This window comes from Lampetra planeri, chromosome 49 (assembly GCF_965212315.1).
Source record: "Lampetra planeri chromosome 49, kcLamPlan1.2.h2, whole genome shotgun sequence".
NCBI lineage: Eukaryota > Metazoa > Chordata > Hyperoartia > Petromyzontiformes > Petromyzontidae > Lampetra > Lampetra planeri.
The window spans coordinates 1539171-1827528 of NC_136155.1; the positions used below are offsets into that span (position 1 = coordinate 1539171).

General features: G+C 49.6%; 9 protein-coding genes across 20 annotated transcripts; 5 read left to right on the plus strand and 4 right to left on the minus strand.

Annotated features, from left to right (window-relative positions):
* Window positions 1–2702: 2702 nt before the first annotated feature.
* LOC144733979 (dual specificity tyrosine-phosphorylation-regulated kinase 4-like) lies at window positions 2703–13917 on the minus strand. Its single transcript, XM_078616007.1, has 10 exons — window positions 13912–13917; window positions 11277–11413; window positions 9717–9860; window positions 8485–8623; window positions 7835–7916; window positions 7116–7288; window positions 6329–6389; window positions 4882–4999; window positions 4238–4441; window positions 2703–3278 (listed from the first exon to the last, which is right to left on the minus strand). Exons 1-10 carry the CDS (start codon window positions 13915–13917, stop codon window positions 2753–2755), a joined length of 1590 nt encoding a protein of 529 aa, XP_078472133.1. The 3' UTR covers window positions 2703–2752.
* Window positions 13918–18211: 4294 nt separating this feature from the next.
* LOC144733965 (beta-1,3-galactosyltransferase 4-like) lies at window positions 18212–32789 on the minus strand. The gene is made up of 5 exons (XM_078615994.1): window positions 32364–32789; window positions 29722–30265; window positions 28611–28800; window positions 27374–27582; window positions 18212–26370 (listed from the first exon to the last, which is right to left on the minus strand). Exons 1-5 carry the CDS (start codon window positions 32399–32401, stop codon window positions 26020–26022), a joined length of 1332 nt encoding a protein of 443 aa, XP_078472120.1. The 5' UTR covers window positions 32402–32789; the 3' UTR covers window positions 18212–26019.
* A 1977-nt stretch (window positions 32790–34766) lies between these two features.
* On the minus strand, window positions 34767–96141 carry LOC144734072 (choline transporter-like protein 4). Of its 6 annotated transcripts, XM_078616124.1 has the most exons (24): window positions 77108–77214; window positions 72255–72303; window positions 65073–65146; window positions 64522–64600; window positions 63212–63296; window positions 61874–61990; window positions 60864–60924; window positions 58262–58388; window positions 56788–56871; window positions 54822–54934; window positions 54218–54349; window positions 53047–53146; window positions 52117–52209; window positions 50689–50791; window positions 48805–48897; window positions 48180–48337; window positions 47489–47583; window positions 45129–45232; window positions 43946–44019; window positions 43419–43489; window positions 42030–42115; window positions 39620–39704; window positions 37617–37728; window positions 34767–36967 (listed from the first exon to the last, which is right to left on the minus strand). In XM_078616124.1, the coding sequence occupies exons 1-23, from the start codon at window positions 77142–77144 to the stop codon at window positions 37619–37621; spliced, it is 2130 nt and encodes a 709-aa protein (XP_078472250.1). In that variant the 5' UTR covers window positions 77145–77214; the 3' UTR covers window positions 34767–36967; window positions 37617–37618. The 6 variants fall into 6 exon arrangements, with proteins under 6 accessions (XP_078472250.1, XP_078472251.1, XP_078472249.1 ...); XM_078616125.1 differs by lacking the exons at window positions 39620–39704; window positions 77108–77214 and adding an exon at window positions 95964–96141; XM_078616123.1 differs by lacking the exon at window positions 39620–39704 and having other exon boundaries at window positions 77108–77216.
* An 8519-nt stretch (window positions 96142–104660) lies between these two features.
* On the plus strand, window positions 104661–120094 carry LOC144734025 (uncharacterized). Its single transcript, XM_078616061.1, has 12 exons — window positions 104661–104792; window positions 106162–106260; window positions 106761–106865; window positions 108206–108242; window positions 111040–111781; window positions 112799–112934; window positions 113852–113882; window positions 114893–115040; window positions 115707–115800; window positions 116187–116320; window positions 117021–117116; window positions 117538–120094. The coding sequence occupies exons 1-12, from the start codon at window positions 104774–104776 to the stop codon at window positions 119101–119103; spliced, it is 3207 nt and encodes a 1068-aa protein (XP_078472187.1). The 5' UTR covers window positions 104661–104773; the 3' UTR covers window positions 119104–120094.
* An 8147-nt stretch (window positions 120095–128241) lies between these two features.
* LOC144734027 (uncharacterized) lies at window positions 128242–132135 on the minus strand. Its single transcript, XM_078616064.1, has 2 exons — window positions 131668–132135; window positions 128242–128575 (listed from the first exon to the last, which is right to left on the minus strand). The coding sequence occupies exons 1-2, from the start codon at window positions 132088–132090 to the stop codon at window positions 128369–128371; spliced, it is 630 nt and encodes a 209-aa protein (XP_078472190.1). The 5' UTR covers window positions 132091–132135; the 3' UTR covers window positions 128242–128368.
* A 2122-nt stretch (window positions 132136–134257) lies between these two features.
* LOC144734026 (uncharacterized) lies at window positions 134258–147275 on the plus strand. 2 transcript variants are annotated; one of them, XM_078616062.1, is made up of 11 exons: window positions 134258–134341; window positions 134762–134863; window positions 136644–136680; window positions 137341–137791; window positions 138048–138144; window positions 139423–139450; window positions 140282–140426; window positions 141791–141893; window positions 143032–143174; window positions 144070–144165; window positions 145712–147275. In XM_078616062.1, exons 1-11 carry the CDS (start codon window positions 134326–134328, stop codon window positions 146219–146221), a joined length of 1728 nt encoding a protein of 575 aa, XP_078472188.1. In that variant the 5' UTR covers window positions 134258–134325; the 3' UTR covers window positions 146222–147275. The 2 variants fall into 2 exon arrangements, with proteins under 2 accessions (XP_078472188.1, XP_078472189.1); XM_078616063.1 differs by lacking the exon at window positions 134762–134863 and having other exon boundaries at window positions 134260–134341.
* Window positions 147276–148861: 1586 nt separating this feature from the next.
* On the plus strand, window positions 148862–167278 carry LOC144734075 (uncharacterized). 6 transcript variants are annotated; one of them, XM_078616132.1, is made up of 12 exons: window positions 148868–148971; window positions 149696–149773; window positions 150258–150362; window positions 151984–152017; window positions 155104–157852; window positions 159837–159921; window positions 160724–160757; window positions 161299–161446; window positions 161944–162046; window positions 162695–162831; window positions 163460–163555; window positions 164186–167278. In XM_078616132.1, the coding sequence occupies exons 1-12, from the start codon at window positions 148953–148955 to the stop codon at window positions 164963–164965; spliced, it is 4368 nt and encodes a 1455-aa protein (XP_078472258.1). In that variant the 5' UTR covers window positions 148868–148952; the 3' UTR covers window positions 164966–167278. The 6 variants fall into 6 exon arrangements, with proteins under 6 accessions (XP_078472263.1, XP_078472258.1, XP_078472259.1 ...); XM_078616133.1 differs by having other exon boundaries at window positions 162698–162831; XM_078616134.1 differs by having other exon boundaries at window positions 162701–162831.
* Window positions 167279–168402: 1124 nt separating this feature from the next.
* On the plus strand, window positions 168403–202277 carry LOC144733980 (uncharacterized). The gene is made up of 18 exons (XM_078616008.1): window positions 168403–169410; window positions 180105–180324; window positions 181033–181264; window positions 183171–183265; window positions 183837–184033; window positions 185128–185206; window positions 185921–186102; window positions 186565–187272; window positions 187879–188118; window positions 188941–189010; window positions 190955–191167; window positions 193555–193649; window positions 193965–194105; window positions 195237–195377; window positions 196463–196590; window positions 197348–197411; window positions 198787–198836; window positions 200158–202277. The coding sequence occupies exons 1-18, from the start codon at window positions 169166–169168 to the stop codon at window positions 200346–200348; spliced, it is 3291 nt and encodes a 1096-aa protein (XP_078472134.1). The 5' UTR covers window positions 168403–169165; the 3' UTR covers window positions 200349–202277.
* A 12864-nt stretch (window positions 202278–215141) lies between these two features.
* LOC144733941 (olfactomedin-like protein 2A) lies at window positions 215142–244881 on the plus strand. Its single transcript, XM_078615967.1, is given in 11 exon segments — window positions 215142–216219; window positions 216222–216302; window positions 216304–216495; window positions 226893–227177; window positions 228297–228404; window positions 232629–232814; window positions 233649–233937; window positions 238625–238852; window positions 239982–240167; window positions 240888–241162; window positions 241819–244881. Coding segments are annotated over 11 exon segments (2223 nt in total). The 5' UTR covers window positions 215142–216153; the 3' UTR covers window positions 242146–244881.
* Window positions 244882–288358: the final 43477 nt, after the last annotated feature.

Consider the following 288358-nt stretch of genomic DNA (forward strand, 5'->3'; position numbering starts at 1 on the left):
CCCTTTATAACATCATGCTACAGGTCCCGCACTAGCTTAATCCGGCACTGCTGTTAAGGCGAGCCAGGGTGGGGGTCTTTGGTGGTGGTGGTGGTCCTGGTGATGGCTGTGGTGGTGCTGGTGATGGCTTCAACAAGTGGTTGGTTTTGGTTGTGGTGGTAGTGGCGGTGGCGGTGCTGGCAGTGGTGCTTGACAGCTGTGGTGGTTGTCGCTAATCTGAGAGGCTGCAGCAGGGAATAGACTTGGCGCGAGCGCCACCCAGCGAGCGTGGTCAGAACACCGAGATCCCGACTCAAAGACCGGCTCGATGCCTCCCACACCACGACCGTCTCACCCACCAACTCTAGCACCCCTACCAACTCCACTACCCCACCAACTCACCCACCAACTCCACAACCCCTACCACCCCCACCACCCCTACCAACTCACCCATCAACTCCACCACCCCGACCAACTCACCCACCAACTCCACCACCCCTGCCACCTCCACCCCTACCAACTCCACCCCTACCAACTCCACCACCCCTACCAACTCTATCAGCCCTGCCACTTCCACCCCTACAAACTCACCCTCCAACTTAACCACCCCTACCACCCCCACCCCTGCCAACTCCACCACCCCGACCAAACACAGCACCCCACAGGTGAACGCACAGGTTAACACACCCAGGGTTTAACACTCCCGCAGGTGAACCTACACGAAGGTGAATAGACGTACAGGTGACGACACAGCAAAGATCCCCCGTGTAGCCTTCACAGACTGCTAGGAGCAGGGCTATTAGCAAGCACCTATGAAGGCCGCAATGACACGCGAGGGGGTGGGTGGCTAGCACCACGCCCGGCCGTCTTTGTCTCCCCAGTGGCGATGTTTACACACCGCACCAGGTACTCATTTGAGGCTGAGTCGATCTGGGGGAGGCTCATGACCGGTTAAAATATTCGCCAAAGTTATTGATCGTGTGCAGGAATCGAACCTGGCCGGCTGGGTTCATATCGCAGTGCACTAATCACTACACTACAACTCTCCAGGAGAACACACGAATGCACACATACAAACACACAGATGAACAAACACACACGGGCGACCACAGGTGAAAAAATGCTCAGGCGAACACACGCGAACACACATACAGGTGTACACACACGTGAACACATAGTTAAACATATGCAACAGTTAACAGACACACACGTGAATACACATACCACAGGTAAATACACACACAAGGACGTCCAGGTGAATATATACACAGGTGAACATCGAGGTAGATCACGGGACTGACCCATGTGCCATAGGTGACTGGCAGATGCACCACCTGTGCCACCTACTGTGCCAACTTGATGTGTTTTAGCCGCTCGGCACTCCACTTGTTGCGAGCATTGATCTTGACACCGCTGGTACTGGTGATCGACAAGTCGGAGTGGAAGATAGTAGCAGCCTTCACACGGCCCACTCTTCTTCTTGGTTCTTTCGGTAAAGTCACGTAGAAGGGAACTAATAAAAGAATAAAAATAAAACATAATAAAATACAAATCTCACGACGTTTCCTTTGTCAAGGCGTCCTTCCTCCTCTAACCCAGCTTAAATATACGCTGCCAAGCTTGGTGGTGTTCATTCAGACGCTGTCTTTCCGACAGACCTGTTCTTCACCTGAGGACGGCTGCTTGCGTTGTGGCCGAAACGTCGTAAGAATTGTATTTTTATTATGTTCTATTTTTATTATTTTATTATTTCCCTTCTACGTGACTTTACCGAAAGAACCAAGAAGATGAATTCCTGCAGTCATTGCAGCTTCATCCTCATGCATGATATAATCTGCATGTTGTTACTTGTGTTTAGGTTATTTAACAATAAGTATTGTTTATGATGTGAACACTTTAAGTGATAATTGTGTGCTACCCACTACGAATGCAGTTTGTTAAAAAATAAATGAAATTCAGTCTTATTGTTGTGCCTTGTTTAAATAACGTGTCGAGTGGCCGGTGACTCAGGCTGTGTCAAAGCACTGAGCTGGCAGTGTTGAGATTCTAGGTTTGAGAATTCAGCACCAAAAATTAGTGTGAGCTTACCTCACACTAATTTTCACATCAGTGGAAGGATGCAGATGTTGCGCCATAAACACATTCCTGCGGAGGGAGCTGGTAGGAACGTCGGGTTGCTCGGTCAATGGCCAGGGTCAACGGCGGCGTGGTGTATTCCGCAAATATGCCCGACTGTGAGGGCGGGCACAATTCGGCACCACGGGGTGACCAGCCCCTCCCCACCCTCCCCACCCAGCCCCTCCCCACCGCACCCAGCCCCACCCTCCCCACCCAGCACCTCCCCACCCCACCCAGCCCCACCCTCCCCATCCAGCCCCTCCCCACCGCACCCAGCCCCACCCTCCCCTCCCCACGCAGCCCCTCCCTCCCCACCCAGCCCCTCCCTGCACGACGGACGGACGGACACAATAATCCCCTGTGGGCTGGTGTAACCAGGAGGTTCCAACCAGTATAAGGCGCTGTCGGCAGCTGACCTGCCGCCACGCTCACGGGCCGACAGGGGGCAGCCGAGAGAGAGCGAGGTTGGTAGGGGTTGACCGAAGATCAAACCCCCGCCCCTCCGTGACCGGAGGTTGACACCCCGGACGTAACTGTAACATAAGTTGAATTAAAGACGGATTCCAGAAGTCGTCTCAACGAGCTTTATTACATATGTGATAGTGGTTTTGTTGAAACGAATAAACTAGGACCATCACCACCTCGACTGCCTTTGCTACCCATGGCTACTCTGTAGTCGCCCTGCCTCTGCAGAGCAGCAGAATGAGCGGATCGCTCTTCCCGCGCGAGCCATTCGAGACCGCCTCTTCTTCTTGTTTTCTCCCTCCGCGATCACCACCATCTCCTCCATCTCCTCCTTGTCCTTCTCCAACACGACGTCCTCTTCCTCCTCTTCCTCCACCATCTCCTCTTTAATCTTCTCATTCTCCACCATCGTCTTCTCATTCTTTGCCATCAAGGTCTCCTCCTCCCCCAGAACTAATGTGTTCTCGTCCTCATCATCTTCCTCCGGAACAAGTGTCTTATCGTTTTCATCATCCTCCTCCTCCTTCGTCTTCACGTCGTACTCCACCATCTCCACATTCTCCTCCCCGATCTTCTGCTCCACCTCCAACCTCTCCTTGTCCAACACCTCCAACTCCATCTCCTCGTCCTTCAACTCCTTCACCACGTCCTTCTCCACAACCTCTGTCTTCTCTACAGAGGCCTGGGTGCGCGAGGAGGCCTGCACCGGGTCTGGTCTGCGAAGAGACGCGCACGAGACCGTTCTATTCTCCCGCTACGACAGAGATTGCAGTCAGCTACCGATCATCCAAAGGTTGGTTTAAACTTGTGTCAGATTAACCGGGCTTAATAATATTAGAATAATAATTATAATACGCCAGCAGCAATAACTAAGGCAGGAGGACAGTTTTAAACCACGACCAACAAGGGACAACGAGCGCTACCGCTGGGCCATGTGACCTCCACAATTGTGGAAGATTTCCACGATGGTGATTTGTGTTTGGAAGAGCCACACTCCTTCGCGCCGGGGCATCTCAGAACATGTCGCACGTGAGAAGCGACATGCATCGCATTCTCACCTCAACACATTTTGAAAGGGGCCAACCCCCGGTGGTAGCCTTCACGCACGGTATAAAGTGACTTAGTACCTGGGCTGAAAGCGGGCGTTGGTCCACCAATGTTGTGATGGAGGGTTTCCATGGGCAAAATAATATGTGGCTTGATCATTACGTGGCCTCACCCAAAACATCAATCGTGGAAAATAAATCTGTTTGTAGCCTAATCTACGTGTGGGTTTTGCATTGTCCGCGTGGTTGTGATGGTGGTAGGCTCGCAGTGCAGTGTGAACGCTTGAGCCTCACAGCAATAATGTCATGGGTTACATTCCCAACTTGGGCCACTTTCTCTGTTTGATCGAAATGTTCTCCCCCTGGACTGCGTGGTTTTCCTTCGGGTTCTGCAGCTTTCTTCCAAAGCTGAATCCACGACAGCCATGCAAGTGGTGTTGGATAAACATCCCAATGTAAAAAAAATATTGTAGTCAATTCGGATATGCACAACAAAACCGTGTTCCCTACTGCGAACAGAACGTAGCAGTTTCCTCCTGAAAAGTCTTTAAACTCCTGGGTCAACACGTGTCAAAACAACAGTAATAATAACACACACAAAGGACACACGCACATTCAGAGTGGCTTACCGTCGTTCGGTGGCTACAGAGTTTGCGTCATCTTTTCTCGAGCCCAGAGCGATTGAGCCCTGGAGACTGCCGGGAGTGGTGATGGTGGTGGTGGCTGTTTTTGTTGTTGCTGCCCCTTGTTGACTGGGCTCACGTGTCCCCGTACTCTGGAGCCAGCTATGAAGCAACGCCTTTACAGATGTCATTCGCTGATTCGGGTCCCATCTGTTGGAACACAAGGACACACACGTGGTGAACATGGTGAGAGCGATGACATGAGAGTTGATGCCTTTGTGTGTCGCCATAATGGTCCAACTTTGCCAAAAACATCGAAGATTACACTGCAAATTGCTCATTTAAAATAGTCAATTTCTCTTTTTTTAACCAGGTAAAACGCACTACTGAGTGTAGGCGACCTGTCCACACATGATGACAGCTCGCCAAAGTGGCCCATCAAATGCTTCTAGTAACCAAAAAATCTCACCGCATGTTTCGGAATGTATACGGAAAAAGTGCAAAAATAAAAAATCCGTGCGACCACCACCGGGAGAGATGAACTCTAAATGTGCAGGCGTCAGGGCCGGGAACGAACGAGCGATTGACAATCACTTGGGGGAGAATGACTAATGCGGGAATCCTTGATGGGAGGGAGAGGCGTTTCTTACCGGAGGCAGCAGCTGACAAAGTTCAACAATCTTGGGTCTTGGTCCTTGAGCAACAAGTGAAGCGGAGAACTCGTCGTCACCTCTCCCTTGTTGGGGTTCAGTGGCTTCCCCAGAGGATCTGCGGGAGCCGTGCACGGCGGGAGAAACGCGGTCTCACGACACGGCATCGCGCCCCCTCGCTTACAACACACCGAGCAGCAGCGCAGAGGCACAACGCCGCGGCACAACGACGGCACGGCCCGATGGGAGCGCATTGCGCTGATCGTCGCAGAAGTGCGCCTCTCAAATCTGACAGGGCCAGCCTGATCATTACCGCGGTGTATTGACCGCGCTAATATTTCGCGCCCTCTGCCTTCAAGTGGACGTTAAAGATCCTGTGATGGCACTGGAAAAGAATTGGTTCGTTGTATTGGCGCATCAGAGCCCAAATTTTGCCCAAATAAAAAAAATGACGTTATAAATCAGCCTGTTAGATTTACAAATCAGTAACGGTCACCCACAGACTACTGCAGGCTGTAGAAAACAGTGGCCCCTTCCTCAGCGATGAAAGCCTCGCACGAGAATAACGACAGAGCAAATACGATATTTACGAAAACATTAATTTTGATAATAACGCTATCAGGGAAACAAAAAAGTTGCCTGGACTCTGATCTAACTTTCATGATGCGTGCGTCGCATTTAAAAAAATGAGAACTTAAGCAGCTGAAACAGCAAAGGTGAATCACTATGGAGTGTTTGGCATCATCAGGCATGAGTGGAAGAAAGGGGACACTTAGATCCGCAGTTGATTGTCGGGTTTGGCCACGAGATGATCTGACCAAGTGTTTGCCATGAAGACCATCGACATTGTCACGTGGTGTACAGGCATTCGACGCCAACTTTTCTGGATTGTATTCTGACTTCCTGGGCCTTGTCCTGAGGATGCTTGACACAGTTTCAAGTGGGAAGTTTTCCTCATCTAATTGCTGCCAGATTTGCCTATTTACGAGAAATTATATTAAACTCCCCCCCACCCCACGCACGGCCGTTTGAGCTGAAATAATCGGCATGTCGCGAATTGCTCACACGCCGCACGTCGGGTGATGGAGGGTTTTATCAGAGACACAAACATTTGGCCAGATCACGACAGAGTTGCCTTACCTGAAATCAATGAGGAATCAAGATGCGGAAGAAGAATTCATTGAATGTACCAAGAGGGCTCCCCCCAAAACTACAACAGCCTTGGGCCCCTATCGAACTTTCTACTTTCTTTATAGATTTACTAGATACAGCAATCGTGCTGTGACGGTTCCACCTAAAGACGGAAGCTTGTGTTGCCTCCGAAACGTCGTGATTTTTTATTTAACTTTTATTAATTTTAATTAATTTTTATATTTTTTACCTACGTGACTTTACTGAAACAACCTAAGAGTATTTCTACTTTCTATCGCTCGTCCCTCCCACTCACCAAAGTACTTTTGTCTGCGGGGAGCATTGTCCACGACGTTTTCTGGAGGCATTCCCAGGACCTGCACACCGTTCGCACAAAGACAAGGGGTCACCCAGATAACCTCAACGGCCTGTCGTGGCAAATGCTGTTCGTGAGTGGCACCAGATAAGGGCGGCACGACACGCAAGGGTCACGTGACACCAGGCACTTGACACGCGGCGCCAACTACTCATTTAAGGCCGAGTCGACCTCGTGGCGGCCTAGGATGGTTAATACTTTCACGATAATATCTCGCACACTTTCTACACACAAAGCAAAACACCGGCCATTCGGGAGATCATATTCTTGGTTTTTTTCGGTAAAGTCACGTAGGTAAAAAATTAAAATTAATAGAAGTAAAATAAAATAAAAATCACGACGTTTCGGAGGCAACACAAGCTTCCGTCTTCAGGTGAAACCGTCACAGCACGATTGCTGTATCAACTTGATCAACTTGATACAGCTATCGTGCTGTGACGGTTACACCTGATCAATTTGATCAACTTGATACAGCTATCATGCTGTGACGGTTCCACCTGAAGACGGAAGCTTGTGTTGCCTCCGAAACATCGTGATTTTTATTTTATTTTTATTTTATTTTACTTTTATTAATTTTAATTTTTTACCTACGTGACTTTACCTAAAAAACCCAAGAATATGAATCCTTGCAGTCACGAAAGCTTCAAATCTAGAATTCGGGAGATCATCACGTGGCATAAACCCGCAAACCAACGGGGAATCGCAGCAAACGCCGTGTGGACGATACCTCTATGCAGGACTGGAGGTATTCCGTGACGTTCTTGGCCTTGAATAACGCCCTTCCAGTCGCCATTTCCACCACCATGCAACCGAGTGCCCACATGTCGACTGTGCACCTCAACTGGTAGCCCAGAAACACCTCCGGAGCCGTGATGTTCAGGGTGCTGCAAATATCTTGGGCTGCATGTCGCAAAGACAAATAACAAAAAAAATCCTCGTTTAACCTTTAAGAGCATCATCGCACAGTGTCATCACACCGCAATGTCGTCACACACACGTGTACACACATCAACACACTAGTACACACATCCCCCGTGTAGCCTTTAACAGACTGTTGTGGCAATTGCTGTGAGCGAGTAGCAGCTATGAAAGGTGACATGGCACACGAGGGGGTGGTGTGGCCGGCTCCCAGGCCCCGGCTGCCTTTGCTTCCATCAGTGCTGATGTTTACACAACGCACCAGGTACTCGATTAAGTCTGAGTCGATATAGGGGAGGCCCCTAGGATCGGTTCAAATATTCACCACGGTTTTTAGTCGTAAGTGGGACTAGAACGTGGGTTCCTGGGTTTACAGCGTAGTGTGTCAAGCACTGCGTCAAACGCTCGCCGCACTCGCACAGACCAAGCTGAGCGCTCAATGTGAGAAGCCTCAGAGATGCTGCGATCGCTCGCGGTTTCATACACACACTCCTTTGCTCACAGACGCACGCAGTTAAGGTCACTCACGTTGGTGTCCCACAAAAAAGCTGGACTCAAAGTCGATGAGCCTCACGGTGCCTGTCACGGTGTCCTTGAGCAATACGTTGGCCTAAACGAAGAGAGGCAAACAGGGATTCACATTCAGAGGTTATGCTCAGAGCATTCAGCAACCAGCAGTGGACTGTTCTTGTGCTGCCAAAATACAAATTAAACAGATGGGGTCACACGGTGTCGCCCAGGTAAGTCGTAGCGAAATTAGATGTTTCCTGAAAGCTGTGTTGAGATAAGATGTCAATTGCTAATCGCTTGTAAAGCACTCTGAGATGCGCCAATGTAGAGAGTGGCTCCATCAAAAATAAATTATGATAATCATGACTACTGCTACTCCTACTACAGAAGAGCCTCACGAAGGTTAGAGCCACCAGCAGAAGTGAGTGTCAACGAGTTGAGAAAGAAATACACACACTTGCACGGATCCAGTTAATGCTTTCTACCACGTGCCAAAACGCGTTTTACATTTTTGCAAGTCATTCCTTTCATTCACGTTTCATTGTCTCCCAAGATTCGGGTGACACTTTGAGCAACGTGCCCGGTTTTTTCCCTGGAGCGAGGTCCCTAAACAGCCTAACCCGACGCGACTTCGAACCGAAGTTGCGCTGAGCGCCGTGTCCACTCACCAGCTTGAGGTCCGCGTGGACGATGTTCTTGGAGCGGAGATGGCGCAGGGACTTGAGGATTTCCTTGGTGTATGTTTTCACCATCTCCATCTCCAAACCCTGGAGTCTCGCTGCCTTTGTGATTTTCTTGAGGCTATCGCTGTGAACGAGGCAAACAAACGATTGCATTTGTCAGGGCTAGGGTCAAGCGATGATTCTAATCATTTTGATTATAATAATTTAAATTTTTACAAGGCACAGCAGACCCAACAATGTGCTTCAGAGCGCCATACAGTAAAACGTGTACATATAGTTTTTATCTCTAATTTATCTAAATATCACAGGAGATGTCCGATTTTAGATTCTTTATAAATGGAAGATTCGCTGAGGTCAGGCGCAGTTCTTCATGCAGAGAGCATTTCAAATCTCAGGAGCCTAGGAGCGAAATGTCCCGGGCTCCGAAACGTTTTTTTTACAAAAGCGCAGCTGACAGATCGGCATGGTCACGGTGTGTGAGGACCTCGACACTTCTAGAAGGTAACCAGAACGAGGGAGAGAACATACCGACTTGACACGTGCTCACACTCAAACCCTCACTCAAAAAAGGGAAAAGACAAAGATCCCCCGTATAGCCTGAACACAATGTTGAGGCAAGTGCTGTTGAGCGAGCACCTATTAAGGCGGCACGGCGCATGAGCGGGCGGTTCGCCAACACCACGTCCGACCGCCTTTGTCTCCCCAGTGGTGATGATTTTACACGCCGCACCAGGCACTCATTTGAGGCTGAGTCGACCTAGGGGAGGAGGCCCAGGACAAGTTCAGATAATCATCACTAGTGTTGGCCGTGAGTGGGAATCGAACTCGGGATTCCAGGTTCGTAACACAGCGCTCTACAGCCTCCCATACGCCCTTCACTGACACACCCACACACGCACTCACAGACTTACACTCCACAGAACTGAGTGACGATATATAAAACCCACACAGAGAGGTGCCCGCGTCAGGACTCACACCTAGGCCCTTCTTGCTGTGAGCCACGAGGGTGACCAATGCGCTGCCGCCACGCAGCTGATCGAGTGGGCAAGGCGACGTAAAAAGTTGTCAGGGCTGACAGAGAAGAGAGAAGCTTGCAGCCCAACGTGTGACATGTAGATATGTGCATCCCCAGACAAATGTTGGCTTCGCAATATCACAACGTACGCGGTAGCGTGGGCACTGCAAAACAACGACGCTGACCGATGCGCGCCCCCTACCCCAGCAGCTCCATGACGATGCAGAAGTGTCTCCTGAACCAGAAATGATCCAGGACATTGATCGTGTTTGAGTCTTCATTGTCTTGCTCTTGAAGTGCTGATGCAATCCGGCTCCCCATCCCCTCGGAATTTTTGTACCTGGCACTGAAAAAAGGAAGTCCACAATTTCGATTGAATAATAATGACGACAATAACGTCTTAGACTTGCAACGTGCTGCAGTCGTCACACGCTCTCGACGCGAGAGAGAAAGATGGTGACACAGGCGCGAGATGATTGACAGACAAGCGAGGAGGCAGCAACGAGGCGGTGAGCCGCTGCCAACAATAGCCCAAGCTATGAGGTGCTTTACATATTAATCCTTTCCCGTTCCGATGACGTACGTGTACGTCATCAAAACGCAATAGGAATAAAAACTAACATAAAATAACTTTATCGGTAGAGAGGCTCCCAGAAGGCTATGCCGAAGGGCCGTGCAGCATAGCCTGGCACCAGCAATCATAAAGTGCGGTTATGTCGCAGGGTGAGTACAATGTTCTTAAAAAACAATGGCGCTATGCCTCTCTGAATAAAATTGTCGAGATGCAGCGGTGAATGAGACAACTTTCAGACGTTGTCCCGCCGTGCAACTTGCAAACATCTCAGAACGCCAAAGGGTTAAGATGTTTTCGGTCAATGGGAGGAAACGGGAGTGCCATTGTAAAACCCTCGAGTGTGAGGAGGGGCAATGCTTTATCCCCACAGAGACTGTACCACGTGGGGATGATTCCACTCCCTGCGTGGCCATCGCCTGGCAAGCCAGGGTTATAGCACCTCGACACACAACGGGAAGGGAGTTTCTCCGATCTTTGTGTGATCCACCAACCCTGGCTGCCTCCACACTGCTGGGTTACAGGCCACGTGCGTAGAGTCATCACCTGGTGCAGGAAGTCTCAACGTTCTCTCTCCTTTCACCAATTCTGAATTCTTTTGGTTTTCGCGCAATTGGTGTTTGCGATATGGGTTTGTGGCTCTGGCTCAGGATGAGGCAGTTCAAAGCCGTAAATAACTTGAGCCAGCTCTGAGCACATGCGTTTCTGAGTCACTCGTGCGTCTTCAATAGCAACTCAGCAGCTCAGACCTGAGATGAGCCCGAGTGTTCGAGGCCAAGGCAGAGGCCGTGACGACGAACACGGCTCCCATAGCGCAACACGAGCACGAAGGAAGGCGATGGTGGTTAACAGACAGTCTGCAGTAGCTTCAGAGTAGGGGCCAATGATATATTTAATCCCAAATTTACTCATTTGAAGGTGATATTTGTAGTATTTGGACGTTTTGCCAATTATCAGTTGCGTTGTTTTTTTTATACACTTGGGAGGAAACCAGGGAACGCAGAGGAGACTGATGCAGACCAGGGGGACAAATTACCAACTCGATTTAAGAAGGTGCCTGAGTCAGGAATCGAACCCAGGTCCCTTGTCGCTGTAAGGCACAAATATCCACTTAAAACCACACGGCTGCCCACGATGAATAAAATTAACAATGTCAGCCTCAATAGGTTCCATGCTGCTGTGAAACCTTACCTCGACGGGATGTTGAGCATCTTCACGGCTACTATGGTGTTGGTCTTGTGGTCGAGGCACTTTATCGCCTGGCCCTGACCCCCAAACCCAATCGTCTCCAGCACCTCGTAGCGGTAGTTGAGGTGTTCGTTCTTGAACTGCACAACAATCGCGCGGCGGTTAAGTCACTGATTTCAATTGACGCTCATTTAATGTGTGCCAATTCCGCACTCTTTGAAGACGAATAAAACAGTTGTCATTTGGGTGGTGGCGTGGCAACACGGTGTTACCACTGTGAGCTTATAATCACCAACACACTGTTGCAGCATAAGATCATTGCAGTCACACGTCCAAACAAGAACCTCTGTTGGACGATATAGTGACGGAACAGTGAATGCGGGCCAAAGTCCTTGACACCAGAACCTACCGTGGAGCTGATCTGTCCACTGACCATTGGCTTGTCATCTCTACAATGCACATGCCATTTTTCCACTGTGATAGTGGGTGTCCACTGATGACATCATTCAAACCGACATCAGTTCGGTCTCAGCTAGGGTCTGTCCTGTGACCTGAAAGCATTTTTCAGCATTGGGATGCTTAGCCAACTTCAATTACATTGTGTATGTTTATCAATATGAGGGCATCCACAGTTGCAGATGTCCCTGCAGAGCAGATAGTTACTCAGCATCTGGCCTGCAGGTGGGTATTGGTCTGCCAATTGTGAGCCATGATTGCTGCTATATGTGTATTCCCAATTTGGTAGTTTGCAGGTGCGTTTCCAAATTAGTCCAATATGGGCCGCGAAGCTGGTACAAAATGGCCTCCAAGATTTTTATGAAGTCACGTCATCTTTAATGTCCACTGTGAAGCAGACAGCGCATATAATTTAATGGTTTAAACACATTGCAGTATGAACCAGGGTGTCCGCCGGGATTTTTATGATACTGTGTGATAACGCAGTGTGTGAAAATGCTGACTGGAAGGATGCTTATGGCTGATGATGGTGTGCATGGTGATGTTGTGTGTCCTGATACTGCATGTGAGGAAACTGTGCACGATGGCACTGTATGTGTGTGTGTGATGATTTTGATGACACCAGAAGAAATAAGCAGGGCGGCATGTCGCAATTGAACACGCCACGAACGCACGACTGCTGGGCCAGGTGATCACCGTCCCCAAGGCCAGTGTTTTGTGGGGAGTCTTACCGTGATGTAATCATGGTTTTCGTCATCATAGCCACCATTGTTTGTACCCAAGGCGACGTTGTGCAGCCCAAAGTACCATATTTTACTTATGGCAGCGAGTTCCTTCTGCTGGTCATTAGTTAGGAAATTAGTGCCAAAAATCTTCCGGATTTCTGCAGACATAAAAAGAACAGCAATTATTTTGGTAAAATTATTACCATTGTTTACCCAACAAAGCATCACTTAGTCTCAAGACTCCTTCTCGGGAGGTTCCTGGCAAGATTTTGGAGTAGGGGGCAATGTAACATGGAATCTCAATTGAGTCATTTGCAGTGTAACTTTTCAGCATTTGGGATGTTTGGCCGATGTATATATGTAACATTGTGTAGGTTTTTTTTCTAGCTTTGGGATAAAGCTGGAAAACGCAGAGGAAACCCATGCACAACAGGAGAACGTATATATTCGAGACAGGGAAGGCACCAGAGTCGGAAATCAAACTCAGGTCCTCTACATCTTGTTCAGAGACATACGAAGTGTTATACCCACTGCGCTGCCACCCTACTGTCCAAAGTTTAGATCCCATAGAAATTCATATTGCAGTTGATGTTGTTACAGTACTGATTCTCTAGGACAGAACGTCACCTTTGCAAAGTAAGTTTAGCAGACTACGATCGAATAATGATTGTAACCATCTTAAGAGAAAATATCAAAATAAATATGGTCGTCATGGTTAAATCATAACTCTTGCTTTCGTAAGAGCTGCATTACATTATCTGTCCCACTGCACCAGCCAATCAGCTGCTAATCACCTGAAAACATGAACATGCCTCCATGCAACGACTACTTTGATTTTTCCCACACAACATGGCTGATCTGACATCAGCCCTTGAAACATCGCCATCATGACGTCCCCCATGCAACATGGCTGTCACGTCCCCCATTCAACAGTCACCGTGAAATCCCCTGTGCAAGCCCTATGCAACATGGCTGACACGATATCCCCTATGTAATATGGCCGACGCAAGTGACCCCCCCCCCCCACCGCTCAACTATGAAAAATGGCCGACGTAACATCCACTATGTGACATGGCCGACATAACGTCACTCCGCCCCAAGCAACATGACCAGAGTGACGTGCTCCACGCACGATGACCACAGTGATGTTCTCATTTCTGTTATTACCTTTGGGAGATTTGCTCCGGATCCTTTTCTTCGAGAGCAGTGCACTCCACGTCCTGCAGCATGCACACGCATTTTCAGAATGGCTTGTCTATACACACACAAAGAAAAAGGCAAAGCGAACGGTCCACCATACAAGCTTCAACAAAATGTTGGGGCATTCTGATAAACACACAGAGAGACACGCACACAAGTAAACAGGGTGCCAGGTAGGCACAGGGATAGAGAATGAAAATATTGGCGTGAATCACATTACCACCTCTACTTTACCACACGAATCGAGGAAACCGTACCTCCATGTCGGTGACTTGCGGAGCAGGATCCGCAGAGGTGATATTGTTTTTCTCAGGTTCTGGGTCTCTATGGATAGCAGATGAACATAATGGTCAGACAGAGTCTAGGCTGCACAATGGCATCATTTCTTATGACTCTATACGAGTCACGGGGGAAGTGGGGGGTGATGGGTGCTGCATTGGTTCAAAAGCCATTGTTGTACTGCACTTCTGTGCTCCTATGTTTTTGTGCCCGCGACTTAGGGGCCATCCATAAATGACATCACGCGATTTTGGACGATTTTTGACCCCCCCCCCTCGCCACACGGCGTCGCAAAAAGTCAGACCCCCCTCAACTATGACGTCACAAAGCTCTGCCCCCCCCCCCCCCAAATAACACATGCTTCAAATCGCTTTAAACTATTGTCATTGTGATGCGTATTTAATGTGACGCTGCACACTGATGTTGTAGGAGAAAACATTATTAAAACGTCTATTTAATTAAGTAGAAGGTGTTGTCTATATTTAAAGTTGCGCATTTTGATTCGACGTCACATTTCTCACCCCCCCCCCCTCGTTACACATCGTCACAAATGTCTGACCACCCCCCCCCCCCCTAGGTGCGTGACGTCATTTATAGACGCCCCCATAAGCATGGCCTCAACAAGCACCCATATGTTCACCAAGATCTCACATCAACACGGATCCACATTATTAATACAGACTCAAATAATCAACACGGACCCACATCAACAAAGACCCATTTCATCAACATGGACCCACGTTATTAACACGGACCCACATGATAAACACAGAACAACATCAACACAAACCCACATCAAGTGTTCGCTCGGGATGGCTTCAGCTGCTGCTGCTTAGTGCGGCCGTCTTCTCCGTGAAAATCTCGTCAATGAGGTAACGACGCACGTGAAGCGATGACGTAGGGAACACGTCATTAGTGATGTCACAGTCCCGCGGTAGTGCCACGTGACCACCTGGCATCCCCCCGCCCCGCAATAACCGCCCTTCGCCACTTGGTGGCAGTGACGTAACAGTGGCGTGCCCTGTGACGTCATCCGGCCCCATCGGGGAGGGGGCAGCGGGGGAGGGGCCAGCGGGGGGTATTGGGGTGAGAGGGGCGGGGCTACGGCCCCCGTGGGTCTCTCCCGGCTTCGATGGCCGCTCACAGCCAACACCGCGGGGCCTCCCTCTAGGTGGACTCGGCCTCAACACGAGGCAACTGGCGCTATAGAAACATCGTCCAAGGCCTCGCCACGGTATCGTGGAGTGCGCCTGTTTGTTACACACTTTCATTGCACTTGCCGTGTTGTCTGTTTATCGTCCTTCAAGTCTTTGACGCTTAATATCCTGCGATCTACGAAGGCGACGGAGCCGCAATCTTCTACAATTAAGACGCCTCGCGCCACAAATCGAGATTTAATTAAACAGTTCCCGCACATCCTGGGACTGGTCGTGTTTTTTTACTTAATTTTTATCATTTATAGTCCTACATTTTCCGTGGTGAAAAGAATGTTCTGTTTTAGAGTGCAAAGGAAAGTGTATGCATTAAAAAACTTGTTTTATACCTTTAAAAAATATAAACTTGCACAAGTAAAGAATGTTAAAGTCGTGTTTTCAATGCCTATACTTTGTATAACTGAAATGTGTGTGTCGGTGTATGTTAAGCCACAGCATGACAGAGTGGTTAAGATTCCACGTGAACGTTAGTATGAACACAGCATTACACACGCTACCGATAAATAACTTGATACCTCAGTCGACTTTACCTGTTAACATAAACATACTTGTTTTATCTATCTCTTTTTAAGTTAACTTGTTTATCTTTCCTACACTTTGCACTCCCATCGTGTTTTTGTGTTGTTGTTGCTGACAAAGTTCTTACCCGCCCTTACTGGACATCTGTGATGAAGAGCTTGATGGGAGTCCTGCAATAAAAAATAAACATTCTTCTTCTTGGTTCTTTCGGTAAAGTCACGTAGAAGGGAAATAATAAAATAATAAAATAAAACATTATAAAATAAAGAGATATTTATTTTATTATATTAGTTTATTATATTATTTTATTATATTATTATGTTTTAATTATTTTATTATTTCCCTTCTACGTGACTTTACCGAAAGAACCAAGAAGATGAATCCCTGCAGTCACGAAAGCTTTAAATCGAAAAATAAACATTCTGTTACCCCACAAGTCCTCAGCACCTAGGAGCTCCGACACTGTGTTTGTGCAGGAGGAGGCAATGGTGTTGTTACTGCTGCTACGTGTCTCATCACTATTGAGACATTTGCAGATTATATATTGCTACGGGAGTAAGCACACACACACGGGGAGAACACACAACACTCCACATTGAAGGGCCCCGAGTTGTGGGTGTGTTTGGCCGAACAAGTCCTGCACAAGGTGGCATTAGTCACACCTTGCCCCACCACACGAAGAGGTTTTTGTGAACTAACTGGACTTGTGATGCCGAGGTCGCCGGTTTAAGTCCATCTCCCACCCAGTCACACAGCCACTCACCCAGCCACTCACCCCACTTAGTCACTCAAGATCCGCAGCTCTCAAACTCACTCTCTCTCACACACTCACTCTCACACTCACTATCACACTCACTCTCTCACACATTCACTATCACACTCTCTCTCGCTCACACACTCACTATCACACTCTCAAACTCACACACTCACTCTCAAACTCACTCTCTCACACACTCACTCTCACACTCTTAATCTCACTCTCACACACACTATCACACTAACTCTCTCACACACTCACTCTCAAACTCCCTCTCTCACACTCACTATCACACTCTCACACACTCACTCTCACACTCTCTCACACACTCACTCTCAGACTCACTATCACACTCTCACACTACTGTCTCATTATCACACTCACTGAGTCTCCCTTTCACACTCACTCTCACACTGTCTCAATCTCTCAAACTCACTCTCAGACTCACGATCACACTCTCAAACTCTCACACTGTCTCATACTCACTGCTGTCTCACACGATGGGGTGGGTGGCCAGCACCATGGCGATGTTTACATACCGCATCAGGTACCAATTTGAGGTTAAGTCGACCTAGGGGAGAGCCAGCACGGCTTCAGACTATCGTCACTGGTGTTAGTGGCCGTGAGTGGGAATCGAACATGGGTCGACTGGTTCGTCATGCAGTGCGCTGACCACTACACTAACACTTCCCACCCACACATGTAAACACATACAGGTATACATTTAGATGAACGCACAGGTTAACACAACAATCGCGATTCGCCACTAAGTGGCGGTGACGTCAACACGGTGCTTGTGCCAGGCTATGTGCACGCCAAGGCCACGTGAAGTGTCGAACGGTCGCTGGCCATGGGTCGACTGAGATGACTGGCTGATGCACCACCTGTACCCCCTACTGTGTCAACTTGCTGTGCTTTAGCCACCCGGCGTTCCGCTCGTTGTTGTGAGCGTCGCGCCTCCGCCCTCCGTTGTTGTTGGAGGGCGACTGCCTCCAACTCGCCCAGTAGCATCCTTCACGAGTCTCCTCCACAGAGGCCGATCTTGACACCGCTGGTACCAGTCATCGGCAAGTCCACTCAGCTCCACATCCTCCTGTACCACATCACTCCATATCTTCTCTAGCCCGTGCCGCGCCCGTTTAGCCCCCTCGATCCGGCCAAACAAAAGCTGTTTAGGCATGCGGTGGCTGGGCATGCGGGCTACATGACCCAGCCAACGCAGCCTTGCCTGCCGGAGGAGCTCACCGATGGGACTTTATCCCGATTTTTCAAGGATTTGTGTGCCTCTCACACAATCCAGCCAGGTTAAACCCAGGAAAGATCGTAGGCAGGCCAGCCTAAATGTTTCTCACCGGCAAAGATGCCCCATCATGGGGTCCACGTTTCACAAGCATAACACACCCACAGGTGAACAAACATATACAAGGAAAAACAGATGAATATATATCCAGAGGTGACCACACACAAAACACGCATACAAGTGAACACACAAGCAGGTGGACACACAAAGTTACCCAACAGGATGACTTCAGCCAGCATCTGGGACAGGTCATAGAAGGAAATGGACTCCTCAGCCTTGCCTGCATCCTTCCACTGATGTTCATCTTTGGTGGGGACATGAGCCACCATCATCACCATTCCTCACCTCCCGGTGATGGGGAGGCGAGCTTACACTAATCTTTGGTGCTGAATTCTCAAACCTAGAATCTCAACGCTGCCAGCTCAGTGCTTTGACACAGCCTGAGTCACCGGCCACTCGACACATTACTTAAACACAAGGCACAACAATAAGACTGAATTGCATTTATTTTTAACTGCATTCGTAGTGGGTAGCACAACATTATCACTTTAAGTGTTCACATAATAAACAATACTTATTGTTAAATAACCTAAATACAAGTAAAAACATGCAGATTATATCATGCATGAGGATGAGGCTGCAATGAGTCTGACTTCAGAAAGTTATCACGGAATAAATGTCCACACAAAAAATACTAAATTTCCTGGTATCGTGACGTTATCATTCATCAGGCATTTGAGTGGAACCCAAAAGTCAGTGACATCTCAGCTGTTGGTGATGAGATTTAAAGGTCCCGTAAGGACACCTGTTGCGCAAAACAAACCAGGCCAAGTGGCTCTGCGGTTGAGCAAGTGGCTTGCAATCACAAGGTTGCGAGTTCACATCTTGTTTGGGGGTGGGGGGGTTCACTCAGCCCATCATCCTTCCGGGGGCGATACAATAAAACACTACTTTGCGTGGTCAACAGTGGGTATCCTATGAATAGACCCCCCCCCCTGCCATGTGAAATTTTCACTGCTGGCTCCGGGTTCTCAGCAGGAGATGAGCACTGGCTCAAGGCTCATTTTAGCAGAACATCACTTTCACTTTTTATTTTACAAAGACCTAAAAGTGGACACTACATTTCAGGCGTTGACTAAAGCGGCATTAGAGATGGAAGAGATGGAAGTGATGGAAATGGTAGTGGGTTTAACTGCACTGGCTGACATGATTATGGATAAGGGTGAGATTATGGCTTTTGCCGTAATCCTTGTGACGCAGTTAACACATCCTTCAAGGTTTGTTCTTTGAGACCTCATCATCACCATGTGGCTTTAGGTCTTCCTCTTGGATGCCACTCTGATGTGTCTCGGTAACTTACCCTCCTCCATCCTACACACGTGCCCCACCAATTACAACTCCTCTCTTCCTGCTGATGTCTACAAAGTACTCCAGTCACATTCTTTTTGAATCTTCAAGTGCCACGAAATGCATACGTCATCTGCTTTCATCTGCATTCACATACCAGGAACGTAATTTCTTGTTTCAGACGAGATACTGTTTCAATCCTGCCACAAGCTTAAACAGATTAACTATATCCAACTCTAATACTCGCCCTGCCCAAGCGTTTTTCCATCACTACAATCCTGGGCAGAGGTCTAACAATCACGATGAGTGGTTAACCCCAACTGTAACCACGACTAGCCATTTCCTAGCCTATACACAACAATAGCCACAACACCAGAAACATCACAATACCAGCATTAGGTTGAGCTCCCATCGCTCCAACAAACTCGATTGACGTGGACACATCCACAGCGAGTTTAAAGAAAATGGCTCAGACAATGGCTCTCCTGTGTCAAGTCCAAACACGCGGCTTGAACATGAAACTCCAAAGACCGCTGGCTCCGTTGTAGCCGACATGGGAATCGTATCCTTGGGACCCCCAGATAACGGATCTCAAATCGCACAAAGGGTGCAGATTCGGTGCGATTATAAGTTGAGTATTTGTTCACCGAGAGAGGCCAACATCGGTGGTTTGATAACCCAATGTCCTGGCTTCTTGCACGTAACAATATCAATGTTCAGGAGCTGAGCGCCAACGTCAAGATCCGCTAGCCCACAAGAAGGCTTCAGGGGTGAATGTAGTTTTGCTGTTCCTTCAATGATGGAATGCAGACTACAGTAGTTTGGGTCGCATGGCCACAATCAAACTGTCGCTCATAATGTATTTAATTTCACATCTATGTTGATTATTTGATGTGGTTGGCGGTTACACCAGTGTCTTCAAGGAATGTCAAAGCCAGGAGGTTTGAGTCTCAAGCGAGGTGTTTATTTTGGATGTTCGCATTAGTCCACCGTCAACATTCTTCCAGATCTGGGTGAGATTCGAGGATGGTGACGGAGCGATCCCAGGATGAGGATCGAGACTTGGATCCGGTGGCAATGATCATTGCCGAGCTCTTAGCTGATGGGTAGGTTGTCATTGGCAATAACATCTCTGCAGAATGTTCACTAGAACATGGAGCCAGGAATTTGCCGTCACTTTGAGTTTTCCAGTTAATTGTCCATTCAGCAGTCTGTGTACGAGATTCTGGCTCAGATCGCAGGGCAGTGACTCTGCCAATAAAAGAGCGGCAGCTCGCAGCACATCAGCCGAGATGACCCGGGTCGTTCCAAGTTTCTGTTGTGGGACGATTCTTGATTTGGTCTTTTCACAGATCTGTTTCATGTGGGACATGAAGGCCAGGCTGAAATCTATAACACCTAGATATCTTGGAGTGGGATCATAGCGCACTGAGCCACCGCAGAAGGACACTTGTAGGGTGGCAGCAGGTGAAAAGCGCATCCGGTGGTTTTGAAGGGATTTTGTCAGAAACTTCAGCTACGGAAATATGCATCTAATAACGGTAGATCAGCTGTTCAGAGTATTGGCAATGTTCTCGAGGTTTGTGCCCTGGACAGGCAAGGGCTATGGCTTCTGCATCTATGGCAGGTCACTTATATTTGTTAAACACTCGTACCGAGACCTTGAGGGACGCCTTTGATCACGATTCTCTTGCAACGGCTGTGTTCACCAATGAGGTGCACATCCTAAGTGTACGGTTGCTGTACAGTAGAGTGGCATACGATGATCTTGACCAACTCAGCAGCAAGCCGTGACGCCAAACAGCGTCACAGGCAGCAGAGAGGCCAATCATTGCCTCGCCGGTTTTCAATGAGGGTGAAGGTTGCGATTTGTTCATAGCAGCCGCTACAGCCAGTTCGAAAATCCGGCTTCATCTAGAGGAAAGTTGTCAGTCGATATTGGGGCAAAGTCTGGCAAGCGTGGCTCGTTCCTTCAGCTTGTAGGTGGAGGAATGAGGGATTTGTTGAGTCTGTAGCTGGAGGGTGAGTCTTGCGGCTTTCTGGGTTTCAGGATGGCGATGACTTTGGCTTGCTTCGTTGCAATGGGACAGCAGATGCACAGTTCAAATCACGACTTAAAAGGTACCACCCCAGGGTCTCTCACTCGAGTAGTTGTTCAATGAGAGACATCAAAACCCAGGGTTTTAATCAAGTACCTTAGCATTGATTATTTAAAAATACATTACCTTTGTGTTTTTATAAAGAGAATGATTTCATATTTCACCCATGCGAATTACTGAACTTTTCAAAACAAAATCAACTGCATGTACGAGAATCGAAATCGAGGGCAATAGTGAAGACAAAAATGACGAGGATAAATCCAAGGTACATCAGACACAGTCATGAAACAATCCTCCCCATTGTTCTAATATAAAAATGTTAAACTACGCATTTGGACAAATTATAATACCATGGCACAATTCTGTGCAAATTCACGGAGGCAAAAAACCTCACAAATCTTCTGCTTGTAAGCTCACAACTGTGTAGATGTATGGCACCAGTCTCGCTCACTAACCCCAGCAACATGTATAGTGCATTGTAAACATGGATATACGCAGATGAATAAAATCCCTTCACTAAAAGTTAACATTTAAAATAAATGTCGTCGTCTTCTTACACACGTTATTTTCTGCTGGAGTTCAAATCCCTACCAGGAGCCGACTCGCATCATCATCATCATTCCTCCGGGATCCGTGTGATAAAGAACACCTCTGAGGGAATTTGACAGAGGTGCTGTTTCTCCTTCCATGGAAACAGTGGAATTTCCACTAATTAGGCCATCGTAAGCTAAAAGCATCGCCTGCCTAATGCTCGTGAAAGCACTGTGGACTTTTTAAATTGACTACCAATCAACCCATATGACTGACACGGTGTGGGGAGGCCTTTATTCAGGAGTGGATTCACAAATCTGAATACATCAGCTCACGCCCGCTGTAAATTACGTGATTTGTGTGTGACCACCCCCACTCTGAATCCCACCCCCACCACCCTGTTAAAACAAATGCTGCTACGTGCAGCTCACTTATGCTTCCTCCATCCTCATCTCTCCCTCCTTTCCCTGCCCTCTCATCATCCTCTCATCCCAGATATCCTGACCAGGTCATTCCTTCTCTCCCCTCCACGCCTTCCTGATTGGCGCTCCTTATTTCTTCCAACTGCTCATCTTGAGCAGTGCCCTCTTCAACTCTCTTCCCTTTCAGGTTCTCTTTCTGCAATATTTTGCTGTCTTTTCTTGGATTTTCTGTTTGCACATAGTCACTTTAAGATGTTTTCTTGTTCATGTTTTTTTGTTTGTTGCGGTTGCACCCGATTCAAGAGCCGAATGGCTCACAGGGCTATACCTAATAAATGAACTTTTGAACTTTCTTTCACTCGAGATGATGTCCTCGACTCTAGCAACCTTCTATGGTGTGCCACGGTTACACGGTTTTATATGTTGACATTATGACGTCATGTCCTTTCACACTCTCACTACAATAATGATCCAGTGCTGTCTTCATCTGCGCACGAGTGGTTCACACGGTGTCTTAATGACAGGAAAATGCTCACAACTGAAGTAAGTAAAACTATATATATAATGGCATGTGATGGATTTTTTTTGTGCAGTCACTGGGGACCGGGTTGAGACCATCATCAACTCGCCACACTTGAGAACGTGGTTGAAACACGGGCGGCTGAAACCCAGAATGAGTAAACGTGATCGCGTTCACCCCGGATCAGTGTAATAGACACAGCCATTACGAGCCCAGAGACGCCCATTCTAACTGCATTCATTCATTTGATACATAGATTGCACGTGGAAGTAGCAACGCTAACATTTGAGTAAAATGGAAAATGTCAAAAACATATTTTTGGCACCTTCAATTTCTTTTTTATAAAACACCCCCATTGTTAAATATCGTTATTGTTCTATAAACTCACCATTTAAAATGTTCGTATTACTTAAAAAAATATATAGACGTAATCTGTTGATGGTATGCCAGGGTACGAGACTCAAATCATAAAGTTATGAGTTCAAATCCCCATTGAAAGCCAACTCTCTCCATCATCATCATCATATACTCCAGGTTCAATAAAATGAGTACCGCTTTGTGGTAAGTCACCAGTAGTTATGATCCTCATTATCGGAATGTGGTATTTTAACTCTTGATTTGGGGCGCCCAACAGAAATGAGCATTACTATTCCACTGCTGATTTTGATACCGTTGACTTCTCACGCAAAACTTTAAAATATCGCAAACACACGCAGACACACGACAATTTGTAAAACAATTAAAACGTAGAAAAACTATTGAACAATAATACGCGGAAACAAAAAATATGGCTTCTATTCTACTCAAGCAAAGACATACAGTGATGTGCCGAACATGAGTCCAATGCATTTTCAGTTGCACTTTTGTTTCTGAAACTGCTATATTCATAGATTTCAGTATCGCAACTGAAAACGAGTATATTCAAGACACCTTAAAGGTGTCGGACATCATTAATGCAATACTCATTCAGTGGCTTTTCACTTGGGCATATTATGTCAAACAATTAGGACTGTATTCTAGATTTTAAGTTTTCGTGACTGCAAGGATCCATACTCTTTGTTTTTTTCGGTAAAGTCACGTAGGTGAAATTTTTTTTTAAATAAATACTTAATTTTGTTGTTTTATTTTTATTTTATTTTGTTTTTGCCTACATGACTTTACCGAAAAAACCAAGGAGTAAGTAGGACTGTAATTTATGTTTAAAAAAAACATGTGCACCTCTCTTGACAAGGGAGAATTGCTCATCCAACAGCAAGGGCTGTCCGATGAACTCTGAACCGAATATTCCCATCAATGCTCGGATGTTGACGGTGCATTCCATGTACGTAGCTTACTTCACAAGCCGCGTCTTCTGCATTATCATTCCCATCAATGCTCGGATGGTGACAGTGCATTCCATGTACGTAGCTTACTTCACAAGCCGCGTCTTCTGCATTATCATCGTCTTTAAAATGACGCCCCAATAAGCACGAATCGGTAGTGTCAAACCCACCACCACTTTAAAGAGACGGGTAGTAATAAAATAACAAAACAAAAAAATAATAAAATATTTTATTATATATTTTTATTATTATTTTATTACTTCCCTTCTACGTGACTTTACCGAAAGAACCAAGAAGATGAATCCCTGCAGTTACGAAAGCTTTAAATCGAGACGGGTGACTGTTCCGTTGGGCGTAGGGGGAGCCCAGAGCCTCGCCGTGTGCCACCTGTGCCACGAATGGAATTTATTTCGCGATTTCATGAAAATGTGCGCATAATAAAAGTAGATTTTTATTATCACTATTATGATGAAAGTTTAAATATCAATGTGCCTAGTTTGTGGAACTACCCAGTGAGAGCCTAAACTTATTAGGTATTTTTATTATAGTGCAATGCTACTGCTATTGTTAATCCGGCTGTTACGGATTGACTTATGCAGCTAGTGAAGGATGCTAGGTTTAGTGAATTGTGTTGTGTGTGTCGCTATTGTAAACTTTTAATCACATTTGTTGGGAAAACTGTTACGTTGTTTATATAGCATTGTTTTAGTAAGTTTTAGAGGGGCTTGGTTTGGCCCGATTTTTTTATTTAGTATAGATTATTACTTAATTTTTTTATCTGTATTGTATTATGATTGTTATTGGAATCAAACATAGAAATGGATTTTTTTGCACTTTCTGTACGCAGCCTGGATGGGTTGTGCTTTTTCTGTAGGATTCTATTGTTTACGTATGTGATGTTTAGATTTGTGTACGATGAATTTTAGGTGTATCTTGTAATTTTATTGTTTGTTGCGGTTGAACCCAAATCAAGAGCCGAATGGCTCACAGGGTAAATCCTAATAAATTAAACTAAAACTGTTTTGTTAAGAGTCCCACAATGAGGGTTTGACCAATTCCTGGGCAAGGAAGCCTTGGTGGTACCTCTATCACAAGGCTTTGTTCAACACAGGCGCCATGTGCTTTTCAAGCTCGATGAGATCAATTCCAATCGTTTAACAACAAATATTTCCGCGGGTAAATATTTGAAAATAGAATACCCAATGAAATAAATGATTCGTGGTACCCGATGCATAATCCAGCCAGAAAGTTGATGATGACCGTGCATTGTCTCCAACATGGCCATTATGAGTCCTCAAGGCAACCCGGCAGCCTATTTGTGGACTGTAGTTTTAAGTGTACAGCGAATTAAAAGACTCAACACCAACCACAGAAAACGCTTACGTTGTATATACACCTCAGTAGTGTCCTAAGCTGTCTGGCATCAGTGTGAAACTGCGGCTTGTGCAACTACTGGTACTTGAAGGGAGCTCGATTGAGCCCTTCTAAAACAGTATATCTAGATGGTACTTGGCCTATGCTTCCTCACTGGTCAGACATCTTGGAAGAGGTGGGAAAACCCACACTTTACCCCGCCACACGCAAACTGAAGATCAACCGCGGTGATGCCCATTTAAACTGCTGGATGGACAGAGGCAGTGGGGTTGGATTTCAGAAACTTTGTTGTTACAACTGCCGTGCCAGGAGATCGGATGAAATTGAACCGGCAAACTCTGGATCGCAAGTCCCAGTTTGCTAATCATTACACCACAGCGGCACCATTAACAAGTAAACAACACTTTAAAATCACAGGTTTACAGCTGTTGACATATATAAAAAATATATTTGATTGACACCCCCCGGTGAAGTCACTGGCTCAGTCCTGCGGGTTTTAATTTCGTCAGTAAAGTTTCACACTTGTGTCAGACTGCCTGCGCAGTGTCACCGACACAGCCATTCTGCACCCATCTAAGCCACCCTTGTCACCGACACGGCCGTGATGAACCCCTCCGAACCGCACGCCCGTCCACCTCCACACAAATCGTCAGCCCAGAAGGGGGTCGGGACGGATGGCAGTCAGGCGAATCCGCTCGCCGACGCGGTGATGTTCGACTGCCGCCCCACGAGCGAGGCCCAGGCGCCGGCGATCATCCCGAGGGCGCGGCACACGGCGAAGCCGGCGAGTCGCTCGACGTGCGAGCAGGGCGGGCCCCGCAGCACGCTCCACGCTCGCCGCTGGTCGGCAGGCTCCATGCGGTGCGACGAGAAGATGCGGCCGTAGCAACAGCGGTTGAAGGGCAGGCGCAGTGAGCCCGAGAAGAGCGCCGTGTGCGATGGCCGCAGGCCGGCGCGCCGGGCGCACTCGCCCACGAACACGTCCTCCAGCGGCAGCAGCGGCGCCGGCAGCAGCAGAGCAGTGGATAGAACCTTGCGGGAGGAGGGAGCGCGCAGGAGCGGATGGACGGGCAGAGAGAGAGAGAACGGTTAACAAGCACAGGCAAACACGGAGATTGAGCCGTACTGTGGCAGAGAGTAAACATAAAAGCGGGCGTTCGCGTACGGCACTATTGGCGCTGACACCGGAGTTCGATTCCCAGCCACAAATAACAGCGGTGGTAAGCGATCTTTGAACTTGTTTTGAGCCTCCTCTGGGTAGACTCAGACTTAAATGAGTTCCTGGTGTGGTACGTGAATATCAGCGCCTGGGAGGTGGCCAGGCATGGTGCTGGCAACACCGACCCGCTGGTGTTCCATGTTGGCCTTAATAGGCACTCGCAACCTGGTCGTCTCGGGGGAACGTATAACTGCAAGAGCGGTTAATAGGAGGTGTATATATAGACGTGTTTATCGATAACAATAAAACACAATAATAAACTGAACTTAATAATGATCAGCAACATACCAAAGTGATAAAAAAGTATGTATTTAATGAGTGTATGTTACCTGCCATGGCATATTGATTGGAAATATGCAATGGACACTGATAATTTAAGCTGAAAATTGCGCAAAAAGACCAGAGGTAGAGGTACACTGGTAACAACCCTTGGAGCCAGTAAAATTAATTCATGGAGACATCGTAGTGAAAAGTAAGTGGGATTGGGCCATGAAATCAATGGTGAGATGGAAAGTGGACCACATTGATCAGAGAACAACATCTGTCCTTTACAATGCTAAGTGACTGGGCTTGGGCAGGCCACGTTGCTCGCAGGGATGATGGCTTGTGGTGAAAACTCACGACAGAGCGGCAGTCAAAGGAGGAAACATTCCCGAACATACGCCCACTACAGAGACGGATTGATGAGATCGGCTTGTGTGCAGATGGATTGTGGCACTGCACAACCACGAGGAATGGCACCATCAGTAGATAGGTCACGGCTGATGATGATGACGTTGATGATGACGACGATGCCGCATGTTAGGGTTTGCGCACCTTGCGCGCCGCGCTGCCGGAGAGGACGTAGGCGGTGCCGCTGCAGTAGGGGGCGTAGTGGTCGCCCGGAAAGCGCTCGTCGCTCACAAACGCCTTGCTCGCCGGGTCCCGGTTCGGCCTCACCCGCGAGTGCACGCGGCCCAGGTAGAGGTCATGACCTCCTTCGCCGCCGCCGCCGCCGCCAACACCGCCGCCTTTGCCTCCGCCACCTGGCGTTCCAACAGTGACCATCCAACACAAGCGTGTGTACACAAACACTCGGCGTGGTGGCATGGCCCAGTGAATGCACCAAGATCCACGGGTGGGAGGGCGACAGGCGACAGGCTAGGAAGAGGGTGGAAATTGAACAAGGGCCCCCCCCCCGCCCAATTCATTCTTTGCACCGGGACCAATGCCAACCAAGCTACACCACTGATCATAATTTTACGGCAGCCAATGCTGCTGCTGTTCCAGCTGCCGCTAATGATGTACTCCCTAAAAATAATTTTACCAGATAAGGCCCACTGAGCGATATACAGTGAGGGAAAAAAGTATTTGATCCCCTGCTGATTTTGTACGTTTGCCCACTGACAAAGAAATGATAAGTCTATAATTTTAATGGTAGGTTTATTTGAACAGTGAGAGACAGAATAACAACAACAAAATCCAGAAAAACGCATGTCAAAAATGTTATAAATTGATTTGCATTTTAATGAGGGAAATAAGTATTTGACCCCTTCTCAATCAAAAAGATTTCTGGCTCCCAGGTGTCTTTTATACAGGTAACGAGCTGAGATTAGGAGCACACTCTTAAAGGGAAAATCAGCAGAGGATCAAATACTTTTTTCCCTCACTGTACATACATTGGTGACCAAGCTAAGATCATCAACTTACTACACTTCAGAACCCGGTTCAATCATGTGTGCCTACCTGTATTCGAACCCAGCATCTCTGCGGTGCCAGCTCATCGCTTGCTCTGACCCCCTGAGTTACCCCTGCAAAGCTCAACTCTACAAAGTTGAATTTCGATTTAAAGCTTTCGTGACTGCAGGGATTCATCTTCTTGGTTCTTTCGGTAAAGTCACGTAGAATGGAAATAATAAAATAATAAAAAATAAAACATTATTAAATAATTCCCACGACGTTTCGGCCACAACGCAAGCAGGCTGCTTGCGTTGTGGCTGAAACGTCGTGGGAATTACTTTATTATGTTTTATTTTTTATTACTTTATTATTTCCATTCTGCAAAGTTGCTTACCGTAGTCCTCGTCAGCTGGAGACGCCGGTCCGTGAGCGCCGTGCAGGTGTTCCACCAGGGAATGCGGATTCACAAAGACGTCGTCGTCCGCTTTGAGGAGGAAGCGCACCCCGGGGCAGCGCGACACGAACCACTGCAGCGTCGCCATCGTCTTCAGCGTCAGGTTGCGGTACGTGTCGAGGAATTCCACCTGCGCAGGGGGCGACGTTCTGCGTCAGCGGACGCGTGACGAATGAACACCGCTCACCGCCGTGCCACTGGGTAAAGTGTTCGCGGTTGCGCTGTGCAGCTCTCACATGCGTCAGGCAAGAGCTGAGGTTTGTTAAGGCCCGATGATGCCGTTTGTCATCCCCATCGACTCGTCGTATAAATATTATCAAAATGTAGCTTGCTTTTCTAAATGTCTCCGGATTGCTAGAAAACCAAATTATTTGGGATATTTGCGAACTTGACAACTTGATTTGATTGGCTCTGTCCAGTGGTGGAGGGATATAGAAACTAATAATAATAATGACCATGAAAGCCTGCATATAAAATTAGGGTAAGGCATGAGCATGTTTCTAAATACGGAGGGAAAAACCAGGCAATACGGAGTGAAAAACCAGGCAACACGGAGAAAAATCCACGTGACCTCAGGGAGAATATGCAAACTCCAAATATACAGGCGTCAGGGTTGGGATCGAACCCACAACCTCCTCTTTAGCAGGCGAGTCAATTAACATCTCGCCACCGCGGCACCCCAATTTAAGAAGCAATTTTCGAAATTTTGCGGCAAAGAAGTAGAAATGAACCGTCGACCACCGGATTGCAAGTCCAGTGTGCGAACCATTATACGTCAGCATCCCTCAATCGTACAACACCACTTTAAAGTCAAAGTTGTGCACTATTGACATAAATGCATTGATGACTATGAAAAAAATATGGTTACTGAAGCAGTTCTGTGGTGACATTTCAGTAAAAAAGTTTTGAACTTGTGCCAGACAACCACGGAAAATATCCAAACAGAACTGGTGACTTCTGGATTTCAAGTCCAGTCTGCTAACCAAAACCTTCACCGGAATCACGGAAGAGAGAGAGAGAGGTTAGAGGTGTGGGTGGGGGGGGAACGTGCCTGCACGATGTCGCGCCGTTCCACCGACTCGTTCTGCACGCTGGCCCTCGTCCGATCGCTGCGCGTCACTCCCAGCACAAACACCACGCGCACGTCCAGCGCCCGGCCACCGCCACCCGAGGCCACCGCCACCTTGCGCACGCCGCCCCACGTCTCCCTGATGGCCTCGCGCCGCGACCGGTGTTCCGGTGCGCTCGCCACGCAGATCAGGAGGAAGGGCTCCGCCCCGGGGCGGCACAACTCGCCGGGGGAGCTGAGGAACCGCGCTCGCGCCTGCGGGGAAACGCCGCCGGTCGAGCGGTCCGGGCGGCAGCCGGGCGCCTGCCACGGCAGCTGCATGAGCAGCAGGCGCTCCTCCACGCGGTCGCCGTACGACAGCAGCAGCACCAGTGCCACAGAGACGGCGGAGAGCGCCGCCAGCGACCAGAAGCACAGGCGCGCCAGGAAGGCGCGGGACAGCGCGCGGCATGGAGTGGCTGGCCACATGCTGCTGCTGCTGCTCTTGTTACACACGTTTGTGCTGGCATGGGCTCCAGTCTCTTCTCTGTGAAGGGAGATTAGCACAACAACAACAACAACAATCGTCATTTGCCACTAAGTGGCGGTGACGTCATCGCGGCGCTTGTGCCAGGCTATGTACACTTTAAGGCCACGTGAAGTGTCGTATGATCGCTGGCAGGAGGTCACGGGACAGACCCAGGTGCCGTGGATTGACTCATGCACCATCTGTGTCCCCTACCGATAAGCACACAAAGACAAAAGATCCCCCGATGGTGGAAGTGCTGTTCGCGAGCACCTATTAAAGCTGGCATGGCACACGAGGGGGTCGTGGGTAGAGCCAGATTGACGGGCCCCCGTGCATGGGCAGGTTGACTGTGCTATGATGACGGGACGCTGTGGCAGAATCCACGTGCTCCAATCCCTGTCGTTGTATTGGCTGCCAAAAAACTGGGGACAAATTAAAGCACGCAAATTATAATGCAAAGCTTTCAATCGAGAGCCTGGGTTGGCAATACTCTGAGAGCCATGATCTACACATAAATAATCAATGGGAGGGATGTATTCAGAACAGACATATACCAGAGAAATATGGATTTCAATGCAATCCAATCTTTATTTCACCAAGAAATGGAAACCCATTCAGACCAAGAAGTGAACAAGGCCTTGTTTACAAGGGTGACCTGGATTATATCAGAGATCAAAGCTCACGGCATCAATGGCGTTCAACTAAACTTGTAGCAAATACAATGATAACAGAAAACGGTTCACAGCGACAATATCATAACGACATAAAAAAATGCCACGTTATATGAATCGACATAATTAGATCAGAACCATATATTAAAGAACATAAAAAAAGTAAAAATAAACAGCAATTGCATCTGTGTTCCATGAATGAGTCAGAATCAGAGACATTCCAAACGCCAATGAGAATGCAATATTTAGGAGATTTTGATTTGAAGCTTTCGTGACTGCCGGGATTCATATTCTTGGTTCTTTCGGTAAAGTCACGTAGAAGGGGAATAATAAAATATAAAAAACATAAAAAAGTATTATTATTTTATTATTTCCCTTCTACGTGACTTTACCGAAAGAACCAATAATATTTAGATGTTTCGGCTGTAAATGTCCTGAATGCTGGGCCACTTTGCTGAGCTATTAATTGTGGTAGTCAGGGCGCCTTTGAAAAATAAGCTAATAGCTCAGTGAGCTTTGTCTGGCAGGATGTGGGTGGTTTAGTGTTGTCTTTGTGTGCGTTTGAGTGATTTGTTTACCTTTCTTATACTTCGAACTCATTTCGTGTCTTTGTATTGTTTGTTGTTGTAACGTTCTTAACCCGGGCCCCAATAGGTTATCTGTTTTTAAATAAAAAAAAAAGCTGTATAGCTCATCGGATTCCTCCAGCAGTCTAAATAAATATTCTGATTCTGATGAGACCGAACATCGCTCTCGAGCTCCCTCTAGCGGTGGCCCCTTTCCGCCAGCAGTGGAGGAAGCAAGCACTTGCAGGGCTGCGCCTGCATACAGGCAATGTGCACACGCCGACATTGTACACACACACACGTGAATGTACAGTACGTACAGTGCATTGTTGGACTGTACTTAATGTTATACGTACTGTATATGCATGTGTCGCAATAAGAAATGGTTAACTGCTTAATAAATGTATGTAGTGGATACTACATTCGAATACATTAGGCGTTCATGCGGCTGTGGATTGACCCTTGATGATGATGATTAACGTTCAGTATGCAGTTGCTGTGCATATACTGAGTAGATTGTGGTTTATTACTCGATAATTGTTTAGATCTATTCCGCTAAACGTCAGTGGCGATTATCTGAACCGGTCCTGAGCCTCTCGTTCGGCTCGGCCTTAGAGCAAGTGTCGTAGTGTCTGTATAGAGAAGCAGCAGCAGCAGCACTGGGGAGACAAAGGCGGCCGGGCATCGCAACCAGCCTGTCCAAGACGGTACGGTGGGAGCTTTGTTCTACACCCATACAGCGCAATGTATGTCACACTCGCGTGTGTACGCAGTGCGTCGTCTTCACACGGTGCAGTTTAACGCGTGACCACAGTCAATGGGGTTTATAAAAAAAAAATCATCATTTTTTACGAATTGTCAACAGCGCCCGTGGCTCACCCGGATCTTGTTGTTGTGTCGTCTTCACGGTTAAACATCAAAGAGGGGTGGGTGGTGGTGGTGGTCCCGTTATGTCGCCGCGGCCGAGGCAGGAGAGGCTCCCCCGGGTTTCTCGCTTCTCGTTGTTGATCCGCGACAAGAAATAAAATAAATCTTCACAATCCACAGCGGCTTGGCGGGGAGTGGTAGTGGTGGTGGTGCCGTAATGACTCGAGGAGACGAGCAGCGATTTACCGTCGCGCTTCGATCAAACGCGCATCTCAAAAATCTGACAATCCCGAGTGCTTGTGATGATGGCTTTGTTCAGGGTGGTGGTGGTGCAGTAAATACTGGAAATGACGAGCAGCGCGTTACCGTCGCGCTCCGATCAAACGCGCACTTAAAACAATCCTCACAATCCCAAGTGGTTGTCACGGCTTTGTTAAGGGTGGTGGTGGTGGTTCCGTAATGACTCGAGGTGACGAGCAGCGCGTTACCGTCGTGCTCCTACCAAACGCGCACTACAAAAAATCTTCACAGTCCACAGTGGCTTGGCAGGGAGTGGTGGTGGTGGTGGTGCCGTAATGACTCGAGGTGACAATCAGCGGGTTACCGTCGCGCTCCGATCAAACGCGCACTAAACCCCCCCCCCCCTGTCCAGAGGGGTGATGTGGATGGCGATGCAATTGCACCGCCACTTAACGTGGCCACTGCTGAATGTGGTGGGATTGAAGCTAGAGGAGCAGACCGATGGTGATTGCTGAGCTCGGGAGGTCGTCGATTCGGTTCCAAGCCGCTCGCCACAAACCGGCGGGACGGTCGTATCCTGAACACTGCGGCTTCAACATCGCTCAGTCAGCCTGGGGGTCGATTGTTGGGCGATCACTTCACGGCGTGCCGAGGATTGCCTCGTGGCGTCTCATCCACACGGTTGGTGTGTTCGACTCTCCAACACTGCAGGTCACAACGACTCACCCACTCACCACACTGCAGGTCACAACGACTCACCCACTCACCACACTGCAGGTCACAACATTAGACTCACCCACCCACTCACCACACTGCAGGTCACAACATTAGACTCACCCACCCACTCACAACACTGCAGGTCACAACATTAGACTCACCCATCCACTCACCACACTGCAGGTCACAACATTACACTCACCCACCCACTCACCACACTGCAGGTCACAACATTAGACTCACCCACCCACTCACCACACTGCAGGTCACAACATTAGACTCACCCATCCACTCACCACACTGCAGGTCACAACATTACACTCACCCACCCACTCACCACACTGCAGGTCACAACATTAGACTCACCCACCCACTCACCACACTGCAGGTCACAACATTAGACTCACCCACCCACTCACCACACTGCAGGTCACAACATTACACTCACCCACCCACTCACCACACTGCAGGTCACAACGTTGGACTCACCCACCCACTCACCGCACTGCAGGTCACAACGTTGGACTCACCCACCCACTCACCACACTGCAAGTCACAACATTAGACTCACCCACCCACTCACCACACCGCAGGTCACAATAGACTCACCCACCCACTCACCACACTGCAGGTCACAACATTACACTCACCCACCCACTCACCACACCGCAGGTCACAATAGACTCACCCACCCACTCACAACACTGCAGGTCACAACATTAGACTCACCCACCCACTCACCACACTGCAGGTCACAACATTACACTCACCCACCCACTCACCACACTGCAGGTCACAACGTTGGACTCACCCACCCACTCACCACACTGCAGGTCACAACGTTACACTCACCCACTCACTCACCACACTGCAGGTCACAACGTTGGACTCACCCACCCACTCACCACACTGCAGGTCACAACATTAGACTCACCCACCCACTCACCACACTGCAGGTCACAACATTACACTCACCCACCCACTCACCACACTGCAGGTCACAACATTACACTCACCCACCCACTCACCACACTGCAGGTCACAACATTACACTCACCCACCCACTCACCAGACTGCAGGTCACAACATTACACTCACCCACCCACTCACCACACTGCAGGTCACATTACACTCACCCACCCACTCACCACACTGCAGGTCACAACAACTCACCCACTCACACACTTACTGACTTGACCACTCACTCTCCCACTAATCACCCACCCACCTACAAACTCACGTGCCCATCACTCACCCACTCACTCATTACTCACCCGCACTCACTCGCCCATTCACCACACTGCAAATCACAACAACTCAACCACTCACTCACTCTCCCACTCACCTACAAACTCACGTATCCACTCACCCACTCACTCATCACTCACCCGCACACTCATTCACTCACTCACCACACTGCAGGTCACAACAACAAACTTCACGCAAGCAGCCATCAAGCAATGTGACAGTGGATTGGTTTATTCATTCATATATTGCATCTTAGAAAAAGAAATCGTCTCAAGACAGATAAATAAATAAAACACAAGGTTTAGTTTTTTTTATAAACTAGTTATTTTGTTAAATTACAGCGGCATCCTTTATTAAACACGGCGATAAAGTCTGGGGTTTCAAAAGAGAGATGCGGGAATATGAAATGATAGAGGCAGCTGACGTTCACAACGTAAAACTTGGGACGAATTATTTGGTTCATGCAGCTGCTGCGTCGTTTGCGGCGCGCAAGGCACAGTGAAGAACAACAACAACAACACAAACTCGCCTCCTTCCTCGACAACACTGTGGCCTTAAAAGGAAAATATACGCGGTAATCGGCGACGTTTCTGGACAAGGCCCTTGTGCACAGCGCGTAAGGGAGTTTTGGCCAATTGTTCTTTGCATAGGGCAGGGGTCCGGCAAATCAAAACAAGAAGAGACATTTTAGTTCGCATTCGGTAAAAAAACCATTTCAAGTGGTGAACACGAGACGATGGTCCTCACGCCTCAATAAATAAATGTCACTCAGCAGTCCTTCAGGAGCCGCATGCGGCTCTGGAGCCGCAGGCTGACGGCCCCTGCCCGTGGTGAACTCAACTCCCATGGTAAACTGGACTTCCATGGTGAATTGGACTCGCATGGTGAACTGGACTCCCATGGTGAACTAGACTCCCACAGTGAACTGGACTCCCACGGTGAACTGGACTCCCATGGTGAACAGGACTCGCATGGTGAACTCAACTCCCATGGTAAACTGGACTTCCATGGTGAACTGGACTCTCACAGTGAACTGGACTCCCACAGTTAACTGGACTTTACATGGTCAGGGGTTCGGCAACCGAAATAACAAGAAGAGCCATTTATTTTGTTTCGAATTTCAGGATCCGCGCTGCAGTCCTTAAAAGAGCCCTGGCATCAAACTATCAAAATAAAATGTCCTAAAAAGAAGAGCAATTCCCCAAAACGTCACCACCTATTACATAATTTTTCTCTGTAGGCCACACACTGTTATTGACGAACGTGTTGATGTTTCTGTTGTTATTTTATTCATAACTATGGTTGCATCTCAGCCCAGATCTCACGCTTGCAAAACATGTGCCACTGTAAGGGATCGAGAACGTTCGAGATGAACGTCTGATGGCGAGGCTCCTTGTTCAGGTGTGAGACTGCCAGGCATTGCCTGGCCCCTGTTCTCAATGCCCCGTAAATGTATTTGACATCCTGTAAACGTTATTCTGTATAAGCTATAGAATGTCAAACAAGTTTGGATATACCGTGAAGTATGTCATCATATTGCTTTACTTCGTGTGCCGATACTATAGACATCATCGGACACCCCTGCAAACGAGACGTCCGTCCATCTGAAGGAACTTTCCAGATGATGTATTGTAATAAAATACAAAAATACATTCAGAATCTGCGCTGGGACTGGCTTTATATGGGCTGCTCTTATAAATGAATTAAATGATCGATACATTATCATGCTTTGAAAATGTTGAAAAAAAAATGCTCAACAAAATACCACAAAGCAATATTTGTAATGACCGCAATATAATAACATCATATATACTGTGTGGATAGTATATATATAAACACAGGTAATTTTCACTGTCCATTCATAGATGCTCAACATCTACACGCGGCATTAATTACAAACAAGAAATATAACCTTATTCAATGGCATCCATACATTGACTTGCATAATGAACAATACTGTCTACATATATTGTCCACTGATGTATAAAGTGTAAGGACCAGGGATTTGTGATTAACCGGATTAAGGCATACGGTGCGACAGGTTATTCGTACAACGCGATGCGCCTGAATCAATTAAGTGCGCAAAGAAGCATTAAGACGCACGTTTGGATGTATCGATGTAAAAAGAGAGAGAGAGAAGAGGGAGCATATCGATCATGGAACACGTGCGGTCATATTGTCGTTTCAGGAATTCGGGGCGCAGACGGCACACAGATTGCCAGCTGGTGATGATAGCCGATGGGCAACGGCTTCGTGTGCCAAATTGGCGGCCAAAGGAGACGACGACCACTGCAGAGACGGAGCGATGGAAGATCAGTTCACGTGATGCAGGATGTGGCATCGCAGGACCGTGGGGCATAGCACTGGCATGGGGAGGCCTTCTTCTTCACCCAGCAGTGGATAGGCAGCGTCTGTTGATGATTGTTATTTGTTATGCACATGTATTGGGTAAAAAAAAACATCCCCTTTTAGAATAGGCAGCCGTAGAACGGGCCAGGCACACGACGTTTCCCCACCAATTTCATCACGTGGGGCGTGCAGCAGTGAAGTAGTGGATAGAGCAGTGCGCTATGAACACAACAAACTGAGTCCTGCTACCCCCCAACCTTCCCCAACCCACACTTGTAAAGAGTACGGAATGCGGAGGCCTTCATCCAGCAGTGGATTGACAAAGGGCTGTACAACAACAACAACAGCAGCAATGGTTCCTGAACGTTTTTGAAAATACCTGTTTCTGGGAATGTGATTCCTTACGCGGTTTTAACTGTCAAGCTCTGAGCATGTGCCCATCACGCTGCGGTAGGGTAACATCAGTGACAAATATCTGAACCGGTCCTGAGCCTCCCCTAGGTCGATTCAGCCTCAAATGAATACCCGGTGCGGTGTGTAAACATCGCCACTAGGGAGACAAAGGCGGCCGGGCGTGGTGTTGGCCTTCGTAATTGCTCAGCGAACGGCACTTGCCCTAACAGTCTGTGAAGTGGATATTGGGGTCATCGTTGTCTTTCAGTGCTCGGGTGTGAGAATGGTGGCGCTGTGTGTGCGCGCAAGGCTCGGCACCTTCACTCCGCTCCCTTCGGCGCCTTGTTTTTCTTGTTGAGAATCTTGAGCAGGGACTTGGGCATGAAGTACGGCTTTTCCTCCGAGCCGTCATTTCTTTCCAGGTCTTCCACTGCCGGGCGAGGGTGGGACGCGTCATTCTGAACGCCACCGTCAGGCCCACGCAACCAGGGCATCGACGCAACCGCAGACCGCATCTCCAGGCCCCGTGCAAAATAGCAGGACGTGCCGATTCACTCCCGTGCCTTCCTCACCGGCGGTCTGCGGCCTCCATGTCACTCTTTTATCGCTACCTACCACGGTGGTTACTGTCCCCATGAACATTACTCATCGATTCCTCCGCCCACGTTGAGGACTCGGTCTACCGGGGTGACTTCGCCTCAGCCATAGTGGCTTAAAATGCCGCGTGGGAGGTCACGACCACGCTAACCGAATCACGCACTCGACTGCTCACCCACCCACCACCGCCACCACACTGCAGGTCACAACGCTTCTCTGGCTGCGTCTTCCCTCGCACTGCTCCACTTTGGAATTCCCTTCCATCATCGTCGTCGCTTTTCCCCAAGATCTCGTAATAACCTTGCTCAATTCAAGAAATGGGTTCACTCCTATCTATTGCAAGTTTAGTAGTGCTGCTTAATTGCTGACTTCCGGACATTTTGAGCATTTGTGCCTTTTCAAACAAATCGCCCGTGTGAAAGGGAGGTGTTGATATTTTTAAAGGCGCACTTTACAGATGGGGGGGGAGGGGGGCAAATCACTGGCCGAGGTCAGGGAGGAAGCCCTTGAGCCTGGACATCAACAAGGGCAGGGATGCGGCGGCGACGGAGAAGGAGCGACCTCCCCACCGAGCCGAGGTTGGTTGCGAGTTTTGCCAGGAGGCCTCGGTCGCTGGAGCGGCGAGCACGTGAAGGGGAGCAGGGCGGGATGGGTAAGGCAGGTTGTGCAGCGTGGTGGGGAGGTTGCCCTGAGCGGGGCAGGTTGTGCAGCGGGGGGGGGGGAGGTTGCGCTGAGCGGGGCAGGTTGTGCAGCGGGGTGAGGGGGGGAGGTTGCGCTGAGCGGGGCAGGTTGTGCAGCGGGGGGGGGAGGTTGCGCTGAGTGGGGCAGGTTGTGCAGCGGGGGGGGGGGGGAGGTTGCGCTGAGCGGGGCAGGTTGTGCAGCGGGGGGGGGGGGAGGTTGCGCTGAGCGGGGCAGGTTGTGCAGCGGGGGTGGGGGGAGGTTGCGCTGAGCGGGGCAGGTTGTGCAGCGGGGGGGGGGGGGTTGCACTGAGTGAGGCAGGTTGTGCAGCGGGGGGGGGGGGGAGGTTGCGCTGAGCGGGGCAGGTTGTGCAGCGGGGGGTGGAGGTTGCGCTGAGCGGGGCAGGTTTTGCAGCGGGGGGGGGGGGAGGTTGCGCTGAGCGGGGCAGGTTGTGCAGTGGGGTGAAGGGGGGAACATTATTGAGACGGGCATTGGAGTTGCACCCAGAGGTTTGTGGCCAGTCGGAAGACCTAAAGCCAGACGGTGGGATAGCATAAGGGCAGGGCTTGGAGGTCGGGTGTTGAATTTGCAACGACTGTGGGATCTCGCAGAAGGAAGAAAGCGATGGAGATAATAAAAAATAATCTATTGTCCGTGACAATTCTCATAGCCTAAGTGCGCTGTGTTTCACAGGCTACAGTCTGCAGTAGTTTCACAGCCGGGGCCAATGCGGCGATGTAAATTTGCAGGCAATTTTTTTTTATATTTGACAAATTTAGACCACGACGCCGGCACACAATGTCCTACTCACTTTATAATGGCGTCACGGGACCTATAACGTCCACTGTGAAGCAGGCGTCACAAGTATTTTGCGGTCAATAGAGCCAAAGTATTAACCAGGTGCAGCCTGAACGGGTTCGAAACCGTGAACCTCCGCAAAAAATAAAAGCGTGCAAATGCACTTCCACGAGGGCCACGTCGACGGCAAGGAGCGGTGGCATCGACGAACGTGACGACCTCTCGACCTTGCGTTGGGCGACACTTACGGAAGCAGAGAAACAGCGTGTCGACGCACATGCCGTAGACGCTGAAGAATCCGTGCGCGATCATGTAGGAGCCCACGACCACCGTCTGTTTGAACCGCAGCAAACGTCAGGGTCACGACCAGCCAAGTGTCGACTTTAGTTTGAGTTCTCAACCAGGTGCGAGCACCCAAGAGACTAGAGGTTAGAAGTCTCATTCTCAAGAGGGACCTGCGTCTTTATCGAAATGACAAAAGGAAAAGAAAGGAATGAAAAGTACAGCAACGAAGCAAATAGAAATCAGGGCAAAAAACAACGGTCACATGACAGATCAACGTACATTTGTCTTCATATTATAAAATGTTGCTGGCACATTGCATTGTGGGAAGATTTCTTTATCTAAACATCCTGTCGCTTCCGATGGTCAGTCTGGTTTCCAATTAGACCAGCTTTGTCAACATTCGTTTTTGGGCTGTGTTTATACTGGTAGGAACCTCCTGGTTACACCAGCTCACAGGGGATTATTGTGTCCGTCGTGCAGGGAAGGGCTGGGTGGGGAGGGTGGGGAGGGGAGGGTGGGGCTGGGTGGGGAGGGGAGGGTGGGGAGGGGCTGGGTGTGGAGGGGCTGGGTGGGGAGGGTGGGGGGGGGGACTGGTCACCCCGTGGTGCCCTTATAAAACTCAACGTTTAACCTACTCACGCCGGCTTGTGCCCGCCCTCACAGTCGGGCATATTTGCGGAATACACCACGTCGCCGTTGACCCTGGCCATTGACCGAGCAACCCAACGTTCCTACCAGCTCCTTCCGCAGGACAATGTGTTTGGTTGTCCAAGTCAACTACTAGAATAACTATACTCTTTGGTTCTTTATAATAACATGTTTAACCGCCTACTTCTTTGTGGTTGATTCGTCATCACCAATCACATCCCATCCAGCGGCACACGTGGGCCACACGGAGGTCAGACTTCTTGTTTTTTCTCCACAAATTATTGAACAAGCACCGACATGTTTAACGCATAAATAGAGATTTACTTATCTCGGTATTTTCATTCCCATGGATTTTTTTGTATCAACGTTGAATAAAGGCGTTATATAAATCTACGTAATATAAGATTTGGCTCTTTTGGGTTCCCACCCCCCCAGACATAGATACAGTAAAACCTCGTTCTTTCGGTATTTGATCATCCGTAATTGGGGGTGATTCGGCACGGCTGCGCTTTGGGCACACACAAGGAGTCCTAGTAATTTGCCATGAGCCAAATGGCCTCGCGCCACGACCAAAACAACGACTCAGTCTGGTGGCGGCGTGCGTGGTGAGTGTGGATCATGGTGAGTGTGGTGAGGGTGGCGAGGGTGGTGAGCATGGTGAGCGTGTAGCATGGTGAGTGTGGTGCGTGTGGAGCATGTGGTGAGTGTGGTGCGTGGTGAGCGTGGTGAGCATTGGTGCAGAGCCGTCGCTTTGGACTTGACCTTGTTTGTGCACTCTGAGCAAGCCAACTCTCTCAGACAAGTCGTCTACACCTACAGAAGGAATATCAAGGGACTTGAGTATACATTCCTGTTTTTTTTTAGTTGGGGCAGGAGACACTGGGGAGTAACCATTGTAAACAATTCGGAATATTGGATAATTCGGCAAAGACAGGGCCCCGTTACGTGACAAGATTTTACTGCACGAGATCTGGTCAAGGATCTTCTGCAGTACATCTACATCTTTGTATCCCGACCTCCTGCGTCAACATACCACCATCCACACATGTAAGGTTGGCAATTAAAGGGACGCTACTGACCTCTAGCTGCGACACGCAGAAATTAAATTCGCTGGCACGTTTGGTAGATTTTTCATCACGTGACACAAAAATCAATTCCCATTTTACGGCACAGCAACAGCGAGGAGATGGGGGCGGTGCTCATCTCCTGTCCACGGCCCTCAGCCAGCTGTGGAAATTCCACATTCCTTTGACGAGCAGCGAGTCCTTATATCGGTCAACCTCTGTTGAATTTTGGGGCCGTCCATAAATGACGTCACGCGATTTTGGACGATTTTTGACCCCCCCCCCCCCTTTGTCACACGGCGTTACAAAAAGTCAGACCCCCCCCCTCAAATATGACGTCACAAAGCTGCCCCCCCCCAAAAAAAAAACATGCTTCAAATTACTTTAAACTACTGTATTGTCATTTTAGTGCGTATTTAGTGTGGCGCTGCACTCTGATGTTGTAGGAAAAAAGTCTATTTAATTAAGTAGAACACAAAAAGCGCTTTTAAAGAAGTGAGTTTTCAATCTAGATTTAAAAGTGCACAGGCCCCAGCGGCTTCCTGGCTGGTTTCAATCTCTGCATCTGCCTGCGAAGTCACGAAAAAATCGAATCTCTGCGTGTTTGGGTCCAGGTGTATAACGTCACCCCGACCTCTCATCAGCACGTCGGCTCGCTCACCACTATCGGAACCCAGTAGTAGTTGAGGACGAGGGGCGTGTCAGGAATCATGATCCTGTTGCTGAAGAAAAAGAATGCGAACACTCCTGGGAGGGAGGGAGGGAGGCAGGGAGGGTGGGAGGGTGGGAGGGAGGGAGGCGGGAAATGACAAAAGGCAAAAAAAAAACTCAGATCGGCAAAGAAGCAAAGATAGAAATGGGCGTAAAAAACCAAACTGAGTCACGTGTTCAGGTTATTTGTGATTATGTGGCCGCTATAAATGTCCACGTGACGAGCCACTTCCTTGAGCTGTCATTTGTGGCCAGGTCGCTTCTGAAAGAGAAGCTATAATCGCTCAGTGGGCCTCACCTGGTCAAATAAACGTAGATATATATTTTAGTGATGTGCTAACCTTTCCTAAACTTTGCACTCCTATCGTGTTTTCATATTGTTTGTCGTTGTAACATTCTGACCCCGTGCCCCTACTGGAAATCTGTAGAAAAAGAGCATTATAGCTCATCGGATTCCTCCTCAAAGTCCAAATAAAGATTCTGATTCTGTTTCAGAGTCATAACTTTGGAGCGGATTCCAGCCTCCGTGGCCACCACCACCCTGCTGTCCACATCGGCCAACAGCTCTCTGGGCTCCTATCAATAATAATGTAAACGTATAAAGGGCCCCCTTCCACTCCCACGTGTGGGGCTGCCACGATTCCCACTGGAGACCAAACCTGAGCGTGTTTTCTCAGCCAGCACTTAGGCCTGTCAAAAAAACTGTGCAGTTTTACTGCAGTGGAGTTCAACACGATAGCGAGCTTCCTTGAAGGGACAACACAAACAAGGGGACCGCAGAGCCGTCCACGGCAATACGAGGAGGAGGTGAGGGTGGAAACGCTGTTTGCAGGTTCGATTTCTCGCAAAAATCCAGATGAATGCAGAAAACAGGAACGATCCGTAGTTACTTCCGGGTGACCTTCCCGCGCACCTCCGATTATCACGGTTGGCTACGTACGGTGCGAAAGAAGTTCAACATACATACAAAGAAGTCCAACATACATACATGGTTGTCTGCAGAATGACCGCAGATAACTAGAATATCGACTGTGTAGCTAGGGGAAGCTACCGGTGACGATGAGACTGTAAGAGAGGATGTGTCACCTGTGCAAGAAAATGAAGACGTACTGCAAGACGGTGGCGATGATAATACTGATAAGACGGGGCAGTGCAGGCAAATCTGACACTCAATGACGTGTGCAACAATAAGGGTTCATGGCAGATTTTGGGGAGGGCAGGGGGAATGAGACTGCATCAGTGATCCTCAAAGGTCAGGTGTTGACTGTGAAAGCCGTGGGATGGGTTGCTGCTTCTTGGTTGTTGTTCGGGTTGTGTGTTGTGTTCAGGAGTTGCTTACCCACTCCGCCCACCACCACCAGCTTTCCCAGCAGCAGCAGGAAATCCGTGACTTTGTCCAACACCACGACCCTGGCACAAAGCATCGTTGCCATGGTTAGGGTCGCGACCTTTTCTGCCATAGACCAAACCGTACGCACAGGCAGCAAAGGTCTTCCGTCGGAACTGTGCAGTTTACCGTCATGAAGTTGAGCGCAATACCGGTACCAGATCTCGGTACAAAATAATTTCCTGCCACCTGAATAAAATGTCAATTCCCGGATAGGTGGCAACCCTAGTGGGTGGGTGCGTTGAGTGGGTGAGTTACTGAGTGGCTCGGCTTATGAGTGGGTGAGTGATTTGGCAAACTCAGACACATCTCTCAGTCATCCGTGGTCTATCACAACTGTGCGGTCTGCTGTAATAAGGCAAAGTTCAACACGATACTGGATACCAGATCTCGGTACAAATCAATTCCCGCACCACGCCATCACCGCCAACGCCGCATCGTGGTGGCCGCGCAGGTTCGGAGCCTCGGCCTCTACTCACCGCACGATGTTCCTCATGAGCAGCGAGAGCGCGTTCTTCGCCGACACGCAGAAGTTCTTTCCGTAAATCGCGATCTGCGCGAAGGGGACACGCGTGAAGTCAGCGCGGCGCCACGAGCGGTCACAGAGAGCCCCACGGGAAAATTGCGCCGGTGAAATACGTCCATTTTTATTGTTGCTGTTGTTGCTGCTGCTGTTGGACGGTCGCCACGGAGAGACGCCTCTCGGCACCCAACGCGAGCGCTCGAACGCAGTCGAGATGCTTCGTGTTTTGCATCCGTTGCTAACGCCACCGCCGCCGCCGGCAGGACGGCTTCCGTTCGGTGACGCTCGAGAGGCTATATTCGGTCTGACTCTTCCGCGCCGACTGGACCTCTCGGAGGATTTAGGTGTACTCACACTTTACCCCAGCGCGCGTGACCTGCCGATCGACTTGAGCTGCGCCAGAGGTCGCAAACGGGTTTTGATTCCTTACCCGTACCCGGCCGCACCAGGGTCGCAAATGGGTACCCGTACCCGTACCCGGCACCCGTTCCCTATCCGTACCCGTACTCTACCCGAAATTAGTGACAAACGGTTACTCACCAGTGACTCACGGCCTACCCGTACCCATACCCGGCCACACCAGGGTTGCAAACCCAATACCCGGCTACCCGTACCTGGCCGGGTACGGGTAGCCGGGTATTGGGTAGGGTACGGGTATCGGGTACCCGGTTGCGACCTCTGCGCTGCACTCGTTTATACTGCTGGGTGGACGGAGGCGGTGGGGCGGGGGCGGGAGATTTAAGAACTCGCACCGTTGTTCCGGCAGCCGTGCCATGAGGTGGAGGAGAACCGGTGGTGTACCGGTTGTTGATAACCGGTACAGCACCGCAGCTCGCCCAAGTCGGGTGATGAAGGTGGGAAAGAGACTCTGACTTCCTGGATCGCTACGTCAGGTGGTGGAGGGGTTTTTTGCAACCCATATTTGACCATTGTGGCCTAACCCAAAAATCTATTACGAATTACGTACCAAGCGTGCACTAATGCCATGCCAATGTTGTGTTAATTGACGTATGGACACGGCACAAGACAGATGGGCAATGTGATGGGAGACGGAGCGAGATTGACAACGATCGAGCCTTCCAGTGCACGATGCCAACGCGGGCGGAAAGTGAGTAGCTGCTGCTTTGCGGCTGCGTCACCATGATGTAGGCGTTCCTGTTGATGAACTTCATGAACTTCTCCAGGCACCAGAAGCAGCACTTGAGGCAGCAGAGCAGGAATTTCAAAACCCGGTTCTCTGCCCCTGTGAGGCAGAAACGGGAGGCACGCACACACATCACGTCCGTGTGTCTGTGCAGTGGGGTTCTTATGTATGTGTGTCTCGCTAACAGCACTTGCCGCAAAAGTCCGTTACAGGCTATATGGGGGATCTGTGTCTTTGTCTTTTTTGTCTGTCTCAATAGGTGCTTGCTAACAGCACTTGCCTCAACAATCTTTAACAGGCTATATGGAGGATCTTTAGCTTTGATGTTTACGAGTGTGACTCCTTGTAAAAAAGGTGTCAGTTTTGTTGCCAGATAAAAGGGTAAAAAAAAATTATCATATTTTTTACTGGCAAATGAGGTTCCAATGGTGAGTGTGCACAAGTTGGAGCGGTCGTGTAGCAGTACACGCGCTGTGCTATGAACCCGGTAACCCGAGTTGGATTCCCACTCAAAGTCCACACCAGTCACGTCTATCTGAACCGTTGCTGGGCCTCCCCTATGACGACTCAAGCCTTGAGTACCTGGTACGGTGCGTAGACATCAACATTTTCAGAGAAAAAAGGTGGCCAGCCTTAATAGGCGGCATATTTATTTTTGTGCGAGCACAAACTTTTTTCTGTATTCCTGTATTAATACTCATCAGTAAATTGGACCTCACTTTAAAAAAATATATAAACACCTCCCCTTTCACACGGGGGTTATTTCTTTTTGTAACACGTTTGTTGAACGCAGGGCCCAAAGGCCCAAAACACCATCAAACGGCCAGCAACAAACAGCACCGCGGCAGCTGTAAGCGGTGAGAGCGGAACGCGTTTCTTGGATCTTATGAGAGCGTGGCACGAGCGAGAGTCGATGGGAGGGGATTTCTGGAGTGGAGCGGCGCGCCGGAAGAAGCAGGAGGAGAGAAGCGTAGTGTGAGCTGCGGCGTGGAGGATAAATGATGTTGGAGGCTGGATACAGCACGACCATTGTGATCGAGGCCAGCTGTGCTCATATCCGAAGCAGCGTGCTAGTATCAGCAGCAGAAGGGAAAGAAAAGAGGAATGTGTAAAAGCGTATTCATTTATTACTTATTTTATTCCCTACTTAGTTTCATCATGCTATTCATTGTGTACGGGTTGCAATTTATTTTGCCCAGCCGGTGTTAGCCGCCGAGGTCGTGACGGGTCTATCATTTCGTTCCCCTTGCTCTGCGCCCCCTGTATCGTCAACAGTCTGCTCAATCATTCGTTCCCGCTCTGCTGTCGTGTGCACCGGTGGCGACATCGGCACGTGAAGTGAAGACCGATTGATTGAGCGCGCTGTTGACGATACCAGAACTGTTCTCATCGTAGGCGCGCTTAAGTCCAGCTGCACGACGGAGAGCGCACTGCGCTACGAAGCCAGCCGCCCGAGTTCAATCCCGCGTCACGGAGTCGGCGTGGGAGCGAGATGCACGGATCGCGACGCCGCTCGCTTGGGCTCGACTTCCCGTGTGTGTTCGCAAAGGTGGAAAATAAAATGAAATTTTTGACTGTAATTTAAAATATTCACCATCTAACCCATACCCGCGGTCGCGGACGGGAGGGGGGGGGGGGTAGCGGGTGGAGGGGATTGAGTGGGGGAGGCCGAAGCACTGTGCCGGGTCGCATACAACCGCGGTTTTTTTTTCCGATGAAAAGTCATCACCCATGGCTGAAACACGGGAAGGATGTAACACATGTGGAGATAGAAAGGACCGGGAAGGGGAGGAGAAGGGATGACCAGGCCAACATGTCGGGGATGATGAGAGGGCGATGATGGTGATAGTGGTGATGATGATGATGACAATGATGAGAGGGAAGGGAAGGGAGCGGGAAAGAAGGACGGAGTGAACAGAAGTGAGCTGCACGGAGCGGTGTCTGTTTTCACAGTGGGCGGCGGGGAGAGGGATCTATGGTGTAGGTGGCCACACATAAGTCACGTGATTTATGGGAGCCTTGAACCAGAGGTCGCAAAGGGGTTTTGATTCCTTACCCGTACCCGTACCCGGCCGCACCAGGGTCGCAAACGGGTACCCGTACCCGTACCCGGCCGGGTACGGGTAACCGGATATCGGGTACCCGATTGCGACCTCTGCCTTGAGCTGATTTTGACATGCAAAGATATTAATTAATAAATTATTCGCTAAACTTGTTTTATGGAATCAGGCCCTGGTGCAAAACGAGGATCCCAGCGGGGACGTTGCTGGGCTGGCAGAATCCGGTGGGTTCGCGGTGGCTGTGACTCCGAAAGGAGAATCTGTTGCCGACTCTGCTGTAGTTTCAGCGCCGCACCTCTGAGCTTGTGATCCATGTATTCCAGGATGATCCGGATCAGCTGGATGATGGCGATGATGAGTGCCCCGAAGGCCAGGGAACCGGTGTGATACCTGTCCGTGACACAAACAACACTCATTCGTATATTCGCAGACTCAACTCTAAGGGCCTCCTTGCTAACCTGAGCAATAGGGCAGTGCTCGTCTCCTCGAAAGAATTCTAGATTTGAAGCTTTCGTGACTGCAAGGATTCATACTCTTAGGTTTTTTTCGGTAAAGTCACGTAGGTAAAAATAAGTAATAAAAATAATAAATAATATAAATAATAATAGAAATAAAATTATAAATCACGACGTTTCGGAGGCAACACAAGTCTCCGTCATCAGATGGTACCGTGACAGCTAGATTTACTGTATCAAGTGAAGCCAAATTCCAAGAGACAAGCTCTTAAAAAATTGTTATCCAGTCAGATATTTCCTTTACATCGTTGGTGAAGAGGTGGAGCAAGGTTTGTTAAGGCTATAGTGGTGGATCTTTGTGAGGGGATGCTCATTGATAACCAAACAGAAATAATCCCAGAAAAGCCACACAAAGTCCGAAAATGCCCTTTTTCTCAGGTTTGAGGTGTGGTCTGTCCAACGCACTTCAAACCCAGTGAGACCTGAGCCACGATTTCTGACCGCGGCTGACACCCGAGAGGTCCCACACACCTGAGCGCTCTCATGAAGCTCGCCGCCACGGGGAGGGCCGGCAGGTCCCGTGGCTTGTGGAAGGCCCAGTAGTAGGAGGCGAAGGCCCCGGCCAGAGTGCACTGACCCATCGCGATGACGAAGTTCATGAGCCACAGGAAGGCGAACACGTTGAAGACCTGCGCCGTGAAAACGCGAGGCGGTGGCCCGTCAGTGCGTCGATGTTGCTCTGCAATTTTGCGGTGAGTTTTATTTTTTATTTACAGATCTCCGCTGGGGTCAGAATACTCAACTCACAATCGGGAGGCCAATTGCCAGTTGGGTTTTACGGTTCAGCCTTCCATCATCATCATCATCATCAATGGTCATCATGATAATCATCACCATAACACAGCAACCGTGACAATAATCCAGCCATAGAAACTTGCGCAGACCTTAACGCTCACCCGAAACTATCCTTAACCCCAAACACTGACCTCAACCAGAACTGCGGCCCGGGGAAGCAAACGCGACCCTAACTTAGAACCCCAACGCAACTCCAAACCCGACGGCCGTATTTTATCGACCGAGGCAAAAACGTTGAGAGTGCGTGGCCGGATGCTGGGAGTGAGCGGCCCGCTCGTGCGGCAACGAGGCGACATCGCACCTGCAGCCAGGGCAAGTTCTTCTCGTAAATGCTGTCCCCGCCGTAGTGCAGGAACGAGCAGCGCGCCTGCGGGCAGCTCGCCGAGCTGAAATTCTGGCGAAGAGAGAAACAGAGGGGTGGCGTTTTTGTCGGGGCAAAAACCGCGTCGCTCGCGACGAAGCGGGGGACGCGGTTGCCCATCGTCCGGTCCGCGGTTCAGGCGGACGCTCGCGATCGGAAGGCCGCGAGTTCGCGTCCTGCTTGGGTGGGTTGACTCAGCCCATCATCATAAAGTGAGTAACATTTTGTGGCAAAGTCAACAGCGGATGTCACGTGGAGTTTCCGCGCCTGCCATGGGAACGTGGAATCTCCTCCGCTGGCTCAGAACTATGAACGGGAGGCAGGAAGTCACTTTGACTTCGAGTAATCTGGTAACATAGTAATGTGTAATCCCAGTATATATTGATGCTTTACTCCTCAATAACTTCTTCTTGGTTCTTTCGGTAAAGTCACGTAGAACGTGACTTTACCGAAAGAACCAAGAAGATGAATCCCTGCAGTCACGACAGCTTTAAATCCTGTCGAGTGTGTGTGAGAATTGGGGGCAACGACACACAAGGCTCTTGACCTGACTCCCATACAAAGCCATGGCCAACACCAAGGAATATCTCACGTGGTGCGTGAACCTCAGAACTGGGGAGACAAAGGAGGCCGGGTGTTGTGCTGTCCACGTAAGCTCGTGCATCGCGCTGGCCTTGACAGACATTCGCTAACAGCAATTTCCTCGACGTTCTATGTTATGTGTCTCTCTGTGTGTGTGTCTCTGTGTTTTCTCTCTCTGCTTGTGTGTCTGTCTGTGTGTCTCCGTGTCTGTGTTTTGTCTCTCTCTCAAATTTAGAAGATCACGAGGTTTGTTTTCTACCTGATGACGATTGCTTGTGTTGCAATCGAAACGCCGTATTCTATTATTTAATTTATTTTCTTTCTACGTGACTTTACGAAAGAACTAAATAGGTCTATAAGACTTGGCAGGGATCCATGTGTCTGTGTGTGAATGTGTGTTGTTCTTAATATTCGTGTATGTTTGTGGGGAGCGATAACGCACTGGTTATCAAACTTCGCAATGAACTTGGCCGTTCGAGTCCCGTTCAAGACCAATAAGTGGCGAATGTCTGGACCGGTCCTGGGCCTCCCCTAGCTCGACTCAGCCTCAAATGAGTACCTGGTGTGGTGTGTAACATTAGCATTGGAGAAATAAAGGCGGCTGGGCGTGCTTCTGGCCACACCACCCCATCGTGTGCCGTGCCGGCCTTAGTCGGTGCTCGCTAACACCACTTGCCTCAACAGAGTGTTGAGGCTACAACGGAGGATCTTTGTCTTTGTGCCTGGAAAAATAACCCCCAGCAGACGGTAACATCTAGAAAGCACACCGGGTGACCGTTAATTTTATTATTTTGTTCTAAATATTTTTACTAAAGTTCTAGATGTGAAGTTTTCGTGACTGCAAGGATTCATGCGAAACGTCGTGATTTAATTTATTTTTTACCTACGTGACTTTACCGAAAAAAACAAAGAGTATTTTTACTAACACTTATTAACCCACAAAGACCCGAGTCTCAAGACCATTTGTCAGGAGGTTTCTTGCGAAATTTGTGTTTCCAGTAAAGGGGGGTGGAGGGGGCAACCACTGCTATGCGTGTTTTCCCACTACAGTCCTTAACGGTGTTATTTTATTTGTTAAATTTAGATGTGTTGTTGTTGTTGTTTACCACGACGCCTCTACTCGAGGGCCGCCTCCCCTTCAAACAAACGACGTCGCGCGGATCCTTGACGAAGCGACGCGGGCAGCCGGATTCGACATGGAAGTGTGCGGTGGGGTGGTGGTGTGGGTGGTGGTGGTCTCACGCTCGGGTGGCAGTCTGCGTTGCTGATGTTCCTGCACTCGGCGGAGGCTCCAGCCTGGTCAACGAACACCTTGTGGATGGGTCTCCCGGACGTGCTCAGATACCTGTGCGTTCCATTAAGGCTCGAATAATAATAATAATGATGATGATGATAACAATTAGAGTGACAACGACGATGATGATTTGTTTTTGATAGAGCCGCTCTCCTTTACGCTGGAGCGTCTCAAGAGAGCTTTACACGCAATAAGTTGCTGACATCACCACACGTGTCACCCCCTGATCAGTGCCCTACCTTATTACAGACCAATTCAGACCTTATTGGTCACCCCATGCCCCCTGAAAAATCTCAACGTTCATTCTAAATAGTCCCATCACGAGGCAGAAACACAAACAAATAAACAACATTTTTCCCCCCGTATTAAAACGTCTGTTACTCCGTATTGACCATAAAACTCAATATCCCCGTACAAGAATACGAATAAACCGTATGGGTTCACAGCTATGCATCACGGGATACAGTACTGAACTTCGTTCGCACCGTATGTAGCCAACCGTGCTAATCGGAGGTGCGGGGGAAGGAAAAAAAACACTTGAAAGTGCACCCCCGGTGGCAGCTGTCTCTGTGTGGCACGAGGCGACTCGCACCTGGCGTGCACGCGGGCCCCGGTCTGCCAGTAGGGAAGATCGACAGCTGTCTGTGTGTCATCCTATTTGAGTAAACTGCGGTGTGATTTGTTTGTATCTGACGCGTTTGGACCACGACCCTAACAAACGACGTCACACGGGATCTCTAACGTCCACTGTGAAGCGGACGAGCGCGAATTTCGTCGTGGTTAATAGCCCCGAAGTAATAACCAGGGCGGCCACTGGCTTGAACCGCGAACTTCTGCAAGAATTGGCGAACACACGCGCACGCGCTCCACCGACCTTGTCCACCATGACTCAAGCGATGCACGCAGAGCTCTTATCTCATTCCGATGGCACGGTTTGGCTCGACGAGTTTTTTGTTTTATTATTACACGCTTTTATTTAACTCACTCTGTTGTTGTTGTTGTCGTTGTTGTATCCTAAAATCTTGCAACTCAATTTTAACCTACTTCCCAATGTGGTATCGACTGCAAACTTGGTATACTTATGTCATACTGATGACAATACTATATTCTATCATGAAAAATACAAAATATATATTTTTAAACGTAATTTTTTATATGTTATGTTTCGGCTTGGCTCTAATTGTCCACGGTAAACTGACGTTGGCTGTAAATGGCCACGGTCCCTTACGTTATGGCAAGCTTCGGGGACACTTCCTGGAGTCGTGGAGTTCTGCCATCACTAGTACATTTCATGAAAGCGTGTTTTTTTTTTAAATATTACTTATTTTTCAAACGAAGAAGGCCACCGCCGTGGTCCGCGCTGCTGGCGAGGATACAGCGCGGTGATGCCCCAGTAGGCGACACACACGAAGAGCAGCACGAAGGTGACGAGCGGGTAGAAGAGCGACGACATCATGTAGCTGATGGCTCTGGCGAGGTGGGAAGACAACGCAGAGGAGGGTGAGATGTTAACTACCTCGCCTGGTGTGCAGGAGGTCGTGGGTTCGATCCCGACCCTGACGCCTGCTGCTGTATATTTGGAGTTAGCGTGTCTCTCTCATCATCATCACAGTGGCTAGGAGATGTTAACGACCTCGCCTGGTCTACAGGAGGTCGTGGGTTCAATCCCGACCTTGACGCCTGCTGCTGTATATTTGGAGTTAGCGTGTCGCTCTCTCTCTCCCCGTGGTCTCGTGGTTTTTTTCTCCGGGTCCTCCGGTTTTTTCCTCCGCATTTCGAGTCAACATCACACGTACCTGGTGTGGTGTGTAAACTTCGCCACTGGGGAGACAAAGGCGGTCGGACGTGGTGTTGGCCACCCACCGCCTCGCGTGCTGTGCCGGCCTTCGTAGGTGCTCACTAACAGCACTTGCTCCAACAGTCCGTTCAGGCTATACTGGGGATCTTTGTCTTTGTACACGCACGTGCGTGTGTGTGGGGAGTGGTAGTGTTAGCAGCCGGTGCTCTTTTACTACAAACCCGTCTACCCGAGTTAAATTCCTGCTCACAGCCAACATCAGTGACGAATAGCTGAACCATTCCTGGGGCTTCCCCTAGGTTAACTCAACCTTAAATGAGTACCTGGCACGGTATGCAAAAAACATCAGCATTGGGGAGACAAAGGGGCCCGGACGTGGTGCTGCCCACCCACCGCCACGTGTGCCCGTGCCGGCCTTCAATAGGCGCTCGCTAACAGCTAACAGCACTTGCCCCAACAGTCTGCGGAGGCTGTATGGGTCTCCTGTGTTTGTGCAGGGAGAGCTCACCTGCTCGCCTCGCGGACCAGCGCGATGGCGACGAGCAGTCGCTTGCGCAAGAAAATCAGGATGAGCAGGATGAGCGCTTCCACCGCGGCGAGGACGATCACTGCGCTCAGCAGCAGCAGCAGCAGCACACGGAGTCAACGTGCGTGTCACAGAGTCAAGGTCACAATCACATAGCGAGGGCACATTGTCTTCTTGGTTCTTTCGGTAAAGTCACAGACAGACCTGCACTCCACCTGAGGACGGCTGCTTGCGTTGTGGCCGAAACGTCGTGAGAATTATTTTATTATGTTTATTTATATTTATTTTTATTATTTCCCTTCTACGTGACTTTACCGAAAGAACCAAGAAGATGAATCCCTGCAGTCACGAAAGCTTTAAATCGAAGGACACACTGGTCAACAAAAAAAAAACATTGTTTTCTGGCCTGGACTTTTGCAGCTGCTGATTCCAAATCTGATCTCAGATTTGCTCTATCACATCTCATTTTTATGCTATCGGCATACCCCATTTTCATTGATTTTACCCGAAATTAAATCTGTCACTTATGATTGCAAGTTGTTGCGAGTCAGTGACTGCTTTAGTGTTAAAATATGGTGCTGTATTTTTAGGATAGTGTGTTTATAATATCATTTTATGTAGATATCCACATTTATTTCATATTTTTCTTCTGCAGTTTTTATTTAAAATGCAATATTTGATATCTCAAAAACCTGATGTGATAGACAAAAACTGATGCCAGATTTGGAATCAGCACCCCAAAATTACATTAAAACCGTTGGAATTCCTTATGCCAGAAAAAGTGTGTTGACCAGTGTATAATCAACGCCAGTTCCAGAGAGTCAATGTGTCAGCATCACAGTGACGCAGTCAACGTTGTCGCCCTTCCCCCACACCTCCAATTGGCTGCGTACGGTGCTAAAGAAGTTCAAAATACGTACAAACACTCCTACGTCACGGAGCAATAGTCACACACAGAGTCAGTGGCACAGTCAGTGACACGGTGTCACACACGCTGTGAGAATGTGTGTGTGCTGTGATTGTGTGACGTGTGTCACAAGCACGCAAGCCACACGGTGTGTCACAGTCACATTGACCGTGACTCGGCAGCACGTGACCCGCGTCGGGATCTGCGTCCTGAGCGCGTGACGGAATCGGTGCGCTGAACCCTTACTGAACGCTAGCCACGTGTCCCTGTACTGCAGGTACACGGACAGGTCTGTCTGCAGCCCGACGTCTGTGATCTTGAGATCCGCTCCGGGCTTTCCTTTCAGGTTGTCGTACTCCCGGTAGCAGTGGTAGATCCCTGTGTGGGAGGGGCGGAGGGGGGAGGGGGGGAGGGGGAGGGAGCCGTCAGTGCACTGGGGATCGAAGCGAGGGGCTCGGAGGTGCTGCGCTCATCCACACGCGGATCTAGAAACTTGGCAAGGGAGAGGGTGGTGGTTGAGGGGGTGAGGGCTGTCCTCAAGTTCCACATCGAAGGCCCCACATAAATAATAACAACATTGGTCTGGTACAGTTCTGAGTGGTTGTCCAACCGAGGTCATCTGTGTGCTCAACTCGGGCATTATGAATCTCCCAAAGCGGGTTCAGGGCTTGAGGTTGGGGTAGATTTCTCCGGGAATCAACGCCTGTGCGTTGGGTGGCAGGAATCGAACTTGTACCGAGACGTTGCACCGCTGTTGCTGTGTGGAACTTCATCGCAGTCAGTAGACGGCTGCGCGGCGCTGTACCGATAGACCCGGTGCTGACGGAGAATTCCCGTCCGTGTTTTGTACCGTATCCGACGACTCCCACGAGCCCGATGATGATGGCCCAGATGAGGAATCCGGCGGTGAAGCGGAGCAGCAGGAGGAAGAGAAGGCTCACCACCATAGCGATGACCAGGCATCTACAGAGGAATATTAATCATCGCCATCATCAGCAGCAGCAGCAGGATCAGCAGTAAATATCGTCGTCGTTAGCAGAAGAGTTCAAGCTTCACTGGTTCGAAGGTTACTCAATTTAGCCCGAGACCAAAATGAGTCTCGTTTGCGTGAATGACCTGGGGCCAGAAGGGGGAGCGATGTCCCAGTGGGGTCATTTTGCGGGTCAGTTGTAGAACTTGGACCGTCACGTGACGCTGGATCACGGTGGCCTCCTCTTTACGAATGGCGTCAATGGATCTCTCGCGCCCGCTGCTCTGCAGAGGATGGTGCGCGGTTTTGTGGTTCACGACAGCCGCAGTGGGAGATGACCCTGGGCCGGCCCAGCTGCTGCTGCTAGCGGGGGGACGTCGCTCGGCTGGCCTGGGAACGCCTGGGAATGCCCCCAGGAAGAGCTGGAGTCTGTGTATAGTGTTGTATAGTGTAGTGTATAGTAGTGTAGTGTATTGTGTCGTGTATAGTGTCGTGTATAGTAGTGTATAGTGTAGTGTATAGTGTAGTAGTGTATTGTGTAGTAGTGTATAGTGTAGTATTGCTGGAGTCCGTCGGCAGTGAAAGGGAGGTGTAGACCGCTCGACTCAACACGCTGCCGCCGCGACCCACATCAGGACAAGCGGGTTGAGAAGCGAACGAAACGAAGGAACGAACACCTGCAGTGTGAACCAGAACACAAATGTCTTTGTGTGCTATGAAGAAGAGCCGCTGCCTAAAGCATCGCCAATTACTTATGTTTTTACGTGTTGAGTTTGCGTTGTTGTTATTGTTGTTAATTGTGCTTGTGCACCAATGCCAAATTGTTTGCATGGCAGACCTATGAGTTGAATCTCTTCATATCCATGGGTTTGCTGCAAAATTGCAGTTTTCCTCCAACATAGGAATCAGTCAAACGTCACAAAGCAAGACTCTCCTGCAAAATTAATCTCATGACTCGGCGAAGCTTTTCTGGTTAATCCGATTACTTCTATTGCTGTTGACGACAAACATAATTTCGACTTAGAACGCGCGCAGTGTTTGATCGCTGTCGAAGAGAGAAAACGACTCAAGAAGCACGAGGAGGATCCACGGACGAGCGGGCACCAGAAATTGCCTAAGCTCTGCGATCCTTTATATTAAGGCGTTACCTGCCAATTAAAAAACACTACTACTTTTATTTTACCAGCTAAATCCCACTGAGCTCTTTAGTTCTTTATCCAGAAGCGGCCTGGCGACAAATGATGGCTCAACGAAGTGGCGTTCATCACGTGGAAATTTATTGCAGCCAAATTACTCTAAGCGCACGTTGATTCTGAATGTGGAGGGAAAAAACTGGAGGACCCGGAGAAAACTCCACGCGACCACGGGGAGAACATGCAAACTCCAAATATACATGTGTCAGGGTCGGTATCGAACCCTGTATAACAGGCGAGGTAGTTAACATCTTACCACCGCGGCTACCATTAATGAATGTGGGAGGAAACCTGAGCATTCGGAGAAAACTAAATCGTGCAAGGGGGAAACACTCTATCCCAGAGAGGCAGAACAGCACCTCCGATTAGCGCAGTTGGCTACATACGGTGCGAAAGAAGTTAAAAATGCGTACATACACCAGGTTCAGTTCACATGTTGTGCTGTACCGCCGTCTCCTGGCAAGCCGGGGTATAGCACCTCAACGCCCACGGGAAGGGAGTTTCACAACATCCGTGAAGTGATTCACCAACCCACGATGTCTCCACGGTGCCGGATTACAGGCCACGTGCGTTAGCCACCACCGTGCCATGATTGTTGTAATACGTAAACACGACATTTATCTGCAGGGGATCAAGCAATGAAGTGGACTCACATGATGATCCAGTACCAGGACTTGGTGAAATCAGAAAAGATTTTCATTCCCAGGTCACGAGCATTCAACACACCGGCCAAGTAACTGGAACAAAAATAAAAACAATATTATTATTATTATTATGACAAAATTCAAAAATAATTTATAATCCACAATTTCTCCACGTATAAAATACCATTGTATTACTTAGTCCATCCTTTTTTTGGATTTGCAGACGAATAGTATCCAGCTGCATTTGTGCAAGCAAGGAATCTCCGGACCAATTTCGACCGTCTGGGACTTGTCAACAAACTTTTGCGACAGGCAGAGGCCGATCCGGTTGACGTGGGACACACGGCTGTGGCATGGATACAGTGCAGGATAAATATTGTGGTGACAAAACACACGGAAACACAGCATTGAACCAAAACCATAATGGGACTTTGAAACCCCTCCGCCCACCTCCTACGCATTGCCCATTGGTATGCTAAATTCTTCTTCATATGCACAAACACACTGTCACACGACATGAAACCAATGCCTTGCTCACACCGTGTTGCATAGAGGTGTGGACATGTGACCTCTGTGCAAGGTGACATTTGAATTATTCACGTATTTATTATGTATCTGACTGGGTGCGATGCTCGTCGAATCAATGCGTACGGTCTACGTGAGTTGTCGGTGCCATTGCTACGTAGCGTGTTTCAATCGTCACCCTGGACACCCTTCCAAACGAGAGGTTCCACTTGGAGCGATTGTCCACGTGAAGTGAAACATTCCAACAGAATAAAAGACTCAAATAGATGGGCCACCTTAGGGGCCGTCCATAAATGACGTCACGCGATTTTGGACTATTTTTGGCCCTCCCCCCCTTCGTCACACGGCGTCACAAAAAGTCAGACCCCCCTCAAATATGACATCACAAAGCTCTGTCCCCCCCCCCCCCAAAAAAAAAAACATGCTTCAAATCGCTTGAAACTCTTGTCGTTGTAGTGCGTATTTATTGTGGCGCTGCAATATGATGTTGTAGGAGAAAACATTTATTAAATAGTCTATTTAATTAAGTAGAACGTGTTGTCTATATTTATTTAAAGTTGAGCATTCTGACGTCACATTTCTCAAACCCCCCCCCCCCCCATCGTCACAAATGTCTGACCACCCCCCCCCCCCAATAGGTGCGTGACGTCACTTATGGACGGCCCCTTAGTCGGGTATGTCTGGGGTAAGAGTGGTCGTGGAGAGGAGGGGTCGGAGGGAGGAGTGGTGGGGGGAGGTGCACGGTCTTGAACATTTTTTTTTGGGGGGCCATCTTACTAACAACGGCGAGAACCCGTGAAAAAAACGAAACGAAACACGCGTACGGATTCACCCGGCGGCGAACGCAGCACCGAGGCAATGGCCAAAGCGGCTCGCTCCGACCGCGTCCGTGACGGACCTCGGCTCGTGCCTCCGCCCCCTGCCGCGGTTCACGCGGCTGCCCGGCCCGCCAGCTTACTTGCTGGCCTCCTGCACCGCCTGTGCCGACACCGTGCCGGAGGGCGTCTGCACGCTGCTGCTGCCGTTCACCGTCACGTTGCCGCCCGACGCGTCGCTCAGCAGCACGGGGACGCAGCGGTTCACGACTTGCGGGCGGGAGACACGCGGAGGGGGATTAAGCGAATGCGGGGCCTGTTGGCATATGCTATAAAGGGGCACTAACATTTTTAAAACGCACGGAAATAATAAAACACGAATTTTTTTACTTGCATAGTGAAGATATTGTATTTTTTCAATTGCTATACAGCCAGATAATACGACAAATTGCTAACCTTAAACACCCAGTCATCCGTAAAAGTTGAAGGCGGTATCGTACTATAGTAATAGAGCAAGTGCGGCATCACTGAATCGGAATTGATAGCTTGAAAGCATTTAGCGCGGGCCCTTAAAAGTGCTGGGCCCGTAGCATTATGCAGCTTCTTGTACTACTAGGATAATCCGGCACTGGGTTTATCGTTATTCCCGCTGTGTTTTTCTCTCTCTGTCTCTCTCATATCATCCCTCTCACTCTCACCAGCACACTCGGAACGATTCTGCCGCGATACCTCGAGTAGCTCGCGAAATCGCGCGGCGTTCGCAATTCCGGCCGTGATGTTGTCGCTATTTGCTCATTTGCACGGTCAGGGCTCTCGTCTCTGGTCGCCGAGATGACCAAGTAGGAGCGACTCAATTGAACACGTAGTAAGGCCTTCGCGAATCAACATTATTCGTTATGAAAGTTAATTTGTGTTAGATCGCGTAAATGCAAATGTTTCGATTTAAAGCTTTCGGTAAAGTCACGGAGAAGGGAAATAATAAAATAATAAAAATAAAACATTATAAAATACAATTCTCACGACGTTCGGCCACAACGCAAGCAGCCATCCTCGGGTGAAGAACAGGGCTGTCGGAAAGACAGTCTGGGTCAAATCAAGTCAGACGCTGTCTTTCCGACAGACCTGTTCTTCACCTGAAGACGGCTGCTTGCGTTGTGGCCGAAACGTCGTGAGAATTGTATCTTATTATGTTTTATTTTTATTATTTTATTATTTCCCTTCTACGTGACTTTACCGAAATAACCCACGAAGATGCAAACGTGTCGTCAACCCACCACCGCCCGTCCACAGCCAATTAGTGAGGTTTGTCACGTAAACAGCACGTGCCAGCAAGTTACTAATTCAGCACACCGCTTGTGTGTTGGGAGAGTAAACCCCACAACATTTACAACCTGAGCACGACGTTTGGCCGGCGATCACAACCAGCTTCATCGGGCGACTCGATCGCGCGCGACGTCGCGCATCCGACCGCCATCCGTCCCCCCCGGACCACTTAACCGCCCACACGAGAAACGCGTGGCAACGGGACATCCGCAACGCCTGCCGCGTCCGCCGCGGCTACGCAGAGAAAGCGATCAGACACTGAGGGTTCATTCTCAAGGCTGGAATAGTGCAAACCATGGCGGCGTAAGCAAACGCAGTGATGGGGCTGGAGGGGAGGGGGCGAGAGGGTTGAGGCTATTAACTCTCTAGGCTTGCGAACCTGGTATTCATAACGGGTGGCTGTCAGCGGCACCTGGATTAAATTGTGAGACTCAGGATTGAAAGCAGGTGGTGGCTCTGTCACTGAGCCAGGACTCGTTGATGATGGTGGGTTATGTTGATACAGTAAATCTGGCTGTGACGGTCCCACCTGATGACGGAGACTTGTGTTGCCTCCGAAACGTCGTGATTTATTATTTTAGTTCTATTATTATTTCTATTATTTTTTTTATTTTTTTTATTTTTTACCTACGTGACTTGACCGGAAAAACCTAAGAGTAGGTGGGTTATATCCCCAATGAGTGAAGTGGTTTCACATTTTTGAGCACAGTTTCTGAGCAGGGCTCATAGGCTGCTCACTTTAGGAGAAGTAAGCAGACCAAAGCACACGAGCGGGGCTCTGCGATTGTCTAAGCAATCGATCACTCTGCCGATTATCTGTTCGATTACCGACCAGCCGGACAACATTTAAATGGTTGGAACGAAGTTTCTTCTCCGTTCCCGCGTGTGCCTCTGGACGGGAGGTTATAGTTGGGGGTCTTGGTGACATCATCGATATCATCAGCTGTGTTATCACACTGGGCATGACATGTAGGGGTTTCCTGGCTTCAGGAGGCAGGATTTTGTTTAAAATGACCGTTATTATTATTACGAGTGAGATTAACATTACGTGTACTCTCTGTCTATAATTTTTCTGCCAATGAATCCGAACGATCGTGACACGAAGGTGAATGCGAACGGGACGAAGCGCTCTCACCGATCTGATATACAAAATTATTTTTAAAAAGCAGAATTCCGTCGTGCCCAGAGAAGAGCATCAGAGAAAAGCATCTCTTCAACCAGTGCACGTCGCCAGCTACGACGATGTGCGGATCGTAAAAAAAAGGCAGGCCGGATTTCACACGAGGGAGCGTAACGGTTATCGTAGCGTCACGGGAACGCGACGGATGGCGTAAAAATGAGGGGGGGGGGGGGGGGCCTTTATCCGGCAATGGACAAATGACGGGGCCACGGCGATGATGGGGTGATCCACGTGATACTCACGATCCTTGCTGGGCACGGTAAACCCGGCACAGTCTTCCGCTTGCAGGATCTGCTGCACCGTCTGGAATAGGGGCGCGAATCTTTTGTCAAGTCGGTGAATCGTTGAGAAAACCGTGATGCCGCACACTGAACGCACGTGGCGCTCGCTCATGCCCCACACAAAGCCCCCTCGTCAGGGCGCCCGCATGGCACATCGCGGGGGTGGGTGACCACTGCGCCACAGCTCCCCACTGCTGCTTCACGCACATGCACACACAAAGGACAAGGACCCCCCCGTATAGCCTTGAGGGCAAGTGCTGTTCACAAGCACCTATGGAGGGCGGCACGGCACACGAGAGGTTGGGTGGCCAGCACCTTGCCCGGCCGCCTTTGTCTCCCCAGTGCTGATGTTTACACATTGCACCAGGTACTCATTTTAGGCTGAGTGAAACTAGGAGAGGCCCAGGACCGGTTCAGATATTCGTCACTGATGTTGGTCGTGAGCGGGAATCCAACTTGGGTCGACGGGTTCGTAGCGCAGCACGCGAACAGCTACATCACCGATCCCCACACACAACACCTGCGATTAGCACAGTTGGCGACGTACGGTGCAAAAGAAGTTCAGCATACATACAAAGACAAAGATCCCCCGTATAGCCTTAACAGACTGTAGGGGCAAGTGCTGTTAGCGAACACCTATGAAGGCCGGAACGGTACACGAGGGGGTGGGTGGCCAGCACCACGCCCGACCGCCTTTGTCTCCCTAGTGGCAATGTTTACACACCGCACCAGGTACTCATTCGAGGCTGAGTCGACCTAGGCGAGGCCCGGGACCGGTTTAGATAATCGTCACTGGTGTTGGCCGTGAGCGGGAATCGAACCCGTGTCGCACACGTGCACACGTGCACACACACACACGATTGCATTTCCAGTCCCAGCACTCAAACCCACCGGCTCAGAGACGCCTGAGAGAGGTAGCCAGCCACTGCAGTCACACGGAGCATTGCTCGTACCGTGAGCGAGACACTGACCTTACTGGTGGTGGCCAGGTTGAACCCCGGGCGGCAGTACTCAGCGTTGAAAGCTTGGGATGGAGGCTGAATCATGTTGACCACCCAGAAATCCCTTGGGCACTGCTGGACACATATCTGCATCGATCGGGTAGCAGGACAAGTTTCAAGTTGATTTTTGTTTCACCAGGTGAGTCCCATTTGCAAGAGTGACCTGGATCACTAAACATGGCAAAAGTAATAACGCAGAAATAAAGTAAAGGGGTGAAGAAAACAGAAATCAGAGCAGCAACAACAACCGCACTACGAAAAAAATGATAAACAGTGTGGAAACAAAATCTATTTACTGTGGACGATTTACTTTTGAAACGAGTCACGGCAAAATTGACTCAGATAAAATGTCAAATTATACGAATGGTGACGATTCGCAGGGGAAGGACACCTTAGCATCAACGTGGGATTTAGATCCAATTTGTACGATTCCATAAGATGGCCATCACATGTATTTGTGACTCGTCCGTGATACGAATGTGTGGGCCAAACAACGGCCAATTAATTTTTCGCAAAATAGTACAAAGGCTTTGTGTCCTCGACTGTCCGAAATGAACTTGAAACTTCAGATAAGAGGGCGGGGGTGGAGGAAACACATTTAGAGTTATGGTCAGAGGTGTCCTGGTGATGCCACTGCAGGAGGATTGCCGCTTATTCCACAACCAAACTTTAAACCCGCCCAGGTCTCTCATCAAAACTGTTCAGTCGTCGACTATAATGAAGTTAAACACTCTACCGGTACCAGATCTCGGTACAAGTCAACCGTTGCCACCCGAACACAGACGCAAAATGAACCTTGTGGCGTTACCCCGGGGTTCCATAGCACCCTGGATCTCGCATAATATCCGTGATGCAGTCACCTCGACGAGCTGTACACGATGCACTATTCAACGTTTAATTTTTCGATAACGGATTTTTTTATGCCAATGTTTGGCGTTTCGACATCGCGGAGTGTGGCACTGATTTCGGATCGATTGGTATCCCAGTCGCAGAGTTAAATACACCCCTGGAAAAAATAGTGTCCCAGAAATAAAATATTTCATTGCCTCGGCCCAATTTGTATTATTTGGTATCCCGCGGTATAAGGATCTAACAACAGGATCGTCCGGGTCAAAATCCGGTGGCAACCCGACATCGCAGTGACGCGCTGGGCCACGGCACGAGCAGCGGAACGTGAACATTATTATCGAACGAGCAGCTACCCCCTTCCGGAGTCGCCGAATTTTTTTTCCAAATCGCCCATCGCACCCAGAAAGTTGTGAACCACCCACCCCGAGCTGCCACCGGCACGCAAGGGAAGCCACTCGCCTGCGTGGTCGGGCAGTTGAAGTTGAGCAGCGCAGCGCTGCCCGCACACTTGAAGATGTCAAAGTAGAGCAGAAAGGGCTTGTCGCTGAAAAGAAAACGCACAAAGGGACAACAACAGCACTGTGATACACCACAGTGGTGTCACGGTCGGCAATTTACCAGCGTCAAGCCGCTTTGTGCGCGTTCATATCGCACAACGGACGAGAGCAAATGGACGTTTGTGCACAAGTTGTAATTTTGATCGTATATATTATATCAGGGACGCTGCCATGGGTGTAACTGTCCGCACACTGGACTTGCATTTCAGGAGGTCGCTGGTTCAATTCGATCTCCTGGCAGTTGACAAATTGAGGAATATCTGAAATACGCACGAATCTTTGCTCACCCAGGAGCTTAAATGGGTTCGGCTGCATCAGCAGGTCGCGTGTGGTGGTGGTGGAGACGCGGTGGTGTAGCGATTAGCACACTGTGCTACAAACCCGGCGACCCGGGTTCGATTCCCGCTCACGGTCGACACCAGTGACGATTATCTGAACCGGTCCTGGGCCTCCCATAGGTCTACTCGGCCTCAGATGAGTACTTGGTGCGGTGTGTAAACATCACCACTGGGGAGACAAAGGCGGACGGGCGTAATGTTGTTGGCCACCCACCCCCTCGTGTGTCATTGCCGGCCTTCATAGGTGCTCGCGAACAGCTCTTGCCCCAACAGTCTGTTGAGGCTATACGGGGGATATTTGTCTTTGGTGTTGTAAAGTGTGGGTACTATTCCAATCCCGTTTGGCCAGCGTGTCACACGGCATTGCAAAATGACCCTGTAAAATGAATTCCTGCAGTCACGAAAGCTATAAGTCAAGATGTGACCCTGTGAGGTCTGGGGCCCTCTAGAGCTCCCTCTAGTGGGGACCCCCCCCACCAGCGAGCGACCGCTACAGATCACCGCGGAATTCTCGCGACCTCGTCAGATCTCAGAGGCTAAGCAGCCTCGAGCTGGGGCAGTGCCCGGCATTGGGTTACCCGCCGTAGATGACCCAACGTGAAAGTGGTGTTGCTATTGGGGACTCTCACTCATTGGTCAAAACGTTGCCAGAAAATTTGGAGGCAATAACTAGAGCAAAAAAGGAATACTGTCCAGTGATTGCAAATATGCGAACACATTTTGCCCAGACTCCTGCTTCCAATTAAATACTTCCACAAAACAAACGGGCCTTTGGAAAGCGTCACGGAATCCATGCGGAGCCGCGTGGCTTTTCCGCACTTGGTCATGGAGCTTTGTGTGGATTGACGGTGACATGCCGTCGCATCGTCCAAACCTGTAGTTTCCCCGGCCACAGTAGTTCCCTTGGCTGTCCGTCGGGTAGATGACCTTGCGAGGATCTCCATTCAACCAGGCTGAGAGGACAAGTGGGGGACGACGAATCAATGATTGTGCCATAATTAAATAACAATTTCAGAACGTTTTACAGGCGCAGCTTCCATTCACTCTTGTGATTTAGTCAATTAACTATTTTTTAAATCTGTACAGTACTTTAAATGGCATCCTTTGCACGAAATATCGCTACAGAAATAAAGACTTGATTTATTGAGAGAGAGGGAGAGAATGATTGACGAGCAGCAGGAAAAGGAGGAGCGGGGAGAGCAGCCAGAGCCAGCGTCGACAATTTCCCAAGCTCTGTGGTCCTACAATGGGTGGGATGTTCGACAAAATTCCATTAGCAAGTGTTCATACGTGTGGCAGGAAACCACCTGGCTGGGCTTAACCCTGGCAGATGGAGAAGCGGCCTCTGTGTGTGCATGTAGAACCGCCAACACGAATGAATAAAGTGAATGAATTCCAATTTGATTCCGCGCGTGCGAGCGTCACCGAGAAGACCCAAGACGATGTAGGCGGCGATCACCACCATGAAGAGCACGCAGCATATGATGTCCGTGCAGCTCCTGCGAAGATAGGGCGACAGGTCAGTGCCCGCCACCACCCCATCACCACCCATTGAGCGCGAATTCTCGGAAATGCAGACCCCATTCTTACACCCACACGCATGCGGTAAATATATGTGTATCAGAATGTTTTGATTTCAAGCTTTCGTGACTGCAGGGATTCATATTCTTGGTTCTTTCGGTAAAGTCACGTATAAGGGAAATAATAAAATAATATAAAACAATACAAATTCTCACGACGTTTCGACTGAAACACAAGCAATAATCATCAGGTGTGAAATCCCCAGCAAGAAATTTTGAAAAAAGTGGATTTCACGCCTGATGATGATTGCTTGTGTTGCAATCGATTGTTTCATATTTCTATTTTATTATTTCCCTTCTACGTGACTTTACCGAAAGAACCAAGAATATCAGAATGTTGTTGGTTTTTTCAGAATATTTATACTGGAGGAATCCGATGAGCCATCAAGTTTTTTTGCACAGATGTCCAGTAGCGGCACGGGGTCAGAACGCTACAAAAACAAACAATACAGAACTCGACAGTAGTGCAAGGTGCAATGAAGGTAAACAAATCACCCAGACACACACAAATACAACGCTGAGCCATCCCCGTCCTACCAGACAAAGCCCACTGAGCTATTAACTTATTTTTCAGAAGCGATCTGATTACCACAATTGATAGCACAACAAAGTGGCACCCTCATTCGGGACATTCATAGCGGGATAATCGTCTAAATAATATCGACGCATGTTTCTAAATATACAGTGAGGGAAAAAAGTATTTGATCCCCTGCTGATTTTGTACGTTTGCCCACTGACATAGAAATGATAAGTCTATAATTTTAATGGTAGGTTTATTTGAACAGTGAGAGACAGAATAACAACAACAAAATCCAGAAAATCGCATGTCAAAAATGTTATAAATTGATTTGCATTTTAATGAGGGAAATAAGTATTTGACCCCTCTGCAAAACATGACTTAGTACTTGGTGGCAAACCCCTTGTTGGCAATCACAGAGGTCAGACGTTTCTTGTAGTTGGCCACCAGCTTTGCACACATCTCAGGAGGGATTTTGTCCCACTCCTCTTTGCAGATCTTCTCCAAGTCATTTTTTGTTTTTTTCAGGAGAATCCTGCCAACTTTTAAATATTGCTATGTGTAACCCTAATTGAGTAATTTGCAGGGAATGATTCTGGATTGGGATGTTTGGCCAATACTGTGTACAGTGTATGTGAAGTGTTAGCTGTGGGAGGGTGGGGATCTGATAATCCCGAGGAAACCCATGCAAACCATGGGTAGAGCACCCAGACTCCACACACACACTCACCCACTCACTCACACTGTGCAGAACAGGGGGAGAACACACAGACACCACACACACACTCACCCACTCACTCACACTGTGCAGAACAGGGGGAGAACACACAAACTCCACACACGCACTCACCCACTCACTCACTCACACTGTGCAGAACAGGCGGAGAGCATACAAACTCCACACACACACTCACCCACTCACTTACACTGTGCAGAACAGGGGGAGAACTTCCAGACTCCACACAGAAATGCACCCAAGTGGGGAATCGAACTCAGGCTCTTCTCTCTGTGAGGCACGAGTGTCATCACAGAGCCACCCTGCCCACCCTACAATGGATATTCACCCGTCTATATCGACTACTTTTCTATTCCTTGCAAAACACTCATCTCTGCAGTGCTGCTATCCCATTTGCGACCCTAAGCGGAAACGATTGTGTCCTCCTCTTGTCAATTTATAAACTCCAAGTGAGATGAAAGAAAGTGTTGAGAGAATCGGGATGTAATGATACGACGGGCGAGATAGAGACAGCAGATGCCATATAGTGGCATGCGTAGAAGATGTGTAGACGAAGAGATAGAGATGGCGTGGCTGAGAGAAGAGTGATTCAGGCAACAGAGATGTCGTGAGATGAGAGATGTGTCAGCCAACGATGTGTACCTGTCGTGATAGAAGACACGAGATAGCATGAACACAGATGTTTGCTGAACACCAACATTTTTTCCTAAATCCTAGGCTCTTGAGCCACTTGGGGCCTTGAGCTTTTGCTTCTATAGCACTGCCACTGAGCCGGGAGTGGAAATGTCACAGCGGCTACGGCTGGCCCCACTCTTTCCGTACGATCGCTATTTGGCTTATCACAAGGTGGGAATCTGACCTCATGCGGATGATGCTGATGATGATGGTCTGAGTTGAAACCGGGCCAGGATATGAACTCACGGACCTTATGAATACGACTCAAGACTGATTTCCGCTGGCTTCGCGTGGATCAATGAAAGGGCAGTTGTTTGGAGCACCAGTCGCGTGTTTCCACTGCTTTGAGAAGCGAGTCTCGAGTGGGCGTGGGTTGCGTGCTGTGGGCACGCCTTGTGTGTGTTCGCGTGCACGAGACACAGGCCACTTTGTGGGTCCAGAGCCCATTGGGACTACACATAGCGATCGTCACCCCCTCCTAGCAGATTCATGCCCCCAGGTCACTCTTGAAAATGAGACCCATCCTGGCTTTTTGAGTTTCCCACCTGTTTAAACAAAATCAACTTGAAGCTTGGGTCTGTGTTTGTACTTGTACACGCGCAGATGTGATGTGTGTGTGTGTCTGTTTGTGAAGGACGCTCCAGGGCAGTTGGAGGCAGTCGCCCTCCAACAAAAGCGGACGGCAGGAAAGCGACGCTCACAACAACGAGCGGGGCACCGGGCGGATAAAATGCAGCAAGTTGACGCAGCAGGGATCACAGGTGGTGCATCTGCCAACTATCTAAGACAGAATCAGAATGTTTGTTTATCCTGGTGAAATCAGAGAAATCAGTCAGTCAACCCATGACACCTGGGTCTGTCCCGTGACCTCTTGCCAGCGAGCCTTCGACACTTCATGCGGACTCAAAGTGCACCTAGCTTGGCACAAGCGTCGTGGAGACGTCACTGCAACTTAGTGGTGAATAGCAGCTGTTGATGGTGGTGATGATATGGAGTTGATAATGAGGATGATGGTGATCGTGTGATTATAATCTAGAGTGCTACTGCAGTTGGGCATGGTGATGTTGTTTGTGATGGTGATGATGACGTCGTTTGTGATGATGAGGATGGAGTGGAGGTGGGGCTGGCGATGATGGTGGTGGTGATAATGATGATGATGATTTCCCAATCATCTTTGGAGTTCGAACTTAAATCATAAGTGATGGGGTCTTCTTATCCAGACGATGTCTGGCCTCTGTTTATGTGTTATATTAAGACAGCGTTGTTTACTTAGGTGTTGAGTGTTTGCGATGCGCTTGTGTAACGCTGCCAACTGAGTAGCATCACCAAATATTGTTTAATTCTATATAAATAGAACAAATATAAAGATACCCCGTATAGCCGTGAACACACTTTCCCGGGCCAAGTGCAGTTAGCGAGTCGATTTGAATGCTGGCACGCGACTAATAACCAAACTAAAATATGTTTTTATTTCACCAGTTAAGGCGCTTTGAGCTATATAGCTATTTTTCAGAAGCGACCTGGCCACAAATGATAGCCCAACGAAGTGGCTCTTACCACGTGGTGATGTATCGTAGACAAATACCCGAAACGCGCGACGTTGATTCTAAATGGAGAGGGAAAAAGCCAGAGGACCCGGAGAAAAATCCACGCAACAACGAGGAGAGAGACACCGCAAACTCCAACTATACAGCAGCAGGCGTCAGGTCGGGATCGAACCCACGACCTCCTGTAGGCCAGGCGAGGGAGTTAACATCTCGTCACCACGCCGGTCGTCTACGACACCACAGCCAAATGCGTGGCTTGCATCATCCTGTCAGATGTTTCTCTTGCATATTTGGTGGAAGAGGTGAAGCAGTGTTCATATTCTTTGGGTCTTTCGGTAAAGTCACGTAGATAGGTTCAAAGTAAATAACAAAAAGATAAGGCTGAGCGGTGGTCTGTTAGGGCTATAATGTTGGTTCTTTGCCTCTGTGGGAGGGGGCGCTCATTGATAACAAAACAGCAATAATCCCAGGAACACAGGGTCTGAAGACTTTTCGATTTAAAGCTTTCGTGACTGCAGGGTTCATCTTCTTGGTTCTTTCGGTAAAGTCACGTAGAAGGGAAATAATAAAATAATAAAACATAATACAATTCTCACGACCTTCCGGCCACAACGCAAGCAGCCGTCCTCAGGTGAAGAACAGGTCTGTCGGAAAGACAGCGTCTGAATGAACACCACCAAGCTTGAACCAAGAAGATGAGTCCGAAGACTTTTTTGGCCATGTTTGAGGAGTGGTCTCTGCAATGCACTTCAAGCCCAGTGGCTTGAATACAATTTATAGCCACGGCTCACATGAGTGACGAGTGATATCCAAACTGGTACTGGCCCAACATCCTTCCCTCATCCCTGACCCCCCCTCCCCCATCCCAGGAATGCAATTCATCGACCCACACTGACCAGAATGGTGAAGTATGGTCAAACAACCCCCGCCACCCATACAGCGTGGGGAGGCCTTCATCCAGCAGTGGATTTACAAAAGGTCTGGATATTTTTATTATTGTAATCCACAACCCCGTATACACCACATGTTTACACAACTCTCGAATTGTGCCAACACATTGAATATTTATGGTTTCTTCAATTGGCTATGCCTGTTTATTGTGTTTACATGCGCGGCATTGTGTGGCGTTTTGTTTCTTGTGCATGCGCCCTTTACTGTATTTATTTTCGGCTGGTTTAGAATTTTCTCCTCGGAGGCTTCATGAATACTCGTGACATGCCCAGAGGCAGCAGCCAACTCATTGTGTGTGTCCGTGGGCGTATGCCAAATAGGTACCGGCTAACAGCACTTGCCCCAACCATCTATTAAAAGGCTACATGGGGGGTGGGGGCCTTTGTATATGTGTGGGGAGCGGCGGTGCAGTGGTTAGCGTATGATCCTGGCCAAACCGAGTTCCATTCTCGCTCACGGCCAACATCGGTGATGGCTATCACTTTCGATTTCCGGATCAATCCGAAATTAATTGAAACAAATCAGACTCATCGCACATTTTCCATCTGGGCCCCCGATTTTTGGGGATTGTTTGCAAGTTGTTAAAATTGAGAGCGAATCCCGCGTGTGATTGTGGATGGGGGAGCGCTCGCGTCATGAATGAAGCCACCTTAACCATGACCTAAGGAGCTCCTCTTCTTGGTTATTTCGGTAAAGTCACGTTGTGGCCGAAACGTCGTGAGAATGATTTTACTCCGTCAACCGATAACACCTCGGTCTCCTGTCCTGTGAGCTAACAGGGAGCCGTCACCCCTTCACGCAGACTAAAGTGTACCTAGTCTGGCACAAGCATTACGGCTGTTGTCATTGCCACGCTGTGTCGAACGCCAACTGTTGTTGCACGTGCGTGTGTGTGAGTGATACTAGCCGCATCGACCGCTCGTTTGTTGTGCCGGCCTTAATAGGTGCTCGCTAACAGCATTTGTCAAAAACCTTTATTCAATATTTGTCTTTGTTGTTGTTGTTGTTTACTCTGTGTGCGCTTGCTGTGTACACCCCTCGACGAGTGGTAGCTCTTCGCCCGGGTCATTGCTAACAGAGTTTATAAATACGGGGCAAAGAGAAAGCTATTTCCAAACCCACCCTGAACATTTCAGGAATTTTGTCTGCCAGGCCCACATAGGGAGCTATTCTATCCCTTTTCAGCAGCATTGATAGAGGTCGATTTCGATTTAAAGCTTTCGTGATTGCAGGAATTCATCTTCTTGGTTCTTTCGGTAAAGTCACGTAGAAGGGAAGTAATAAAATAATAAAAATAAAACATAATAAAATAATTCTCACGACGTTTCGGCCACAACGCAAGCAGCCGTCCTCAGGTGAAGACCAGGGCTGTCGACGGCTGCTTGCGTTGTGGCCGAAACGTCGTGAGAATTATTTTATTATGTTTTATTTTATTATTTTATTACTTCCCTTCTACGTGACTTCACCGAAAGAACCAAGAAGAAGAGGTTGATTTGTCAATCGGGTTTTATGCACGTACAGTAAATATATTTGGTTACAATGGTCCTTTCCACTACCACCACCATCGACCATTTTCTATCCACTGCTAGATGAAGACCTCCCCACGCTGTCACCGTCCCTCGCGCTCCAGCGTTGCTGTCATCCGGCTCGGTCCTGCGCATGGACTCCTCTCATCGCTCCATCTCCGCAGCGATGGTCCCTGCCATGAGGGATTAGGAATGTCTACCTACTGGCTCAGAGCCATCAACTGACTTGAGTGGCTGGGCTTGTGGTAGAAATTCCACATTGGTATGACTGGGACGAGTCCACTCACAAGGCAACTGAGTGCTTATTTTATCCACCCTTGAGAGGTGATTAAAAGAGGCTGAGTTGAGCCACGAGCAGGATTTGAACTCAGGGGTGTGAGACAAGGGCTCAGAGACACTTTGTCTGACCTCTAATCCTCATTCCAAACCAAACCCTTACACTTAACCCCTCAAACCCAACCCTTAAACCTAACACCTAAAACTTAACCCTTAAACATAACTCTCAAACCTAACCCTTAAACCCCAACCCTCAAACCTAACCCTTAAACCTAACCCTCAAACCTAACACCTAAAACATAACCCCTAAACAACACCATATCTGCAACTAACCACAGCAATAAACATAATCCTGACACAAAAACCCTATCGCCCTGACCCTAGCTTAACCCTAACCATAACCCAACCCTGAACCCTCACCTTAACCATGACCATAACAACCCTTATGTTAATCCTAACTTTGACCCTAACTTAACTCTAATCATATGACCATAACTTTAACGGTAACTCTAAATCTTATTTTTGCCCTGACCCTAACCCAGACAAAGTCCCTAACCCCGGACTCACAAGCAGAAAGGTGGGGAAGTAAACAGTGATTGTCCTCTGAGTAGACTCGGCCACGTCATAGGAACGTGGAATGTCCACCACTGTGACTCAGGACAGTAATAGCGAGATGAGCATCACCTCAATGCTCAGCTGAGCAGGAAATGACTTCGACTTTCTGTCGGGCGAACCAAACCCGAGCCTCGACCTTTAACCCTAGCCCTGGCCCAGTGTCTACGCCAAGTTCAGCTCGTACCTGTTGGCGATGGGTCCACGGAACGTTGCGTCATACTTGACCGGTACCCCTGCGGAGACAGCACACAGAGCACAACGAGATTACCTCGTGCGGAGCCTCAACCGAGAAAAGGGCAGTAGGCCTGTCACACTTGCGCCTTGTAGGGAGAAGAACCTGGGTTCGATCGCTGACCCGGTCAACGTCTATGTGGGATCCGTGCGTTCTCGCCCTGCTCTGCGTGGGGTTTCTCGGTGCTTCTCCAGGGTTTTTTTTATATTAACCCACAGCTAAACTCCACATATAGAGTGTCATTTTGTGTCTGCCAGCCATCCCAATGTAGCAGGACCCTCCTGAAAAATAATCTTTGGACTCAGTGTGGCTTTCCTGGGATTATTGCTGTATTATTATCAATAAGCACCCCGCCCCCCCCACACTACAAAGACAAACATCCCCCATATAGCCTCAACAGACTGTTGGGGCAAGTTCAGTTAACGAGTAGAACCCATGATGGCCCGCACCACGCATGGCGGCTTTTGTCTCCCCAGCGCTGATGCTTACACAAACGGGACCAGTACTCATTTGAGGCTGAGTCAACCTAGGACAGGTCCAGGTCCGGTTCAGATAATCGTCACTGCATGGGGAGCGGTAGTGTAGCAGTTAGCGCGCTTGCACTACGAACCCGGCTACCCGAGTTCGATTCTCGCTCACGGCCAACACCGGTGACGATTATCTGAACCGGTCCTGGGCCTCCCCTAGGTCTACTCAGCCTCAAATGAGTACCTGGTGTGGTGTGTATACATCGCCACTGGGGAGGCAAAGGCGGCCAGGCGTGGAGCTGGCCACCCAACCCCTTGTGTACCGTGCTAACAGCACATGCTCGAATAGTCTGTGGTTAATGCAGACATGATTCCTTGTAAAAGGTTTCAGTTTTAGTGTTTTAACATCTTAACACCTGTTTTGTTACCAAAAAAAGTGGAAAACCTGTTCTCATAGTCTGTTAAGGCTACACGGGGGGGGACCTTTGTCTTTTACCTCTTATCCAGGCAGCCACCCTGCCCTGTGGATTAGATCCACAGCATCTGTACGCGTGTTTATGCGCGTGCGTATGTACACCCCTTGTGTACCGTGTGCGCTGCGGCACAAGTGGCACTCGGTGTGCCACTCGGAGGCGGCTTCAAGACCCTTGGGGCTCCTCGAGCGCTCCGTGAGCCAGCGCTGCACCCCCCCCCCCCTGCTGCCCCCCTCTCGGGCGTTCACACCCCCGGTCAGCCAGCCAGCCGCGTTGGGAAACGCTTGCGTAACAGGACTCTTATTCCAGGTCATCTTCATCTTCGCTGGGGTGGCCGGTGAAGCCTTGCACAGCCACTGCCGACTTCCACAAAGCGGTAGGTATTTTATGGGCCTCATTGGGATGATGTCGATGATGATAAACACCGAGGGAGATACTCTTAGGTTTTTTTCGGTAAAGTCACGTAGGTGAAAAATAAATAATAAATAATACAAATAATAGAAAAAATACAATTGTACTGTGACGGTTCCACATGAAGACGGAAGCTTGTGTTGCCTCCGAAACGTCGTGATTTATTATTTCTATTATTTTTATTCTTTATTTTATTTATTTTTATTTTTACCTACGTGACTTTACCGAAAAAACCTAAGAGTATGAATCCTTGCAGTCACGAAAGCTTCAAACCGAGGGAGATCTGCACTGTCACGTGAACCCACTTGGAACAGCACTCAACTCACAATGGAACGGTTAGATTCTGGCCAGGGCATAACTTAGCCCATCATTTCTCCAGAGGTCAATAAAATTAGTATCACCTTGTGGATAAGTAAGCAGTGTTTCCTCTGGATAGGCTCGCTCCTACCATAAAAATGTGGAAATTCCACAACTGGCTCAGGGCTGTAAATGGAAGATGAGCAACAATGTCTTATTTTGAGCAGGAAATCACTTTGAGCTACTGAAAACTGGCTTTTTTATGGAAAGGTTAGTGGCCTGACTTATGGTTCAGGTATTTTAGTCGTCCTAAGGGCCAGGACCAAAGCTCAAGGAGAAGACGACGGCCTTCAGTGTGCGTGGGCCTCGTCTGTTTAGCAGCCTGCCAGGGGATCTCAAGGCTTTGCAATCATGAAGCAATTTTAAGTTAAATCGAAAAACTTACTTTTTATTTTAAAATTATTTTATAGTGCTATTTTTTTTGTATATGCCTTCGCTAGCAATTTATTATAATGCAATTTTGTTTTGTATGGAAATAGCTTGTATTGTTCTTGCGATTTAGTCTTTTAACAATGTTTTATTTTAACTGTACAACAATTTGAATTGCATCTTTTGCACGAAATAGTGCTATAGAAAATAAAAACTTGATTGATTGACTGACACTATATCTACGAAACAGCACCATCGTCCTAGCGTGGATGGAAATGTGAGTTTGAGTACATCCAACACCGCCGTGGCATTGGATGAGCATTGTCTCCCTTCGTGATGAACGGTTTTTTGGGCTAGATCGCGTAAATATATAAACGTGTCGTTAACTCGCCACCACTCGACACAGCCAATTAGTAATGTTTGTCACGTGAACAAAACGTGAAATGAGTGGACTATTTCAGCCCACCCAGTGTGTTGGAGAGTAAATCCATAACATTTTACAATTTGAGTATTGCGACATTTCGCTGGTAATTACATCCACAATTCAACTCTAGCTGACCCACGTCGCTGAAATGTGCGCTTGAAATTGTGGAACTGTTCGCAAATATCTGCAGGCATTTGCGAGCGCAGGGCAGAGGCAATTTATTGCAAATAGACCCACCGTGTTTGTGCTTGGCAAGGCTCTTAAGGAGATTAAAACCTACAATCCAAGTAGTCGAGAGCACTGTTTTTAAACGGCGTTTTTTTAAAATAAAATTTTGTTCTCAGCCCATCTGCATTTGAATTTGTGCTGTTGCCAATTTGTCACGGGATGAAGACATCTCTAATCAGAGCTCCCCGCACTGAGCTGTTTGACGTCGGCATCGTGTCAAAGCCCTCAGAAGTTGATACCAAAGAACTACTCCTGAGGCTCCAATAATAATTGTTTATTAACCAAGGTAAGCCACACTGAGTCTCAAGACTATTTTTCAGGAGAATCCTGCTCCAGTGGGATGTTTGGCCAACGCCAATGGCATTGCATTGTTTTGATTATTGGAGAAAATTGGAGAACCTGAAGAAAACCCATGCAGAGCCAAGGGAAAACATACAAACTCCATATGTAAAGGTACCCAAGTCAGAAATCGAACCTAGGTCCCTTTTTCTTGAGCTAAGGCTCCACGCGGCTCTGAGTTCTTGATCGAATGTTGCGTCCGATTAAAGAAATATGTGATCGTTACCAATCGTGTTTCTATTACGAGTGTTGTACCACTGCGCCACCCTGCCACACTACTTCACTGACCCCTCATCGACATTAAACACTTTTATCAACATCTTATCAACATTGAGTGGCATGATCTTGCATTACTTCCTCTTCAGAAAGTTCATCACGTTGCAATCAGTGAATCGGAAAAAAATTAACGGTTGCTTGAGCTGAACTATTTTCGAACTGTCGTGAAAGCCCAATATCAATTGTTGTTGCGTGCAGGCCTTTAATTTCAAACAAGACGCAAAAATGCGTAAAAAAGCACATGGTGATTGGTGTGAATGCAAAATACCATCGGAATTCTCTTGTCCACACGCGTTCAGACATGAGTTGGGACAGGAAATGCTTCCTGATAGAGTGCGGTCAAGAAATGCCGATGGGTTTTTTCTTCCCACAATGACAATGGTTGCGTGCTTTTTAAATTTGTGTGTCTTGTTTGAAACTTGTTGTTTCCAAACGCAGGTCAAAACGTTACTATTTTACCAGGTAAGTCTCATGATAGCTCAACGAAGTGGCTTATAATCTGGTAATTTATAGCAGCCAAATAATCTCAACGCACATTGATTCTAAATGTGGAGGTGAAAAACCAAAGGACCCGGAGAAAAATCCACGTGACCCCTGGGAGACCATGCAAACTCTAAATATACAAGAGTCAGGGTCAGGATCAAACCCACGACCTCCTGCATATCGTGCGAGGTAGTTAACATCTCGCCACCGTGGCGCACTCGGAGTGTCTCGGTGTCTCTGAATCAGCTTCTGTGAGCAGCCACTCGGCCGAGAGGCTCTAACAAAGCGATCCTACATTAAACGGCACTTTCAGTGACTCACTCAGCAGTGTGTTTTTTTATTCCACGAAATGGCGTCGTAACGAGGCAAATGTGGGCGGACAACGCGGAGTCGTAGATTCTCAGCGGCACAAAGCGTTCTTTCACGGGTAAAAATCATCGGCTTGGGGACTGTGGAATAAGCGGGTGTTTTGTTGGCTGTATTTCACTAATCAGTCCTCAAGCATTAACAAGTCTCCCAAGAGGAGCAGCCAGACGCAGCAAAGTTAACAATTAGAACGCAATCATTACCCTCTTGCGTCCACGAGCAAGAGCTTGGTAATTATTGTTGTTATTTTTGTAGGGACGGCGGACGTGTACACGGCCGCCGTCCCTACAAAAATAACGATCGTCATCGCTTGTGTTGTGATCGAAACGTCTGTAGTTTTTTCTTCATGTTATTTTCATTCATTTGTACCTACCTACGCGACTTTACCGAAAGACCCAACGAATAAGGAGTTAACCGGCTTGATGACCCCATCCAGGCAGGGAGAGCACACAAACAACATGCACAACAGAAGGGTGCCCGAGTCAGGCGTCGAACACAGGCCCTCGTTTGTGTGAGACACATCACCACTGCTCCACCCTGCCACCAAGTCCAGCCACACGCGCCGCGTGCCTGTGTGCGAACATGGAAACGCGGTGCGGTGTTTCCACTGACATTCAAGTCGCTGCTCTGGGCGCGCGGCGAGTGCCATATTCCCCACACGACACGTGAACACGCAGGCACACCGCGCAACGCACACACGCGGCCACTGTAAGGGGGCACAGGGGTTGCGCAACAGGCGGGGAGAAGAGCGCATTGCTTCATTCGCCGACTGCTGCCCAGTAGTCGTGAGCACAGTGGGGGTGACACGCTTTATCTGAAATAGCTCGGGCACGCGCGCCTTCACGACGGACAGGCCCAGCGACCCTCTGTCCCGCCTCTTCGGAGCCGTTCGGCTCCGTCGACCGACGGAGATCGTCGCGACCGCGGTGATTGAGCTGGTGGTCGAGCGAGCGGACATAAAAAAAAAAGGATACGAAGGAGTGGGAAAGGCGCAGGTGGGGCGAGTGGGCCCCTCTGGCCACCGCCACACCAAAGCAGCAGAAATAAAAAAAACAATCAACAAAATTAAAGGTGTAAAATGCCAGTCACAACCATAACCATAGCCAGATATTCTAGGGTTTTTTGGGTAAAGTCACGTGACTTTGCCGAAAAAACCCCAGAATATGAATCATTGCAGTCACGAAAGCTTCAAATCTAGAATCATAGCCAGATAACTAACCAATTGCCAGCACAGTCATCCCACTGACACTACCACTAATCAACTGGCTCAGCAGCCACGAGCGTTACCACTAACCCACCAGCTTACCAGCGACTAGCACAGCTATCCCACTGACACTACCACTAACCAACCGGCTAATCCGACTCGCAAACCCACCTCAGTCACTTTGCCAATATTCACGCTCGCTCATTTTCAGATGCCGGTGTTTTGGTTGGTGCCGTACCGCCCGGCTGCATTAAATGATGTAACATTTTTTTTTACAAAGTACACAAGCACAAGTCCGATCCGCTGATGGACGAAAGTCTCTCTCCACGCCGTGTCAGTTCTGATGGCTTGTTTGACCATACTTCACCACGCTGGCCGATGCGGTGCGGTGAAAGAGGGATCGCCCAAGGATCGGTTCAGAGATCACTCGCCACTGATGTGAGCCGTGGCTGGGAGTGCAAGTCGGCGTATTACGCTGTCGCTGCAATTCCCCCGCTGAGTGTGCATGCGGGATACAATACAGTACCGTATATATATAGTCAAAGCTAAAGTGAGAGCCTGCTCCAGTGAGCATTGAGACAGCGCTTATCGGTTTACAGCCCTGAGCCAGTGATGGGAATTCCACATTCATATGGTGGAGGCGAGCCTATGTATAGGACACACCCTGTTTAATTCCTAAGAAATTTGGTTCTTATTTTATCGACCCCGGAGAGATGATGGGCCGAGGCAAGCCCTAATTAGGATTTCGCTCGTCCACCGTTCCACCTCTGTCAAGAGCTCGGTCTGGGGTTCTGGTTGTGTCCGAGTGAGCTTGACTGTCACGGTTAAGTTCGGGTCAAACGTCAGGGTTCAGGGGTTAGGGTCATGGTTAAGGTTACAGTCAGAGTTAGAGCCATTGTGAAATTATCCTCAGATGGTCAAGGTTAAATTAGGATCAAGGTGGGGGTTGGGGTTAGGATCAAGGTGGGGTTATAGTTTTGGTGACAGTATGTAACCTATTATTGGTTCTTTCGGTAAAGGCACGTAGAAGGGAAATAATGAAATAAAATAAATATAAAACAATAAAAATTTTAAATAATAAAAATATAAAACAATAACAAATGTTTATCGTTTTATATTTTTATTTTCCTTCTACGTGACTTTACCGAAAGAACCAAGAATATGAATCCCTGCAGTCACGAAAGCTTGAAATCAGTATGTAACCTGTTAACAGGAAAAATGAATAGAAAGCCAAACTAGTCATTATCTGCCAATGTGTCCCGTCCACCCGTGCCCTGTGCCCCCCAGAATGCAGCCTGAGTGGACGACCCCGTGAGGACATTGCCACGGCAGAAGAGCCTCTCGGCCGACGGGGCCCAGGGCTCTGTCGCGAGCCCTGGAGAGCCGCGCACGAGCCCTCGTAAGCCCCCCGAGGGCTCTGCCAACAGGATGCGCGTTTAATGAAGAGCCAGTGTAGTGGTGGTGGTGGGGAGTGGACGATGATGGGGGGCGATTCCACCTCCCACGAGACCCTAAAAAATTGGTACGTTTTTTTAATATTCACTTGAAGAATTTATTTATTTCGTTATTATTATTTTATATATGTAGAGGCCCTCTCCACCCGCTTCGGGACGTTTCTCGATCTGCCGCTGAGCCGTCGCTTCTCGAGTGGCTCCTCTCCAACCCGCTGAACTCCGCGCGGCCTTTGAGCTGCGGCTCAAACAGACGGGTGCCCGTGCAGTCACCGCTGCGTGTTCAAGGGCGCGGTGAAGACGCTGATGAAAGCCAGCGCAAGCCGACGCCAGCCACCCCTCGTCAGAGGATCGCCTCGTCGTCACCATCATCATCATCATCATCGCCGACATCGTCTGTACCTTTCCGTCAGCTCACGAGCGAGCGAATTTCCACAATGGTTCTCTTTATTTGGCTGCCATTAACTCCTTCATTCAGTGTCAGTAGCTCACTTTTTGGGGTTCTTTAACCAGTGCAATTGTGAGGGGGGGGGGGGGGCCCGGGGTTGGATTTTTTTCTATGTTGGATTTCAGATTTTTTTTTAACCGTCTCCGTTACCCCTCCTCTCTCATCTCACGTTGCTCTCTGGCACGTTATCTCTGCTCCGGCAACAAAAGGCCTCCTCCTTCTTACAAAGCCACGCACAGTCGTCAACCGTCGTTCCGTGGTGGGAAGCCGCTTCTTCTCGGCCTCTGCTCCCGCCGTTTGGATGGAATTCTCTTCCTCTTGAACTTCGTGCAGCGGAGACTCTGCTGCTGCTGCTTCTGCCGCTACCCTTGTTCAAGTCGAGACTTTGGACCCCCATTTATTTTCATTTGTTATCGATCTTATGACTGTATGTTGTATTGTGTTGTCACTTGGGTGACGCAGGTCACTCGAGAAGATGAGACTCATCTTGTCTCTTGAGTTCTCGCCTGGTTGAACAAAACCAACTTGAAACCTGAGACGCGTCGTCGTGCCCAACAACAGGGACGTCACCCGATGATACCACGTGACACCCCCCCCCCACACACACATTTGTGGCACGAAGAGCACGAAAGCGTCGTCACGTGTGACTCCTTTCCTGTGGCGTCACCCTTTCGTATCAATGCGAAGGGAAATAATAAAATACAAATATAAAACAATAAAAATATTTTAGTTTTGTTTTATATTTGTATTTTATTAAGAATATTAATCCCTGCAGTCACGAAAGCTTTAAATCAAAACAAAAGACTCGTTTTCGTGGCTTCCAACATATGTTGTGTCCACTCCACATTTTTTTATGAGATATTCTTCAGATGAATCGTGACCCAACAACAAATGCATCACTCCCATCTTGGCTTGCTCGTGTTTTCGTCCACGTTCGTGTCACGTGGCCAAAGCCGTGGGATGTTGTCCGGGCTCATTCTCCACTGCAGCCTTTACACCATTGGAACCTCATTTGCCAGTAGCAAAATATGATAGTTGTGTTTTTACCCTTTTATCTGGCAACAAAACTGACACCTTTTTTACAAGGAGTCATGTTTGCATTGACCACAATACCTGCAGTCAGAATGCTACTGGCAAATGAGGTTCCAATGGTGTAAATGCTTACCCAGAGCTATCATGCTCTGATGTGCATTGTCTTTGAGTTGTGTGCCTTTTGGCGTCATCTGGTCCAACACCATGTGAGACGAGGCTCTAAGGAAAGCTGTCACGAGTGTGGACCAATCAATTTCAAGGACAGTGCATACATTATCAGAGCTACGTTTTTTGTTTGCATTCTGACCGCAGGTATTGTGGTCAATGCAAACATTACTCCTTGTAAAAAAGGTGTCAGTATTGTTGCCAGATAAAAGGGTAAAAACCCAATTATCACTGCAGCCTTCTTCATGAAACCACTGCGGACCGATGTCCCCGAAGCACAGCGCCTTCCCTCGCGACAGCCTCACGCTATGAGACCGCCGCGGACACCAATTGTACTAAACCGCTACTGTTACTTTCCTTGGCTTCGTCGAAGAAGATCGTTTTCATTCCTGACCGTTTGCTAAAAACAGGCGCATCGCCTTGAGCAACATTCTGGCTGGTACCCTGAGTGCCACCCCAGCGCACCAGTACTCATTTCAAGAGGTCATCGTGGCCAAAGCCATTAATGCCACTGCACCTCCTTGTTTCCAACGCTCCCTATCCCTCCGCCGGATCCCACAACGGTAGAGATGCAGCGACCCCGCCACCCCCCCCCCCCCGAGATCTGAGCTGACAGTCTCCCACCGTCTGCTCTGAGGTCTTCCTCCGTGGTCGAAGCACGCGTGGGGTGCACGCCAAGGCCCGTCTTGTTTACGTGCTGCCCTCCTCTATCCTGCACACATTGTCACACTCACCATAATCCTCCTCCTCCCCTTCATTGCATCCACGAAGCTTTAGCTGCCAAGTTACACGGCCAAACTTCGCTGTGGTCTCACATCACATATTCAAAACATTTAACTGATCCCAGTTGAATTCGTTGTCAAGGCACTGCGAGTAGAGCTGGTGGCACGGTGGTTAGCACGCTCAGCTAAAAGCCCGACGACCCGAGTTTAATTCCCTAACATCAGGTGCAAGAGTGGCATCTTTACCAACCTGCATTGCTCATTGCGGTGAAGTATGGCGAAAATGAAATCCCTTTACCAACACGGCATGGGGAGGCCTTCACAAAGCAGTGGATTGACAGAGGGCTGTTCGTGATTTCTTATGACTACGCCTACGGTGCTGTATTATCTGAAGTTAGTAGCTCGTGGTGCTCATGTCAAGATTGGTGACGCTGCTGCATTGGCAGTGGTGCACAATTAACATCAACAACAACAAACTCAAGACGGTCGACAACAACAAGAACAACACTGTGTGGCCATAAAATAACAAGAAATATAATTGGCGACGTTTCGGGCAATGGTCCTTCGCACATGAAGTGGGTCCATTTCCCGAAACGTCGCCAATTGTTTAATTTTTCTCATATAATGTAAGGCAGTGTCGTTGACCGCTCTCAAGGCGACAATGAATACAGAAACATGTGTACATATATATAATTCCGCTGCATTGATCAAGGAGGTTTTTGCAAGCAGCAGTGCACCTTGCAGGCCGAGCGGTCGATAAATCCGGTCTCTACGCTTGCACGCGAACGATACGGAGCAAGTCCATTCACAAAGCGTCCGCGGTTTGAGGGCTCATGGCGGTCGTGGGCATCGCGGTAAATGTGCATTTTAATTACGTTTGGTGTCGGGTGGGGAAGGGGGAAAGGGGGGATGCTTCCATCCAGCGGTGGATAGAGCACGGCTCATGATGGTGATAGTAATTATGATGTCGTGGTTTGTTTTCTTATTCAAAGCGTCGCCCTGCTCAACAACGCGTTTGGCTCGTCTCTGTTGAAGGTACAGAGAGACGGTGGGTGGAAATTCCACATCTCTATGGCGGGGACGAGGTTTGTCCTCGGTACAAACGATGACCACAGCCAGTGCTTGATGTGCAGCTTCACTGGGCAGTACTCAATTTGCCGACCTCAGAGAGATGATGGTGATAATGATGGTGATATTCATAATGTTGCTGCTGATGATGATGACACTCATGATATTGATGATGCTGCCACTGCCCATGGTCATGGTGATAATTCAAAGCAGAAACTGCTGGCGTGATAATTCCCCCATTGTAAATTGGTTTCGCAATCGTTTCAAATCTTTCGCAAAAAATGAAACACACTCTGTAAAAAAACTAAACTAGTGTAAGGGCGTGCGCTCAGCGAACGGTCAGCTACTTATGCCATGCAAACAGGACGCGCACGAGATCTGCCCGTCGTCTGGTGGTGATCTGATACCGACCACTGGACGGTCGTAAATGAATGCATCACTCGCCCCAAACACCGAGATTCGTGAGCGAAGTCAAGTGCTGTCATTACTGGGGGGGGGCGGCACAGCTTGTTCAAGGACTCGCGCGCTGACGCAAGCGGCTTCATGGTCGAGCACCCGCGCGCGTGGCACGTTCGACGCGGTCGTAAATCCGCAGAAGAAGAAGACGCGCCCGGTCGAAACAACATCCGTGACTTCTCTTTCCGCACCCGGCGCGCGCTATCGACGCGGGGCACATTTCTAGCTCACAGCGCGAGCATGCCGTGCGGACGGCATGGAGGATGCAGGGTGGGAAAGCCGATTGGGGTTTGGTGGGAGTTGGCAACAATTTTAATAACGACGCGGTGGTTGAACGCGTGGTAGGCTGTCGCGAACAATATTATCCACATAATCAACGTTTTTGGGTTTAGATCGCGTTATTTATAAATGTGTCGTAACCCTCCACCACCCGACACGGCCAATCAGTAAAAAAGTGTCACGTTGACAAAAGACAAATTAGTTCACTGCTTTAGCCCACCGGTGTGTTGAAGCGTGAAACCACAACATTTACAATTTGAGTACGACGTTTCGCTGGTAATTGCATCCAGCATCATCGGGCAGTGAACTATTTGTCTTTTGTCAACGTGACACTTTTTTACTGATTGGCCGTGTCGGGTGGTGGAGGGTTACGACACATTTATAAATAACGCGATCTAAACCCAAAAACGTTGATTATGAATAATATTGGTCGCGAAAGCCTACGTGTTAAATATTATCCACAATAGAGGTGTTTGGGTTAGGTCGCGTAAATATGAATGTGCCGTTAAAACATCGTCATTGTTTTGGGAACGTTTTGTTGGCGTGACAAACCTCACCAATTGGCTGTGTCGCGTGGTGGCGGGTTTTACGACACATTCATATTTACGCGATCTAACCCAAGTTCGTACGTTCGGTATTAGCAAGGCGATCATCACGAGTGCGCCTCGTTTTGCGAGACGCAGGGATGTCGCCAAGTGTCATCCCAATTTGAGTTTAATTTGCGGGGTAATTTTTTAATGTTGGCAAACAATGTCGATCACTGTGATGTGTGGGTTTTACCCCGGACACAAAGCCGCCGTGCGTTTAGATGTCAAGTTTGATAGACGACCGCGCAATTTTAGACAAAACTCCGTGGTATTGTGCGGTCGGTTTTTGTTTCCTTGGACAGGGTGGAGAAAGAAATGTCGATTGCGCCGATAATGTAATCTTTACATACACAGGCTGCTCACGAACTGCAACAGTCACTCGCCAGTAATTGTGTAAGATGTCAAACAATTACAATTCGGAACAACAATTGTTTTTTTCTCTTCCCGTGACGAAGTGCGGTGAGGCGAACTTCACGGATTCTGCCTTGCAACGTTATAAGGGATAACCACCGAGAACCAGCCACTCTGGGGACACGCCCAGCTTCCACAGTTGCAGCCGCTTTCCCCTGGTTCGCACGCCGTTAAAAATGAAAACGCATTCATACGGTGTGTTTACGCAACCACATTTACCGGGTGACTCCCCGTTTTTTTTCTTCTTCTTCAATAAGTTGAGTCAAATACTGTATCCGTACGGGAGTGTCCAGCCTCCCCCTCTTTTGCAATTTGACCACAAAACCCAGGACTGTCTTGGCTGAGCGGCGCTCCTCCTAGTTGCACCGGCAGCCGTCTGGAACTCGCTCTGCCACTGCACATTCTAAGCAGCAGCATCCAAGCACCATCATCCACCTTCAAGCAGTAGCTCAAGGCTCAGCTGCCCAAGCTTTCAACTGATGAGGCTCTCACTCGTTCAAGATTTGACCCGTCCAGCCCCGCACCCGTCCAAGTTGGAGTACCAGGGACTTTGAGCTCTGCCTCTGCGCGTCCGAGTTCTCGGTCGAACACTGCGTCCGATTCGAGAAAACGCGTGCTTTCAATAAATCGTGTTTATTTTTAAACTGGTCTGTTGTGCCCCATATTGTTGGCGTTACCTTTCGTATTTTTGGACCGCCGTGATCCAAATCCGCGCTGAACTCAGTGTGAATGTGCGTGCGCATTCAACTGAGAACCCTACAGTGGCGTTGCTGTTTACGGCTGAAAGCACGGTCTCTCCAGAAGTAAATTCCGAATAAATTGAGAGATCACCCCACTCGTACGACTCGAAGTTAGTAAATTTTAATAACAATGCGAATATTCCTTCTGATTTCCAGCGAGACAGTTTTTGTTTCCGATGAGATATGAATTTGTACCTGTCCAATCGATCGTTGTTAATTTGCTTAAATACATGGCACTTATTTATTCAAGCGAAAGCCACTTTTGAGACCTCTACGAGTGAATGTCAACATTCTTGTCCGATAAGCCACACGGCAGGGCGGTGTTACATTTCACAAGCCCCCCCCCTGCCCCACCCTCCTGCCCCCTCCCTCCCCTCCCGTGCTGTTTGGAGTTCTGTGGAGATGGCCGAGAATCGGGGGAGTTGGCAGGAAAATGTAAAATGTGACATCTGCACTTCAAAAGTGGAGTCTTGTTCAAAGATGAACACGGGATTCGAAGCAGTCTGCCTTTGTCCGACGGCTTTCAGCGGTCACACGGTGTTTCTCTTGTGTGTGACTGCACATTGTGTGTCTGTGTCTATGCGGGGAGCGATTGGTGTGTCGTGTGGTTAGCGCGCTGTGCCACAAACCCGGTGACCCGCTCGCAGCCAACATCGTTGACAAACATCTGAACCAGGTCCTGGGCCTCCCCTAGGTCAACTCAGCCTTCAATGAGTACCTGGTGCAGTGTGTAAACATCAGCACTGGGTAGACAAATGCGACCCGGGCGTGGCGATTACCACGCAACCGCCTTGGATGCCGTGCCGGTCTCGTATTCGCTAACAGCACTTAGCCCAAACGGTCCGTGCAGCTGTGTTGGTGGGATCTTTGTGGTCTTGTGGTGGGAGCAGTGGCACAGCAGTTCGTGCACTGCGCTATGAACCCTGCCACCTAAGTTTGATTCTCGGCCACGGCTTACGTCGGCAGCGAGTGACATCCAAACTGTTCCTGGATCGCTCCCCTTCACCAACCCGCACTGACCGGCGTGGTGAAGTATGGTCAGATATCCACTGACCCGGGACGATATACCCTTACCCCCCCCTCCCCCGGGTTGATTGTCTTCCCCTCAAATTGATCGTGTCGGGTTCGTCCGCCTCGCTGATGTCTTTGCCCGGTTGTTGTGGTTGTTGTTGTTGTTGTTTTTGTTACCTAGCGCACTGTTGCGGGCTTGCGTTCCTCTTACAATTAAAAAAAAAACCTCATGAACACATTTTCTTTCCCCACAGACTCGGGAGACCCTGAAATCTCGTGGGGGAGAGAGCCCCAGAGTCTGGGGGCCACACGGGGGGACAGCTTCAGTGGCCCCATCGACCGGAGTCTCGGCCTGGGCACACAGAGAAGACCTGCACCCCCAGATCTTAAGAGACCCTTTGGGTGGGCGGCAGTAGCATGTCTCGGATGTACACCGGGGCATGGTATCCACGCGATAATTTTTTTTCCTTCCCAGTATCATAATGATGAAAAATGTAAGAATATATCTTCTTGGTTCTTTCGGTAAAGTCACGTAGAAGGGAAATAATGAAATAATAAAAATAAAACATTACAAAATACAATTCTCACGACGTTTCGGCCACAACACAAACAGCCGTCCTCAGGTGAAGAACAGGTCTGTCGGAAAGACAGGGTCTGAAAGCTTTAAATATAAATGTAAGAATAGACTTTACCGTTTCTGGCAATGAAACACAATTATTAAAATGTTCAAATACCAAGCGGAGAACAGCTGCTTGCGAGGCGTTTAGTCTGCATTTACCGCACACACTTGTGGCACGGTATCTCTCTCCCACTTCAGCAAAACAAATCTTGCTGTGGTTTTCCCACCTGACGATGATTGCTTGTGTTTCGTTCGAAACGTCGTGATTTAATTTATTTTATTTTATACCTACGTGACTTTACCCAAAGAACCAAAGAGTATGGATCCCTGCAGTCACGAAAACTTCAAATCAAGATCAAAACATGGAAACAAACACGTCTGTGATGTACACTGGAGCATGGCAGTTGATTATAATCTGGATCGATCCCTGACCAGGAACTGAACACTTAACCGTTCTCGGAGCTCTTGCTCGTTGTTAGGAGCACTAACAAATGTGCCACCTGGCCAGGACAAAAATATCGATAATGCTTTACTTTAACCATTGCAGCCCTTTTATCGGTCCACTGCTGGATGAAGGCTTTCCCGCACTCGTGTTTGGTTGCTGTGTGTGGAATGACCGTACGTCACCACGCTGGGTGAGTGCAGGTTGGTGAAGGGGGCACCCACAAAGATCGGTGCGGATATTGCCCACCACCGATACGTTTGCCGTGGCCTGGTATCAAACTCAGCTTACCCAGGTTCAGAGCGTGTGAACCATTCCGCCTCCGCTCTCATGCACCCCTCCCTCCCCTCCCACCAATAATCAACTTCATAACAGTAATAGTCATCAGAGTTCACATTCAGGTGTTGTATTTCCCGTTGGATCGTGCGAAGTGGCTCTCCCAGGGTTAAATGGCACACATTGCAATCGGATATATTTCACCGACGCAGTCACCACAAGGGTGGCATTGTGAGCGCACACTGAACATTTCTCCTAGACACGACTCCTCTTCAGCATTTTCACCGTCACGTGCCATCCCCCGGTATGGATAGCATCTATGGGACATGTTTGCCAGTGTCAATATTATAAAAAAAAATAAGAAGAGACTTTATCCTCCCTGGCAATAAAACCGGTGATGTTAAGTTGGTCAAACACCAAATAGATACATATTAAAAGGCATCAAGTCTGCCTTAACCACGCAAAATTGTAGCAAAACATGCAAACAAACATGCTCTGATCATATACGCAGCATTGTCTTGGAAATGCATTGGCCTACACCAGATACAGCCTTTCTATGGCCTTGCCGCACCGGTGTCAGACCGGAGAACGCCAAGAGACGAACAGTGCGAAGGCAACGTCAGTATAAAGCATTAATAGCTCGGGGTTGAGCAATTATATCTATGGAATGGATAGCATTAACAAAAAAAACCCCTAAAAGAGATATTGGTCCGGCCACAGGAATGTGGAATTTCCACCTCCGACCCAATGGCGTTCACGCGACCCGTTTGCTCGGTTGAGCACAGAGCCGATGCTCTCCCAGTGGTTCAATGGTCAGCGACACACCCAACTTTCAAGCAATCCAGAGGTGGCCGGTTCGATTCCATCTCCCGGGGCGGGAGTTTGGAACAGCGGTGCGAGCTTATTAAATCCCCCCCTCCCCTCCCTCCCACTGCCTCAGTCCACCCAGCAGCATAGATGGGTAGAGGAGCGCGGTTAGTCGATCGGCAAGAGGCGTTTGGTGGGGGTAAAGTGTGGCTACTCCCGCCGCTTCCAAAGACGCTCGAGCCTGCGTGGAAAAGTAGGCCAAATACCCTCCACAGCGATTGTCCATAGCTCCGTCTAGCGGGGGCCCTTCCGTCAGCAGCGGGTGTGAGCGCGGTAGTAGCAGGGGCTGCACCCCACCGACCTGGAAATCTGCGTCCGTCTCATTTCAGTTGTTTTATTTGCTTGCTATTAAAATTCGCAACTTCGAAACATATTTCGAACGCTGGCTCATGCGCTCGGCGCTGGTGAATTAAGCGGCGAAGAATGCGAGGCACGTGGCGCTCGCGGCGGCGGCTGACGGGCGGCGATGGCAAAGTTGTTGCTGGTTTCAATTTCAAAAGCAAAAACATCGCAAAGTTACACACATGTGGTCAGCAGCGGCTCTTCAAAGTCACTTCGGAGCACGGCTCACGATAACGTGACCGTCTACGCAGGCTCACAGCGTGTCGATGTGATCGAAGATAAAGACGAAATATGCCCCCCTCCACCCCGTGTGGCATTAACAGGCTGTTGGGGCGAGTGCTGTTAGGGAGCACCTATGAACAGTGGGTAAGTTACACTAAGCAGGCTGGGTGGCCATGGGCCACGCCCGGACGTCTTTGTTTCCCCAATGCTGATTTTTTTTAAACCGCACCAGGGGCTCATTTAAGGCCGAGTATACCTAGGGGAGGCCCAAGAACGGTTCAGATATTCGTCACCGATGTTGACCGTGAGTGGCAATCGAACTCGGGTGGCCGTGTTTGTAGTGCAGCGTGCTAGTCACTGAGCTAGCGCTCCCCACTATGTGATAATAAACTAAATACTCCAAAAGACAAAACCAGCATTGAGCCATTGCTTTACATCTCCTGCTTACGGCCCTGCAAAGCCATCCGTGGAAATGCATAGTTCCTATGACGGGGGCGATGACCACCACTGCTAATTTTCCCACGAAGCGCTACTTATTTTATCGACCGCGGAGAGATGACGGGACGAGTCAACTCCCCACCCAGGATTTGAACTCGCAACCGCTGAGCCACCGTTCATCCGAACGCAACAACAACGAATGTGCGCAGTGATTCAACAAGTCCCGAGTGTCTTCCCCTTCTACGCCAACGAGAATCTCCCGGCCATAGCCGCGATCTCAGCACTCGGCCAGCTCCACGGGATGGTCACCCATCCACGAACGAAGCGGGGGTCAACGGCTCGCTGACCTTCCGAGAATCCGATGGCGACGTGGGCACGTCTCTCTCCCCGGCGACTCGCCCGTGCGTGCGTGCGCATGACGAGTGGGACGCCTGTGACACCAGAAAAAAGACGAAAAACTTCGAAGCTCATCGGATTCCTCCGGTGTAGATACATCTTCGGATTTTTGAATCCCGAGTTGAATTTGTGGACGCGGATAACACGGGTTGAAAGCGTTACGTGAACTCCCCCAGGGGACTGCTCCACCTTCAATGAGCTTGCGGAGTGTGTGAAGTTCTCGCACACAATGCTGGCACGGGGTGTTAGACGACGCGGCGCCGCTTGATGTGTAACGTCTCACGCGACCGCCAACCCAAAGGCGTTCGCTGTACGCTACCGATTACATCGAGGCAGTCGGCACTGAAACGCAATTCTCCGACTGAATTGCGACATCAAAATGTGTAAAAAGGGATATTATTAGGTAGGAGAGTTCGTGGAGGGGAGTAGAGTGAGATGACAGGGGAGAGGTAGGAGAGTGCGTGGAGGGGAGTGGAGTGAGATGAGAGGGGGCAGGTAGGAGAGTTTGTGGAGGGGAGTAGAGTGAGATGAGAGGGGAGAGGTAGGAGAGTTTGTGGAGGGGAGTGAAGTGAGATGATAGGGGAGAGGTAGGAGAGTTTGTGGAGGGGAGTGGAGTGAGATGATAGGGGAGAGGTAGGAGAGTGCGTGGAGGGGAGTGGAGTGAGATGAGAGGGGGCAGGTAGGAGAGTTTGTGGAGGGGAGTAGAGTGAGATGAGAGGGGGCAGGTAGGAGAGTTTGTGGAGGGGAGTGAAGTGAGATGATAGGGGAGAGGTAGGAGAGTGCGTGGAGGGGAGTGAGATGAGAGGGGAAAGGTAGGAGAGTGTGTGGAGGGGAGTGGAGTGAGACGAGCAGGACGAGGCAGGCGGGGAGGGGGGTGCCGAGTCCGCGGAGGACACGGGAAGTCGGTGCGTAGCACGACATCGATCACGAATGAGATTTGGATGTGGAGCCGACGGAGCGATGCGAGGCGCGCGCCCGGTCCCGCGGCACCACGTGCTCTCTGCCAGGGGCCGCCGTTCGCGACGCCGCGTCCGGTCTCGGTCGCGTTCACTCGGGGCCACGGCTGGGCCGGGCGCTGTCGACCATTTACACACCGCGGCGCGCGCGTGGCCCCACACGCGGCTTCGCTTCTCACGTTGCCAGCCCACGGGCAGGCAAAGCTGCGGCGAAATTCGCTTGCGAGGATTTTCTAAGGCAACAGAGCGGCGATCAGGGTCGTCACTGCGCCTCCGTGTGCTGTGCCCATTGGTAACCCGTGGTGGAGCGAGCGTGCGTGCGTGTGGTGGGGTTAGTGCGTGCGTGTGGTGGGGTTAGTGTGAGTGTGTGTTGGGTTCAGTGTGTGTGTGTGTTGGGGTCAGTGTGTGTGTGTGTCTTGGGTTCAGTGTATGTGTGTGTGTTGGGTTCAGTGTGTGTGTGTGTTGGGTTCAGTGTATGTGTGTGTGTTGGGTTCAGTGTGTGTGTGTGTTGGGGTCAGTGTGTGTGTTGGGTTCAGTGTGTGTGTGTTGGGGTCAGTGTGTGTGTGTTGGGGTCAGTGTGTGTGTGTTGGGTTCAGTGTGTGTGTGTTGGGGTCAGTGTGTGTGTGTGTGTTGGGTTCAGTGTGTGTGTGGTGGGGTTAGTGTGTGTGTTGGGGTCAGTGTGCGTGTGTGTGTTGGGTTCAGTGTGTGTGTGGTGGGGTTAGTGTGTGTGGTGGGGTCAGTGTGTGTGTGGTGGGGTTAGTGTGTGTGTTGGGGTCAGTGTGTGTGTGTTGGGGTCAGTGTGTGTGTTGGGGTCAGTGTGTGTGTGTTTGTTCAATTACCGTGTACGTTGTGTACACGGTACTGAATGGGGAGCGGAGGTGTAGCGAACCCGGCGGCCCGAGTTCAATTCCCGCTCACGGCCAACACCGGTTACCAGTGCTGGGCCTCCCCCCTAGGTCGACTCAGACTCAAATGAGTATCTGGGGCGGTATGTAAACATCGCCACTGGGGAGACAAAGGCGGCCCGGCGTGGTAATGGCCACCCACCCCCTCGTGTGTGCTACTCGCTCGCAGCACTTGCCCCAGCCGTCTGTTAAGGGTCTTTTTATTTGTTTCTATACTACATCAAGTACATTACATGCGAACAAAGAAATACTGTGTATGGATCTTGACACGTAGTTTTTTCGCAGCTGTTATCATGATTCATGGCTGGGTTTAGGCCACGCGATGATCTGACCGCATTTGTGTCGTGAAGACCCTCCACCACACAGACGGCGCTTATCTATGGTTAATACAACCGCAGTATTAACCAGGGCGACCTGCCTGTATCGAACCGCAAAAACGTTACCGTGTGACCGCGGCAATTACCGTGGTGTAAATGTGCGTATGCTATGGCACAACAACTAACTTTCATATGCAAGTATGGACATATGAATGTATTAATGCTCATCCTCTACAAAAAAATAGCTGCTATGCAGCACATAACCCGACATGAACACACGCACTGCCCGCGTGTTGTATCCGTGAAAGGTTGCCATTTAAATTCGTATCAAGGCGCGCGCGTTAGTGTTCATTGTGGGGAGCGGTTCATGTCGCCTGGCCAACACCATTGACGATTATCTGAACCGGTTTTGGGCCTCCCCTAGGTCGACTCAGCCACAAATGATGCTCTGAAGGACTATTTCCCGAAACGTCACCGATTATATACTGTTATTATTTTCAGGCCGCGGTGGAGTTTAAAAAATATATAGTTTTAAGATATAACCTTACCGTTAAACTCACTGTGTTGTGTGTGTCTGTACTGTAACGTTGTAACCGATATAGCACACGGACTCAGGGTTATGAGCGTTTGCACACCCGTCTCTCTCTCTCTCGTTTCACAACGCATGGATTTATAGCGTGTATTAGTTTGTTTGCTGGTGACTGTGTATTTCATATCGGAATCGCCTCCAGTGCTGTTGCTGCTGGCCGCAATAAAAGTTATTTAAAAGTCAAGTCTCTCTCGTCTCGATTTCTCTTTAGCACCGAGGAGGGCCGAGCAAATGCTCAGAGAGAGACAATCTCGCTCTCATCCGTCCAGCTGCTCGCCCAGAAACAGGAGCTCGCAAACACCACGCGCAACAGCTGATCAGCGCAACAGCTGATCATCCGCCCTCCCTCCTCATCCTCCTGTTGTTGTTGTTGTTGTTGTCGTACGACTAGCCTGATGTCGACGCCAGAGTAACAACTCCAATTTCACATTCAGGTGCGTCGAAGCCCAGAGACACCGCGTTGGTGAGTAGCGAGCGGAGTGAAGTGTTTCAGTTCAGTTTCATTTATTTGGTATAGCCCTGTGAGCCATTCGGCTCTTGAATCGGGTGTCAACGGCAACAAACAGGAGACAAAAACGTAAACAAGAAAACATCTTGAAGTGACTATGTGACTAAGTGCAAACAGAAAATCCAGGAAAAAACAGCAAAAATATTCCACAAAAAGCACCGTACACCAACGCTGTGCAAAAATCCCAGTGGGATGCAAGTCAAACAACAACAACCACAAGACAACTTAGATTAAGGCCATCATTCTAATTCTAGATTTGAAGCTTTCGTGACAGCAAGGATTCATACTATTAGGATTTTTTGGTAAAGTCACGTAAAAAAAATTCATAGAAGTGATAATAGAAATAAAATAATAAATCTGTGATTTATTATAAATCTGTGATTTATTATTTTATTTCTATTATTACTTCTCTTAATATTTTTTTTACCTACGTGATTTTACCAAAAAAGCCTAAGAGTATGCCATCATTCTAACTCCGTACTACAACAAACAAACATGACTAAACCAAAAGTGTATCATCAGCGACGTGATGTCTCCTGCTTCGTATTTGTAGATCGGCAATTGCGCCGTGAGACGTTTCACGGGTCTGTTCGGGATGGCCGCAGTCAGCAGTTTGTTTTTAAATTCCCATCGACGCGAACCAATACTCAACTTTCTCACACACACACAACAAAGACAAAAATCCCCCGTATAGCCTTAACAAACTGTAGGGGCAAGTGCTGTTAGCGAGCACCTATGAAGGCCGGAACGGTACACGAACGAGGGGGTGGGTGGCCAGCACCACGCCCGACCGCCTTTGTCTCCCCAGTGGCGATGTTTACACACCGCACCGGGTACTCATTTAAGGCTGAGTCGACCTAGGGGAGGCCCAGAACCGGTTCAGATAATCGTCACTGGTGTTAGCCGTGAGCGGGAATCAAACCCGGGTAGCCAGGTTCGTAGCGCAGCGCGCTAACCGCTACACTACCGCTCCCCATTCTCACACACACACACAGTCGTACACACACACACAGTCGTACACACACACAAAGACAGACTCACTCATACACTTCAACCCACATACTCACGACGTTCATACACTAACTCACAGTTATGTGCACTCATATGCAGTACAGATTTCATTCCAACATGAACTCCTAACACACGCGTTCACTCTAATCACAAAGATCCCCTGTATAGCCTCAACAAAGTGCTGTTAGCGAGTGGCACCTATGAAGGCCGGCACGGCACTCGAGGGGGTGGGTGGTCAGCACCACGCCCCGGCCGTCTTTGTCTCCCTCACAGCGATATTTACACACACCGACATGTACTCATTTAAGGCTGAGTCGACCCAGCGGAGGCCCAGGAGTCGGTTCAGATATTCGTCACTGGTATTGGCCGTGAGCGGGAATCAAACTTTTCCGCTCACCCTCACACATCCACTCACATCCACCACTCACCCTCACACATCCACTCACATCCACCACTCACCCTCACACATCCACCACTCACCCTCACACATCCACTCACATCCACCACTTACCCTCACACATCCACTCACATCCACCACTCACCCTCACACATCCACTCACATCCACCACTCACCCTCACACATCCACTCACATCCACCACTCACCCTCACACATCCACTCACATCCACCACTCACCCTCACACATCCACTCACATCCACCACTTACCCTCACACATCCACTCACATCCACCACTCACCCTCACACATTCACTCACATCCACCACTCACCCTCACACATCCACCACTCACCCTCACACATCCACTCACATCCACCACTCACCCTCACACATCCACTCACATCCACCACTCACCCTCACACATCCACTCACATCCACCACTCACCCTCACACATTCACTCGCATTCACCACTCACCCTCACACATCCACTCACATCCACCACTCACCCTCACACATCCACCACTCACCCTCACACATCCACTCACATCCACCACTCACCCTCACACATCCACTCACATCCACCACTCACCCTCACACATCCACTCACATCCACCACTCACCCTCACACATTCACTCACATCCACCACTCACCCTCACACATCCACTCACATCCACCACTCATCCTCACACATTCACTCACATCCACCACTCACCCTCACACATTCACTCACATCCACCACTCACCCTTACACATTCACTCACATCACCACTCACCCTCACACATTCACTCACATCCACCACTCACCCTCACACATTCACTCACATCCACCACTCACCCTCACACATCCACTCACATCCACCACTCACCCTTACACATTCACTCACATCCCCACTCACCCTCACACATTCACTCACATCCACCACTCACCCTCACACATTCACTCACATCCCCACTCACCCTCACACATCCACCACTCACCCTCACACATCCACTCACATCCACCACTCACCCTCACACATCCACTCACATCCACCACTCACCCTCACACATCCATCACTCACCCTCACACATCCACCACTCACTCTCACACATCCACCACTCACACATTCCCCACTCACCCTCACACATCCACCACTCACCCTCACACATTCACTCACATCCACCACTCACCCTCACACATCCACTCACATCCACCACTCACCCTCACATTCACTCACATTCACCACTCATCCCTCACACATCCACTCACATCCACCACTCACCCTCACACATCCACCACTCACCCTCACACATCCACTCACATCCACCACTCACCCTCACACATCCACTCACATCCACCACTCACCCTCACATTCACTCACATTCACCACTCATCCCTCACACATCCACTCACATCCACCACTCACCCTCACACATTAACTCACATCCACCACTCACCCTCACACATCCACCACTCACCACTCACACATTCACTCACACCCACCACTCACCCTCACACATTCCCACTCACACATTCCCCACTCACCCTCACACAGCTGACATTGGCACACACGGCTCATTTGCATGTTAAAGGGACAGATCAAGTCAAGTCGCACAAAGCGCGTTACCGTGCTGAGGCGGAGGGCTGTCCTCTGCCGCCGTCTTGTTTCTCTTCACCATCTTCTCGCCGACGATTCCTAACTTTTATTCACCGTTAGCGATCTCGCGAAGACATTGAGAGCGTGGAACTCCACACACACGCAACTTCGCTTTCCCTCTCGGTTGCCTCCTATCGCTACTCCCCCCCTCTCTCTCTCTCGCTCTCTCTCCTTCTCTCTCCGCCCCCCCCCCACCACCCTCCCTCTCTCTCACACCGCCAACGTGAGCGTGACGATGCCAGACGCGTGCGTGCGGACGAACACAAAGCAACTCTGCTCCCCTCCATCTACCCCCCCCCCCAAGTCCATTCGCGCATCCATCGCCTCGTGTGTGGCTGGGTAACGGGCAAGTGATGGGCGCTGCTGGTGGCAAGATGTTAACTCCCTCGCCTTGTGTACAAGTGTTCGTGGGTTCGATCGCGACCCTGATACGCCTGTTGTGTTTTTGGAGTTCGTGTGTTCTCTCTCGCCCCGTGGACCTTCGGGTTGTTTTGCTCCACATTCTGAAACGCGCGTTTCGAGTAATTTGGCTGATATTTATTTGCACGCGATAAGCCACTTTGTTGAGCTATAATTTGTCGCCAGGCCGCTTCTGAATAAGAGCTATGTAGCTCAGTGCGCCTTACCTGGTTTAAACATAAATGGTTTCATTTGTAGAATGGTACATAATAAGACAATAGTGTATATTTAATGTATCGATTCGCTGCTTTTTTGAATACTTTTCAGTTTGATTATTTTTTTGTCATTTGTGTTTTTGTTTAGTCCGGACCTATATCCGCTCCCCCCATTCATATCCTTTGCATAATGAAGCATTGCGTGGAGGTCCTATGCAAGGCATTGAACCCTCATTACATGACAATGACATCGGTTTGCCACCTTTCCCACTAACGTCCAAACTCGGACACATCGCTCAAGTTAACTCGAGGTCGATCATATAAAAAAACGGTGCAATATGCTCTAATAAAGTTCAACAGCACCGACACCTCACCAGTTCTCGGTACAAATCAGATCTCGCGTTGGCCGTCCCCTGCACTGGCTTCCAGTTTCACGTAGAATACCATTACACATCCTCTTGTTAACTTAACAAAGCAGTGAACCATCTTGCCCAGCCTACATCATTGACATCCTGCACCCATACGGCCCCTCAAGGTGTCTAAGATCTTGGGGATTCACATCTTCTCTGCATTCCCAGGGCGAGGTTTTGCTCTATCGGTGACCGAGACATTTTCCCCGTGTCGACTCCAGGCTAAGGAACGCTCTTCCACGAGGTATCAGAGGGATCTCTCTGAGTTTGTGGACATTTTAAATATGTGTCTTACAAACCTGGTTATACACTTCTGCTTGTTAAACATTTAGTTAATTTAGTAAATGGATTCTTAAAATTGATTTATTATAGACTGCCGCTGTTGTGTCCTGTACAGCGCTTTGAGATGATTGATGAAAAGCCGCTGTATAAATTGAATTATTCTAATATTATCATTAATTTCTGCCACCCAAACTTACAGACTCCTGCCCAGGGTAAACGCTGATAAGGTGATCCACCCTGCACTGATAGCAGCACAGTGTAAACAACATTGAGATCATTTTCTACGTAGGCTTCCACGACAAATATCGTGATTCATAACCGCTTTCTTTTGGGTTAGGTCGTGTACAAATATGCGTCGTGAGCCCTCCGTCACCTGACACAGCGAATTAAAGTGTCACGTCAAATCAAACTTGGCCAATTTTTGTTGCAGCTTCGGCAGCACCAGCCGTGGTGTTGTCGGTGTCGAAGGGAAATCTCACAACGACGTTCCTCCGATGATCACATCTCGCATCATCAGGTTGTTAACATGATCCTCTGATCTCGAGTGGTGGTGTTGATGCCGAAGCAGTGACAGATTTGACACGCGTTCAGCGACGTGATAACTATATTCTTAGGTTTTTTCGGTAAAGTCACGTAGGTAAAAATTAAAATTAATAAAAGCAAAATAAAAAATAAAATAAAAATCACGACGTTTCCTTAATTTCGATCGGATCATTAGGGTTTATTAGTAATAAATCGGCATTTTGCGACCCCCACTGCCACTATGTAGCATATTATTGCGTGCCAGGAACTCTATGAGATGATAGGACAATTGTCTGAGTCCATAATTGGCAATAAATAACGGCAAAGCAGTTATGAGTGACTCACTGAATTGTGCGCAGTTGCGTATACAGGACACGACTTCCCTTAAGGCAAACACCTTCAGCGAGCGCGATGCCGATCACACACAGTTCGAATCCGACCCTCGATCGATGGCTGTGCCATCGCCGCACACGCGTCGAATACAAAGCAAGGGTCAAGTCCTTACTCACTAACAACTCCTATCATTTTTCATTGCTGGAGGGTTTGCCCCCCCTATCTAAAAATCCTGGCTCCCCCATTGGTTATACGTGTGCAGTCATTGGTGAACCGGGTCCGAGACCATCACTATAAAACCCAGCGTATTCCTGAGTGGCTGAACCCAGATTCTATCCCAGGATCTCCGTGGTGCTGGCGAAGCGCCCTAACCTCGAAAGTAACAGGTGCTGTCATTTTCCTCTGAGGTGGAACTGAGTTCAGAGCACTTGGCTTACGACCAGAAAGTTGCGAGTTCAAACACCACTTGCGGGCCGACTCACCACATTGTCATTATCATCAGCGGACGCGCGTTTGCAGCTTGTTGTGTATGTGTATGTAGGCATGTGGTTTGCCAACCGCAGCAAGTGCACAGTTGACGTGTCTCTAATGCGGTGTATTTTTAGCCGTTCTCCGAGACTAGCTCTCGGATTTCGGTCCCTAACTCGCCCCACCGCAGCTGTGGCAGTGTGTCTGTTCACAGCGGCCGCTGAACTCCGTCGCCTCCGCCGTGAATGTAGCGCCGCAAACGCGAGCTTTGTTTTAGGATGTTGAATTATTGAGGTCGCCGCGTGGTACGTGGGGGACTCATAATGGTTTATGTCGAGGACACTGCGGCTGCCACGTTGCGTCTGTCTTGCTCCCCGAAACCCGAACTGATCTAATCGATATCCACGATGGTCATCCTCTCAGATGTTATTCCCTATTTTGGCCGCAGCTTCGAGTTGGCACGGTTCAGTGTGACGGACACTGCGTTTGAATCTGGGTTTGAGCACTAAACCCATCACTTATTTTGATAAATTTAAACTCTGAGAAATTAAATGTTTCTATTGGCTTGAATGTCGCACGTCAACCAATCTCATAGCGGAGTGTGTGGGAAAGTGATTAATCTCTTCCGTGTCTCTTCTCACCAATACTCACCTAGACCACGTGAAGCACGGTTTTATTTTAAACACATACCATTGGCCATGCGGAAAGACAAACATTGGAATGAGGTGTATTGCCTATTCATTTACTCTGACGCTAATTATTATTTTGTTTTTTTGTATTTTATAGTTTAGCGTCGAACTGGGACAAATATCTAATGGAGATGGTCCTTGCCGAAAAACATCTGGCAGTGTGCCAGCATTGGTTGAAGCAAGACTGACTCTGCTGACGAGACACTGTTTTGTCTAATCTAGTTCAAAGTTTACTTGTATCGAACCAATGCTGCAGAAAGATGCACTCCCAGAAGGCTGTGCGGCTGAAGAGATGTGTTAAAAGTATGGCCAAAGGAAACGCATATCACAGAGTGACCTGTGAGAGCCCTTCAAATTACCTCCACTCCGCACATTACGAAGCAGCATATTCCCAATCAGTCTGCCACTGAGAGTAATGTTCTTTGAATAACAAACATTTTTTGTTTCTCATTCACAATAAGTATAGAACTAAATTCACTAACGTGACGCCTTTGTTGTGGATGTCGTCCATTGGTGACTGAGCTGACACCATCAACTCGCGACACTTGCGAATCCAATTTTAATCACAGATGGGTGGAGTTTGCGTGTCTCTCTCTCTCTCGCCGTGGGCACGTGTATTTTTCTCCGGGTCTTCCATTTTTTCCCCTCCACACTTAGAATCAGCATGCGTTTAAGAGTATTTGGCTGTTATACATTTTCACGTGATAAGCCACTTCGTTGAGTTATCATTTGTAGCCAAGTCGCTTCTAAAAAAAGAGCGAAATAGCTCAGTGGGTCTTACCTGGTAAAATGAAAATAGGTTTTTTTTAAACCATCAACTCATTGGTTCCAGCTCAGCCAACTTACTGTACCTTTGAACCACTCCGGCGACATCACAAGCAGACGCTCTTTCAATGGACCGGCTTGCCAGCTTGTTCATTTTACATCTCATCCCCTATTAAGCCCATACTGTGTTCGTGGTGTTGGCGTTTGATATTTCGGGCAGAGGGGGTCCCTTAAGGGTTAGTCCCACAGAGGCTTGAGCTTGAATCTTCCCCCATGGAGATGTTGGCAGAGCAACGGCAGATCACGCTGCAACCTGACCCCGGATAATGACACGCAGAGGCACACCTACTCACACAGGTGAGTGTGTACAGGTTTCTCGGGGCTTGTGGAAATTCGCGGAAGCCGTCGAGCGACACGATCGTGCACACAACGGGAGGCACCGCTCGTCTCAAATCGAGGCCATGAGCCAGTGGTGGATATTCCACATTCGTATGGCAGGAGCCATCCTCTCTCTCTCTCTTCTTGATAAATACGTAAATTTCCAAACATGTTCCAATGTTTTTTTAATTGTTAAGTTCACACTAATTGGTTTAATGTGATCCACCAAAAAGACCAGGTGGCTCAGCGGTAGATTATTAGAGAGGTTGGAAGTTAGAATGCTGATTGTGATTTGACTCAGCCCATCATCCCTTCAGGGTTGTTAAATGAGCACCACTTTGTGGGTAAGTCAAGAGTGGTTGTGCTATGGATACACTCGCCTTTGCCACAGACATGTGGATATTCCACCACTGGTTCAGGGCCGTAGACAAGAAGTGATCATCAATACCTCCATGCTCATTTGAGCAGAAAGTCACTTAGACTTTTTCTTTTACCCAAGAGGGATGGTATGGAAGGGTTCGGTCGACTCCTGACTTATGAACGATACTCCATTGTGAGACTTCTAGTCCAATTTGTTGAGACGTGGCAGAAAGATATAAGTACAGCAGGTGGGTTCGTAAAACAGCACGTGTGGAACTTTGAGTGCTATCCACTTGGATGTGTGGGTTTTCTCCAGGTTCTACAATTTTTCCTTCCCACAGGCAAAACTTTCCTTAAAATGTAATTGCCTAAACATCTCAACTATTAAACGAACCAGTTTTTATTTTATTTTACCAGGTAAGGCTGACTGAGCTACGTAGCTCTTTTTCAGAAGCGACCTGGCCACAATTGATAGCTCAACGAAGTGGCTTATTGCGTGGACATTTCTAGCAGCCGAATACTCTAAATGCATGTTTCCAAATGTGGAGAGAAAAACCGAACCCAGAGAAAAATCCACGTGACCACGCGGAGACCATGCAAACTTCAAATATACAAATCCCATTTCTAGATTCAAAGTTTTCGTCACAGCTAAATTTAGCTGTGACGGTCCCACCTGATGACGGAGACTTGTGTTGCCTCCGGAACGTCGTGATTGATAATTTTATTTCTATTATTATTTCTATTATTTTATTATTTACTTATTTTTACCTACGTGACTTTACCGAAAAAACCTAAGAGTACAAATCCCACGATCGTCTGTATACCAGGCGAGGTAGTTAACATCTCGCTACCGTGGCGCCCCACGGTTGAACCACGGGACTGTCCAGGAAGAGTCTTGAGACTCGGCGAGGCTTTCCTCGGTAAATAATCCGGGTGGTGGCTGCACATGGTTGTAATTCAGGGCTGTGGAGGCGACGAATGGTGGCTCACACAAATGTTGCCAGGAAAAGGCGGTACAGCAAAAAATGTGGACTCCAACGACTGTTTCCACCTTTTACGCACGCATTTTATCCGGGTGCTCCAGTTTCCTGCCACGTGAAAACACTCGTCGATTAGCTGATGACACCTTCATATAGAGAGGGCCAGGGAAGTCGCACAATCGTTGGTGCCCGCTCATCGCCTGGCTTGCCTTCCAGCTTTGTCTGTGGTTGCCCATCGTCGTGAGATTCAATTTGCATGGACGACGCTGTAAAAAACGAATCTAAACATTAACCGGGTGAGGTCACATTGAGGTTAATGTTTGTGCAATGGACCTGAATAGTTATCGAGCCGTTTTAACCAGTTTAGTTTGGACTTCTTATTTTATTTTTTAAGCTTAGAATTGGGCTCACATCTTTGTCAGTGTATTCCAAACTCGGACATTTTTCTCAGTCGGCCTAGGTCTATCAAAACTGTGCAGTATAGTAATAGGGTTTTACCCTTTCAACTGGTACAAAAACTGACACCTTTATACAAGGCAGTATACTGAAATAAAGTTCAACAATACCACCAGATATCGGTACGAATCAACTCATGCCGCCCGATACACAGGCAGACAACCACCGTTGACTTACCCGCAAAGTGGTGATCACTTTATCGACCCCGGGGGAATGATGGGTTGTAGCAACCCACCCAACCGCGATATGAACTCGCAACCTTCCTATCGCTGAGCCACTTGGCCCCGGAGTGTCATCTCACGAGGAGAAACGCGTGAATGGGGCCCATCAATTACAATCAAGTAGTGAGGAAGGGATTAGAACGGTGTCCTTGTGACGTCAGACACGTGGTCACGACTGCAGTTGCCGCGCTCCGCCACATGGCGGCAGCACGTGGTCGATGAACTCTTTCAGATTCGGCTCCTGGTTTGTTTAAGGGGCCGTCCATAAATGACGTCACGCGATTTTGGACGATTTTTGACCCCCCCCCCCCCTAGTCACACGGCGTCACAAAAAGTCAGACCCCCCCCCTCAAATATGACGTCACAAAGCTCTGCCCCTTCCCCCCAAAAAATATTAAACATGCTTCAAATCGTTTTAAACTATTGTCATAAACTATTGTCATTGTTGTGCGTATTTAACGTGGCGCTGTACCCTGATGTTGGTGAAATGTTTATTAAAAAGTCTATTTAATTAAGTAGAACGTGTTGTCTATATTTATTTAAAGTTGCGCATTCTGATGTGACGTCACATTTCTCAAACCCCCCCCCCCCCGTCGTCACACATCGTCATAAATGTCTGACCCCCCCCTAGATACGTGACGTCATTTATGGACGGCCCCTAACATATCTGTCCGAGTGATTCTCAAACCGGTTAACATAGAGAGTCTACGGGGCGATGTTAAGAGATAGGGAACCGGTTCCCAAAAAAAGTCTATGGACCCATGTTAAAGATAGGGAACCGGTTCCCATAGAAAGTCTATGGACCCATGTAAAGAGATAGGTAACCGGTTCCCATAGAAAGTCTACGGGCCCATGTTAAGAGATAGAGATCCGGTTCCAATAGAAAGTCTATAGGGCCATGTTAAAAAATAGGGAACCGGTTCCCATAGAAAGTCTATGGACCCATGTAAAGAGATAGGGAACCGATTCCCATAGCAAGTCTATGGGCCCATGTTAAGATATAGGGAAACCGGTTCCCATAGCAAGTCTATGGACCCATGTTAAGAGATAGAGAACCGGTTCCAATAGAAAGTCTATGGGGCCATGTTAAGAGATAGGGAACCGGTTCCCATAAAAGGTCTATAGGCCCATGTTAAGAGATAGGGAACCGGTTCCCATAGAAAGTCTATGGGCCCAAAGCATTCCAGAATTACAGATTCTAAAGTGGAGAAATCCGAAGAGATGTGAAGCGTTGTCTTTGTGCTGGTCGCCTTTTGGCGTCCTCTGGTCTAACACCGTTTGAGACGAGGCTCAGAGGCTCAAAAGTAAGCTGTCTCTGGTGTGAACCAATCAGTTTCAAGGACAATGCAGATATTATCAGTTTGTTTTTGGTTTGCATTCTGACCACAAGCATTGTGGTTAATGGCAGAGGTGGGACAAAGTCATTGTTATGCAAGTCCAAGTCGAGTCGCAAGTCATCAAATTCATGACTCGAGTCTGACTCGAGTCCAAGTCACATGACTCGAGTCCACATCTCATAGGTGGGACAAAGTCATTGTTATGCAAGTCCAAGTCGAGTCGCAAGTCATCAAATTCATGACTCGAGTCTGACTCGAGTCCAAGTCACATGACTCGAGTCCACACCTCTGGTTAATGCAGACGTGATTCCTTGTAAAAGGTTTCAGTTTGGTGTTTTAACATATTAACACAGCTGTTTTGTTGCCAGAAAAAAAGTGAAAAACCTCTCATCGAGCTGTTAAGCTATTTTTTTACAATGTCCAGTCGGGGCTGGATAGAACGCTACAACAGCAAACAATGCAACAACACGATTAGAGTGCAAAGTGTAGCAAAGGTAAGCAAATCACACCAAAAAAAGAAACAAATAAAACTAAAACACTAACTTTTATCAGGTAAGGCCCAGTGAGCTAGAAGCTTCTTTTCAGCTAAATAATGTAAACAAACATCAAGAAGCGTAGGCGAGGAGTTGTCATCCAGCAGTGGAATTGACATTTTGACACTTAGTTTGGCCCGGCGCATCAGATTCACGGTAATCGGGGTCACAAATTGCTTTGCTCTCAAATTTTCCCGCGCTTTTCGCGGACGCGTGACGTCACCAGCACTGTTTGCGTGACGTCACCAGCAGCGTTTGCGCGACGAACGCGCGTGAAGGGGGGGCGGGACGCGCGACGTCATCGCGCACACCGCATACTTCTGACGCGAAAACGTCATCGCGCGCTCCGCATACTCTTACGCGATGACGTCATCGCGCCATCGACGGCGGTGACGTCATCGAGCCGGTTCACCACCACAGGACCCGTTGATCATGGATCACTCTTTCGCAGGTAAAAAAAAATTACAACAAAGCTCCTTAAGCGCGTATGGGATTGCCGTCGTTTTTGGTTTTAATTACAGACCCGTCTAAAAACGTTCGATCTAAGCGTCGTAGCGAGGGGTACTTTAAAGACAATTATTCGTATCTGCGTGTCGCTTCCTCGTCGGCCTGCACGCTCAAAATGGCCTTCGCATGGGATGGAGAAGGCCGCATCCACAGCCGTGGTCAATCCACTGCTGGATGAAGCCCTAACACCCCCCCCCTCTCCCCAACACATTCACATAGATGTCAACCCGTAAGGTTTAGTCGTGCGCTTGTACAGGGAAATAGAGTTTTCAGGTCCATACGACGCACAGCCGTTTCAATACGGGCAAACCAAAATGTGTTTGTTTGCGTTTCTCCCTTGTGGTGGGGCTTTGTAGGGTGAACGTTGAGATGTATAAAGGGCACGGGGTGACCAAATTAGATCTGAATTGGTCTGTAATAAGGGCGGCACTGATAAGGGGTTGACAGGTATGCGATCCACTGCTGGATGAAGGCTTAAACCTCCCTCAGCCGGCCACCTCAACCCATGAATTGCCATGTGCGTGTGGTCGGTCGGCTTGTTGATTTTCGGATGCAGTCGATGGTTCGGCCACCAGCGTCTTCGTAGAGGATGAATGTCCGAGGCGCGTGTGTGGTGTGCGCTGTGCTGGTGGGTGTCTCTCTGAGTGAGGTCTATATATATAAAATATATTTTGTTCTGACTGGAATTCACAGTCTATTCAATCGGACAGTTCGAACTTGGCATGACAATGTAGATAAACTTGTCTTCGCTTAACATGGCGGAACAATAGTCCCAAGATAACATAAATATGGTGAACCAACAGAATGGAATGTTGACACTGAAACATTGAGCAGATTAAACTGCTGACCAGCAGGTTATTCCATCAACTGCGGGCTTTGTAAAAGTTTGGTTTTAAAATGTATTTCTACGCGAACATTTTTTGCAAATGTTTCCTTTGGTATTCTTTTGTCAAAGTCTATGATTTTAGAACAAGTTTGATTTTTTTATTCTCACCCAGACCTTGAAATAGGAACATTCTATTTGAAAATAATCAAATTACTGGATGTAATCACTGGAAGTGATGAGACTAAATGTCTTTGTGCATTCGCTCATTAAATGTTTGCATTTCATACCTTGTATTTTATATAACTATCCCTGCTTGTAACATCCTCATGTTCCATAATGTCACATAGGTCCTTTGTGAATGTCGATTAAAAATCACAATCCAATAAGTTTTTAATTCAGTTAATAATGTAACTCGGTTTTTACACCTTTGCATTTTCATGCAGGAATTGTTCTCTATCTTCCTTATAATCTTTTCAACTCTTCTCAGGCTCAGGCAGGTCAGGTCGCGAGTTCTACCATTCGGGCCGTGATGATTACGACAAGCACGGCCAAGGAAGCTCGGGGTCCGGACACCGATCATCCCAAGGTATGGATGTGTTTGTTCGGCTGTCGTCAGGTGGCCTTATTGTAAAGAGTAACAGGTAAATCTGCAACCCCGCAATTGATTTCTCATACAACTACTGGTGGAAGGACCTCCACGGGAGGGATCTCTAGAGGGGATATTTACCAACCCTTCCATGCTGGCCAAACATCCTGAGGGCTGGGATTACCCCCTGCTTTAATCCACTACGTTTGACCTGCCAATCTAAAAACTGCGGTGGTCCCATTTACACTGCTGGGGAGACAGATTAATAAACCTTCCCATTGTTTCAAATGCCATGCCGGGAGATCGAATTTAACTGTGACCTGGATTGAAAGTCCAGCGTGCTCACCATTACACCATGGCAGCGTCTCACAGTAAAGAATACTCGGTACAAAAATATAAAAAAACTCTTCAAGGCCAATTATTGCCCTGCTAGTTTAGTTCATATTTCTCTCTGTCTGCTTATTGATGCTAATGATTTCACTTTCTGATTCCCTGTTCAGGCGACATGCGACCCGTTGAAGGGGAAAGAGAGACGTACAAAACAGCTGCCAATCTTCTGGCCACAATAATGACGATGATAAAGGACGATCCAGTTACTGATGAAGGTGCGATGATGCATTTATGTTTGTGATTACGTGTGTGAAAGAGGTGGCCAAGCAGCTCGGGGGTCAGAGCGTTGAGCTGGCACTGCTGACAGGCTGGGTTCAAATCCAGGCAGCTGTCTGTGATGAAACCGGCTCCTCAAGTGTGCCGACTGGATGGTCTCAGCCCAGTTGTCAGTGACTGCACAAAAAACCCATCAGACTCAATTTGGTTCTGCACTTAATTTCCAGAAATTCCAGCTCTGAGGATAAAAAATAACGGTTTGATTGTGACAAAGTTCGCTCTCATTCAGAGCGAGTGGGCACACATTACCCTGTCCTCTGTGTGTGGACCAGGGATCACGCAGGTATCTCTGTGAAATCTGCTTCTGTGGACCATTGTCCAGTATTAAGGGTTGCTCTGTTGTGACAGAGATCCGAAAATATACTTTATCTAATGGATTTAACACCGAGAGCACAATTGGGATAAAATTGGGGATTTTTTTTATTGTGTGTATGAGCATCTGCATACAGGTGCGGTGTACAGCCCAAGTGTCCTGTCGTGTTTATGTGATGGGTTTGTTTTCTGTCCAGAGCTGCTGGATAATGCTGTGATGTTGGTAATTATTTCTAGGGGTGGAAGGAATCAAGTCATTTTGGTTTTCTGTATTCTGATTTCAGTAAATGGCGCATGGTACCTGGTGAGGATAACCATGTCATGTGAAATTGTTGTATATACAACCTTGAAATTATGATCTCGATGATGCTTATGCAGTAATGTTTAAGTAACACCTTTGATATGAAAATATATTTTGCTGTGGCACGTGACATTATTATAGTTGTACCATGTGAGTACATTTGTACCTCATTACTCTTATTTTTAGATTGTTTGACCACAAAATTGCTAACGTAAAACATGTAATAGAATCAAATTTGGTCATAATTCCCAGTTGCTGTATCTTGGTTCAAGACCTCAATTTCCATTGAACTCTACTGAGTTTTAGTCAGTGATATTCTGCATGTTAACTTCATGAAGACAATTGATAGTTTTCTGATGTCTGTATATGTATATTTGCATGTCAAGTAGTGGGTAGCGTCAGGTCTGAACGTATTGGGAATAATGTGTGCAACATATTTGTTTGAGACTCACCTGCTTTTTTTACATTTACAATGTTTTACGTTGATGAGTGGCATAACAAAACTCTTGACGATGCATGTTGAAACATGGTTCCAAGTAAGCACATTTGTGTGCTCGTCCCTAGAACCATTTGCACCATGTGTTGTTAGGGTTCCAAGATTTATGTTGGTTGATTGTTACATTGCATTAAAGTAGTTGACGTGTTTTCCTTCCACATCCCATTTAGGTCAAGGGTATGCTCATGAGCGATCCGCCAAAAGTGGGTAAGTCCTTGACCATCCCTATGACCGGAAGCTTTATACTAACATGACATTTTATTAAAATTTCGCCAGAATGCTCCTTCAGGAAAATACTGCAGACCATAGCTGTCCTATTTTATCGTTGCCATCCCTTTCTACGGTAGATTGTTTTCTTTTCCATTATTACATTATTAACAAATGCATTTAAATGGTCAAATTGCACTACAGACCATATCTAACACATGGTACTCAAACATTGCTCACTTCTTAAGTCTAGCTTGTACTTCTATACTGAAATGTTAATCGGTGGAGTACATTTATTTATCAGTAGGGGTGGCTCACAAAACAATTACACCCACGAGTATCATTGTTGAGTTTCGACCTCACTCCTGCTTAGATTTCCAGACTACAGTGGCTCATAATGCTCACAATGAGAACGTTATTTAAAAACACCTTCGATTTTTTTCATCAAACCATAAAGTTTCAGTGAAAGCGGCACATCTAGATACGTCCCGTGTTTGGGGTGTCACGGGTCACTACATTTTATTCTGTGCATGTCTTAAAGAAACACGATCAAAAGTTGAAGGGCTTTACTTCTCGAATGAGCATTGACGTGGTGCTCATCACCTGTTAGCAGGCCTGAGCCGGTGGTGACAATTCCGCGTTCCTGTGGTGGGGGCAAGTATAACTCGAGGACAGCCACAATCGACTTTCTCACAAAGTGGCACCAACTTTATATATATTGGAGGGATGATGGGCTTAGTCAATCCCCAATCAGGAATTGAACTCGCAAACCTCTGATTGTGAGCCACTCACTCTACTACTGCGCTACACTTAATCTCACAGTAAATAACACAACATTTATGTTGCTTTGTGAGTAAACTAGATATTGTTAAATATTCCATATTAAGTGTGATTTACAAATCTCCCTTCGCCCTACACTCAGTGTCAGTTTGTAGGTAAAAGTTCACGGTTTTGTGAAGATAATACCACCTTGAGTTTCACACAAGACAGCAGCGGGATATCACAGACAATGTTAGACCTCTTGAAGAAGACGTGCCATGGTAGCCTGCAGTGCAACATTTGTCATCAGCACTCTGGCAAAGTTTGTATACAAGTCTATACCAGCAATAGAACCTACTGATGTCGGTTATCAAGTCCCAGCATTAAATGGGAAATTGACCCTTATGAGGAAGGCGCTATGTACAGGTACAGCCACTTTTAAATCCGCTGTTGGACGAAGGCCTTCCCGCACCGTGCGTATTGTGGAGATATTTTTACATACATTACCATGCTAGTCAGTGTGAATTGGTGGAGGCTCAAGTACAAAACCACTTAAGATTTTCTCTTTCTCTCTGCTGTCTATCACATAGCCTGTTGTGTATGGAGGTCACTCATCCAAGCAATGTCCAGGCTCAAGCCTGCTTCTGAGACATCGTTGGGTCTGGTACATTCTGAGTGATTTGGCCTTTCGGCTCCGCTAGGAATCAATCTGTTGCTCATGTGCGGCCCTGTGCAGGGCTGTACTGAATGGACCTGGCATCTGTTGCCTGCAGCTGTGTGTGTGTGCACGTTCGTCAATGCGTGCGGCAGACAGAACACGTGATAGTGGCCTCTTTCCCTGCTGGCAAGCGTACAGCTTGACAACTTTTAGCCACAGCTGCAGGTAATCACAGACAGTGATGTCCCCACTTCACTCGAAGCGTTCCGCAAAAATGGAACTGCAGAGTGCCCCATTACGAATGCGTAAAAACTGGTTCCGCATACGGCTCGCTTGAAGCGGCCGATAGCAAGACATTTACATGCTCCCTGTTGCAGGCCACGTTAGCGGATGTGACATCACGGTGGCCTGTTCACGGTGGACAGACCATCGAGTTGCCCACCGAGTGTCCTCGCACCCCTGGTGCTCAGGGGCCAGTCAAACCCACGCCGTGGGCCCCGTTGTGGCCCGTGGGCTGTAGGTTGCACCCCCCCCCCTCCCATGTTTCACTCCCATGTGGTGACGGTTCCCCTGTTGGGCCGTCTTGCCGCAATTCTCCCGTGAAGATTCAATACATTTGCAATGCAAACATTACTTCAAGGAGATCACCTTGATGTGAACTGGCAGTTGACTAAGCCAGTGATGAGCGCCAAACCCAGAGTCAGTTTGCATGGAGTTAGGTGGATTGATTCCTGCAGCTGTCTGGTTATTTTGGCGTCTATTTACCAAAGCCCATCATCTACGATGAAGTAGATGTTAAAGATCCTTAAGCTTGACTCCTTTACAAGAGTTGTTTACTGGGTTTCCGCATACCCCTGGGCCAGTCCATGTATGCTGGTGTCATATCCCAAGTCTGAAAATTGGAAGCTACTTTTCATTAAGCAGCCGTCCAAGCTCGTACAAAACACACTTTTCCCACTAATTGACTATTTCTTCATAGTGTTGGCTTATTTAGGGTTCCTTTAGAACATATAAATTACACACTTTTTAGTTTGACTTGAATTGTAGAAGGTTACATTTTGAGTGATAGCTATGTACTGATGAGTCATTCTTGAGCTTATTGAGTTTGTTAGGGCTCCCAGGATATTGCAGTTCCTGTGACATGAAATCGTGAAATTAAGGATTTTTTTTTATAAGTGTGAAAGTTGTTGAGCCAAATGCAAGCACCGCTCCATTGCACTCTGAATGGGTGTGTGCAGCACTCGCAGGCTCCATGAGGTTTGAGCAGCCCGCAGAGAGGTGCAGGACACGGAGCATAGATCATCACACTGCTCCGGTCTCCATCCACCCGCCCCTCTTCATTCGTACATGTTTCTGTGTGACACGACTTGTGATTTCCAGGTACAACTATCGCGAGTCGTATAACTCCGCACCACCCACGGGCTCCAAACAGAGCTTAGGCTACAACGAGCCCTTCAGTCGTCCGGGTGGATTGGCAGGAGGCCCTGATCGCTATGACTACAATGAGCCCCCCAGGGGCCAACAACACGGCCCCCAGGGCTATGGAGGTGGCTATGGAGGTGGCTATGATGATCGCTGGGGCAGCGGGAAGGAGTTTTCCGAGCCTGGCATCATGTCCAATAAGCACGGCTACAGAGGTCACGCAGAGCAGGCTGCATTCAAGGCACCTGCAGATATGCGAGGCTTTTATGGCCGTGGCCGCACCTCCCGTAACTTTCGCGGGCAGGTTGGCAGGCCAGGCTTCAACAACCGTGAGGGCCGCCAGCCGACAGACCACGGGGGAGCACCCTACGGGTCGGGCTTCCGTGGCTACGGTACCAAACCAGGCCAGAGGGGCGGCAGGCCCTTTGATAGGGCTGGCAGAGACTCCACGGATCGCAGGGACCGTGGGCGCGGGGGCACTCCGTCCTGGAGGGGCGCTGCGGCCGCGGATTTCAGGGAGAAGAAGGTGGTGCCCTTGTTGGGGCTGACCGCTTCACGGAAGAAGAAGGCTGGCGGCCGAGACGAAAGCGGCGGTGGCGGCAGCGGTGGCAGCGGCGGTGGCGCCGGTGCCGGTGGCGCGCCCAGCACAAGTCAGAAGCCTCAAAAGCCGACAGGCTCAGCAGGAGCTGGCACGGGCTCTGTAAGTAGAAGCCCCCCAACTCCTTAACCCTGTCGTCGAGCTCCTTTGAATGGTCACTCACATCCCCTAATTGGGGAGGACGTCATACCGTTTCTTCAGTGAGGTCAATTAACCGTTTCCCTCCCACAAAGATAGCCGTGGCTAGATAGGCCTGTTTTAATTTCACAAGGATTATTAGGTTCCACTAGGCAATACTGCACATAATAGTTTTCTCATATCAGTAATTGCCATTTTTTTCATGTATGAACCTATTTCATTGTCGGCCGTTCAAGTTGATTGGGAGAAATATGGAAAATGTGAGAAGGTCATGTAATGTCGTTTGCAGATCGTCTGCACAATGTTGGATTTAAACGTCACGGCTATTACGCTTGTCAGAATCCGAATCTTTATTAAGACTGGAGGAATCCGACGAGCTATGAAGCTCTTTTTGACACATGTCCAGTAGGATTGCTTGTTAACCCAGGAAAGCCTCACTCAAGAGTACTTTTCAGGAGGGTCCTGGTAAGTTTTCGCAGTAGTAGGGGGCAATGTAGCTGTGTAATCGCAATTGAGTAATTTGCAGGTACTTTTTCAGCATTGGAATGTGTTGGCAAATACCAGTTAAATTGCATGTGTGTTTTTTATCTATGGGAGGAAACCAGAGAATGTAGCGGAAACCCACGCAGAACAGGGGTATAATGTTCGTAGACATGTTTGAACTTTTCACACAGTACATAGCCAACCGAAACTCTGTGTAGAATGGTACCCGAGTCAGAAATTAAATCCATGCCCTTCTTGCTGCCGCCAGCAATTGCTCGTTACTTCTGACCACATGCGGTCTCCCATGCCCACCTGATTTAACATTCTGGCCAGATAATGTCACTCTGCGAATTGTAACGAATTGCACAGTTCAGCAAGAGTTGTGAAGATACATGGATGAGAGATGCCGGGAGGGGGGGGGGCGGGGGTGGTGGTGTCCTTGAATGCGCACGCGCGCTCGTGTGGATGGCTGATGGTTACGTTTATGCACGGGCGTAGGAGAAGCCGAGGGTGACGGACAAGTCGGCGGCCACCAGTGAAGAGACGGGCACAATTAAGAGGAAGTTGTCACCTTCTCTGGGACCATCTGGCAAGAAAGCCAGCAATGAGGAGTCGGGCAGTATCGGCGAGCCCGGTAAGAGTTTGGATGGAGCGAGCCCATGGAGGTTCGTGAAGATGTTATGTGCAATCTTGAAATTGATTTGTGATTGGATTGATGTTAGACCAGAGGACGCCTTTTGGCGTTGGAGACTGCTCCAAAGAAAGCTGTCTCTGGTGTGGACCAATCAGTTTCAAAGACAATGCATATTTTATCAGAATGTGCGTTTTGTTTGCATTCTGACCATACGCATTGTGGTTAATGCAGACATAATTCCTTGTAAAAGGTTTCAGTTTGGTGTTTTAACATCTTAACACCTGTTTTGTTGCCAGAAAAAAGGGGAAAACGTATTCTCATATTTTGGTACTGGCGAAGGAGGTCCCATGAAGTATCCAGCCAATTTCTTTGTTGGTGTTGTTGCGCCTCCAAGTGATTAGGAATAGCAGCTAAATTGGCATTTATATAGTGTTTAAATGCCTCAGCAATTCAAAGTGCTTTGCATCTGATCTCAAGCAATGGAAGGGTACCCCCAGTGGCAGCTGTCCCTATGAGCCGCAAAGTGTAAAGCGGGCATTAGTCTGCCAGTAGGGGGCCATGCTCGCTGTGTGTGTAGTTCTCTATTGATTAATTTGTGGGTAATTTTTCCAATTTGGACCATGATGCCATTTTGAATGATGGCCACTGTAAAGTAGATGGTGCACATTTCTGGTGAATACATCTGCAGTATTAACCCGATTCTGACCACGAACCTCTGCCGCAGCACAACTTTAAACCCCACAATAGTAGCAGCATGTCAGATATCTTTGCTTTATAGGATCCGTCTCCTAAGTAATCCACCAAGTTTCTGGGTGAGATATGCTGTGTGCACAACCACAACTGTTTGGGTGTTAGCTTTTTCCCTAGCCTTGAATATCATACCTACAACTAACAAATGTGTACATCTTGCTTTGCAGAAACCAAAATGGTCAGACTATCTACACATGGGTGAGTGTATTTTAAATCTGCTTCAGGTGTTCGTCTTTTATACAGGGTGACTCTACAGAGCCACGGATGATCCCGTTTAGCCAATTGCCCGGCTATTTTACAAGAGAGATCTATGTTGCCAAGCACGGCAGCAACAAAACAAAGGCAAACATCATTATTGCAGAGAACAAATACATAATCATTCAGGATTATTGCTTAACTAACAAACGAGGTATTTAACGGTCATAAATGAAATGCCGCAAATATAATATTACCAGCAGGAACCCGCGTAACTTTCACCGTAAAAGGATGGCGAATATGTACGTTTTATCATTTTGTATTTACGTTTAAGAAATTTGAATATTTTAGTATGTTAGGTCAAAGTTTTCAGTCATTTAGTTTAATATTGAATGTCATTGAATGTTATGCGTCTCGTGACGTCATAACCCCCCCCCCCTTCTCACAACCTACACCCCAAACTGGCGTCATGTCCGTACTCCTCTCCCCTACAGCCCAGTGTCTCTGAGGTCAGCCCCCACCACTCCACCTCAGCCCAATCAACCCCTCCACCTCACATCACCCCCACCTCCTCAGCTAGCCAAACTTCTTTTTCTTGTTTTCCTTTGTGTACTCGTGTGTTACAGACAAACAAACCTATTGTTATCGAGATTGTGTGGACATTTTGCATTGCGCTTTTTTTTTCTCAACAACATCCTCTGTAAAACGTACTATGGTACCATTCTTGAAAATTTCTCATAAAGAGCCACCACAATGATGTTGAGATAAAATGCTTAAAGAATATTTTAATTATCTGTCACCCCAGGTGTTATCAATAATACTTTTGTGGATCAAAAGCTTTTATTGAAGAAATAAAGGCCTGACTGGAGAAATAAAGATACCATTATATTAAATAATAAATAGGTGCCTTAAAATGACAGTCATGCCATGTATGGTGTCATTGGCTTAACTGTTGTCATGTGTGTCTGTGTCTTCCCTGCTGCGATTCCTCGCAATGGTGCACCTTCTGGCAGTACTGTGTTCTCGTGCCCACTGTGCCGCTTCCGCACAAAATACGAGAGCGAGATGGAGCAGCACATGCAGAGCAAGTTTCACATGGAGTCTCTGAGGCACCTTCAGGAGGGTTACGTGGATGACCCCCACATCTCCAAGACCATTAATGTGAGGCACAGAGCTCCCTCCGGGTGCACGTCCACTGCCCCTCTCCCCCACGCCACCCCGTCCCTCTCCCCCACGCCACTCCGCCCTTCTCCCCCACGTCCCCTGCCCCTCTCCCCCACGCCACACCGCCCCTCTCGCTTTGTTGCAGTCGTGAATGGGGTATACGCGGGTACTGTATGCGGTGACTCATCCCGACCCATACAAGTTCTAGTAAGCGCGTCGTATCCCAAGCAAGACGTCGTATCCCAAGACATTTTTTTCTCGAAAAAACACGACGTATACCAAATTCGACGTGTTCCAAAGCAGTCGTATCCCGAGGTTCCACTGTATAGCCACTTCCCATTTTTAGTCTTCTTCGGCACACTGCCGTCGCTAATAACGTTACTAAAATATCTTCGTCTGCATCTTCATTCTGACCCGTTAATTTCGTTGAGTCGTTATGTAGTCAGTAATACCTCTGTACGAAATATATAAGTTCCTGGAGCTTATGAGTGAATTGCAGTTGGATAACTTAAAATCAATCTTTAATCGTGCATCAAAGCACAAAACAAGACAATAAAAATGTTAAATACAATTACAAAGTTGTGGGAAACTGATAATGCGATAGTCGTTGCATCGTATTGTATCATAACGCAGCAACCGTCATTTCCACCACTGTCTTCTCAGGAGTTCATCGAGCTGCGATACCAGAAACGTAAGGCTTCAAATCAGATGTTAGGTGACCACTCGGACCAAGTCATGCCCAGCAATGCCAACAGAGGTTCGTAGTCGGTGTAATGTTGGTGTGTCCTTAATTACACGAGTGGATTTACTGTACCTTGCTTATAATTTGGGTTGTTTTTGAATGACCTCTGAAATGTAAGATATTGATTTGTATAAACACACGATAAAATGAATAAATGATCACTGATTGATTGAAAACATCGTAAGATGTAGAGGACTGCAAATTCGGACGCTGTCTTTCCGACAGACCTGTTCTTAACCTGAGCGACGGCTGCTTGCGTTGTGGCTGAAACGTCGTGAGAATCAGCTATTGTGGTATACAATTTGCACGGATAAAGCGTCAAATAGGTGATGCCGATGAGCTATTTTTGTGCCAATGTCTCAAGGACCAAGTTGGGACTGCTTGCTTGCGTGTGTCCACAGACAATGTGATATTGGACGACAGCATGGAATCGATGGAGGTTGTTCGCTGCTACGCCTGTAATGCCAATATATTTAACATTACATGGGTAATTAAAAAACACATGGATTCTGAAGAACATAAATTTAATAAAAAGGTACGGTCATTCCCTTTGTTGAATTTCTTTCATAACGTACGTAGCGAACCGTGCTGTCCATTTTTCTGCAGATGCAAACGTTCTTGTTTTGCTCTCCCTTAAGAGTCTGTGAATGGATTGTTTTGTTCGGCAGTCTTTTTAGAATTGATTCTTCATCGCAAAAGTCATAGAACCTAGAATCGAATTCAGTCCCATTTTACTGACTTTTGCACTGATTGGCACGCGCGAATGTTGAAGCGGCACCGCTGTGCTCGTCTTGATTGATCAAGAACCAGCCAATGTTAGGCACCAGCGATAGGCCTCATCAGTCACTGCATGGTCCAACGGATACAAAAATGTACACACACAGGGCTGGACTTTTATTATTGTTAAACATTTTTACGTGTGCTGCAAACATTTTTTTTCATATTGTACTTTTTTTTTACATTCTAGTATCGATAACACTAAAAAATTAATTTGAAAACCCTGGTCTCGAACACGTATATTTCTAGTCAAAATGGAAAAAAAAGAGACAACTCTGACAATGTATGCACTGTCCTTGAAATGGATTGGTCCACACCCGAGACAGCTTTTCTTAGAGCCTAGTCTCACATGGTGTTGGACCAGATGACGCTAAAAGACGCACGAAAAAAAACCTATTACTATATCTTGCTGCTGGCAAAGGAGGTCTCATAACGTATATTTCTGTTTGTTTTTCTAGAACTTCAATAATGAGCGGAAGCACAGTGTGCTCATAATTTGCAAGAGTATCCTGCACAACCAATGCAACTTCAAAACACTCAAAACCTTGAATGAGGTAGGTATCTATTTGTGTTGAGCATACCCATTGGATAAATGCTATTTTGTGTTATTCGCATGAAAGGGTCATTGCTTGTAATTGGTATGCTAGCAATGTTTGTTTTTTATTGTCATTAACATTGTTGCTGCTATGATCTTTATGACCCCTGGGGACCATTTGTCAACCCGAAGCAAAATTAATGGACCACTATGCAGTAAAACATCTGCTGTTTTGTGAATACAATTTCAATTGTGCCGTTGACATCATATCATGAGAAGATGATATTTTCAATTGGAACTAACATCTCAGACCTCATTCTCAGGTCCTTTTAATGCCACAAGGCACAACATTCTGGAGAACTGAGCATTCCAAATTGTAATTGCGTTTTAGATTTGTTTTCCTCTTGTGTTTCTGGTTGTATTCTGTCTCTGTGCAAAAGAAATACCAAAAAGAGGAGACTTCAGCAGTGGAGAGCTCCTCTTCAACACCTGAAGAGAAAGTAAAAAAGATTACGACTGCAGATGACAAGAGCAAGGATGACAAGACCACTGTTGGCAAGACCACCGTGGAGAAAAACGCCACCTTGAAGAAGACCGTCTTAAAAACGAGCGGCACGGAAACCAGCGCTACGAAGGGTCAAATCTCCAAGGGGACATCAAAACCCAGAGCCAAGGTTGTACAGACTGGGAAGGTAGCGGCGAAGAAGGCAAATGTTTTGGCCACAGAAAAAGCAAAAGAAAAGTTCCCGGCTAAAGACATCGATGTCAAGACCAGCAATACGAAGCAGAGTTCAGGATCAAAGACGACAACCCTTCAAGTCGAGAGGGAAGAGAACATCAATAAAGCATTCGGAGAGGATCTGAGCAAACAGGAAGAAGAAGAAGAAAGGAATAATGCAGAGCTTGAGCTGGAAAAGGCAGAGGAGGAGCAATATGAGGTTGTTGAGCCAGATGAGGCAGAGAATGAAGAGGCTTTGAAGAATGAATGCTTTGTGGTAGAGGAGGGGCTTCTGAAGGCCAAGGAGAGTGATGTTCTGCTCCAAGATGAAGAGCAACTTCTTGAGATGTGCGAGGAAGATGAGTCTCTTGAGATGTGCGAGGAAGATGAGCCTCTTGAGGTAGATGAGGCTCCAGAAGAAGGTGACCCCGATAGCCTGGACGATGACACTTACTTGGAAGTTGACGCGTTGGCTGACGATCACGATGCATCATTCGGCAACAAGCAGAGCGTGGGCGATAATGGGGAGGAAGAGTCGAAGAACGAAGCCGACGATGATATCATAATCGAATTTGATGGAGACGCTGCCCTGCCAGCGAGCGTGGTCCCCACCGATATGAGCGATAATGGAAGTGAAAAGCCATTAAAATGCCCCCCTGTAGCAGAGGATGCTACCACAACCACTGCACCTGCTCCGTGCACTCCGATGCCAAGGGATGCACTGCCACCACCTACTATCAAAGCAGCAGCCAGAAAACCGATTAAAGGAGTCACCAGGGTGGCTGGAGGAGCCAGAAAAGCAGGAGCAGCTACAAAAACAAAGGCCAAACGGCCTGCAGGCAATGCAGTAAAAGGTGGTAGGGTTAAGGCGATTAAATGGGCAGTGGAGGCAGTTAGAGTAAGCAAGGTGGTGAAGAAGCCAGTGGTTAAGGCAATCGGGGTGTTTGAGGAAACCGTTCTGCCATCTGAAGAGGCTGCTGGAGAAATGGCTGAAGCCGGCAAGATGTTGAATAAAGCGATCCAGGAGGTGGTCCAGGAACATGCAAGCAAGCCGGCTGTGGAAGCCATGGCTTGTGAGGAGGCCAATGAAGTTGTGGGCTCGGAAATGCCGCTCGGAGCAGAGGAGTCGAAGCAGGACGAGAGGAGCACTGCAGTGGCGCTGCCTGAGGTTGTGGTGATGGAGGACGTTCTTCACCCGGCAAGAAGGGAAGGGCAAGCATTGGCCGCATCAGTCAGGGGCCGCGGGGCACGGGGTCGATGCAAGCGAGGCAAGCGGAAGGCTGTGTAGAATCGGAGGCCACAGTGACGTGCGGTGTGCCCCTTTGTGTAAGCGCTAAGAGTTAAACCAGTGTCAATTTATATTAGCAAGTAGGTATTATTTGTATTGCTTTTATTTTTAGCGATATTTCTTGACATTCTAATTCAGGACTGTTCTCAAGTAAAAGCCAATTCTTGTCATACTAGCCTTTTGCCCGTCCAAGGACGGGTGTATTGCAGTAAATCTCAAACTTGCAAGCGAAAAGCAGACCGCGATGTGATATTCATTGCATCCATTCGTGTGCAATTTGTAAGGGCGCGGTGACAGAGCTATTTCCTTTTAAGGTTATATTCCCAAATTCATCATGACATCCTTTTTACTTCTATGTCTCAATAGCGTTACGGAGATTGCGTGACGTGAGGGTTCTGCCTTTGTAGTGAGGGTTATAAGTTGACGCTGAGCAGGGGGGAGGAGGCACCTCGCCCCCCCCCGTGTAGATTGACGTCAGCCGCTAATTATTATGAATGGAGGGGGGGGGGGGTGTCCATTTGGAGGACGTCACCTTATGATTATTAATGAGGGGGGCTGTTGGATGTGGAGTTGCGTCACCTGCTCATGATTATTAATGAGAGGGGCTGGTGGGTGTGGAGTGACGTCACAAGCGTTAAGGACATTCCTGGGTGATTATAGTAGATATATGATAAGCCCCACCACTTAATAAAATCTTGGATGCATTATTTGTAGTGTTGCATTTTATACTTATTTGTGGGATATAAAGCAAGTTAACTTGCCAAACAGTAGTTAGTGGGTGCCGAAACTGCATTCACGTTTCTTATGTGTTCCAATTGCCTCTCCTGATTTTAGTTGTTTATGGTTTAAAATAACTTTCATTACTTTGAGACTTCTATATTTATGTATATATTTGGTGGGGATAAACCTCAAGAATTTATGTCAGTTTATATTTGCAGTACATTGTAATTCACAGGCAATTGATTAATCGATTAAAATGTTTAATTGTCTACTTTTTTGGTCATTTGAAAAGTTACCCTTATATCCTGTCTTCTAAAGGTAGGAAACCCCCTGCAAGCCACGCCCAGCGTGATGTAGCTGATAATGTAGAAATAATCTAGCCACACCCATAACGTCCCATCCAACAACATGGGTGGGAACAGAAGTGAGATTTCCCCTCCAACTATTTACGCTGTTGTCTGATTAGTCAATCGAACTGATAACTGGTTGAGTAACAGAATAATTGGAAAAAGCAGCTCTTTTTTACAAAATGCAAAAATCTGTGCATGTGATCCTGGCTTGACCAGGGCAAGCCAGGATCACATGCAAGTACGGTATTGAAAGTTGCATAGAATTAAAGTTATGTTCTTTAGCAATTGAACCACAGATGATACATTTTCCATTGTACTTATGTAGTGTCAACGATTCAGAGACCGTTTCTCGGAGGCACCTTTATTAACAGGTCTCGTCCACACACTCTCCACAGTTACTTCGCCGAGCCTGTACACAACCCTAACCGTCAAACACTGATGGCGCTGACTGAGATAGCCAACAACTTCCAGCCACCCAATATCTAGTGAAGACGGCAGTGACAAAGGCGGCGAGACGACTGCTAGGACGAGACGAGTCCACTCCCAGAACCGGCAGTCCTGAGCTCCCGTTCTCAGCTCCTTTTATACTACCAGCACGGCCTGGCTCCGCCCTGACCGTGCCTTCCTTCTCAAACCCGCTAGCAGGTTCCAGGAGCCTCCAGATGGAGTCCTCCATGACCCTTACCCCAGTTCCTCTCCTCTGCACACACACCGTGCACGCCCTCACCAACGTGTGTACTCTCCGTCCACCAGTTGCCGCTGCTGTCCACCAGCCGGCGCTATGACACTACACTTACAAGGTACCTCATTCCACTGCTGGCAGAGGGACCTACACTTGAGTAAATTCTGGAGGGCCTCTTAAAAGTTATTTGGCCATTTCATCCTCTGGCCAGACGAATTTCAAGAGGTGCAAGTACTAACACTTTTCTCTGCCACACGCAAGCTGCCGATCGACTGCTGTACCCATGTTTACTGCTGGCTTGACAGAGGTGGTGGAGGGGATTTCAGAAACTCGCACATTCGTTTCAACGGGTGCACTGGAAGATCAAACCATTAACACCTAGGTTACAAGTCAAGAGTATTGACCATTGTGCCATGGCATCATCCCCGTTTCTATTATTGCCAAGTGAATACAACCATTTAGGTATAAAATTATAAAACAGCTTATTTTAATCGGTACACTCCCATCAGATATCCAAATCAATCCTCTTGGTTATTGATGGTTGGAATGTCTATCAAACACATGAGGTCAACAATGTTGGTGTCCGACCAAACTTTATCCTTTCAGTCCCATGTCAACAACCGTGAGAACCTCTTTTTTCACGGAATAAATATATCCCGACTCCATCACATCCTGAACATTGCAGACACTGAAAGTCTAATCCACGAATTTGTTTTTCCTGGCTTTACTTAAATGCCCTGCTTTTTGGAACCCCGAGCAAGTTCCTAAACAGGCTGCAGTATATAAAAAATGTGGCTGCCAAGTTGAGAACTGGTACAACACCCTTTATCACATCATACCTGTGCTCCTGTCCCATCACTGGCCCCCTTGTCTGTCCCCGTATTGAGGTTCTCTCGCTGGTATTCAAGGCCTTGAATGGAATTGCTCCTCCCTATTCATGACCTACAGCCACGAATATTCCATAAAGATCATTCCGGTCCTCAGATTGTGCATTGCTCACTGCCCCACGGTCTCGGCTTCACACATGGGGGTGAAGGCGCCTTTGCAATTGTGGCACCTCAACTCTAACTCGTTGCCCTTTGAGGTCAGGACTTCCAAGACACCTCAAATGTTAAAATCTCGACTTAAAATACATCCGTTTCAAATGTTTCTCACTTTCCTTGGTTGTTAAACTACTGTAATGGGTTCCGGAGACACTTGTAGAGGGCACGTCTTTATTTCCACACCACGTACTTATACACTTTACTCCCAGCCTATTCACATAGGTCTTCTACACAGACGACCTACATAGTGTGCCTAGCCTCGTCTACGTTCCCAGGTCCTCCGGCTATGATTGCCTGAGGGGAGGCTACCTAACCCGACCCAGCCAAGGTGCGGGTCTAGACCACTGGCTTTCTCGGACCTCGCCATTACAAGGGCGTCGGGCCGGGAGTCCCAGAGTCTCACCACTGGCCCGCACAGCGTCCCGGCCCTTACAAGGACAGTGGGGCGAGGGGATCCAGGGTCCTAAGCTGGCTGGTCTTCTTGCTTCGGTATGCGACTGGTCCCGAGCTACTGGGGAGGGTTCCCCCTTTATGCACCTTGCCATCGAGGGGCGGGGCTGCGTGGGATCCTGAAACCCCCGCAGCCCCTCCCGCTTTGGGCTGGGCAATGCAGACCCTCCCCTGGCGGTATGAGGTACCGCCCTTGGGCCCTGTCCACCATTGCAGGTAAGTGCGGCCCATCTACGGTGCTACACTACTTCCACTTTTCCGTGCATAGCCCCCTGAGAACGGTTAAGGGGCGCTTTATGAATTTTAATAAAAAAAAGTGCCGTGCCAATGTTGGTGAAACGCTGCCATGCAAAAGCTTTTGTAACGCTCCCAAGGCACGTCGGTAATGCACAAAGTGTCAATCCTTCCACAAAACACTCAATTGCCAGAAGTGCAAACTCTCCTGGGCACTGTTCAACAGTGGACCACGCTTCTCAAAGTATGCTTGTCCTCAAAATGTTGTTGATGTTTAGTATTACTACTACACGTGTTTACCCAGGAAAGCCCCACTGAGTTCACTTTTTCAGGAGGGTCGTGCTAAGTCTGTGCAGTCGGGGAGTAATGGTTGCTTTGGAGATTCCAATTGCATTATTTACGTGAAATTTTTCACATTTGCCAAGTTTGTGGACTATGACACCGGGTCAATAAAATGAGTACCACTGTGGGGAAGTGGACAATTTAGTTGTCCAATGGATCGATTCGCCCCCACCCAGAGGAATTGGGAATTTCCATCACGGACTAAAGAGCTGTTCACAGGATATGAGCACTGCCTCAATGCCCAATTTAAGCAAAAAAATCACCGACGTTCGCGATGGCCACTAATCGAACTTGAATTGCCAATTTCACGGTACAATGCACTGAGCCACTGCGTGACTGCTCCACTTCAACGTTTGAGAGTTACATTCGGCAAAAGCTCCTGCCATCAACTCCGGACAGTTACCCGCAGCCCTGTGCCACGTTCCAGTAATTAAAACATTTAACCCTCAACTACCAAACAATGCAGTGACAAACTGTGTGTTGCACATGGAATGTTAAAAAGAGATGAAAACAGCATTTTGAATATTCGTAGTTTATTTAACTTTAAAAATAAAATTTCGTACCATGACCGTTGTGGAATGATCACCTTAAAAACACACGTGTGGACAAAACTCATCGCGCGCCGAGTTTCGCCACGCACCGGCCACATCAGCCACAACACTGCAAGGGCAGCATGACTGCTGCCGCGAATACCGATGGATTCAAACACTTAGAATCAATGGCGGAGCCAGGATTTTCAGGTGGGGGGGGGGTAACCCCTCCAGCAATTAAAAATTATAGTTGTAAGGACTTGTCCCTTACTTTTTATTCAACGCGTGTACGGCGATGGCGCAGCCATCGATCGAGGGTCGAATTCGAACCGCGTTGTGATCGGCATCGCGCTCGCTGAAGGTGAATGCCTTCGGGAAGTACTGTGTACGCAACTGCGCACAATTATGCGAGTCACTTAACTGTTTTTCCGTTACTTATTGCCAATTATGGACTCAGACTATTGTCCTATCATATCAGAGTCCCTGGCACATATGCTACACTGGCAGTGGGGGTCGCAAAATGCCGATGTATTACTAAAACGTGCCCCCCCCCCCCCCACTGGCTCCGCCAGTGCTTTGAATCGGAGAATTAGCACCTATTATCACTGTCTTACCAATTGAACACACCACACGTACGTTACGGCAAAGAACAGTTTAAAAATGCTTAAGAGCAGGGGTTTGATTAAAAAAAAAACCACTCAATTATAAAAGTCGTGAAATGGAGCAAGTTCTCTTATTGTTCATATCAAATCCAATAATTCCATCCGCGTCACTCCACGAGATGAGCGAATTTCCATTCGCAGAATGCAGTGCACCACCTTGTGGACGAGTGGCCACGGAAGATGTTAGATCTGCTTTGGAAGGCCATTGAACACTTGTTTTCAAACTGACAAGGGTCCACCTTTAATATTCCCTGCAAAGCGTTTTCATCGTATGGCAGTAAAACAAACCCGATTTTGTTTCTCAGGGCTGGAATATGCGTCGCTACAAAGTCAAATCGTGTATTTTTTTTATGCCCAGCTTTTGTGCGACGAGACTGAAAACATCCAACGCACTATACTTGTGAATCCAATTTAAAAATGAACAGCTAAACCCCAGATTGGGATCCTGGGTCACAGCAGAGCCAGCTCAATGCTCTGAAGTGGTATTCGTGTCTCGAGTCACCCGATTTCTGCAAGTTTTGTGAGTGAATTGTAGTCGTGTTCTGGCTCATTCTGCACAAATTCCACACATTAACATAAGGCTCATAAAACCTCTCTTCACTCCATCAAAAACACATCAAACAGAAGTTACTTAAACTTAGTGCATTTAAAAAATGTAATACAAATTATAATCTCACAAGTGCCTGGTTGTAATAATGGATCAGCTGTATGATTGGCAATATGCTGCAATTTATTAAATTTCCTCTTGTGTGCAGCATTCAGGTGATAAATTACACTACTTAAAACATCTTGTTACAATCATTCAAATATTGGCACCGAACAACCTGCACACGAGGACATGCAGTGATTTTACCTATTCTTTGGGTCTTTCGGTAAAGTCACGTAGATAGGTTCAAAGAAAAACACATTCCTGCGAGGGAGCTGGTAGGAACGTTGGGTTGCTCGGTCAATGGCCAGGGTCAACGGCGGCGTGGTGTATTCCGCAAATATGGCCGACTGAGGGCGGGCACAAGCTGGCGTGAGTAGGTTAAACGTTGAGTTTTATAAGGGCACCCAGCCCCTCCCATTTTTGGATGCACGACGGACGGACACAATAATCCCCTGTGGGCTGGTGGAACCAGGTGGTTCCTACCAGTATAACAAAAAACTACCTATTGACGTGACTTTACCGAAAGACCAAAAGAATATGAATTCCTGCAGTCACGAAAGCTTCAAGTTATGATTTACCTCGTTTCTACATGAGCCATGTTCTTGAACAGCATCATTTCAGCTCGCTGCAGAAGGGTATGGGAACGTGTACGCTTGGAATAACAATGCCTGAACCCACCGCCATATCACCATCCTTCAGATGTAATTTAACATCCTGAAATGTATTTATAACTTACGTAAATCTTAATAATCGGTTCAGTGCGTCCATACGAAAGGTAATTTTAATCGATTAGTATGGACGAAACACCATAGTCAAAGTAAATGAGATTAAGTGTTCTACAATGCACAACACGGCAGCAGCAATGAAAATGCACTTAATCCATTACAACTATCGAGAACGCCTGTTGTGAACAGAAAATTGCATCGGACAATGCGTCATTAAATGCTGCCGAGTACAAACGCAACAGGACAAAGTACTTTTATAGAAATGTAAAACCATAAAAAATGACAATTGGTTTTAGTCCAGCAGCCTATTGGCTTTCTCAACAAATATCCAGCGGTATTTGTTCAAGCAAACCAACTGGACCAGTTTCGACAAACTATTTTATTTAAATAAAGAGGCAACAAATGCAGTTCTGCTTATATATGCTTTATACCAATAATTCTCCACAACGTGTAATGAGTTTGCAGAAAAGTGCAAACATTGTGTAGGCTCAGGCTGTCCAATTCGGGTTTCAAGCATAATCGGGATATCCTATTAATGTTGTAGTTACATTGCACAATTACCGCACCGCCTTGCTGTCACCGCTGTATTGTTTTGGTGCCAGTGCAGTCTCTGGGGCACTTTGGTAAGGGGAGTGCGCTGTCGTTTTAAATCCTTTAAGCAATGAAGCCTCAATCTCATGTCGGCCAGCCGAGGAAGGTAGTCAAGGTGCGTAGCTATGAGAGCCGCTCATTTTATGAACTGGATCTTTAAAGAAACATTTTTATATTCCTTCGGGATGCCGGTCAAGGTCATTACACATCTGAGTGACATTTACTTGCGACGGAACTAAACGTGGTAATCTTCGCCTGCATCGTGGAGTCGCCAGTGACACGACGCTTACAATTTAGTGCGCAATCGGCACGTTAACAGAGCGACACTACTGCTCAAGTGCTCAACAACAGATCCAGCGATCTTCGAACTGCTGTCTTTATTTTGTCCTTCCGCCGCACCTCCGATCAGCGCAATTGGCCACGTACGGTGTGAACGCAGTTCAACATATATACAGAGCGTTTTACATACGCCAAGTGACTTGCATCTCGATCTCAACACGTTTAAAAGGGCACCCCCCCCTCCGCCCCAGTGGCCAGTCCCTTTGTAGCACAAGGTGACTCGGCACCTGGTCTGCAAGCGGGCAGTAGTCTACCGGTCAGGGGCAACGATTGCTGCTGTGCATAACCCCAATTTGGGTAACGTGGCGTGAGTTTTCTTTTAGTAGTATTATCAACGATTTACAGGTCAACGAGGTTACTGATCACTCGAGTTAATGTACAGCCCCGTTTTGTCAATCTGCTGCTCTATGATTGCCTCCCCCACAACTCGTCGATTGTGAAGGATGTTTGACCGTACTTCACCACACTTGTCAGTGCGGGTTGGCAAACGTTGGAGTTGGTGCAGAACAATGGATATTTCTACAATGCCCTCCACTACCCACAATGCCTCCTCCCTGAAGTCTTTTGCACATGGCGGGTCGCCCATCCGAGCGCTATCCAGGCTCAAATCCTGCTTTAGCTTCTGGGATCTTAGGGAAACGGATGCACTCATTTACGTGTTAATGCTGTTGTGCCAACTAAGAGTGTAGATTGCCTCGCAAGTTCACACAAGAAAAGGCCATGGCACAAACCCAAGCCTTAAGCCAGCAGTCTCCTCTTCAAAGATGTTACATTTTTCTCTGCACACCTTCCATCTGGAACAAACGTCATCAACGGGCAGGCAGTCTTACAAGTGTCGTTCTCCAACTCAAATTTAAATGACTGTTGCCAGTCGACTTTGCAAAGCACCGTGTAATTATGTGTGTAATGATGTGTGGAGGTTCGTAAATTCCGCTGCTTGGGAGTTGGAAGCAGTCACCCTCCAGCAACAAAGGAGGCTAGAGAAACGACGCTCGCAACAACAAGCGGAGCTCAGGGCGTCTAAAATGCAGAGTTGGCACAGCGGGGAGCACAGTTGGTGGATCTGCCAGCCATTTTAGTCAACCCACGGTACCTGGGTCTGTTCCGTGACCTCCTGCCTACCGGCTTTAGATACTTCACGTGGCTTCAAAGTGCACCTAGCATAGCACAAGCGCCGTGGTGACGTCACCGCCACTTAGTGGTGAACAGAGATTGTTGTCGCAAAGTTTAAGAGTTAGCAAGTGCCCTCTGCAATGGCACCATAACATCTACGAGGTTTCATGGCTGTAGTGCGAAGCTGATCAAGGCGAACATACAAACATTTCGCCCGCCCCGTCAAATTTATCCGTGTGAACGGCGTGCAGAGAATACTGCAGTCCCTGGAAATGAAGGATTTGTTTGCACCACAGTGCATCATGTAGACACTGAAAAAGGATGCAGCAACCAATCAATAGCCCTAATAATTCCATCCCCGACCCTGTCACCCACGATCATCCTTCTGCTGCAATACTGAATCCACAGGTGACCGGTTCGATCTCCTGGCGTGGCAGTTGAAGGAATCGCCACATTTCTTAAATCCCCTCCGCCTCCTATCAACCCAGAAGTATAATATGGATACACCAGTTAGTCGATCGGCAGGTCACATGTGGTGGGTTAAAGTGTGCGTACTCCCACCTCTCCTCCAAGACGTCCGGATGGCGTGATAGAGGAGGCCAAAAATACTCTCTCAAAGAACTCTCTGGAGCTCCCTCTAGTGGCGGCCTTTTGGGCAGCAGTGACACGAGCAAACATTTGCAGTGCTGCACCCCAACCAAGTCCCGTCAACCCTGAAGCCAATATCGTTGAACGGCAGCGGCTGTATATAGCAGAGCAGCAGCAGCCCCGCTCCCACTGCCGCAGTTGCCGCCGCCGCCGCAGTCTCCGACGTCCGCGCGGTCGGACACGTGGACTAACTGCCGTCGTGGCGTGGGGGTTGCGCGGCGGCGGCGCCGGTTGCGCTCCTCCGCCGCAGCTGCTGAATGTGGGGCCCCACGCGCAGCTCCATGCGGTGGCGCTCGCCGGGGCCTGCGCGGCGCAGCGCGGCGTGGAACCTCCCGCTCACGTCGTCGGCGCGGGCCCAGGCGGCGCGCGCTGCCGCCGCGCTCCCGCACAGCTCCTGGCGCAGCCGGAGAGACGCGAGCACGCCACCTTTGTTAGTCAGCGCACCACTACTCAATACCAGGCACGTGTCATGTAATTATAATAGTTATGATTTATTTGATAGACCCGTCCTGCTTTGTGCTGGGAACATCTCATTTCTTTAGAACTGCTTTTTGTCTTTAGTTTGTTGTCCTTCCGCCGCATCTCCGATTCGCGTGGTTCGCCACGTACGGTGCGAAAGAAGTTCGACATGGAGCGCTTTACATACGCTAAGTGACTTGCATGTCTATCTCAACAAGTTTGAAAGGGCATCCCCCTCCCTTTTCCCCAGTGGCCGCTGTCCCTTTGTGGCACAAGGTGACTCGGCACCTGGTCTGCAAGCGCTACTGCCCGCTCAGGGGCAATGATTGCTGCTGTGCGTAATCCCAATTTGGGTAACGTGAAGTGAGTTTCTTTTTTTTATCACAATTGCAAAGGCCCACAATGACAACCGGCGAGCAACAAACAGCACTGTCAAAGTGGTCATCTATCCAGTTGCGGTAGTGTCTGGTCACTCATGTTAAAAGCTTCCACCTTGGATGCAGTTACTACCGAGACTATATCTGGAAACAAAGGAACGTTAGCGCATTCAACCTGTCGAGTGATGGGAATGAGTGCCAACCGGTTCACAGTTTTGCTGGCTAAACAAATTGTTTCAAACATCCACTATGGCGGTGTGGATTTAGATTGACTATCTAAACATTTACCCGAGTTGGCTGCCTCTCGGTAAAATATGTGAAAGGCCCAAAAGAGAAGCACATGATCGTATTCTCGTGAAACATTGCACATGCCAGCTATGTTGGATCAGTGACCACCAATTAGAATAGTTTAGAACAATTTATTTAGAATTTTTTACTTTATTTTTTGTTTAATTTTTCTACCTATGTGACTTTACCGAAAGAACCAAAGAGTATGGATTCCTGCAGTCACTAAAGCTTTAAATATAAAATTAAAACTTAATCTTGACCGACGACCCTCATCATCTAGCGACATCCTGTTTGTGATCAAACTCCCATTTTTTAAAATCAGAAAATACACGACACACGTAGCATTTTCACACTTCGTTAACCTAAACGTCTGGAATAAGCAGCTTTAAAAGCAGGTGCGTACACGGGGAAGGGTGGAGGGTTTGAGATTTTGTGACAATGGATATTTTGGCAGTAAATGACGGCTATGGAGATATATTTAAGCAGCAAGCCGAGGTACGTTTTGCCAAACACGTGTGTGTCCAGTTTCACTCCCCCCTAGATTTACGCCTGATGCAAGAACTGGAAATGCAGCCGTGACACCATCAGCGCCATGAAAGCAACGTGTGCATCCTGCCAAAAAAAACTGACTGACCAACTGCTTGTGAACACGTATGGGAGTGCCCGGTATACAGCACATCGTGGGTTCGATTCCGATCCCAACTCCTGTATATATGTGGAGTTTGCGTGTTTTCTTTCTCGATGTGGTCACGTGGATTTGTTTCTCCGGGTCCTTCACTTTATTCCCTCCACATTTAGCGCTAAAACATTTCCACTTGATTAGCCACTTCGTTGGGCTATCATTTGTGGCCAGGTCGCTTCTGAATAAATTAGCTACATAGCTCAGTGGGCATTACCTGGTAAGATAAAACGTTTTTAAATAGCTTATAGTATCGCCCTTTCGTCAATACACTGCTAAATGAGGGCCTCCCTAAGTCACGTCTGTGGAGGTAATGAGGGTTACTTGAAGGTGGGGGTTGTTGCTGTGCTGCCCACATCACCCTATAACACCACGTTGAGTAGTACATGATGGGGTCGCACATTCAAGCATTTATCCAGGCTCAACTGCTGCTTAGCTTCCGAAATCTGACGGTCAGATTTGTCGCCTGATGATCTCGTAATCACGGTACTCTAATTGTAAATGCGTTTTTTGTGGGTTTACTCTCCCACGCACAACCGGTGTTCTGAACTAGTAACGAATTGCCACTTTTTGTTTGCGTGACAAACCTTACTAAATGGCTGTGTCGGGTTTAACGACATTCGTATTTACGCGATCTAACCCCAAAAACACCTCTATTATGGATATTGGTCGCAAAAGTCTTATTAAACGAAGTAAAATAAACTCCTTAAAAAAATGTATACTTTTTTTTAACAACTTCGTTAAACTCACGGTCGAGAAGTATGTCAATGATGCGAAGCCTGCTCCCACATCAACTCTTACTTGAATTCATTGTGATTTGAAGCTTTAGTGCTTTTTCTGGAAGACTTTGCAGTTTTTTCCTGGATTTTTCTGTTTGCGCATAATCACTTTAAGATGTTTTCTTGTTCATGTTTTTTTTTGTTGCGGTTGCACCCGATTCAAGAGCCGAATGGCTCACGGGGCTATACCTAATAAATGAAATGAACTGAAATATGTGTAACTATAAACGGCTGTGACTCGCTAATCACGATCCGCTTGCAAGGGTCAAGCGTGCCCGAGAGTGGGAACGTACATCGAGGAGATGGGGAGCGGTGGATGAGTTCAGCTCGCGTGCAAGGAGCCGGTGGGTTGATAACCATCGCAAGAAGGAAGGCCTTCATCCAGCAGTGGAGTGACCTTGACGATAAAGCGTTACGATCTACTATTCGTGACTATTTTTTTTTGATCAGGTAAGTACCACTGAACTATGTAGCTCTCTTTCAGAAGCGACCTGTCCGCAAATGATAGCTTTGTATCATCATGTGGACATTTATATCAGCCAAACACTCTTAAATAAACGCACGTTTCTGAATGTGGAGAGAGAACCCGGAGATAAATCCACGCGAGCACGGGGGGAGAGAAAAGAATGCGCACACTATGAACACAGCAGACGCCAAGGATCTGCATGAACCCAAGACGTCCTTACTCTTTGGTTCTTTCGGTAAAGTCACGTAGGTATAGAATAGAATAAAATAAATCACGACGTTTCGGGCGCAACACAAGCGTCCGTGATCAGGTGAGAAAGCATCATGCTTTATTTTCTACCTACGTGACTTTACCGAAAGAACCAAAGAGTATGGATTCCTGTAGTCACGAAAGCTTCAAGACGAGGTTAGCGATCATCTCCGCGCCCAACCAACTCACCGCCTCCTCCACGTGCCTCTTCACCTCGGCTATCTCGTCCAGCAACGAGTCGACATCTCCTCCACAGCGTCCACGGCAGCCGCCAGCGACACCACCACCACCGCCGGAGATTCTCAGCGCGAGGCCCGGCAGGAGAAGCAGCCGCGTGCCCGCGCCGACCCCGACCCCTCCATCCTCTCGGGCCGCGCCTGCCGAGGAGGCCCGAGGCAGGCGAAGCGACAAGGCGAGGCGGGGGGCCCGAGCGCGGTCGCCGTGAGGCCGCAGCGAGAGCGACATCGAGAAGGAGGAAAGGTACGAGCAGAGGGACGAGGTGGACGCCGAGGGGGTCGATTCGCCACTTCGCTTGCGGGGTGGACGAGGAGGACGGAGCAGGCGGCAGCGGAGCAGCGCCGAAGCGGCGGCGGGCGAGGGCACGGACGCCATCGGCAGGGGGGGGAGTGGCGACTCCGATTGCAGGGGGTGATTTGGCTGGGGGGACTTGGCGGGGGGGGGGGGACTTGGCGGGGGGGGGGGACTTGGCGGGGGGGGATTTGGCGGGTGGGGGGGGATTTGGCGGGGGGACTTGGCGGGGGGGGGGGACTTGGCGGGGGGGGATTTGGCTGGGGGGGGGGGGGGACTTGGCGGGGGGGAATTTGGCGGGGGGGGGGATTTGGCTGGGGGGGGGGGGACTTGGCTGGGGGGAATTTGGCGGGGGGGGGGGGATTTGGCTGGGGGGGGGGGGGATTTGGCTGGGGGGGGGGGACTTGGCGGGGGGGGATTTGGCTGGGGGGGGACTTGGCGGGGGGGGGGGACTTGGCTGGGGGGGGAGGGGGAGACATGGCTGGGGGGCGACTTGGCTTGGGGGGGGGATAAATGATCCATCCATCATTTATCCTGTTCTTGCGTATGGCAATATGTTCAGGAGCTAAATGCCATTGTCGAGGTCTGCACGCCATGACGGCTTCAGGAGAGTTCGTGTAGATATTCCTATGCTGCTGCAGCACAGATACAGAGTGGTTTACTATATACTCTTTGGGACAAATTTGCACGATTGAAACACTGCACGTCAAATTTCCTAGTGATGGTCGTGTGCAAGGCTGGGAGTAAAAGACTGGAGATGTGGATATGAACATAAACTATAAGGCAGCTAAAGTTTAACTTGGTTAATAACATCCTTCCAATGATTGCTCAATTTGAATCCATCCTCTCGGTTGAAGTTATGTCTATGTTTGTATATATGGATGGCTTCATGGACACATCTTTGGTGGTATCCAGACGGCTTGCAGAGCACTTTGGTATCGGAGAAAACAATATCATGAGAGCCCACCGCGTTGTAGCAATGGTCAGCCATGGCAGAAGAATTCGTCCTACCGTGTTTCAAATCTGACTTGTGCTCGCGAATGCGGTCAGATACATGTCGTTTCGTTTCCCCAATATAACAATCACCACAAATGCAACTCAATTTGTAGACACCAGGGTACTGCAAGTCAGGAATGACATCCTTTACGGATCAGATCACGGATTTTGTCTACTGTATTGGTTTACGATATGATCCAAAGTATGGACTGCATGGCCACAATCGATGTGTGTATAGGCTTGTTGGTGTTCCGATGTGGTTGATGGTTCCAGCAGTGTTGCTGGTTCCAGCAGTGTTGATGGTTCCAGCATTGTCTTCCAGGAATGTCAGAGCCAGGAGGTGCGATGTTTGGATTTCAATTGAGGTGTTTATTCTGGACATCATCATCATCTTCTTCTCAAGAGAAGTGTCATGCCCAATCCCACTTACTTTTCACGAGTCAGAATTAGGTCTCTAACCTGCATATATTCTGTAGTCCACGTGTTTCTTATTCTGTCTCAATACAATTACAAGCATGCATTTATCCGTGATTCTTAGCACACTTTTCAACGTAGAGAATGTAAGGAAAGCACTGACTCGTTTGTTAAAGCCACACTCTCCTCTCCAGAGGCATAGTGCAGCAAAATCCATTGTTATACTGCCCTTCTATGCTCCCGAATTTGGGCTCAATGCCTTTGGTCAAATGTCCCCCATGGCCTGTGAGGCGTGGAATCAAGGCCCTCATCCGGCAGTGACTGATACAAGTATTACAATTTGGGGCATCAGGAGGTCGTGAGTTCTATATATTTGGAGTTTCCATGTTCTGCCCGTGGTCACTTGGATTTTTCTCCGGGTCCTCCGGTTTTCCCCTCCACATTTAGAAACCTTGTTTGGCTGCTATACATGCCCACATTATAAACTACTTTTGTTGAGCTATCAATTGTGGCCAGGTCGCTTCTTTGAAAATGGCTTGAAAGCTTCAAGGGGCTTTACCTGGTAAAATAAAAAAATGTGTTCAGTTTTAAATGTATTTTTATTGATATCAAGATATCTGCAAATAAAAAAAAAACATTATTGTCTTAACCTATTGAGCTACAATGACCTGCAGAGGCGGTACAAAGCAACCTCAACTAGATCATGGACACGTGCGCAGCTCCTTTGTCAATCCACTGCTGGATGAGGGCCTCTTGCACATTGAACTTAGGATGGCCACCGGCTCAGCATGCGTGGCGTCACTCGGCCGCCGCGTCGACACTAATGACGTCATCCTGACAGACATGACGTTGTTCGAGGCGCAACGTATTAAATGACGTCGGCGCAAACCTTTCTGCTTGGGCCAGAGCATGGATCAACGCGCGGGTAATGAAGGAACCGGGGTCGTCTCGTTACCACTGGTTACCACCTCGTTACCACTGGGCTTCACCTCGTTACCACTGGGTTTCACCTCGTTACCACTGGGGATTACCACGTTACCGGGGTTAACTCGCTTGTCACCAGGGGCCATTACCTTGCGTTACCTCATTGCCGGGTTTCTCTCATCCTATAATATGGTTACCCTTTAGCCAGAGATTACCTTCACAGCCACAGTTACCCGCACGGTGATAACGCGTGAGTCGTGTTATCAATGGGTGCCGTCTTTGTGGTGGTGATACGGAAACCCGTGCTGTGTGCTGGCGGTGACAGTGAAACCCGTGCCTGTGGTGGTACTGACACAGTGAAACCCATGGTGCGTGGTGGTAACAGTGACACTTGTGATGTGTTTCTGTGGCGATGGCGCAGGGATGGAACTGGAAGAGAATACTGCATCTTTAAATGTGGCCTGCTCGCTGCTGGATAAGATGTTGACGATTATTAAGTCCAATGAATCGGATGTTGTTCCTGGTATGCATGTATGCCTGTTGATGAATTTACTACTCAAATCTGTTTTTTTTTACTTTAGCTGCACATGTCAAAGTGCTTGTAATTGGCTTCATACTAAGCTATTAAAACGTTTCAACTTTTGTTTAGGTTCATAATTCAAGCCAATTCTTGAGAATCAAAAGTTTTCACGATATAGATATCCATAATATAGGTTTTTTGGGTTAAACTTGGTCGCGAAAGCCTGCGTGTTAAACTGACAATATAGACACTTGGTTTTTTAGATTGGCCTTCAAAAGCCTACCCTCCCTGCCCATCAACAACCCACCATGGTACCATGGTACATCAATTGGCCTCTTTACACTGTCCGGTGTTACATTCCTTCCCACTGTTAATGCTTAGATATTATATTACTTATAACATTACAGTTTAGCTTAGAAATTGGTGATATCAGCTGTTTACATAACACCAGTTTCATTAGAAAAAATATTTCATTGCCTTATCTCTTTAGTTGAGATACCAGGTTACATGAGTGTAATCAAATTATCTGTAATGTACCTGATCTCGCCAAGTCCCTGAAGCTTCAGCAGGGCCGAGCCTGGAGAATGTTTGGATGGGTGACCACCATGTATATCACAGGTGTTGTAGCAGAGGTCGCAACCGGGTACCCGATACCCGTACCCTACCCGATACCCGGCTACCCGTACCCGGCCGGGTACGGGTACCCGTTTGCGACCCTGGTGCGGCCGGGTACGGGTACGGGTAAGGAATCAAAACCCGTTTGCGACCTCTGTGTTGTAGGCAGGCCCGAGGCTGTGCTTCATTGCCTCTGGAAAATGAAAACTTGTCAGCCTTGTGAGCCCAAATTTATAGGAAGTTATTACTAAAAGGCCCAATGAGTTGATTGGTTTTAATTTAAACTCGATTTATTTAGATTTTAGATATATCAGCAGGTAGGGCCCAATGAGTTTCTAGGCTCTATGTCATGGGCATCCTGCAGTTGTACAGATCCTATAGAGTACAAATATTAGTGACAAGCATGATTGCATAGGTCAATACAAAATAGCAAGTATCGGTATACACTTCAAACGTTACAGGATTAAGGATGCCATATTCTTTGGGTCTTTTGGTAAAGCCACGTAGAAGAAAAAATAATAAAAATTACAACAATATCACGATGTTTCGATCGCAACACAAGCAATCGTCTTCAGGTGAAAAAAGGGATTAGGGAACTGGTCAAAAACTAAAAACAAACATGACTATATTGTTTTACGAACAAAAATAGAGGAAACCAAAATAAATGTCATTTGACAAAGCAAACACAATCAGTAACCGTTAACCCTACACACACAGTACAATTCATGCAGACTTGGGCTTACGCTTCTCTGTCGATTATTTATTGCATCCATATCTACGAAGGAAATGGAGTTTCAAGAGTGAATGGAGGATTATTTTTGGTGAATGATTTAATTACCACCTCTAATGTGAAGCATTCCAAAATGAGGGAGCAGCTACCATGAAATAAAAAATTTCCCTACTTCAAATCAAACCTGGGGATTTTTAAGATTAAGTAGGGAGGAGCTTTGTTTATATTATTTTGGGGTGAACAAGAACCGTCAAATATTTTGCGGATTTATTACCATTACAGATAAATTATCTGAAATTAAATTTTAGTGGAATATTTCATCCCGTTTGTGTTAACAATCCATATGTCTTCCAACTATGTTTTGCAGTTATATTAAGCAGACTGGCTCGGTGATAATAGTTCTTGTCGTGAACATAACTGTGATGTCCCTCTTTGCAGATAAGGAATTCTCATATGAAAGGTCATCGCAGAGAGGGTAAGTCAACAAGGAAATTTGTATTCCATTTCAAATCAACGTAAGTTTCGAGAATTTGGCTGCTATACATTTCCACGTGATAAGCCACTACATTGAGCTATCATTTGTGGCGATGTCGCTTGGAAAAAAAAAAAGCTATATAGCTTCGTGGGCTTTACCTGGTATAATTAGAAATAGTTTAGTATTCACAACCACATAGTCAAAGCGTGTGGTTTTCCGGGTTAGGCCGCGTGTCGAGCATTCTCGTCCCAAGCTTTTACCACCCAAATTCTAATATCCATGGTGTCAAGGAAATTGGCTGTTCTGTAATGTTCACAAACTGGCACATATTGTTCGTAAAAATACTGTTAATTGGAAGTCTTCTGAGGGCTTAGGAAAGCGGGGGGTTTAATTCATACACACAACACTTTTCGTCTTCACGATTTGTCTGCAGTTCTGCCTTGCTTTGGCTTGCATCTGCCCTGAATCGGGATTTGAACTCTCAACCCTCCGGTTGCGAGCCGCTTGCTCTACCACTGAGCCATCCTACCCAACCACTACATTAAACATAACTGGTAATTTTAAAAGGTTGTGTTCAAGCATTAGCCAACAAACGGATCATGTATCATGTCGAATGTGTACTTCTGAAACAATAAGGAAAATGTAACTTGCGCCTTTCAGGTTTGACTTTTACGTAAAATCAAACTTTGGACGTGAACCTGACAACCTCGACTACAGTGAAATGGAATCGCGTGATTGGCACGGCCGGAGGAGATACAATTCATCCTCGGGCCAGCATCACCATCCACGCGGACTGAGGCGTGACTACGGTGACGACTACGATGCACCAATGCAAGAATTCAAGCGTGACCATGGACAATTCTACATGGCGGAAGATGTTGGATGGTCCTCTGATGCGCAGGGCTATAGAGGAACAGCCTTTAGGCAGGATAATTGGCGACGAGCCAGTGGGCCCTACTCTGCAGGTCCCGGCTATGCACCTGGCTTGGACAAGAGGCAACGTTTTGGAGGTCCGGATTACACCTCAAGATTTGAAGGTCCCCAAGGCAGACCTCGTGTTGGTGATTTCCCTGAATACAGCAGAGGCGCGCGGGCAAAGAGATCTTTCGAGGTACAGCCACAATTAAAAAGTTCACCTATTCCTCACTTGCAGAGACTATTGGTGACGACGTCTGGCTCTATATTATATTTACAATGGCATAAGGTAGCGAGGGCATTTAAAACTCGCAGGTTACAAAGTGGTGTAAGATGTTAAAATGTGTGTACGATTGCAGTACTCGGCAGAGTGCAGGTGGCTATAACTTGTCCTCGACTATCTGCACTGCAAATATTTAACTTAACCTCATTGTGTCTCCATACATATCGAGGGTCCCGGTACGAGCATCCAGTGGAAACTTGCACCAGAAGGAGAGACTGGCGCGAAGAAATTCAAATCAAACATGCCCTTTAACCAAGGGTGTACAGGTGATGAGCGTAACCTGTGCGTTATTATCTACATTGTCACAGTCTTTGTTATCCCGTATGGTAAGGTTCAAGGTGGCACTTGTTGATTTAGAAAGGCAACGGAATATGATTCATAATTTAGTTATTGGGTGAGGCACCTAATGATCTGGATGATTCCTTTTTCGTAAGGTTCTCCCTAACACCATATGCAGCCAAACACATTTAAATGGTTGCATGCATACTAATGTATGGAATGGCACAAGGGGAAGCGACAAGCAGTGGGAGGGATGCAAGAGTGACCGAGATGGGTAAGGGGAGAATAAGAGGAGTGAAGGTGAGAGGTAAGAGAGAGAGAGAGAAACGTGTAAAGACGACTGGGATGCACTTGCCTTGAGATGGTTTCTTTGACTTGAAACTTTCGTGACTTCAGGAATTCATATTCTTTGGGACTTTCGGTAAAGCCACATAGATCAAATAATACAAAATAATAAAAATAATAACAATATTATTATTTTTATTATAATTTTACCGAAAGACCCAAAGAATATGGTTTCTTTATCGGGGAGCCACGTGCTCACACTCGGACAGGCGGAGACCCCACTTCAGCAGCCTCAAGTCTGCCGCCTATTCCCCTTATATACGGTGCATGACCACGCCCCTGCCCCATGGGCACGCCCCTATTCTCGAGACTTCTCGCTAGCCCTAGACCACTCGGTCCACCACTGTCCTCTTACGTCACCTGGCCACGCCCCTATTCTCGATCATTCCTATGGCCACCAGTCCATTCGCACTGCAGGCTAACTCCCCTGTCATTACCTCCCGTGGCCACTAGTCCACTTGCACCGTAGGTTGACTCTACTGTCATTACACATGGAAAGAGAAGGGGGGGGGTGAGATACAGTGGAGGGAGGAGAGGAACATAGAGGGAGGAAGACGTAGAAGAGGGGTCGGAGGAATAAATAAAAGGATAGTGACGAAAAAAAGTGAGACATAAAGATAACATTGGGATATACAGCACAGAGAAGGCAAGAGAAAGGTGGAGAGAGACCGGACTCTAAGATTAAACGTTTGGCTGGCTGAGAGGAATGGACGGCCACGTCCAAAGGACGTATGGGTTGCTCATCGTTGCAAAAAAACCTGTCATCTCAGATTCTTGTTTCGTCATCCCCAAAGGAGTCCATTATTCAAATAGCACAGAAGTTAATTAATTTCACAGATGTTTATCAATTTCATTTTTAAAAGTTAACTGCACGAAAACCCTGGGAAGGAAACCTACTAATTGTTTATTGTATTTTTCAGATATTTTCAAAGGAGCACATAAAACATGGTAAGTGTTGATCCCTCGGGAAAATCATTACAACCAGTGTTTTGCAATTTACGGGTGGTGTTTGGGCAACTCGGAGGCTAACACCTTGATTAACATACGTATTTTGAACTTCTTTCAGCGTATGTAGCCAACCATGCTAACCGGGAGGCGCAAACAATGGTGCTGCATTGTTGCACTGAGATCTTTGGTATTAATCTGTACAATCACCGAAGGCTAAATTGGTTCCCAAATAGAGCCACCAAGGACTGCACAAAACCTATGGATTACTATCGGTTTGGAACCCAACTAAAACTCGTGGTTTATATCTGAGCAAACTGTTGCATAGCTATAGAGTGCAGACTAGTGGCAATTTCTTTTTTAACCTGGATAATTATCACGACATGGAATTATATATTTTGCAAGGTTGTCCAGGGTATCAAGCTATGGTATAGAGTCTTGAAGGGCATGAGATGGAATCCTGCGGTGCCATTCATTCCACAACACGACATGTGATGATTTGGGGAGATAAATTGTATCTTGAAATAGGCCAGCATTTCAAAGGTTTCGCCCAAATGTATATGACCAAAACCTTTACTTTTAAAATCACTGTTTAAAAAAAAAATTATATGTAAGGATACAGTATGGTATTCTAATAGCTGTGATTTTTCGAAGATGAGGTTTTATGACCTGAAGATCTATGATGGAATTATTTTATGAACCAATTTCACATTGGTGAAATAGTGTGTTTGCAATTTGTGCTAAAAGGAATACATCTCCAACATTATTTGCTGTGTTTTATTGCTGTTTTATGTTTTCTCAAACATTAATTTATTTTCCATGTGTATTTGGCAGGATATACCTCTGCTGTCTCTGCAGATATCGTACCATATATCACTCAGATATCCAAGCGCACATGGCCACCAAGATGCACAGTGTATCTCGGATGTATATCACTGACAAGTTTAAAGACGGTGGATTGGTCTCCAAGTTCATTGATGTAAGCTACTCAAGACAAATATGCAAGTTTATTAAGTTAATGGTATTTGTTACACGGATGACCCCGTTTTAGTCGGTTTCCCGGCTATTTTTGCAATGGAGATCCGTGGTGTGTGAACACAACAACAACATAATAGAGGTTTTTGGGTTAGATCGCGTAAATATATAAATGTGCCGTTAAAACCCGCCACCACCCGACACAGCCAACTAGTAAGGGTTGTCACGTGAACAGAACATGCCAATCCTATATAAGGAACGAAACAGTAAGACCTCACAAATCTGGCTGTCGCCTGATGAAGCTAGTTGTAATTACTAGCGAAATGTCGTGCTCAGATTGTAAATGTTGTGGCTTGGCTCTCCAACACACGTGTGCTGTACTCGTGATGAATTGGCCACGTTCTGTTTACGTGACAACCCTTACTAGTTGGATGTGTCGGGTGGTGGCGGGTTTTAACGACACATTTATATATTTACGTGATCTAACCCAAAAACCCGTGCCCGGCCGGGTACGGGTAGCCGGGTATCGGGTAGGGTACGGGTATCGGGTACCCGATTGCGACCTCTGTGCTGCACATGTTAATTTTAATTCCAGCCAGATCAATATACACTCATTTATGCATCAATATTCTACAGACACACGGGGTCATTGCTGGTGAAGAGGAACGTCATTGCAAGCCACGATATATCGCTGCCGCGATGACGTTATGTCCTGCTATCAATCTGCAGAGTCTGGGTTACTTGAAGAATTACCAGTTATATTTTTGTATCACGAGGGCACAGTGTTTTACACGGCTGTAGTCTGCCAGTCGTGGGTAAAGTGCTGCTGTTTGGTTTTACCAAATTTGCTGGTAAGTTTTCCAATTTGGACAAAGACGCCCGTGCACATGGCCTAAGCTTTTTAGCATAATGTCATGAGATCTTCAGCATCTGCTGTGACGCAGATGGCGCATAGTGCCTGCGTTTAGGTAGTGCGCAGCAGCGATCACACTTCATTTTCGTTGTAGCAGAAAAGGTGGAGGCAAAATATTAAGACGAAAACATTTTTTTTCAATATTTATTTGGAATATATACTCTTGTAAAAAAATAACTGCTGTTTTATAACATATTACATGGTATGTTGTTCCTTGTGTATTTTTTAAATTAAGTTAATGTTGACCGTTGTAATACTGTTAAAAGTTAAGTAACATATTTGCCAGACTTAATGATAATATGCAACTTATTTATTTAATCTTCGGTAAAGTCACATAGGTATAAAATATAACGTTTTGGGCGCAACACAAGCGTTCGTTATGATTTTCATTATTCTTTGTTTAGTGTCTATGACGTATAAATCTGCTTGTGTTGTGTTCTTTACCTATTTTACAGGCATACATTGGGTGGAAGATCAGCCTTGTGAAACAGAAATTGGAGAAAATGATATTTCCTACAGACGGTGGTGCTGCTTACGTTGCGAAAACCTGCGGCAGAGGTTGTGCAATCCTTACTACTGTAGGGATGTGGGAAGCGGTAGTGTAGTGGTTAGTGCGTTGTGCTATGAACCCGGCGACCCGAATGCGATTACTACTCATGGGCAACACCAGTGATGATTATCTGAACCGGTCCAGGGGCTCTCCTAAGTCCACAAATGAGAACCTGGTGCGATGTGTAAAAACATTACCACAAGGAAGACAAAGGCGGCCGGGAATGGTGCTGGCCGCCCACCCTCCCGTGTGCTATTCCGGCCTTCATAGATGCCCACTAATAGCAACTGCTTTAACAGTTTGTTAAGGTTATACTGGGGGTTCTTTGTGTATCTCACCATCACATTCAGGGTCTGGTATGTTTTTAGAGTGCCAGGGTAGCACTGTGGTAACACTTGTGCCTCACAGCAGCAAGTCCCCGGGGGTTCAAATCCTGATTTGGGCACATTTATGTGCAGGCTTTGTACATTCTAATCCTATTGTGCACGAGTTTCCTCTGGATTCTCTGGTATCATCCCAATGCTTAAAAAAATACTTCCAAAGAACTCGACTAGAATTTCACGTAGCAACATTACCCCCTACTCTCAAAATCTGTCAAGGACCCTCGTGAAATAATAGAGTCAGTGAGGTTTTCCTGGGTAGAGAAACAATCATCGGATGAAATAATTTTGGACTTGGTCTTTCATATTTGTCTGGCCGCACTTGCTGTGCGGTGTTTTTGAGTGACAGTAGTTTTGATGATGCCTGCGCATACGCAAGTTCTTTATTGTATTGACCTCTGTGTTTACCTGCCTGTCCCGTGCGGTAGTGTTGCGGTTACCGCGACCTGGTGAACCGAGTTCGATTTCCGCTCCCAGCCAACACTTGTGACGATTATCTGAACTAGTCTTGGGCCTCCTCTAGGTCGACTCAGCCTCGCATGAATACCTGATGTGGTGTGTAAACATCGCCACTAGGGAGACAAAGGCGACCGAATGTGGTGCTGGCCAACCACTCCCTCGTGTGCCGTAACCGCCTTCAAAGGTGCTCACTAGCAGCACTTGCCCCAACAGTGTTGAGGATATGGAGGATCTTTATCTTTTGTATTCTCCGTTGGATTGACCTCTGCGTTTACCTGCCTGCCCCGTGCATATCTGTTGTCCCCAGGGCCCATTTGCAAGTCGGATTTGGACGAGGCGATGGAGATAACCCGCTCCACCTGGTGCCGGGCTTGTAGTGAGCACATGGCGGAGACCCCTGCGGTGGTACGGGCTCACTTGACCTCGGCCGAACACATCTGGAATAGAACGGTCAGTTTTAAAACACCAAGAGTTTCGGTGATGAATTCAGGGGTCACCTGCGGGGCGGGGGTGGGGGGGTGGGAAGGGGAAAGTCACCCTGGGCCTCGCACAAAAGAGGACCCGACCACAGGCCCTGTGGATTGTGGAAAAGAGGGGGGGGGGGCCCACGTGGTGACATTCTCTCACAGGCCTTTGGGAGCCTGGGCGGCCTTGTATGAAGTCACATCCACACCTGAAACATTTGGTCGCACTACTGGGTTGCATGCAACTGTTTTGTGTACCACGTCTCTATTGTAAGTTGTAAGCAGTTGCACAACCGGTTGCTCAGCAAGCGCGGATCTGATCACCAAATGTTTTGTTTGAGACGAATTTTGTAACGTGCAGCACGTTTGCTTGCTCCGATTGGTCGTTAAAAATCGTCGTGTGGATGGTGAAGCTGACCCGGAGCGGGGCGGTAGAGCTATCCCAGAGAAGGGTGGTGGAGCTGATCCACAGACGGGTGGTTGCGCTAACGCGGAGAGCGGTGGTGGACCTAGCCCGAAGAGGGGTGGTGGAGAGATGTTAACTCCCTCGCCTGGTATGCAGGATGTCATGGGTTCAATCCTAACCCTGACGCCTGCTGTATGTTTGGAGTTTGGCCATCTCTCCCCCCAGTGGTCGTGTGGATTTTTCTCCGCATCCTCCGGTTTTTCCCTCCACATTTAGAATCAATATGCGTTCAGAGTATTTGGCTGCTATACATTTCCACATGACAAGCCACTGAATTGGATAAGCCACAAATGAAGTGGCTTATCATGTGAGTCTTACCTCAGTGAGCCTTACCTAGTTAAATAAACAGTTGAGTTGAATAGTTTTTATGTGACCTGGTTTTGATTTTATTTGTGGTATTTTTCATTTCTTACAGGAGTACAGGAATAAACGACAGTTTTACGTGCTGGAAGTTGTAAGCAACATCCTGAAAGAGGCACAGTACTCCGCTTTGCTTGACAAGTTTAAAATGGTATGTATACTTTGTTAAGAGCTTTAAATGCATCTTCATGCTGGTATCACAAGTAGGCTTTCACGACCAATATCCATTGTGTTAGATCGCGTAAATATAAATGTGTCATTAAACCCGCCACCACCCGACAAAACCAATTAGTAAGGTTTGTCACGTAAATTGAACATGCCATTTCGTTACTAGTACAGCACACCGTTGTGTTGGAGAGCAAATCCACAACATTTACAATCTCAGAACGACATTTCGCCAGTAATTACAACCAGCATCATCAGGCGGACAGACACATTCGTGGATAAATCCTCCTGTTTTGTTCATTAAATAGAGGGATCGATATCTTCACGCTGTTGGTGCAGAACTTTAGTTTCACTCGTCACTTGAGTTGTAGTTCACCATTAGTATATGGGCAGCAGATTATTGTATTCCCTCCAATAAATGCTGCTTTGCAGACAGACAAATCCCAAATGGTAAGTTTCAGGTTCTCTTAAAATCTTGACTTAAAGCTTTCCTGACTGCAGAAATTCATACTCTTTGGGTCTTTCGATAAAGTAACGTAGATAGAATAAATAAATAAATAAACCCGGCGTTTTGATCGCAACACAAGCAGTCGTCTTCAGGTGAAAAAAGAGAGCAGGTGACCTGCTGAGGCAGGAGAAATGTAGCGAGAGAGCTGCTGCAGCAAGAGGTTATATAGGTTGGAGATGGGTACAACCCAAGGGTAAGTGGGCGGGGCTAGAGATGGAATTTACAAGTAATATATCTCAGCCTTTGTGTTGCTAGAGATTGGAGATTAGCATTTCAATGTGAGATAGCTTCCGCAGCAGTGGCTGTGTTAATGAGACGCATTCAGCCTATTGAACAACGAGAGCCACCGCCACATCGAGTGAAAGGGAAGCAAGCGGCTATGTTAGTGAGACATTTAGTCTGTTAATGTAAAGACAGATAACTTGGTAATGTAACTCAGAGAGTCGGAAATAACCGCTGACAATGGCAGGTAGGATGGAAACATCAACCACCAGTTAATAACGTCCTTCCAATTATTGCTCAATTTGTACCCATCTTCTCGGTTGAAGTTATGTCTGTGTTTATATATCTGGATGGCTTCATGAACAAATCTTTGATGGTCGCCCGAAGGTTTGCAGAGTACCTTGGTCTCGGAAAAAACAATGTCGTGTGAGCCCACCGTGTTCAAGCAGCGATCAGCCACGGCATAAGTATTGGTTCTTCCGTGTTTCAATCTGCCTTGTGTTCGCGAACACGGTCCCCAAGACATGTCGTTTTGTTTCCCCAATGTAACTGCTACTGCAGACACAACTTAGTTTGTAGACACCAGGGTGTTGCATGTCAGGAATCACATTTCACAGATGGGATCAGATCACGGATTTTGTGTACTGTGTTGAATCGAACCTGGATCTTGTGTTTGTTCATGATTTTGGAAAACATTTTGGTAACCCCATCCATGTATGGCAAGGTGATGGTTTTGATTGGGTCCTCAGATGGTTCTCTACCCATGTATATGTTTTTCTCTGCATCTTTTTTTTTTCCTCAGAATCCAGACGCAGGTCAAGAAGTCTTCAAAACATCCTACGTGGAGTCAAAGGGACAAGGTCCAAAAGACAAAGCAAGACCGCAAGGCACGGAGGAGGCGTTGGGGAAAAGAAATTCTACAGCGGAGGAATCGGTCGAAGCGACGGACGACGACAAAGTGGTTCCTGAAAAAGTTGACCATAATGATCCAGCTGAATCCTGCAGCATTGATGACGCAACCGAAGAAGGCACCGTTGATTTAGCGGAGAAGGGAAAGGGTCAGGGAGCAGGTGGTACTAGTGTTGAGAATTTTGAGAGTAAAGCAAAAGTGGTGAAGAAATACGTGGAAGTAAGTGATTCAGAGTCTACGAGTGATTTTGAACATGGGGTAATTGTACACTATGATGAAAACGAGACGGCCAGTAATCCACAGAGTGATCGAGAGGAATATGAGGAGCTGGATAATTATGATGATGATGATGGTGATTATGAAGCTGGGGAAGTTGTGCAGTTCGAGGATGAAGGAGAGTAAATATGCTACATCTCTTGGTGGGTTTATCCAAAATATCTAGTGCTAACAGAAATGGAACAATTTGGAATCGATCTTGATTTGAAACTTTCGTGACTGCAGGAATCCATACTCTTTGCTTCTTTCGGTAAAATAACGTAGGTAGAAAAATAATAAAATAAAACAAAAAATATATCACGCCGTTTCGATCACAACACAAGCGGTCGTCCTCAGGCGAAAAATAATCCAGCAGTGGAACTTACATACGTGGAGAACCGCAGTGCTTACAGGTGCTTCTCAGCGTCTCCAATGAATTAGTGCCCCCCACGCACCTCTCCCCACCCGTGAGCGCCACCACCACACAGCACAGCTGGTAAACAAACAGCTGCAGGCCGCGGTGCGCTCCCTGCCGCCACAGAACACATCTGATCAGTCTCTCCTCATTACACGAACATTTGCTCGTTTTGCGAACAAATTAGTCTGAATTTAAATTGCTCGTTTTGGCGAATTCTCGCGTAGAAAGAAGGCTCGTTAAGCAAGACGTGCCATGATATTTCAGCAAACTTCAACATCATTCATAGCACAAATTATCAGCAATTGTATTATTCCCTTACACCGCTGCGCATCGATAATGTCGTTGCATTACCATTATTACAGCGGATGATTCGTCATGTTGCCTCTGCTGTATAAAGGTTTCCCGTCGTTCCACCTTGTCTGTTTATGCCCTTTGCCACATGGTTGTTGTTTTAGTGGTTAGCATTGTTAACTTTGCTTCTTCCCTTTAGTTTTTCAATAAGGCGATTTACCTGTTATACCTGAAGGGCTTGGGCTGAAAAAAAAGATCATGATTGTTACCTGAAAATTAATACAAAATTACAATTACGAATTTAAAATAGCGTCCTTCATGCAGAACAGCATCTCCAGGTTTTTATATATCGCCGTTATACCCTCTTAAAGCCGGTATGGTAGTTTAAAAATGTAAGCTTTGGGATAAGGCATGGCATAAAAGCTGTGTTTTTATTGAATTCTATAATCTTAGAAAACAAGGAACAATAAAATCAATAATTTTTTTAAACTATTTTCAGCGTGTAAGTTTTCATGATTTGTCAAATTAGGCTTCTAGGGTATAGACAATGTTTTTGAGATTAACAATGTAACATGAGTACGTTTTTTTTTTGTAAAATACCCAGTGGGAATGTTTTTCAACACCCTTATACACTTATATACTTTTTTGTGGTTTACCTGCAGTTATTTTCATTTCAGTATTAGATGCGCAGGACAGTTATTTGGTTATGCTACATGTGCAGTAATTGTGTTAGCGAACAATTATTTGGTTTATTGTGGTCACCTCGGATCGAGACACAATGGGTGCTCTCGGTCAGCTCCTACTTGGTTAAATAAATGAAAACTTGTTTTTGTATTTTCCCCAAATGAAGATTACAATATTTGGTCAGGTTTTTATAAACCGCCGTAGTTTCCACCACCTTTCTTGATGCTCATACCACTGTCAATACATCCACGTTTTTTCACAAACCACCGTGCACTAAAAAATTATCTGTTGTGTTGTGAAGAAAAGAAATCTGCATAATCGCAAGAGTTTTGCAGACCACTTCGACTGGCCTGGTGGACTACCAGTGGCATGTAGACCGTAGGTTGGCAACCACTGATGTAGCGTTTACCAAAAAGCCTTTTGCTATAATATTAGTCTAAAGTTGGAACTGGGTCATTTTTTGCCAGTTTCCCCCTTACACCCTGATTTTGCTATCGGTGTCGAGTAATGAACAAAAGTATCCGTTCATATCTCTCGCAGAACGGTCACCTCTTTGCTTTGGAGAACGGCCGACAGATGCGGATATCACGGAACTTTGTTTGAGATCCCTTTAAGTGGTGACCTCTCCTCCAGACGGCAGCAGACCTGGTTCCTGAGAACTCTCAAAATGTAGAACTATTTTTTTTCATTCATGAGCAAAGCACAACGTTAGTCACTCAATGAGCGTGCAATGCCTTGGAGTACTAGATGGTTTTTGTTCGACTTCTAGGATCCAAATGCCATTCAGTCGGGAGTTTGATCCTAGGGAGCCAATGGTCAAAGAGTCGCCGAGCCACAGTTTGAAAGTGCCGCTCCCTGGCTGTGTTAATTATTGGATCGGCGGTGAGACGTTCACTACCTCGCCCGGTATACAGGAGGTCGTGGGTTCAATCCCGACACTGACGCCTGCTGCTGTATATTTGCCGTTGTACTGGTAGGAACCTCCTGGTTACACCAGCCCACGGGATTATTGCGTCCGTCCGTCGTGCAGGGAGGGTCTGGGTGGGGAGGGGCTGGGTGGGGCTGGGTAGGGAGGGGCTGGGTGGGGAGAGTGGGGAGGGACTAGGTGGGGACGTGCTGGTCACCCCGTGGTGCCCTTATAAAACTCCACCATAGTTGAATTAATGACGTCACGCACTGTGGAGTATGCGTGACATCATCTGCAGGCGGGGTCTGCGAGACGTATTCTTCAGTGGGGGCGTGCGTGACGTCATCCGCAGGAGTGTTGTGCGGATGTTTTCCGCAAAGAGTGAGTGCGTGACCTCATCCACGGGGGGGGGGGGTAGTACGTGACGTCATCAGCGTTAAATGGGTGTGCGTGACGTCATCCGCACGGTTTTTTGTATTCTCAACGTCACTTGTCGAGAAACGCATCGCGCTGACGTCATTTCCCGTCCACCACCGCGCGCGACGTCGCTCGCTTTCGCAGGGCCTGGACACGACACAATGGAGTTTCCTCGCCGCGGTGAGTTGGACCCCCTGGCCCTCACACTCTGCACCTGCCGTTGTTTCGTTGCGTCTCTTCAACAGCTGTAGAGATGTTGGTGTTGCTGTTGGTACAACATGCACTGGGGTCATCGTCGTAGTTGGTGGTGGTGGTTGGGAAGGCCCCCCCCCCCCCCGACCTTCACGCTGCTTGATGAGCTTCCTCTTAAACATTCTTTGCTTCTTTCGGTAAAGTCACTGAGGTATAAAATATATCACGACGTTTCGGGCGTTAGGCGAGACACAGTAGTAGCTGGCCATGTAACCCGAAGTGGACGTCTTGACTGGGACATCTGTGGCGGGGGGGGGGGGTAGAGAGAGAGCGCTTGATAGCTCATCGGATTTCACCGGCAGTACAAATAAAGATTGTGAAACTGATGCGTCAAGCAAGCCCGAAGACGTAGAGACCCGTTAATACGGAGAGACTGATAGAGGTACACAGAGACTTGAGATGCATGGTTATGCGTTTTAGACCGGTCACAGTAAAGCGATTTTGGCCATGTAACCCAAACTATGGGCCCTATTATTAACACGTAGAGACTTATAGTGCTACAAAAAAGACACAGATAAGTTAATGGAGTAAAGATTGTGGACAAGTCAGAATGATGTTATAAATACATGCCTCTGCAGCTAAATCCATGTTGGAATGTGTTTAGAGAAGCCATGCATGTGGATACAATTATTCCTTGCTATTTGTCCTCCAGGTCAAAGGTGGCCCGGCCGAAATGACGAGAGATTTGGAGAAGATGTTCGAAACCCATCTGACCCAAGAATGTCGAGAGGTACAACTGCAATATCTGAAGTTGGACATGCAGTCTGGTGGAACGAATCCTGTTCGCAACACCGTCAAATCAATGCGGATGTGGGGAGTTAATAAGTTGAAGCTGATGCTGATACACTTTTTTTATTTTTTATTCTTCGGAATGCCACAATCTGTGCGGCCATAATTTTACTTTTAAATGTATTGTGATTTTATACATATTTCCATAACAAGTGTTTGGGAAAAAATAGGAAAAAATGTGTATTTTCTCAGCATGTGCTGTAGATTGATTTGGAGACTAATAAGGGATGCATATGCTAACTATACATGCATATCATTTTGCGTATTCCTTTAGAGGAGTGGTTCTCAGCGTGGTCCCTGGACCACCGCCGGTCCGTGACGCTCCTCCTGGTGATCCACCAAGTTGAGATTCTTGAGTTTGTTGAATTGATGTAGTTTGTAATATGTATTTAAAAAAAAATAATAATGTGCATATTCCACTGCAGGAGACATGGGGCCACAGAAGGGAGGTAAAACGTACACTAAGGCTGTGAAGCTGCTCGAAACGATGCTGGAAATGGTGCAGTCTGAGCGTTCAAACAACCCGCCTGGTATGACCCATTCCTCCCACGGATCATTACTCTCGAGGGGCTGAGCAGTGCTAATTGACCGTATTATGGGTTGGTATACATTACGTTGTTCACATTTTAAAGTATTATACTCGTTAAAAATATAGCCTTTGTGATACTTTGGATGTATAACAGTATGAGAATGGCGGTATGGTTCACGCATTGTTGTGAAATCCAATAATGTTTTTTTAAGACTGCCTCTGGTAGTTTGTTCCTCTACGTATGGCATTTCTGAAATACTGAAAGTTTAAAGACAACGATAACACTTCTAAAAGCCTCAACTACTTTTTCAAACCTTTCATTTCACACCAGTCGCATTTCACATGGGGGGTGTACGCTTCCAAACCTCACACTCGAAGACACCAGGGGCCTGAACATATGACTTGAGACACCATAGCAATTTCCTAAGCTCTATTAATGGTAAGACTTATAGCTCCGAATAAATATTTAAGCTAAGATATTGGGCATACTAAAGTTAGGGGAGATGTTTGTGGTAATCAGAATCTTTTTTTAAATAGGAGGAATCTGAGGCACTAAGTTATTTTTCACAGATGTCTAGTCACAGATGCCCAGTCACAGATGTCCAGTAATAAGGACCACTCGGCAATTCTAACCAATATTAACATAACATGATGACAGCATTAATTATTAATAACAGTAAAATCATACTGGTAGGAACCTCCTGGTTACACCAGCCCACGCGAGATTATTGTATCTGTCTGTCGTGCAGGGAGGGGCTGGGTGGGGAGGGAGGGGCTGGGTGGGGAGGGGAGGGTGGGGAGGGGCTGGGTGGGGAGGGGCTGGTCACCCCGTGGTGCCCTTATAAAACTCAACGTTTAACCTACTCACGCCGGCTTGTGCCTGCCCTCACAGTCAGGCATATTTGCGGAATACACCACGCCGCCGTTGACCCTGGCCATTGACCGAGCAACCCAACGTTCCTACCAGCTCTTTCCGCAGGAATGTCTTTAATAACATTATTGATCAAATCTAGCATTAATAACAAACATACTCAGCCACAGACCGGTGAAGGAAATTGATTGATGATGTCAAACTGGCCATGTTGCATGGGGTTTGTCTCCCTGGAAGCTGATTGGCTGGTGTAGGGGGAGTGGTGATGTAATCCCAAGCGACAACTGCTATGTGAGCGAGAGCTGCGATCTCACTGGGAGATCCCATATTTATTTTCAATTATGATGCGTACCCCTCTTCAGGGATTCAGGATAATACTACAGTCAGATTTATGATACATATTGAGAACAAGCCCCGGTCTATTAGACCAAACAACATGATGCTGGCTATACCCATCTGTGAGACACAGCATCTTTAATGTTATCCTTTGCGCTGTAAGAACAGCTTCAATACCAAATGTACACGTTTATTTAATTGTTTACTCATACCTTAATTATTTTTGTTCCGTTACTCCCATTTCCTGGGTATTTTTTTGCTGCCTGAGATTTTTGTCACTCTCGAGGAGACGCATCATTATGAGTATATCACGAACACATTATACGTCAAGTTTGTTGTATTTCACGGCACTTTTGTCAAATGTATATTTTTTTCACGAGGTCATTCATCGGCTAATGCCGTCCCCTGTTTGCAGGTGGAGGTGGACGTGAAAGGTCACCTCACAGAGGGTAAGTGATGACCGATAATCAAGGCTAAGGTCAGAGGTTGCGGGCGAGATTAATGATGGCGTTGCAGGACCGTGAGGAATGCGGGTTGTCTTAAGAGACCTTCATCCAGCAATAGATAGAAACTGGTTGATAAAGATGAGAAACATGAAAAAAAATGCTCCGAGTGCATTGTCTTTGTACTGTTCGCCTTTTGGCGTTCTCTGGTCTGACACTGGTAAGGCTAGGCCCTAAATATAGAAGGATGTCTGGTGTAGGCCAATCAGTTTCAAAGACAATACATATATCAAATAATGTTTGCATGTTAACAAGTACGTGTGGTGAATGCAGAATTGATTCCTTGCAAAAGGTTTCTATTTGGTGTTTGAACATCTTAACACCTGTTTTATTGCCAGATAGGGTAAAACATATTCTTATTTTTTTATTCTTTGATATGGCTAAAAGGTCCCATTTTTAAGATGATATATACATGATATATATAGCATATGTAAGTCCAGATACAAACTTTTATCGGCACCGATAAAAAAAAGTTAAAATGTTAAATGTTGGTATTTGTATCGTATTGGTACAGGTTGGTGAAGATGGATCCAAGGAGCAGATAAGTATTGCTACTGGTTCATAGCGCAGTGTGCTAACCACTGTGTCACCGCTCCATCCCGATTCAGCCAATTGAGGTATACGTAAGGGCTGTCTTCCAAGCTGAAGAAAATGTCCTTCCTACGCAATTTCAACAGAAGCTGAATATTGTCGTAAGTAGATACTTCAGAAGGAGGAACCAGCTGGTTATCCAGGAATCTGCATAAAACTACATTTGGGCAAAAAAAAAACACGGGGGAAAAAAACAAGAGGAAAGAAAAATGAAGCAAGTGTACGTAGGTGGGAAGACGCAACAATCCCATGCATAAATGACAGTGGTGCAAGAGTGACCGAGACTGATGCCAGCAAGTCTGATGGTGGTTGGTAGTTACCAGGGCTGGTGTCGGTGGTTGCAGGTGGTCACTGAGCCGGTAGGAGATGTAGCTATCTCCTACACTCGTGGAATGTCAACGATTGCCCTTGGTGCGAATTTGGTCACCAATTTCTAACCATGGACCACATAGGGCACTGCCCGCTTTGGACACTCGCTGGCAGCGATTCAGATATTCGCCAGGAGGCTACTTCTGAAGTCATCTACTGGCCGACTGCTCGCTCGCTAACCTCGACATGAGCATAGAAACCCCGTCGGTCAACTTATCGCCGTATCAACAAAGACTGGACTGGCTTTGGTAGTCACAGGGCTGGTAATTGTCGTCGTGAGTGGTCACGGGGTTGATGTTGGTGGTTACGGGTGGGCCGGGCTTTGTGTAAAGCCCATGCAATGGTGGCGGTGGTCCTTGCGGTTATATAGACTGGCGGCCCAGTTTGCAGAAGTCCCTGATGACAACAGTGAAGATTATTATGAAGTGATTATTCTTCTCTTGTGGCACCAACAACAATAACCGCCATGCTCCATTAAGTGGCGGTGACGTCACCACATCGCTTGTGCCAGGCTATGTGCATGTTAAGGCCTTATGAAGTGTTGAATGCCCGCTGGCAGGAGGTCACGGGACAGAGCCAGGTGCGATGGGTCGACTGACCGATTGCACCACATGTGCCCCTTACTGTGCCAGCTTTCTGTGTTTTAGCCACCCGGTGCTCCGCCCGTTGTTGTGACCGTCGCTCCCCTGCCTTCCATTGTTGCTGGATTGCAACTGCTTCCAACTGTCCAGTAGCCTCCTCCGCACAGGCCTCCTCGAGCCTCCTCCACACAGGCCGATCTTGATACCGCTGGTACCAGTCATTGGCAAGTCCACTCAGCTCCACATCCTCCTGTACCACATCACTCCATCTCTTCTGTAGCCCATGCCACGCCCATTTAGCCCCCTCTATCCAGCCGAACAAAAGCTGTTTCGGCATGTGGTGGCTGGGCATGCGGGTTACTTTGACCCAGCCAATGCAGCCTTGCCTGCCGGAGGAGCTCACTGATGGGACTTTGTCCAGATCTTTCAAGATTTTGTGAGCTCGCACAATCCAGCCTGATTAAACCCAGGATGAATCGTAGGCAGTCCAGCCTAAATTATCATAACTGGCGAAGATGTTGCATTCGTGTGGGCCACGTTTTGTAAGTATAGAGAAGGGAGGGCATGACCGTGGCCGAGAACATCCGAAGCTTCATGCGGAGCGACAGACCAGGTAGCTTCCACGCAGTGTTACGCAGCGTTGCAGCACCACCTCCGCTATCACAGCCACCAGGGTGGCCTTACCATCCAACGTCTCTCTTGCACCAGCGTCCGCCCTACGCACCTTTCCACCTGGTTCACGTGCCGCCACCTCTCCACCGGTCCACGCACCGCGGTGAAAGCAGCGCGGGCTGCGCTGCTCCGTTTGCTCCAGACAGCTGTTGAGCAGGGCTCCGGTTACGGTGCTGAAGGTCAAATACGGCAGGTGGATCATGGGGGGCGGAAGGGGGGCCTCCATGAGGAATTGGTTCCTCCTTGACATCCTGGTGTGGCATGTTAGTCCACGGTGGGTGCCGTTAATGACAAGCGGCCAACAGGAGAACTGAAGATGTTTGACGGAGGGTGGAAGACTTGCGTTGGCGTGAATCTTCGGTAGTTTTCTAGTCCCAGCCTCCCGACATTTGTGTGGAGGGGCGAATGTGTGATTTTAAAAAGTGTCAAGTACCGTTATTTTTTTGCCTTTCCAAAAAAATATTTTTGGTTATGAAATTCCGCTACTTTGTATATAAACTGTTAATTGTAATGGATCAAACAAGCTCGTTAATGTTTTTTTCACACATTTTCTATGATGCATGTGTCATGAGCATTAGATTCAAGTTTAATGGATTAATCAATAATTTTTGTCACATTATTGAATAATTCGTTTTCTTTGCCATCATTGAGCTCGGTCACAGGACTTGATGGGCATTTTGTATAAACATACTTTTATCATACAATATTAGAATTGGCTGCTATCATACAGCACTGCCAGTTTTAGCAGTTGTTTACCACTGAGGCCCTGTAATGGTTGTTTATTTTTTGACACTTTGAAATGTAAATTTTGATTTTCAGACACAACTCAAGTGAGTCGTTTGACTCCAGGCCAAGATTCAATGAACCCAACCCATTCATTCAGCAGGGCACGAGAATACGTAGCTCTGACCGTGACAACTTCAGAAAGCCTCAAGAGCATCCTCATATTCAAGGCAACAGTCATGATGACAAGTATAATGTTCCTGCCTGGACAGAATATCCAGACCACCAAGAAATTGGAAGACCAAGTAGAGCAAAAAATCTTGAATGGCCTTCCAATGCTCAGCGCCATGGGAGGGATAGCATTGCTGATGTGCAAGATTTTCAAAGATACGCCAACAAGCAAGGTTTAAAACATCGGGACACTGAACCACTTTTTGTGAATTCTGATCGCGATCCAAATTTTAAAGATTCGGAAAACAGTATGCCATTTGAAGGTCGAAGCAGACAAGGATATGTGGGATTCAACACAAATCCAAGTCCTCACGGTCCAGACTCGAGGCCAGGATTACCAGAGCCAGTTGATAAGAGAGGCTTTAGAGGTCCAGATGACAGGTCTCGTTTTGGAGGTCCACAGGGTATGTTAGGTTTTGAAGGGCCAAAAAGGTCAGGCAATCAAGGTCCAGCTAACAGATCAGGTTTTAGAGGTACAGATGACAGGTCACAATATAGAGGATCAGACAGCATGTCACGTGTTCATGGTCCTGAAATTAGATCCGGGTTTATAAGTCCTGCCTGCACATCAGGCTTTGGGGTTTTAGATGACAGATCAGGCTTTCAAGGACCAAATGAAACCTCTGGCTTTGACAGTAAGGATGTCAAGTCAAGCTTTCAAAGTCAAAATGACAATCCTGTTCTCAGAGGTCCAAGTGATATGACTGGATTTGCAGGGTCACAAAAAGGATTGCTGTTTCAAGGCCCTGACAATAGACACAGCCATGGAGGCTCAACTGGCAGACAAGACATCAAAGGTTTAAATGACAGACCAGGAATTCCAGGCCTTGGGTGCATACCAAGCTTTGGAGGTTCAGACAGTAGGGAAGGATTTGGTGGTTCAGACCTAAAGCAAGGGTTTGTAGATGTAGGTGATAGGTCAGGCCTTAGAGATTCCGATAACAGGCAGCGTTTTGAAGGTGCAAGCAGCCAGTTGGCCTTTGGAGCTCCAGATACTCAGTCTGACTTTAGAGTTTTGGATAACAAGCTGGGATTTGGAGGTCAAAATAATAGACCAGGCTATGGTACTGCAGACGCATCAGGTTTTGGAGGTCTGAAAAGCACTCAAGGCGCTGGAGGTCTGGACAGTAGGCCATACCCTGGAGGTTCAGATGACCGGCCAGGTTTCGGAGGTCACGATGACCGGCCAGGTTTCAGAGGTCACGATGACCGGCCAGGTTTCGGAGGTCACGATGACCGGCCAGGTTTCGGAGGTCACGATGACCGGCCAGGTTTCAGAGGTCACGATGACCAGCCAGGTTTCGGAGGTCACGATGACCGGCCAGGTTTCGGAGGTCACGATGACCGGCCAGGTTTCGGAGGTCACGATGACCGGCCAGGTTTCGGAGATCCAAATATCCCACCAGGTATTGAAGTTACAAATAACCGACCGGGTTTTGGAGGTCATAATGACCGACCGGGTTTTAGAGGTCTAAGTGACCGACCAGATTGTGAAGATACATCTGACAGGTCAGGATTTGGAGGTACAAATGACCAACCAGGTTTTAAAGCTCCAGATGACCCGCCAGGTCTTGAAGTTACAAATTACCGGCCAGGTATTGGAGGTCATGATTACCGGCCAGATTTTGGAGGGCCTAATGATCGACCAAGTTTTGGAGGTCATCATGACCGATCAGGTTTCGGAGGTGCAAATGACCGGCCAGGTTTTGGAGGTCATGATGCCCGGACAGGTTTTGAAGGGCCTAATGATCCACCAAGTTTTGGAGGTCATGATGACCGACCAGGTTTCGGAGGTCGAAATGATCGACCAGATTTTGAAGGTACAAATGACTGGTCAGGTTTTAAAGGTGCAAATGACCAGCCAATATTTGGAGACCCAAATGATCGGCCAGGCTTTAGAGGTCCAATTGATCGACCATATTTTGAAAGTACAAATGACCAACCAGGTTTTAGAGGTTCAAATGACCGACCAGGATTTGGAGAACCAAATTACCAGCCAGGTTTTGGAGATCCAAATGACGGGCATGGTTTTGGAGGTCCAACTGACCAGCAAGATTTTGGAGGTTCAACTGACCATCAAGACTTTGGAGGTCCCAATAACAGGTCTTGGGTTCGAAGACCAAATGTAGAGCCAGGATTTGGAAGTCGAAATGTTAAGCCTTTGCTTGAAGGCCTCCATGACTATTCTGGGTTTGGTGGTCCAGTTGTACAACCAGGTGTTGGAGGTTCCAATGAGCAGTTACGATTTGAAGATCCATACGTACAGCCGGGGTTCAGAGGCCCAAAGAACCGGCAACATTTTAAACCTCCAGGGTTTGGACAACGTGCCATCAGAGGCTCTGGTACAAGCGGTATGCAGCATTTTGGAGGTCGAGGAGATGGGCCAGGGTTTAGAGGTCCATACAATAAAAATGTTGGGTTTGTTAAAAATCAAAAGAAGCGCATTCGCTCACATAAACTTATCAGCAAAACATGGACTCAAGGGAAAAGAGTAGGTCCTCCTGTCGTTGAAAAAAAACACCCGGATTCTGTGAATACCAAGAGCAGCACCACTTTAGCACCTTCGGGGGATCCAAAATCCCATCAAAAGCCATCCACGCCAAGTGACACTGCAGTAAGTATGAAATTATTTTCGTTACGTCTCCTATTGTGCTCACGATGCTAATTTGAGCGAAAGGGTAAATGATCCGTAACTCTGTAGCTTGTACAAGATCACATATTCGGTTTATACCATGTGTGCGGCAGAGTGGCACGGTGGTAACAGTTGTGCCCTTGGGCAAAAGGTCCTGGAATCGATTCCTGTCCCATGTACTCTTTCTGTGTGAAGCGTGCATATTCTCCCCACTCCCCCTACTCTGCATGTATTTTATCTGGCTTCACAGTGTCCTGCCATATCTAAATGTGCCTTAGCAGTGGCCAAAAAAATCCCAAGGCAAGACCTTGCTGAAAAAGTTATAATTACTCCGTTTTGCTTTGTTCCGTAGATTAGTAATGATTATATTTCCACATGACAATCTGATGCATTGCAGTGATTGTACCACTTTTAGCACATCGCCTACACACTGCCAATATACCGGATAATTTTTCCCTGGGTAATTTAGTTCTTGGGCAAGAACTGTCATAAAAAAAGTGCATTTGGTGTTTTTGCCACTTTGCAAAGCTGAATGTTTATTGTTGGGTCCTATTTGTGCCTTTGCAAATAAAATGTAGTAATATATATTTTTAGTTTTGATGAAAACAATAATTTACTGCCATTTGTCAAACTAGTGCTATATAAAGGCCTCCCCACATACCACGTCAGTCATGGGGCTTTTCTTTGACCATACTTCAGCACGCTGGTCAGTGCAGGACAGTGAAGGAGCACCGAGGACCACTCGCCACTGATGTTAGCCGTGGCCAACAATGGAACTCGGGGGGGGGGGGGGGGAGGAGCTGGGGTTCATAATGTATTGTGCTAAGCAATGCGCCACCACTCGGCGCCTGTATAAGGTATATAAAATATAACTGTTTAAGCGTCAAGGAATAAAGCTCCACTTAAAAGTTTGTTTCCAAATGAACAGTCCGGATAGGATACTGGAATGTGTGAATCCTGTTTTCAGAAAGGTAAGACGACTAGTATGATGTTATTTTAGGGATAAGTTTCAGACTTAAACATTTCACACTCGTAAAAATGTTTTACCATTTACCCGTGGCACACCAGAGGAAGGGAGTAGAATAAAGCAAATACGGTGGCTGGATGTTGACTACCTCGCCTTGTATAAAGGAGGTCGTGGGTTCGATCCCGACCCTGACGCCTGTTGCATATTTCTATAACTCATTAAAAAAAATTGCAGAAGTGTTCTATGTTTATGTACTTACAATTTATATTTAAAAAATTAGGGAGAATTTGAATGACAACATGCAGGGTAAATGTTGTTACAATGACGGTACGTTTGTTTTACATTATGTAACAATGCAAAAGACCCAACAGAAAAAGTACGAATTATTAATATTTTGTAAGCTTACATTCAACCTCATCGATTATTACTAGCATCTACTCATAGCGTTTGCAACCTTTGCAACTGGAAAGTTGTGAAAATACATCCTAGTTGTGGTGGGGGGAGGTTGACTCAGCCCATCATCCCTCCGAGACATATTAAATATTGCTTTGCGGAGAAATCAAGAATCATTGTCCTACGAATAGAATTAGACCCCACCATAGGAATGAGGAATTTCTACCAGTGGCTCTGCAGGGCTGTCATTTAAGAAAATTGCTGGTAGAGTTGGTAAAATTTAAATGTTTTTCGTCCTGCCATTTTTGAGAAGCAGAGGTAAATACAGAAACCAAGAAGGAATAAAAGTCATGCATAAATGCACGAATACTGTAACACTGATCTCATGAGTGAATGCGTGTACTGCCTGCTATGGCGTCAGAAACGTGGAGAAACAACGTAGAAAATTGGGAGTGCGCAAACATTTTTTAAGTGTTGAACAAAACGTGGGGGAGGTGTGTGCTTAGAAGCACATCGAGAGACAGGAAGAGGAACGGGTGGATACGTGCGTTGTTGATGATACCGTCAATATTGCATTGCGTGCGTTGTGGTTTCTCAACGTTTAAGGTTGGCGCCGAGGCAAAGAAAGCGACGATAAAACCTGTGCAGGACGCAAGTTCCCGCCCGCAAAAACTCCCCGACGCTGGGAAAGGTAACCCCACGCTTGCAAACATGTGGCCACGCATTCTTAATCTATCGTCGTACGGATGTGATGGCGATCACGTTGCCGTACGGGCGGCGGTGGCTACGCATGTGGCCTGTAATCTAGCAACTGGAGGTAGTGAGGGTTGGTGGGTTACTTTATAACACCAACTTTATTTTCACAGGTAATCCCCAGTGAGCTATGTAGCTTTCTTTCAGAAGCGACTTGTGCTATGAATTGTCTCGTGCAAATTTATAGCAGCCAAATACTCCAAATCACATCTTCTTAAATTTGTAGGAAAAAACCCGGAGGACCCAGAGAAAAATCCACAGATAGAACATGCAAACTCCAAATATACAGGCGCCAGGGTCGGAATCGAACTCACGACCTGTACACTAAGCGAAAAAGATCAAATCTCGCCACCACGGCGACCCAGATCTCGACACCAATAATCAAAGACTTTCTAAGTACAATGATGTACAGGGAGACACTTTGATATATTTAATTCAATGAAATAATTGAATAATGACGACATTAACAACGCCCCAGATTTTGCAGACAAGTCAACTTGAAGGTGAGGAGCCAAGCTCAGGGCTCCTCGAAAGCCTGACCCAAACAGAGAGAGAGGCCTTTAGATATTTCTTAAATGTGCAACGGGGTAGGGTTCGCATTGGTTAGCCGTGCGAGCTGTGCAGCATGAAGGCCTTATATATGTTAATGTTTGCAATGTAATATCTTAACAGGCATTGACAGATGAGTGTTGTGTCTCCGTGGGCTCGGTGCTGACACGTTTTGTATGTATTGCTTGCAGACGAGAAACCTAAAACCAAGCCCGCTCAATGTCGGTGAGTGCGAGTTCAGACTGTTCAAAATGAATGACTAGAAACGAGCGATTTTGTAAGACGATTCATTTGCTCTCGGCGACAGTTCATGAGCAAGCCTCGTAGGCTCACAATCCGGTACAGCGTTGGCCAAGCTACCAAGCAAGGGATCCATTCTCATGGTCTCAGCGGGCCCTGAAATCCAGCAGAAAGCTGCGACCAACGATTACCCGCATGGATTTAACTGCGTAATATGTAGATGTAAAGTTCTTGTGTAAACTCCTTGTGCCCATTTATTGGAACAAGTTATTATATTCGTGTGCTCGTGGTGGTGTTCTGATTTGTCCTGGGATCCACAACAAAATGTGGGTACTCGAATGGTCGTGTGCAAAAAAGAGTTGTCAAGTTACCCCCGGTGGCTGTGACGTGGGCTTGCAGTGGCGCGTTCACCGCTTATTCATGCAGCCTCGTAACATTTTGATATCGCAGCAAAAGGTACATTTCCAGGCATTTTATATGGGGTAATGGGAGCGGACGTCTGCATGCCACGACTGTGTCTTGACAGGTACAACTACGCCTGCTGTTTGTGCAAAGTCACTGCTCAAGTGCGAGCCGAGATGGACTCCCACATGGCGAGCAAAAAGCACAAGCAGCTGATGAAGCAACTCGTGGAACTTTGTCCCAACGGAGAAACCGTCTCCAGTTTCCTTCAAGTAATTTGCACTACATTTACTTTTCGATGTAAATCATTTTATTTAGCAATAGTCTTTGATTAATTATTGAATGGTGGCAAGATGTTGGGGTGCCCCGGTGGTGAGATGGTATCTTTTTCACCTGGTATACAGGCAGGCGTAGATTCGATCCCAACCCTGACGCCTTTATATTTGGAATTTGCATGTTCTCCCCGTGATTGCGTGGATTTTTCTCCGGGTCCTCCGGTTTCGTCCCCTCCACATTTAAAATCGACGTCATCCGTTTAGAGTGTTTGGCGGCTATAACATTTGCACACGACGATAAGCCACTTCGTTGAGCTATCATTTGTGGCCAGGTCGTTTCTGAAAAGAGCTACATAGCTTAGTGGGCCTTGCCTGGTAAAATAAAAAACGCCACGGAAGATGAGCACCAATGCCTTATTGCTCATCTGAGCACGATCTCCCTTGTACTTCTTTTGAGTGTCTTTTGAAGGCTGCCCATTCCTCCCTTCTGTCAGACGTACATGGACTGGAGGAATGCCAGAGTGGCGAAGCTCAGCGTCGTCGTCAACCGCCCCTTGGAAGGGCACCCGACTGCCACGTCAAGCGACCCGAACAAAAGTTGGTGACTCCCGTACGCATGTTGACATGTCGCCTGCTTAGTCTGCGTGTCGGGGGTTTATCCTGTGTGGTCGCGTTTACCGCCTCATATATTTACGGAGCCGCTTTCGCTCGACGCTCTACACAGTTAAACAATTTGAGTGATTTCGATGGCAAGGGGCGTGCAAGGGCCGAGGAATGAGTGACCGTAAGAACAGAGGTCTCGCAGGGCTACAGGGGAGGGACGGGAAGGAGTGGAGGGATGAGGGGAGGGAAGAGAATGGGCCATTGAGAAGAGTCGAGGCTTTAAGAGAGAAACGGAACGAGGGGGGACTGCTCAATGTACAGCCGTGCATGCCATGTTGAGTTTGCAGTTCTGTCCCATGTTGGGCACCGTGTGTTTGAATGTAGCGTTTCTGCTATTGTCACTCTACATTTTCATCCCGGAAAAAGGGTTGGAAGTCCGGTGTGCAAACCATTACACCAGTGCTGCAGTATCGCCTTTTATTCCTCAACATCAGCATTTCATTTGCGCGAATATTTAGGCCCAGGTGTTTTACGCGCTCATTTTGCCGTTAACTGTTGCCTGGCTCGTTGTTCATCCCCCACGCGTTTGTGCGTGCGCGTGCGTGCGTGCCCACCTGTGCGTGCGTGCGTGCGCGTGTCAAGAAGCAGAAGCAGCGCTGGACGCAGCGCTGGAGGCGACGCGCGTTGTGTGGTGCCACGCGTGCCGTGTGCACGTGCCCTACGTCTCCAAGTGTCTGAAGGAGCACATGTACTCGGAGTTGCACATCACTAACAGAAAGGTCAGTCTGCCCCCCCCCACGTTGGTGTTTAATACGAGCCGTCTAATACGAGCTGTTTGAGTACGCTTTGGTCACTGTTCTCAGCGGTCGAGCGAGTGGCTCGCAACTCGCATCCCGTGGGTTGCGAGTCCAAATCCTGGTTGGGGGGGCGGGGGATGGGAGTGAGTGAGGATGACCGAGCCCATCATCTGTTTGGGGTTGGTTAAACGGCTACCGCTTTGTGGAGAAGGCAACGGTGGTTGTCCTCGGGAGACATTTAACCCTGCCATAGGAATGTGGAATTTCACAACCACTGGCTCGATGCTTAAATAGGAGGCGAGCGCTACCTCAGCGTCTCTTTTTAGCGACATAGTTTGGTGATGCTACATCGGGGCAGTGGTGCAGAAGCACAATCGACAAAGACCCTTCAGCATTCGTCAAAATGCACCGCTTTCAAATAAAACAACAGAGGCGACGTTTCGGGCAGCGGCCCTTTTTAATTGCACGTAAACTGAGCAGAGGTAATTACTCGCTCCCGTTGCCACCGCTGCGTTCCACGGGAAACCCGCTGCTGGTGCTTGAGTTACCCGTTCAAACTTGTGCTGAAAAATCACCTCGTTTGTTTTAATGCGTGTCCCCTTCTTTTCAGGTGACCATGAAGGAGAGAACGACCAACGTGGTGGACATAGTGAAGAGCTTAATGCAGCTCCCAAAAAGCCTCGCTCTGTTGGAGTCCTTTAAAAAGGTTTGTAGTTCCACTCTCCGTGGTTTGTGCCGGTGTGTGTTTGGAGAAACAGTCAACGCCACCACCTTCAGCCTCCAGAACGTGTCATCGCACAGTCTGGTTCAATATTCGATCTCGTGAAAGTTGAGTGGATTAACACATTTTTTCTGCTGCCACGTAAGGCCCCACTGAGCTGCATAGTTATTTTTTCAGAAGCGCAACTGGCCACGAATGATGGCCCAACGAGAGAGGTGGCTTATCAAGTGGATATTTATAGCGGCCAAATACTCTAAACGCGTGATGTCGATTCTAAATGGAGGGAAAACTGGCGGACGCGGAGAGAGACACGCAACTCCAAATATACAGCAGGCGTCAGGGTCGAGAGAGAACCCACAACCTCATGTATACCAGGCGAGGTAGCCTTGTAATGATGGATATCCCACTACAAACTACGATGAGTTTTTACATGATTAATTTGGACATTGAAAACGGGTTAATATTAGCCATACATTAGCCATACAGTAGAACTTTGTTAATCACATCATTTAGGAGTAGCGTAACTTCTTATGAACGTTCCACGCGTTGAATAATCGCTGCCATTCGCATTACATTGACAGGTCTTGTTTTTTTTCCTCATCTCTTTGCTTTCAGGGTAAAGATCCATTCACAAACGTAACCGCCTTCATCGAGGAGTGGGAATTCAATCCTGAAGACAACGTAAAAGAGAAATCCGTCGAAGCGAGTGCCAAGGTTGTGACGCGTGAACCGGGCTCCTCCGGGCAACATCAAATGCCCGTTGTGGAGCTTCTGAAGAAGCGTAGCCAGCCTGAAGCTGCTCACTCGTCTGCTTTTGAAAGCGCCAAGGGGAGCATCCCAGCTCCGGTGAACGCGGAAAAGCAGATTAAGCTGGCGGGTAACGAGATTGATTTGGCTAAGAAGAAAAGACCTCACATCCCTGCTCAACCTTCCAACGTTAAGAAGGAGAGACTCGACGACGGTCCTGATCAAACTTCTTACGTTAAGGAGAGAATCAATGTTCCTGCTAAACCTTCCAACGTTAAGGAAAGAATTGACGTTCCTGCTAAATCTTCCAACGTTAAGGAAAGAATTGACGTTCCTGCTAAACCTTCCAACGTCAAGAAGGAGAGACTCAACGACGCTCCCGCTAAAACTTCCTCCATTGCAGCAGCAGCAGCAGCTGCGAGTGTCACAACGGCGCAGAAGGAAATGGCGAATGCTCACCGGGCCGATGTTGACGACCGTGCGGATGGAGGCATGGGGGAAGGAGGAGGGGTCAAGGGAGATATCAAAGGGGACTTGGAAGAGGAGGGCATAGTTGTGCTCAACATGGATGAGGACTTCCAGCTGGATGATTTTGACGATGAGGATTATGAAGCCGGTGAAATTGTGCACATTATGGCCGGGGAATAGACCCGAATAGCAAACTCGGCAGCATCGGTGGCCTGGTTGCGACTAGGTTGCGTGTGAGACCTTGCCGATTTGCTAAACGTCTTGTTTGTCAAACATAAACAGGCATTGTTGTGATTGAACAGGCATGGACGTGACACAATATTAATTCTTTAAATGAGAAATCCTACAGGGGGCTAGCAGTTAAGTGCCGGCTCACACCTTCTAACGCGAAGCAAATGCGTTTTTTTACGTTGCCGTTAATACATTTATTTTTACGTCTTAAAAGTCATTGCGAGACACGTGTGATCAGCACGTACCCTCCATCTAAATCATTTTATCCTGCACCTGAGATTTCAACATCAATTAGTAACTCATGGATTTGCTCTTAAGCCCAAATTAATAATCTGAAAACATTTATTCATTGTTTTTCTTGGAAATGTGTATTACAAGTCACTTGCTTAAACCGAATAAATATTAGCTCCAGTTAATCAAAAATCCACGTTATCGCCTCTACAGTACAGTAGTTGCATATTTTTACAACAGTGGTGTTAATTGGCATGGCTCTGCTGTCTGCTTAGTGGGCTAATTCTTCTGCGCGGGAGCAGGAAAGTTTTATCACTGAGCACGCTCATTCGATTCTTTATTACAAATTTTAGTTTTGTTCATTAACAAACTCAATTTTCTTAACTTAAACATAATTAATACCTATATTCGTGACTGTTGGCATAGAGAGCCGCGGATAATTAATTCTACGCAGCCGTCCTCCCCGTCGTTCGTGCGGACAATCGAGTCTTCTGTATATTAGAAAAAAAGTTTTGCTCGCTGGTGCGCGGGCAGTGACGTCACTATGCGATGCCATCAGAGCGATGATTCGGTTTCATGCGTCACGCTGATGTCACGCAGCCCCTCCCCACCATCCATCCCGGTCGTGTTTCCCACTCAAATGCGTGGGGCAGTGCTGGTGTGATGTAGAAAGTGTCGTCTGAAAAAAAAAATGTTCACCAAGTTGATTGATTACCTAGATCATGATTGGTGAGGGTTTTAGGTTGCATATGTCATGGGGTTGTGTGGCAGTAACGTGGGAGTTTTATTTTTTCCCCTTACTATCCGGACGCTGTTACAAAAAGTAAAAATGAAAATAATTTTTTTTACGGCTTAAACCGTCCATAGCATGAACACATTTGTGAAATGTATACGGTCATGCTATTCCCAAGACCGGATGATTTTATAATTTCCTAAACCTGCATGTGATACAAAATCCAGATTGTGTCGACCAGTTCCCGGAGAATCGGAATATGTATTTATACTTGAGGAATCTGATGAGCTATAAAGGTTTATTTAACATATGTCCAGTCGGGGCATGGGTTAAGAACGTTACAACAAACAATACAAAAATATGATAGGAGTGCAAAGTTCAAAGAAGGTCATCAAATCCCCCAAACAAGAAATAAAAACGAAACCGTCCCCATCCTCCCATCTGGATTGCGCAGCAATTATCGCCCCCAAGTGTGAAACTACTACGGAGTATGAAGAGTGGCTCTATTTTTGTGATAAACTGTACTAAATAGTTATTTAGCCGATTTGTAAACATTGTTAATGCATGTTTGACTTGTGGTTGTGTAATTTGTATACTTTAAACGCAAATAATCACGGCTGACGCATTCCGCCTCCCGTGCAAGGGCCTGCTTAAATCATGCCGTCAAAATCAATGTTTGGTGTCTTGCACAAGAGCAAACTTGCAGAGATTTTGGCGGGGCACAGGCTGATGCACTCCCATTTCCCCCAGTGGGAGTTAGAAGTAGGCATATTGATCAAGACCGGGGAGTCTTTTGGTCTCCAATAAACTGATGTAACAGCAACTGTCCGGTTATATGTATACCTTGTTGTTTTACAGCACTGTTTTTTTTCTTACACACCACGACTTTTAATTCCACGACCGATCAATCAAATCCCTGGCACCGCGAGTCATTCCTCGGCATGTGCTTCAACAAATGAGGCGAGCAAATCCACCGCCCCCCTCAATTTCCGTCTCAGGCGAGCACCACATTTTGCCGGTTGTGGAAAATTCTGGTACCTGTCCAAAGCCGTTGCCACCGGACACTCGGAGAGGTGACAACCTCCACGTGCTCCAGAGCGTGTACAGCTTTACGTTCAGAAAGCCTGACCCATCGAGAAAGTCCGAGCAATTCCCCCGTCCAGCAACCAGCCTGCCCCACTGCTGCATGGGTTTGGAGAATGGGTGATTGTACCAAGTTGATGGCGCTCTGTTTTTTTTATAATGCTCTTTGAATGTCTGCTCAAATGTTACGACGAATAAAAACGTTACGTGGGAAATCGACGCGCGTCCTTGATGATTACCGTAATATCCTTGGTTCTTTCTGTAAAGTCACGTAGAAGGGAAATAATAAAATAATAGAAATATAAAACTATATTTATATTTTATTATTTCCCTTCTACGTGACTTTATCGAAAGAACCAAGAATATGAATCCCTGCAGTCACGAAAGCTTGAAATCAAGATTACCGTAATATTTTGGCACAGCCCCTAAAACGCCATCAACGAACTTTAAACAACCCACACCCACCCAAGCGTACTCGCCCTTATCCATCCCAACACTCGCCCATATCCATCCCAACACTCACCGATATACATCTACTCGCCCATATCCATCCCCTACTCCCCAAAATGCAGCCCCTACTCAACCATACAAAACCCCTACTTGCCAATATACATCCCTTACTAATCCACACCCAACCAGCCACCCCTTACCCTACCCACTGCTCAACAACATCAACAGCTAATGTTCACCACTCTGGCTCGGTGCACTTTGAGGCCACGTGAAGTGTCCGCGACTTGGGTTGACTGAGGGGCCGTCCATAAATGACGTCACGCACCTAGGGGGGTGGTGGGGGGGGTCAGACATTTGTGACGATGTGTGACTAGGGGGGGGGAGATTTGAGAAATATGACGTCACATAAAATTGCGCAACTTTAAATAAATATAGACAACACGTTACACTTAATAAAATAGACGTTTTAATAAATGTTTTCTCCTACAACATCAGAGTGCAACGCCACATTAAATACGCACTACAATGACAATAGTTTAAAGCGATTTGAAGCATGTTTTATTTTCAAAATATAAATATGGTTTTGGGGGGGGGCAGAGCTTTGTGAAGTCATATTTGAGGGGGGTCGGACTGTGACGCCGTGTGACGAGGGGGGGGGGGTCAAAATCGTCCAAAATCGCGTGACGTCATTTATGGACGGCCCCTGACGGTTATGACTGACAGATGCACCACGTGCTCCCCCCCCCCCCCCCCCCATTACGCTGCGATTTAGCGCCGCTCCTCTCAGCCCTCCGTGGTTGTTGTCGTGAATGCGACTGCCCGGCCTGCACACTCGGCAAGCCAGCCACGGGTGAGCCAGCCACAGCCTCCACAGGTGAGCCAGCCACGGGCGAGCCAGCCACAGGTGAGCCAGCCACAGGCGATCCAGCCACCCGCCCCTTGTGCCCTCCCTCGCCCCGCACGCACCACGCGGCCCGGCTCCGGCGAGTCCGCGGGTCACGGTTGCGAGGGACGCGGCGGAGGAGGAGGGAGGGAGGGCGAGAGGCGAACCCGGCACTCGCATTGCCTCCGCAGAGTCACCTAGAGCCAGCAGCAGGTATCACCACGTCTACCCGTGCGGGATGTCAAGTTATGACTCCAGGAAGCACGCCAATGTTGACAACATTGGGCACTGTTGGGCCAGCGTTCCGCGTTGACTGGCGGTCTGTGTTGGCACCCTCCGCTGCGCGTTCTGCTGGCTGGCAGGCTCCATCAACGCCGGGGGGTCGTCTTCGCCACCCACCCAACCACCCAGCCACCTAGCCAGCCACCCAGTCACCCACCCAACCACCCAGCCACCCACTCAGCCACCTAGCCAGCCACCCACTCACCCAGCCACCCACCCAACGACCCAGCCACCCACCTAGCCACCCATCCATCCACCCAGCCACCCAGCCATCCACCCACCCAGCCACCCATCCAGCCACCCAGCCACTCACCCAACCACCCAGCCACCCATCCAGCCACCCAGCCACCTAGCCACCCATCCAGCCACCTAGCCACCCAGCCACCTAGCCACCCACCCAGCCACATAGCCACCCACTCACCCACCCCTCCATCCTCTTCGTGCCGTTCCCGTCGGACGGATTCGCCCTCCCAAGCTCCTCTGCCACATGCGGGGCGCCGGCGAGGAGGATGCCGAGAAGGCCGAGGCGGAGGAGGAGTGGTGGGGCGGCGGTGGCGGCGGCGGCACCCCGCCGACCGCGCCGCCGCTGCTGGGGGTCGCGGTGGAGCGCCTGGCGCTGGCGATGCAGGGCGCGGGGCGCGACGCCGCTCGCGAGCGGCTCCTCGCGAAGAGCCCCGAGCGCCTCGCCTGGCTCCGCGCGCTCATCGGCGCAGTGGCGTCGCCCGACACGAGGTGAGCGCGGCGGTGGTGGTGGTGGTGATGGTGGTGGTGGTGATGGTGGTGACGGTGGTGACGGTGGTGGTGGTGACGGTGGTGACGGTGGGGGTGGTGGTGATGGTGGTGGTGGTGATGGTGGTGATGGTGGTGACGGTGGTGACGGTGGGGGTGGTCGTGGTGGTGGTGATGGTGGTGATGGTGGTGGTGACGGTGGTGGTGATGATGGTGGTGGTGATGATGGTGGTGGTGATGGTGGTGGTGGTGGTGATGATGATGGTGGTGGTGGTGGTAATGGTGGTGATGGTGGTGGTGATGCTGGTGATGCTGGTGATGATGGTGGTGGTGATGGTGGTGGTGGTGATGGTGGTGGTGATGGTGGTGGTGGTGATGGTGGTGGTGGTGATGGTGGTTGTGGTGATGGTGGTGATGGTGTTGAAGGGAGCGGTGGCGCCAGCGGTTGGCGCTGCCCTGCGCTACGAACCTGGCGAGCCGAGTTCGATTTCCGATTCCCGCTCACAGCCAACACGGGTTGCGATTATCTGAACCGGTCCTGGTGCCTCCCGTAGGTCGACTCGGCCTCAAATGAGTACCTGGTGCGGTGTGTAAACGTCAACACTGGGGAGATAAAAGCGGCCGGGCGTGGTGTTGGCCACCCACCCCCTCGTGTGCCGTGCCGGCCTTCGTAGGTGCTCGCTAACAGCACTTGTCCCCAACAGTCTGTTCAGGCTATACGGGGGATCTTTGCATTCGGTGATAATGATGATAACGATTCTATCTTTTCTTGTCCATGATGGCAGCAGAAGCTGGAATGTGGACGTATTGGCGGTAACACCGGCGCAGCATATCACACCGCTCATTTATACAACAGCCTAGAATCAAAGCGTGAATCGGCAAATCTGTGCATCGGTCTTGATGTGATCACGTGGCCGAGTTTGAAGCGATTCGACGCTTTGTTAAGTTTACTGAGACTTGCTACCAAAGGCCAACATTGACCGCGACCGTCGATTTGGGCCCGTTGAAGTCTAGGGCACGAGATCTATCAATCAGCGTTGCCTTTGGAACGCGGAGCAAGCCAATCGTCATGCACGAGGCTGGGTGCCGCTGTACGGCGACAGACTGCGAAGCTTCGTGTGTTCAGACGCTCCGACAGACGTTCCGTGTTCCGACCGCTTCGAGATCACGCGAACCGATTTGAACTCGCACCACCACCACCGCCACATTTTCTGATCGGCGTTGCGAATCGCGGGAACGTAAACAATTATTGCGAGAAAACAAGGGGGTATATACATACGGCGTACCACCGGTGTACCGCCAATACGTTGAGGGGTTAAATGCCGTTGTCGAGGTCTGCTGCTGACCACGACGAAGAGGGCTTCAGGCGAGAGAGAGAGTTCGCGTCGTTCTGCTGTTCGCCCTCCGTTGCAGGAGCGCGTGGACTGCAGTGGTTTGCCATGCGGGTCCACAGGTTGGGTGGCATGGCCGTGGTTTGTTCTCGGTGCGTACGTACGCGTCTCGCGTGGGTCTGTGTCGGTCGTGATGATGGATTCGCGTTGTTTACACCTGCAGCCTGAAGTCCATCATCCGAATGCAGTGGGTCCCATCCAAGACATGGGGCGATAGAAGCAGTCTCCAATTTTCTTTTCAAATCCTGGTGGGGGTGGAGGTGGGGGGGGGGGGTGACTCACCCCATCATCCATTCCCGGAGTCGATAAAAAAAAAACTACCACTTTGTAGGGAAGGCATCGGTGCTTGTCCTATGGATAGATTGCCTTGCCATCCCCATCGCCATAGGAATGTGGAATTTCCACCACCGGCTCTCAGGGCTCTAAAGAGGAGATGATGCTTCAACGCTCGATTGAGCAGCAAATCACAGAGACGTTCTCCTTTCGGTGCATTGATTTGTTACTTCTCAATGCTACAGGCAGACCCTGATGATTGTTGTTATGTTCATATTTAGAGATACGGAGCACAGGAAATGCAATACATGTTTGTTTTTACGATGAATGTGTGTGGGGGGGGGCAATGCAATTTCGGTTCCAAGCCCCCCTTAAAAAGTTCATCTGCAGGGCGTCGGCATGCAAATTATTGCGAAATTCAAAAAGTGACACCGCTAAGCTACTCAATTGGGATTATACACAGCAGCAACAATGATCTCCCCCTCAAGGCAGACTCACGGCCACGTCACCAGTGGAGATGGGACTCATCCTGGTCCTAGAGATGGCGTGGGGTCCTAGAGATGGAGTGTGGTTCCTGGAGATCACGTGTGGTTCCTAGAGATGGCGTGGGGTCCTAGAGATGGAGTGTGGTTCCTGGAGATCACGTGTGGTTCCTAGAGATGGCGTGGGGTCCTAGAGATGGAGTGTGGTTCCTGGAGATCACGTGTGGTTCCTAGAGATGGAGTGTGGTCCTAGAGATCACGTGTGGTCCTAGAGACAGCGTGGGGTTCCTAGAGATGGAGTGTGGTTCCTAGAGATCACGTGGGGTTCCTAGAGATGGAGTGTGGTTCCTAGAGATCACGTGGGGTTCCTAGAGATGGAGTGTGGTTCCTAGTGATCACGTGGGGTTCCTAGAGATGGAGTGGGGTTCCTAGAGATCACGTGGGGTTCCTAGAGATGGAGTGTGGTTCCTAGTGATCACGTGGGGTTCCTAGAGATGGAGTGTGGTTCCTAGAGATCACGTGGGGTTCCTAGAGATGGAGTGTGGTTCCTAGTGATCACGTGGGGTTCCTAGAGATGGAGTGGGGTTCCTAGAGATTACGTGGGGTTCCTAGAGATCGCGTGTGGTCCTAGAGATCACGTGTGGTTCCTAGAGACCACGTGGGGTTCCTAGAGATCACGTGTGGTTCCTAGAGACCACGTGGGGTTCCTGGAGATGGCGTGTGGTCCTAGAGATCGCGTGTGGTCCTGGAGATGGCGTGTGCGTCGGTCTCTCTCTCCCGGGGCCCCGGGGCGCTGCTGTGTGAAGGAGGGACCGCCGTGATGCACACCAGGAGATGCCTCGTGCGGTAACCAGCGGTGCCTCGTTTCAGCTGGAACAGTTCGACGAACGGGAATGATGTTGGCGCGCCACATCCAGCGCGTCTCATTTTTCGTCCTATTACAGGGATATCGGGTATGGTCATATGGGCGACGCAATGGTAAGATGTTAACTACCTCGCCTGGTACGCGGGACGTCGTGGGTTCTATCCCGACCCTGACGCCTGCTACTGTATATGTGGAGTTTGCGGTGTCTCTCTCCCCGTGGTCGCGTGGATTTATCTCCGGGTCCTCCGGTTTTCCCCTCCACATTTAGAAACGGCATCACGCGTTTATAGCATTTGTCTGCGATACATTTCCACACGATGATAATGAGCCACTTCGTTGAGCTATCAGTTTTGGTACAAAATAAAAAAATTGTTAGAAAAAAAATACATGATAGGTGACGTTTCGGGCAATGACCCTTAATCATAGCACATCGGGCTCCTGGTTACCAGAGTTCTACTTTGTCAGCACGCCTCGTCCACACACGTTCATGTTTTGGTCACATACCTCTGCACGCACACACGCGCACACATGCACGCACACACACACGCGCGCACAAAAACACACGCACACACGCGCACACGCACACACACACGCACACACGCGCGCACACAAACACACGCGCACACGCACACACACACGCGAGCACAAACGCACGCGAGCACAAACGCACGCGCACACACACGCGCACACACACACACGCACACACACATACAAACACACGCGCACACACACACACGCACACACGCACACCTATGTTGAGCTTCTGTTTGCAGTAGCCTAAAATGTAACCAGGGCCGGCCTCTACAATAACAACAACAACATCTCCCGCGCACCGCACAGCGAGCACCGCACACGCGATGATTTACACCACGCGTGTCCGGCACGGCATTGCCAACGGGTAACAAAGCGTCTCCGAGTCTACGACTGCTTTTATATGGAATGAACGGCGTCCGTTCGTTCGTCGGGTGGTTGTTCGTGTGTTGTTATGTTGATGGTGCTCCAGGGAAGAGATAGGGTCACGTGCACGGCCCCGATTTGCCTGGTGCCGCGTGTTCCGTGTCGGGAGCTGTATACACACCACTCGTGTCTTCAGCGGAGCGTGACACAAAACAAAGATAAGGACACAGATCACCCGTGTAGCCTTCGCACACTGTTGGGGCAAGTGCTGTTAGCGAGCAGCACCTGTGAAGGTTGGCACGGCACACGAGGGAGGTGGGTGGCCAGAACCCTGCCCGGCCGCCTTTGTCTCCCCAGTGGCGATGTTTACACACCGCACCAGGTACTTATTTGAGGCTGAGTCGACCTAGGGGAGGCCCAGGACCGGTGCAGATAATCGTTACTTGTGTTGGCCGTGAGCGACAGTCGAACTCGGGTAGCCAGGTTCGTAGCGCAGAGCGCTAACCGCTCCACCACCGCTCCCCACGCACCCACACACACACAGACTAACAAACACTCACACACAGTAACACACACTCACACACAGTAACACACACACACAGTAACACACACTCACCAACAAAGATAAAGATCCCCCATATAGCCTTAACAGACTGTAGGGGCAAGTGCTGTTAGCGAGCACCTATGAAGGCCAGAACGGTACACGAGGGGGTGGGTGGCCAGCACCACGGCCGACCGCCTTTGTCTCCCCAGTGGCGATGTTTACACACCGCACCGGGTACTCATTTCAGACTGAGTCGACCTAGGGGAGGTCCAGGACCGGTTCAGATAATCGTCACTGGTGTTGGCCGTGAGCGGGAATCGAACCCGGGTCGACAGGTTCATAGCGCAGCGCGCTAACCGCTACACTACTGCTCCCCATAACACACTCACACACTAACACACACACACTAAAACCGCCGTTCTTGTCAGCAGCTCTTCACTCCAGCGCGGTGTGTTGAGGTCCGTGGCGGCTGAGACAGCTACCATGCGTCTCTCCACAGCCGCTCGAGTTGGTTTGACCCGAGCAGAGGGGACGGCAGCCACGCAGTTCTGCGAGGAACTGGCGATGCTTTGTTTTTCGCAATGCACGAGGTGCTTCCTCTACACCAGGGGTGGGGAACGTCCGCCCCGCGGGCCGTATGAGGCCCACGAAATCATTTGGTGTGGCCCTGCCAAGGCAACCGCAGGCGGGACTCGAAATTCAATAAATCTCGGAGCAAACCTGGAAAAGCAGTTGCGAGTAGCAACAACATCATCAATACCAGCTCACATCACACGCCTCGCCAAAGAGAAGCAGTTCCAGCCATCGCGTTAGGGGCGAGTTAATTAAATGTTTGACCAAATATCACAGGCTAATTTTTAAGTTGATTATTTTGTATGGCCCCCGAATTATGTTTTAAATATCCAAATGGCCCTTGGCACAAGAAAGGTTCCTAACCTCTGCTCTACACCTTTCTCTGCGTGTATTTTGCTTTTACCACCGTGGAGTATTCCAGCCTGCCATGGTTTTCCTGCCACGCCGAGTTACTCCGTCAAGAATACGCGAACAGCACACAGCGTCTGTGCCTATCCAAAACAAAAACCCGTCAGCGATTCCTGCAGAAACTGCTTTGTTAGTCATCTCGTCTCATACCTGTCAACCCCTTATCAGTGTCCTACCTCATTACAGACCAATTCAGACCTTACTGGTCACCCCGTGCCCTTATAAATCTCAACGTTCATCTTACAAAGTCCCATCACAAGAGAGAAACACAAACAAATAGGCAAAACTAAATTGACCGTATTGAAACGGCTGTACGCCGTATGGACCCGGAAACTCAATTTCCCTGCACAAGAATACGGAGCAAACCGTATGGGTTGACAGCTTTATTGTCTGCAATCACCATCAATATAAAGTTGAGCAAATGTGGCCAAAGGTCAGCCAGAGATGGGGCAACTGTGGACCGGCTTCATCCCCGTTTTAGGACTCATCGGCACACCACGGTGACCGGTGCTCAGTGACGCGGAGGTTCTCATCTGGACGCCGCTGCATGTGGAGACCCCCCACTACACTCCACGCCCTGTCCGGGCTCATCAGCACGGCCGGCCACGTGTTTATGAACTCCACTTTTAACCCTCCTCGCACCCCCCCCCACCCTCTCTCCACTTCCCTCTCCCAGCATCCTCCTTTTCTCCCACCCCCTCCCCACTTCAATGTCTTCACATTTTCTCCACCTCGGCTCTTCTCTCGCTTTTCCTTAGGAACGAATTGAGACTCGGGCAGCCACTATTTTAGTGCCGTCGCTGTTCCCTGTCGTCTTAAAATGTCACCTTTTTTTTTACTTGACAACTGCCCCCCCATCCAGCCAAACCCCCCCCCCTCCCTTCCAGTCTCCAAATTGAACGTTAAAAAGCTGCCGAGATATTTGTCGGCCCACCACCATCACCACCACCATCACCACCACCATCCTCATCAACAGCAGCAGCAGCAAACAGCGGCTGAGCTTGCTTCTGCTGCTGCTGCTGGAAGCGACGTCTTTTGTGAGCCGGGGGTTCTTTTTCCTTTTGTCGCAGCCTCGCCTGGTAAACAGAAAGGTGTTTGTAGAAACTGTTTGTACAGGTGGAGCTCGAGGCAGGTAGCCCTGCTAAGTAGAGTCGGCACGCACGCGCACACAAAGACAAAGATCCCCACCCCGCCGTATAGCCTTAGCAGACTGTTGGGGCAAGTGTTGTTCGCGAGTAGCAGCTGTGAAGGCCGGAATGGCACGCGAGAGAGTGGGTGGCCAGCACCACGCCCGGCCGCCTTTGTCTCCCCAGTGGCGATGTTTACTACACACCGCACCAGGTACTCATTTGAGGCTGAGTCGACCTTGGGGAGGCCCAGGACCAGTTCGAATAATATTCACTGGTGTTGGCCGTGAGCGGGAATCGAACTCGGGTCGCCGGGTCCGTGGCGCGGAGCGCGCTGACCGCTCCACCGCTGCCGCCAAACCTCTCTCCTGCCTCGGACTCGTTCCAGCCGCGTGGTTCTTCCTCTCCTTGTCACCGCGGGACAAACAGCGCAGCCAACAACCAACAGCGAATTCACCCCCCCCCCCCCCCAAAATGAGCGTCGACGTTATAGGTGCTCGCCTCCCGTTCACAGCCCCCGCAGAGCCGGCGGTGGAAATTCCAAAATTCCACATTGCCGTGACGGGGGCGAGTCCATCCGTGGGACAACGGCGTTATTTTGTGATGCTGCTGCAGCTGCTGCGTTAGCTGTGGTGCACGTGCGGACCGTGACCGTGTCCCCTGGTGGACCGTGACCCCTGGTGGACCGTGACCCCTGGTGGACCGTGACCCCTGGTAGACCGTGACCCCTGGTGGACCGTGTACCCTGGTGGACCGTGACCCCTGGTGGACCGTGACCCCTGGTGGACCATGTCCCCTGGTGAACTGTAACCCCTGGTGGACCGTGACCCCTAGTGGACCGTGACCTCTGGTGGACCGTGATCCCTAGTGGACCGTGACCTCTGGTAGACCATGACCCCGAGTGGACCGTGACCCCTAGTGGACCATGACCTTTGATGGACCGTGACCTCTGGTGGACCGTGACCTCTGGTGGACCTGATCCCTGCCCGCTGCCATTGGCAGTGAGGTCCGCCTCTCCGTGTCGCCAGTGTCAGTGAGGTTGATCGCTCCTCGTTGTGGTTTAAACCTGTCAAGGCGTCCCCCGCAGCTCGTTACTGCGCTTGGATCAAAAGCCAAATATTTGCAAAGCCGTGAAACTTCAAGGGGACCGGCGGTTTGATTGCGCTTGGGCTGCACAGTCCGCGAAGCGTTGTGTTTATAGTGCCACCTCCTGCAGAGTCTGTTAAGCCAAATAAATAGTTGACTTTTGCCCTTTACAATAGCGGACCAGCATTATATTTTGGCAACAGCATCAAAACATTGTGTCGCTAATTTTTTGCACAACTTATCCCTGTGAGTGCAAAGCCTGCGATGAAGATTCTGCGTTCGGGGACCGCTGCGTCTTTTGTATCCGGGACTCCGGTCATGCTGGTTCACAGCTTGAGATCGCTTTTATTATTACGCCTTTTTCCACTGCACATCCGAGCCGCGCCGGGGCCTTGTCGAGCCATCCTGGCGCACCTCAGGGAGATGCCGGCGTGGTTGAAAAAAAAAATTACACCGCAGAAGCCGGGCGGTTTCCGCTCGCGTCACACGCACAGCCGACGAGCAGCGGCGCGTGTCGGTGATGCGCGGTGACAGCCTGATGGTGCTGGTTGTTGTAATTACCGGTGAAACGTCACGGTACTTGAATTGTAAATGTTGTTATTGGTTTACTCTTCAACACACTGGTGTGCTGAACTAATAACGAATGGGCATGTTTTGCTACATTACAAACCTTACTAGCTGGCTGTGTCGGGTGGTGGCAGGTTTTACGACACGTTTATATTTACTCGATCTAACCGAAAACAACCCTCTATTATGGATGCTACCACCATGTTTACTATTTCCCTGAGCTTTACACATCGTGTTCTCCACCCGTGTTGAGTCTACCAGACACTGGCTGATTCATCTCATCCACCAGCTCAACTCACCGACACACTGACTCAATCACTCAGTCACTCCCTCACCCACTCACCCACCTACAAACCCAACTACCCACTCACCCACCCACAAACCCAACCCACTCACTCACCACTCACCCACCCATAAACCCAACCACTCACTCACCCACTCACTCAGTCACTCACTGACCCATCTCACCCACCCACAAACCCAACCACTCACTCACTCACTCACCACTCACCCACAAACCCAACCCACTCACTCACCACTCACCCATCCACAAACCCAACCACTCACTCACCCACCCACAAACCCAACCACTCACTCACCCACCCATAAACCCAACCACTCACCCACTCACTCAGTCACTCACTGACCCACTCACCCACCCACAAACCAAACCACTCACTCACCCACTCACTCAACCACACCGCGGGTCACGACACTTTCAATTTCTTCCCTCGCGCCGCCGCTCCACTCTGGAATTTCCTCCTCCCACCCCACCGCTCCTCTTTTGTCCCAAGCCCTAACACCGAGCAGCGACGAACCTCGCTCAATTCACCACTGGCCCTGCGCCCCGCACACCCTCAATCTGAGACCGCAACGTCAACGGTCGCCCGCTCGTCGCTGGCCCCCTGTGGGCCCTCTGCGCCCAGCGGCTGCGTCGTGAAACTGGAGGCGAACGGCCCCTGGGCTGGGCCGACGCTCGCGTTACAGCGCCGAGAAGCGGTGTCGCAATCCGCGCCGAGGTGACGCGTGGAGAGTTTGTTCACTCGAGTGGGGGCGCAGGCCCGGACTTGCCGGCCGATGGAGTGCCCTGTGCGTGTGTGTGCATGTGCGCGCGCGTGTGTGTGCGCGCGCGTGTGTGTGGAGGGTGCAGCGGTGGTGTAGCGGCAAGCGCTACGCTGCGCTACGAACCTGGTGACCCCGGTTCGATTGCCGTTCATGGCCAACACTGGCGACGATTATCCGAACCGGTCATGGGCTTCCCCTAGGTCGACTCAGCTTCAAATGAGTACCTGGTGCGGTGTGCAAATATCCCTACTGGGGAGACAAAGGCGGCCGGACGTGGTGCTGGCCACCCACCCCCTCGTGTTGCGGCCTTCATAGGTCCTTGCCCCAACAGTCTGTTCATAGGCTATATTCATTTCATTTTCATTTCATTTATTTATTTGGTATAGCCCTGTGAGCCATTCGGCTCTTGAATAGGGTGCAACCGCAACAAACAAAAAACAAAAACATGAACAAGAAAACATCTTAAAGTGACTATGTGCAAACAGGAAATCCAAGAAAAGACAGCCAAATATTGCAGAAAAAGCACCGTACACCAACACTGTGTGCAAAAATCCTAGTGGGGTGCAAGTCAAACAACAACAACCACAAGACAACTTAGATTAAGGCAATCAGTCTAACTCTGTACTACAATAAACAAACATGGCCAAATCAAAAAACTTTTCGAAAATCACCAAAATAAAGCCATAAAAGCAATGTAACAGTGATCATAGGAACTGTGACCGAATTTTCACAATGAACGACATAAACAACATGTACCACCAGATCCTGCAGCCATAGCTGGCTGCATGAGTCACTCCACAACAGCAGGAGCATCAGTCGGAGTATCAACATTTTTCAATGCACCTTTAAGATCAGCACACTAAATCAAAACACAGATCATACTTTGCAACGGTCATCCGGAGCGAAACATTGCATTTTAGGCTACTGAATTGCAGTGGTGGGGGGGTGTCTTGGTCCGGGAGATGCTTGCACGGCAAATCGCCCCCCGCACCACGGCACCCGCCAATGACACGACACTTCCGTGCTAATCGGAGTTGGTGCGAGGGAAGGACAACAAGCAAAACGCAGCAAGGCCAGCAGAGCCGTGATATGATTGGGAGGCGGTGATACGGAGCGGTCAGTCGTGTGATTGACTGTGCGCTGTCGGGTGTGTTCCCACATCTCTAACTCGTCGTAACAGACGAATAGTGCGGGGCCCATAAGCCACAAGTTCAAACAACACGCATACACACGCGTGTACGATAAGAAAAAAGCAAGCACACAGCCTCTGTGCATTGTGCAAACAACCGTCGGCGTTATATGAAGAACTGCGCCGTGGTGCCCTTGCGCCAGGTCACCAGCGCCTGCCCGTCGTTCAGTCATTGATGTTGAAGGTGGCCTCAAGGTGAGACGACCACGAGGCGCGTTCTGTTTCCCCAGGCTGGCCAGCAACGCGACGTTCGTGCTGGGCACCGTGGCGGAGGGCGTCCGCGGCTCGGAGCTGGTGCTGCGCGTGGCGCGGGAGTGCGACGCGGAGCGGCGACTTCGTGGCGGCGGCGGCGATGATGGCGGTGGCCTCCTGCAGCATCTGAGCGCCATGCTGGGCTGGCAGCAGCAGCACGACGCCGTCACCAATGCTGCCGGCACCCTCGGCACCCTGGTAGGTGCGGGGACAAGGAGATGTTCACTCCCTCGCCTGATGTAAAGGATGTCATGGATTCGATGCCGACCCTGACGCCTGCTGTGTATTTGGAGTTTGCGTGTCTCTTTCTCTCTCAGTGGTCATGAGGATTTTCCTCCACATTTAGAATCAGCATCACGCATCTAGAGCATTTGAACTTTCATTTGTGGCCAGGTCGCTTCTGCAAAAGAGCTACATAGTGCTCAGTGCGCCTTACCTGGTAAAAAAATAGTTAAATAAAAAAGCCACTGTGATACTTTACAATTCACCTGCGTCTGACTATGGGGCCAAGCAGGGCCAGGGGCGGGGTTCACGGAGCCTTCATCGTGCGTGACGTCGGTCGGTACGCGGTGAGGAAGCGGCTTCACCACACGTCACCCGCACGCGATGAGCGAGTGGCGTTACCAGGTAAGGCGCACTGAACACTATGTAGCTCTTTTGCAGAAGCGACCTGGCCACAAATGAAAGTTCAAATGCTCTAGAAGCGTGATGCTGATTCTAAATGTGGAGGAAAATCCTCACGACCACTGAGAGAGAAAGAGACACGCAAACTCCAAATACACAGCAGGCGTCAGGGTCGACGTCGGCGGGAGTGGAACACCAAACTGGCGCCGGGCCGGCTCGGAGGTGTCGGTGGCGACTGTCGTCATCGTCGTCGTCGTTGTTGTTGTCGTTGTTGTTGTTTAGGCCGAGAGTGTGGCGGGGAGGGAGTGGCTGCTCTCCGAGGGCTGCGTGGACACGGTCATCGAGCAGGTGACGGTGCTGCTGGGCGGCCAGGCCGGCTGGGCGGCGAGCAACGCCGCGCTGGTGCTGGCGCGCATCTCCATCAGCGAGGCCGGGTGCCAGCGGCTGCTCGCTCACCGCGACGCCGCCGCCACCCTCCAGCGGCTCGTCCAGTCCCTCAGCGTGGACAGCACAGGTCACGTGACGCACGGCGCCTACGCGGCCAACACCGTGACCGCCACCACCGCCACCACCACCGCCGCCACCACCACCGCCACCACCACCGCCACCACCACCACCACCACCTCCACCACCACCTCCACCGCCACCGCCACTGCCACCACCACCGGCACGCCACGTCGATGCCTGCTGAATGCGTGCATGTGTGTGTGTGTGTACATATATGTGTACATGTACACACACATATGGACACATACATGTGTGTGTGTACATGTATGTGTACATGCACAGTGGGGAGCGATAGTGTAGCGGTTAGTGCGCTGCGCTATGAACCCGGCGACCCGAGTTCGATTCCCGCTCACGGCCAACACCAGTGACGATTATCTGAACCGGTCCTGGGCCTCCCCTAGGTCGACTCAGCCTCAAATGAGTACCTGGTGCGGTGTGTAAACATCACCACTGGGGAGACAAAGGCGGCCGGGCGTGGTGTTGGCCACCCACCCCTCGTGTACCATTGCGGCCTTCATAGGTGCTCGCTAACAGCACTTGCCCCTACAGTCTGTTAAGGCTATATGGGGGATCTTTATCTTTGTACATGTACACACACACACATGGACACATACATGTGTGTGTACATGTGTATGCGTACATGCGCCGTGCTATGAGACGGAGACTCCATCTGGAGCTCTCACAGAGCATCGCAATCCTTCGTCCCACGGAAGTGAATATCACTGAGCTCCCTCTGAGACCCCTTCTTGAAGTCACACTCTGGTCCCACACACAGTGGAGGGCAGGACTTTCTCACTTGCTCTGTGGAGAGAAAAGTGTGTCACTTGACAGTCAAACCGGTGTTTTTCGATCCTCAGAGCGGCAATTTTGAGCAGCACCAAATTTTCAACGTCATGGGGGATTCGATGTGCAGTGATTGCGATGGGCATATCGTCAACTTTCTTTGAGTTGGTGGCCTCGACAAGTCGGAGAGTCTTGCGCATGCAATGTGGTGGTCACTTGGCACGCATGCAAGGCATGATGGGGAGTCGTGCCTTCCTGCCTTCTGTGAGCAGCAGCAGCACACCTTTGCACGTGGATAATTTCTGTTTGGCGATCGTGCTGAGACCTGAAAGTCCACTGCACTTGAGAACCACCCAGTTTAGCCGCAGTGGTGGTGCCGCCAAAGCCCGGATTGGAACCAAGCATCTCGGCCTCCTCGTGGTGCCAGTCGAGGTTCACCCCCATTCACGTGCGTGCGTGCGTGTGTGTCTTCGTGCGTGTGTGTTCGTGCGTGTGTGTTCGTGCGTGTGTGTTCGTGCGTGTGTGTTCGTGCGTGTGTGTTCGTGCGTGTGTGTTCGTGCGTGTGTGTTCGTGCGTGTGTGTTCGTGCGTGTGTGTTCGTGCGTGTGTGTTCGTGCGTGTGTGTGTGTGTGTGCGTGCGTGTGTGTGTGTACGTGCGTGTGTGTGTGTTCGTGCGTGTGTGTTCGTGCGTGTGTGTTCGTGCGTGTGTGTGTGTGTTCGTGCGTGTGTGTGTGTGTTCGTGCGTGTGTGTGTACATGCGTGCGTGTGTGTGTGTTCGTGCGTGTGTTTTCGTGCGTGTGTGTGTGTTCGTGCGTGTGTGTGTGTGTTCGTGCGTGTGTGTGTGTGTGTTCGTGCGTGTGTGTGTACATGCGTGCGTGTGTGTATGTTCGTGCGTGTGTTTTCGTGCGTGTGTGTGTGTTCGTGCGTGTGTGTGTACATGCGTGCGTGAGCGTGAGTACCTGGTGCTATTTGTAAAAACATCGCCACGAGGGAGACAAAGGCGGCCGGGTGTGGTGCTGGCCACCCACCCCCTCGTGTGCCGTGCCGGCCTTCACAGGCGCTGCATGCTAACAGCACTTGCCCCAACAGCCTATTAAGGCTACACGGGGGACCTTTGTTGTGCGTGCGCAGGCTGTGGGATGAACGCCGCGTTCGCCTTGGGCCGACTTTGTGACCTGCCCGCCGGCCGAGACCGTCTCCTGGGTCTGGGTCAGGCCGACAGCATGGTACATGTGACTAACATGTGACTGACATGTGACTGGTGTACGTGTGCGTGTGACGTTGTTGGTTGGAATATCGACTTACGCAAGCACACGCAGGCGTGTGTGACAACTGTGGCAGTGCGGCGGTTAGCGCTACGCTGCGCTAGGAACCTGTCGACCCGAGTTCCATTCCCGCTCACGGCCAACAGCAGTGACGATTATCTGAACCGGTCATGGGTCTCTCATAGGTCGACTCGGCCTCAAATGAGTGCTTGGTGCGGTGTGCAAATATCGCCACTCGGGAGACAAAGGCGGCCGGGCATGGTGCTGGCCACCCACCCCCTCGTGTGCCGTGCCGGCCTTCATAGGTGCTACTCGCTAACAGCACTTGCCCCAACAGTCTGTTAAGGCTACACGGGGTTTCGGCCCGTGCTCAGCCCACAGTTGGATTACGAAAATATGGAATTGGCACGACGCATAATAATAATAATAAAAAACAACCGCTCGATTTTCGCGCCACCACCGTCTGCCTGTCTTGGCTGCTCGTGCCGGACACCGCGACACCGCGTCCCTGATCCCCTCGCGCCGTGCGCAGATCTCGGCGCTCTCCGCCATGGTTTGCCACGGCGACCTCGGCTCCGGCAAGAACGCCTGCTTCGCCCTGAGCTGCCTCGCGTCGGACGCCACCGGCCACGACCGCCTGTGCCGCCACCGCGGCTTCCCGGCAACGCTCGACCGCCTCGCCGCGCTGCTGGAGGCCGAGGAGCCCGAGGCCGCGTGGTTCGCTGCAACGTACGGGAGCGCGGAGACGGGGAACCCCTTCCGTTGTCGTAACTGCGCAGAAAACCGATGATGCACACGCGGATAATTACTAACTCTCCAGGAGTGTGCGACTGTGGTCATCCAGAGCAGAGCGTACGTATCTTCTTGGTTCTTTCGGTAAAGTCACGTAGAAGGAAAATAATAAAATAATTAAAATAAAACATAATAAAATCATTCTCACGACGTTTTGGCCACAACGCAAGCAGCCACCTGAAGACGGCTGCTTGCGTTGTGGCCGAAACGTCGTGAGAATTATTTTATTATGTTTTATTTTTATTATTTTATTATTTTCCTTCTACGTGACTTTACCGAAAGAACCAAGAAGATGGATCCCTGCAGTCACGAAAGCTTTAAATCGAAAGAGCGTACGTAGTCCGACGTATAACGGCGCCAATGCCCCGATCCACAAATACGAAGGAGACATCGCGGCGATAAATCTCCGCTGCTCCTTACGCGATTGTCTCGCTAAACCCATTGAATGTGAAAGTTTGGTTTTTGCTCCGCGTCCACATCGGCCGTACGACAGAGGAATACGACTGTTGTGAGCACGGAGGAGTTTTACGTTCATACCTCGCGGAAACATTTTTCAAAAATCTGAAAGAGTTTGGATATTGTCCTCTAAAATTGGACAAATTGAAAATCTGAAACGTTTAAATGCAGCGCTTAAAGAATAATTCTAGAAAGGTAAATGGAGGGCTCTTGCACATGTCTGAATATGAACGTCGTTTTACCTATCGGGAAAGTTGTGGATTCCACAAGAAGCCGGGTAAGACGGCGAATTCAGTTACGTCAGCAATTGTTCACAGTTGCACGCGACCGGGCAGGGCATACGCGACGCAGAGTTGTTGAGCGAACGTCACGGACAGAGCTGGGTGGAGGGAAGCCCACGACCGCCGCCGACGTCTTCGAGGACAGGATTGCGGCGAGGAAGGAGAAGAGTTCGATAACGGCGTGGCTTGAGAAACGTCGGTGTGCGACGTCCGCATGTCGCGCGGCGACTGGCGGGCGAAGGCCCCCGGTGCGAGTGCGGCGACTCCATCAGCTCGCCCCGCTGTGTTGCGCAGGTTGCTGAGGACGCTGGCGAGCCAGCCAGCTGGGGTGGTCTCCCTGAGGGCCCACCCGACCCTCCAACCCACGCTGCAGGTACTTGACACCCGCTCGAAGGCGCCATCGCCTCTTGTGACGAGAACGCGTGCAGGCCATCGCTCGTTTCACAGCGCGACGAGAGGGCTTCAGGAGAGAGTTCGCGAAAGGAGCGCAGGCCGTACACTGCAGCGCTTTAGTGAGCGGCCCGCGGTTTGGGAGGCGGCGGCCCCCCGCCTGTTACGCGTCCTCGCGTCGCCGTTGACCGCACCGTTTATCGAGGGCCAAATCGACGTCGCGAATTCGAATCCAGGTCCGATCGGAGCAGAGGCGCGAGGCTGCATGGGTCGCCCGGCTCGCGCGTAGGAGAGCGGTGGCGCAGCGGTTAACGCTCCACGCCATGCACCCGGTGACCCGGACTTGCGGGCCGATGGAGCGCCCTGTGCGCGAGTATGGGGAGCGGTGGTGTAGCGGTTAGCGCTACGCTGTGCTATGAACCTGGCGACCCGGGTTCGATTCCCGCTCACGACCAACACCCGTGACGATTATCTGAACCGGTCCTGGGCCTCGCCTAGATCGACTCAGCCTCAGATGAGTACCTGGTGCAGTGTGTAAACATCGCCACGGGGGAGACAAAGGCGGTCGGGCGTGGTGCTGGGTACCCACCCCTTCGTGCGCCGTGCCGGCCTTCATCGGCGCTACTCGCTAACAGCACTTGCCCCGACGGCACGTCGAGGCTGCACGGGGGGGGATCTTTGTCTCTGCCGCCCGCAGCGAGTGACCGCGAGCGAGGGCGCCGCGGGACCGGAGCTCCTGGAGGAGGCGTCGGTGACGCTGAGGAAGCTGCAGCCCCTCCCCCGGCCGCCCGCCCCGCGGGTCGAGGTGCTGGGCCCGCACGCCGTGCGCGCCTCCTGGGAGGCCCTGCAGCCCGAGAGCGGCGTCCGCGTCACCTACCGGTGAGCGAGGAGGCAGCGGCGAGGGCGGGGGGCGCCGGTGGGTTGATGCTATCGTAGGTCTATACCAGGTGAGTAAGGCAGAGACGTAGGTCTTAGTTGCAATTCCCTACACCTCTGCTGTAGCGGACGGACGGGAAATATGGCATCTGTGCAGGACTGCCCTGGTCTGAAGCCACATTGGGGCTCTGCAAGCCTCTCTTCAGCGTGCCTGGCAAGGCGATGTTGAACGATCCTTGCCAGGACCTTTCCCGGCACACTGAGGAGGGAGATGCCCCCGTAGAGGGGAATCACCAGGGGCATCCTTCCAATCCTGCGGAAACCTGTCTAGCAGTCCAGACTGGACTGCTTGACAGATCTTTGTTGTGTATGTGTGTGCCAGTGTGTGCCCATGTATGTATGCTGAACTTCTTTCACACCGTACTGAGCCAACCGCGCTAATCGGGGGGTGCGTGCGGCGTGCAGCCTGTTCGACCGGGGCGAGGTGGCCTACACGGGGCCCGACACGAGCTGCGTGCTCTCGGGCCTGGAGCCCCACACCGCGCTCAGCCTCTCGCTGCAGGCCCTCTCGCCGGGGGACGACGGCCCCCTGAGCGCGCCCGCCACGGCGCTCACCGACGACGGCCCGCCGGGCCCGCCGGACGACCCGCGGCTGACCGCGTGCGGCCCCACCCACGCCCGGCTCAGCTGGCGGCCCCCCCGGCGCCCCGCCGGCGCCGTGCGCTCCTACGTGGTGCTGCGCGGCGACGCGGTCGTGGCGACGACGTCGGAGCTCGGCTGCCTGGTGGGCGGCCTGCGGCCCGGCGGCGCCGTGGAGCTGGCCGTGTGCGCCGTGACGGGCGCGGGCCGGGGCGAGAGGGCGGTCGCGGCGGCGACGATGCCCGGCGTCCGCGAGCACGCGCCGCGGCGGCTCGCGCTCGCCGCCGTGGGCCGGACCGAGATCTCCATTTCGTGGGAGCCTCCGTCGGCGCCGCTCGGGAGGTTCTTCAACTACGAGCTGCGCGTGAACGGCCGGGTCGTGTACCTGGGCACCGCGCGCGGCTTCGTGGTCCGCCGGCTGGCGCCGGGCTGCGAGTACGCCTTCGTCGTGAGCGCCGTCACCAGCGAGGGGAAGTTCGAGAGCAAGGCGGCGACGCGCTGCATCCCCGGGGACGAGCAGGAGGGCGCCGCGAGGTACCGGCGGCGGCGGCGGTGGTGTCCGCACGCCTCGAGTCCGCGACGTTTGCCCGCGGAGTTTCCCGCGCACGGTCATGCTGCTGCCCCTGGTGTCGCGATGGTTATTCAGCGGCCGTCTGGAACGCGCTCTTGCTTCCGATGTTTTAGGAAGCGCTGATCTCATGCAAACTTCAGAAATTGCGCCGATTAGTTTTGAGAAATAATTCTCACACGATTGCTGTGCTGTTACCGAGACTCCACGGGAGAAGCGAAAAAATATAATTAAAGAAGCAGATTTGCCTTTTGGGCCAGGGCAATGACGTCGCATGTCATGCACGTGATGTCGTCTCCCGTGACGTGATCTCCCGTGACGTTTCGCGCCGCGTGACATCACATCGTCACGTTGAAGGGGACGTTTTTTACCGCGAGCCAAATACTCCCGACAACAAACCGAGCGTTGCCATTTTATTTATTTTCACAAGCGAGGATGAGTCTGCTGACGAGTAATCCAGAATGAACTGTAATTGCGTTCATGGAAATGTAACTTTAGAAAGCGATGCGCGCCCGTCTCTCTTTGCTTCTATCCTCGACGTTCGTTTTTTCTTTCTTCCTCCGTCACGGCAGCCGCAACGCAGCCGTGCAGCACCAACCGGCGGAGACGAGCGGCCGCGCTGCCCGGGAGGCAGCCAACAGCAGCGGCGGCAGCAGCGGCGGCGACGAGAGCAGAGGGGAGAAGCCGAGACGATCCAAGACCCTGCCGCTCCCCCCGCGGACTGTCCCCCACGGGGGGGTCGAGGCCGTGCACACCAAGTCGCCCTGCGGCCTCGCCGACAAGGAGACGCCCACGCTCGCCCTCGTGCACAGGTCGGAGAGCCGCCCCCTCTGGCCGACCGCCCGCTTGGCCTTCGTCCACCTGGCTGGCTTAAGCCCATTTAGGGGCCGTCCATAAATGACGTCACACACCTGGGGGGGGGGGAGGGGGTCAGATATTTGTGACGATGTGTGACGAGGGGAGGGGGTTTGAGAAATGTGAGATCACATCTCAAAATGCACAACGTTAAATAAATATAGACAACACGTTCTACTTTTTGTGACGTCGTGTGACGAGGTGGGGGGGGGGAACTCGGGTCGCCGGGTTCGTAACACAGCACGCTAACCACTTACACCACCGCTCCGCGCACAAACAGCGTAGCTGTGTGTATCTGTGTGTGTGCGAGAGAGGGAGCGGTAGTGTAGCGGTTAACGCGCTGCGCTACGAACCCGGCTACCCGAGTTCGATTCCAGCTCACGTCCAACACCAGTGACGATTATCCGAACCGGTCCTGGGCCTTCCCGTAGGTGGACTCAGCCTCAAATGAGTACCTGGTGCGGTGTGTAAACATCGCCACTCTGGAGACAAAGACGGCCGGGCGTGGTGCTGGCCACCCACCCCATTGTGTGCCGTGTCAGCCGTCATCGGTGCTACTCGCTAACAACACTTGCCCCAACGGTCTGTTGAGGCTATACGGCGGGGGATCTTTTGCCTTCTGTGTGCGAGAGACCAAACCCCTGATTGGTCGGCTCCGGCAGTGGACGGGCGTCGACCCCCGGCTCCTACATTGTGATTGGCTCTCGCGGCACGTGCGCAATGGCCGCCCCCGTCTCGTCTCTCGCGCCCACTTGGACTGGACGTTGTCTGTCTTGCAGGAAACGGTCTGCGAAGTCGGTTCCCTGCAGCCCCCAGCAGCCGTGCGAGGCTCCCGCCCTGGCGACTCAGGTCAGCCTGACGTGACGTCACCACAGCCCCCCCACCCACCCCTCTGCCCTCCCCACCCAGTACTTGAACCCTAACCCCATACTCGGAGTGGCACCTCCATGTGGTGGGAGTGGCCACATCACTCGAAATCTCCAGCCTTTCTAGTGCACCAAAGACAAAGATCCCCCGTGTAGCCTTAACAGACTGTCGGGGCAAGTGCTGTTAGCGAGTAACACCTGTGAAGGCCGGCACAGCACACGAGGGGGTGGGTGGCCAGCACCACGCCCGGCTGCCTTTGTCTCCCCAGTGGCGATGTTTACACACCATACCAAATTACATATTTGAGGCCGAGTCGACCTAGGGGAGGCCCATGATCGGTTCAGATAATTATAATCGTCACTGGGTGCTGGCCGTGAGCGGGCATCGAACTCATACACCATCTTAATACACAACACTCACATCAACAAGCTGCTACAGCTACCAATAACGGCTGGAGACCGAGGTGGTCATCACTGTCGAGGGCGGTGCCCACCGTTGGCCATCGTTACTCTGACCCCATTGGTGCGACCGACACAAAGTGATGACATGGTGACGAACGTCCAGAGCGCTCTATTGGCAACCCACGATCACCCCCCCCCCCCCCCAATTTAAGGCAACCGCGGTCATCGGGTCAGCGCTGAAGGTCACGCGCCACTCGATCCTCTCTCCCTCGTTGAAAATCCTCTCCGCAAAGAGGTCAGAGAGTTGCGCTGGCTCTGTCGAGACCTTGGATTCGAATCCAGGCAGCTTCCTGGATCCAGGTCTCCGGAATCGGCGATCGGTCTCAGCCCGGTCACGATTGCCGCACTAACCGCGTCATATTCCATGGGCTTTCTCAATTATTTTTTCTGCTCATTCCACCTTTGAGAGTATCAAATGTTGGTTTTGTAGGCGTGCGACAAACTTGTGTGCAGGGGAACGTAAGCACAGCAAAGGAAAGCCAAAACTATTGGTAGATTCCATCGGCGTGCGTTTTTTGTCTGTGATAATTATTACAACAAATAATGAAAGAGCAATAACAGCATTATTTATTTATTATTTATCGTTAAATATTATAAATGATTAATACATCGCAATTAATTGATTGAAAAATTATTCATAATTAGTAATTCATTATGAAGATCAATACTCGTGAAATATTAAATCTAAAGTAATCACAATTAGGTAAAATGTATTATTCGTAATAATAATCATTATTAATAATAATTATTATCTGGCAGCCGACGACAGCGACGACGACGCTGTGGGGAGCTGCAGCTCCCACCCTCCCACCGCACTCGCCCCGGGTGTTTGGGTTCCCTCCCCGTTGCTCTGCGCCGGGCCGACGCCTCTAATCCTCCGTGAAAGCCCTGAACCCCGAGCGCGACGCTGTCACTACGCCCCTACCCCCCCCCCCCCCCCACCGGTTATTCGACTCCCACTTCCCGCGCCGGTCACGCGCTCTAATCCGGCATGGTATTCACCGCACACGCTCTTCGTGAATTCTCGCGTCGGGCATCTCGCGACGCGATCGACGTCTGCGGTTTCCCCTTTGACCTCGCTCGGCATCGATGATTCTCGGAGTAAATGCTGTTTTTCTTTCCCTCCCCCCCTCCTCCGCCATCTCTTCATCTCCTGGGGTGGCAGTTGAATATTAAATCCACGCGGTGGGGTAAAGTGTGGGTACGTCCACCTCTTTCAAGGCGTACCGTCCAGCTTGGAAGAGTAGGCAGAAAATACCCTCTCCAGAGCCCCCTCTAGGGAAGGCTCTTCCGCCAGCGGAGGCCCTGCCTAGAGCGGAGGTCGTGAGTGAGCCGTGTAAAGCTGCCGTCATAGATCGCGGTTTGCAGCGCCGGTGCCGCTCGTGCTCGTTTGGCTGAATGCGAACCTGCGGAGTCGGCCCCGGCGCGCGAGTCACAGCCGCGCGCTCGGCGTGTCCCCGGCCAGGTCCACGCAAGGAGCCCGCGGGACGCAGAGACGCCGCGGGATAGCCACGACGGCAAAGCTCGAGAGGGGAACGAGCGAAGAGGGCAGGGGGCGGCGGACGGCGGAGAGCGCGGCGAGCCGAAGGAGGGCAAGGGAGAGGCCGCCGAGCCGAGGTGGCGACGGAGCGAGAGAGGAGGAGCGGCGACAAAGCTCGCGGCCAGGCCGTCGCGCAAGGTGACGGCGCGCACACCGCCCCGTTTCCTGCGAGTCGGGGTGACGGGTCGGGGTGACGGGTCGGGGTGATGGGTCGGGGTGACGGGTCGGGGTGACGGGTCGGGGTGACGGGTCGGGGTGAAGGGTCGGGGTGAAGGGTCGGAGTGACGGGTCGGGGTGACGGGTCGGGGTGACGGGTCGGGGTGATGGGTCGGGGTGAAGGGTCGGGGTGAAGGGTCGGAGTGACGGGTCGGGGTGACGGTCGCGTCGCTCCCTGCGACCGATGGCACCCCCGAGTCCTCGGCCCGCTTGCTTAGTCACGGCTCGGCTCAGGCTCGGCTCTGGCTCAAGCGAGCCATCGCTCAAAGTCGCACTTGGCTTGAGCCGGGCCTATGGGCCACGCTGGTGTCGGCCGCACTCTCAGGATTTCCGTGAGCCGAGCTTGAGCCGAGGCACGGCTGAGCCGCTCGCTGTTGAAGCCAGCGGCCCCGAGTGTTCACGTTTCAAGTTGATCTTGTTTCACCGCGTGACAACTCCAGAGGCCGGGAAAAATTCACGGATTCGTTTTCCACGACAATAACACCCTACTCTTCGGTTCCCAAATCATGGCAATTTAACTTTCCCCAGAGTAAAAACCCAAGGCAGGCACACAAAGAGCTGCATTGGCGCAGAACATTCTCGCGGACGCACTAAGATACACGGGTGCCAGTCTCATCACATTTTAAATCTTTAATTTAAACTCGCTCGCACAGTGCATCTGCAACTGTTGCGGCTGGAGGACATCCTTAGACGACCCGGCAGTGTGTCCCATTATTTATGTATTTACACGTTTGACTGGGTGCGATGTTCACCGGATTAAATGTAAACTACGTAAGTTGTAAGTGCCTTTACGTTCGCGTTCATTGTGTCATTTGATGCCGCAGAGTCACTTTGCAAACGAGACGTTCCATTTCCCCGGGGGACAATCCGGGAGAAATAATTGAATTGACAAATGAAATGGCCGAAAAAATGTTGCGCTGTTCCGCTCGACGTACTGTGGCATCGATAACCCCCCGGTCGTTACGGAACGTTGGAGCTAACAACATTCGTCCCTACAGCCACGCCGGCACGTTTAGTGGGACTTCAACGTGAAACAGAAATTCACCGTTGAGAGTGGTGACCTGGTTCTTGTGACCCCGATTTCAGGCAGAGCACACGGTTAGGGTTACGGTTCACTTGCTGTGGGTGGCTACACAACAGACTGCACACACGTTGAGTTTGTGCGCGTGCGTGTATGAGCGTGCGTGTATGAGCGTGCGTGAGCGTGCGTGTTTTCTCAGTGGGGTGCTGTAGTTTAGAGGTCAGCGCGCTGCACTATGCAGCCGGCGACCCGAGTTCCATTCCTGCTCATGGCCAACACCAGCGACGATTATCTAAGCCAGTCCTGGGCCTTGACTCGGCCTCAAATTACGAGAGAGACAGAGGCGGTCAGGCGTAGTGCTGGCCACCACCCTCTCGTGTGTCGTGTCGGCTTCATAGGTGATGGCGAGCGGCACTTGCCCCGACCTTCCGTGAGGCTATGCGGGGGGAACTTTGTTTTCACAGTGAGTCTGTGTGTGTGTTTGTGTGCGGGTGTTTTCTGATTTCGTTGCGTGTGGGTTTGTGTCTTCTGAGTGAGTTCGTGTGTGTGTGTGTTTTTTCTCTGAGTATATTTCATGAGAGTGTGTGTGTGTGGGGGGGTTTTTCTGAGTGTGCATTCTCTGACAACAGTTGGCACAGTGGGGGAGCACAGGTGGTGCATTTCAGTCTAAACTAAACAAAAATGTTTTATTATACCAGGTAAGGCCCCACTGAGCTATATAGCTCTTTTTCAGAAGCGACCTGGCCACAAATGATAGCTCAAGGAAGTGGCTTATCATGTGCAAATGTATTGCAGCCAGATACTCAAAAATACATGTTTGTAAATTTGGAGAAAAAACTGCAGAACCTGGAGAAACATCCACTTGACCACGGGGAGAACTTGCAAACTCCAAATATATAGGCATCAGGGTTGAGATCAAACCCACGACCTCCTGTATACCAGGTGAGGTAGTTAACATCTTGCCACTGTAGCGCCCCAGTCAGCTCGGTCAATCAAACCAAAACATCTGGGTCTGTCCTGTGACATCCTGTCAGCGAGCCTTCCACACTTCACGTGACGGCCTCAAAGTGCACCTAGCCTGGCACAAGTGCTGTGGTGGAGCGCGGATTCGCGGATGTATCCCACACATCCGTGCCTCTCTCTCATATTCTCGCTGAATACGGCTCGTTATCAAATCTCGGATCGGTCGATCGATTGGTGACGTCACTGTGCCGCTGAGTGGCGAATGCTGGCTGCGGTTGTGGCCGTCGTCGTCGTCGTGTGACGGATCGTTGCCGTTTGTGTCCAGGTGGCTCTGAACTTGGCCTCGGTGCTGGACTACGGCTCTCTGCGCCGCTCTCCTCTCGTGCACTGCTCGAGCTCGGACGCGAGCGACGTGGGAAGGTGACTCAACAACCTCGAGCTAATAAACGACGCCGCGCTGCAGAACGTTCGTGCACAACCAGCCCAGAGCCACTCAACATCACAATAATAATAACAATGTGAACGTTGCGTTGCCGCCACTGCCGCCGAACAGGAGTCGCTCACCCTCAATGCTGCTCATTTGAGCAGGGATCTTGACTTGTTCAACCTGGGAGGGTTTTTAAGGCCGACACCTTGCGCAGGTCACCGCACGGCGCAGTCGGGGAGCCGATCAGCGCGGCAGTCGCGAGAGAAGTTCGACACGCGTGCAACGCTCGCTTGTCCCCTGCCGCGCAGGTCGCCGGACGGCGTGTGGAGGGAGGACGCCTGCCGGTCGCTGGCCAAGGTGACGCTGCTGGTGGAGAGGGGCGGCTCCGCGGTGGAGAACCAGCGTCGCCGTCGTGCCGTGGCCGCCAAGCCTCCGCAACAGGCCTCAAAGTACGCGACCCGACGCCGCTCCGCTTTACCCGCTCAGCGCGCTCGTAACGGGAATGGTCAAGAGAATAGTCATGAAACGTGCGCTTCAGAGTATTTGGCTGCTATTAATTTCCACATCGATGATAAGCTACACTGTTGCGTTATCATTTGTGGCCAGGTCACTTCTGAAAAAGAGACGTATAGCCTCCGTGGGGCCTTAATTGGTCAAGTAGAAAATAGTTTAGTTTTAGTTTAATAATCTTCCTCGAGTTCCCGAATCCTGCGTTCATGTGGCTTGTTGGGATTGGCAACCCTAACCCCCGATGCCACGCTACGCCACATTTTAAGCACACGGCATTTTTAAAATTAATGAAAGAAGTCTAAGACTACATTTATGTATGTATGTATGCTGACCTTCTTTCGCACCGTACGTAGGCCACTGTGATATTTGGAGAATATTCGAGCGAGCCCGAGCATAGGAGGTGAATTGCACCACTGTAACGCAGTTTAGATATGCGCGCGACGAAGAGTCATTTCTGGAAAGGAAGGTGGACTGGCTTCGGCAAGTGGAAGCGTGGGAGAGAATTCCTCCTAAAGATGCGATGGAAAGTAAACTAGTTGGCGGAAGGTGAACACAACCGCGAGCCGGATCATAACGTACACAGAGGCTCCTGTCCAGGCCTCGGCGGACACTTTGCTTCAAACTCAGCTCTGCTCGGGGGGCAGTCGCGAGCCAGGAGCGATCCCGCAAGCGCGCAAACGACGTCGTACGCAGCCAAACGATCAGCGCGGTCGGCCGCGTACCGTGCGAAAGAAGTTTAGGGCGCCACGGTGGCGAGATGTAAACTACCTCGCCTGGCATGCAGGAGATGTTGGGTTAGGACCCGACCCTGATGCCTGTATATTTGGAGTTTGCGTGTTCTTCCCGCCGTCGTGCGGATTTTCTCTTGGTCCTCCGGCTTTTCCCACATTTTTAAAGCATGCGTTTAGAGTATTTGGCTGCTATATAAATTTCCACACGATGGGCCAACTTCGTCGGGCTATCATTTGTGGCCAGGTCACTACATAGCTCAGATGGTAAAATAAAAATGTTTTTTTATATAGACTATAGTTCGACGCGTGTACAACGCTCGCTTGACCCCTACCGCGCAGGTCGCCGGACGGCGTGTGGAGGGAGGACGCCTGCCGGTCGCTGACCAAGGTGACGCTGCTGGTGGAGAGGGGCGGCTCCGCGGTGGAGAACCAGCGTCGTCGTCGTGCGGTGGCCGCCAAGCCTCTGCGACAGGCCTCAAAGTACGCGACCCGACGCCACCGCTGCTGCCGCGGCGTAGCGGTTATCACACCGCACGTCTAGGACCCACGCGCACCGGTCCGCTGGCAGTCCAGCGGCAATCCATAGCAACGTCACCCACTAAAGCCCAGCCGCAGAGTGGCGTCGTGTTTATGTTCGCGCCGCATCGAGACGGGATGTGGGCGCCGTGGCGGACAGACGTTAACTATTTCGCGTCAGTATAAATGGATGCAGTCACGGTCGTCTATGGGCAGGGGGTCGCGTGTGGTGGGGTAAAGTGTGGGTACTCCCAACCAAGCCAGAACATCTGTCGGGCATGGAATAGTCGGCCAAATATTTTATTGAGGGATATCTCTAGAGCTGCCCTCTAGTGAAGGCCCTTCCACCAGCAGTGGCAGGAGCGGGCAAATGCAGGGCTGCACTTTCACCTTTCGAGAGCCCGTGGACGACGTGGCGTGTGGTTGGTTAAACGTGACGCTGGAGGTCCCGAGGAGGGAGAGCGACTGACCGTGGGGTTGTGTTCGTATTCAACACTCGTAGGGTGCACATTCACTCGAGGCTTAACGTTTTACGTATTTGGCAAAAAATAAATTGCATGAAAAGTCACTGGGAAAAAAAATCACTGGGAAAAAGATTACATTGTCAGATTATATTTTTGTAAGGCGCGATTGTATCACCAGTTATATTCCAGTGACGCCATTAGTAACATCAGAGCTTTCCCTACATCCTTTTAGCCGAGGGTTATTGTAAATGTTAGAGGATGGATGTGAAACTTACGCTCTGACAAAGATATCCCTGTCATTCGTCGTCATTGATTTACCTGGTCTGGTGTATAATCATCGCCATGAGGGAGACAAAGACGGCCGGGCGTGAGTGCTGGCCACCCACTCCCTCGTGTGCGGTTCACTAACAGCACTTGCCCCGACAGTCTATGGAAGGCTATATGGGAGATCTTTGTATAGGTTCATCGTTATGGCTGAAACCGCCGTAGAATTGCAACTATTCGATAATGAAAAACCCGCATTGCGGACAACCCTGCACACCGCACCCATGAGCATTGCATCGCTCAATCCCCATTCATTTCCAGCAAGGCGACTGATACGACGCAGAGTCTGCCGATCATCGGCAAGTCCCAGTCTCTGCTCCCCAGCGCCCCCGGGACACGGCCGTGCAGAGACAGCGGCGGGCTCGGCCTGCACGTCTACGACTGGAAGTGTACGTCGCACGAGCGCCTCGCGCATCTTCAACTATGAACTATCGAAACAAATGTACGAGCTTTTTGTGCTTTTACCGGGTAAAAGGCCCCCGCTGAGCTACGCGGCTCTTTTTTAAGAAGCGACCTGGCCACAAATGATAGCGGCAACGAAGTGGCTTGTCGTCGCGTGGACATGTGTGCTAGCTAAAAAACTCTGAAACGCGTGATGTTGATTCTAAATGTGGAGGGTAAAAACCGGAAGAGCCGGAGAAAAATCCACGCGACCACGGGGAGAGAGAGAGACACGCAGACTCGAAATATACAGCAGCAGGCGTCAGGGTCGGGATCGAACCCACGACCTCCTGCATACCAGGCGAGGTAGTTACCATCTCCTAGCCACCGTGATTCTGTATGATGTGCAGTCTGCGACTGACCGTCCACTCTGACTCTCTGGCCTCTCTGTTGATGTTCTATGAAGAAGGGCCAATGCCTGAAATGGTCGCCTATTATATATTTGTACTTTGAAGGCCACACGCACACACACGGCGTTACTGACGAATGCTTTGAGTTGTGTTGTGCACCCACTGTCAAGCCCAGCAGCATCGCCAATTGATGTGTTCACTCACTGAAGTGATAGTCACGAGAAACCATTTTTTTTTTAATCTTCCATGCAAATGCAATGATAAATTTACTTGGGCGAAAAAAAACCCCACACGAAACGTCTACAAAGGCTGTGGTGTTATTTACCTTTACGCGTTGTGCTGCGTTGTCCGCTAGTGTTGAGGAGGCGTGACAGACTGGCAGAGCTCACAGCACCCCGAATGAAACACTTCAAAGACAGGTAACGGCGCAACTTCACCCGAACAACAACAGCGAGTGAGGCGGAGGCGGAGGGTGGCGTGTTGGTGCCGCTTGTGCCTCACGGCGAGAAGGGCCTTGGTTTCCACGTGACGTTTGTATCCTCAGCAGCATGGTTACTACTCTGGTCCACAACTCCGTGGCTGTCGCCTAACGATGCTGGTTGTTGTTGTAATTACCGGCGAAACGTCTCGGTACTCGAATTGTAAATGTTGCCGTGGGTTTTTTCTCCAACGCACAAGCGGTGTGCTGTGCTAGTAACGAATTGGCACGTTTTGTTCACGTGACAAACCTTACTAATCGGCCGTGTCGGGTGGTGGCGGTTCTCACGACACGTTTATATTTACGCGAATCTGACCCCCAAAAAAACCCTCTTATGATTGGGGCCACGTTCTGGCTCCTTTGCTGTTTCCCTTCAGCTCCTCCTGCTCCGGTTTGCTTGAGGTCCTCACGTATCATGAGTTGACGAGGTTGTCACTTTGTTGTTTCGAAGAGTTTGAGACCCATTCAAGATATTTCAGACCACCTCCCCCCCCACCACCCGCACATGAATTGATGCCTGGAATATGAATTGATTCGTGCGTCAGGAGGCAACACGTACAAAACACAAACTGACAATAATTAATAATTATTGGCCCACATCTGACAGGGAGGATCCTTACGTATAAACATCTGGCAGTTGACCAACATTGCTTCAAGCAAGCTGCTTGACTGTTGGCGAGACACTGATTGTCAATGAGGATCCAGAGTGTTGCTTGCATTGAGCCAATACGGCTGCAATTCTGCACTCCCAGAAGCCCGTATGGTCAGATGGGATGTGTAAAAAGCACTTTTTTTTACCTGGAGGGACAGATACGTGAATGAGGTGTGTCGTCTGTACATGGCCTAACTGAAAGAAAAATTATTCAGAAATATTAAAGTACATTTGTTATTAATATTACGTTATAAATTAATTTATCCAAAGTGTCATCACCGAGTCTTAGCACTTTGCTAGGAGGGTCCTTGCATTGGGATGTTTGGTGAATTCGAATCGTGAGAGTTTGCATGTTGGAGGAAACAGAAGTACCCGTGACACATGATTGATGTACGAAAGCTCCGCACAGATGGATTCAATCCACTGCTATACCGGTCACCTTGTGCCCACCTATAACACCTGGTATTCCCAGGCAGTCTGCTATCGCAGTAAGAACTGACCTCGGTCCAGGTTCGGGGAGATTTGACAAGGTTGGCCACGTTCAGGGGTGATTTTGTCTGAGCCAAATATGCGACACAGACCTCACACTCCACATCTGTCAATCTGGGTGATGTGTGTAATATTTCATGAGAATGCGGAGAATGACGCTTTGTGGCTTTCTTAGGATCCCTGTCACAACCTCCACGACGCCAGGGCAGGAGAATCATGGCACAGGTACACATGCGTGTGTGTGTGCGTGTGTGTGTGTGTGCGTGTGTGCATGTGTGTCCGTGTGCGCGTGTACGTGTGCGCGTGTGCGTGTGTGCGCGTGTGTGTGTGCGTGTGTGTGCGTGTGTGTGTGCGTGTGTGATTGTGCCTTTCTATGTGGGGAGCGGTAGTGTAGCGGTTCGCGCACCGCGCTACGAACCCAACGACCCGGGTTCGATTCCCGCTCACGGCCAAAACCAGTGACGATTATCTGAACCAGTCCTGGGCCTCCCCTAGGTCGACTCAGCCTCAAGCCCTTCGTGTGCCGTGCCAGCCTTCATAGGTGCTGCTCGCTAACAGCACTTGCCCCAACAGTCAGTTAAGGCTGTGTGTGTGCACAATTGACTGGGTCATGTAGCCCGTATGCCCAGCCACCGCGTACCCAACCAGCTTTTGTTCGACCGGATAGAGGTGGCTAACGGGGCATGGCACGGGATAGAGAAGCTATGGAATTATCTTGATTTGAAGCTTTCGTGACTGCAGGAATCCATACTCTTTGGTTCTTTCGGTAAAGTCACGTAGGTAGAAAAATAATAGATCACCACGTTTCAATCGCAACACAAGCAATCGTCATCAGGTGGGACAACCACAGCAAGAAACAACTGCTGAAATAGGAGTAGGCAGACGCCTACTTCAGCAGTTTTTTCTTAAAACAACTTAAAGAATCCACCTATTAATGTAAAAAAAACCTTCGAACAGCTTTTTAACTGTGTTTCCTCAATATACTTTAATTATTATTTAAAGTTAATCTGTAGGTGGCACATTGCCCCAGCGCCTCGCACAGACCAGCCGCCCAACGGCATCTTTGTAAACAACACATTTCCCACGTCTGCATACATACATAGCACTGCACTTTCCACACCACGTTATAATGTCAACTTGTGACGCCCAGCCGCGCGCCAACACGGTAATTCGCTCGCCCTCAAAGAGAAAGAACGGCTCCAAGGCGACGAACCACGCACGAGTGGGAAGGCAGCCAAATGTCTCCCCCAAGCTCTGCGATCCTCCACGTATGCAGGTGTTATCGGCCAATCAGCACGTGTCCACATGTCGGAGGGAACAGGAGCGCCGGGAGGAAACCCTCGCGTGCGAGGGGGCAACGCTCTATCCCGCACAGACAGAACAGCCGGAGTCCACATTTACTCTGCTGCCCTCTGGCAAGCCACAATATGGGGCACCTCCTCCAACGCTCACAGGGAAGGGAGTTGGAACAGACGGAGATTCGTCTGCATCCTGCTACCGGCGTTCGAAATCGTTGACGAAGCCGCGCTCTGTGCCGCCCCCGCAGCGCTGCTCATGCTCGGCAGCAGATTCGCGGACAGGCGAGCGGCGGGCAAAGGGGACCGCACGACGCTCCTGCCGGGGCTCTGGGTCCCGGAGCTCAGCAACGTGGCGGGGGGCGAGCCCAGCGCCCTGCGCTACCCCTCCGCTCGGCAGAGCGCGCGGACGCACGCCCTCGGCCGAGAAACTTCTCTGTGATCATTGGGGGCTTTTTTATAGCCAGCGCCGTCGTCGGCATCGGCCATGGGTGATGGCCCCTCCGCAAGACGTCGCCGCCACCTCTCGCGATCCTGCGGTGCGACAATCCACCCGGCGGCCGCACGCGAACTGACCTTCGTCGCTCCGTCTCTTCGGCGGACGTCGCCCCTCGGATTCCGTTCCCGTGCCTGGATGCCGCTCCGTGGTCGTTTTTGACCGCCGTCCGTCGCGGGCTGTTGGCCGTCCGTCGCGTCCTGCTCAAGCTCGCTCGCTCGCTCCTCTAATGAGTCGGGGGAGGACGTCGCGAACCTAGCGTACGCTCCCTCATCCCCGCGCGCGCGCTCCTCTCTCTGCTTCTCGGTGCGATTCCCACAAGTGCGTCTCTCTCTTTCTCTCTAAAACGACTCGGCCACTCCAAAGCGCCTAACATCGTCACATCGCGTCTCGTCTGCAGCGTTCGAAGGGGCGCACTCCGCCCCCCCCCAGTGCCAGCTGTACATGTGCGGAACAAGGTGACTTGGTGCCGACCTGCAAGTGGGTATTAGTCTGCCAGTAGGGGGCGATTATTGCTGTGCATTGCTCCACCTGAGTAATTTTCCATATTTGGCAAAATTTGGAACAGTGACGCTGGCACAGAATGGCCGACTCTTTTTTTCGGAAAACATCGTGCGTATGTTGAACTTCTTTCGCACCGTACGTAGCCTACCATGCCAACGACGCGTACTCACGGTCAATGCACAGTGCCGCGGTGTTAAGCAGGGCGGCCTGCCAGATTCGAACCGCGAACCGTTGCAATGAGCATCGAAGGTGCTGGCGCTTGGGTCGATCACGTGATTGGCTTGCCCTATACTGGTAGAATTTGTGTGAGAAAAAGTGTTACCCTTCCATTAGCTATGAGAGTGGATCCCCAACTTTGAATGCCCCAAGAACACCGTCAACCCTCAAAATATTCTTGCGGACAATTTAGCAGTAAGCAAATGTGGTGTTTTATCGAACAAAACAAAAATAATCGTATCTGCAATGGTCCCTCGGACCTCTACCCACGGCCTTGTATGTGTGTATGTTGAACTTCGTTTGCACCATACGTAGCAAACGTGCTAATGGGAGGTGCGGGGGAAGGACAACAAACTAAAAAGAAAGAGCAGTTTTAAATAAATTAGTTTTCAATCTGGACTTAAATTGCATATCTCCCAGTGGCTCCCGAATATCGGAAGGAAGAGCGTTCCAGACGGCCGCAGGAGCGCATCTGAAAGCGCCGTGCGATGCGGTGACCGCCGCCTTTGTTCGATGGCAGCAGCCATAAGCCGCTGCTGCTGCAGCTGCTGCTGCGAAGATGAGCGGACTTTTGCTACGTGATGATGGTTCATGCTCCTTGAGATGAACAAGGTCAGCCTTGAGGAACCACCAGTGGTGAACAGATCCCAGGTTAAAATTTTACTTAAAGCTTTCGTGACTGCAGGGATTCATATTCTTGGTTCTTTCGGTAAAGTCACGTAGAAGGGAAATAATAAAATAATATAAATATAAATCAATAAAAATTCTCACGACGTTTCGACTGCAACACAAGCAATCATCATCAGATTTTCTTGCTGTGGATTTCACACCTGATGATGATTGCTTGTGTTGCAGTCGAAACGTCGTGAGAATTTTTATTGTTTTATATTCATATTATTTTATTATTTCCCTAATACGTGACTTTACAGAAAGAACCAAGAATAAGATATCAGGTTGGGAACCGTTTTTCGTGGGATTTTACAGATATCGGACATGACCATAAAGAGGCTTTTTTTTGTAACGACCTGTAACCAATACCAGTACCTCATGTGTGAAATATGTGTGCATTTACGAAGCGTGCGCGTGTTTATGGAATACCGAAATGTGTGCGTTGATGAGCAGACCAGCAATCGCTGCAATAAAGACGTTACACAATCTCCGTTTCAAGTCGTGAGTGATCCTGGAACTGCTGCCGATTATAAACTGGGCACGCTCGTCAACCACACTGCGGATTCAAATTAAAAAAATAGGATCATAGGCGACGTTTGGGACAATGGCTCTTCAGGGCACAGAAGTAAAATTTTACACGCTTTTATTTAACTCACTCTGTCTGTTGTCGTTGTTGTCATTGTTGCTGTATCCTTAAATCTTGTAACTAAATTTTAACCCACTTCCCAATGTGGTATCGACTGCAAACTTGGTATACGTATGTCATACTGATGAAAATACTATATTCTATCATAAAAAAAACGATTTAAACAATCTTTTTTATCTGTTATGTTTCGTCTTGGGTCTAATTGTTCACGGTAAACTGACGTTGGCTGTAATTGGCCACGGTCATTCACGTTAAGGCAAGCTTCGGGGCCACTTCCTGGAATCGTGGAGTTCTTCCATGACTAGTACGGTACATTTAATTAAAGCGTGTTTAAAAAAAAAAGTGTTTTTAAATATTACTTTTTGTACACAGCACATGACCTCTCTATGTGATGTGAAGAAGGGTCATGTGTTGATAGGTCGCCGATTACTATGCTTTTGTCATGAAGGCCACAGTCTCATTGACGAATGTGTTGAGTTATAGTGTAAATATGAATTCCGTCGTTAAACCCGCCACCACCCGACACAGCCAATTATTTAAAAAACATTTTCAATTGTAAATTAACAATTGTAAATGTTGTTGTGGGTTTACTCTCCAACGCATCGGTGTGCTGAACAAGCAACGAATTGGCACACGTTTTGTTTACGTGACAAACCCTCTTACTAATTGGCTGTGTCGGGTGGTGGCGGGTTTAACGACACATTTATATTTACACGATCTCACCCAAAAAACCTCCATTATGGATAATATTGGTTGCGAAATCCTACGTGTTAAATTTGTTGCGTTATTATTTGTGCTTGTGCACCACTGTCAACACAGCAGCAGCGTCACCACCACCACGTGTGTTCACACAACGCGTTTTCGCTATAACGCGGTTCTTCCATTGGGGAACACCATTCTCACAGTGCGGAACGGGCACCGTTATAACGTGAAACACTCCCATTATAACGCGAAACACTCCCATTATAACGCGAAACACTCCCATTATAACGCGAAACACTCCCATTATAACGCGGAACGCCCACCTTTATAACGCGGTTTCTGAGCGGTCGACGACGAACTACTTTCTTGATCTGCGGAGTGACACAGCACGCGGAATGATACAGTGATGCGGCAGCCATTCGTCCTTGCCCTCTCACTGCGTGGTGTGCATTGATGGTACCTCGCCAAACCTTACCGCCACATTTCTAACAGGGTGTGTGTGGTGGGGGAAGAATGATTTTCCCTTCCACGCCTTTTTCCGGAACGCATCTCTTAACCAGCGCGTTAAACGAGGACTGCGCTGCCACTGAGTATCCCAAATCGCAAAGGTCGATGATGGCCACGAATCGCCACAAGAGGTCGCAATCAGTCTGCTGAGTTGTAAGTAGCCATGGGATTCGTGCGTCTGGACAGGGGCCAGCAGCAGCAGCTGTGTAAGTTTTTATATCTGCGTAGCAGCAAGGCGGAGGGGAGAGTTTTGGGACTCCCACCCCTCGTATATAAAACACGACACAGACACGCACACACAGTCTCACACACACACACCGTGATCCTGTGCGTGGCACACCTTCGTAATATTGGTCAATTTGCAAATTACGAAGCAGCAAAAGCCTCGATTTTGTTGGCAATCCGAAGCGCCAGCACCGCCGCGATCCGAGTGGTCGCCGCCGCCGTCTCCCTCTGAGCGGTGTCGTTTTTGGTGGAGCGATTCGTGGCGTGGGCGTGTGGGTGGCTGGCTCACCAAGATGCAAGCCCTGTGGGTGGAGGTGACTCTGCTGCACCTCCTAGCAGTGACGGCTGCAGCGCAGGTGAGTGATGGTGCGAGGTGACTCACAAATACAAAGGTGCCCCCCACCCGTCTGTAACAGATTCATCTTCTTGGTTCTTTCGGTAAAGTCACGTAGAATGGTGAAGAACAGGTCTGTCGATAAGACAGACTCTGTCTTATCGACAGACCTGTTCTTCACCTGAGGACGGCTGCTTGCGTTGTAGCCGAAACGTCGTGAGAATTATTTTATTATGTTTTATTTTATTATTTTATTATTTCCATTCTACGCGACTTTACCGAAAAAACCTAAGAAGATGAATCCCTGCAGTCACGAAAGCTTTAAATCGAAACTGTAACAGATTGTTGGGGCAAGTGCTGTTAGCGAATAGCAGCACCTATGAAGGGCATGAAGGGCGGGACTTCCACACCACTACCACCATCACTTTCACAGGCACCACAACCACCACGATCACACCCACCACTCCACTCCTGCCATCGTCGCGATCACCACCACTAAATCACCACAACCTCAACCACCACACCACCATCAAGACAAAGGCACCCTGTATAGCCTTCACAGACTTTTAAGGCAAGTGCTGTTAGCGAGTAGCACCTATGAATGCCGGTACGGCACACGAAGGGGTGGGGGTGGCCAGCAACCACCGCACCAGATACTCATTTGAGGCTGAGTCGACCTTGGGGAGCCCCAGGACCGGTTCGGATAATCGTCACCGGTGTTGGCCGTTGAGCGGGAGTCGAACTCGGGTCGCCGGGTTCGTAGCGCAGCGCGCTAAACTGCCGCACTACCGCTCATCAGCACACGACACACACAGACACACACACACGACACACACACACGACGCACACACACGACACACACACACGACACACACACACGACACACGTGTGATGGTTATCATTTACACTTGGCTCAGCGAGTGACTGGCTCGCAATCTGAAGTTTGCGAGTTCCCATTCTGCTGATGGCCTTGACTCAGCCCATCATCATCCCCGCGGGGGGGGTGGGGGGGTCGATAAAATTCTTTTATATTTGAAGCTTTCATGACTGCAAGGATTCATACTCTTAGTTCTTTCGGTAAAGTCACGTAGGCACCACTTCGTTGGCCAAGTCAACAATGATCGTCCTATGGATAGACTCGTCCCTGCCGTGGGAATGGAATTTCCACCACTGGCTCAGGACCGTAAAGAGTGGATGAGCACCAATGCTTCAATGCTCACTTGACCCAGGACATCACTCAGACTAATTGAATTACATATACATAGTCCATGGACCCCTGGCACAACTTGAGTTGTATCAACGTCCCTTGAAAGTCGATCGTCCAATATAGCCTCGTTAAACCTAGCACGTTATCACAAAATCCACTTTTTAATGAGGCACACACCGAAACTCTGTTCGCCACTTGCGGTGCTGCTGCTGCTGTTGCCGGATTAGCCTCGGCCACAGCGCACTTGCGTGGACCTCCGATTAGCTCGGTCGGCTATGTACGGTGCGAAATAAGTTCGGCATACGTACATGGGAGGAGACTTGCTGTGGAGTTAGCTTGCTATTAGCCAGGCGGTGGTGGCTGGCTGTCGAGGCCAGCACTGTGGAGGTAGCGAGGGTTGGTGGATCGTGCAAAGAATGTTGTGAAACTCCCTTCCCGTGCGAGTCGACGAGGTTGCTGGACCCTGGCTCGCTAGGAGAAGGCGGTGCAGCAAATGTGGACTCCGTCCGTATGGGATAGAGTGTTTCCCCCTCGCGCGCGTGAATTTTCTCCAGGTGCTCGGGTTTCTTCCCACATGTAAACACTTATTAATTTGCCGGTAGCATCAGTTTTCAGTTTCATTTATTTGGTATATCCCTGTGAGCCATTCGGTTCCTGAATCGGGTGCAACCGCAACAACAAAAAACTAAAATATGAACAAGAAAACATCTTTAAGTGACTATGTGACTATGCGCAAACAGAAAAATCCAGGAAAAAAACTGCAACGTCTTTCAGAAAAAAAGCACCGTACACCAACGCTGTGTGCAAAAATTCCAATGGGATGCAATTCAAACAACAACAACAACCACCACAAGACAACTTAGATTAAAGCCATCATTCTAACTCCGTACTACAACAAACAAACATGGCCAAACCAAAAAAACATCTTAATATATAGAGGACCGAAGAGCTTCGACAATTGCTGGAGTCGTCTTCTCTAGGAGAGTGGATGGATACTCGCGTTTATTGACAGTCAGTGTGGTGCATCTGAGCTGCGTGTGTACCCAGGCCTATGGGTTCCTCTTTCCATCTCTAATTCCTGACAACGCATCTCTCCAAACCTTCTTCGCACACTTTTCACATGTTGATCCATATTTGCCAGGGTATGGACCACGAAGCTGAACGGTGGAGCGAGTGAGCAAGCGGCAATCATTTCAAATCTTGACCCAGGCCATTATCCCACGGTGGTCGCTAAAATCGGTACCACTTTGTGGGGAAGTCACCGGCATTTGTCCTATGGTTAGCCTCGCTCCTGCCATCGAAACGTGGAATTACCACCACCGGCTCTGCAGGGCTGTACGCTCATTTGAATAGCAGGAATTCACTTGGACTTAAAACTCAAGTAATTGAAAGCTCCGTACAACAGGAGAAACATCGTCCCCCAGGTGAGGAGGAGGTGGTGGATGTTCCAGATGTGATGCGTGAAGAAGGCACCACCACTGCCCCTCGCTCTGTGAAAAAAAAACAAAAGTACCTGGACCAGATGGAGGGGGGGGGGGGAAATGCTGTGGAAATTATCCAAGCATTGGAACCGGCTGTAAAAACAACAACAACAACATTAACGGAGTCATGTTTACTCAATGTTTACGCAGAAATGAAATACCTCGTTTGGGGAACGATGCCTCAATACATTCTTCACGCCAACAAAAAATAAAAGTGATGCGAAAGTGCATTGAAGCATTACGCAGAAGGATAGCACATCGGCCTCCTGTCACGTGCGTGGCAGATTACGCGGGGAGATCGTGGGGATTGTGCGACCATACTTCACCGCGTTGGTGAGTACGGGGGTGATGAGAGGGGGGAGCGGTAGCGTAGTGGCTAGCGCGTCGCGCTACCAACCTGGAGACCCGAGTTCGATTCCCGCTCACGACCAACACCGGTGACGATTATCTGAACCGGTCCCGAACTTCCACTAAGTCGACTCAAATGAGTACCTGGTGCGATTTGTAAACATCGCCACTGGGGAGACAAAGGCGGCCGGGCGAAATGCTGTCCACCAAGGCCGTAATCATGAATATTAAAATATGCTCAAAATCTCCCCAATATATTGCTTTAAAAAGATAAAAACAGTTATAATAATTGCTATGATATGTAAATAAATAAAAATATTTGCTAAACGTTGGCCACAATATCGTGACTTGTCTTCATATAAATAAATGCATATATTGCTGTTCATATGATTGTGGTTATGGTTGTACTTTATTAATCCCTAATCTCAAACATTACATACAATGAAACAAGAAATGGTAATAAAGTAAAAACAGAGCAATGTAATACGATACACGATTAGACATTATTGTAAAAAATAAAGAAAAAGTCTATCCCATGTGTTAGTGGATTTTTTTACATTTTAGGCAGGAAATTAGTTTTTAAATCTAGATTTGTTCCTGGGTTGGGACCCCCAGACCCCCTGGAAGATTTGGTCCCCCCCAATGTTGACTGCATGGCTACGGCCTTGCTGCCCCCCTCCCCCCCCGTGTGCCGTGCCGGCCTTCATAGGTGCTATTCGCTAACAGCACTTGCCCCAACAGTCTATTAAGGCTATACGGGGTGTCTTTGTCTTTGTTGCACTGTGTATGAGCGCCGTCACACACGGAGTGCGCGCAGTAGTCACCTGTTTGCTATTAGCTGCCCGTGTTATTGTGACTTTCAGCATCAGCTTTTGTGTTGTCAGGGCTGGGTGTGTTGAATATTTTGCCGCACAAGCCTTGTGAATTTAATTGTTCCAAGAATCACAAAACACTCTAAGTTCAGCAATAAAAGCACACGTGTTTCTCCGTGTGTGTGTGTCTGCGTGACCCATGCACAACTGAAACCGTAGATGTTTAAACAATTCCTTACGGTCGTATTGTTTTCAAATGCTTCCAATACAAAACAAAACCGCGTCTCAACAATGACCGATTGGATACATAGGCCATCACCGGGTGTCCTTTCACGGGGTAAATGTGCGCGTGTGCGTGCGTGTGTACTCCTGCCTCTTCCAAGGCGTTTGGGCCTTCGTGGAAGAGAAGACCAAATGCCCTCTCGAGAGTCTGTCTCTCTAGAGCTCGCTCTTGGCGACGTCCTTCCGCCAACAGTTGATGTGAGCAGGCCACTGCATAGAAGGGCGTGGCGCGAAACGTCAGACATCTTGCCGAAACGTTGTTGTTGCATTTTAAATGTGCTAAAGCCAAAGTGGTTTCCATTTCGAATAACCATTGAGGCATTTGTCGTGGCTCATATCCCGTTTACAACTCTAAAGCGACTGCGCTGGAAATTCCACATTCCCATGGCAGGGGTGAGTCTCTCGGGAGGGTAACCACTGCTGACATCCCCACAAAGTGGTACTGATTTTACCGACCTCCCCTCCTCCGAGGGGGATGATGGACTGAATTAACCAGAATTTGAACTCACGACCTTCCTGTTGCGAGCCGCTTGCTCTGCCCACCCCACGTCGTCACGTGATCACGTGCCATACATTACCCATCGAGGAGATTATACGTTAATAAGCAACGCAAACATATCCCTGGTCCTGTTTAAGTGGACATATGAAGTCAATGATGCCACTAACATTTCACAGACTGCTGTGGCTTAATAATCTCCGACTTGGCCAAAGTAAAGAATTTGTCTCCGTATGAATCCAACCCTCGCTAAATCAGTCCCTGCAATTTGGCACCACTTGGCTTAGGAGTGTGAACGGAGAGCCGGCAGTGACCTTTTTTATATTCATAATGAGTTGTGGGCCCCGCTATAGGGGAGCGTAAATCCTGTCACCGGTTCAGGGCCACCAACATCGTGACGCGAAGCTCATGGATGCACGTAGGACACTTTTGAAACTCACTTGGTTATTAATGACCTCTTTAAAAAATGCAATTACAGCAAGTGCTGTCCATTTGAGCAAAACACACCAATAAAAACTGTTCGTAAAACTGATTAGACAGAACGATTTACACATCCTTCACGAAAACGAAAAATTATTGCGGTGAAGACCGGTGCATTAGTGGCATAAAAATCGTCACTCTGGGCGGTGACGTGCCCGGGACTAATAATACTACAGTAATCGTCATTTACATTTATAAAGCGCCCTTCAACAGTCGTTCTCAGGGTGCGGTAGCGCGATCGCTGCTTATTGTAGAGGTTAGCGGTTGGAATCCGACAGGCCGCTCTGGTTACTACCGCGGAGTGCATTTACCCTTGAAATGTGTGCAGGCTGCTTCACAGGGAGCTTCGTAATGAGTTGAACTCGGCGCACAAATGCGTGCCGAACAACAACGAAAACGCACCGGCGGAGAGACGTGCAGCGCAGCGGTGAAAACCCACCACACCGCCCTACAACACAGATGTGCTGTCTCGGGTGGCATCGGCGGGTGGAACGTGTGTTCTCGGCCTCCAGGGCTAGAGAGCACCATGCCCCCCTCCCGCCCTGTGACTTTGCTCGGCTCCTCCAGGCCGCGAGCAGCTGCTGGAGATGACAGATGCACGAGGCGCTGGGTTGGCGGGCCAGCCACGAGCGCTGTAGTCAGGGCGAGAGAGCAGAGGCCAGGATACGCCGTGGAGTGTGGGGTCGTGGGGAGGGAGGGAGGGGAGGGGAGGACAGCGGGGAGGGAGTGTGGAGGGGAGGCATGTTGTATGATATGTAAGCACTATCCAGGCTCGTACCTGATTAGTTTCAGAGATTTGTCAAGGTGTGGGGGGCATTCTGGGTGATCTGTTCTGAGACGAGTCGTCACATCCAAAGTCAAGGCGTGAGCGGAACGCCAGGAAATTGCTCCGGAAGTTGATGCCGCAGAACTACAACGGAGCTCCCATCTTCCGCGAACCCCGTTATACGCAACTCCTGTTATCCGCTTTGGGAATTTCTTCGCGGACAACTCGCGTTCTGGCCGGGATGGAGACCTCGAACTGATCAAATCGTTGTGGCGTAAGAGGAGTCAACTCAGAGGCGACTAGGGTCCCGCAGTGCTTCGTGCGTCACCTCAAACCGCGCAGGTCCCCCCCCCCCAACATAGCAGCCGAGACGGTTCACCTACAGCGAGAGGTCAGCAGGCATGGCCTGAAGTCTGTCCCCACTGCCACCGTCCGCCCGTGTGCAGCAGGCGCCGAGCTCGGTTACAAGTTTGAGTCGATGGACTTGATCGACGAATCGTCGCGGCTATCAGGGAAGGGTCCTCTGAGCTGTACAGATATTTTTTTCAGAAGCGACCTGGCCACAAATGATAGCTCACCGAAGAGGCTTAATCATCGCGTGGACATTTATAGCAGCCAAATAACTCTAAAGGCGTGACGTTGATTCTAAATGTGGAGGGGAAAACCGGAGGACCCGGAGAAAAAAAATCCACGCGACCACGGGGAGAGAGACACCGCAAACTCCAAATATATTTCGTGTTTAGTTTCTTATCCTTCCCCCGCACCTCCGATGAGCACGGTTTGTCACGTACGATGCGAAAGAAGTTCAACGTACGTACATTTTGGCGTCAGGGTCGGGATCGAACCCACCACCTCCTGTATACCCAGGGAAAGGTAGTTAACATCTCGTCGAATGGAGAGGGAAAGACGGAGGGGGGGGGGGGTTCAGTGCCGGATTAAGCTAGTGCGGGGCCTGTAGCATATGTTGTGAAGGGGCCCTAAATAAAAACAAACACGCAAATATTAAAACACAAAATTTTTACTTGCATAGTAATGTAATTGCATTTTTTAATTTGCTATACGGCCAGATAATACAACACGTCGCTAACCTGAAACACCCAGTCGTTCGTAAAAGTTGAAGGCGGTATAGTACTATAGTAATAGAGCAAGTGCAGAATCACTGAAGCGGAATTGATAGCTTGAACTCATTTAGCGCGGGGCCCTGGAAAGTGCGGGGCGCATAACACGTGTAGCTACTTGCGCTGCTGGGATCATCCGGCACTGGGTGGGGTCGTGCGCGGCGAAGAGCGAGCGGCTCGTTTCACGCGACACGAACCGACGGACGCATCGTCCACAACCTGCGGGAGACACTGAGAGGGTGAAAGAAGCCGAATGGAGCGCGACCACCCGTCGCGTTCCTCTCGCTCTGCTGCTCCGGTCAACGTCGCCCGCAACCCCCAAGTGCAGCGGCTCCATTCTGCTCGTGCGCACGATGGCAGCGGAAGGGGGTACCCTCAGAAGTTTGAATGGCAGTGATCGCGAGGTGCTGCTGCTGCTGGCCACGACGAAGGTGGCTTCAGCAGGAGAGAGAGAGAGAGAGTTAGTGTCGTTTTGCTGTCCCTGCTGCTCCTGCTGCTGCTCCGTAGAAATGGGCTCAGACTCCAGTGGGTCACAATGAAGTCCGCGGTGTAACTGTCGTTTCCTGGAACTGTTCACAATACTCGATTTCTTCACACACACACGCGGTTTTATGTTCATTCTGTCGCGTAAATTCGCTTCTTTAGCCCGTGTTTAACGCAGGTTTGAGCTTTAAATTATGGCCGGGAATAAAATTCAGTTCAGCGGGCAAACCACTTCACAACTGCTCCATTTAGAATGTTTTTTTAGAGATATATTGCATCATATTGTATACATATAATGCTATTTAAGGCCACGGTATTGTTATTGACGAATGCGATGAGTTGTTGTTGTGAATTGTGCTTGTGCACCAGTGCCAACTCAGCATCAGCGTCACCACAGAATTTTTTTTTCACATCGTCCGGTGATTCGATTGCACAGAGCACACGCTTGCGCGCGACCACATTATATAATGCTTGAGTGCTAATCCCACCGCCGTGCAACGTTATTAATATATATTTTTGTTCTCAATTTAATTAAATCGCTCCTTGGAAAGTGTTTTGTTGGCAATCTTAACGAAACAAAAAAAAACCACCCACGTTGGTTGCGAGATGTCTTCCCGCAGGAATTATTATTAATTGTTGCTGTGGCTTTTCTTGGGTTAGATGGACACGTGGGTGTCACGTCACGCGCTCAGCATTATCGCACCTCTGATGAGTGTCTGCGTACGGTGCGAAAGAAGTTCGACGCACGTGTATATATATACACTTCGTACAGTACGGGATTTTTTATTTATTAATTCGAGTCCAAATGCCCGAGGGTTTTGTGTTCAAAGGAAACGTCTACAAATGATCCACGAGGGCTGTTGGTGGCAAAGAATGACATCAAATTTGGCGCGGAGTTGACGGGCGTTTCTCTGGCGTTTGATTCAAAGGCCATCTAATCGATGGCAGCGTTTACACAGAAGAACAATGGCATGACCCACTTGAAGACGGTCGCTTGTTGTTGCGATCGAAACGTCGTGAACTATTGTTTCTACCTACGTGACTTTACCGAAAGAACCAAAGAGTATGATCACTACATCCACCACCGTTGTCACAATCACCTTCACGGCCAAAAACACCACATCGCAAACATGACCACCACCACCTCCATCATCGCCGTGGCTACAGTCTGAATGTGATGGTTATAAGCTATGGACTAAAACTAAACACGTGTTTTAGTATACCATGTATAAGGGCCGCTGAGCTACACAGTCCAACGGAGTGGCTCATCACGTGACCAACCGTGCTTCATCGGAGGAGCGGGGGGGGGGACATCAATCTAAACACGAAAAGCAGTTACAAGGAAATGAGTTTTTTTTCCCAATCTAGATTCGGGAGATGCGTTTCACTTGTAGGGCGAGCTTTAGACCACAACGTTCGCAATGGGCCGCGTGTTTGTACAGCGCCGCGTGGGCCACGCGTTCAGTTGCGGGAGAGGAAATTCCTTCCCGAAATGTCGGGGCCGGGAGACCCGAAGTGCCCCCGATGGACACGGACCCCCACGCTCTCTCGCTGAGTTTGGGGAGGAGCGAGCGGCCTAATTGAATGGAATGCCACTGTCGGAACATCGCAAACGCCCACGACGTCCATCACGCGTGGGAATGGCGCGGAATCCTGTTGGGTGGGGTGGGTGGGCCGGGAAGTGGGTCGTGGGGATTCTGGACCATTGGTTGAAATTCCACGTTTGTATGGCAGGAGCAATGATCTCCACAGGACAGCAACAACGTCTGTGTACTTTCCATACACAAGGGGCCCTCACTCTGGCTTTGAACTTGTCACCTTGCGAGTTCTGTGCCCTTCTGACCGCAGCGCCGCTGGCTGAGTAATTGTAAATCACCGTCTGGTCTCACTTCCTGCAGCTCCCTTCGCGGAGTTCTGGGCGATTTGGACACTGCGTTTCACGCAGGACGTGCGCCGTTAACGCAATTGTCGCTGTGGGTGGCGTGGCAAGCACCACGCCCGGTCCCATTTGCTCTGCAGTTCTCTAATAATAATAATAATATGAAGATTGTTCCTTCCAATTAGTGAGCGTTTATACACGTGGGAGAAAACCAGAGCAACCCGGAGAAAACTCACGCACGCGAGGGAGCAACGCTCTATCCCACACGGAAGGGACACACGATGTCCGTCCACGCTTTCCTGCGCCGCGTTCTGCTGGCGAGTTGATGGCATTGCGTTCGGATGCCGACGGGGAAGGGGGGAATCTCACGACACGTCGTCATTCACCCTGTGAGCCACCGACCCACGCTGGCTCCTCCACAGTGCTGTATTACGGGCGAACACGTGGAGTGGCCAAACATCATCAGCGGTACGGGGCAATAAGCGGAGTGCCTCGTCCATCACGGCGGTGGCGGCAGGGCATTTGTCAGCGTGGCATCGCCGCGCCCGCTGAGCCGCCGCTCACTCGATGAGGTTCGCGACCTTTTGCGGATTTAAATCGTCCCCGTGATTTCGCTCCCGCTCCGAACATGTCGCCGGCGATCGGTTTAATGCGGTAATGGGACGAGGGAGCGCGCGCGCAGCGTTCAGTGGGCAGGCGGGGAGGTCGTGGGGGAAGTGACCTCGCCACGAAATGAACCACGACTCCTTGGCGATCTCGTCAAGGAGCATCAACCACTCCGGCAGTCATCCTCACAGCAGCAGCGGCGGCGGCGGCGGCGGCGGCTTTTGGCTGCTGCCATCGAACAAAGACGGCGGTCACCGCATCGCGCGGCGCTGTGAGATGCGCTTCTGCGGCCGTCTGGAATGTTCTTCCGATACTAGAAACACACTGGAGATATGCACTTCGTAATTTTTAAATTTGGCTACGTTCGGTGTGTTCGAGAGCAAAGCCACAACATTTACAACCTGAGTACGACGTTTCGCCAGTAATTACAACCAGCTTCATCCAACACACCGGTGTGCTGCACTCGTAACGAATTGGTATGTTCTGTTCACGTAACCTGAACCAATTGGCTGGTTTAAGGACACGTTAATATATTTCCGCGATTTAACCTCACAAAGAGGTGGTCCGCGATGCTATAGATCGTCCCCTAGGTGCGACCGTGCGAGACAAAATCAATCATTGGCGGCGAGGGTGGGGGCGGGGGTGAGGTTCTGAGTCTTCCTCAGGACTGTCGTGGTCACGTGGGAGCCAAGCTCCCTCCCGGTGCCCCCCCCCCTCGGGGAATCTTAGTGGGGAGGAGGAGGATGAGGAGGAGGGAGGAGGACCGTAAATCTAGGCGATACAAAGGGGGGAGGAGGGAGGCAGGGAGGGCTGTTGAGGGTGGGGGTGAGGATCTTATCAACAGAGAATTGGTTGGGAGGCGGGAGGGAGGGAGGGAGAGGCACGGCAGAGGAGTGCGTGAGCGAGGAGTCAGGGGAGGTGGGAAGAGAAGCAGAATAATAAACAGGAGAGGGGGAGGAGGAGGAGGGAGGCGTGAGTTTCTGCTCTTCTTGTTTGCCAAGGCTGCGTGGAGTGTAGGGGCAGTGCCAGTGGGCAGTGGAGCTGAACGCTGGGGAAAGAGAGGGAGAGGAACGCAGCAGACGCGATCAGAGGCTTTGCGTCTGTGGACGGTGTTGTCTTTCTCTCCCCGTCCTGCACCACGCTGAGATAGACTCGACTTAGTGTGGCACACACAGTACACTGAGATCAGCTACACATACACACACAATTACACACACACTTACACACACACCCATACTTACACACCCACACTTACACACACACACGTGCACTTAGACATGGCAAATAATTACAAGCACACATGAAGAATATGCGCATGTATCCTAACAGTCGCTACTGCACTCGTAACATATGTCGCGTAACATTTCAGTAGATTGATGATATATATACCGGATACGTACACTGCCTATGCAACCGAAGGCACACAGGTCTCAGTTCACATACATGGGCCGTGCATAGGTAACACACCACAGGGTACAATAGAGACAATCCATGCATGACACACACTCCCATACCTAGCTGATATTATACATGCAAATGTCTCCGTTGTCACACGTACAAAGGAAATATTGACAGGCACACACAATTCACAGCAGGTCTCGTACATGCAGCTACACGGGTATTGCCACAGATGCATTGAACGCACACGCACACAGTTTGAGATGCGTGCACCACACACAGAGTTCATTACACATAGTATTGCACGCATACACAATATCGTGCCAAGCGTATAGTGTTATACACGTGTGCATAACAGACGTACGACGTTGCTTTACATACATTGACAAGCGTAGAGCCAACACACAGATACACATCATTAGGCACCGTTACACATGGTCACGCTGAAACATCTCAACATATAGAGGACCGCAAAGCTTGGGCAAGTGTCGGTTCGCCGGATCACCACCTGCCCGCCGCCTTCCATCTCGTCTGTGGCTCCTCGGTGATTGCGAGACGCGATCTGAACGAACGTCGATATTCAAGACCGCAGATGATCATCGCCGGCATTCGCACGCTCGCTCAGAGAGCCGTGCACGCGATGCGCAAGCAGCGACGCCCGTCGCCGCACGACGCGGAGCCTCCGTCGCGCGCGGCGCACACAGCCGCCGGTGCGCACGGGAGCCCTGCCGGCCGTCGGGAACCTTCTCGGAATAAGATGATGGGACCATCCCCCAGAGCGCCGCTCGCCACTCGTCGGGCACCGCAGCTGATGCCGCTGCTGCTGCTGCTGGCGCTGTTGGCGCTGTCGGTAGTGCCAGGCCGCGCCGAGCCCGCGGCGGATGGGACGGCTCGGACCTCGACGGAGGATGTGGACGCCGACTCCACGCCGCGAGTAAAACGTCCACACCGGGTTACCGCTCGGCACGGGGATTCGGGGTCCTGGTTACCCTGGGGACTCGGTGACCTGGGGAGTCAGGGGGGTGTGGGGGACCTGGTTACCCTGGGGACTCGGTGACCTGGGGAGTCAGGGGGGTGTGGGGGACCTGGTTTCCCTGGGGACTCGGTGACCTGGGGAGGCAGGGGGGTGTGGGGACCTAGTTACCCTGGGGACCTGGGGAGCTAGGGATGTTAACTTTGCAAATAGAAGTCACGTTTTGATGCTAGATAGGTGTAAGAGGGCTTTGGGTTAAAGTTTGAAGTCGCTTTACCACACGTATTGTCGTAGAACGGTGTTTTTTATTCCTCAAAGGTCACTGAGGTCGACCAAACGGCCCCAACGTCTGCAAGTGCTTGCGACGGTCATTCCGAGACTGCGTCTTTCAGAGTTTGCGCGCGTCTGTGGAATTATCGCACAGCTTGCGAGTGCGTGCAGCTTCCTGCTCGCACGAGCATTCAGGCGGCGCTCATCTCCCGTTGACATCCCTGAGGCAGGATGGGGAAATTACACATTCCCGTAGCGGGGGTGAGTTCATTCGTAAGACAACCACTGTTGGCTTCCACTAAAAAGTGGTGCTAATTGTATCGACCCTCCGAGGGATGATTGGCTGAACCAACGCCCCCCCCTCCCCAACCTCGATGTGAACTTACCGCCGTCCGATTGGGAGCCGCTCGCTCTGCCGCCTATCCACCTGGCCGGGTTGATGACTGAGACGCAGCAATGCGTCGATTCCGAACGTGCGTTGAAATTAATTTTTGATTTGAAGTTTTCGTGACTGCAAGGATCCACACTCTTTGGTTTTTTCGGTAAAGTCACGTAGGAGAAAACTAAATCCAAATGAACACAACTAAATTAAATCACGACGTTTCGGAAGCAACACAAGCCTCCGTCATCAGGTGTGACTGCTCCAGCACAATTACTGTAGCGTAGACGTTCAACTTCTTTCGCACCATGCGCACGAAGCCAACCGCGCTAATCGGCCATGCGAGTGATCTTTGCTCGACTGAATTACAGTCATGTAAATGTTATTTCATTCCGGCGATTGTATGTTACCTAATTACCTTGCAACAAATAACACGCCTCCTTATCACTCTTATACTGCTAGAACGTTTGCCAGCTTCATGCTCCAAATTTGAAAGGAAAAAAATTATAATTGCAAATTTACCGTATTGTGCAATTATTTTCATGTATGCGTACTCGAGCGAAGTCAGTGGAGTGAAAAGTGGTTCAAATGTCTGGGGTTTAAATATTTTTTTTATATTTTTTGTCGATGAAAAGCATCCCATTCAGATGATGCCTTTATACAGACGCGGGGATGAATCTTCGGTTTCTCATGCCGAGTACAATAGAGTGAATGACGGAATTTCCCAATTAAAAACACGAACAAAACAACTTTGGATTGTGAAAACAAACGCCCGTAATTTGCAGGGGCTTCGTGGAGAATCTAAGAACAATTGTAGGAGACATTTGGCAGCGATTGAATGAAGGATATTGGAGCGGCTCCTTTGGAAGACAAAAACAAACCTTATCAAATTAAATTCCGATCTTGTTAAACATGAATTTGTTTAATGCCATATACAACAACAACGTGTGTATGTATAGCCCTGTTATCTGGATGAGGGCCTCTCCCATAAAATGCGATTCGTGGGTTCTTTATACGTTCGCTACGTTGGCCAGTGTGGGTTGTTGAAGACGGAGAGCATAGACGTTTGAGCGTAGTACAATACAACCAGCGTGTCGCCGGTGGCGGTGACACTCGTGACGGGTCTCACAGCAACAAACGCCTGCGTTCGATTGCCGCCTCGGGCGCCTTTCTGCTCGGCTGTGGGAAATCGCTCTTCCCCCTGTTCTACGTGGGGTTTCCTACGGGTTCTCCCATACCCAAGTCACAGACACACATTGTAACCCGGTATTGGCCAAACAATCTCAATGCTGCAAAATGACTCGATTGGGATCAAAGACAAAGATGTACCCCGTATAGTCTTAAGGAGTCTGTTGGGGCAAGTGCTGTTAGCGAGCACCTATGAAGGCCGGAACGGCATACGATGGGGTGGGTGTCCAGCACCACGCCCAACCGCCTTTGTCTCCCCAGTGGCGACGTCTACACACCGCACCAAGTACTCATTTGAGGCTGAGTCGACCTAGGGGAGGCCCAGGACCAGTTCAGATAATCGTCACCGGTGCTGGCCGTGAGCGGGAATCGAACTCGGGTGGCCGGGTTCGTAGGCGCAGCGTATCGGTTACCGCTACGCCGCCACTAAATTTGGATCACGCAGCCGCAGCAGCAGTAGCAGCAGCAGTACAGCAGCAGCACAGCAGCAGCACAGCAGTAGTAGCACAGCAGCAATAGCAGCAGCAGCACAGCAGTAGTAGCAGCAGCAGTACAGTAGCACAGCAGCAGTAGTAGCAGCAGTAGCAGCAGCAGTACAGCAGCACAGCAGCAGTAGCAGCAGCAGTACAGCAGCAGTAGCAGCAGCAGTAGCAGCAGCACAGCAGCAGCAGTAGCAGCAGTAGTAGCAGCAGCAGTAGCAGCAGTAGTAGCAGCAGCAGTAGCAGCAGTAGTAGCAGCAGTAGTAGCAGCAGTAGCGTCGCCCGCTCGCTACTGCGGGCAAGCTTGACAGGAATCCTCGTGAACAATAAGAGGCTCGGAGACTCGGCGAGGCTGTCCTGGGCAGACAGGCGGAGCGGATGCAATGATGATCATCCTCGTTCTTGCTGTGTTGGCTTCCGAGGTGCCAAGGGGGATCGGGGGCAGCGTTAACCGGGGGTGATTTGGCTCGAACGAAGGGTAGAAAAGAGGGCTCCTCAAAATCAAACGTTCGATTTTGGTTGTATTTTCACCACGCCAATCGTTGACGTTTGAGAGAACGGGCTCTCGCGTTTCGCAGGCGTTAAGTGGGCACATCCTCAGAGGTCAGAGAGAGAGAGAGGGAGGGAGGTTGTTGCAGCCGTGGCGGATGGTGCAAAGGTTATGGGCTCCTCAGGGTGCAGGGGTTAGCAAGGGTTAATCCTCCTGGTACGAAAACACGTTTTACAGCGCTGACAAGTGGGGGCGACTTTCCAAAAGCCCCTCGAGGGAAGCTCTTGACAAGGGGCATGAGCTCCTGCCAGCTGAGTGATGAATCTATCGTAACTTTCACTTCTAATCCGGATAATCTGCGTTGTGCCTGCCTATGTGTGCCTGCCTGTGTGTGTCTGCCTGCCTGTGTGTCTGTGTGCCTGTGTGTGTCTGTCTGTGTGTGTCTGTCTGTGTGCCTGTGTGTCTGCCTGTCTGTGTGCCTGTGTGTGTGTCTGCCTGTGTAGCGGTTAGCGCGTTGCGCTATGAACCCGGCGATCCGGGTTCGAATCCCGCTCACGGCCAACACCCAGTGACGATTATCTGAACCGGGCCTCCCCTAGGTCGACTCAGCCTCAAATGAGTACCTGGTGCGGTGTGTAAACATCGCCACTGGGGAGACAAAGGCGGTCGGGCGTGGTGCTGGCCACCCACCCCTTCGTGTACCATTCTGGCCTTCATAGGTGCTCGCTAACAGCACTTGCCCCAACAGTCTGTTAAGGCTATACGGGGGTATTTATCTTTGCGTGTGCCTGCGGGCGTGGTCTTGGCCACCCGCCCCCTCATGTGTCGTGCCAGACTTCATAGGTGCTGTTCCCTACTTGCTAGTAGCACTTGCCCGAACAATCTGTGAGAAGCTGTAGGGTGGATCTTTGTCTTTGTGCCTGTTTGTGTGTGTGGCATGCGGCGAGCGGCAGTATAATCGATTAGCTCACTCTAAGCACACTGCGCTACGAACCCGGCTACCCGAGATTGATTACCGCTCATGACCCGTGAGCATTTGGTTTTTGCTACATTTACAAACAACTTTAGTAGACGCTACTTCATTGACTTCATTCTTAACGCTCTTCAAAGTGACGCCGAATTTGTACTTGTTCGTGTCATCCATCTTATATTTCCGCATCAAAGCGGGACGCATTTCGAAACAGCAAAGGGCTCATTCGCTTATGACTATCTAGCAGTTCACCCACCAAGGCATTGGTTCAAGCAAAGCTCACTCTCATGGCGAGAGACACTGAATGCGAACATCGGTTCAGAGGTTTGCTTGCGTTGAACCAGTGCTGCTGATGAGTTGTGCTCCCAGAAGGCTATGCAGCCGATCGGTTGTGTAACAAAAAATTGCTTCTATTTTTTGTTACTGCGGAGAGTTAGGTTCCGAAGGTCTGTTCGTAAGTGGATTTGTTCGTAAGTCCAACTTTACTCCTGTCGATTCCAAACATGTACGGCATGTACACTAAACACGGGGAATGGCTTTAATAGTTGTATAATCTCCTGTAAATGTAGATGCCACTGGTTCTTCGTGTTCTGTAGATGTAGATGCCACTGGTTCTTCATATTCTACAGATGTAGATGCCACTGGTTCTTCGTGTTCTGTAGATATAGATGCCACTGGTTCTTCATATTCTACAGATGTAGATGCCACTGGTTCTTCGTGTTCTGTATATATAGATGCCACTGGTTCTTCATGTTCTGTAGATATAGATGCTACCGCCGCCGTCTATTGCGCTGCGGTTGAACTTACGATTCTCGTTCCGAAAGTTCGTAAGTCGAATGTTCGTAAGTAGATGATATTACGTGCGGGATATGGTTCGTACTGGATTTCATTACAGTCCTAATCACACTCTTATCTGAAAATGTAACAAAGTGCAATTATCGGCCCTTATCAAACGTAACCTTTTATTGGGTGTAGTTCGTAACGAAGAAAGTAAGCGTGAACCACTGGAATGTTGTTCCGAAAATAGTGGTGGGCCAAGCCTTAAGCGCCACTCTGATGGAATGTTAGTCCGATAGGAGGGTGCCGGATCCGAAGAGCCAGCCTCCTATCTGTCCGATAATCTGTAAATAAACACTGCCTCTGGAAACAAACACGTGGCCCTTGTTGCTAAGTCCGCAGGATAATTATTGCGAGATTTTATAGTCACTGGGTTAAAGGTTTTTTAGTCAGGTAAACATGAGGTTTATCGAACAGCTAACAAAATATATTCTTTGGTAACGTGGTGGCGATCACGTTTCATTTGAGTATTTTATACGTCTAACCTGTTGCGACAGATACAATGCTTACTCCTTCGTTCAATCTAGATTTGAAGTTTTCGTGACTGCAGGGATTCATACTCTTTGGTTCTTTCGGTAAAGTCACGTAGATAGAAAAATGAATATATCATGACGTTTCGATCGCAACACAAGCAATCGTCATCAGGGGAGACAAACACAGCAGGATACATTATTTTTTCTACCTACGTGACTTTACCGAAAGAACCAAAGAGTATGGATTCCTGCAGTCACGAAAGCTTCTAATCAAGATAGATATGTTTGATAATTTATTTTTGGGGTCAGGTCGCTTGGGTAGATTGCGTCGTAAACTATCGTCCATGAGACACAGCCAATGCATACAGTTGTCACGCGAATACAGGTGACAATTTATGACTGCTTCGGCAGTGTTGGAGAGCCACCTACACCACTTACCAATTAATCAATGAACGATCACTGGATTAAAACATTTATTTTCCTTATTTCTTGGTCTATCAACAGAAGACGATGATTTGCAATTGGTCCACAAACGTCACGACTCGTAACGTGGCCACCGTCACGTCAAGGGAGTATGCACATAACTCCTATTATCCGTCTTGACACGGGAGGCCAGTATCGCCAACCCTAGAATCCACGGGGTTATCCGGGATTTGACTCGACTTATGCGCAGGAAAAACAATCCCAGATAATCGCGAATTATATTGTTGGAGTGATTTGACACTGAATTCCTCTTACCCTGCGGAAAAATGGAAAAAGTCGCGAATAGCAGTGGATGATAGGAAGGAATATGGCCGCGGGTAATTGACGTTTTCGCGGAACCTACTGCTGCTCCCGCAGATAATAGGAGCCGTGGGTAATAGGGTCGCGGATAGGAGTTCTTCCGTAAATTATTTTGCAGTCAGAGGGATGGAATTTGAAGATGAGTAAAAGTCATCTTGTCCGTGCCCTCGTTATCTACAATGCGGAATTGATCCACGCACAGGCCCGTTCATTATCCGTGCACAGTCGGGGGCCCGGTGGAAATCTTGGTGCGTTTGTCGAAGCGTCCCACGAGTGAATTACGGTCATTCAAGGGCACACACAGGAAGGGACGGGGGGGGGGGAGCGACTGATGTGCCTCTTCAGTGACCAGGAAACAAGCTTACAGCCCCCACATTTAACCCCGTGGGCCATTCAGGAGCGAGTGCTCTTGGCGAGCACCTCTCGAGGTGCCCGTCGCGTTCCTCGCAGACGCGAGGGTCAGCGTGGGTTTGCGCCACAGATGGCCAAACACTGTCGGTCTCCCCGGCGATGCTTCCGGTCACACCGCTGCAACCGGTCAACCTCAGGGAGGCCCAGGTCCAGTTGAATTGCCCACGGTGATGTTAGCGGCGATGGGGGTAGAGCGCCCGTCTTTGCCGTTGCCGGGATTGTGGCGTCCTTCGTGCAGTGCACGGACCATCGGGGGCACGACTCCTCCGCGCACAGGAATGCGGCACAACGGACGCTTACAATGCGCCGCTTGTGCAGGGGTACAGCGCGCACCGCGGGCGAGTTTGTTTCGCATTACAACATTTTGCCTCCGTGAAGTTTTAATTTGTGTTCGTGGATTTGTAAAAAAAAAAATTGGGAAAAATATCCTCGATTGTTGTTGAGAGTGGCCTTGGTGAGAGCGATTGTCTCTACCCCTGTATTTGCCCGCTCTGCATGAAATGTCAGCAGCAGCTAGTAGCAGTCCCTTCTTTTTACACGCTTTTATTTAACTCACTCTGTCTATTGTTGTTGTCGTTGTCGTCGTCGTTGTCGTATCCTCAAATCTTGTAACTCAATTTTAACCCACTTCCCAATGTGGTATCGAATGCAAACTTGGTATACTTATGTCATACTGATGACAATACTATATTCTATCATTAAAAAAATTCAACGATCCTTTTACACGCTTTCTATGAACTCACCCTGTCTGTTGTTGTCGTATCCTCAAATCTTGTAACTCAATTTGAACCCACTTCCCAATGTGGTATCGACTGCAAACTTGGTATACTTATGTCATACTGACGACAATACTATATTCTATCCAAAAAAAAAGTATTTTTAAGTATTACTTATTTGGATGCACTTGACGCAGTTTGTATTTGAAGCCTTCGCTGCTGAGAGATTGGATGACTGCATCAGTTTCGAGCCAATCAAACAAGGGCTCTCCATAAGTTATACGAATGCATCGGGATGAGTTTTTGGATGATGACGTTTCAGATTTAGGATTTTTAAGGGGGCAATTTCGGATATATGTTGTTTTCCTTCTTCAGACTTTCAAATACTGTAATTCCCACTCTGCGTCTTCGTGCTAACTATAGTGACGTCAGCCAACGCCACTGTTCGCAGGAACTGCGTGGACGTGACCTCGTTTTGGGAGACTATTTTTGGGCGACGTTGCTGCTGACCATAGGCTGTGCACCAAGCGCAAAGTGACTGAACGACTCAACACACGCGCCAAGAACACCGCGTGTGTGAGGAGCGGTGGTGCAGCGGTTAGCGCTGCGCTACGAACCCGGCGGCCTGAGTTCTATTCTCGCTGCGGGTGAAGTTGGCCACAACTCCCAGGCCAGATGCTCTTTGGTCAACGAGCCTCGAGACATGAAGTGAAACAAAAAAAAAACATGTATTCTATAATAACAATAATAATGAACAAATGTACTTTCCAGTGCAGTATTATATTATTTAACACTTCCACGTAAATATGGGCACGTAGGTGTTTGCGCTCCATCTAAACGAGTGGAACAGAGGCACTTTTGGGCTTGCATTGACAATCGATGCGGAGGCCAAAATGCCATTTCCCTCGCAGCACTTTGGAAGCGTTCCCGGATGAACTGCCAGGCGCAGGCCTGCACCTGCACCGGTGACGTAATATTTACAGCAAGTAGCACGGTCGTGTTTTTATTTTTGGCGGTTGTCAAAACACCACTGTATCGCATAGCTAAGGCCGCGGCTAAGCAGGTGGGACTGGGCGAAACTGTGAAAGGAAACGGACGAACGTGTTGCCCGTGCCAATGCTTTGCCACGCCGCGTGTCCCGCTCGCTGGAGACTGAGGTGTTGGCTTCAATTGGCGCCACGGTGGTTAGGAGATGTCAACAACCTCGCCCGGTACGCAGGAGGTTTCGTGGGTTCGATCCCAAACCCCGACGCTTAGCCGTGCATTTGGAGTTCTCGACATTGGACGCCGTTGACCTCAGATTCTAACGACCGCTGCGCCCCCCCCCCCCACACTGTGTGCCCCCCCCCCCCACGGTAGTTTTTTTTTAGGTTGTATAGCTTAGGCCGCGCTATGCAGGGGACTGGGTGAAACTGTGAAAAGACACGGATGATCCGGTCCTGGGCCTCCCCTAGGTTGACTCAGCATCAAATGAGTGCCTGGTGTGGTGCATAAACATCGTGTGCCGTTCCGGCCTAGATCGATCGGTGTTACTCGCTGACAGGACATGCCCAGAGTCTGTTAGGGCTATACGGGGGATCTCTTCGTCTTTGGCCTTAAAATCAAACAATGTAAAATAGGCAACATTTCGGACAGTGGCCCTTCTGCATAGTCAAACAAAAGAAGGGACATTGCCCGAAACGTTGGCGATTATAGCCACGGTGCTAATGATGAATGTGTTGAGGTTATTTTCTCATATTAGCGATTTCACTGTCAGTTGTCGGATAAATAAAAACAAAATGTTTGGGGTTTTTTTCTTTAACAGATCGTCCAAACTTTCGTGTTGAGGCCTGATTTTCGATTTTTTTTCTTCTGATGAATCTGAAAATCAGGAACACATCCCGAAAGTTGCACGCTCTCTGACGAATCGAGCTGTGTGTACACGCGGTGCTATCTTCTGTACGCCATTGCGGAACATGAAACAAGAAAGAAACTCTCGCTTTGAGGAGTTCGCATGCAGACGCAGCCTTTGAAACGGTTTTTTGAAGTGCGGAATTGAGCACACACACTCGTGACAAAATACACACAATCAGGACACAGGGCCACACTGCTTAAACACAACCCCCACGGACTCAAACACTCACCCAGGGCTCTACCCAGTCAGGGTTCAACTCATCCCTCTCCCCACCACGAGATGAAACGATACCTACTGTCCACCACTATCACCAATGCCACCACCACTACCACCACCAATACCACCATCAATACCATCATCATCTTCCACCTCCAATACCACCATCATTACCGTCATCACCATCATCCACCACCAATATCACCACCATTACCGTCATCATCATCATCATCACCCCACCACCAATTCCACCATCATTACCTCATCATCGTCTCACCACCAATACCACTACTGCAACTACCACCATTATAACCGCTACCCACGTCCACCACCACCATCATCTTAACCACCACCACAGCCACCGCCACCACCACCACCACCACAGCCACCGCCACCACCACCACCGCTGCAGCCATGACCTGCTGATTTGTAGATATTCCAGCACATCAGTTACCTCGACAAGAAGACAATTCGGAGAAAACCAGGGCAGGTGACAACCCTGTACTTGACAATCCTGAGCAATAGATTTGTCATCATTCTGAAGAGCATTGCCATTGCAGTGAAAGAAATTAGCAATGCCTTATTTTGTTTTCATTCAGGTGAAGTTGGCCACAGCTCCGAGGCCAGATGTTGTTTGCGCAAGGGGCCACTAGGCATGAAAAAACCACCAAGCGCATCGCAGATAAGAATTAAAGTGAAACAAAAAAACACACATGTACTCGATGATAATAACAATAACGAGCAAATGTTCATTTCAGTGCAGTACTGTGTTGTTTAACACATTGTCAATGCACTCTTAGGCGTGCATTGACAATCGATGCGGAGGCCGAAATGCCATTCTGCTCGCAGCACTTTGGAAGCGTTCCCGGGTGAACTGCCAGGCGGAGGCCTGCACCTGCACCGGTGACATAATATTTACAGCAGGTAGCACGGTCGTGTTTTTATTTTTGGCGGTTGTCAAAACACCACTGTATCGCATAGCTAAGGCAGTGGCTATGCACGGGACACGGACGAACGTGTTGCCCGTGCCAATGCTTTGCCACGCCGCGTGTCCCGCTCGCTGTGGACTGAGGTGTTGTCTTCAATTGGCGCCACGGTGGTTAGGAGATGTTAACAACCTCGCCAGGTACGCAGGAGGTTTCGTGGGTTCGATCCCAAACCCCGACGCCTAGCCGTGCATTTGGAGTTCTCGACATTGAACGACGTTGACCTCAGATGCTAACGACCGCTGCCCCCCCCCCGCCACGTGCAGCTGATGTCGGAGCAGCCGAACCTCGTGCGCGCGCAAGCCGAGGGCGGCAACTGCCGCTGCAAGTGCGTGGTGCGTCCGCTGGGGCACGGCGCTTGCGAGCGTCTGCGCGCCGCCGCCGCCGCAGGAGGCAGCGGCCGCCCCGTCGACTCGTACGCCGTGGAGACGGTGACGGCGGGAGGCAGCGACTGCCGCTGCTCTTGCTCCGCGCCGCCCGCATCGCTCAACCCCTGCGAGGCCGAGTGGAGGTTCGACCGCCTGAAGGCGCGCTCGCCCGACCTCGCCAAGGTAACGGCGGAGAGCGGGGTCCGGACGAGAGCCCCCCCACTCCCCCCACACCCCCCCCACACCCCCCCACACCCTGATTCGCTGCACGAAACATTCCGCGACTTTTAAAAATTATGTTACCAGGCCAGGGCCCAACTGAGCTTCGGAGTTATTTTTTCAGGAGCGAGCTGGCGACAAGAAGTGATCGCCCAACGAATCAGCTTATCACGTGGAAATGTGTAAAGCGTCCAAATACTCTAAACGTGCGTTTTTTAAGATGATAAATGTGGAGGGAAAAACCGAGAGGAAACCGGTAGGCAAATCCACGCGACCACGGGGAGAGAGAAAGAGAGAGACACGCAAACTCCAAATATACAGCCGTCAGTGGCCAGGATCGAACCCACGATCTCCCGTATATCGGGCGAGGTAGTGAGCATCTCACCACCGCGGCGCGACTCAATCGTCGCGTTGCTGCGTGCGACCTCCGGTTGTGAATGATCAGGTGACTCGGAGGGTTGATCAGCGATGTCTTAAGGTTTGTAAAGATGTGCGGGCGGGAGTCACGTGGAGGCTGAAGGAATGGCTCGCCGTTGGTTGTTGTTTGCCGTGAGATCTACGGTTCAGTCAGACTCCCCCCTCAAATATGACGTCACAAAGCTCTGCCCCCCACCCCTACCCCAAAAAAATAAAACATCCTTTAAATCGCTTTAAACTATTGTCATTGTAGTGCGTATTTAATGTGGCGCTGCACTCTGATGTTGTAGAAGAAAACATTTATTAAAACGTATATTTAATTAAGTAGAACGTGTTGTCTATATTTATTTAAAGTTGCGCATTTTGATGTGATGTCACATTTCTCAAACCACCCCCCTCTTTGTCACACATCGTCACAAATGTCTGACCCCTCCCCCCAGGTGCGTGACGTCATTTATGGACGGCCCCTTACGCTCATCTCTCGCACATACCAGTGTAACATATTCGTCTGTTTGTGTTGCTGGTTATGGTCTCCCTGAGCCCACTGAGCTGCATAGGGGAGAGAGAAATGGTGCATGGCATCGAACGAGTGATGTTTTAAAAAGCCATACATTTCAAAGAGGCGACGCGCGCTTAACGAACCCGTGGGGAACGTTCAATCCGCAGCTGTCCTCCCTGTCGGAGATCCTGGAGGGGGCTCTGTACAGCGTCGACCTGCTCAAGATCCACTCGTTCGTGACGCGCCTCACGCAGCAGATGACCAAGCTGGAGGAGGTGAGACAGACCCTCCGCCCTCCGCCACGTGGTGGTGTTCCACCGCACGCATCGTGCGGCCTGGTACCCCTGCGTGCGTGTGTGCGCGCACGTGCTCCGACACCCCCTTGTGTCCGCACGCCAACCTGTGAGTGGCCGTATAGCGGGTCAACCCGGCGCCCCGGGTTCGATTCCCGCTCACGGCCAACGCCGGCGATGATTATCCGAACCGGTCCTGGGCATCCCCGAGATGAGTACCTGGTGCGATGTGTACAACACATGGTGTTGTACACGTGGTGTTGTACACACCCACCACCTCGTGTGCCGTGTCCGGCTTTCAGAGGTGCTGCTCATTCAGAGCACTTGCCCCAACAGTCTGTTAAGGCTACACGGGGGATCTTTGTGTTTGTACGACACATCGCGCGTGTGTGTGTGTGTGTGTTAGTGCCCCAGCTGGTGAAGGGGGGTGGGTGAACCCAGGTGCCGGTTCTGACATCACTCATCCACCGGTGCTAAGGCATGTCGTCCGCACAAGCGCCGATCTGTTGCGAAACCACATCACACGACACGAGCCGTTACCTGCAGCGAGTGTGTGTGTGTGTGAGAGCGTGGCTGACGTGTATGGCTAATGAAGCGCACCCATTTCAGTTGAGATGCGGCTACATGGAACGTAAAAAACATGAATTATGTAATCGCTGTCGTTATCATCATCCTCGTCACTGCTGGATGAAGGCCTCTCCCAAGCCAGCACCGCGTCTCTCTAACTCTTCTACGAAGTAACGATCCACCCGGCACCTGTACACGAGCCGACTTTGTCGCTCCATCTCCCTTCGGTGGACGGCCTCTCAGACCCGTTCCGTTCTTTGGCTGCGACTCCTTCGCCGTTCTCGACCATCGACTCAGCCTGCCGTGACGCGCCCTGCCCAAGCCCACTCACTTGAATTCCATCTCCATCCTGCGCGTGCTCTCTACCACACGTCTTCCTCTCTCCGGCTCTCAATGCGTTCCACACACGGCGTCTCTCCTTGCTGCCTTTCGCGCCTCGTTCCATTAAAAAAAAAATGCATCATGTGTCCCGTGTTTTTCCGAGCCACTCTGTCACGGCGGCGAGTGCACGCACGTGCTCATCAGACCGAACTCAACGCTCCCGCTCGCTGAACAATTAGACTTTCGTAAAGACCGCGTGCGAGCCCGGTGGGATAACCCGGGGGGTGACGTGATTTTACCGAAAGAACCAACGAATATGAATTCCTGCAGTCACGAAAGTTTTCAGTCAAAATTGTCAGAGCATGTTTTGTTTGCATGTTCACCTGCTCCTCCTTGTGGGCATGCCACCAGACTGCGGACCGCGCAGTAAAACCACCGCAGTCTGGGCTCCTTCACCGGCGGTGGGAGACGGTAGCCTTGCCGCGGTGGCCCACCCGCGTCGCACGTTTTCACGTCACCAACGACGCAGCTCATGCCGTCAACTCAGCGAATTGGACGTCGTTAAGTTGGAATCCAGAATGAGAATGAAAGTAATGGTACAGCCCTTTGGAAAAACAATCCCGGACGACGGCCTCTCGGTGCCGTGCCGATCGTGTGCGGGTTGTTTCACCATACTTCACCATGCTTGTTGGTGAAGAGGCCCCCCCCCACACCGCCAGGATGAATTCACGTCACCCGCCAGTCACGCGTAGCCCTCGCAGGGAATGGAACTGAGGTCGGCGGGTTCATAGCGCCACCGCCGCCGCTACCCCCCTCACGTGTGCCGAGCGCTCGGCTTTTCTTTCGCGTCCTCGTAAACAAAGCTCCTTGGGACATTTAAAACCATATTAGGGTTGAGGGAAAATATAAACACGACTTGATGATTATTGTTTAAAGCAGTTTTTTTTTTACGTGAGCAAAGGGAAGGCTTTCCCTGGTCCACCACCGTCGCCGCCGACTACGCGAATCACAATTTGCACGGCTCCCGGCGTGCCCGCCGTCGCAGCATAACGGTGGCTGATCCGACGGCAATTGGCGGCGGAGGGATTCTACGAGAGGTCGCGAAGGTGGATACATTCTCTGGCTCGTGTCGTGACGGGCGCTGAAAGATCCCCCGACCGTGTCCGTCCAGCACTCGCCGAGCTGCATTGGCTTCCGGTCGCCGAACGACTACGTGACACGGGTACGCTCGTGCCACACTAAGTGCTTTGCCACAAATGAAGCCCAACACCTTGATGATCTCGTCAAGGCGCATGAACCATCATCGCGTGAACCTCCGGTCATGCTCGCAGCGGCGGCTTTTTGCCAGTTACCGAACAAAGACGGTCACCGCATCGCGCGATTTCAGATGTACGTCTGCGGCCGTCTGGAACGCTCTTGCTTCCGATATCAGGAAGCCACTGGAGCTGCACACTTTTAAATCATCATCATCTAGATTGACAAACTTATTTATTTAGAACTTATTTTAATGTTTAGTTTGGTGTCCGTCTACACCTTCTATTAGCACGGTTGGCTGCGTACGGTGCGAAAGAGGTTCAACAAATTAGCCTCCCACCCCACTCGACCGCACCCCACCCCCTCCCCACATTCCCGGGGGATTTCGAGGCAATAAAATTTAAATTTATTCCAGACCCTTACATTTTTTTTTTTACGAGCGCAATGTGGATCTGTGTCTCTGGCGACCACTGTGACCGATTCTGGTTCGTGTCTCGCGTCACTCACGCACGCACACACGTGCACATTGGCACGCGTGTCACATGCACGCGGATGTGAGACTATTAAAGTCGTAAAACAATTTTTTTTATTTTAGCAGAGAAGGCCCCGCTGAGCTGTGGAGCTCTTTTTCAGAAGCGACCTGGCTATCACAAATGATAGCTCCGCAAAGTGGCTTATCGCGTGGAAATATATAGCAGCCAAATACTCTAAAATGCATGTTTGTAAATTTGGAGAAAAAACTGCAGGACCCGGAGAAACATCCACGTGACCACGGTGAGAACTTGCAAACTCCAAATTTACAGAGATCAAACCCACGACTCCCTGTATACCAGGGGAGGTAGTTAACATCCCATAGCCATCGTGATGCCCCTGTAATGTTATGATCCACCCATCACCTGCACTTGATGGATTGGCTGGCTGCTGTAGTGGAAGGAATGTACAACCCCCACGTGTATGACCATATTGTGAGGCCCCCGTACGAGCATCTGCAGTTCAAATGAGATTTTATTGGACATCACTGATGGAGGCCCACATTGCTTTAGCCATATACAGTCATCGGCCGTGATGAATCCACTGCTAGATCAATGTCTCAAGCCACACCGCCATCTCTCAAGATCCCTGCGGTGTAACAATCCACGCAGCCCCTGAACCGATTTCATCCGCTCCATCTCCCCCATTGGACGTCCAGTGCAATCTCCTTCCCAGGCCCAGCCATTCACTTTATTCAGCGGTTCGCTTTAATGTCTCCGATTTGTATTGTGTTGTCTGATCCATGGGTTCCTCTTGTTGTCTCACAGGGTAAAGCTTCTCCATGACCCTCTGAGCACTTGTTTTTGCCTTTGTTCTATCTAAATCGTGACCATCCATTATTTCTTATTGATCCAGGGGGGGTCATCTTCACCCTCGTTGCTGCCCTCTTCGTTGGCTCGCCGTGTTGGGGTGGCTTCCGTTGAAGGCTGAGCAGCACAGTCCTAGAGTCGCAGATGCTTCTCAGTGGGGGACTTCTCACTCACTCAGTCACTCACTCAACCACCCACTCACTCAACCACCCATTCACTTAATCAACCATCCACTCACTCACTCATGCAATCAACCACTTAATAAATCAACCACCCACTCAACCACCCACCCACCCACTCACTCAACCACCCAATCACTTAATCAACCATCCACTCACTCACTCATTCAATCAACCACTCAATCAATCAACCACCCACCCACCCACTCACCCACTCACTCAACCACCCATTCACTCAACGACCCACTCACTCAATTAACCACACGGTTAACCACCCCGTCGCTTAATCAACCACCCTCTCACGTGTTAACCCCCCCCCCCCCCCGCACCGCACCGCACTGGAGTATTCCGATGCAATAAAAACAATGGAAGGACTACCTGCTGCCTCTCAAGGAAAGGTGGAGTTGGAGTTTACCACTGCCTCAGAGCTGTCGTTGGAACACCGGGGGGGAAAACCCTCCTGGGATGGCTTCTCCATGAGTTCACAGTTCCCCGTGGCCTCTCTCCCCCCGCCGCCCCCGCTCCCTCCCCAACTGCGACCGCAGGCCGTGAACGTGAACCTGACGCGGGAGAACGAGGTGATCAAGGAGAGCATCGGGCGCCTCAACGGGCAGATGCACAAGTACGAGAACTACACGGACATCATCCTGGGCATCAAGAAGGAGATCTCGTCCATCGGCCTGGCCCTGCTGCAGAAGGACTCGGCGAGCACCCAGGACGTCCGAGCCCAGGCACGGGCCGGCAGCGGGGGGTGTGGTGGTGGGGGGGTTAGGCATCTGTCTCCCGGGGCACTCCACGACCTTCCCAGGTCACCGGCTCGATTCCGTGTCCGCTGCTGGATGTGAAGGCCGCCGCACACCACGTGGCACGATGATGGTCTTCTTCTTTCGTATGCCATTGTGAAAACAACAGTTTTTTTTTAATGATCGTCAAATGAATGCAAATGTTCGTCATCCAGTCCAATGATGTGGTTGACGCAGTGTGGATTTGAGCAATACCGCCAGGATGTGCGTGGATGGAGCATTCATTGGTGATGTGCTTGATAGTTTGGGCGATTCTTTGATCTTCCATTTACGGAACGTGCACGTGCATCTGCCGTGTCGTGTTCGAGCGCGGTTCAGCGTGGTCCATAGCCGTCGTGGAAGAGAGAATCCCGCTACTTCCACCGTCGGATCGTGATTCAGACCATGATGGCCACGGTGGTTGATTGGCCAAACTGCACGGCGGTCGGTGCAGGCCCGGGTTCAGTGCAGATGCCGCTGGCTGCTGAAGTTGGCCTTGGCCGGGAATTGAACCCGGGGTTATGGATTCACGGCGCGCGGTGGACCAACCACGGCGCTGCTGCGTCACCCCCTTTACCGAACGCTGCGGCCCATCTCGCCTCCCTCCCTGCCTCTTTTTTTTTGGTCTTCCGAACAGAAGAAACCAAAAAAATTCTCAGTCATTCGGCACTTTGCTTCGTTCATAATTTTTTGTTGTTGCTTTTATGGCCTCTTTTTATGTTTGTTAACAAGAAACGCGGTTACTCCCTCCCTCCGCCCGGCACGCCGCCGGCCTCCCCGCAGGACACGGCGGGCCCGGCTAAGGCGGCCGAGGCCTCCAAGCCGGCGCACGGCAAGGCGGCGGCGGCGGCAGCGGCCGCCTCCAAGAAGCAGGAGGCCGCGGCGAAGGTGGCGCGGGAGAAAGAGAAGCGGGGGAAGGAGGCGACGGGGAAGACGGGGGTGCAGCCCCGGGCGGCACCACCCCGACCCCGTGCTGCCCCCGTGCCGGCGGGGAGAGCGGCCGTGCTGCGGGAGGTGAAGTACTACCGCACGGAGCGCGGGGACGAGCGGCACAGCGACGCGCGCCACCGCAGTGAGTCCCCCGCCGGCCACGGCGGCGCTCGCGCCCTCGCGGTTCGACGCGTGCGGGCGTGTGTACCTGGCCTCAAGGTGCACATAGCCTGGCACAAGCGTCGTGGTGACGTTACCGCCACTTAGTGGCGAATGGCGGTTGTTGTGTGTAGGATGCTTCTGGGGAGTTAGAGGCAGTCGCCCTCTGGCAAAAATGGAGGGCAGAGGAGTGTCGGTCAGATAAAACACAGAAAGTTGGTACAGTGGGGAGCACAAGATGGTGCATCTGCCAGCCATCTCAGTCAGTCAGCCCATGGTGCCTGGGTCTGTTCAGTGACCTGCCATCGAGCCTTCGACACTTTACGTGGCCTCAAAGTGCACCTAGCCTGGCACAAGCCCCGTGGCGACATCACTGCCTTCTTAGTGGCGAACGGCAGTTGTTGTCGTTATATGTGAGTGCATGTATGTATGTATGTGGAACTTCTTTTGCATTGTACGTAGCCAACTGCACTAATCGGAGGTGCGGGGCAAGGAGTGTGTCTGTGGGGAGCGGTAGTTTGGTGGGGAGTGGTAGTGTAGCAGTTCGCGCGCTGCGCTATAAACACGGCGTTCCGAGTTCGATTCCCGCTCACGGCAACCAGTGACGATAATTCTCACTGATGTTAACCCTAAGCGGGAATTGAACTCAGGTCGCGGGGTATCGTAGTGCAGTGTGAACGAACGCTCCTATTCAAACACACTCACAAACCAAGACAAAGACCCCCCCCCCTCGCCCGTGTCGCCTTAACAGTCTGTTGGGGGCAAGTGCTGTTAGCGAGTAGCACCTATGAAGGCCGGCACGGCACACGAGGGGGTGGGTGGGCAGCACCACGCCCGGCCGCCTTTGTTTCCCCGTTGTCGATGTTTTCACACTGCACCGGGTACTCATTTGAGGCATGCATCTAGCCAGATGGCTCAGTGGTAGAAGTGAACGGAAGGTTGCAAGTTCGAATCTTAGTTTCGGGTGCACTCAGCTCATCGTCCCTTCTGGGGGTCGATAAATCGGGTACTACTTTGTGGAGAAGTAAACAGTGGTTGTCCCACGAATGGACGTGACCCTGCCCACGGGAAGGTGGAATGTCCACCACGGGTTCCGGTGTGTAAAACATGGGAGCGAGCACCAATGCCCCCAATTCCCCCAATTCCCCCAATGCCCCCTTGAGCAGACACTCGCTCGGGGCTGTTCTTTTGTTTATTCATTTCGAATTGGCAACAAATTCCTGGTTTCCATTTAGCACCTTCTCGTCGCGTGAGGAGCCCGTTACTCTGCGAATGGCAAGGCAAACTCTAACAGCTTGCCATGAGATACACTTACAGAGAACGGGGTTGGCTGGACTGTGTGTGTGTGCGCGCGCGTTTATCTGTGATTTGACAAATAGCCCTCGGCGTTGCCTATAACGGAGCGCCGGTGGCAAGCGCTGTTAGCGAGAACCGGTGAAGGCCAACACGGCACCCAAGGAAGGTGCTTTTGGCCAGCACCCGGCCACCGTTGTCTCCCCAGTGCTCCAGTTCACTCAGTTAAGGCTGAGTCGACCTAGGGGAGTCCCAGGACCGGTTCAGATATTCGTGGTACTTGCCACACCGCCTGCATGTACGCCATGCCTGCTTTAATAGATGCACACTGACAGCACTTGTGTAGGTTATACGGGGGATCGTTGTCCTTGTATCTGAGTAGCTGGATGAGAAACGTTATTTTATTTTTTTGGTAAAATTTTGCTTGGAGGGCGCCACCACAGTTCTGAGATGTTAACTACCTCGCCTGGTATACAGGAGTGCGTGGTTTCGATCCTGGCCCTGACCCCTGTATATTTAGAGTTTGCATGTGTCTCTCCCCGTTCTCGCGTGAATTTTTCTCCTGGTCCTCCGGGTTTTCCCTCCACATTTAGAATCATGCGTTTAGAGTGTTTAGCTGCTAAAACATTTCCACGTGATGAGCCACTTCGCTGGGCTATCATTTGTGGCCAGGTCGCTTCTAGAAAAGGGCGAAACAGCTCAGTGTGCCTTACCTGGTCAAATAAAAGTTTCGTTTTCAATTTAGTTTCGGGTAAAAATATAAACGCCCTTCCAAAATCACTCACCCCGCTCGTAAACCAGACGAAACACGTGGCACACACTTGCTTTATATTTTGTGGAACAAATCAGTTGCTGATGTAGCCGCCGCTGCCGCTGCTGCTGCTGCGTTGGCAGTGGTGCACAAGTACAAACAACAACAACTCGATACATCCGTCAATAATAACATCGTGGCCTTAAAAAGAAAAGTGTGTAAGGCGTTACGTTTCGGGCCGCGGCCCTCGCTCATGGTACAGAGGCCAGAGAGGTACTGCCACGAAGAATGGCCTTTGCTGGAAAGATCACCTATTATGTAGCTTTTGTTTAAGGCCACTGTGTCATTGACAATATATATATATAATTTGTTGTTTTAGACAATGCATTTTCCTTCTCGCCTAATTGAGAAGTTTTCCCTCCCAGTCGATGCTCCATCCTTTGTTGTCCTTCCCCCCGCACCGCCGATTAGCCACGGCTGGCTACGTACGGTGCGAAAGAAGTTCAACGTACACAGAAACACACACCCTCCACACACCCTCAACCCCCAAGGCAGTCCCCTCATTCACAAATCCCTCCTCTCCAACGCTTACTGCCCTTGCTGCCAGCTCTCTCATTCTCACGACCCTCCTCCTACAGCACTCGTGAGCCACAAAGGCCGCATTCAAATGTTTCATCAACTCAACCGGCCAGGCCGTCGTTCGGCGGGAGAGCGAGCGGCTCGCAATCGGAACGGTTGCGAGTTCAAATCCTGGTTGGCGGTTGCTTCGGCTCATCTCGAGTTACACTTTTGGGGATGTCGAAAGTTGATTTGTCGTATGGATAGACTCATCCCCGCCATAGGAATATGGAACTTCCACCACCGGCTCAGGGCTGTAAATGGGAGAGGAGCACCGTGACCCTCGGTGCTTGTTCGAGCAGGAAATCATTTCGACTGGTCAGTCGAGCTCCCTTCGTTGTGCAGTCTTCACGACGAGACTGCGGTTGACACCTGCCCAAGGTTGCCAAGCTCACGCAGATGCCACACCTGATGACTGTTAAGCACGGAGGCCAATAGCCCGGTCTTGTTTTCTTTAGGCCGAACAAAGCACGTGCTGGGGGGTAGGAAGCGTGTGCAGGTTGGCCGGTCACGGTAGACAGGCCTTGGAGTGCTCTCCAAGAAAGCCGCCTCAACGCTCACGCGAGCCGAGTCACCGGCTCGCGTGAGCGCGGCTGCTTTTGAATGCCTCCGTTAAAGTTTGTGGGTTTTTGGCCAGCTTGTTGCGACATCGTCACCAGAGGCCCGGCGTGCGAGTGGACTCTGGGCAAACGCCCCTTTGACGAATAGGCGCGACGCAGCGATGGGCGGCAGCTGAAGAGGAACGCCTTGCGCACACTTGGTGGTTACGCGCAGATCAACCTTTGGCGACGGACATTCCTTTCGGTTGTTTTGAGAGCGGTAGCCGACCACCACGCGGAGAGAGACATGTAAATTCCAAATATACAGCAGGCATCGTCAGGGTAGGGGTCAAACGCACGACCTTTCTGTATACCAGGCGAGGTAGTTAACATCTCGCCACCGTGACGCATTCCATTCCCTGTCTGCTGCTCCGTCATTATCCTTGGACCGTCGGCGATTGGACCGCCAGTGCAAAAAGAGTTGGAAACGTGACCTGCCCATCAGGTGGCAGTGAAGCAAAGAGACGACCGTGGATTGGTTTCGTCCTCGTTTGGGCTCATCAGTGCAGGCGAGCGCCAATGGGGGTCGCCGTAGGAGTGTAGCTAATAAGCCCTGTCTCCACATATGGGCTACCGGAGGCTTAAGGCAGCTGTGGTCTGTCATCAATGTGCCTCGTGCCTGGAGGCACCCATATGTGGAGAGGGCTTCTGCTCTCTTCTCCAGAGACCCCCCACCCCCCCCCCGATTGGCTCTTTGCCTAAGAGACAGCGATCATTCACATCCAACACGTCCCGTGACTGATGAGAAAACTCTTCGCAGCAGGAGAATGCAGCGTGCAGGCTGAGAGCCAATATTAGACACAGCAGCACGGCAAAGGTGTGCTGCCTGCAGACAGCACTTGCAGACGTCTCCTGTTCGTCCACGTACACATATAACACTGACACTTTCGGTCACTTCCCCACACTCTTACACTTTAATTCTTCACGTAATTACTCTTTGGTTCTTTCGGTAAAGCCACGTAGAAAGAAAAGAAAGAAAAGCTATTTATTTATTATTTAATTTATTTTCTTTCTACGTGGCTTTACCGAAAGAACCAAAGAGCAATTCCTGCAGTCACGAAAGCTTCAAATCAGGTTTTCTCCACATAATGTACTGCATAATGTAGCATTGAACTATCTTGTTCATTGGCCGTGCCATACGGCAGTTCACCAGCATCTGTTCAAGCTAGCCTGACGGTTCAAAGCTTGCTTGTTTGGAACCTATGCTGCTGAAATGACGCACTACCAGGAGGCCGTGCGGATGACGGATAATGTAAAACATCCTTTTATGTTCATGTGGAATACATTGTTTGCTTAATTATTTTGTATGCATGTACAGTATGTACGCAGCCAACTGTGCTATGTTGGCATTTAAATTCTCCGCACACGCAACGATGCTCTTGCTTAGTCTGTGTGCCCCTGCTCTGCAGACACTGTGCTGGCCGGAGGAGAGGGGCAACCGAGACACCACCACCACTACGTGGGAGCCTCTGCCGGGAGAGACGAAGCGGTGGCCGACAGTGCCGGACCAACCACCACCGCTGCCACCACCACCACAACCACCAGGGCCACCACCACCACCACCACTACGCAGAGCACAACAACCACGACCCGGCCCACCACAACCACCGAGCCTCCGCCTGAACCGACCACAGAAGGTGGAGCGCACGCGACGTTCACGTCACCACTGGTGGCGTGCACACAGCGAGCTCAATTGAAACTAAAATATTTTTTTTTATATCACCAGGAATGAAGGCCCCACTGAACTGTGTAGCTCTTTTTCACAAGCGACCAGGCCGCAAATGATAGCTCAACGAAGTGGCTTATCGTCGTGTGGAAATGTACAGCAAACAAACACTCTCAACGCGTGATGTTGATTCTAAAATGCGGAGGGATAAACCGGAGGACCCGGAGAAAAATCCACGCGACCACGGGGAGAAAATGCAGACTCCATAGGCGTCTGGGTTGGCATCGAACGTACGACCTCCTTTATCCCAGGCGAGTTAGTTAACATCTCGCCATCATGGCGCCCCTGTTAGTTTCGAACAGCACACCGATATCTGTAAATAGCACACAACCTCTGTCCATTATGCAAAACGCTATCAGCATTTCCCGAAGAAGTGCATTGTGGTCCTCTTGTCTTATGTCACGACTGTCGAAATATATTTGAGCAAACGTGACCCCACTGACAGCAGCAGTGATGCAGTGATGGACAACTGTGGACCGGTTTCATCCTCATTAGGACTCATCAGCACAGTGCAGTCACCAGTGCTCAGTGCTGCGCAGTGTGGAGTCACCACTTCCACATTATGGGTTGTGGAGACTCCCACACATCTGCAGTGAATGCCGTTCGTGTCACAAGATGTATTATGATGAACTTATTAATATTATGACGATGCGGGTGAAAGGCATTAATTACGCACTTCAGATGGCGGTGGACGTTCGAAGCGGACCGCGACCCTCAAAGAAACGGCGCTGCCCCCCCCCCCCGTGGTCGCCCCCCCCTCGTGATCCGTGGATTAAAAAAGGTCACAGAGACGCCGGAGTACGGCAGCTCAGAGCAGTTAACGCGAACGCCGTCGCAGGAGCGGCACCACGTCTAGCGCAACTCGTCCCTTTCTTACTGCGCGCGACGAACGAACAAATTCATTAAAGGTGTCACGTATTTTGTCGAGGCGCACCCCGACGCCAAAGTCAAGGACGCGCGCCGTGTTCCCGGGGTTGCCGTCGATAACCTCGCCGTCTCCTCCTCCTCCCCCCCCCCCGCGCCGCCGGTGCCGCCGCAAGCGCCGTCCTCCGCGTGCTACGGCACGCTGTCCACCGTGGCGGCGCCCGTGCAGCACAACAGCTACGGGCGCAGCGAGGGCGCCTGGATGAAGGACCCGCTGGCGAGCGACGGGCGCATCTTCGTCACCAACTACTACTACGGGAACAGCATCGTGGAGTTCCGTGGCCTCGACAGCTTCAAGGAGGGTGGGTGGCCAGGAGACTATCCCCCGCCCCCCCCTCTCTCTCCCTAAATCTAAGTGCCCTAGCCATGCCGGCCGTGCCACCGCTCGCGCTGCGTGGCTCGGTGAGATTGGAGCAATTGGGCGAGTTTCAACGGGTATCAAGATTCTAACAACAAGAACAATTTTGTAAATTTATTTTGTAGCTAAACCGCTCGTTTGCATGCGATGCGCTCCTCTCTACGTTGTCTTTTGTGATTTCCGTCTAGAATTATGCATTGGTGGTTCAACACCCGTTTAAAGCCCTGAGCCATTGATGGGAATTCCTCATTTATATTGGGGGGAGGGGGGGGGTTCAAGCATGAACCATTAGATAACCACTTTTGACTTTCCAACAAATTGGTACTACCACAGATTCAAGCTGAGTGGGAGTAGTGCTCTAATCGGTGATGCTCATGATTACGTGTTAAATAGCTTGCTTCGAACGAGGACCCGCATCTAACAGAGAGGGCCCTCCATGCCTGTGAACATCTGGGAGTTCACCGGCATGTGTTCAATAAGAGGTTGAATCTGCTGATGATGCCGCACTGAATCAATCAAAAAACCAGGTCGTGAACTTGCAAACTTTCGGATCGCGAGCCGCTCGCTCTGCCGCCTCTAGAACTCTACGTTGCCCCTCCAGGAGTCGAAACGAACTCGCCGTGATTGTTGTGCCGCACCGCTCCCTCCCCACCGCCCCGTCCAGGCCGCTGGAGCAACATCTACAAGCTGCCCTACAACTGGATCGGCACGGGCCACGTGATCTACAACGGCTCGCTCTTCTACAACCGCGCCTTCTCGCGCCACATCATCAAGTACGACCTGCGCGCACGCCTCCTCGCCTCGTGGGCCCTGCTGCCCGACGCCGTCTACGAGGAGACGACGCCCTGGCGCTGGCGCGGCCACTCGGACATCGACTTCGCGGCCGATGAGACGGGGCTCTGGGTCATCTACCCCTCGGTGGACGACGAGACAACGCGGGTGCGGTGGCGGTTGCCGCGGGCGTGCGAGCGCGCGGGCCGGCCGATCCAAAAATAACTTCCCTCGCGTAAAGACACAAACACAAAGATGCCAACCCCCCCCCACCGTGTAGTCTTAGCAGGCTGTTGGGGCAAGTACTGTGAGCGAGTAGCGCCTGTGAAGGTCGGCACAGCACACGATGGCGGTGGGTGGCCAGCACCACGCCTTGCCGCCCTTGTCTCCCGAGTGGCGATGTTTCTACACACCGCCACCAGGTACTCGTTTTGAAGCCGCCTCGACCTAGGGGAGCCCCAGGACCGGTGCAAATAATCGTCACCGGTGTTGGCCGTGAGCGGGAATCGAACTCGGGCAGCCAGGTTCGAAGTGCAGGGCGCTAACGGCTACACCACCGCTCCCCACGTCCTCCACATATACACGATTACACCATCGCGCACGTGTTTAATTAAGCACAAAAAGCAGTTTTAAAAAAGTGAGTTGTCAAAGGGGCCTTCGAGAGGGATCAATGCATGTAGTGCTTAATTATCCGGGGTAGCTCGTATCAAGCTAGAACAGTGTATCGTGCACGTGGAGAGGTTCACGCGGGCTGCGTGCTCATCGCGCGCCCGCGAGATCCACGCGGAGGTGCTGATCGCGATGCATGCGGCTCTACCCGCCAGGAGGACGTCATCGTGCTGAGCCGCCTGAACGCGAGCGACCTGTCGACGCAGCGTGAGACCACGTGGCGCACGAGCCTGCGCCGGGGCCACTACGGCAACTGCTTCATGGTGTGCGGCGTCCTCTACGCCGTCGACGAGTACAACCAGCGCAACGCCACGGTGTTCTACGCGTACGACACCCACACGAGCACGCAGGTGGCCATCCGCATCCCCTTCACCAACGAGTTCGGCTACACCACGCAGATAGACTACAACCCCGGGGACAAAGTCATCTACGCCTGGGACAACGGCCGCCAGGTCACCTACAACGTCACCTTCATCTACTGAGCGTCGGGCGCTCGCTCGCTCGCGTGGCCCCGGCCCCGGCCTGCGTGGACGCGGGGAGGGGTGACCGACCGCTTCTTTTTCACGAGGCTCTGGCCACGCGACGTTCGATGGGAGCTCGAAAAGCACATCTTCGCCGCTACTCTTTCCCCAGCGAGATAGAGGGCCCCGGCAAACGGAATTTGACTCTCCAGCTCACTGTGGTGCGCGACCGTGGCCACCGGGAACGGAACCATGGGACGTGTCACGTAGACTCAATGCCCGATTCACCAATACGATGGAGGGCGGCGTCATCACGGCAGTAATTAGACCACTCCGCTACTCCTGACACGGTCATCTAGCTCAACCACCTCAATGCAAAATCATTATTGTTCCTCTACACCAACATCATCCACATGAAGGAGAAGTCACAGTGGTGGAGCCAATTGCTCCGGGGAAGCTCCGTTGCAATGGACCCCAAAGCTCATTTGGGGCCTCCACTGACCCAGATTCAAGCCCTGGACTGCATCGGTGCCCTTGCTGTCTCCATTGCCACGCAGGGAGCGGTGCACTCTGCTGCAGACGGCCTTGGACATTGCTGATGGGGTTTAGGTGAGTGGGGCAGAATAGATGTGGGGCCGAAAACAGTGTTGTGGCTTTAGGTGCCCAGTGGCCCCTTAGCCAGCGCTGTGTGTGAGGCTACTGCGGGACGTGTGTTGGGGTTCTGCCAAAGACAATCTGCAACCCAACTGCCAATGCCATCGTTTTACAGATCGCGCACTGAGATCCAGTGTGGGTTTTCTGCGTGACGCGCACGGGGTGCGAACCAACGGAATTTCGTTTTTTTTACGTAAACAACGTAATTGGTATCGGCCAAATACCGCAATGCTAAAATGTAAAAACTTGCAAGTTGCAATTGGGATTACACGCAGCATCAGCATCAGCAGCAGCAGCATCTCGCTCCACTACTGCGGAAACTTGGGGGAGGACTCCGACTGAGAATGAGCCTTGAGACTCAGCGAGATTTTCCTGGGTAATCAAGCATTGTAGTTGTCGTAGTTATAATAAATACGTGGCTGTGACCGGCTTGTGGAGCTGGTAGCCGTGACATCGTGCCGAGTTGGTAACTGCCGAGATCCTGGGTTCGCCCCTGAGACTGGGCGGGCTCTTCGCTGAGGCTGATGGCCATGGTCAGGGATCTGAGCCATCGCCCCCCCCCCCCTTCGAGTGCCTGGGTTCGTCAGGAGTCCCACTCGCCATCGGGGGAAGGAAGCAGCGTGTCAGGGCGACAGGTTGGGTGGCGCAGTGATAGCCTGGGTTCGATTCACGATTCGGGTTATTTTCTGCAAGGAGTATGTACGTTCTTCCCCTCTCCTGCATGCTTCCTCCCACGGCTAACAGAAAAGCATTCAACCTAACTGGCATTAGCCAATATTACCGACAAATTACCTAGGTGAGATTACGAATAGCAACATCGGATTGCAGCTGCCCAGCCCGGTTAGTGGTGGCATCAACCTGGAGAGGCCTCTGTTCGGCAGTAGATAGAGAATAGCTGCTGCTGCTGCTGATCCTGTACTTTTGTTCATTTTGTGTAAGCGAGTCGTGCTGTTTCGTGCATCTTGCTCGTTCATATGCCTTCTGTGGGCCACGTTCGCCGGATTTCTCTCGTAGGCAATGCGAAAAACCTGGACTGGACTCTTCATGTGCCCTGGAATTCAAAGTTGGCCCATTATGCGGTGACTTTAGGGAAGTTGTGTTTTTTAAAGGTTCCCACATCTTTAGGGTTATGGTTGCTCAAGGGGGCATCGGCTATGTATGCACGTATGTTGAACTTTGCACCGCACGTAGCCAACCGTACTAATCGGAGGTGTGGGGCAAGGACAACAAACGAAACACACAAATCAGTTATAAAGAAATGCATTTTAAACCTCAATTTAAAATTGCATGGCTCCAGTGGCTTCCTAATATCGGAAGGAAGAGCGTTCCAGACGGCCGCAGACGCGCACACCGAAAGCGCTGTGCGACGCGGTCAACCGTCTTTCTTTGATGGTCAGTCCAAAGCCGCTACGAAAGCGTCGGAGCTCTGTTCGATACGCACTGCCCTCGCTGGACTACTACAGATCATTCAGGGACGATAGCCAGGGCCGTCCAGAGGTGGGTGGCGGAGGTAGGTGGGGAAGCAAAAGCGGCGATTTGACCCGGGTCACACGCAACAAGAGGTGACCCACCAACATGCCCGTTTGTTTCGTCACGTGGCTTCCGGGAACCTCTGGGCGGCCCTGGGGGACAGGCTAGGTGCTGTCATTATTTATATTTCAGTTGTTTAATATTCACGACTCTCGTTTGCCTTTTTCACATCTCTGCTGTGCGGAAACTTTTTGCTCGGACCCACATTTGAGAGACGTTTCTCCATGTGTCAAGTCTCTGCACGTACCTATTTTATTGTGTTGTTTTTTTACATGCCGAGTTAAAACGTCGAAAAGAAAGCCTCGTGTGGATTGTGCAAGTGTTGCGTACGTGAGTTTTAAATACATTTATAATGTTCCACACGTGGCTGGGAGGTCCGGTTTGTCATCGATCAAACTCGATCCCTTACGTTGGCGACACATGCATAACATCGTGTAAGTGAAAATGTTTGTTTTAAGGGTTATGCAAATCGTCAGTAACTTATATTGCAAATGTGACAGGCTAATGGGACACAAACAAACGAGAAAACGATACGGTAGATATAAAATAAATTTGACATGAACGAAGCGCAAAGGATTGTGGGATTCCACGTCCGATCGTAGCGGGGTGCGAGAGTGCTTGAGGTCAGGGGGGGCTGTGATCGCAAATACATGTTTGTCGTCGAGGGGATGACACCAGCATGGCCACAGCTGAGGGCCCCTTCTGGCCGCAGGGCATGCCGTTATGTACGTACGTATGTACGTTGAACTTCTTTCGCACCGTACGTAGCCAACCGTGCTAATTGGAGGTGCGGGGGTGTCGGCACGCATGGAGGGTCGCTGCACGGTCAGGAGCAGAGCTTCACAACCTGTTTTGTATGGCCCCCACCGCCCCACGTGGCCCCCTAGATTACGAAGGCCGCAGTACACAGAGAGATCACGTGTCCACGTCTCTAGCCAGTGCGGCATGAATTTCACGTTGTGTATTGGTGCGTTTTGTGTTAGTAGGACATGGGTTTCACGTTGTGTATTGTGTTAGTAGGGCATGCATTTCACGTTGTGTATTGGTGTGTATTGTGTTAGTAGGGCATGGGTTTGACATTGTGTATTGGTGCGTTTTGTGTTAGTAGGACATGGGTTTCACGTTGTGTATTGGTGTGTATTGTGTTAGTAGGACATGCATTTCACGTTGTGTATTGGTGTGTATTGTGTTAGTAGGGCATGGGTTTGACATTGTGTATTGGTGTGTATTGTGTTAGTAGGGCATGCGTTTCACGTTGTGTATTGGTGTGTATTGTGTTAGTAGGGCATGGGTTTCACGTTGTGTATTGGTGTGTATTGTGTTAGTAGGGCATGGGTTTCACGTTCTGTATTGGTGTGTTTTGTGTTAGTAGGGCATGCGTTTCACGTTGTGTATTGGTGTGTTTTGTGTTAGTAGGGCATGGGTTTCACGTTCTGTATTGGTGTGTATTGTGTTAGTAGGGCATGCGTTTCACGTTGTGTATTGGTGTGTATTGTGTTAGTAGGGCATGCATTTCACGTTGTGTATTGGTGTGTATTGTGTTAGTAGGGCATGCGTTTCACGTTGTGTATTGGTGTGTATTGTGTTAGTAGGGCATGCATTTCACGTTGTGTATTGGTGTGTATTGTGTTAGAAGGGCATGCGTTTCACGTTGTGTATTGGTGTGTATTGTGTTAGTAGGGCATGCGTTTCACGTTGTGTATTGGTGTGTATTGTGTTAGTAGGGCATGGATTTCACGTTGTGTATTGGTGTGTATTGTGTTAGTAGGGCATGTGTTTCACGTTGTGTATTCGTGTGTATTGTGTTAGTAGGGCATGGATTTCACGTTGTGTATTGGTGTGTATTGTGTTAATAGGGCATGGATTTCACGTTGTGTATTGGTGTGTATTGTGTTAGTAGGGCAGGCGTTTCACGTTGTGTATTGGTGTGTTTTGTGTTAGTAGGGCATGCGTTTCACGTTCTGTATTGGTGTGTTTTGTGTTAGTAGGGCATGCGTTTCACGTTGTGTATTGGTGTGTTTTGTGTTAGTAGGGCATGCGTTTCACGTTGTGTATTGGTGTGTTTTGTGTTAGTAGGGCATGCGTTTCACGTTGTGTATTGGTGTGTTTTGTGTTAGTAGGGCATGCGTTTCACGTTGTGTATTGGTGTGTTTTGTGTTAGTAGGGCATGCGTTTCACGTTGTGTATTGGTGTGTTTTGTGTTAGTAGGGCATGTGTTTCACGTTGTGTATTGGTGTGTATTGTGTTAGTAGGGCATGGGTTTCACGTTGTGTATTGGTGTGTATTGTGTTAGTAGGGCATGTGTTTCACGTTGTGTATTGGTGTGTATTGTGTTAGTAGGGCATGGGTTTCACGTTGTGTATTGGTGTGTATTGTGTTAGTAGGGCATGGGTTTCACGTTGTGTATTGGTGTGTATTGTGTTAGTAGGGCATGGGTTTCACGTTGTGTATTGGTGTGTATTGTGTTAGTAGGGCATGCGTTTCACGTTGTGTATTGGTGTGTATTGTGTTAGTAGGGCATGTGTTTCACGTTGTGTATTGGTGTGTATTGTGTTAGTAGGGCATGGGTTTCACGTTGTGTATTGGTGTGTATTGTGTTAGTAGGGCATGGGTTTCACGTTGTGTATTGGTGTGTTTTGTGTTAGTAGGGCATGGGTTTCACGTTGTGTATTGGTGTGTATTGTGTTAGTAGGGCATGGGTTTCACGTTGTGTATTGGTGTGTATTGTGTTAGTAGGGCATGCGTTTCACGTTGTGTATTGGTGTGTATTCTGTTAGTAGGGCATGGGTTTCACGTTGTGTATTGGTGTGTATTGTGTTAGTAGGGCATGCGTTTCACGTTGTGTATTGGTGTGTATTGTGTTAGTAGGGCATGCGTTTCACGTTCTGTATTGGTGTGTATTGTGATAGTAGGGCATGCGTTTCACGTTCTGTATTGGTGTGTATTGTGTTAGTAAAGCATGCGTTTCACGTTGTGTATTGGTGTGTTTTGTGTTAGTAGGGCATGCGTTTCACGTTCTGTATTGGTGTGTATTGTGTTAGTAAAGCATGCGTTTCACGTTGTGTATTGGTGTGTTTTGTGTTAGTAGGGCATGCGTTTCACGTTCTGTATTGGTGTGTATTGTTAGTAGGGCATGCGTTTCACGTTGTGTATTGGTGTGTATTGTTAGTAGGGCATGCATTTCACGTTGTGTATTGGTGTATATTGTGTTAATAGGGCATGCGTTTCACGTTGTGTATTGGTGTGTATTGTGTTAGTAGGGCATGCGTTTCACGTTCTGTATTGGTGCATATTGTGTTAATAGGGCATGCATTTCACGTTGTGTATTGGTGTGTATTGTGTTAGTATGGCATGCATTTCACGTTGTGTATTGGTGTGTATTGTGTTAGTAGGGCATGCATTTCACGTTGTGTATTGGTGTGTATTGTGTTAGTAGGGCATGCATTTCACGTTGTGTATTGGTGTGTATTGTGTTAGTAGGGCATGGGTTTCACGTTCTGTATTGGTGTGTATTGTGTTAGTAGGGCATGCGTTGCATGTTCTGTATTGGTGTGTATTGTGTTAGTAGGGCATGCATTTCACGTTGTGTATTGGTGTGTATTGTGTTAGTAGGGCATGCGTTTCACGTTGTGTATTGGTGTGTTTTGTGTTAGTAGGGCATGCGTTTCACGTTGTGTATTGGTGTGTTTTGTGTTAGTAGGGCATGCGTTTCACGTTGTGTATTGGTGTGTTTTGTGTTAGTAGGGCATGGGTTTCACGTTGTGTATTGGTGTGTATTGTGTTAGTAGGGCATGGGTTTCACGTTCTGAATTGGTGTGTTTTGTGTTAGTAGGGCATGCGTTTCACGTTGTGTATTGGTGTGTTTTGTGTTAGTAGGGCATGGGTTTCACGTTGTGTATTGGTGTGTATTGTGTTAGTAGGGCATGGGTTTCACGTTCTGAATTGGTGTGTTTTGTGTTAGTAGGGCATGCGTTTCACGTTGTGTATTGGTGTGTTTTGTGTTAGTAGGGCATGGGTTTCACGTTGTGTATTGGTGTGTATTGTGTTAGTAGGGCATGCGTTTCACGTTCTGAATTGGTGTGTTTTGTGTTAGTAGGGCATGCGTTTCACGTTGTGTATTGGTGTGTTTTGTGTTAGTAGGGCATGCGTTTCACGTTGTGTATTGGTGTGTATTGTGTTAGTAGGGCATGGTTTTCACGTTGTGTATTGGTGTGTTTTGTGTTAGTAGGGCATGCGTTTCACGTTCTGAATTGGTGTGTTTTGTGTTAGTAGGGCATGCGTTTCACGTTGTGTATTGGTGTGTATTGTGTTAGTAGGGCATGCGTTTCACGTTGTGTATTGGTGTGTATTGTATTAGTAGGGCATGCGTTTCACGTTGTGTATTGGTGTGTATGGTGTTAGTAGGGCGTGCGTTTCACGTTCTGTATTGGTGTGTATTGTGTTAGTAGGGCATGGGTTTCACGTTGTGTATTGGTGTGTATGGTGTTAGTAGGGCGTGCGTTTCACGTTCTGTATTGGTGTGTATTGTGTTAGTAGGGCATGGTTTTCACGTTGTGTATTGGTGTGTTTTGTGTTAGTAGGGCATGCGTTTCACGTTCTGAATTGGTGTGTTTTGTGTTAGTAGGGCATGCGTTTCACGTTCTGAATTGGTGTGTATTGTGTTAGTAGGGCATGCGTTTCACGTTCTGTATTGGTGTGTATTGTGTTAGTAGGGCATGCGTTTCACGTTCTGTATTGGTGTGTTTTGTGTTAGTAGGGCATGTGTTTCACGTTCTGAATTGGTGTGTTTTGTGTTAGTAGGGCATGCGTTTCACGTTCTGCATTGGAGTGTATTGTGTTAGTAGGGCATGCGTTTCACGTTCTGTATATGGTGTGTATTTTGTTAGTAGGGCATGCGTTTCACGTTCTGCATTGGAGTGTATTGTGTTAGTAGGGCATGGGTTTCACGTTCTGTATTGGTGTGTATGGTGTTAGTAGGGCATGCGTTTCACGTTCTGTATTGGTGTGTATTGTATTAGTAGGGCATGCGTTTGTCGTTGTGTATTGGTGTGTATTGTGTTAGTAAGGCATGTGTTTGACGTGTATTAGCGTTATTTTAGTAAGGCATGCATTTTACGTTGCAAGTTAGTGTTTTTTTTTACAAGGAATGCGTTTCACGTTGTGTATTCGTATGTTTTGTCACCGCAGCGCTGAACTGGCGTTCCCCGCGCACGTTCAAAATGCTTCCTGCACGGTATCCATGCCGCAACCCAGGGAGGGTCGCCCCACGGGTTGAGAAACACTGCTTTAGATAAATAGTTGATCATGCAATCCTGGCTCTGTCAGCACGTTGAGCTGTGTGTGTGGTTAAGACGGAAATCAAATGAGCGGACAAGGTGATTTTCTGGCACTGTGTGTGCGATTAACCTCATCTGCATTTCCCTCTGGATGCAAATGTGCCCCAGTGACACGTGGCTCAGTGACACGTGACGCAGTGACACGTGACTCCGTGACGCGTGACACGTGACTCAGTGACGCGTGACCCAGTGACACGTGACTCAGTGACGCGTGCCCCAGTGCCGCGTGACTGTGACATGACTGCTGCATTTTCAAGAGCACAGCCATCACAATGCTCACCAAAGTTACAAGTTACTTGTGGAACTTCATTGCACAAAAGCGCAACAAAGGGCGTTTCCTTCTAAACTCGCTTATGCACCATTATGTCAGTAGTGTAGCAGGGCTATACCACACTGATGATGTCTCATAGACAAGGAGCTGCGTTCATACGGCTGTGATAATCCTTTTTCATCACTCAACATAGGCTACCCACTAGGCCACTAGCCTGTGCTTGTGTATGTACGCATGTTGTTATGGATAGTTCCCATGATGCTTTGTAGCTTGGCCATCCGTTACCTAAGTGTACATTATAACGTTCTGAAATAAAGGGAATTCAGATGTTTTTGTTGCTGTTCTATCTCAGATAAAATAAAATACTCATTTTCCTCTGCTGTAAGTTTTATGTCATTAAATTTCTATAACAGCTTTGTGTATTGTTCATTTTTAACTTGAATTTAAAAAACATTTTAGGTTCACTAAAGCAAAACCATTAAACTAAACTATTTTATAAAACGAAACAATTTTTTAAAAGTTTTACCATGTAAGGCGCACTGTGCTATACAGCTCTTTTTCAGAAGCGAAGTGGCCAACAATGATAGCACAACGAAGTGGCTTATCATGTGGAAGCTTATAGCAGCCAAATTATCTCAGCGCACGTTGATTCTAAATGTGAAGGGTAAAAACCAGAGGACCCGGAGAAAAATCTACGTGACCACGGGGAGAGAGATCACGCAAACTCCAAATATACAGCAGGTGAGATCGAACCCACGACCTCCTGCACACCAGGCGAGGTAGTTAACACATCTCGCCACCGTGGCAAGCCGCACGCGCATTGCAGAGCCACGCGGTACGTTCTTCATTCGTGCGCTTCTTGGTCGTCTTTAGCTTCGAGGAGGAGAGCCTCCCCCCCCCCCACACGCCACGCTACCCCTGCACCTCATCGCCAAGGAGGTCAACGACGACACGCCGGGCAGCCCAAGAAAGGCACCGGCGGTGAGAGAGCGACGAGCGCCTCCTGCCCCTTCCGACGTCACGGCAGGCGGCGTGGGAATTTCTACACCGGGGATCACGGACCCACAGCCACTGCCTGGCGCCCTTTCTCCGTGGCAGTCTTGAACGTGGCCATCGTCGTCGTTCCGCTGCTGCACATTCACAGCGGCAGTGGCGCCGTTCGATGCACACCGACTTTTAAAAGACCCCCACACCTCGTTCTTGCAGTCCCAGCTCTCATCTCGCCTGCCTCTCGAGCGAGCCTGCGCCTGGCTCCGCGTCTAGGAGTCGCCGTCGCACGCTCACGTCTGTGACGCCGAGCGGCGCCACGAACCCCGGGCTACGCCGACCCGAGTTGGGGTTCCCGCTCGTGGCCATCAACGCCCGTGACGAATATCTGAACCGGTCCTGGGCCTCTCCGAGGTCGACTCAGCCTCGGTGTGTCATAAACATCGCCATTGGGGAGGCAAAGGCGGCCGGGCGTGGCGCTGGCCACCAGCCCCCCTCGTGTGTCGCGCCGGCCATCGTAGGCGCGAACAGCACTTGCCCTACCGGTCTGTTACAGGCTATACGGGTGAAGGTGGGATCTTTGTACTTGCTACAATTGCATTGTCATCATCGTTATTTCCATCAAAGCATGAAGTGCGATGTGAAATATGTAAAGAAGGATGGTTTCGTGGAGGAGGGGGAGGACGAAGCCTACGAGCTGAATCCAATAACTCATCGGGTAAAGGGAGGCAACATGGCGATGTCTAGGGGTGGGCTGCCGTTGTTGTTCGACTATGACAGAACGATGGCTCTGTTTGAATCTGTCTTCTGGCTCCCTGTCAAGATGACGCCCAGGAGACCCACAAAGGCACCCTTTCATTTTTGTTGTTGTTGTGTGTAGCTTTCATTGCTGTGTCGTATTTTATTATTATTATATATGTGCACAAGAGGACTGAACGAGGAGATTGTTTTGGATGGCCCAAAGTTCCTGCGGGGGTATCTCCCGGGACAGAGACGGCCCCTGTGAGGTCCACACTTGGAGACGCGTTAATCGACCAAAGTTAAGAATCCCATAACAAGGAGGGAGGGGATTAAGAGGTCCACTGCAAACTATCAAACTTGGCGTTGTTAATCATACGGCGGTGCTGAGAAATAACATTGAGCTTTTTGCAATATAAAGCAACGGCAATAACATTCGTGAGTAAATCTGGTGGCGGTTCCGTGAAAACACGCCTGGAGAATAGTTTATTTCTGGTTTTATGTTTTCGTTTTGGTTTTGGCGAGCATTGCTGACGAGCCAAATATCAGCATCCAGCATCCCTCAACGTCGTCGAGTCGAATCTTGCCTATGAAGAGTCTCAATGGCCGGGGGACGTTCTGCTACGACAGGTTTTTATTTCCTTCCCCCACCCCCCAACTCGTGCAATCAAGCGTATTTATACTGATCCCACCCACTCCTAGCCACTGACTCCACCCACTCCTCACCTCTGACCCCACCCACCCCTAGCCGCAGATCCCACCCACCACCACCACTGCTGTGCACCCCCCCCGCTACATTCCACAACCCCAAACACCATCCAACCCCCCCTCCACCCCGCCGTGTTGGAGGAAGGGGAGTGGCCTAAACAGGAAGAGGTGGAGCCTTAGAAGAAAGGGCGTGGCCTAAAAAGGAAAGGCACAGGGTCGAAGGAGGAAGCTAGACGAGGGTGTAATCAAGAAGCGATGGGGCTCTGGAGCAAGGAGTGTGGCCTATCTACAGAGGTCGAACTTCCCTGTTGAGTTAGGGTAATGGCATGTAATCAAACGTTTCCAACAGGCAGCATTACAGCTTTATCGGTTAGAGACGCGGTTGCAGGCCAACTAGCTTCACTTGAACTAACGTATGTGTTGTATTAACTAAAGACATTTGACTATTGGGGCCTTTCACTTTCTGGGGGGAAAAACCCCCCAATAAAGCCACCGTTCATTTTTTTATTGTGTTTTTGCTGCTCATAATTGTTTTTGGCTGAAAATGAAAGGGCGGAGTGATTGACAGGGGTCAAGTGAGAGGTCACCAATGTGGCAGCCACATTTGCATTTGAAGAATTAATAAATATATATCTACCCTGCGAAATTCCTTACCGATCTCGGACAAATGTTCGTGATCATCCGAGCAAGGTTTTTTTTTTTGTGAGAACGCCTCCAGCTGTCACACGTGGCCTGCAGACAAATCGAGTAAATTAATTCCATGGGTCACAACTTTCCTATTTCCCCATAGCGAACGTTTGTCTCGCATCTACCGCGGTTATCCCCATGGTCATCTCCATCATAAATCATCGAATTCATGATCAATTATCACCGTGAGTCGTCATCATCATTACGATCCAAAAAAATCATTGCCATCTTCACGAACCATTATTTACCGACTTCTAGTCCTGCCACCAGAGTCATGTTTACCCGGCATTGGGCTCATGATATGGCCAGCAGTGGAGAGACCATCGCTCGTGATGATGATGATGATAATGACGACGATGTTGATGTGGCCCAGTCTGTCGCTCTTTCAAGGTCCGTGTCTCTCACCGCAGCCACGCGCGGTGGCGCGGTGGCGTAACGCCGACTTTGCGGGTTGTCCCCTCCCGTTCGAAGGTTCGCCTTGCTGTGCGAAAGTCGTCCGCGGTTGTTTGGTGGAGAGACATTGTTGTTGTGTGTTATTGTTGTTGTTGTTTACGCTTGTTAACCCAGGAAGGCTTCAGAGTCTCGAGGCTCATTAAAAAAAATGTCCAAATAAGGAAGTAAAATTATGCACGTGCGTGCATTCTGTAACGCGTGTGTCCCCGTAATGATTTCATTCGGTGAAATGTAAACACATCTGAAATCTTTCAGCAACAATACCGTGGCCTTAGAAGAAGAACATATCTATTAATAACAGACAACATTTTTACCAATGGCTCTTCTTCATAGCACACACCCTTCACGATGTGAAATGAAGACAAATTCGTGGAGATATTTTTGTAGCTTTCGTAACTGCCGTTGTGATGTCTGTCTGCTTGTATGTCTGTCTATAGTTTTCTAGTTAGATTTTTGTTGCTATTTCTTTTATGCCTGATGATGATTGCTTGTGTTGCAATCGAAACGTCGTAATATACTATTAGTTTAATTTATTATTTTATCTTTAGACGTGACTTAACCGAAAGAAACAAAGGATATTTTTGTAACCCACTGTTTGATATTACCAAGTTGTGTGAAAACCTTTAATATTATTTTCTCATGGATCGCTCTCAGGGCAAGGCCCTCTCAGAACAACGCATCATTATACTTCATTCATATTATACTTCATTCATATTCATTCATATTATACTTCATTCATATTCGACCACATTGACGAGAGCTATCAGACCTAAAGCGTCGACACTTTTAACCTGGTGAGGTCGCGCCTTGTAGGATGGAGGGAGGGAGGCCCGGCTACCAAAACAGCCATTGAGAGCGGTCCCCACGAGTCCAGGGTAAGAAGGAGACTCCCTCGGGCGAGATGGCGAGGGGGGTGATACCGCGATGGAAGATCGTAGAGGGTCGCCGTGCATCCACTGAGTAGGCGGCTGCGGGATCAGACGGCAGGGGAGAAAGCGTTGGGTCGTGTTGGTGGCATCCAACCAACAACGGCCGTAGCCTTGATATGTTCCTGATCTTGATAGCTCAGTGGATGAAACATTGAAGCGTTTAATGCGCCTCCGATTAGCACGGTTGGCTACGTGCTGTGCGAAAGAAGTTCAACCAAGTGTTTGCTTTTAATGATCGAGCAGAAAGCGCATGTTCTACTTCAGGTAGCAATGGTATTTATTGTTTGATTTTATCAAGGCCCCAAGGTTGGATTCAAAGCCGCGCACCCGGCAGGCAGAGGGTGCCGGCGTTGACCGTTCGGCTTGTCCAGCTGCCTCGAACTTCAAGCGAAATGAAAGTACCGGAAAGCCGGGGGAAAAAAAACTTCCTGTTGGGAGGAAACGTTTGGCCTTCATCTAAGAAAATGTTTAAAGCTGTCGCTGCGTTCCGTCGGCTCGCGCCGTGGTTTGTGTAAAACTAAAAAATAAGGGGAAAGAAAAAGAAACGACTTGAATTAAAATGAAGAAGAATCTGTCTTGATTTGAAGCTTTCGTGACTGCAGGAATCTGTCGGTGGTGGCTGCCGGCGGGCGCGTGGTCGGCGCTGACGATTGACGACGAGGCCGAGAGTGACCGCGAAATTTGTTGCTGTGGTTTTTGTGGGATTCTGTGGATCGGCGAATATTTGACAAAAAAAAAACAAGAGGAATTTAATTTAACTCGATTTTTGTTGTTCTTCTCAACTAAGAAAAAACGAGAGAGATACGTGGCGTCGTGTCAGGCGACACATTCTGAGCTTAATTTGTTTTCAGCGTTTAAAACAAAACAAAAGTTTGAAGATGACTTGAACAGGTTCGAGGGAGCTTTGTCGGTCTTGCCTGCGATCGATAGACCGGCACAGCAAGGATCGCCATCATCACCATCGCCACGATTTCTCTTCTGCTGGATCCATCCATTGCAACGATCCGTCAAGCTCCAGCGCGATTGAGCTGACTTCATTGCTCCACATTCGCGAGTGGACTGACTCGGTTAGCCACACGCTGCCCGGTTCGTCTTGAGAACAGCCACGTCCGGCCCCAACGCCAACGTTGTTGATTAAGAGTCTTCAAAGTTCCGCGTTGTTTTCTAATCCACGCCTTCCTCCAGCTGTGTCTCCGTGTAATTACCAGAAGCAAGCGCACCCAATGCGCGATTAGACGCGCACCTTTTCAGATTTTCTTCAATTTCCGTCGGTTTCAGATGGCCACAGGGCCCGCTGATGTCGGCTGTGGCCACGAATTGGACACGCTAGCTTGTCGAGAGGCGCCTGGAATGTACGTGCGTTGAACTTCTTTCGCACCGTACGCAGCCAACCGTGTGCTAATCAGACAGAGAGTTTAGATGGAATATTTTTTCTTCTGTTCCGCTAAAGGGAAGCTCTGCAGAAAGCCCCTCTTGAAACATCCACCGCTAACGCAACCGTCCACGCCGGGAGGACGAACCGGCGACCTTTGCTAGCGAATGCCCTCCGCCGTCACACCAGCCGTGGCAAGCATCACACCACCCCAGACCACCCCCCCCCCTTGTGCAATTGTCACGCTTTGAGAATCTCGTGGCACGCGGTGGACACACGCGTGCTCTGCTCCAGCGGGGGAAACTTTTACAAATGAGTCTCGAGATTCTGAAGCCTTCCTGGGTAAACAAACGTAAACAACAACAACAACAACAATAACACACACCAACAACAACAATGACGTCTCTCCACCAAACAACCGCGGACGACTTTCGCACAGCAAAACGAACCTTCGAACGAGAGGGGGCAGCCCGCAAAGTCGGCGTTACGCCATCGACGCTGCCGGGCGCGTGGCTGCGGTGAGAGACACGGACCTTGATAGAGCGACAAACAGGGCCACATCAACATTGTCGTTATTATCATCATCATCATCACGCGCTATGGTCTCTCCACTGCCTTCGGTGGATGCCTCCGGCTCGAGCAGAGCCGTGCCACGATGGTCGCGCACGTCCGCAGGAACATTTGCAATGTAAATAGCTGTCCTGTTCTATCGACTGTTTTGGTTTTTGTGTTTATTTTTACGCATGAAACCAACCAAAGTGATTTCCTGCTCAAATGAGCACCGAGATGATGCTCGTTTCCCGTAAACAGCCCTGAGCCAGGAGTGGCAATGTCTCATTCCTATGGTGGGGGCAAAGTCTATCCATAGGATGGTCTATTGTTACTCGTTTTACCGACATCAAAGGGACGATGGGCTGAGTCAACCTCCCTGCCAGCCAGGATGTGAACTGGCAAACTTCCGATTTGCCAGCTGCTCGCTCTGCCGCTGAGCAGCCACCAGGCCGGATATTTATATTATATCTATATATATAAAAGGGACATTTGTGATTATGTGTGTCTGTTCAAAATGTTTAGCGTACTTGCCGACATGCAACAAACTTGAAATTTGCCATGTAGGTCCTTTCCAGACTGTACACCATGCAAAAAATATAAAAATAGACTTTGTTTTTTTTGGGAGGGGGGGGGGGGGCAATAATGCATATTTTTTGCACGGCAAGTGAGCTGTGACGTCACATCTGTCATGTTACCCGCATGTATTGTTGGTGCGTGTGCGTGCGTGTGTGATTGTGTCTTTGTATGTGGGGAGCGGTAGTGTAGCGGGTAGTGCGCTGTGCTATGAACCCGGCGACCCGAGTTCGATTCCCGTTCACGGCCACCACCGGTGACGATTATTTCAACCGGTCCTGGGCCTCCCCTAGGTCGCCTCAAGCGAGTAACTGGTGTGGTGTGTGAACATCGCCATTGGGGGGAAAAAGGCGGCCGGGCGTGGTGAATCCAAGTCCCGGGCGAAGCCGGGTAGTACAGCTAGTTTAGTATATTTATTGTCGTGTTGCATTACGCTGCTGTTTCACAGTCAACCCGTTGTCATTCGAGTGAGAAAAGTAACTTTGGGATTATTATTTTTATTTCAAAACGACGCTTTATTTTTACTCTTCGACAGAGTCGAGCCGAGTGGCTCTTCCTTGGCAGACCGCTTTTAAAACGACTTCAATATTCTGCGGCGAGGCTTAATAATATTGTTGTTTCTCCCGCGGCTACCGTTAATTGGCCTCTGGGCCGAGGGCGCGAAGCGCGCGCACGCGCCCGTGTGTGAACTTGATGAAATGTTAGAAACGAGCGGCGCTGCCTGCCTCATCGCACCACAGGGGCACAGCGAGGCCGTGAGCCCACGGCCACGCGTCCGCCTCTGGTTTATTCTTCATTCATTCGCCCTCTCTGACCAGACATCGGTTCCCGTTGTCAAGTCGCGACAGGAATGCAGCCGAGCCGAGTTGCCAACACTCGCCATCGTTCACGGCTTCCTCACACGCAGCGTGGCGACACAGGCCCAGCCACACCCCCCCCCCCCGCGCCAAATGTTTGACGTTCAGCCACGCGCCCAAACTCTGTGTGTGGGGGGGGGGGAATGAGAGAAAAAAAACACGGAAGCCACGAGGTGAGCGGATTTGCAAAGCGTCGAGCCGACCGTGCGGACCTGCGACGTCGCCGAGAATCTGACCAGAAGCAACGTCCCCGCTCTGCTCGTCGAGACAACTCAGACTGCTTTAAAAACAAAAACGCAATCCCTTGTATTTTACCACGTAAGGCCCACTGAGATATACAGCTGTTTTTTGTTTGTTTGTTTCAGACGCGACTTGGCTATCACAAATGATAGCTCAGCGAAGTGGCTTATCGCGTGGAAATTTCATAGCAGCCGAATTACTCTAAACGCACGTTGATTCTAAACGTGGAGGTAAAACCGGAGGAGTCAGGGGAAAAAATCCACGCGACCACGGAGAGAACATGCCAACTCTAAATACACAGGTGTCAGGATCGAGATCGAACTCACGACCTCCAGCATACCAGGCAAAGTAGCTAACATCTCGCCACCGTTAGCACCTCACGTACCCACTGGGACATTGCCAAGTCCTTCCATGTAGAGTAGAGCAACGTGGGCCTCCGTCATTGCTGTTCAAGAAAAAAATCGAAATGCATGTGAGCTCCAGATGCACGTACGTGTGGCTCACAATACGATCGTACACGTGGAGATTGTGAATCCCGTCCGCTGTAGCAGTCGGGCATTCCACCGAGCCGTGCAAAAAAGACAAAAGGTGACGCGCACTCATCTTGTTGTCGATAATTGCTCGTGAAAATCGCTCTCGCATAATGTCCGTGATGCAGTAATCATTAAATCCTTTATATTAAGTTCACTTGCTTGCTTGCTTGCGCGCTTACGACCGTGCAAATTATTCGGTCGTTTTTTAACCCACTTCCCGTGATCCAATCGAGCTGACATTTTGCACACAGACTCGTTGTGTGTGACAATTTATTTTCGTGACATTTTTTTTCCAAAATTTTACACTTTTCAGGAAACAAAAAATTATATGTAATTACCAATTGCTTAATGGTGGCAGGCAATCATCTGACCCATAGGTGGCAGCCATCTCAAGCCAGAGGACGAGAGGACTCTAGCCGCCACGCATATAAAGGATTTATAGTGAAAAACTTTGTTTTTACGGGTAAATTTTTTCTTAGTCTGTTGATGGGCGACGATGCGGCAATCGACTCGTCTCGACGAGCTGGACACGATGCACCACGACGGTACGTCCGAGCGTTCGGGATTTCGGCGCAATCGTCCTCGCTGCGTTTCGACATCGCGGAGTGTGGCACTGATTTCGGATTGATTGGTACCCCAGTCGCGGAGTGAAGTACACCCCTGGAAAAAAAATAGTGTCCCAGAAATAAAATATTTTATTGTCTCGGCCAGTTTGTATTATTTGGTACTACGGGGTACCACCATAAGGATCAACTCACCGCAGGGTGAGCTGACACATCGATAGCTGTGCGCGTTGTTAAACGCTTTGGACACGCGACAATGACATTGTTTGTCTGCGTTCGGGTGGTGGAGGGTTCTTAACAACAACAACAAAAACAAACCTGGTCAGATCCTTGCGTGGACCTTAACCGATTTTTTTTCGATTTGCCACTCTCATTGATATCGTCTGCCAAATCGCACTGCGCGTTGAGTTAACGCGCCACACGCGCCGTCCGACAGTGAGCTTCACAGCTCCTCGGATTCCTCCAGTATAAATAAAGATCATTCTGATTCTGTAACGCGGGAAATGCCTACGCGGTCGCAAGCGCGGCGAGGGCCAATTACGACGCTCCCTGAAGAAGACCCGCACGGCTTCTTCAGCCGCGGCGTTTCCCCATCTAATTGGCGAGCGCCGCCGCCGTCATTCTCGGCATTCACGCGATAATCCCTCGTGTTCGGTGAGCCGGGGCGATGGCGTCCGGACAAATCGAGCGGCGCGTTGAGAACTAAGATGCAGCATCAGCGACAACAACAACGGTTTAATAATGAGCAGAGCGAAGCTGGGGGAACGAGGGCATGCGTGTCTGCGTGGGAGTGCTCGCAAAGAGACTGGGGGTGGTTTCTGTCCGGCGCCAGCCCTCCCATGCGTTTCCACGCGACTCTCGCCCCACCAAAGCCTCGTGGTTAACGCTTCACACGGTGGGCGCCACGGTGGCTAGGAGATGTTACCTGCCTCGCCTGGTATGCAGGAGATCGTGGGTTCTATCCAGACCCTGACACCGCCTGTATATTTGGAGTTTGCGTGTCTTTCTCTCTCATCATCACGGTGGCGAGATGTTAACTGCCTCGCCTGGTATGCAGGAGATCGTGGGTTCTTTTCAGACCATGACACCGCCTGTATATTTGGAGTTTGCGAGTCTCTCTCTCTCATCATCATCACGGTGGCGAGATGTTAACTGGGTTCTATCCAGACCCTGACACCGCCTGTATATTTGGAGTTTGCGTGTCTCTCTCTCATCATCATGGTGGCGAGATGTTAACTGCCTCGCCTGGTATGCAGGAGATCGTGGGTTCTATCCAGACCCTGACACCGCCTGTATATTTTGAGTTTGCGTGTCTCTCTCCCACTCCCTCTCCGTGGTCGTGTGGAGTATTCCCCCAGGCCCTCTGGGTTTTCCCTCCACATTTCGAATCGATCATGCGTTTTGAGTATTTGGCTGCTTTACATTTCCACGTGATAAGCCACCCACGACCTCCTGCATACCAGGCGAGGTAGTTAACATCTCCTAGCCACCGTGGCGCCCTTGTTGGTGAGTACGCTGCGCGGTGTGGCGGCGGCGTCTTATATGTCGAAGTGGTTACTAGCTGCGACAGTGTCTGCGAAGTTTAACCCGGAAAGTAAATGTCGAATGGCATCTTCAAGCGGCAGGTTCAGCGTACTTCGTGCGGCCTCTTGCACGCCCCCCACCCCACTGCGGGCCCTGCCTGCAACAACAGCTGCCTCCCTGCCGCCCACCGCGACACCCTCATACATTCCGCTTGCCACGCTTGCTGATGCTTTCGCGATCTGTCTGCTTCCAATTTTTATGCCTTTTTTTAAGAATCCCTTTTGTAGTATATTTGTTGTATTATTTCAACCCTTTATTTACCCCCCCCCCCCCCGCTGTCCCCCCTCCCCCGACTTTTTCTCATTTTCTTCACCTCCGCGTCTATTCTCCTTCCTGTGTCCCTTTACTTTATTCTCAAGGGGAGCACTAGAAGGATATATAAGTAATATTAAAAAAAAACTTTTTTTAACACGTTTTTATGAAATGTACTAGTAAGGGAAGAACTCCACGACTCCAGGAAGTGGCCCCGAAGCTTGCCATAACGTGAGGGGCCGTGGCCAATTACAGCCAACGTCAGTTTACCTTGGACAATTAGACCCAAGCCGAAACATAACATATACAAAATTACGTTTAAAAATATACATGTATAATTTGTAATGATAGAATATAGTATTGTCATCAGTATGACATAAGTATACCAAGTTTGCAGTCGATACCACATTGGGAAGTGGGTTAAAAAAATTTGAGGATACACAACGACAACAACAACGACAATAACACACAGAGTGAGTTAAATGAAAGCGTGTAATAAAATACCCCCGCCGCCCGCCACCACCTCCCATAATTAAAACCTCATGGTACCTAGCAATTTACAATCACCCAGAATCCCTTTTGCGTGAAAACCTGAACTGCGTTCCACGGCGCAGCACGCAACCAATTATCTCCGGCCCAATTATCGCACACAAGCGAGATGTTTGGATGAATTGTAAAGGGATATCTTTCCCACGCGGTTTCCCAAGCCATAGTTATTGTCCCCACCCACCCCCCTGCTCCCCCCACACACCAACCCACAATTACTGGCGAAACGTCACGGCGCTCGGATTGTAAATGTAGTTGGGGGTTTGCTCTCCGACACGCACAGGTGTGCTGAACTAGTAACGAATTGGCCACGTTCTGTTTACGTCACAAATGTTACTCATTGGCGGGTTTAACGACACGTTTATATTTTTGCGATCTAACCCAGAAAAACACCCCTCTATTATGGCGAAGTACGATCAAGCGACCTCCATGGCTGGTTGCGGGAGGGCCTTGACACAGCAGTGGATAGACCAATGGCTGTCAGTTCTTAAAAAAGATCTATACAGCTCAGTGGGCCTTACCTAGTTAAAAAAAAAAAAATAGTTGATTAATGTAGTTTAGCTTATAGTGTGTTTAAAATTTTATTCTAATTGTTATTTTTTTCGAAGGTCAGCCTTGCGGCGCATGCCACCGAGCCGTTCGACGTCGCTTCTCTTTCAAGACTCGTGGGGGGGGGGGGGGAGATGCGCCCAAGAGCTCGTGACTTTGTGCGACCTCGCGTGACCTCGCGTGACCTCGCGTGACCTCGCGTGACCTCGTGACCACGGCCGATGCGCGAGCCAGTCCCCTCATTACTTCCACTTTCCCCAATCGCAGCCAACGCCGGGGCAGCCGTTTCGCCTTGTTAGTGCGATTACGAGCTGCGCCGGTGATTATAACCTCGCAGGAGTCGGAGTAAAACAAAAACAAAAGCCATAGTAGAGGTTTTTTTTTGGGGTTAGATCGCGTAAATATATAAATGTGTCGTTAAAACCCGCCACCACCCGACACGGCCAACTAGTAAGGGTTGTCACGTAAACAGAACGTGGCCAATTCGTCACTAGTACAGCACACCGGTGTGTTGGAGAGCCAAGCCACAACATTTACAATCTGAGCACGACGTTTCGCCAGTAATTACAACCAGCTTCATCAGGCGACAGCCACATTTGACACGTTCTGTTTACGTGAATACCCTTACTAGTTGGCTGTGTCGGGTGGTGGCAGGTTTTAACGGCACATTTTTATATTTACGCAATCTAACCCAAAAAAAAAAACCTCTCCCCCGTATAGCCTAAACAGGCTGTTAGCGAGCACCTATGATGGCCGGCACGGCACACGGGAGGGGTGGGTGGCCAGCACCACGCCCGACCGCCCTTGTCTCCCTAGTGGCGATGTTTACTCACCGCACCAGGTACTCATTTGAGGCTGAGTCGACCTAGGGGAGGCCCAGGACCGGTTCCGATAATCGTCACCAGTGTTGGCCGTGAGCGGGAATCGAACCCGGACAGCTAGGTTCGTAGCGCAGCGCGCTAACTGCTACACCACCGCTCCCCCCCCACACACACACAACATGCGCGTGGAACTCGGCGATCTGTGTCTCCGTGCTGTTGTTGTTGAAAATGTGAATAGAAATAATACACGTCCGCGGCCTTGGCCTCGTGAGACCTGAAGGGACGGTTGTTCTCTGCAGCCTCACGCACGAGACTCGAGCCACGCACCACGCCACGAACTTCACCGCGCAGGCCAACCCGCTCGCAGCGAGGGGCCTTGATCAGCGTGCGCGGGGCCCAGTTCTCCGACACCCGCTCAATAACCCCCCCCCCCCTCGCGGCTTACCGACCGACCGCACTGCAGTTTCAACGACCGCTGGCATTCCCCACGCAGCGGTCCACGTCATTATTCACCCCGCGAGTCCTACAGAATGAGTTTGGGGAACGTGCTGCGTGAAAAGCCCCAAGGTCCCTATATCCCCCCCCCCTCCCCCCGCGAAGGATAATCCTATCGCTGACATTGTCCACGGGTCACCGCGCGCACCCGTGGGGGGAGGCGGACGCCGAATTGTCCCTCCAGGGTTTTGACCCCCCCCCACGGCACGTGAGAGCCCCTCCCACCCTGGTTCGCTGACGACACGAAACACGGCCCGTCGGTGGGCCCTCTGTTGTGCGAGGCCCTGGGGCAAATTGCTGCCCCACTGTTTAAGTTTATTTGACGCTTGCCCCTTGGCGGCCCTGCGGGTAATAAAAACCGAAGCGTCAGTGGTCACCACTGCGGGCTCCGAAAGCCAAACAACCATCACTCGGTGGCCACATTCATGCGACGTGTTCACATTTCAGTGCCTACGAGGGAGGGAAGAACGAGGAAGGGAGGGAAGTTGCATGTGCGTCGATAGTGCCAGAGGTGGCTGGCCAGCGCAACTTGCAATAATTCCCTCGGATCATCCAGACTCCCCCACTCCTCGTGGCAGAACGCATTCGCTTCTCTCCCTCTCTAAATGGGCCCGGTCCAGAGCCTAGCTAAGTGTCCAAAGAGCCGTTTTGAGTTGCGTCTCAAGATGCAGTTTACTCCATCTTGAGATTGTGGTAGCATTTAAAATCCGTTCTTCCATACATGGTGATGAACTTCATTCTCACCCCCCTCTCTCTCTCTCTCTCAATGTGCCACGTCCTTTCTCAAAGACGTGGGCGATCACGGCCCTACTTCCACTGAGCTCTTTCCATGATACCCACTCAAAGAACTTTGCATCACTCCCAGCTGCGTCCAATTGTTCAAATTGCTTATGTAACTTTATTCCGCTGTCTCCCCCGGCTTCTTGTCGTACCCTCGTAATGTTGCCCAGTCAAAAAACACGTTCACATTCAGCGTCTCGCTTTTCTCATTACACGTCCACGAAATCTCGCTGCAAAAATGTTTCCTTTGCTTTAAATTGTCCGTGAAATTCCCACGAGTGTGCGCGCTGAGCCACGCAACCAAACGCCCTGCTTGAGATAGCGACCTGAAACGACACGGCGGCGAGGTCATTGCTCTAATTTAAAAAGAAAGAAAGAAAAAAGCAGTGAAATCCCACAAAAAAAATTCGACCAGCAGAAAGCAACGACAATGTGGGCTGTGTTTGTTGGCAAAAGTTCAGTGAAAATTGATGCCTTTGAGGCTCTCGGAGTCCCACGCGTCGCGATAACGTATTCAGAGTTCCGCGCACGCAATGCGCGCACACCCAGGGCCGCCCCCAGTTGTTCCCAAGAAGCCCAGGGCTGGATGGCACGTGAAAGCCCCCCCCCCTTGCCCTTGATTCGCTGACGACACGAAACACGGCCCGTCGGTGGCCTTCTGTTGTGCGAGGACCTGGGGCAAATTGCTGTCCCTCTGTTTTTGTTTATTTGACGCTTGCCCCTTGGCGGCCCTGCGGATATAAAAACCAAAGCATCAGTGGTGGCCACTGCCGACTCCGAAAGCCAAACTACCATCACTCGGGTGGCCACATTCATGCGACGTGTTCACATTTCAGTGCCCACGAGGGAGGGAAGGAGCGAGGGAGGGAGCAAGCCACGTGTGTGTCGATAGTGTGGGAGGTGACTGGCTGATTGCAAGGACAAATCGATATTCATGCAGAGCACTTGGCCAGCACCAGTGAGCTTCTGACTCGTGGGTTGAAATTCTGGTCAACCACCAGAGATAAAGAAAAAAACAGATTCTCGTGCGGAGTGAGTTCATGGTTCCTCCAAGACCTATTAAGTGTAATTACGATGGCCATATCAAATATGTGCATGGCCCTCGCTGTGTTGGGAAATGTCCCAGTAAAAAAGACAGATATTCGTGCACTTGTAGCCACCCTAATTAGAATATCCTGCTCTCTCAGTCAAATGTTCGTATTTTGTTAAGTTGGCAATTTATTTTTAATAGTTATACTAATGCCAACAATGTACAAAGGAAATGTCTGAATCAACCTCAATACTTTTTTTCTGGAACATCCTGTATTGTGGTGCTTCTCAACCCCCGCTCGATCTTCGCGACACACCGAGCCAAAAAAATAATAATCACTGTGGGCCTGGGTGGGAGTTGAGAGGACCGAGGGTGGGGGCTGACGGCCGTTTGTGCCACGCTATCAACCAATGGAGAGGGCAGGTTTGGCGACTTGTATTGCCACCTGCACAGGTGTGCATGGCAGAGTGGTACAGGTGTGGTGAGTGATGATAGCTGAGGTCCTGGGTTAAACTTCAACACAGCCACCTGCGATTAAAGCGGGAGCTTAGGTGTAGTGAGTTGATGGGTCTCAGCCTGGCCACCAATGACTGCACGAAAACAAATTTAAATTAATTTGGCCAAGTCCCAGGTTTGAGAATGAAATATCAGTTTGAGAGCCATGTGATGAATGCTCCTCTCAATGGCAGAGCAAGTGGGACCGTGCAGTCCTCGGCTGTGTGTGGACCGGAGGGGGCTTAAACTATAACAACTATGAACTATATTTTATTTTACCAGGTAAGGCTCACTGAGCCATATTGCTTTTTTGCAGAAGCGACCTCTGCTATCACAAATTATACCTCAACGAAGTGGCTTATCATGCGGACGTTTAAAGCAGCCGAATACTCGAAACGCGTGTTTGTAAATGTGGAAGGAAAAACCGGAGGAGCCGGTGAAAATACACGCAACTACGGGGAGAACTTGCAAACTTTAAATATACAGCAGGCGTTAGTGTCAGGATGGAACCCACGACCTCCTGCATACCAGGCTAGGGAGTCAACATCTCGCTATCGTGGAATTGTAGGAATCTCAAAGGTAGTTCTGTGATATGCACTTCCATGGGCCGTTCTACAAAATGAAGGGTTGCACCGCTGCATAGGAGATTCAAATGGAATCTCCTATGGAATCTCCGTTACCAGTCCGCATCAAATGAGAACAAGATAAACACCATTTCCAATCATCTTGCACCGTGGATCTTTTTGATGACAATGACAGCCACGCGACAATAAAACTGAGAATTAAAAAAAATCACAGTTTGCCATGTGACTAACATTACTCCATAGCTGGATGGGTGGGATAGCGCTCCATCTGAGTGTGTGGAGTAGAGGTCATGTCACGTGATCTTGGAAATAGTTCTGTGATGTATGCTTCGGCGTACGTTTATTGTTTTATCTGCCCTGCTCTGCGAGAGTTACATATAGAATCTTCATCTCGTGACAAGACGCAGATCGCACGGTCGGGGTCAGGCTGTCGGAAAAACCCCCAGAAAAGTTCAGAATTCGCGAGAAGGCGAGGAGCACCAACCACCATCACGCGAACTCCGGCCATCCTTGCAGTGGCTTTTGACTCGCCATCGAACAAAGACGGCCACCACATCGCGCGCTTTCAGATGCGCTTCTGCGTCCGTCTGCAACGCTCTTACTTCCGATATGTGGAAGCCAGTGGAGTTATGCACTTTTAAATTATCTCGACAAAAAAAGGTTTCTTTAGAACTGCCTTTTGTGTTCAGTTTGTTGCCCTGGTGAGCGCGGTTGGCTACGTACGGTGCGAAAGAAGTTCAACAAACACACACACAGAAGTTCAACATACACGCAGAGCGGAAGGTGCGTTAGAGGAGACGCCGGCCGCATGACGCAGGAGTCGCAGGACGATTTCGGGAAGTCTGTGTTTACTCGGCCGGGCAGCCCGGCAGGGCGCCGCTGCCCACACTCAGCTCCAACCCCCACCCGCAACCCCCTGCCGAGCCCCCCCCCCTTCCGTGCGTTGCCTCTCGGCGCACGCGAGAGTCCACTTGTGAGCGACGTTCCGTGCCGGTGCCGACTCGACGGGGCTCGAATACCGCCGCACTCGCCGAACGCATCACGGGGAGCTTCCGGTGGCAGAAAGTGTGCTCAGCGGCTCTGGCGATCGGAAGGGTCAAGAGTTCAAATCCTGCTGCGGGCGGGGTTGGCTCAGCCCTGACAACGTACCGCTGCTACTATCACCGCTGCGCGGGTCTGCACTCCCTGCGGGGACAGGCAGTTATTGGGTCTCGGACCCTCGGCCCACTTGAGGACTGCGAGCGACTGAGGGCTATATGTTTGCAAGATTTTCAGTGTTATGGCTTCTGGCTTTTACAGCCCGTTGCCAAACAGACACAAACTCTCCTCTTGTATCCTGGCTTGGGACGGGCAGACAATGAATTTCTGGCGGAGTTATAATTATCAAACCCTCTCTGAGGTCGATAAAATTGGTACCACCTTGTCGGCGAGTCAACGGTTGTTGTCTTATGGGGGTAGACCCCCTCCTCCCCCACCGTAGAAATGTGGCATTTCTTATGATTGCACCAGGTGCTCATTTTAAGGTTGATTTGACCTTCGGGGAGGCCCAGGTCTGGTTTCAGATACGTGTCCTGTCCCTCATGTTAGCCTCGAGCAGGAATGGAACTCGGCTCGCCAGGGGTTCGTAGCGCAGCGCAGTAACCGCCACGTTACCACACCCCGCACATACACAGACAAAGGTTCCCCGTGTAGCCTACACAGGCTGTTGGGGGGCGGGGGGCAAGTGCAGTTAGCGAGCAGCACCTATTTAAGGCGGGCACGGCACACAAAGACACACAAGGCACTCGTCGACAAAGCCTGGGATTCCCAAGTCTCCATAGCAGCAAACACGCAAGGGGGCTATCCGCCTTCATATCAACCCCATTGAATGGATATCCTTGAGCCTTTACACGTGCGTTTTATTTCAGCTCCAATGAATGGAATGCAATTGACGGCATGTCCACACAAAAACACGAATTCTTATTTAAAGCAAACGATCGCTGTGGGCGGACCCGCGGGGGTATTCGGGGAGCGGGCGGGGGCGGGGGTGGGGGTAGGCTGGGGGGCATTGTGACGTCACGAGGGTGGTACAACAGAGCGCGTGGACCATAGGTCGCAGGTGGGTTTTGATTCCTTACCCGTACCCGTACCCGGCCGCACCAGGGTCGCAAACGGGTACCCGTACCCGGCCGTACCCGTACCCGGGTATCGGGTACCTGATTGCGACCTCTGGGATGAAGCCATGTTGCAGGCGTGGGTGGGTTGATTCTAGGAACTTGAATTGTGAGAAGAAACAAGACGTTGGGAAATGAGTGACAAACAGTTACCTAGCCGGGTACGGGTAGCCGGGTATCGGGTAGGGTACGGGTATTGGGTACCCGGTTGCGACCTCTGGCGTGGGCGCACTGGTGGTGGCCCACGGGCACCACTTTAGCGAGGCGCTGCCGCCCGATTCTGATGAACCAGAGGGCACGTGCGAGTCCATATCACTCACCACTCTACTGGCACCGTTTTATCTTTATTATGATTATTATCCATAATAGAGTGTATTGTTTTGGGTTAGATCGCGTAAATATAAATGTGCCGTCAAACCCGCCACCACCCGACACGGCCAATTAGTAAGGTTTGTCACGTAAACAAAACGTGCCAATTCGTTACTAGTACAGCACACCGGTTGTGTGTTGGAGAGTACACCCACAACATTTGCAATGCGAGTACTGTGACGTTTTGCCGGTAGTTACAACCAGCATCATCAGGCGACAGCCAGAGTTCAAATCCTCTGGCTTCATTAAATTCAGGATATCGCCTGATGGTGCTGGTTGTAATTACTGGCGATACATCATGGTAGTCTAACTGTAAATGTTGTGGGTTTACTCTCCAACACGCAACCGGTGTGCTGAACTAGCAAATTATTGACAAACCTTACTTATTGGCTGTGTTGGGTGGTGACGGGTTTAATGACATGTTTATATTCATGAGATTTCACCCCAAAAAATCTATTATAGATAATATTGGTCGCTAAAGCCTACGTGTAAACCCCATTTTTATCATTATTCATTGTTATAATTGCTTACCTAAGGAAAGCCTCTCTGAGTCTCAAGACTCTTTAATTTTCAGGTAAAGTACATTTTTGTCGCATGGGGAAATTTGACCAAGAGCAGTTAAATAGTATTTTTTTGTGACGATTTAGTATGGGAGGAAACTGCACAACCTGGAGGATACCCATGCAGAACGAGGGGAGAACACCTCCGATTAGCACGATCGGCTACGTACGGTGCGAAAGAAGTTCAACGTACATCCGTTAAACAAGCTCGCGTCGGGAATCGGACCGAGGCCCTTCTTGCTGTGTGGCGGCGAGCGTTAACACTGCGCCACTCCGTACCACGTGGGCAAGACTCTGCAAGGAACAATCGAGCAGCGCCCTGCGTTCATTTTCCTGTTGTTTCTTCCACGGTCAGTCATCGCTTTCTGATAATGACAGATGACAGATGTGGATGTTTTTACACCCAAATGACGGTGGCCACCAGTCCGGATTTGACCCGGTAGAGTCCTGGCTAAATTGACATCTGTGTTGGTGTGGCCGCAATTGATCTGTACCGAGATTTGGTGCCGGCCCTGTGCTGAACTTGATTCCAGCAGTCTACTGCACGGCGCTGGTAGACCTCGGGCTGACTGATGCATATGTTAGGGGTTTGGTCTACAGTGGAAGATGTTCTGTGTTCATATTTAGTTTGTTGCGGTTGCACCCGACTTAAGAGCCGCATGGCTCACAGGGCTACACCTAATCAATGAAACTTGAAGTGGTGGCAGTGCTACCACCCACTCAGCCACTCATTTGTTTTGCAAAGTCACTCAGTAACTCGCCTACTCAAGTATCTCATCCACCCACTCGGGTTGTCACCCGTCCGGGAATTGGCATCTGTGTTTAGGTGGCAGGAATTCAATTGTTTCTAGATCTGGTGGGATGTCTGCTTAACTTTGTGACAGTAAACTGCACAGTACCCATAAGTGCCTCGGCTGACTGAGAAATATGTTCAGGTTTTGGCCAAAAATTGGCAAGCCTGAGTCTAAATGTACCGTTTGGGCATTTGGGCAGTTTTTTGTTATTTTTGTGAGCTCTTTATAACATGAACTTATTTGCCCTGGAAAGGGACAGTAAGACGGAAAGACGATTTTTTTTACGAGCGTTCTGCATTGAGATGTGTTGCAGAGCACCAGTACCATATTGTGTGTTTCTTAGCTACCTGGAGAAGCCGATGGAAATCCACGCGTAACTTGGGGAAGAGAGGACCTACTAACTCCGAACGGAAATGCACACGAATCAGAAATCGACGGAGGAAGCCAGGGCGCATGGAGAAAACCCTTAATCACATGGTGGTACAACACCCAAAAGAGATAGGTGAGTTCTAGATTTGAAACTTTCGTGACTGCAAGGATTCATATTCTTAGGTTTTTTCCGTAAAGTCACGTAGGTAAAAAATGTAAATTAATAAAAGTAAAATTAAAATAAAATAGCAATCGTGCTGTGACGGTTCCACCTGAAGACGGAAGTTTGTGTTGCCTCCGAAACGTCGTGATTTTTATTTAATTTTTACCTACGTGACTTTACCGAAAAAACCTAAGAAGATAGGTGAGTAACCTACTTGCTGTACTCACTCATGCATGCATCTTGTTGTCCCACAGGTGGGCATCCCATTATTCCCCGTGTAGCCTTTACAGACTGGAGGGGCAAGTGCGGTTAGCGAGTAGCACCTATGAAGGCCAGCACGGCACACGAGGGGGTGAGTGGCCAGCACCACGACTAGCCGCCTTTGTCTCCCCAGTGGCGATGTTTTAACAACGCAGCAGGTACTCATTTGAGGCTGAGTCGACTTAGGGGAGGCCCAGGACCGGTTCAGATAATCGTCCCTGGTGTTGACCGTGAGTGGGAATCCAACCCGAGTCGCTGGGTTCACAGCGCAGAACGCTAACTGTTACAATCCGCTCCCCCACACACCATCATTGGAATGTCCACCAAACCCATCTCCAAAGTTATTGATTGCAGGTGGCCACCACCAACTACTGCTGCCACCACAGCCAGAGAGAGTGGCAGTCGAGTGACTCAAAGTCAGGTTAAAAGTCAAAGTAATTTCCTGCTCAAATGAACTTTGAGGCATTGGTATTCATCTACCACTCACAACCCTGAGCCGCTACTGGCGCCTGACAGATGGCCTTTTGCCTTTGTGGAGCTATAGCGGAACATTTCTCACCCATCCACACACTCGTTATGACCACCCAAACATTGGGCACAACTCCAATGTGACCGCCCCAACATTGAGGACCACCACAATGTGACTGCCCCAACTGCCACACTCACCACCACCGTGACGCCGCTGCACTCACCACTGCTGCACTCACCACCACCGCCACACTCACCACCGCCACACTCACCACCGCCACACTCACCATCGCCACACTCACCACCGCCACACTCACCACCGCCACACTCACCACCGCCACACTCACAACCGTCACACTCACAACCGCCCGCTGTCCCTGCCTGTTCCTGCGCTCAAGCGATCGACAGGCGAAGGACGCTGATCTCGGTCGATAGGTCACTCTTCCACATTCCAACGAATAATAATATCATCATATGACATTTTTGCAAGTATCAAAGTATATAAAAAAGGATGTTTTTCATCATATCTGGAAACAAAGCAGGTGTTAAAATGTTTGTTTGCATGTCCACCACAAGCAGTTGCCGGATTAAGATGTGGTTGTCGGCTCCTGGGCTACGGGTACTGTGAGCCCCCCAGTAATATTTTCAAAAGGAAAACAAACAAAAATAAATACATTTTTACACGGCTAACAACACATACAATTCAGCATTCACAAATTAAATAACTTATCACTTCATCTCTGGCTGCAGCCCCTAAAGCCCCCGTGCCTTAATCCGGCCTGGCCCACAGGAACTGCGTGTGGCTAATGCGGACTTGATGCCTTGCAAAAGGTTTCAGTTTGGTTATTTGAACATCTTAACACCTCCTGTTTTCTTGCCAGAAAGGGTAAAGCCTATTCTTATTTGTTTCATGATGATAATTAAAATGTACAAATGCAGATTACCTCGGTGGCACAGTCACCGTTATGTAACCTGTCCCAGGCCTACTTTGGTCACGGAACATTTGTGTTGCCCAACATTCATTTGTGCTCGTGCAGTGTTTTTTAAATTCCTGTTTCTCCTGGACCGCGGTTGTTTTTGTGCCGATGTCTATTCGCTTCTGGCATTTTCGGTGACCCCAGTCACGCTTGCAAATGAGACTCTATAAAACTATAAATTAAACGATCAACTATTTTTTGCTTTACCAGGTAAGGCTCCACTGAGCTATATAGCTCAATTTTCTGAAGCGACTTGGTCACAAATGATGGCTCAAGGAAGTGGCTCATCATGTGGAAATTCATAGCAGACAATAACTCCAAACAAATGCTTCTAAAGGTGGAGGGAACAATCGGAGGACCCGGAGAAAAATCCACGCGACAATGGGGAGAGAGAGTTATGAAAACTTCAAATATACAGGCATCGGTCAGGCTCGGGATCGAACCCACGACCTCGTGCATGCCAGGCGAGGAAAGATATCACCTCGCCACCGTGGCGAGGCGATGTCCTGGTCTCTGTGTATGTATGTATGTTGAACTTATTTCGCACCGTACGTAGCCATCCATGTTATGTAAACTGTCCAGGCCAAAAGCAGTTACAATTAAATGAGTTTTCAATCCACATGATTTAAACGTACGTAGATCCAGTGTCTTCGTAATATCGGAAGAGAGAGCGTTCAACACGACCGATGCAGTGACCGTCTTTGTTCGATGGTTAGCCAAAAGCTGCTTGCGAGGATGACCGAAGTTTGCGTGAGTTCTCACCTGGTGAGATAATGTCAACTTTAACTTGAACCATGACACCGTTGACTTCCCACAGTTCATCGCCTGAGACTCCTTTTATCACCCCTCCCAGTACGATGAGCCAATGTGACTCCTGCCCGGAATCTGACCTGACTGCCAGATTAGCGGTCATCTCCTTACCACCGGTCTCTCGTCTCCTGCACTCAAACGACCACCGAGACGTCGGGCCAGGAGACCTTCCACGGCTGTGGGAACCTCAAACCGTCGACGGCTTTCAGGAGGAAGAACGAAATACAAAAAACGTGGCGTCCACTTCCGCAACGTGGATTGGAACAGAAAACAAACGAACGCACGAGCGAGCGAGTGAGAAGCTGCGACGATTTATTTTCACGCTGGTAGGGAGGGAGTGGTCGCATTCCCGGGGGGCGGGCGGGGGGGCTGGGGGGAACGAAGAACCCAGAGGTTGGCTGAGAAACACAGTCGGAAAGAGTGGGGGGCGGTGTGAGGTTACAATGACCCCCCCTCCTCCCCCCCCCTCTCTCTCTCTCTCTGCGGGGCTCCCAGAACAAGAGCGCATTTCCTGCGCGCGCAGCTCTGAAAGTCTCCCGGGCTCCGCTTAGCGAAATAGAAATATTAACATGTTCAGCCGTTCTGCTGCTGCTGCTGTTGTTGTTATTGTCCATTACGCAAGGATCAGCCTGATGGTATAATGAGGCGGAACAACACCTCGGGCTGGATGGGTTAGGCAAAGTGGTTTTTGGCTGCGCGGGTGGAGGCACCGAGTCGAAGAGGGGAGCGAGACGGGCGAGGGGGGAGCGGGTGGCGAGCAGTAGCAAGACCATGAAGAATTTGACGAACAATTATCGCAGGATTAAAGTGAATCCGAGCCTTGACAGGAAGCCAGTGGAGAGATTGTGGTGGCGGTGCTGGGGCGATGTGATCACGGTCTCGTGTCCGAATGAGGAGCAGGGAGGGGGCAAACTGGAAATTTGTCCCCCCCCGGTGTCTCCCACATACAGGAGGAATCCGATGAGCTATGAAGCTCTTTTTCACAGTTGTCCAATAGCAGCGGGTCAGAACGTTACAACAACAACAACAAACAATACAACAACAACACGACAGGGGTGCAAAGTACAAGAGAGGTAAACAAATCACCCAAACGCATACAAATACAACACTAAACGATATTTTTACCTTACCAGGTAAATCCCACCGAGGCATTCACGTTTTTCTCAATAAGCGACCTGGCCCATTTTTTTCATAAGTGACCTGGGCCACCGATTCAACCGAGCCGCGCAGCCAAGTGAGGCCACGGTGACTGGTGAGTCGATGCCTTGTTTACCACTGATCTCATCGCTAATACCACCCCCCTCTCCACCCCCTCCCCCACCCAGAGCAAGACTTGAAACAAACGTTCCACACAAGATGCGTTTGTTGTTTTGATTGTGCCGGGAGGGTTCTTATTCTTCTTCTTCTTCTCGTGTGACGGACATGCACTACTTAAAAAACAAATCTGCAAAGTGTAAATGGAGCTTTGTGTTAACTGCAGCGAAGATCAGCGCGCGGCCATCTGACCTTAATACACATTCCTTCGGTGTAACTTCGATTGGCACAAAGCACAAATAACAACAACAAAAAACGCAACACATTGGTCAATAACACTGTGGCCTTAAAAATAAAAATATATAATAGGTGACGTTTCGGGCAACGGTCCATTTCTGGCCACTGCATGCGCTATGAAGAATCGCTGCATCACCACCACCACCAATCCCCACTTAACAGCACTTGGCCCAACAATCTATGAGGCTATATGGGTCATATTTGCCCTTGTATATTGTTGTAAATGTGGTGGTGATCTGGTTAGCACACTCTGCTCTGAACCTGGGGACCTCAGTTCGATTCCTACCCATGGCCAACATCGGCGACTCAAACTCGAATGAGTATTTGGTGCGATGCGTAAACATCACCACTTGGGAGACAAAGACGGCCAGGCGTGGTGCTGGCAACCCATGCCCTTGTGGGCCGTGCCTGCCTTCATACGTGCTCGTTAACAGCACTTGCCCCATCAATCTCTTCAGGCTATATGGGGGGATCTTTGTATTTTGCCTTTGTATGCGCCATCATTCTTATCTCCAATACCAATGCCCACCATTCGCCACCAAGTGACGGTGACATCCCCACGGTGCCTGTGCCAGGCCATGTGCACTTTGAGGCCACGTGAAGTGTCGAAGGCTCGCCGACAGGACGAGGTCTCGGGACAGACCCAGCAGGTGCCATGGGTTGGCTGACCGAGATGACCGGTAGATGCTCATCACCACCACTATCGTCACCCTGATCGTGACCCCGTGTGCACGTGGTGCGGAGGAGCGTGCAATAACATCGTCATGTCCCACCAACGCACACTCCACACCGCATTAGCGGCACCGACTCGCGGCGACCAGACACCGCAGCGGCGTTCGGTCACGGAGACACAGAAGCCAGGCAGACCCCGAGATGAATCAGCAGCAGCCGCCCTGCTCATCCCATGAGCACCACCCCCACCCCCCTTTCTATCCGGCTCCCGAGTGCGTGAGACTAAAGAAAGAAACTCCAATTAGGAGCTGTAACTCAAGACGGCGCCCGAAACGGAATCGCTCCGATGATGAGCGCGTGCCGGGCTCCTGTTTTTTTCTCTTCTTCTTGACCTGAGCGATGTTTTAGGTGGTGGTGCCGCGTGGAGGAGGGGACGGGATCGGCGATGCGGGGATTGTGGGTGGTGGGGGAGGGGAGGGGGGGCAGCAGGGAGGGGTGCTGATTGGCTCAGTGGGAGGGGGGGGAAAGAGCGTCTCGGTTCAGTGGAGTTCATGTGCAGCCCTGACACCCACTGCCCCAAATCGCAACTCCAAAATTATGGGACAAAATAAAAAAAAATATATTCTAGATTTGAAGCTTTCGTGACTGCAAGGATCCATACTCTTAGGTTTTTTCGGTAAAGTCACGTAGGTAATTTTTGTTTTTAATTAATAAAAGTAAAATAAAACAAAAAAATATATATATATACATCTTGACTTAAAGCTTTCGTGACTGCAGGAATACATATTCTATGGGTCTTTCGGTAAAGCCACTTAGATAGAAAATTATTCTTATTTTTCTTCTATCTACTGTACGTGACTTTACCGAAAGACCCATATAATATATATACAATGAATAATGGCTTTGTTGCTCAGGAAAACCACACCTCAAGATAGTCTGGGAATTGGCATCTCTGTGGTGGGTAGTAGCAACTGATTTGTACAGTAGCGAGATATCGTAAGGGTATTGCGTAGAACTTAATTAGAGTGGACTACTGGACAGGTTTGAAAGTTCTCGGCCATCACCAGGACATGCTGCTGTACGTAGCCACCTGGCCGGATGGACCGTCACCAGGACAGGTGGCAACCTCGATGTCTGCGCGCCTTTGCCCGGCATGAAGGGAGAGGCGGGCGGGCCCTTGGCATCCAGACAACCTCGCTGCCAAGCGCCCACCAGCTCGCAGACAAGCCGAGCACAGAAACCACTCTCGTGGCTGTCCTGTCTGCAATCGCCGGCTCGCTCAGGCCGCTGTTGGTGGAAGAGCCTCCGCTCAAAGACGAAGCTCTGGGGAGGCCCTCTCCAGACGGCATTTGACTTAAGCTTCCACACTGGCACGGTTGTCTTGGAAGAGGTGGGAGAATACCCACGCTTTGCCACACCACACGCTTTGCTCATCATTCACACCGCTGGGTGGACAGAGGCGGCGGTGTAGGGGGATTTAAGAAATTTGCAACGTTGTTTTGACCCACCGTGCCGCGAGATTTTCATTCATTCGTCCATTCTCACGTAGTCCTCCTAGAGGCTGGAGAGGTAAGCGCCATTCGCGAGCACCTATTAAACGGAGCTAAGACTAAACTATGTTTTACTTCACCAGGGAAGGCCCACTGGGCTATATAGCTCTTTTTCAGAAGCGATCTGGCTATCACAAAAGATAGCTCAATGATGTGGCTTTTCATGTGTAAATTAATCGCAATCAAATACCGTAAACGCACATTGAATCTAAATGTAGAGGGAAAACCGGAGATCCCGGACAAAAATATACGCGACCACGGGGAGAGAGAGACAAACTCCAAATATACAGGAGGCGTCAGAGTCGGGATCGAACCTACGGCGAGATAGTTAACATCTCGCCCCAAGGTGCCTCACACCCACACGCTCACGCACGCGGCATCCGTGATCATCCAGACTCTCTGTCTGGCTCGCCACCTCGCGCGCCGCTCGCATCATTCCCCTCGGGCTAGCCGGGGGGACAGCTGCCCGCGGACGTCAGCTGAACACGATTTCATCGCTTCGCGGCGTTGGCACGAGACAGTGGCAGCAGCGGTAGCGGCGGTTTCGGCTCTCCACGTGGGCCCCGCACGCCTCGGCACTGCGGCGGTGGTGGCCAGGTTATTTATAGCTAGGTGAGCACTCGGTGAAGACCACGTGGCTCTACTTCTACTTTGCATGAAGGAGACACGTTTAATGGGTAAGGCTCGTTGCTGTTGTTCACGTTGGGCAGCGTGGGGTGGGGTTTTCTCGCCTCGGGTCTAAGAGGACAACATTTTAGTTGTTGTAGTAGCAGTAGCGTTCTGACCCCGTGCCCCTACTGGACATCTGTGAAGCAGAGCTGTATAGCTCGTCGGATTCCTCCAGTAAAATAAATATTCTGATTCCGATTTCCCTTTCCGGGGCCAATTGTGACCCGGTCCAAGTGGCTCAGCGGTAGAGCGAGCGGCTCGCAATCGGAAGGTTGTGAGTTCAACTCCTGGTTGCGGTTTCACTCAGGCCATCTTCCCTCTGCGGGGGTTAATAAAAATTGGTGTCACTTTGTGGGATGTCAACAGTGGTTGTGGAATTTCCACCACTGGCCCAGGATTACAAACAGGAGAAGAGCACTCAATGGCGGAGCCAGGATTTTCAGGTAGGGAGGGCAACCCCTCCAGCAATGAAAAATGATAGAGTAGTAAGTAAGGAGTTGTTAGTGAGTAAGGAGTTGTTAGTAAGTAAGGACTTGTCCCTTGCTTTTTATTCGACGCGTGTGCGGCGATGGCGCAGCCATCGATCGAGGGTCGAATTCGAACCACGTGGTGTGATCAGCATCGGGCTCGCTGAAGGTGAATTCCTTCAGGGAAGTCGTGCACTGTATACGCAACTGCGCACAATTCTGAGTCACTTATAACTGCTTTGCCGTTACTTATTGCCAATTATGGACTCAGACTATTGTCCTATTATCTCATACATTATCTGGCACATAATAATATGCTACACAGTAGCAGTGGGGGTCGCAAAATGCCGATTTATTACTAATAAACCCCAATGATCCGATCGATATGAGGGATTTTGATCGGATCATTGGGGGGGGGGGGGCACGTGCCACCCCCCCCCACTGGCTCCGCCAGTGGGAGCACTGCCTCAGTGCTGATTTGAGTCAGACCTCACCTTGACTTCCTCAGATTAGATTCGAGCTCAGAGTTGTGCGCGAGTGAGTCATTTCATTTTTCACGTGATAAACAATTACAGTAGGTTCAAACGTCACTATATTCATGCGTCAAACATCAACATATAGGATTACAGAGCTTGGGAAATTGTTGGCGCTGGTTCTGGCTGCTTTCCCCACGTGTCCATGGTTTTCCCATGATTAATTGTCTCTCTAATTCATTATCTCTCTATCTGTGAATCATTCTCTCTCATGGAGAGTGAATGAAATCTGTACAAATTCTGCATTATATTAGTATTATAATTCAGGGTGACAGTGCAGTGGTGTCACTTTGGCCTCACAGCAACAAGGAGCTGGATGCGATAGCTAACGCAAGCGCCTTTCTGCGTGGCGTTTGTAGTTTCCCATCCCCTTGGTCTGCACGGGTTTCCTCCCGTAGCAAGCAAAAAAAAAGCATACAATGTAACCGGTATTGGCCAAAACATGCTGAAGGATGACCGGTAAATTACTCGATTGGGATAAAACAAAGCAACAGCAACCCTACCTCCTTCCCGCTACTGGAAAAAAGAAAAATTGGCAGGATCATCCTGAGAGAAGAGTCATCCTTTCCTGGGCAAACAAACGCAGTAACAATAGCAACAATAATGTACGTATGCATGTTGAACTTCTTTCGCACCGTACGTAGCCAACGGCGCTAGTCGGAGGTGCTAAATCCCGCACCCCTGAATGACCATGTCAACCGCTCAATGCGGAGCGTATGCACAGACCGCGCACCTTTTGGCGTAACGGGAATTTAAATCCCCGTCAGGTTGAGAGCGCCTCCTCGCAGAAGAAGAAAGGGAAGCCATGCCGGCTGACAACGTAACCCCCCCCCCCCGCTGGCTCTGCGCAAGAATCAACCGAGACTGGGTGGAATGCGCTGGGGCGATATGAAGTTGCCGCTAGGGCACTCTGCGAGGCGGTTGTAACCCCTTGCGGGCACAGCGGCGTGCGTGATAATGGATTTTTATCGGCGCCATAAGATCATTCACTCATCACGCGGCATCTGGGCAGCGCTTGTGTGCCCATCGCGTCAGTCCTCACGCGTTCATGCCCCCCCGTCGCCGCTGTGATTTGTGGCGACGGGTTTTTTTAAATATTTTTATTTATTTAATTTTAATTCCACGGGACACGCGATCCTCGGCTTGCGGACTCTTCTTTTGCCGCCTCCCTCCGGAGCGCAGCAAGTGGCCTCGACGGTGAATTCCTCGCCACGGTGGAACGCGAAACTGTCATGGGGTCAGACGTGGTCGTGCACTCTTCGCGAGATTCACGTCTGCGGGTTGCGTACCTCTCGGCTCGTGCGGCGGCGGCGGCGTGGCGGATTGGGGGCGTTGAGCCACAAGTGAAAGGTGATTTCCTTCTCGAATGAGCAAATGAGGCCGTGCTTAAGCTCATGTTTGCGGGCCTGAACCAACAGTGGAAAATTCCACATTCCTTTGATCGGGTTGAGTCTACTGCCCCCACAGGGCAACAAATGTTGACTGCGCCTAAACAGTGCTTCTCATTTTATTGACTCCAAAGGCTGCCTAAAACTCAACTATTTGTATTTAGCCAGATAAGGCCCACTGAGCGACCTGGCCACAAATGATAGCTGAACGAAGTGGCTTATTAAGTGGAAATGTATAGAAGCCAAATACTCTAAACGCGTGATGTTGATTCTAAATGTGGAGGGAAAAACCGGAGGAGCCGGAGAAAAATCCACACGACCACGGGGAGAGAGACACTGCAAACTTCAAATAAACAGCAGCAGGCGTCAGGGCCGGAGTCGAACCCACGCACTCCTGTGCACGTGGCGAGCTAGTTAACATCACAAAGCAACATCAACCAGGATTAGAAGTGGCAACCTTCTGATACCAATTAGGAACTTCAAGGACTGCCAGGGCGCATGACGGGGTCGTGTAGCCTGCAATAAGCCCAGCCTCTTTCGTCTCCCCGGTGCCGATCGATGTTCAAAGACCGCAAGTGAATTCTCGATTAAGTGTTGAGTCAATCTGGCGGAGGTCCATGACAGGTTCTGCTATTATCTGTCATCTGTGAACCCCTACACGCAGTCGGAGCAAGCGCTGTTAGCGAGCACCTATTAAGGCCAGTGCGGCGATGTGGTCAGCACCACAAGATCGTTATTTATGCACGGCCCCATGGTACTCGTTTCAGGCTGAGTCGACCTAGGGGAGGCCCAGCACCAGTTCCGATATTTGCTGCTGATGTTGTTGGCCCTGACCGGGATACATCTAACTCAGCTCGACAGAGTTCACAGCTAACCACTATGCCACCACTCCACCTGTAAAACAAAAATTATGATTGTCGCATTATATTTGGCTTTCACTTAATTTGGTGAAATGTAAAATGTTGTTTGCCATGCGATGTATGTAGAACTTTTGTCGCACCGTACATAGTCAACCGCGCTAATCGGTGATGCGGTGGAAGGACAACAAAAGACAATAAGCAGTTCTAAAGAAATGCGTTTTCAGTATAGATGATTTAAACGTGCATAGCTCCGGTGGCTTCCTACTATCGGAAGGAAGAGCGTTCTAGACGGCCGCAGAAACGCATCTGAAAGCGCGCGATGAGGAAATGTTTGCTTTTATTGTCATGCAATGTATGTAATGTTGAACTTCTTTTGCACCGTACATAGCCAACCGCGCTAATCTAAGGTGTGCGAATGTAACCCCATGGCAGAGGCAGATCCCAGAAAGACCTCAACATTTTAGTATTGTATTGATATTCACCCGAGAAAGTACAATTTTGTTTCATCAATGTAGGGGCGTCCCATTAAAAAATAAAAGTTTGACATTTCTGGGCCCTCTACGGAAGCTTCTCGATCCGTGTCTGCTCCATGGCAAGGGGGGTCCGTGCATCAGATATCCCTCTCTCTCTCTCTGAAGCCACGCAGCCCAAAGAAGGGAAGGGAAGAATATCTTCGAGAAAGAATAAAAAACCTTGAGCTCGTCTTAAAATGAAAGCAGATGGGGCCCTGGGTGCTGTCCCTTGGCATTACTGCGCCAGTCGATCCCCCGGGGGGTTCGGCAACCCTGTTAATTGGCGTGCAGAGAGAGAGAGGTCAAATGTCGTCCCTCTTGCACCGTTTATATAATAATGCTTGGCAGCACTCAACTGAGGTCTTTACACTTGAATTTGTGCTGTAGAAAAAAACAGTCCAACGGCAGCCGTGGGTGGAAGTTTTCCGTCTTGCAGGTGCCACGGGCGTTGTTCCCGACGAGCTCCTCGGATGGTTCGAGAGCAGTGGAAGGAAATCACGGTGCTGGTGAGCTGCATGCTGCACTGGCTCCAGCAATCTAGATATATAGAGACTGTTAAATTAAATTACTTGAAGGTTAATCGACTGACAAGAACTCTTCTTGGTTCTTTCGGTAAAGTCACGTAGAAGGGAAATAATAAAATAATAAAACATAATAAAATAATTCTCACGACGTTTCGGCCACAACGTAAGCAGCCGTCCTCAGGTGAAGAACAGGTCTGTCGGAAAGACAGCGTCTGAATTTAGTGACGACCGGACGCTGTCTTTCCGACAGACCTGTTCTTCACCTGAGGACGGCTGCTTGCGTTGTGGCCGAAACGTCGTGAGAATTGTATTTTATAATGTTTTATTTGTATTATGTTTTATTTTTATTATTTTATTATTTCCCTTCTACGTGACTTTACCGAAAAAACCAAGAAGATGAATCCCTGCAGTCACGAAAGTTTTAAATCAAAATTTATTGGTGGTCATGAAGACACGCACGTTTGAGACTTCGATGTTCAAAGTTGATTTTAATGGATATAAAATACTGAGGGTAATAATTGGGCCTAGATTAGTATCGCTCGCGCTCAATCCCGCTAGCAGAGGAACTGAGGTGGGGTGCTGCGTTGCGGGGAGGAGAGGGGGGGGGGTCTGATCACGATTTCTGGTGCCAGACGTTCGCTTGTGTATTGAGTCGTGCAATGTTTGCGTCTTAGCTGATCTCCGTGTCGCTGTCACGGCCCCAACAGGCTCACCGCTCGTTCTTAAGAGGATGAAAAACGCGAATAGGCTTTAGCCTTTTCTGGCAATGAAACAGGAGTTGTGTTAAGATGTTCAAACATCAAATTTAAACCTTTTGCAAGTAATCAAGTCCGCGTTAACCACACAGAGAACTTGTGGTGAACATCCAAACAAACATGCTCTGATAATAATAGATGATGCATTGTCTTTGAAACTGATTGGCCTACACCAGAGACTGCCTTCTTCATGGCCCAGTCTCACCGGTGTCAGACCAGAGGACCACACCAAAAGGCGAACAGCACAAGGACAATGTTACTATCAGCGCATTTATATCGCCCGGGTTGGGCAGCTACATCATGGGATACCTTTATTGCCAGTATCAAAGTATGAAAAATAAGGTTTTATCCTTTCTGCCAATAAAACATGTTTAAGATGTTCAAACGCCAAATAGGTACAATTTAGCGAAGCATCAAGTCTGCATGAACCACACTTGTGTTTTCAGAGGTTCGGAAAAAAAAAACCTGGTAGCTCCCTGGTTAATACTGCCAGCGAATTAACAAACCCACCGTTTACGCCGCGGCAGTCCTCCCGATGCGCTGTGAGCGACGTTAAAGACTCCGTGGCGTAGTATGAAGCGGAGCGGGCGGCCGTTGGGTGCCGATGTCACAGTCGCAATTTGCCACACGCACAACAACAATAATACCCGCAAATAAATGCGTTGGGGTAAAACACACGGAGCAATATCGACCACCCGCCTCTCCTGGCAGACGTATGCCCGTCCGTGATGCACAGCAGAGCCTCCATGTCAGCCCTGCGCTAACATCAAACGTGCCCATTAACACTGGCAGCAAATAGACGAATGGGTTATCCCTTACAATAACGAAGGTAAAAGCGCAGCCCTGCAATTGCTTTCTCACGCCGCTGCTGTCAGAAGGGCCTCCTCTGAGAGGGAGCTCCAGAGTGTTAATTTGGCCTACTCTTCCACATTGATCAGCCGTGTTGTGTAAGAGGTGGGCGTGCCCACGCTTTACCCCACCACACGTGATCTGCCAATCAACTTAACTGCGGTGCGCAAATTCACACCACTGGGTGGGCAAAAGCCGTGGCGAGGGAGCGAATGAAGAAACGAGCGCTTATATATATACTCGGTAGTCACGTAGGTATAAAATGAAATAAAATAAATCACGACGTTTCGGGCGCAACACAAGCATCCTTTCCCACCTGATGACGGACGCTTGTGTTGCACCCGAAAAGTCGTGATTTATTTATTTTTTCTACCTACGTGACTTTACCGAAATAACCAATGGCTGGGTGACAATGGCTGGGTGACAATGGCTGGGTGACAATGGCTGGGTGACAATGTCTGGGTAACAATGGCTGCGTGACAATGGCTGGGTAACAATGGCTGCGTGACAATGGCTGCGTGACAATGGTCGGGTGACAATGGCTGGGTAACAATGGCTGGGTAACAATGGCTGGGTGACAATGGCTGCGTGACAATGGCTGCGTGACCATGGCTGTGTGACAATGGCTGGGTGAGAATGCGAACTTCACGGTCGCGTGGCAGCCCCCCACCCCCCCGTGGCGTGAACACCGAGAGCACGCCGATGGAGGGGGGGGTGACCCGACCCGTGGACGGAGCTCCACGGAGTTTTGGTTTTCAAAGGAAATTGCGGGGAGGTTGTCCAAACAGCCGCAACTGTTGGTTTATTTCTCTGCCCCGTGTGTGTGTGTGTTGTGTAGCCGTGTGTTTTGTGTAGACATGTGTGTGTGTTGTGTGTGTGTGTGTAGACGTGTGTGTGTGTAGACGTGTGTGTGTGTAGACGTGTGTGTGTGTGTGTAGACGTGTGTGTTGTGTACATGTGTGGGGAGCGGTAGCGCAGCGGTTAGCGCTACGCTGCGCTGGGAACCCAGCGACTCGGGTTCGATTCCCACTCACAGCCAACACCAGTGCCGATTATCTGAACCGGTCCTGGGCCTCCCCTAGGTCGACTCAGCCTTAAATACGTACCTAATACGGTGTGCAAACGTCAGCACTGAGTGTGTTGCCTGCTGACCACCCTACCCATCCGTGCCAGCCATGCCGGCCTTCATAGGTGCTCGCTCAAGTTCAAGTTCATGTATTAGGTATAGCCCTGTGAGCCATTCGGCTCTTGAATCGGGTGCAACCGCAACAAACAAAAAACAAAAACATAAACAAAAAACATCTTAAAGTGAATATGTGACTAAGTGCACACAGAAAATCCAAGAAAAGACAGCAAAATATTGCAGAAAAAAATCACCGTACACCAACGCTGTGTGCAAAAATCCCTGTGGGATGCAAGTCAAACAACCAACAACAACCACAAGACAACTTAGATTAAGGTCATCAGTCTAACTCTGTACTACAACAAACAACCATGGCTAATCCAATACACTCGCTAACAGCCCTTAACCCCAAACAGTCTCTTAACAGGCAGCGCATGCAGATCGCTGTCGTGATGGTGGGACGGAGTGAGGTGGGAGTGGGTACAGATATGGCGATGTGTTTTCCTCGCAACCTGGATTCAATCGCCAGAGCTGGAGAATGACATCAGCAGCAGCAGCAGCTGGTATTATCTGAATCCCGTCATGGGCTTCAAATGAGAACCTGGTGGAGTGGTTGAGGCGTAATGGGGAGTGGGAGGGCAGACTACCCCCCTTGTGTGTCTTCTTGTCCTTAATAGGAGCTCGCCAACAGGATTCGACAACCCCGCCCCACCTACAATGTAGTACGCTAAACAGGGGACACGGCATAGCATCTCAAAGAAGAAAAAAAACATTTTTCTACTGGACATTGCTAAATTTCGTGAACACCAAACATGGTCGTTCTCTGTGTGTGTGTGTTTGCGTGCAATTTCTCAATTTGTATGATACACAATGCAGTGGTCATCGCTTTCTCCTGGCAAACGAGGCCATGCTGCTCCCCCGAATTTCTCAACCGGTTCAAAGAAAATCACCTCGACACTGGAATTGATCCGCCGCGAAGACGAGTTCGCCAATGTGGCCTGGCAAAATCTGGCATTCACAGCGAGGATCTCGGCACTGTCACAGCGTAGGCTGCATCATACTGGTAGGAACCTCCTGGTTACACCAGCCCACAGGGGGTTATTGTGTCCGTCGTGCAGGGAGGGGCTGGGTGGGGAGGGAGGTGCTGGGTGGGGAGGGGAGGGTGGGGAGGGTCTGGGTGGGGAGGGGCTGGGTTGGGAGGGGCTGGGTGGGGAGGGTGGGGAGGGGGGCTGGGTGGGGGGGTGGGAGGGGAGGGGCTGGGTGGGGAGGGGCTGGGTGGGGAGGGGCTGGTAACCCCGTGGTGCCCTTATAAAACTCAACGTTTAACTTACTCACGCCGGCTTGTGCCCGCCCTCACAGTCGGCCATATTTGCGGAATACACCACGCCGCCGTTGACCCTGGCCATTGACCGAGCAACCCAACGTTCCTACCAGCTCCCTCCGCAGGACAATGTGTTTTCTAGGCAAGGACCGGTTTTGACTTCCAACGTCTTATCGGCATTGATTCAGGGAGGGAGGAACACGTGGGTCAGAGGGAGGGGTTGGTGGTTCACACAGACGCTGTGACGCTCCCTCTCCGCGGCGTCGAGGGTGCCATAGCCCTGGCTGGCCATCGTTGGGGTGCAGAAGAAAACGTCGACTCCATCTGTACCAGCTGTTCGGGACCGAGTGTTGACACCGCTTGGCACGCGTGGGGCTCTCTCCGTTTCGTTGTCAGGAGATGTTCAAGTAGCCCAAGGGAAGAGAGGAGTCGAGGTGAGGGGCCTGCAGGAGGCACAGTGGCATTTTGTTTCTGGGCAGAGTCTTTTCGGAGGTTTTTTTTTTATCATCGCAACTCTTCTTTATTTCGGCGGAAATACTAAAAATAAAATGTAACCGGCTTGAGAAGTCTCCGGTGGGTGTGCTTCTGAGTGGGCTCGCTCAGCCCCCCCACCCCATCCTCCTCCTCCTTAGTCAGGATTTAAAATTCCAAATTTGGATTTCTCTGAAAACTGTTTATTTTATTTTATATAAAAATCCTAAATGTCTTCTTGGTTCTTCCTCACGAATTGTATTTTATTATTCTCACGAATTGTATTTTATTATGTTGAATTTGTATTATTTTATTATTTCCCTTCTACGTGACTTTACCGAAAGAACCAAGAAGATGAATCCCTGCAGTCACGAAAGCTTTAAATAAATAAAAAATTAGGCTATTCCAACATTGCTGACTTTTGGTTGATAAAAAAAGACTAAAATACAAAAAATAGGAACACATTTTACGAGGAATCTTACAGAAAAAAAAGTGGATATGTAAAAATTTACAGATATAGTACATCTTGATTAAAATGTCAGTTTTCCCGTGCATACACTTTAATACTTCATCTTACAAGTGTTTCGGGTTTAGTTTAGAAAAACAGGCTCTTCAGTGGCTCTTAGAATTCATCTGCAACCAGGGCTTTGTATAGAGTATCAATCAGGGTGATTGATGGTCCTGAAGTCACTGATTCGCTCCAGCCACTCGCTCGCTCGCCAGCGGCCAGTCATCTCCCCATCAATCTTCTATCGCTGCCACCACAGTCACGTTTCTTCTTCTTCTATCATTGAGGACATGGTTGATGCCAGACACGGATCAGTTTGTCTCATCCACCACGCTGCGGTCAACCTCCACATTACACTTCACAGCACACACTCACTCACCACTGCAGGAAACAACACTCACCTACTCACTCACTCACTCACCACACTACAGGTAACAACACTGACCTACTCACTCACCACTGCAGGTAGCAACACTCACCTACTTACTCACTCACTCACCACACTACAGGTATCAACACTCACCTACTCACTCACTCACCACACTACAGGTCTCAACACTCACCTACTCACTCACTCACTACACTACAGGTTACAACACTCACCTACTCACTCACTCACCACACTGCAGGTCTCAACACTCACCTACTCACTCACTCACTACACTACAGGTTACAACACTCACCTACTCACTCACGACACTGCAGTTAACAACATTCACCTACTCACCTACTCCCTCACCACACTACAGGTCACAACATCAGTCTTACTCACCCACTCACCTACTCACTCACTCACTCACCACCTCGAAGATCACAACAGCACTCTCACTCACTCACACAGCCACTCAGTAACCCACTCACTAGCTCACTCATTCACTCACCACACAGCATGCCACCCCACTTCTCTTACTCATTCTTCCCTCGCACTGATCCGCTTTGGAATTCCCTCCTCCCATCATCACCTCTTCTTTTTTGCATCCCCAACCAAGCTCGCGTAACAACGTGGTTCAATTTTACGTGAAGAAAACCACACCGTTACACTCTATAACACGCTGAGCCTGTGCTCAGCAACCGCGATTTAAAATTACAAAAAAAAAACGCAGAACAAACTGACAACATAACAGGTGGTGGTGGCGGTGGTGGTGGTGTTAATACCGTGAATATTGTGGGAAATGCATCTACGTGACTCAGCATGGTAGAGATGCGTCTGTGGCGAGGTTGAGGCCTGGCTGCTAATCTACCCGATGATAGGGGGCGGTCACCCCTCATGGGGCACACGCACAGCGTCACGGGTGATTTTAACACGCACCCCCGACTTTCCCGCACATCCCGATCAGCGCGGTTGGCGAGGTACGGTGCGAAAGATATTCCGCGTGACATGCGTACATGCACGCACGATTCGGCACGGACCTCGGTGAGGTCCCGCGAAGGGCTGCAC

Coding starts and splice junctions, on each gene's coding strand:
- LOC144733979 (XM_078616007.1), bottom strand. Junction 7,289..7,834: donor CTTTTTTGTGGGACACCAAC/GTGAGTGACCTT, acceptor TGCGACATGCAG/CCCAAGATATTTGCAGCACC. Junction 4,442..4,881: donor TTTGTCAGCTGCTGCCTCCG/GTAAGAAACGCC, acceptor GTGTTCCAACAG/ATGGGACCCGAATCAGCGAA.
- LOC144733965 (XM_078615994.1), bottom strand. CDS start 32,401: ATGTTTAACCGTGAAGACGACACAACAACAAGATCCGG. Junction 30,266..32,363: donor GACACAACAACAAGATCCGG/GTGAGCCACGGG, acceptor CTCCCTTCACAG/AGAAGAGACTGGAGCCCATG. Junction 26,371..27,373: donor CCGGCAGCGCGGCGCGCAAG/GTGCGCAAACCC, acceptor TCCTCCCGCAAG/GTTCTATCCACTGCTCTGCT.
- LOC144734072 (XM_078616125.1), bottom strand. CDS start 96,015: ATGGTGAAGAGAAACAAGACGGCGGCAGAGGACAGCCCTCCGCCTCAG. Junction 52,210..53,046: donor CTGGTCCGCGAGGCGAGCAG/GTGAGCTCTCCC, acceptor CCACCTCGCCAG/AGCCATCAGCTACATGATGT. Junction 37,729..42,029: donor ACTACTGGGTTCCGATAGTG/GTGAGCGAGCCG, acceptor CTCGCCCGGCAG/TGGAAGACCTGGAAAGAAAT.
- LOC144734025 (XM_078616061.1), top strand. Junction 106,866..108,205: donor CGATCCAGTTACTGATGAAG/GTGCGATGATGC, acceptor CATCCCATTTAG/GTCAAGGGTATGCTCATGAG. Junction 111,782..112,798: donor CAGGAGCTGGCACGGGCTCT/GTAAGTAGAAGC, acceptor GCACGGGCGTAG/GAGAAGCCGAGGGTGACGGA.
- LOC144734027 (XM_078616064.1), bottom strand. CDS start 132,090: ATGGCGTCCGTGCCCTCGCCCGCCGCCGCTTCGGCGCTGCTCCGCTGC. Junction 128,576..131,667: donor AGAGGCACGTGGAGGAGGCG/GTGAGTTGGTTG, acceptor CGGCTGCGCCAG/GAGCTGTGCGGGAGCGCGGC.
- LOC144734026 (XM_078616062.1), top strand. Junction 138,145..139,422: donor CTTTAACCAAGGGTGTACAG/GTGATGAGCGTA, acceptor TGTATTTTTCAG/ATATTTTCAAAGGAGCACAT. Junction 141,894..143,031: donor TGCGAAAACCTGCGGCAGAG/GTTGTGCAATCC, acceptor TGTTGTCCCCAG/GGCCCATTTGCAAGTCGGAT.
- LOC144734075 (XM_078616132.1), top strand. Junction 162,832..163,459: donor TGCACATCACTAACAGAAAG/GTCAGTCTGCCC, acceptor CCTTCTTTTCAG/GTGACCATGAAGGAGAGAAC. Junction 163,556..164,185: donor TGTTGGAGTCCTTTAAAAAG/GTTTGTAGTTCC, acceptor CTTTGCTTTCAG/GGTAAAGATCCATTCACAAA.
- LOC144733980 (XM_078616008.1), top strand. CDS start 169,166: ATGCGGGGCGCCGGCGAGGAGGATGCCGAGAAGGCCGAGGCGGAGGAG. Junction 185,207..185,920: donor CCCTCCAACCCACGCTGCAG/GTACTTGACACC, acceptor TGCCGCCCGCAG/CGAGTGACCGCGAGCGAGGG. Junction 187,273..187,878: donor GAGCAGGAGGGCGCCGCGAG/GTACCGGCGGCG, acceptor CCGTCACGGCAG/CCGCAACGCAGCCGTGCAGC.